Here is a 288,358-nt window from a genome sequence, read left to right as displayed (position 1 = left end):
ACAAGGCGATGAAGAGAAAAAGGCACCTTGACCTTTTTTTTTGCTCTTCGTTGCAGTCTTAGGAGGAAGAAGTGCAATATCAGTGAGGAAGGAAACGCCTGGTATGATAGATAATGCTCATTAGGTGTCTTTGCGGCAACAACAGTAGATCAGTCAGATAATAAACACACAATCTGTGTGACTGAGAGGAAAATGTCAAGTTTAATTTGTGGACTCTCTTCTCTGTGTGTCAGGTTTTCAGCCTGCTGTCCAAAAAAGTGAAATAGTCTGATTTGCAGTTTGAATGTCTTTCCTCCCGTTGCTTTAATTTCCTGCTTGTACTGAACATGTCATTTGCATTTGCTGTATTCAAGAAAATGTGGTCTGGTTGTTCTTGTAGCTGCATGGTCCCCCCCTGTAGACTTGTTAACATATACATATGTATGTATTTGCATGTTCTGCACATGCTATGAACAATCACAATCACACACTGAGAGCACAGAGGCCTGATCATACACTGTTTGGCCACTTTGAGTCTGAAAAATGTACATTGCATCGTGTTACATGGCATTAACTATCCTTGTTGATATGTTCCACAGAGGGCTAGTAAATCTCCCTGCACGAGGAGTAAACTGTCGGCTTAATGGGAGAACACAGCAGCGACACGTCCCTCTCAGAAATGTCAAATCCCATTTTGGAGCCTTTGAGTGTGGTAATTTGGCTCGCACCATGTTGAGATTTTGCAACCGGAAATTCACAGACATTACCGTCTATTTTTAGTCTAAATGGGAACATCATTTACAAAACTGACAACGTGTTACACCGGAGAAGACCAGGGACGTTGAGTCCATTAACTCCCTGTTATGAATCAAGGAGGAAGTAGGTTCATTTTTCCATAGACTTCCTTTCAAATGGAAAATTAGGGATTTGGAAACTTGTGTTGGTTGGGATAGGAAGACAATCACAAGGATCTGAATGAGAAGATAATGACAGAGAGAGAACAAAGAGAGCAGATTGAAACAAATCTGACAGCTATGGTGTGATTGGCCGATTGAAATCGTCAGGAGATCGTATTGTATTCCCGGCGCAGTAAGCTAATCAGAAAAGTGGAAAGGGGAGGCAGAAAAGTTTGTGAATGAATGAGTAAAATGATTCATTTATCAAAATGATGCACGCACGCCCTCCCTTAACTCATTCCAACACACACAGGTACACAGGAGAGAGGATTCCATTCTTCCATTCTCTCCAGGCTGTTTCTTCATTAGCTTCACAAAAACTCCCACACACTAATATCACAAATCTATTCAAAAAGAATAAAAGCAATGCTGAATACGTCCCTCTATGCACGGAGGGGTAGAAAGAAAATGTGGGAAAGGACGTGTTAAGGATTTGAGCATCTTTAGGATTATGTTTGTTGTTTGTTGGTGAGATGGAATCGAATGGAACCAGGTGTTGGGGGCGAGGCTGATGGTGGATGTGGGATTTCACTGGTCCCATCACATCTCATGACTTTATAGCCATTATTAGAGTCAGCAGTTTGGAGTTTTATGTACTCACTCATCACACCACCCACCCAGCATAGCGCCCACACATGGGCCAATGGAGCCTGTCCTCCAATGAAACGTAACTACGGGTCGTATGCAGGAATTACGACCCACAGGTAAATTTTTTTAAAATAGATGCCCCCTAGCGGTCGCGTAAATAACAGCAATCTTGGGTGTGTGGTCATCAAGTAGCTTCGATGAGGTTTCCACTGGCAGTTTGCTTCGTGGCCCACCTCAATAACACTTGTCCTTAGTTGAGTTGAAAAATACCATCCATCCATCTTCTACCGCTTTATCCTCCACACGAGGGTCGCAGGGGGGAGCTGTGCCAATCTCAGCTTATGTAGGGCGATAGGCGGTGTCACACCCTGGATAGATCGCCAGTCCATCACAGGGACACATGGAGACAACTCTCACTCACACCTACGGTCAATTTAGCATGTTTTTGGACTGTGGGAAGAAGCTGGAGAAGCTGGAGAAAACCCATGCACACATAAGGAGAACATGCAAACTCCATGCAGAAAGGCATTTGTTCAGACCAGGTCAAGAACACAGGTCTTCTTGCTGCAAAGGCAGGAGCGCTAACCACTACACCAACCGCGTGGCCCTTGAAAATACCGGTGCGTTAAAATTCAGGGGTTGAATAAACGACCAAACCATAGTAACGTTTCAGTTGGAGGACAGGTTGGGCCAATCACGCCAACACACTGGGCAAAGAGAAATTGTCAGCCCTAGTATAATCAGTAAAAAGTTATGTGCCAAATTGTGAAGCGTTTTAAAAGACTGATGGGTGAGTCATTATCATGTGGATGAGCCAGAGCAAAATTAGAGCTGTGTATGCTTTTTAAAGTCTGCAATGATTAGAATTTCCCCTGATTTCTTTGTTCAGGGCTTTTAAAGTTCCATTTAGGAGCTTTTATTGACAGAATCTGACTATACTATACCTATATGTATGCAGAGGTGGAAAAAGTACTAAAATATTGTACTCAAGTATAAGTACCAATACTTTGATGAAATATTACTCAAGTAGAAGTAAAAGTAGTCATCCAAAACTATTTTGGAGCTCATGCGCCCGGCGCGACACAGGATATGACATCACTTTTGGCGCGCGTCTTCTATATTCATGCACCAGTGCTGGTGCTAATCACATCATCATTCGTCTGGTTCTGGTGTATATTTTCCCCCTGTAGGTCTTCATTGTGCTGAATTTTTATTTTTACTCAGTAACGGATAGGATTTATAAAGTAACTAATTACAATACTTGAGTCAATACGTACTCAAGTAAAATACAAAAACCTGATTCTAAATTGTACTTAAAAAGTACAAAATACACCAAAAAAAAGTATTCAATACAGTAACTTGAGTAAATGTATTCCGTTACTTTCCACCTCTGTATGTATGTTTGTGGAAATGTAGAATCACTTTTAAAAAAACATTAGTTTCTCCTTGCCTTGCTTTACAGAGGCCTTCATGTCGCACCACTATGTTTCTGCAGCAGCCAGCAGAGACAAACGAGCCAGAGCGTGTGTTTTACGCTTACAAGTGGACGCTTACTCCTCTCTTTGGTTGGCAGCGTCCGGTGAGCTCTCGCTGGTCCTTGAAAATCCAGGGGAGAGGTTGTAAATCTTGCACCAGATCATATCCGTATCCACAGCAGGTTTTCAAGGTGAACAGCCTCTGGTGTGTCAGGCCACTGTAGTTCCCATGGGAGAGGGAGAGGTGAATCTGCAGTCTCACCATGAAGTACACAAGTAAACTATTAGGAGTTTGTTGTGGAGACGTTTCAGGACTGAAAATGTTAACTTGTGGTATAATAATAAATGTAGTCGGAATACATGTAACCAGATTAGAACAAGCTGCTAACTTGACAGTAAGAAACTAAAATCTGGTTTGCGATCAACAGATTATTTCGCTGTTCTCCCATGAAAACCAATTTAAGTGTTTTTCCTTCAATTCATTCTGGTTTAAATGGATATTGGTCTTAACATAAGCTGTAATTAGATTTTGGAGCACTTTCCACACAGAGTCTGCATTTCTTTAAAAACAGCAAATGTGTGTATATATATATATATATATATATATATATATATATATATATATATATATATATATATCAGAGTGTTCTGGGCCCACAGTGTAAGCTGGAGTTAAAACAGACTGGATCTGCGAAAAATGAAAACAAAAACAACCAGAACCCCCCCCCCCCCGACAAACTCTTCCAGTTCCAGTTGGTCTGCTAGCTCAAAGCCTATAACAGACATATCATTACATATCAAAACACTCAGTCTGTTTCCATCCTATCACATTCTTGTCCCACTCTGAACCAGGACTCTCTGAACCGTTTCAACTCAGACTTACTTCCCCTGGAGATGTGCAGTGGAGTGAAGTGACTGTCATGAAATCTGTCTTTTGTTTTGTGTTTCTGTGCATGCATGTGTGTGTGTGTGTGTGTCTGTTTCCCTCTGTGTGTGTGTGTGTGTTTCCTGCAGCAGGTATAGAGCTAAGTCTGGCACTGAAGGTGCAGCAGTGAATCTGTGCTGTATTTTCCATCCATCCATTTTATACCGCTTTATCCTCCACATGAGGGTCGTGGGAGGAGCTGTGCCAATCTCAGCTGACTTAGGACAGTAGGCGAGGTACACCCTAGACAGATCGCAAGTCCATCAAACATAGAGACAAACAACCATCCACTCTCACTCCTACGGTCAATTTAGAGTGTCCAATTTACCTCATCCCAACATGCAAACTCCGGGTTTGGGTCTTCTTGCTGCAAAGGCAGGAGTGCTAAGAGTGGCCCTGTGCCGTATTGTACCTTAAGTAAAGCATGTCCTGCTGTACAATCTCTGTTCCAGCCTCATGAGCAATTAGTGATGCCAACTCGGCATGTACAAACCCGAGGTCTGTTCCTAGCAAGTTCCCTGAGCAAGACGATGGCAGTAAGAAATCATTTTTAATGATGACATTTCGTTACCTTTCAATCTGAATGAAAACTCTGTGTTTTTCATTTACTGCAGCTGCATGTTCCTCCAGATGCCCTCATATATCTTACACTTAAGCCTTGTTTCCACTTCAGTTTGGTATTTTTATGTGTGTGTTTTTCTGTTAGGAATAGTACCCAAAAAAAACAGCCTAGAACGCTCAATTTTTACCACCCTTCCCAGTCTGTAAAACAAGAAACATGGCATTACATACTGATTACTGATCCTGTTGAGTTGAGTCATACTTGCCTTGTTCCACAGTTCTGTACATATTTAACAAGGATCTGCGTCAGTCTAACATTCAATTCTAGTAGCTACAATTTCAAACCAGGAAATTGCCCTCATTTGATTGCCTCAATAATCTTTGAGTGCCGATATGTACATGTATGGTTACTGGAGGACTTCCTCAAATAATAACGGGAGTTTTTATGGCTACCGTCATCAACCGTGCGTCACCAACTGGCACAAACAGTCAGTGCAGAATCAAACTGGAGGGGTGCCAGATGTGGCCCGCCACGTCATTTTATGTGGCCCGCCAGTGATTAATTGGTCTTTAAAATCTGTGTTAAAATAGGTCTATGCTGTTTTAAGGCGTTTGTTGACCACAGAACTACATTTCCCACAATGCACGGCGATTGCGTTACCCGCAAAGTGACGGCACTGCCACTAGAGCGGAGTGTATCATCGTATGTGCATCATGCGATGAGTGAAATTGAGTAAGTAATAAATACAGAAAGTTATTTAGCAACATGTTACGGAGTAGTTACCTTTATTTTACATTATCTTTGGTTACATTTAGTTACATTTATTCTCTATGACAGCTACATCTGGCCCTTTGAGGGTAACCATTATGCTGATGTGGCCCTCAGTGAAAATGAGTTAGACACCCCTGACTTGGGATGTGGAAATGACCAGATAACGATATTTGCATCATGCAGATCCTAGTGGACAGACGTGGAAACCTGTGACATATACTGTAATATGAGCTTGAAAATATCATGAGCTCCATGAAGGGTGAATGGTGCATGTTTCTTTTCCCCCCTAAATCCACAGCCACTCAGTCAAATCCTCCAGGCCTGATACTTTGCCCAGTGGTCAGTGATAAATGTGTCCTCTGCCACAATACCCACACTGCATCCACGGTCACGCTCTCCACAGCCTCTGTGCATCATGTGGGCCTGTCCTACCCTGCAGCTCCAGTGTCTGCACTCTGCTAGGAATGTTTATTCAACCTGACCTCATTTCAATCACATTTGAATCCCTGGTGGTTATTTTAGTTTGTGGGTGAAGGACTTAAATTCCACTCACGGCAACGTGAAGTTGACACATTGACGTAATGCTTCACCCCCTGCCTCACGAGGTAAACTTTGTGTCACTTCATCTATATCTGACTCAGTCAATGGCCTGTCTTCCTTCTTTTTCTGCTGCATCTTCAATCATGTGGAGCTGCTGCATGAGGGGTTCTCTCTCCCCCTCTGTACTCGTGTCCTTGTGGAGGATGAAGAAGAAGGTTTGAGTCATTGCGTTTCCTTGTCAGTTTCTTGACTGCTGCTTTTATTTCTCTCTCTTTCTGTGAACAGTTTTGCTGCCAGATATGCTCTGCTGCCTGTGCGTTAGACTCCCTGTATAGGCTGATAGTAATGCTGGTGCTGGATGTGATGGAGTCTATTTTAAACACTGGGAAGATGCATTAGATTTCTCTGTCCCTGTCTGTGTTTTCATTTCCTTGGTGAACTGTACAAGTTCAATCTACTTCACATTGACTGTGTTTTACCCCTCTCTCTCTCTGTCTCATGCTTATCTAGATTGACTTGCTCTTTTTATTTCTTGCCCTTCAATTTATTATTTTTCCCTTCTCTTCTAATTTAATTTTATAGTCTGTGATCTCATACCTGGAGGCCTTGTGTTGCTTTAACTTTCTGGGGATAAAGCATGATGGGGATGTCTTCCCCATCCTCAGGCCACAGACTTCTCAGTGCAACAACCAATCAATATGCAGCAATATACTAATTCACAGTTGAGTTTTACTCACCAGAAAGACAAAGTGTCTCTGGCAGTCTTCACTTTGTTTCCTACTCTGGGAACTCAATCTTATCCTTGGACATCCAGTCCTCTCACTCTCCACCCTGATTAATGGAGAACATTCAGTACATTTATATGCACAGTTGTGTAGTCGAGCCACAACTTTAGCTGTGTAACTGTAGTTCGACTCCCAAACACCTTGTCTAGGTGTGTTATTCTGACTTTAAGAAATTCAATTTAGCACCATCTCGGTCATACTACCGTGTTTACAAAAAGTCTCTTAGTGGAATGTGAGCACACGGAGCTGCTTGTACGTGGGTACATTGTGATGTGGAAACCTTGATGTGGACAACTGTAACTCATCATCTATAATCAGACAGCCTGTAGCTACATCGTGATGCATGGATTTTACCGACCTTGCTGATACAGTATGTATACCAGGAAAGCCTTGCATACCAAAGTAATGCGGTAAACAGTCTGCCTAATGAGTTCCCTGCAGATGTATGGACCATAGCCAAGGCTGAGCCTGGTAAACTTTGGCACATATATCACACTGTGCATTGTATTTCCATATACAACAACAAACACAACACTCAGGCCAAGTGACATTCATGCCCAACTATAGTGCGTTTTCATTACCCATTCGCAGCAGGTGATTTCTGAGCTGACCCTTACGACACGTACAGTAAATATTGTGTTGTTGATGTTGTGTTTGTGAGCAGTGCGTGATTGTGTTGTGACACCACGGTCAACTTACTGTGCATGCATGTCTGTGTGTGTGTGTGTGCATGGCCATGCAGTGGACAGGGAGCGAGCGACGGTGACATTTAAAAGACTCACTTTGTCGCGTGTTCTGCACTGTCGTAACATCAGATGTGAGATGCCCTCGTCCCCGTTTCTGTCTCATTCATTTTCACAGACAGCAGCCTCTCTCTTTCCTCATGAGCTCCCCCTTGGTTAAGCTTTTTCACAGCAGTAGCGGAAGCGGCTTTTTCCCCTTGCAATATTAATCTGAACACTTTGTGCTGCTGGTTAAGTGTAAAAATCATCCAGCTGTGTAGCACACAGTTTAGCTCAACATAGGTACAGTGTCTAGCCCAGGGGAAATCGATTTGTATATGGTGTTTCCCTCATTATTATATTTATTTCCACAGAGGAGGTTATGTTACCGTTGTTGTCTGATGTTTCTGTTTCCTCTCTGTTAGCCGCATTGCACAAATAGCACTAAAACCTGGAATGAGGGCAGGATTCGCATTGGTTACAGGAATTCTTGTCACTTCTATAAACCTTGCAATCATTTTGGGACTTTTTGGGGGGGGGGGAATATCACAAGAATAATGCATATGATTAATATGTGTAGAGTGGTAATGAAGAGGTTAAATTTGGTGCAGATCTGGATAATGATGCATTGGTGGAGGTACTATACTGTATATGCTCTCTGGACACTTCTCTTTGTTATGTTGGGTAACGCCTCAGTGTTTCCCTTTGTCATTGAGACCACTCATCCACGGACTAGTTTGTTTTACCTCAACATGCTTTAATCGTGTTCTTTATAACCTTCACGGCTTCTGCTCGCTGCTGCATTTTTGCAGCAAACTGCATCCAAAAATAATGAAAGCGCATGCAGTCAAATATAAATAACATGGGACCTCTCTGGTTCACAGTTCATTTACATTTAAAGAAAAATAGAGCTTATCAGTTTTACACACTGCAGTGTTCACTACAGATATGCACTCATATTTTCTTCAGTCTATTTACTGTTTATATCAGTTGACATTAATATGTGGCAATGACTAAGAAAGCTTCACGTATCACATAATAATGACACAGAGGTTAGGGGTATTTTTCTATGTTGACTATGAAGCATTTGATTTGATAAAATTGTATTTATTTGCTCAATGGCTCATCTTCCAAGACATTGAAGAGATTGGCTCACATAATATACCTACAAACTAATCCACTTCGTTGACACCTTACCATAATATGACATACTAAAACTACATTACTTATGTTTTATGACACAATGTTAGGACTAAAAAAAATACAAAACATTACCATACTGTGAATGAAGGCTAAAGCAAAAATACAATAGCATTATTTGCATTATTAAATAAAGTATTAAGTAGTTTAAACTGGAAATCACATTAATTCCAACAAAAAAAAGAAGGCGAAACAGCGCCCCCTGGCTTGAGTGTGGCGAACATGCGCCAGGTGAAGTGAATTTGCTTTGATTACGGTGTCCGCCATTTTGGATCTCTGAGGAGAAGAAACGGGTCATACATAAATACTTCAAAGATAGCAGTCTAATGAGATAGTTAGCTTCTATGTATTGACTTTAGTGCTGTTGTTATTGCTGTTGCTGGTGGTGGAAGAACGACGTTGGACAGTTTATCATGTCTGTCTGTGAGGAAAAGAAAGTAGAGAGGAGGACATCAACTTAACAGTAAGTCAAACTGTGTCTCTGCTGGCTGGTGTAGCTTCACTGCTAAGTTGTATTTCGTTGGTGTTGCTCAAGGTTATATTGGTGAAAAGTGCTATTGAGGGTAGTGATGCAGGTTTTTATGCAGCACTTTGTAACTGTGGTTCAAAAAGTGGCACATAAATATCTTTAGTCACTACTTTTCCACAGCAGACGTTTTAGCAGGAGACGCACATGTGTCACAGTTTGACAGTTTAGGGAGATAAATGTAACATTTATTAATAATTATTTACACCCAATAGTTTTTCTTCCTGTGAACTGTCAAAGTGTCTGCCATGAACAAGACCTGTAGTTACTTTTTGTATCGGTTAACCTGCTGTGACTGTGTCTTCGTTGTAGCTTTTATCTTACTTATAATTAACTTTTTAATCATTCATTTTTATGCAGAAGCTCCATATCTATGTCATCCTGTGCTTTTTTAATGTCTAAACATCATCCTTTTATTTTCCATTTCACTTGTTTGCATTCACCTTTTATTGACCCCCCCCCCCCAAAAAAAATAAATATAAAAAAATAAATACATAAATAAAAATAAATAAAAATAAAATATTGTCCACCTACCTTCAGGTGTTGAGCACAAATCAAAAAAGAGCATTAAAACGAAAGTTACGTATGTAACTACGGTTCTATGAATCCTGGATGACCGCCAGAGGCGGTGCTTTAGCACTGGATGTCTCCATCTTGCGCATGCGCAGGTCGAGTGTTTATACCAACAAAGTCACCCATGACCCCTGATGACGCCGGCTAGCCTATATCTTCCGGTGACATCAGAGGATCTGTTCCTGCAGAATCTTCTCGCGAAACCACGAGGATTCCGAGTGACAGAACGCTCTGGCGGTCATCCAGGATTCATAGAACCGTAGTTACATACGTAACTTTCGTTCTATTTCATCCTTACTGACCGCCAGAGGCGGTGCTTTAGCACTGGATGACCATAACAACAAAGTCACGAGGAATGCCAGTACGTACCTCAGTGAGAGTAAAGGTAGAGGCGGCACATTCACCCTATAGAATCTGGAGAGGGTAGCTGGTGATGCCCACCAGGGGCACGCCGTGCAGAGCCGCCCATGATGTAGTGACAGCCCTAGTAGAGTGGCACCTCCCCCGGATGGCAGGGGATAACCACCGTGTTTGTACACCTGAGTGATGATGTCCATAATTCTGTGTGAGAGTCACTGTTCGGAGGGAGCACGGCCTTATTAGTACGCCGTAGTAGAGAAACAGCTGTTCTGACCGTCTCAAGCTCGCGGTCGAAGTTATATAGACTCTTAAGGTCTGGACAGGGCACGGCCGTCATGACCTTTCCTCCCCTGCTGGGAGGATAAACTGTGCCAGGATTAAGGTTTGACGATGACAGAACCTGAGGAGGAAAAGCCCGTATTTGGCCACAGAGTGACCCCTGAGCCATCTGAGTCTGAGTTCGACCTCAGACATGAGTCCCTCACAGAGAGAGCATGTAGCTCCTCAGCACTCCTTACTAAGTGATGGTGAGGAGAAAGGCAGTCTTCAACTCAAGGGGGGGGGGGGGCAGCACCGGGGCAGACCCCAAGCCAGAATTCTCTGTACCCTTGGTAGTTGTAGCCTTGAGGCTTTCCTTTAAGGAAAAGGACACGAGTCTGTGGCACTCCACGGTGTTGTCATCAACTTGAGTGTGTCGAGAGGAAAAGCCCGCCACATAAGCCCTCCCGTCCGCCATTCGGGAGTGGCTGTAGGAACTACAGAATTGTTGTAGTTGTATAGTAGACGGGGCCCTCGCCCCCGTCGGAACACCAGGCAGACAGTTTACACCTGTTCACATACTGCATTTGGGTAGAAAGCTCCATAGTTTTCAGTGTGGTACATTGGGCTGTGTCTGAACACTCTGCCCGGAGGTCGTGCCCTGCAGTGGCCGAACCAGAGCTGGAGGCAATGAGGGTCAGGATGCCAGACCTGGCCCCCTAACTGAGACGGGAGATCCAACCTGTCTGGGAGACGCCGCGATGAGCTGCAGCAGAGCCTGTGCAGCAGAGGAAAACATGTCATCCCTGGCCAGAAAAGGGGGCCACCAGTAGCAGGTTGTGGCCCTGCTGGAGGACCCTCTGCAGTGTTTGAGGAATCAGCGGCTCTGTGGGAAGGCATAGATAAGAGCTTCTGGGCGATCGTGTGCGAGAGCATCCTCGCGGCTGAGAAGGGCTGGCCTTCTCTGTCAAGGAGAACCAGAGGGGGGCAGTGGGTCGTTGACTCCTCTGTGGCAAAGAGATCCCCCTCTGCCCTGCCGAAAAAACATCCCAGATATTAAATACCACCTCTACATCAGAGTGTGTGCAATTATGTCAGAGAGAGACGGTTGAGACATTGTCTGACCGTACTAGCACATGCCTCTACTGAAGGAACTGAAGAAAAAGCTGCAGTGCCATGTGCACTGCCCGTAGCTGTGAGGGATACATCTGTGTGACAGTCTCCCGAAGGGATGTAATGGTGCCCATGGGCGTGCCCTGAAGAAGAAACCATCTCACCCTCCGTGGGGCCAGAGCAGGCCGAGGAGGCAGGAGGCCAAGGAGGCAGCGTTGTGATGCCTAAGCTTCCTGTGCTGGTGCCACTTGGCATACAAGTGGAAAACTGTTCGGCCACCTCTGAAGGGGGCGTAGTGGCAGCGGGCCTAAGGGAGCCACAGTGGCAGCAGCTGTTAGCTTGCCTAAGAGGCGCATATACTGGGTGTAGCGCAAGCAGCGGCCCTTCTGAAGAGGAGAAGGAGGAGGAGGATGTCGTCCACACGCCGAAGTGATGGACAGGCCCTCATGGCAACAGCATCCGGAGTCACCCCCCTAGAAAAGTGTACTCTGAGAGGGAACCAGGCAGCTCATTGTGAAAATCACTCTGAGGATGTTCATGCCCCGCGACTGCAGGGGGGAGAGGGCTGCTGCCACACACCTGGCCAGCACCAGTGGTGAAGGGAGAGGCCGAACGGGAGCAGTGAGCACCCTGGACTGATAATGGCGGCCCTGAGAGCAGGCTGCAGAAAATGCCTGGTGCTATGGGGACGTGAAAGTACGCGTCCTTCAAGAATAAGAGGTAAACCATTCCCCTGTAAAAGCCAGTACGCAGAACCACTGCATTACTGAGCATGTGGAACTTCGTGAACTTCAGGAACCTGTTGTCCCCTCAAGTTGAGTGATAGGGCGGAGTCCATCGTCTTTCTTTTCCATGAGAAAGTAAGTTGAGTAGAACCCCATGGTGACAGGGTTTTTTTCTGCCGGGTCTTGTATAATGGTCATTTGACCAGGCTGTAGGTTGGGGGTGTCGGAACTGAAATTTGTACCTGTGGGGTTAAGGTGGAATCACCTAAGGGCCTGTGGTGAAAACAGTCCAGTAGCTGAGCTGCTGCTGGAAAAAAGAAGCCGATAATCAGCCACTGAATCTCCCCTGAGCTAGCCACTGGCGGCGAGTCAAAACAGTGGGGGAGCTGGGCTGGTTCACGCCTGAAGAGGCACTGGCGGGAGCCGGCTGAGCCTGTGGGGCCATGCGAATGGTGGCACCCATGAAGTTATACCCGCCACTGCTGGCTGGGGAGCGGGAGCTCACCCCAAGGGTGTGTGAGGCAGCACCTTGGGGAACCACATTGGCCCCATTGTTGGTGAACTCGGTGGCTGAAGCCGCCACGGAGAGTACATCTTCCTCCGGTTCGACCGTGGCAGCGGGGAAGCGGAAAAACCTGCGTCCACTGCACCGATCCCAGAACTGGACGGCTATGAAGAGGGTCTTCATCTAGTTTAACTCCTCAGTCAGCTGGTCCCCCCTGGAGGCCAGTTTAGACTCCTCGACCCTCTTCCCAGAGGGGGCGCCCACAGCCTCTGCAGCCGAGGTCGATTAGGCTGTGCTGGTGGCAGTCGCTGGGCTGGGGTCAGCTGGTCCGGTTCCGGAACATGACCCAGCAGGTGTTCCTCAGCCAGTCTGGCAACCCGCACTGCCCTGGGCATGAAGCTGCAGTTCATGCACGGATCCTCCGACAGCCCCTCCCTCAGGTGTTCGAGGCCAAGGCACGGAGGGCACCTATCATGACCGTCCTCCGGCTGCAGGGAGGCCAACAGGTCGCACAGGAGTGGTCACCAAGCATGGTGCCAGTCGGCGGCTGTAGAGTGGGAGAAGCAACAGATGCTGGGAGAGGGAGCGAGAACACTGCCTTCACCAACAGGTGTCGCACGGCCGTAGTTAGGGTAAGTGGTTCTTCACACTAACTATGAGGCCAACGGCGTCCGCCTATGCTGGGAGCGGGAGCGAGAACACTGCCATCACCAGCAAAGGTCAGCTTGCTGCGCCAGTACAGACTGTCACCACCGAGCAGACACAGCTCGATGTGGCTGTTACTGACGGTAAGTAGTATACACCTGTGATGGGAGAGGGAGCGAGCACACTGCCTTCACCAACAGGTGTCGCACAGCCGAATACAGTTAGGATTAGTGGTTCTTCACACTAACTATGAGGGCACCAGCATCCGCCTATGCTGGGAGCGGGTGCGAGAACACTGCCTTCACCGGCAAAGGCCAGCTTGCTGCGCCAATACAGACTGTCGCCACCGAGCAGACGCAGCTCGAGATGTGGCTGTTACTGACGTTTAGTAGCATACACCTGTGATGGGAGAGGGAGCGAGCGCACTGCCTTCACCAACAGGTGTCGCACAGACAAGTACAGTTAGCCTTAGTGGGCTCTTCACACTTCTGCTAACTGGAGGGCAACAGCACCTGCCTATGCTGGGAGTGGGAGCGAGAGCACTGCCTTCACCAGCAAAAGGTCGGCTTGCTGCGCCAAATACAACCATCCCGCCTAGCAACACAGCTCAAGATATGGCTGTTACTAGAGGTAGTAGTATACACCTGCGATGGGAAAGGGAGCGAACACACTGCCTTCACAAACAGGTATCCAATGCAGTTAGCCTTAGTGGAACACGTCTGCTTACTACAGGGGACTAGAATGAAGAGTACAGCCAACGGTGTATCATCATCATCAACACAGTAAAAACCCAAAGCAAAAGCAGTACTCACTGTACAGTTACTCCCAGATAACTGTAGTACAGATGTCAGGAGAGGGAGCGAATACACTGGTTTCACTGACATATGTATAATGTACCGATTACACATACGCAAGGTCAAGCAAGCAGTGCTGACACTAGCGCCTGTAACTAAAATCACAAATGTCGGGAGAGAGAGCGCACACGCTGTCTTCACCGACACAGGAGAGTAAAAAAGAGAGACAGTACACACCGTACAGTTACTCATAGATACAGCAGAAGTACAAAGTTGGAAGAGGGAGCGAGTACGCTGGCTTCACAAACATACAACCACCACGAAAGGTGGGCCGGGTACAACCAGCTGTGTACCGATTACACAGCCTCTAGGTCAAGCTTCTACGGATATAGCAGAAATACAGATGTCAGGAGGGAGTGAGTACGCTGGCTTCACCGACATATGAAGCTACAACTGGAGGTGGGTACGAGCAGCGGTGTAGCGATTATGCAGACGCTAGGTCAAGCGAGCAATGTTGACCGCCAGCGCAACAACCCAATGTCGGGAGAGAGAGCGGACACGCTGTCTTTACCAACACATGAAATGAAAAAACAAAGCGAGAAACGGTACACACTGTACAGTTACTCACGGATAACAGTAGTACAGATGTCAGGAGAGGGAGCGAGTACACTGGCTTCACTGACATGTATAATGTACAGATTATGCAGACACTAGATTAAGTAGCAGTGCTGACACTAGTGCCTGTAATTAAATCACAAATGTCGAAGAGAGAGCACACACGCTGTCTGCACCGACACATGACAGTAAAAAAGGAGAGAGGCAGTACACGTTGTACTGTTACTCATAGATACAGCATAAGTACGGGTGTCGGGGCTTCACCGACATACAACTACAACGAAAGGCGGGTACGACCAATTGTGTAGCGATTACACAGACTCTGTGTCTTAAAGCAATGCTGTCTTCATAACATGGAAAAGTACAGATAAAAAACGGTACAAGTTGTACAATTACTCACAGATATAGTAGTACAGATGCACTTTCTTCACCAACATATGACCGCAACAAAGCGGGTACTATCAGCTGTGTACCGATTATACAGACGCTAGGTCGAGCAGGCAATGCTAACCGCTAGCGCCCGTAATTAACACACGGAAATGTCGGGAGAGAGCGCACAACGCCTTCACCGACTAATTTTACAGAGAATACATATTCTCAAAGGAGGCGAAAGACGCCTGGTATACTCAGCCAGTTGTAGCGTTGGCTGATCCAACTTCTATTACGGGGTGTTCACGGCGAACCGCGACGAACCTCCCGTCTCCGCTCGTCGCAGCCCTTGGAGGGCGAGCAGCTCGCAGCTCCGACAGATTGTCACAAGGCTACCAGCGACGGAGCGGCAATGAACGCTTTAATTCAGCTAGAGTTCGCTGACATGCGTCTACCTGCAAAGCGAGAAGATGAAAAGGAACAGATCCTCTGATGTCACCGGAAGATATAGGCTAGCCGGCGTCATCAGGGGTCATGGGTGACTTTGTTGGTATAAACACTCGACCTGCGCATGCGCAAGATGGAGACATCCAGTGCTAAAGCACCGCCTCTGGCGGTCAGTAAGGATGAAATAGAACAGGTTAATGGAACCCCATTTTTCCTCCAGTTACATTATTTAATTTAAGTAAAATACTACAAATGTAGATGGTGATTGTGAAAATGAAAAGGGCGCCTACTTTATAGGCCTCTTTTATTTTATTGGATGTCTTGTCGAGTGTGGCTTTCAACATCTTATCTGCACAAACCGTTGATATGATGTATAATATAAACCATAACATTTAATTTCAGAGTTAATTTAAGTGGCACGTCTTAAACAACTGCTGAAACTTGAAGTTTAAATGAGCCCGAATGTCTACTCGTGAATCGTGATTGGTCCAGTAAAGCTTTCCCAGACGCATTGTCTTTCTTTCTTTGAAAGAAAACAGCAGTTGTCTCTACATTAGTTGTGTTTACATTGTCTACATTAGTTTTAATGACATTAATGGCCTGTAGTTTTACACTCCTTTTGGATATGTGTTGTATGAACTAGTTTAATACATCGAATACACACTGATATTATGATTTGCTTACCAATCACACATCTTTATTAACCCATTTGGTTTGTCAACATTACTGTTGTTGATCTCACATTGTAGTAGTTCATGTTTCCTTGACTAAATGTTTGGAGTTAACGAGTCATGAAGATTTGCAGCGTGCAGTCGTCCTCTCAGGTGTTATTTCTGTTGTGAACATCTTATCACGTCGAAATTCCCTTATCAGTTTGCAGCACCTGGCTTTGAGACATTAACTGACATTTGTAATGTTCCATTAAATTAATGAGGTTGACCTTTGTGACACCATACATTAATTTATGAATGGAAATATAATTTACTATGCCATTAAGGCTTAAGCCATCCAAAATGGCCTTTTTAATCACCTGATTCAGGTGTTGAAGTGTCTTGTTATATTTTATGTGGTGTAAAGAAACCTTTTCCCATATTCTCTCCATGTGTCGCGACTGTGTCAGCCTCCTGTATAAATGAGGAGGACCATGCTCGGATAAAGTGGGTGCTGGATGTAGTTCTGTCTATGTTGGATGAGCAGAGTTGATTTCTTTGAGTCAGCCACAGGTTCCTGCTAGACAAATTCAAAACCATGTCATAACATACATTGTCTGTGGCTGTTTAATTCCTTTTTTGAAGCATCTTCCTCGAATTGTCTACTTCCAGTGTAATTTAAGATAATCCGTACACGCTTATCAAGTCCCCACATTGAAGTGCTGTGTCTTTGGCTTGGAAAGCTGCCACATTAATTCAGTCTCATCTTATTCACCGAATGGGAAGACATTAAAAGTCTCCCAAGTCCCTCGTTCTTTTGCACCACTTTCCAATGGCATTACCTATAATGCGGATAGAAATGTAATTTGCCATGAATCACATTTAAAACGAGGCTGCTTAAAATACAATGAATACTAATTATGATCACAAAAGTTTAATTTACACTTTATTATAATTAAAAGGTCATAACTCTCTCTTGCATATTGATTTCGCCTTTACAGATTGATGTTTTTTTTCCATCAAAATATGAAAAGTTTCATCTGGATAATAATGATACATTTTTATTTTAATCTGTGTACAATCACGTCAATGTATGAATTGTTGTTTTTCATTATCAGGAGACAGGTCAGCTCTGTGAAGGCCCCCATTATGCACCACCATGTTTTAACACAAGTAAGGGAAATTCAGCTGCAACATACTTCACCAGCTGACGGCTCATTTTTAAATCTTCTCTCGTGTCATGTTTAGTAGTAGGCATTTTAAGACTCCAAATAGTGAAGATTTAAAGCGTATCTAGAACGGAATTTCCAATTAACGCTGTTTTTTTGGTGTGTATCTGCACCATTATCTCGTTTATGAAGCCCTGAAGGTTAGAAACAAACAGTTCAGCCACTGCTGAGAATGCTTTGTTGTATTGTAATCTCGGGGGAGATCTCTGGCCCAGTTACGTAAACAGCTTTTCTCCTGAACAGTGGATCGTCCTGGACCGGGCACTAGTCCGGGCAAATCTGGTTGCATTGCATACATTAAATGCATTGGCTGGCCAATCACAACACAGTCCGTCTTCTAGGGGTGAGATTTCAGTCTGAAACGGCGCGGCTGACGAGAACTTCAGTGAGGAGAGATTTCGGCTAGTTTCCAGCAATTAGGAGGTTTTTGACCATAAAAACAAGTTAATGTATGTAAGTAGACCTCCATATCTCACATATGTGCGATAGGACCACTCTATGGGAGATTTAATTCACAAATGAGATTTAATTTCTAAATTTGTTTCTAGTGGACCTCTCCTTGTTATACAAGGACAGAGCGAGGTAAAGAGTCGCTCTGTCATCTCAACAGAAGCAGTTTGGTTACAGAGCAGTGATCATCCCATGGCACCGTCCCTGTCTGGTCAGGTGTACTCAAGGCTGAGCACTAAAGAGGAGGCAGGCTGTAATTTTTGGTGAGGCTAATGGGCTATTTCTCACCTCTGCAGAGCATAACTCTGCCATCTGCTGCAGGGAGTCTCTCTTGACGCCTCGTCCCTCTCTCTGGAACGGGGAAATGGACAAATGGCACCACGAGAGCCGCACTCAGCAGCTGAGTACTACATCGAGATCACATGGACATTTTGCTGTTCTCCCTCCCCTCCTCCCCTCCTCCTCTTCACTCCTCATCCTTGCACGAATTCTTTTTAGTCGAGTCCTTAAACACACACATACTTGCATGCTTGAATTAGTAAAAAAAACAAACAAAAAACAGCAGCATTAATTAAGGGCCATGAAACTAATCACGGTATATTCATAATTGTTTTGCTTTTTTTGTACCAATGTATTGTTCATTTGACTGTGCAGTAAGTAGGCGTTATTGAGCCTGTATCACTGAGTCATGTTCCAGCACTCGAAAAACATACTGTAACACACATCATCATCATGTTCGCCAGAAATTTTGTCAACTGCCCACCATCCCAGCACTAAAATAAACAAAGGCAGCGCCACAGCCCACTCTGTTAACTCTTCAGCAGTAAGGAGCAAACCTGTGGGAGATGATTCAGTGCCCTTGTGCTAAAGAAAGCTGAGACGAAAAAGCTTCTGTCACAGTTTGAGTGTGTTCGTTGTACTTGGGTGCTGATTCTGTTTTTATTGCGATTCTACAAAGGTTCCAGTTCGGTAGTATTGATAATTGTGAATTTATTTTCCTCCTTGCTCCCAAATTGAACGATGCATTTCTTGAGACATTTCTTGCAGTTAGCCTGATATTTGTCTAAATTAAATGCACCAGTATTACATATCATACAAGAGATTTTTCTTAATTGAACTGCTACATTTAGCTGCCCCTGCTATTAATAAAACAAGTAGAAATTGATGTGTTTTTAAGCTTTACTTCTCTGTGTTAACTGAGCTAGTGGGAAAAAATGCATGGCCAAAATTAATGGAGCCCCTAAGAATGGGACACCACACAAAATGTGAGCCTTTTAAATGAACTTGCTTCAAAAGAAAGTGAAAATGCCTTCTCTTAACCCCTGATTGCAGATTAAACACAATTTCCAATGCTTTTGAGGTAAGCTGGCAGCTGCTAATTATATCGGTTTCAGTTCTTCAACCTAGTGGCAATGACACGATTGTTGCAGAGAAACCAATGTTTATAATATCTAAACAAAATACATATCCTCCCACTCCTAATGCATTTTGAACAGTTTGAGGTGATTCCTTATAACTCATTGTCTGACCGTCATTCTCTGGAGGGCAATAAGTATAAGGCTTTGAATAAATGATGTGGGAGCATCAGCTTGAAATAATCCCCAATTGCGTCGCAGTTTGCCTTACTGGGTGTTCCTGCACTCTGTATGATTAAAGATCGTGTGTAGAATCAGAGGTTTTAGACAACCTTCACCATTCTCGCCTCTATTAGATGTATTAAGGTGCAGTTTTTAATGCCTCTCTGACCTAAGGACAGTAGTATGAGGAGAAACAGAAGGTTGCACATCTGCAGGTCAGTCCAGGAGAAGAAATTACAACAATTTAGCAGAGTGACAACCAGAGCCTGGAGGCATGGAGCCATATCACTCATGTTCCCTCATGTACGACAGCGGGGGCTCACTGGCCTCTCTCCTGCCTCAGGAATACAATAATGACTGAGCATTATGAGTGTGTGTATCTGCATTAGCCCATGTGTCTTTGCCCATATGTGGCTGCAATACTATGTGCACAGACTGTGTTTGTATGCATACATTTGTATAAAGCCACAGTGCTGTTTTAGCAAGTCTTCATTCTGCAGAACAAGAGGAACATGTTTCCTCTGATGAGAAACACGGTGAGACGATTAGGCTTTGTTGTTCTTATATGGTGGCATTCTGCCTCCAGCCAGTGAGCTGAGGCTGAACATGGGCATCTGTATTCACATCCCCCTGAGTAGTCTGAACATGTCCTTGGTATTCCTTATAGGAGTGAGTTGGCTAACTGAGCTTTCGTCGCAGTCTGGCAGATCTGAAGTCCGCTGCTCTGTGGTGGCGCATTAGAATAGCAGGACAAACAGCAGCAGCTATGCATAGGCTCTGAGTCAACTGTTTGTTCATGACAGGAGGAGAATAATTGGTGCAATATATCCAGTTTGGATTTATGGCAAGCTGTCGCACATTTGGTACAGGCTGTTACTTTTTTCCTCTTTTGATTTGTCATTGGAGTGTCATAGTTGAAGTAAATGGGAGTGCATAAACATGTATGATGTTTTGAAAGTTGGTAATGCTGGTGGTTGGAAAAGTTGGCATTTAAAAAAAAAAAATATATATATATATATATATATATATATATATATATCTTCCCAAATCCTCCCCAGTAAAAGTCTCTCGCTACTGATACGGCAATCTGAAATGTTATCAGTGTTATGGTGCATGCACTCATACTTGTGTTTTTGAAAGCGAAGATTGAATCTGAAGTCTGTCCTGTCCTGTCCTGTTTTAGTTATGTTAGTCTGTGTGATCAGTGGAATGGTGCCTCAATCAAAAGCAGGAGTGAAACTCAAATCCATGTACTCACCGCTCACATTTATCCTGCAAAGCTGCTTTCAGCACACTGAACTGTTCAGTTCTAGGCTGTTGATTCTGAAGTTCATTAATTCATTGTCTACTGCATTGTATTCCACATTAGGGTGATGGGGGATCTGGAGCCAATCCCAACTGACATAGGATGAAAGGCGGGCTACACCGTGGACAGGATGCCAGTCCATCGAAAGGTAAGCACATAGAGACAAACAACCGTTCACTCTTACACACACAACCTACAGTCAAGAGTGTCCAAGGCACCTAATCCCCCAATACTCCACAGGCATAGATAAGTGCTGCCCACTGCTCCTGTGCCCGGCTTGTGTTTACCACTGTTTTGTAGTAAGGATGGTTTAAACACAGAGGTTGAATTCACTACCACTAATTGGTGTGTGTGTGCAAAAACATCTAATTTAAGCCCACCCTGATGTGATGGCAGTGACCAGACACTACCTGCAGCTCAAGTTTTCCATGATTTTCTAGTGATGAAACCATGTTAAATTCAACAGAATTGTTCAAGATCCCACATCAGACAAATGAAGCCTTGTGCTAGTTCATGCAGGACGCAGTAGTCCTTACACCCCAGCCCAATCTATAAGTCGTGCTCCAATCAGAGCCACTCTCATACCAGGGCTGCCTCACACTGCCACCCCAACCTCTATCCTCTGTAGATCAGAGTCTAACAGGCTCAATAGTTATTCACTTTCTAATAATGGCTTGACCCTGTTATGGGTGCTTCCCGCTCTGTGCTCCTTCGCCAGTCCAGGAGTGGTCCTGCAAACTTTACTTCACGCTAGAACTAATAATTATCACTTTTTACGCAGGAGGCTTAAGCTCTTCTGCAGTGTTCTAGATAAAGACAAATGTCACATGATCTATGTGCAAAATGCAGTACCTGTGTAATATAGATTTTAATTAATGTCCTTTTAATTTCTTATATATTTCCACACTGCCTGCAATGTGTCCTGCTAGTGATGTGGAAATGTGGAACTTTTACTCCGTCTTCTGCAGCTTGTACAGGGATGAATTGTAGATTCATACTGAGATTCTCACCTTCGCCCACATCACTGGCACCCACTGCTGTTTCTTTTACAGAAGCTCCTTGCATCCATTGCTCTGATATCCCTCTGCACCCAGCACTTGGATGAAGCTTAGTGTTTTTTTTCTATGGAAGATTAATAAGGGGTGCAGTGGAGAGTTGCTGGAAACATCAGATGAAAAGAAACACAGCTCAGAGAGGTCATATGTAGACCTTGCACACCTTTAAAAGATCACGTGATCACTTTCTCACATGGGCAAAAGGCTAACTTGGTGTGGGTAGCTGCATTTAATATATTTTTTCTGTCTCCAGAGACGAACAAACACACTTGACATGGATTTTTTTTTTCTGTCAAATCCTTTTTGGGCTCAGCAGAAAGCATGTTCTCTCATTCCCCAGGTAACTCTAAGAAGACAGGATTAATCCTGGACGCACCACTCCACGAGTTCTTTCCTTCGCCCTACACACCTATTCCTCACGTTTGCAGCTGACCTTTACTTCGCTGACTGTATGGTGGTTATTTCTGTAATAACTAGCATCATTCAAGGATACACTGTCCGCAAAAACCACTGCCAACTCTTCTCAAAATTGTTGGTGTGGATTTGGCATTATTTTGTCTTTAAGCATGCATTTTTTTTTTGCTGAAGTTCAAGAATGTGAAGATTAAAGGCTGTGAGTCTGTTACATGGAAGAAGCAGATGGATAAGGACTGTCTGAGTGGCTTCAGGAAATTAAAACCGTCTTCATTGCCTCTCATTCTCAACACCATCCACACACACACTCTTGTATTCACACAGTATTTCACTTTCACCACGATAATATATCCAAGTGCGGCTGCTCCTAAAGCTCAATAAGAGAGAGGAAATGTCAGGATTATGTGCAAGCGTGAGGCATAACGAGATGATAATGGCGTCTCCCATGCTGACGAGTTGACAGAAGGATGAACAGGCCTTTGGGATGTTGCTGTCAATAACCCGCTGAAGCAGATAAAATTACATTACAGTCAATTAGCTCTCGAGCTTGCATGCATGCATCCTGTGGCATGATCTGGTGCCAGATCATGATGACACTTTGCTATTTTGCTGTCATAAATGCAATCAAACATGTTTTATGTGGCGTAAATGAACCATACCGAACATGGTATATTATGTAACCACATTCTTTTTTTGATTTATGCTGAAATTAGTTTAAAAAAATTGTAGATACTGGCACAGAGTGCTGCTGCCAGTGTTATAACTGCCCCTGAGAACATGTATAGAACATGTTTTTTTAAATGTGATTTAAAGGCATTATGAGCAACAGGTTGAAAATAACCGAGTACATTGACCCGACCCTGTGGGCGACAGATTAGATTATAACACCTCAGTGAATGCACAAATCTTCCCTATTTTCTTTTCTTTCATGAACATTTCCAGTTCCTTCTGCTTCACTATAAATGGCCTTCAAATATCACAGTTCTTCCCTTTTTTAAGAGATTTTCTTTTTATAAAGACACTTTTTTTGACCGCAAGTGTAGTCTGTTTCGTCTTCGTAAGCTCACCTCCACTCCTTTCCACTCCCCTTCCCTTTCAGTGCGCTTCTCACTCCCTCCGTACACTCAAATCACCATCTGGGAAAGCCTGATAAGCTTAGAGGCAGACACCAGCATTTGGGCATTGAGTTGAAGAGCTGCCTTGAGACAGCTGGTAGGTTAACCTGACCAATGCACAACCTTTTGAAGCATGGACTTTTGGAAGGGGCACATACTCGGTTTTCTTTTTTGTTCTGTCTTGTTTGTGTCTCTTTGTCGACAGGTTTTGTTTCTGTCCATCAGTTCTTCTCAATTTCCAAGTAGAATGTTTGACTACTTCATTCAAAGGGAGGTGAACATATTGATGTTTATTAAAGGGACTTTTGATAATGTGTCGTCCTGTAGGTGTGAGAGATTATCCAACTGACGGCTTATGTCTTCCAACTAAAAGGCCCAAATTAAACAAGTTTTTTTTTTCTTCTTCTTCTTTTGATCCTTAAACCCAGACATGAGTATCACTAGAGCTCCGTTGTCGCATGCTGGTTTTCATGTGTCCAAACTATTAGTCACAACCTTCTTCATTGACATCCGGCATGGAATGGATTTCAGTGTAGAAAAGCTTAGAAAAGCTCTGTCTGCCATGCTTAAATACACTTGAAAATAATACTTGAAAGGCCCTAGACTGCTGTCACCAGCACTTTGATGTATTTTAATTTGGTACCTATTTTCCTAGATTACAGACCCTTTTTTTTCCCCTCATATTTGGAAGTAAGTAAGATTATACTTCCTGTTTATGAGTGGCACTTCCGGCATTCGATCCTCTATGTATCTGTGAATGGAACAAGTCTGCTTTCTTGACAGTGTCTTGGAAACACTTGAAACTATCCAGTTCCACATGTAGCGGGAAGACAAAGAATTGACCTCAAATAAACATGAGGATATTTTTAATAATTCATCCATCCAGACCGAGTGACAAATGAATGAAATTCAATAATTAATAATGAGTAAAAGTTGACAATGTCAGCCCAAAATAACAACTGCTATTTGGGACACCAACTCAGAACACGAACAGCACTTAATCATAATGTTTAACATGTTTCTGTTAAAAAAAAAATCCAAGGTCTATACAGTTTCTTTTGAATTTGTTGAATTTCTCTCTGTGGAGCTGTCCATGGTCCTGATTGGCAAATACTTTGAAGAAAAACCCATTACACCAATAGTCATTTTCTCGATCTCTAATGCTTTTGTCCTCTGGTTGTGTCTCGCTAAGACTCATGCATGTATGTATGCACACACAAATAACTCATTCCAACTTATTAATGAAACTATGCTTTTTCTCTTCCCCCAGCCTCTTCTGCTACACACACACTAAGAGGATTTGTGTGTGTTTTTCATTTAAAGCATTAAATGTTCATTTAAGATAATAAAATAATGGATTAATCACTATTGAAACATAGTAGGCACATTTGAGGCAGGAATGCATTTTGAATTGAAGGTTATAGATTATATTCAGAGCCAGTTGTAACACCATCTCGTACCCAAACAAATGCTTTTGAAAAAAGTTAGACCTCCAGTCACAACTCAAAGCATATAGTATAGAGACATATAGTCAGATTTACTACTAAGTAAAATAAATCTACAGGAGAACCAACAATGGTCACACCTTTTGCCGTTTGCAGTAGCTAGCTAGCATGGTCAGTATCGTCAGCATAGTCATGCTGTGGTCTGTATAGCCTATACATTATACAGCACAACATATGGACAATGTGAAGATTTGCTTTAACATTATTGTGCTGGGCAGATATGTTGTGTGTGACTATACAATTGCCTGTGAAAACATGAAGTTACTTTATGAACTGCAAAAAGGTTTTGCAGCTTTACTTTTCTTGTGTTAATACTGCCTTGTATTGACTATTTTAGATAGACATTGTACTATACATCACTGCATTACTGAGTTATTCAGTATCCCCATTATGACATTATTTGTTAGTTTTTCTCTCTGAACCCACTGCATCCACATTGCTGTCTTGCCTCCACTAACGACAACCAGCACAGTCAACACATTAGAGATCATTTTGTTAGAACATATAAAATATACTTAAATCCACAAACTGATTTGTAAATCTCCTTTTCATGTCTTTCATTGTCTAGGATTGTGACTTATCTCTTGAACTGTAGACAAGGTAGTGCCGGCAGGTATACTGGTCCATACCTAAAGCCCGCATTAATTTATTTTTATGATAAGAATTCTTCATATACCACAAGACCGATATATTAAAACCCAAAGAAATAACTGTTGTAGTAATTGCAGGAATAATCAAAGTACTCCACCACCTTAGTAAAAAACATGTCGGAGAGTAACAAGAATGAATGTAGTTGCATTAACGGACACGCACTCAACACCACCTATCTGCACCTCTCTCACTCACTCAAAAAAAAACATGCATTACAAAATATTGTTGTTTACTTTGAAACTGTTTATTTGAAACTGTATTTTTTTTTTTTTGTCATATCGCCCAGCACTAACTAACTAAACTAATCAAATATGTATCTGCATGAATCTTTTCATACGTACCTACTGCAATGTGAATCCTGCCTTTGCTAGTGCCTCTGTATGGACAGTGTTCCTCAAGGCAAGACTGGGCATCCCAGAGGAAATCTGAAAAGATCTAGGCAACCCTTCCTGGGCACTCACTTATTCATGTGGGGGACGTGGGAGGAAGAAAGGAAGGCCACATGCCAGCTCAGTAAGCTGAAGGCTATATGGTCTAATGCAATGCAGGATGAGTGTGCCGAAAGGTTTGCTGGACAGATATCAGATAAGGTCACGGGAAAAGCATTTGCTATCCATTCGTGTGGATTTGATAAGTAGACCACTGCCAACATGTTCCTTGTCACAGTGACACCTCGGGCTTTAGTGTGAGGATATCACGGGTCTGATGGGCAGAGAAAATTAGTTGAGTTGACTCTGCAGTGGGTGATAATGTTTGCATTGATGATTTAAAAGTTATGGAAGACCAATGATTTACTTATTTATTCATTCAAGTTGAATTCCACAGTTATATAAAGTAATTAACAGCCATTCTGGCAGCTTCTTCTGAAGTCCTATAACCTCTGATGATAATTGTAACCCCCCCATGCCATTTATTCAAATTAGTCATGTCATTATCTCCAAGATCACTCCACTAAATATTACTTACTGATGTCTAGTTGGTGACAAAATGTCCTACTCTGCAGCGTGTCATTGCAAACCCAGAGGAGATTTGATGTGAATGTTAACCGTGCAGACAGGAGCGAGCGATGCCTAAAAATACTGTTAACATACAAGTGGCCACGTTGAAAAAGGAAATGAAGAGCACTTGAACTGATGTCATTTAAATGTGCTCACTAGTTCCACAACATTGCAAATGGGCTTGGTTGAGAAATCCTGTATCGCATTAAGGCCACATTATACTTCTCCGACTGCGTATGCGTTATCTGACTGCGTCACCACGGAGACCACTCGAGCCTTCATACTTCTGCGTCGTGGTGACGGATATGCGCTGCAATTTCCAGCCCGATCAGTAGGGGTCACTGCGCAAGGTTGTTGTGCTTCAGGCTACAGTGAGCAATGGCGTCCGAGAGAGAAAGACTGTTGTTGTTGAAACAGTGGCCGTTTCTCACTTTTCACGTGTCACAGAACGCAGTTTTAAGATAATTTGAGGCGAGAATTTGGCCATTTAGAGTCTAAACATGTGCCGTGTGTGTTAAGATATGACGTATTTATAGTTTGGCAGCGACGTTGTCGGCAGTGATCAGCTTCGCCTCTGTGGACGCTCGGTGCGCACTGTGAGCCGGCACAGAGCAGCTTCGCTCGGCCTGTCCTGAGGACCAATCGCAGCTCTTGCCATCTCCGTTGTCCCTTGACGGAGTGACGGACACTTGCACGGAGACGATGCAAAGGCTCTACGACAGGCTCTGCATCGACGCAGAGTCTCTGCGTAACCTACGCAGAGCACTTTACGCAGGAGTATAAATTGGGCTTTAGAGTGACGCACAGCACCGTGAGAGGCACTGCACTGTCCTTGTAAGTCTGACTGCCATGGAGTGCATGACTAGATAACTGGGGCTATAGTGTGAATATAGAATAATGAACACAGACAAAAGGAAGATGGATCACATTAATCTGAACAGCAGAGGCCCCTCCCTAGCTGTTCCTTTTTTTTCTCCTTACTGTGAATACTGCAGTTGTGTAGCTGACATCGCAGCCTTCCCATTTGATGAGCAATTAGCATACCCTCGCCTGAGTTTGTATCATGATGATCCCTTCATTTCCGTGGTGTAATTATGTGTATAAGGCTGCTCATTTGGAAAACATTGAACTCATCAATCTTTTTGCACCCGTTTTCTAATTTGGCCCATTGAGAGAACCCTAGGGGACACCAAAACCACACTTAATTGTCCTCATTCCTGACAGCCTCTAATTACACTCAGTGCTATATATCTGGTTAGAAAAAAATTTGAAAATCCTCCACCCGTTTTTTCTTGCAGAACAGCTCTGCAAGTATAGTGAGATAGTAAGCGGGACAGATAGAATTTCCCTCATCACCTTGCCCTCTGGCAGCTGCACCTTGAATAAACAAACATGCGTCACTGCACATCAGTTGGTCGGATTGGCTGGGGCTTGATTAAAAAGCTCCCTCCACTGTTTCTCTGCGGTTTTCCTCCTGCGAGTGCCCACATAAATAAATAAATGAATTAATGAATAGCTCTTGTTAAACTAATGGAGGTATGGGGTGTTTGTCTCAACAACTGCGGTACTGTATTGTGTCGGGTGTGTGTGTGCTTGACTGGCAACTGGAGCAACATTGAGCCACAGGATGGTCCCGATTAGCACTTATCAGTTGATTACAACCAAGTAGTCATTTTATTTTTTACTTTCCTTTCTCAATTATTCTCATCTCCAAGTTAAGCTTGAGTGCAAATGTTGCACCAGATCCACAAGTTACCACCCATATTCCTTGTTTCATAATACAGATGTTAGGAAGTGGCACAGATGGAGGTTACTTTATTTCACATTAAACACAACTCTGAAGCTGCAGTGAAAGATTTTGTTGGAGGACATGGGAAAATCAAGATGACCTCAGTGAAGCTATTAAGCTCCTAGGAAAGAAGACTTATTTCTCTATGAGAGTGTCCAGCCTGAATGATAACTATCCAAGTGTCCACAGTCACAAAAAGGATAACTTTTTTATTAATCATGGCGCCTTGCACACTTTTCAATCACCAGCTGTGTTGGGGAAAATTCCAAGGGAGAGCCTGATTGCATGCCACATGTCTTTGTTGTTGTTAGTAACTTCATAAATACTGTTAGTTTTGTTAAATGACTTCTGTTGTCTGGGTTTTTTCATCTTAGTGAGAGTGTCATCTGTCACCTCCTGTGTTGAACACGATGTGTTGCATTTTAATTTGCTTTCAGTGTTTATATGGTTTATCAACCCTCTGAATACAATCTTTGTATCATTTTCCACTATTGTCTTCGGAGTTGTAGCATTTTTCCACTACATAGTCCTGGTACAGCTCTACTTCCATTACTATTCTACCTCCTCATGGGCAGAGTCATTATAGCACGGCTGCATGAAACCTCTGTGACTTTGTTTTACATGCGACACACACAAACGAGTGACGTGTAAAGCAGTTGATTTTTTAGTCTTTAGCTGATATACAGTTTTCTACCGCTTTCTTGGGTTCCAGTGACAGCACTTTCTGTGGACGGCAGTTTAATCCAAGTACTAAGTTAATGGGAGAAGTGGTCAACAAATTTGGTAATCTTATTTTAATATTGGAAAAAAAAAATGAAAAAAAGTTTAATGCTTTTTAAGCATTTATTAAATTGATTTATTGGACTGGGGAAATAAACATATACGCAATTTCTCATCTTAAACCTGGCAGCAACAGACTCAAAGATGTGCAGCCATCTGTCTTAGCCAGTTGGATGAAAAGAAAAATGGGAGACAGAAGAGAGGTGGGGGACAGAAAGGGGAGAGAAGAGGAAAAAGGGAAGGTGGGGCAAGGTAGAGACAGACAAGAGAGATCAGGAGCAGATAGTTAGTATTACAATGTCATAACACAAGTAGGAGCATGAATTGTCAGTCAAATATATACTGATTAACATTTTAAAAACAGCACAATACTTCCACTCTTACTACTAGTAGTCTCACAACTGGATCTGGATCCTGCAGCCCAGGAGTCACAGGAACCTGCAGCGTGAGGACGGAGAGGAAAAGCACAATCTTGTTTGGTTTGGGTATGGACATGTCCCCACCAATGTGGAGAAAGCCAGATTGCCCCTACCAATGAGGGATAAGGAAATGTGTATATATTATGTGAGTGTGAATGCTGAGATGAGGGCGAGCGTGAGTGAGTGGATTTTACGAGCATTAGTGAATGCGTCATAGCGTGGCTATACCTTAATTTTTTACTTCTACTTCCACTTTTCATACGATCTATGGTGTGATCAGCAGGATATAAGCACATTAGCTCTCATACGTGCACACATACATTTTTGCTCGTTCTGGTTGAAAACCACACAAAAGACGCATGAACATACGCACTGACGCCCGCCTCTCTGCCACCTGGTAAACGTCAAGGTCAAACCTGATCAGTGTGTTCGGGAGCCAGAACACACAGCTGCACAACTGTGAAGCGAGTGACCTTGTGTACCTCCTCTTTCTCCCCGGACGGTCTCGTACACACACTCTTATTAGCACACTTGCTAAAACGCACACCTAATGCATTATTCACAAAATGCGTACATGTAAACATCTCCCCAGCATTTTAATTGAATTGCATTTTGACCAGTTTACTTTGCAGTCAGAAGCTGGCATCATGTAAACAAAGGTTTGTCTTTGAAAAATGGAAGAGCTTCGGATTGGGGAGGGAGGGGGGTGGGTCACCTTGTGCCTTGTAATTTATACAAAGGACAATCAATCAGTCAGACTTTATTTATATGGCACTTTTCATGCAAGGTGATGCAACTCAAACTGCATCAAACGTTTTAGTTATTGAACAAGGAGGAGGAACAAAGTGAGAGAACATTAATAATGTCAGAACAGTGAATAAATAAAGCTGTGTGCACACAAACTCTTAAGCAGTGGACTTTGAAGTTGCGTGAAGTGATATGATAAAAGTGTGAAATATGGTGCGACAGCCTAAAGCCCCAGCTGACCTGAATGTGAACTGTGGACTCTGTATCACGTGACGCCTGTATTTTTATCCTCTATAAGTGGTTTTACTTTTAACAGGCTGTTGTTTGTCGCACTGAAGATGTTGTAGAGACACTGGAGAAAACTTCTAGATGTGTGCTGAGCCATCAATAGCTACACATATGCAGCGGTAACTGAAATAAGGTATGGAAGTAGTAGGGTTCATAAAATTACCAGCTGTGGAGCGTCCTATGCTGGGATTTATGTTCAAAAAGGAAAAGTCTCCATGGAGCAGAGTAAGCAGTAAGGGGGGCCCGAGGGACACGCCGCTTCATCATTGCATTGATCTCCACGAGTGCCTAATTGACTAGATGGTAACATGGAGTTTCATGATTGATTATTGATATCAGAGAGTGTCATCAACCTGAAGCTTAATGAATCCCCTTCTTTTGGCAGTGACTCTCCATGTAATTCCGTGTTCAACTGGAAATGAGGAGAGAGGAAGGTGTGTGTGTGTGTGTCAGGAGCAGAGGGAGTAGCACCTGAATCCAAACCACATTAGGTGTTTCAAACGAACACACGCAAGCTGATTCTCAGAATATTTAACAATAAAACCGCTGTCTGTAAGTAAAAGCCTTTTCTGCAGAGGGAGCAAAAACAAGAGTGCAGTATGTTCTCTTCACCGCTGTGGTCTGAAGACAACAAATGTGAAGGATGAACTTTCTCGGTGTCACCGTAACTTGTACAAAATAGTTGATGCAGTCCCTCCAAAAGTATTGGAACATTAAGAACAATTTATTTTTGCTTTACAGTGAAACCATTTGGTTTGGACATCAAAGGGTGAATTTAAGATCTCACCTTTAGTTTGAAGCCACAAATTTTTCAATTAAGCAAAATTATTGGAACATCAGTACAACATGTTTTTGTTGGTGTGTCGAAATTCATTGATAAGTCAAGAGCGTTGTATACTTTTAAAGCACTCTACATTGTAGGGCAGTAAATTAAATGTGCCCTTTCCCATCTTCATTGAATGCAGGAGCTGCTGAGCCTGTAGTTTCACTACGGCGAGCAGGAGTAGTGCAAGTGTTTTTTGACGAGCATGATGTAGGTTTATTATTTTTCTTTTTGAAGAAAAAGAGTAATAAACAGAAATGAAAGTCATAGGCACGAGAGAGGAGGGAAATAAAATCAATGATGCACAGCAGGATGAGGAGAGGTGAAATATCTGAGGGCAAGCATCGACAATGGTGTTTGTTTACAATACAGGTGGAAGTGAAGCTTCATCTTTTATTACTGTTCCTGATTTAGAATGATTTTAGTTGGATAGAGGAAGGTTTTCTCATACATACAGTATATTTTCGTATATGTGCATTTAGACTTATTCTTATTTAGTCTTATTATACTGCATGTCAGCATAGCCAGGAGACAGATTTTCACTATGTTTTTTTTAAATATTACTTGGATGGATATCTCCAGATGATTAACTTCTAGAGTGGATTACTCAAAGATCCAGTTCAACAGAAATATGGTCTAAAAAACACTTTTAAAAAATCACATTAGAGGGATGATCTAAAGCATATATTGATCAGAATATTACTCCTATAACTCATTTCTGTTATAATTAGCATAGCTTATATTGTTTCAACATGCCAAGGAATATCAATGTCATGCAATCAATGTGCTCAAGGACAACACAGCGGCACATAAACCCATAAGTAGAATATGCGCAGGCAGGCTACAGTCATGACTTCTGTCTCTGACATGTTAATATGCCATTGTCAGAAAGATTGGATTTGTGTTTTTTTTTTTTTTCCCCCATTTGCTTCAAAATCTCCACAGTTAATGTAATCACGATTAAATAAAGAACTCTGTATCTCTTTGCTGACAGTTTTCCTATTAATAAAATGTCACAATCAGCTTATCTGAAAGTCAGGTGGCTGCATCCCGGCTCAAACCAAATCTCAGGTGGTAATTTGTGCCCTGTTTTACATATAAAAGAGACAGATTCTAGTTCATCTATCCTGCTGGAAAACCAGGAATGTCTTGCATTCTGGTCTGCTATAGTATACTAGACAAGTTCATATGAACTTGTCTAGTTTAGTTTGTGATTTGTCTCGGTATCTATAAATATCAACATTTCAGCCTTATGCTACATTCTCACTACTTCTTTTTTCTCCAGATGCACCCGTCCTCCACATACCCTGGTGTTTTAGAGCCGGAAACATTGTTGTCAGAAACTTCAGGGCTGCATTTTACCTTTAGAAACATGTTGTGCCATTGATGTTTGCCTACTGGCAGTGACATTTTGTATGTCTTCTGATTGGCCAACAAGGCTTCACAGTCGACTTGGCATGCATTTGACAGCACTTAACAGTCGATGATAGATGAAAGATATTTTAGAGACAAGACCTTAACCTCATCAGCTTAAGCATGCACTTTCCTGTCTTTGCAGTTGTGCACATTATGATAAGGCTGCGCTTGAAGCAGGCAACGTTCACAGCGCACGAGACCTCAACCTGCCTGCTTTTTCCACACACATGCATAAATACATGCCATGACATAAAATCTAATCCAATTCATTTAAAAACAACATCGTACAGTAATACACAGCACGACTCACACTAAGTTGAATGCTAGAGAGGTGGACAGACTTAAGGATTGAGTCTGCCTCATGGGTTAATAAGTGGCAAACTATTCCATAATTTTGGGAGCTGCTTCAGCCTTGTTTTAGGGGGCAACCAAGAGCAGTTGATCAGCTGATTTAAGGTACAGTGAAGTAAGTCAGTGAGGTAAGGCAGAGCAAGGCCATTCAGACACAAGTAAACAAACAATAAATTAATCTGGAAGCCAGCAGAGGGAAGTCAGGATGGGACATAAAGTTTTTAGTTGTGTAAATGAGAAAAAGAGAGTGGAATATGGTTTTGTCTATATTATAGACTCCTGGGTTTTGCTTCATCACCTAGAGGTGGTTATGGGCAAAATTACAATAGCAGAAATGATTACATTATTTCAGTGTTGGATAGACGAAGCATTAAATGAATTCTAGTGGACTGAAATGTTGGCAAAATAAGGGAACGGAGGAAGGCTTTGCCTGTCTCATTTCTATTCAATCTCCATTAGGGACCAATTTTGAATGTGAATTATGACAAAAAACTCATGCGAGCTTACAGTTCTGTAAAGTCTGATTGACCTCCAGAATACTTGAGACCAGAATGAATATGTTTGTTACCACTTGTAGTTGATTACATTCATATTAGTGGTTGGATATTATCGTTATAAAAGCTGTCTAGATGCACTAGCAGACTTGAGCTCACAGCCTCATCTGTTCATGTCCACCTCATGACCGTGATGCATCTTATCCCATCTGTCTTTTGTAGCATTGCTCTGCTTAACGGTGTGCAAAGAAGCCAAAATTAGTGGTGGGGAAAACATAGATTTTAAAAGGGTGCAGTGTGTGTCATGTTGTGCAGCGAGTGGGGAGACATGCACTGTAGTCTGTTTTCTGCAGTGTGGAGGAGGCCAGCAAAATGGAAATGTGTATTTTACCATAAATGTGATAAAAAGGTATTATTGTATTATTGCTGTGAATAATAGTCCCATATTTTTTTAATGGTGCATACACGTGTTGATGAATTCTACCCTTATTATGCATATTGGCAAATCAGGAAGACCCCTTTTGCCCTTCAACAAAAGCAATATACTGTCATATTTTTTTTATGTGCAGTCCTGTAAAGTGTTCCAACAGTTAATTTTTTTTTTTTCATGAGCAGCATTTCTTCCAAAAGATAAGAAAGAAAGACTCTTAATGTAATGTCAATGCTTTTGTGCTTGACCATAGTTCAGCGTAGAACTCGCACCCTTTGTTATTGTCAGTAAAAGAACATTGGTTCTGGATACGGTGCGTGAAGATCCCATGAGTAAAATGCTCCAGTGCCCACTGTCATGTTGAGCTGTAATGTATGAGGTGTTTTTATGTTTTTGATACATTGTCGCACAACAGTGTAGTCTAGAAAACTTCAGATTGTCTTTGGAAATGCTGGACATTCTCACTTAAGTATCTGTAGCTTTAACTGCTTTTAAGATGGATGATGGGCCTGTGTGTGTATACAGTCTGAAGTAGTATTATTTAAAAAATATATAGTTTTAAGGTGAGCAGATTTATGGAAATATCAAAATGCCAGTGTGAGAACTACAGCCCAGGTTAACTATTCAGTGTTTCTTAAACAGATGTGAGTTGCTAAGATAAAAGTTTATCCTCATGGTCCTGAGCAGATTAAGGTTTATGAGCTGTATTATGAGTTATGTTTTAGAGTGAGGTGGAGTTAATATGACGAGTGAATCTTGGTGATCTTGCAAATGGGAAATATAGTAACGACCATGGTAGGTTTGCCAAAGAACCGGACAAACAACCTTTTAGACTGATGGTCAGAAAATGATTTGTGTGGTGAAGAGATACCATTTCCTTGTGAAGACTTGATGATTATTGATGTCAGAAGATGAAACGTAATGTTTGGAAGCACACCAACGTGGCATAAGAAACTGAGAGAGTTGTGAATCAAAAGTTGTATGAACTGATGGAACAAAAATCAACCACTATCAAAATGATGGAAAGGAAATGTTGATGATCAGGTGACACTGCCTCATCTGACCAACATGTTGGTCATTTTTTAATGGTCTTGACTGGGATGGCTGCCAGTGGTTTTGTTTTTCACAGGAATTAAAGCAATTATCAGATAGCTTCCTTTTGTTAATGACCGTCGTATTCCATCCATCCATCCATCTTCTACCGCTTTATCCTCCACATGAGGGTCACAGGAGGTGCTGTGCCAATCTCAGTTGACATAATATGGACAGATTGCCAGTGCATCACAGGGCCACATATAAAGACAAACAACCATTCACTCCCACGGTCAATTTAGTGTCCAAATGTCCTTGATTTTGGACTTTTCAATTCAGATGAAGATATTTCACTGCAATTGGAGGTTAGAAGAATGGTTCTGGTAACAAATGAGACCATAGAAACTGCAAACACACACACAAAAAACAATCCAAAATTATACAAATGTTAAGAGTGTTTCTGGGTTGACTCAGAAATCAATCATAAATACTCTTACTCGCAAAATTGAGTGCAAGATAACTTATGCAGTGTCAGTTTGGACAATTTCGGCTTGGACAAACACAATGCACTGTATTTTAAGACATGATCATGTCGATATAGTCATCTCAAATGTGTTACATTCCCATTTAAATTTTTTTTTTAATTCAAATATTGTCGAAACTCGAGACTCCAATGCTTGTTTTGGGATCTCCGCCACACTTAAAGATAGTTGGGAATGAAGTGACTCTTATGTTCCTTTGAGTGCTAAAGTGGGCGATATAATCAGCGCAGTCATTGAGTAGGCAATTTGCTGTGACCATGGGTTTGTGAACAAAGCGAGGAGCCATGTTTCCATAAACTGTCACAATCTGTATGATTGTGGGCATTTTCGGGGGCAATCATGGCCAAAAACCACCAGACGGTTCTTTGAATGAAAACTCTGTCCATAAGAGGAATAAGGAAGTGAGTGGCCCGACTTAGACCAGTCCGTGGAACAAGCTATTGATATTCATGTGAGGGTCCAGCAAACTAATGCCTCTCATTTGTACCTAAGGCACATCATAAGTGGAAGTCTTTACCCTGACGATCTGGCTCTTTGACTTCAAAGAGTAGCGTGAAGAAGGATCCTATTATTCTGCTGCAGCAGAGAAATCATTAGACACCGAATCTCTGATGTGGCTGTTGAAGAAAGTGAGTGCGAAATTAATACTTATCCCAGTGTATTACGAATACATATTGCTCAGTATACACAGTGTCTTGCTCTTTCCTTGAATTTGTATAATACAGAGCATGAAGAGAGGGTAGAGAAAGGTCTAGGTGAGTGGTCCACAAGACTGAACAAGAAAGCCAATGCTTGTTTCATTCTATTTCAAAACCATCCTTGTGTAAATAATACTTTTTGGTACTCCAATTCAAAGGTCCAATGTGCTCTTGAAATATCTTTTCAAATTTATTTTTTAAATGATTCACTGCCATAACTACAAAGTCCCAACAGGTTTTGTAGGTTACATTTTTGATTTACGTAAAGGTAAGCCTAATAAAATAACAAGGCTGTTTTAAAAAAAAAAAAAAAAAAAAAAAGCCACTGCTGTGTTGTCCTGATGTTAAGTTGGACTCCAGAAAAACTCTCTGTGATAAAAGAGATGTTCCTGTGACACTGATGTTAACCTGACTAGCCTGGGGGAACGTGGTACATTCGGTTTCCGCCAGTCAATATCCAGGATAATGCTGTACCATCACGGCTGTAGCTGCACTCTCCTTGGCTCAGGTTGCAGTACTCTGGCAAATGTTCAGCTCTTGGGTTGCTTCATCTACCTTTTACTTCTTGCCATTTTGTCTTCTTCTCCTGTCAATTTTGTATGTGATTAGTTGATCACTGCTGGTATATAATTCATCACGTTGTTGGTTAATTAATAAATTCATAATCAGTTCATGTAAATTAATCAACTAATGGTTTATAATTAACATCCCTAATTCTAACGACCAGAAGATGAATGTGCATCTTATCTTTGTGCCAGAAACAATGCTGGAATTTGCATTGCTGCCAAAAATATGAAGAAGACATGGAGGAAATTGGCACGTTTATTTCTGTTCCCAATAATGCCAGTCGAGGGGTGATGAGAGCGGGGGTGATAATCCCTGCGTTCATCACAGAATTATTTGACCTGGGAGCAAATGCAGATGAAACACATTCCTACTTTTTTTTTGTGCCAGTTGGAATATGGTACAAGAGGTGTGTGTATCTAAATCGGTACACTTTTCCCTTTGTTTGTTATATATGAATAACGTTTTGTATGATGATACCTAGTTTTCCTGCAAAATATGAACACAGATTTCTTAAGAGAATTACTTCCCGAGTTCCCAAATCAGTAGAATAGAATAGAATACGTCTTTATTGTCCATGGTGGTGGAAAATTGTCTCAATAACAGATGAGAAAACAGCACTATAACACCAAGACCTACAACCTAAAATCACAATGAACAGGGACAACAAATAGGGATATTGCAGCAACAGACATTTTACTAAAGTGTCCTTCATTTAGATGCTCAGTCAAAACCAAGTGCAAGGATATTGTTGTCTCGCTGAGAGTAACCTCTGACCAAGCTGTGGACATGGAGATGCATCACCAAAATAAACAAACCAATGGCCTTTATCCTAAATTTTCCTCACGCTGTCCTTCAGGGTTTTGCTGGTTTCTGGTGCATTCTTAAGTTGTGCTGTTGTTTTCATTGTGTGAGAATGTAGTGAGAAAGTCCAAGGTTTTCATGGCGTTTGCTGCGTGGCAGAATATGAATTCAACTATTGGACAGTGGTCATTTTTGGTATGTTGAGCAAGGCATATCTCAACAACGCTGTGTTTAGTTTAGTTAAGTGGCTGGCTTTTGTTTGCAGTTATATCATACAATAGTTTTGCTGTCATTTGAGAAGCGTCAGAGACTGTCGATGGTCAGCAAATGCCATGGTCTTTTTCATAAAAGCTGAGCAACTCTGTTCTCCAAGCCAACATCTCTCTTTCACACTTAAAGATTAAAATACTGAATATTTTCTGACTGATTTTAACCAACTTCTGTATAGAATTAAATATATAATTGTTGCTAATGATATTAGTACATAATATATTTGAGATTTGCTTGTCTTCATTGTTGTGATTGTGTTTTTGCATATTAGTCGTTTTTATATCCGATGTCCACACCTTTTGAGCAATGTAACATTATTTCAGTCATTTAAAGAATTTCATTAATTATGGTCAAGCGATCAAGTGCTTAGGGAAGTGAAGTAATTAGATGGAAAGATGGAGTTGCTTATTGCAATGTGAGCTGACCTTAAACCCGTACTTTATCCATTACGGATGCTTAAAATGACAAGCTGTAAACATCAATACCATTTCTCATAAACTATGCTGTTCTGATACTGTTATGAGTGTCACAAAGTTCACCTGATGCAGAGAGGAAAGCAACATTATATTCAGCTCATATACTCATATAATCTGTTTGTTTGTGAGCTTTTCGGTATGTAGGACTAATTGTGTTGAATAATGGTTGAGAATCAGCCACCTGCTGATGAAAATGGGCATTTGGACACAAACACAAATGCTCAGGTCAAGCTTTCTTTTTTTTTTTTTTAATCCAAACTAAGTAATTTGCCAGACACCAGAAACCTAATAAAGACACATGGAGAGGAAGTGGAATTATTCAGTTCTACTAAGCCGTGTAGAGCAGAATGTCACACGCTGAGTGGATGTGCTTGTCACCAAGGTTGGCAAGAAGCTGCATGTTCGCATTTCATCCATCTCACTCCTGAATATGCAGTCAGAAGTCACATGTAAAGCAGAGTAACCAACATGATGGCAGTAATAAGTGAATAAGAATTGCACACACACTTCAGTACAAGTACACGATGAAATACAGTCTGGCATCTTAAATAGACTGTGATAACACCATGTAAACTTCAGTTGATTCAGAATGCAGTGCAACTTCCTGCCTGAACTAGCTTGCAGGCTTTGTCATTAATATTCAGTAGCCATCAACACTCGAATGCCAACTTCCATTTTGGAAGATAAGGTATTACATAAAAAAAAAAGAAAAAAAAAGAACTGCTACTCACACTTATCACACTGTACGCAACAATTCTACTTTATTACTGACTTCAGTTCCAAGAAGAAGCATTCTCCTCTTATTGTTCCCCCTTCACCTGCACAGCTGCTGTAGATATTCTTTCCAGGCAACAGCAAACCACAAAGTACCTCCAAAGCCTTTGAAAAATGCATGACTGAAACGTCATTTACTTCGATCCTTAATTCCTAGCCTACACTGTGTACCTCCTTTCTGGTAAGTGCACACATACATCATAAGACTGCATAAAACGGCCAAAGACCTATAAATCATGCAGTAATGCACAATTCTCAGTGCTGCAGTCTATACGCTTTTGTCCTTCATATCCACTGAATCTCTCAAGCATTTTTTCATGTGCAGCACTCTAATGTAATGCACGTATGGACAAATATCAGCCATATAATATAGTAATATACTGTTTCTAAATCGGTGGTTCTTGTGTATTTATTAAGCCCGGGAATAGCTATACATACTGTACATCCATATTTGTGATCAGTGGTTTTCAGTACAATAGAATGAGTTTGATTGATGTTTGATTTAAACTTTTTGTTTCCAATGTTCAAAAAATGAATCTGAATTTCAATTATGGAGTCAGTCAGGTGTTCTGTCACAGCAACCTGACTGTAAATGATTGTGCAAGCTTCATTAGAGGAATGAAGATGACGCATTGCTGCAGTCTTTTCAAAAGCAAATTCATATTTGCTGTGGTTGTCTGTGAGATTGTTGGTAAATTGTTTTTGCAGATAAAAAAAGGCAGGTGACATCGGGCAAAAGAGCATTTCGCCAGCCGACATCTCCCTCTCAAAGCACCTTGATATTGGCCTTTTATCTGATAGAAGCTTCCTCCTTCCACTTCACTGACTGTCCCCACAAGAGAAGAGCTCTCAGCTCCAACTCCAATGACTTTCACATTATGCAAATGATTTCCCTGCAGAAAAGCTCCACGCCTAGTGCCCATCAATTCAGTGATTCCTCCAGTTTGAATACATGCGTTCACACCCCCACCACCCCCCATCTTCCACTTCTTCAATTCCTCCCACCATACTCCTGAAAAGGTCTATTTCTGATGCATGGCAGCGGTGTTCACGTTGCTGAGGTGAGGGAATAGAAAAGAGCTCTTACCCAATCAATTTATACAACCCCCCTTTGAAGAGTATGCCTTTTTTCTATGGTGAGTAAAATTATACAAATGTGTATGTGAGAGGATATGAGCTGTAAAAATTAAGAACCCCTATGGCCCCACGGGTTGTTAAGAGTGACACATTCCTGTTCTAAATGCATACATCACACCAGCATACATATACAAATAAACTTCTCCAACACATTTTATTAACTTCTTGGCTGTCCTGGAGGTATGTGGCCTTAAATCTTTACCATTACTTAATCCTCTCTTCTGCAGAAAATTCCTGGAGTGAGACCATCAGAAATATCTTTATACAGAGTCCATCTGCAAACTGTGAAGCAGCACAAGACGAGTATTTTTACATCTTATGTCACATGTGCATTTTTTGTTTTACCTAACAGATGGTTGAAAGACACCACATTGACAGTTTGTCATAGACGTGCAATTATTATTATTATCATCAAACCTCATCAATGCAACGATCAATAAGCCACACTTTTTTTTTTTTTTTTTTTTTAGAGGTGAATCTGTTTTTTTAATCAAACTTGTTGCACACATGCCAGACTGGTCTGCCTACTGGCAAGACAAGATAGAACAGATGCTAACACTTGCTCCATCTGCAGGTAATGAATGCAGTTTTTTATGTCAGGCTTTAAGTCTGAACACTCGTACCACACATCCAGCTGTTATCAATGCCGCTAATCCTCCGAGGGTAGCGGAGAGCTGGAGCCACTCCCAGCTGAATCTGGGTGAGAGGCTTTATTCAGCCTGATCAGAGGGTCATCCTGTAGATATAAGCAACCATCCACCCACATTTGATCCTCCGGTCAGTATCTAATTAACCTAAACCCATTCTGTATGTGGGAGGATGATGGAGCGCCCGGGGAAAAAACAGACACCAGGTTTTGAACCAAGAAAAGTTACTTGAGCTTTAACAAATAGAAAATTAACAATAGATCATGAATCCTAGTTATTTAACTCAATTCACTACAATAAATCTACTGAAAATAAACAAAACAAAAGGAGTCCAGGCACACAGAATATACAGATGGTTCTGAAGGATTAATCTTCAAGTATTAACTGATGGCAGTAATAAAATATTAATAATAGCAGATATAGCAGCAATAAAGGCACTTTCTGTAGCTATACTGACTGACAGCTGCACAGAAAGCAGTTCAGATGCAAGCCTCCTTTCTTTTTTTGGCAATGCCACAGACGTCATGTGCTGTGTCAGGGTGGGTGAATGGATGTCATTAAGTGCATAAATGAAAAGGTGTGTATTGGCAGAAATGGATGAATACAAAGCCCTCGGCAGGAAATAATGATCGTCACAATGTGCAGGGTTGACTGAAAGTGCGGGTTTCAGTCGGATGATATTGGCTTGGCCTAATTTCAGATCCTTTGCATCAGCAATGCTGTGTGACATGAAAGGATCTTCGCAGCCACACAGGTGTTTTCAGTTATTCTGGGTGATCAGACCCTGTCTAGATTGAAATTTGGGCTACAGCCTATGCAGGAATTTACAATGTGTCACTAATATTCACTTATTAACAAAAGTTTTCCCAATCCAACATATTCAAAAATCATTAAAAACTTTATTTTATTTTTTATATATAAACAATGTTCCATTTTGTAAATCTATAAAAAAACATTTTAATGGACTTATGTAGGTCACCATCTTGCCATGGCCTGCCTGAATGAACGTGCATTGAGTATTTTGAAGAGGAAGCTTACTAGCTAAGCTTCTCACCATTAGATGTGACTAATACTTGGTGTCATATTCAAAGGTTACTCACAATGTATCGGTCAAAGTCCCTCAAAAAGTTTTTAACAGTTATTTCTAAAGGTTGTTGAGAGGAGTTGATCAGATTGCATCAACTGTACAAGCCAGTCACTCCGCCGAATGTCTGCAAAACAAACAATGTTATTTTGCAAGTGTCATCTCTCGTGGGGATTGATTTACATCATCCCTCAAGATGTTGTACTGTAAAAATATCACAATGCCAATCAAACTGTCCAACCCTAATAGCTTTTAAAGATGTTATTCAAGATTCACTTCATCCATGGATAGGAGATGTCTGCGAGTTGTCATTTTATACTGAAGCAAACTTTCATTTCGCTGCCCTTCCTGTGAACTTGTCACATCAGCTGGCATTGAATCAGTTCAACTTGACAAGCTTTTTTTTTCTTCCATGCTCCATCTTGTGGTGTGTAGTCTCTCAGCCATCAAAAAGTGGACACTGACTGCACTAAGTCGACCTGTCCACATGATAATTCATCAGATCAATAATCCCCAGCAGATACTCTGTCTTGCACAGAACTGCTGATCCTTACACTAACATGACTTTTTCCATATGTACAATCCAGTGGCGGTTGCTGGTCTTGGGAAGTTCATTTCAGGGCCAGTTACTTATTCATAAATTCTTACATAAATTATGTAAACGACCACCTAGAACAACAATTTTGCAGAACTCAAATGCTATAATAGTGTTTCTATATACAGTGTATATATGTACAAACGAAAATGGTTTATATCACGAGCTAATAACACACAGCGACCAGCTATTTGTCTACAGACTTCACTAGCTAAAATCCACACTCCGCTCCTCGTGTAGGTTTCTGCAATGCTGTGGATCAAAAATGGGTTCCGCCTTTCAGACAGTTCCTCCAATCGTCATGCAGAAGCGCAGCGTCCGTGCCCGTGCGCTGCTCCATTGCCTTTGAGAGAAGCTGAGTGGAAGTGATGTTTTAGCCACATCAAGCTCACTGCGCTGCGTTTTAATGTGGAGGCAGCTACGTGAATACGAAAATCACGTAAGACGATCCGTCACCTGTGATAAACTGCTGATTCTGAACAAAGTGACGCGTTGTAATTGCGTTCCAGTTCATCTTTAGCATTCAAATGAAAATACAACACGGTACATATTTTACAACATTTTAGAGGAAGCTGCGCTTCACCGCTGGTACAATCTCACAAAACCTGTCACTGGCATTGGTCATATGAGAATGTCATCAATATTATCTTAAATTCCATCCCCATCAATGAGATGCTTTTTCTGGGTTTATAAAACAAAACATGTGGCTGAAGACTAGGAGGCATGCCTCTTAATGAGTGAGTGGCCCATGCAGTTTCCTCGTGATTCACCAGTAACTAGTGTGATTACAGTGTGACAGCTGTGTAATTACATGGGAAGTCCCCAACAGGAGAGTAGGTAACATTTTTGAACAGCTGCAAACTGTGACATTGTCCCTCTGTCACTTGTCTGTGCGCCATCATCATCCTCTAATTGTGTCTGCATTTATTTTTTTTTTTTTTCCCTGACCAATGTTTAATGGACAGATGTTTGAGAAAGCATCTTTCTTCATAGATGGTACCAGAGTAGACATTTAGCCTGGGAAGATGGGACAGGACACAGTCAGTCAGTTGCTATTAGACACCCAGTATGTGATTTCTGACACTAGGGGCCTCTCTCTCTCTCTCTCTCTCTCTCTCTCTCTCTCTCTCTCTCTCTCTCTCTCTCTCTCTCTCTCTCTCTCTCTCTCTCTCTATACAATAACAATAATTAATGTTGTGGAGCAGTATGTGATCATGAGCTTTGGCTCACTTCCTGATTAAGAGACTGATCCTCTCTGTCTTCATCCTGAAGTTGTATTCCAGATTTTTATTTAAAGTTGCATACACCACACATTGATAAGCTTGAGCCAAAAAAATGTGACACTGACCGACCCACTCTACTCCCTCCCTCACTCGCCGCTCACTGTCTCAGCTGTGCTGAACAGCAGGTCAATGGGTTTTATCCGCCCAGCTGCTCCCGTGACCCTCATGTGGAGGATAAAGTGGCAGACTATGTAAATTAATGTTTGAAGCTTCACACGGAGGAGCGTTTAGAGAATTTAGTAACATTAGTGTTATATGTTAGAGATATTTAATGCAGAAATGTTGCATATTATATCTTTAACTGACCGTATGCCTGATCGCCTCCATCTTGCATCTATAAAAGTGCCATATTGAACATTCTTAGATGGAACTAGGCTGTTGACTTGAAGCGTTATGAATTATCCAGACTAATTTGTCTCTCCACACTTTCATAATGAGCCAAAAAACATTGTTTACTACTAGTCTGAATGTTTTGCTACATAGCTTCATTGTTAAGCTGCCGCTGCTATTTGCAGATGCTGTTAACCTTGTGCTCACTTTATCTTCAACAACACAGACCAAACCTCATGGTTTTCACCTGCAATTGGCATTTCCTCTTCCACTCTCTAGTCTGAGAACCTGTCACTCTGACTCTGTTGTGCACAAGTGTGAACTGTGTTGTGAACCCACGCCACCGCCAAACATTGAATCATATCTGTGGGAAACGCTGGATTTTCCATCAGTCTACTGCACTCCTGTACTTATGAATATGATTATTTCTGTTTTTGCTTATTTTGTGATGATGTTCACATGGAACAAGGTGTCTAAATAAAATGAAATGAAATGAAAGCAATCTTGCCTGCAATATGATACATTAATGATTCAGTGAATTTGTGATCGAGGATTGCTCGGGCTAAATTTCCCCAGTTTCTACCCATCGCTTGCCTTCTGCATGTCAAGTAGAAGATGCTGCGTCGTCTCTGGGTTTAAGCGCTGACGTTTTTATTTAACGCCGTCACGCTATTAAGGCATCCTTTTTCAAAGTTTAAAAAAGTGGCTGCAGTGAACAAGCAAATAATAATAACAAAAGTTGTATGTTTTCAGATGTGAAAGTGATGTGGGTAAACTTTTAATGGCAAAGTCAGTGAACTGATTTTCAAGTTTGGTGCCTCTTTTGTAGAAATGAAAGCATTCTGTATTTGTTGTTTGTTGTTTAATGTAGACTAAAAATATGACGCATATCCTACTGTCAATGCAGCAAGACTTAAACACTATGATGATAACTAGATGAATGAGAGCTTTTTTGATGATATGGTTTGATGGTATTAACTTATGCTGCTCTGTAAATCTGAGGATTATCTTTCTCAAATATTAGGGACATGGGTTCATCTTTAGAACCAGGACATAATCATCAGCTACTTACCAATGTTTTAGTTATTAGCTTAAGTTTTTATCAGGCACAGCTTTGCACTGCATAATTGACATTTTTCTGGAGCAGTGAGATTTCTCAGTGGCTGTTTGGCATCATGGGGACTCACCATGTGCTGAAGGATATGAATGTAGGTACCATACTGTATATGGTAGCATGTGATGCCTGCCTGTCTGGTCCAGGTCGACCCAAATACAAAGCAAATCAAAGACACAGAAATGCAAATTAATTCTCATGACAGCAATTAATTTGTCATGTTTTAGATAAAAGGAGACGACACACATTATTATCAGGCTGGTCCCTTGCAGCTATAGGTTACAGTTACATGGACATATAGCTGATACTTCTTTTGATACTTGGGATAAAGAAGTAGGTCGAAATGGTCTTTGTCCACTATGAAGTACATCAGCCACATGAAACCCTTGTTTTGGAACACAGCAAAGGAAAACGTGCTGATAAAACATTGTCTCTGTTTAGGTTATTTTCTTTGATTTAATAATGCACGTTAATTCAGTGAGGCTGCAGCAATTGCGGTCCTCTCAGCAGCTCCCAGGTTTAGGTTGCTTCGTAATGACGGCTGCAGGTATTGCATGTGATCCCCAAAATTGTTATACCGTCATGTTTTTGCGATGACTGAACTAATAGCTAAAACGCTGAAAGTTCATTTTGAGGGATTCATTTTGCATAATTGTGTATTGTATGCAATATTAAGGAAACAAAACATAACATTGTTAAATCATTACACGTGCGTCCAGACACTGTGCCTGACAACATACAACACAACATAATTGAGCTGCAAAACAAGACGCTCTAATTATTTTGCTGTATAAATCGCAACAATAAAATTGAAAACATACCTACTCTGAGCCCTCCAACATAGCACACCGTCTTTTTATGTACGTTTAGCTTGTCACTTTCATTTTTGCTACATATAAATCAACCAGTGAACACATGTAAATGGACAGTAAAATACAATTTTATAGAAATTATAGCAATGATGTCAGGAGGGCATAGTGAAGAGTTATGTCTCTTCTTATCAGCGTCTTTCAACCACCTGCATTTTCTCATTGATCAGCTCACTTCACAGCCATCTTTAATTTCAGCCACACACACGCACACACACAGTTAGACATTTGCTGCATATGTCAGATTCAATGTGATTTACTTGGTTAAATGAACCACACAACAAAAACATAAACATGCACACGCAGAGACGTTCAGGACACAACCAAACATTTTGGTTTATTATACACCATTTCTCATTTTGTTAAAATCCTCTCCACGTCCTAATTGCAATCGAGTTGCCTGTAGTCCACCAATAATTTAGTTTGGAGTGAATCGATTTCTCGTTGGCATATCTGTCACTCATCGGCCTGTGGTTCATTATGAGAATGTTTTCTCTAACAGGTGCATCAGACTTTTATGGATGAATGATTTAGGGTGGTGTTTCTAACTTGGTATTGGTTTGTAATTTGATTTGAGATGTAACTGCTTAAGCCAAGCTTCAGTTCGATATGATCATCATGACATAAAACCAATGACCCGAGCTTAAACTCAACAAAAATGGCAGACCCACCTGTGCTAAATGAGAAGAAAATAAGAGTGTGTGATTTGGAGAATCACACACGCAATCAATATAACCCTAATATAATCAACTGTTACTTGGGACCACTAACAACACTTAATCATAATTATTAGCTGTGGTTTTTATTTCGACAAAGGGATGCTTAGGTGGCTTCTTCAAATGTAAGGCGTTACTTTTGAAGGAGGAAAAAGTTCTTATGGCGCTTCGAAGCCACGTTCCTGTCTTGTTTGCAGCCGATGATCAAAACATTCCTGTTACGATATCTGTGTTTCTAGAAGCCATGTTATCTTTCAAAGTTGTCCTCCTGTCTGCTGCGTAAAAGCTGCCTAACTAACTGGAAATGCCAAATAGGGAAAAAATGGATGTCTTCTTTCTGCCTGAATAAGGTCTAAACATGTTTTTTTTTTCCACCAGACATTTTTATTGAATGATATGTGGACATGAAGAGGATTTCAACTAATAACATGAAGGTATTTCAGAAACAAATTACAGACTTTAATTTAAAGCTCTGTGTATTGGGCTACAGTAAAAATCCTACGTTGTGATAAATCTGCAAGCATTATTATTACAGACTTATTGTACAGTCAGTGTGCAAATATTAAGCTTTACAGCCCGAGGAGACAGATCTCCAGTTACTACATCTCTTTACATCTTCATACCTACAATAAATAATAAAACAAAACACCCTGTTACCAGGGCAACAGCTAGACTTCTTCTTTTCCCAGGCGATCAATAGTTGGAGAAAAAAATTAAATTAAAGTCATAACAATAAATTGTGTTAGCTGGTTTGACCACAAATAGGAATATTATTTGTTCCTATAGTAAACAGTATTATTGCAGTAAATTGTTGCACGATCCAAAGTCCCACAGGCTCTTCTTTTCTTCATTTATACAAGGACATCATGCATTTATATGTCGGTAATATAAAAAAGCTGGTCTGAATTTTAGTTAAAAATATTTAAAAACACAATTGTTGCTACAGTTTGTCCGTATAATTAACATTTTTGTTTGAGCCATCTGTCTTTATCTTGTGAATTGTGACTGTCTCAGTCTGGATGTAGCATTTTCCAGACTGAGCTCTTGCTCAGAATGTCTCAGACTGTCATTAATGACGAGCATGGTGGCTATTAGCTACTGTCTGTCTTGTGGTTTTTTTTGTTTGTTCTGCGTATACACGATTACTCATTCTTATTAAACAGTTTCCCTGTTGGTGAAGCAAGTGAATGTCTGTCAACATGACACAACAAAAACGGATCCTTCTTCACTATTGTTGTTGGTTTTTGCTTGAAAGTAGATGATTGTGCAGACAGAGAAGTGCATCGACCACCGTGCTGTAAATACCCAGGTTGTATTGTATTGTACAGGTGGTTGATGTATGACGTTTCTGGTGAGGAAATGGACGGAATCAGAGCTGAGAGAGATTGATGAGGAAACTTACCACATGTATTGCCCTCCAACATGAGGCCATATTTTCTGTGATATGTGTAAATCCTCAAGGGCCTTAGACCATTAACTTCATATTGATTTTTTTTTTTTTTTTTTAATAGAAAATTGCAGAATTGATCAAACTCAGTCTTTAGCATGAAATAGAATGTGTTTGTTTTTCAGCACATAGTTGTGGTTCTCCAGGAATCATAGTGTATTCACTTCCATGAAGGTGTGTGTGCAGTTTCCCTATTGTGCTGTGTGTGTGTGTGTGTGTGTGTGTGTGTGTGTGTGTGTGTGTGTGTGTGTGTGTGTGTGTGTGTGTGTGTGTGTGTGTGTGTGTGTGTGTGCGTGTGCGTGTGCGTGCGTGCGTGTGTGTGTGTGTGTGCGCATAAGAACAGCTGGTCTACTTGTGTGGAACTCTTCCTGTGTGTGTGTGGACTTGCTCTCGATACTGCAGAGAGCACAGTAGGTTCCAGTGGGCTGAAGGAGAAGCTGCTCCAGTAGTAATGAGCTGCCTGGTGCCTCAGCATTTCTGATGAAGTCTTCCCTGTGATCACCTCTCGATCTAATCCCTGTCAGCCAGCTTCCTAGCAGCATCCCTCCCATTTGTTAAAGCCTCGAGCTAATGCTCGCTATGAAACTCTCACAATTGGCGCCCTCCTGACCAGATTAATAAGCTCGTGTGCCACATCAGGGCTTTGCATGCATTTCCATGTTAACAAATCTTGTAAAACATAATGCACATTTTGCACTGCCTAACAAGGCGGAGATACAATAGAGTGCAAAGAAAAGCACAAAGATGCAGTATTTTTCTCTTACATAGGTACACAAGGTCGGATCTTGCATAAATGTGGATTAACTTGTGCTCTTTCCTGCTGTGTTATGTCCATCCGCTGTATCCACGGAACCTCTGTGTCCTGCATGCTGGCTGAATTATTCATGTGTCATAGCGACTGCTCGTATCTGTTGTGGCAGCAGCTTCCTTGTGTTATGAGTCTGCAGAACTGTGATTTCGTTTCTTTTTTTTTTTTTTATAGGGACCAAAGCTCCTTTTACCTGAGCAGCCAATCCCATGTTCTTTACTCTGGCATTCACTTCTCTTACCTCTCGCTTCCATTTTTCAATCTGTTCTTCATTTCTCTCTCCATCTCCACTTCCTGTGTCCTTCATAAGGACAGACTCTTAACACCTTCAGCTTACAGGTTTTCTTTTCTCTCTCACACTCTCTGAAATTGCACTCCCCTTTTTTCACCTTCTAATCTCTATCTGTCGAACAAAAACCTTCTCCCTCGTACCTTTCCAAACTTATTTCCCCTTAATCTGTCTAACACATGCTTGTGTATGTCTGTGTATAGTCTCTTCATAAGAGTTGATAATGTGGACGTGCAGGCTACAGTCCCCTCTAAAAGTTTTGGAATGACAAAAACCAACTCCTTTGCCTTTGCAGTACAATAAGTACGTTAAGGATTAGGATCAATATAAGATATTTGTGGCTTTGGAACCTTTTACTTGAAGACACTAATTTTTTAAGTGAGTAAATGTTGTAATGTGCGAAAGACTGAATACTGCATTTTCGATTAAAAAAGAAAAGAAAAAAACTTTTTATTGCTTTTTTTTTATTATTATTGGTTTAAGCCTTGAGATTTATCTGTGAACATTGCCTTTATTGTAAAGGAGAAAAAGAAACAAAACAATAAATCCTCATGTAGAACAGAGCCAGAAACAAAAGTAAGTCATTTTAAGATGAGGAAAAAGAGGAGAAAAATAAACCGGAATCATACAGAGCAAGAGCCATTGAACACGTTGATGAAGGACAAGGACGGCTGTTGATGTCGGGGCACATTGTGAGATGCAACAGTCGGTGGCGTCATCGCCAACATCTACAGAGCAGAAATACAGAGGCCACACCACGGATTGCAAACCACTCATTAGCAGTAAGAGTTAAATCAGATCGGAAAGTACAGAGAGGAAGTGTTTCATGGCCTGATGAAACACCTAATGAACCAGCCACAAAGATGTGGAGGCCAAAGTGTGAAGTTAAAATGCCACTGTCCAAAGTCCAGAACATGTTTGATTCACAACAGAGGTGATGTCATGGCTGCTGCTTGAACTGGCTCATTAATTGGTATCATTGTAACTTTGGAGGATGTCAGGCTTAAATTGTGGAACAGAATCAAAAACAAAGAATGTTTGGTGATGTCAGTTCATCCGAGGCTAAATGCAGTTATGGAAAGCAAATATTATAGAATATTAAATGCTATTTATGTTAAGTTTCCTTAACTTGTTCTCACCTACTCTGGGGCAGCTATTCTTTCCACATATTGATGTACAGTAAAAGTTTGGATTCTGAAGTCTTGCCTCATCTTAGTTTGTGCATGTTGATGTTTTCAGTGTACATCCCAGTGGTTCTGCAGGGGAGTGTATGTACAGTAATGTTTCCTGATGCATATTCAGCCAGTGGATCTGAGGGCATTTATTATGATTTCCATTGAACATACAGATGGGATTTCTTGTGGGATTTCTAGGCAACTGTATTATTCAGACATGTGGCCCAACAATGTGGCCTTTTAGGATTTGCTTTGTAGACTCAAATGTAAATTGAGTTTTGGAAAACATTGAGAGCTCAAGAGATCCTTTGAGTGGAGCAGCACTGTTCAGCATCCGACTGTCAGTTCTTAGATGTTGGAATTCAAGTTGCACGAAGCAAAACCTCCACTTTCTCCTTTACCTCTTTTTCCATGCACGTTACGCATATTATTATTATGCATTCATAGAGTGGAAAATAATAATTGTTTTCATGATCTATTAATTGATATTATTACTAAAATGCCAAAAATACATGTTTATCACAATATTTTAATGTAATTTAGGTTTCCTTAGATACACACAATATATATATTTTTTTAACTTAAGTATGTAATCAATCATCATGTTTTTATTCTCTTAATTTCCTCAAAAAACAGAAGGGCTGTCCACATGAAAACAAGTCTAAAAACCGGTATGCTACTTTTGGAAAACGATGATGTCCCACCACTCTCTTGTGCTTGCATTCGCTGTTGTTGTTTGCTTTCGTCTTCTTCCTCTTCTGGTGTTTGGACATTGTTTGGTCTGTTCATTTTATGTAAATGTTTATTTTCTTTCCTGAGTCCCCCTGGCTTTCTTCATTCAGTCTCTGTTTCTGTGAGTGCATACATCTTAATGTATACTTTTACCTCAAGTGGAGATTTGTGCAGTTGACCCACACATGCTTGAAACATCTTTTCTCATGTGTAGTAGCACTCTGCAAGACTGTGAGGAGATTTTTTATATGTAAAAGCAGTGATGATGGTCATGATGGTGACCGATCAATATCATTCCTTCTAATTTTTCCACTGATAAAAATCAAATACAATATTACTACTTAATATATTGCAGAACTTAGTACCATTTACTTCTTTTTGTTGTTGCTATATATACAACTGTACAAACTTCATTGTTTTTGCAAAGATTCACTTACGCAATATTAATTATTGCAACTCATATGGTCATTTTATATTTTCTCTAACAAGAACAGTAAACATGCACTATCATCCATATCATTCAACCCTTTATTAACAGCTGTTTTTATATGTGTATGTAGGGACTGTATATGTATGAGTATGCGTGTAGTGTGTATGTATGTACACTACCCGTCAAAAGTTTGTACACACTTCCTCATTCAAGTAAATGGAAAGGTGTGTCTAAACTTTGACTGGTACTGTATTTCCTCCTCGGTGTAATGTTTGTATTTTTGTGAGCTCTCATGTTCTTATGTTTTTGTTTTCCTGGATGTATTTTCATTTTTATCCCTTATAACATCGACCTGCCAAGGGACCACAGGCGGAAAATTAGCCTCGAGCTACAACCTGGCATGTTTACATGTTAATCTTTATTAATACGCATTGTCCCTTTCCTTAAATAAATATATTATATATATATATTAAAAGTTTTTACCCCAGAATTCTTTAGCTAATAAAAGAGAGAATCTGGGATGATGTGTTGTGTTTTGCCTCTGGCCTTCCTGTGTTAGCTCTGTCTATTTGTAGCTGGTCTTTTAATGCAAAGATGTCATTGCTTTTGATTCCTGCGTAATAGCTCTGTGGACATTCAAATGTCATTGAAATGTCTCCTCTCCATTTCCCAAATTGTCACACACAGAGCGAGGGGGGGTCCTTCAGGAATAATTAGTTTGTCACATGCTGTCAGGACCAGTAATGCAAATCAAGGTCCAACATCTTGTTGTGTGATAATTTATCGATCCAGTCAGAGAAGATAACATCTAATTTGTTAATGGAGGCTGATTGAACAGTACACCTCAGAGGAGAGGGACAGAGATAAAGTGACAGAGCAGGAGACACAGAAGAGACTCAGCCAGCTGGACGAGTGTTTTTCCCTCCGTTATCTGAACAGCTTTTTAATAGAAATTCTCTTTCCCCTCACATATTGGAAAGATATTCATCATACTGCTTTCAGTAAAATGATACATTAATTCATTTTGGACAGACCAATTTCCCTGGAAGCTTAGCAAGAATAATGCGTTCTTTTGGCATTTTTTTTTCTTGCTCGTATTTGATCAGTGTTGGAGTTTCCACTATCTGCACTAACGCCTTGTCTTTTCGAGGTCACATTTTAAAGTGAGGGCAATGCTAATATTGTTCTGTAGCGATGCTACAAATGTGCAAGAGTCTGTTAGTTGTGTAGAAATACCTGCCAAGAGCCAGTGCATCGCTTTAATACCAACCGAAATCCCAGTTTCACTTCAAGATAATACATCTGCCAAAAGTGTGAGACATATTGTTGGACTGACTCATTTTCCATCTGCTGTTTTCTTAACTGGGAGACGTCTTAAGAAGCATTTTATTGCTTTGTGCCTATCTGGGATCTGTGTGTTCACCAGTGGCTCCCCCCCCCCCCCTTTGAGAGCGTCTAAGACCCATCTTCCTTAATGAAGACTGTAATGTTCTGTGTTTGTCAGGCAGCGACTTCATCATACAGTGAATCAAGTTATTAACCAGATGGTCAGCTCTGATAACCGACAGGAGGAGGCAGTTTGCAGATGTAAATTATTGTGCATCGAAACTGCATTTCAACACATGATAAGGCCGATAACAAGCAGGACAAGCCTGCAGCCATCACACTGGATGGAATGTTTGTGTTTGTGGGTGAGATGGTGGTGCAGCTGAAGGCAGCATGCTACTGGTGCAGTTAATTGGGTTCATAAAGGCTATGCTAATTGGTAACTGACTCCCATGTGGGTAAGCTAAGGGTGTTAGTTCCTGCCTACTTGATAGGAATAGTGTGAGGCAGGATGGAGTTGCCCATTAGCTTCTGATCTGATAGGATAATAAGAGTGAGTTGAGAGTATATCAGTGTAGAGTATGCCTGTAGCTAAGAGGGAGACGATGAAGTGGATTTTGAATATTCAATTCCATTGTTGTGGGGAATGTTGCCCAGCGTCGTTCAAAAAAATGAAGCAAAAGTAAAAGTAGGAATATTATTATGAAAGAAAAACAAAGCAGGTAGAGGTAATTTATTCCAAATTCCACTGTTGCATCATAAAGTAAATGTCCTAAAATATTAAAGTCCTCATTTTGTTGAACGCCACTTTTCATACCGCCTCATGAATATAACATGAATGCATTTTTAATGTTGGTTGAAACCGAAACTGTTGCAAACCCTCAGTGTTTCTGAGTTTCTGGTGTAACAATTCATTATATTTAATGAGCTGCTCTTCTTGGCATAAGTAAGTGTCCTTAACCTATCAAAGGTTGAAATACTCAAGTAGATGCATCTACTGCAGTACTTTTGACCACTGATAGTATAAAAAAAAGTTTTATGGGTTTTTTCCCCCACCAGTGCAGAAATGGACCTTCATGCTGACTTAAAGGGGTCATATTATACCCTATTTCTATATCTCCTGTACTTAGACTGAGGAGTACCACAAATTAAAGGGGTTTAATCTTGAGTATGACAAAGTGGACAAAGTGGTACAGGAGCTGGTCGTCATCTATAGTGATGTTTACATATGGAAATGGTCTTCATTCTGATAAGATTTGTTCCGATGATTGTGGTGTACACATGTATCAAGCGTTCACTGGCACTGGACTGTTTGACATGTGCATTGTTGTCTAATTCTTCGGACGTAGAAGCAGAACAAGAAGCATCACTTCCACTTCCATAGTAAACATGCGTCTGCTCGTCACCTCGCTGTCTGCTCTCCATCTCATCGACACAATTCTGTTCTTTTGGCTCTATACACCACTACAATGGATTTGAATTGAAACAAACGCGATGTGCTTTAACTGCACATTTTATTTAAGGTTGTTAACTTCCAAATCAAGTGAACTGTGTAGGAATTACAACACTTTTGTGCCTCCCACTTTTTAGGGCAACAAAAGTAATGGGACAAACTAAACAATCATTGTTTAATACTTGGTTGCAAATCCTTTGCAGTCAATTACAGCCTGAAGTCTGGAAGACATAGACATCACCAGACACTGGGTTTCATCCCTGGTGATGCTCTCCCAGGCCTCTACTGCAACGGTCTGCAGTTCCTGCTTGTTCTTGGGGGCATTTCCCTTCAGTTTGGTCTTCAGCAAGTGAAATGCTGTGTGTGTATATATATATATATATATATATATATATATATATGTGTGTGTGTGTGTATACTAAGATTTCTTTTTCATGTGCCCTGGAACTCTGGAGGCAGCTTCATCTGCACTTCCATCACATTTATTTATTTTTTCCTCTCTCCGTCATATCTGGAGTAGTGTGAGAGCTTTGTGTGGTGTCTCCTCTCTGTCCTGACATCATGACCCACTGCTTTACAGTGTGGCACACCTCTCCTTTTTTTGCAGTGTCTGCAAATGCCAGAGTCGTTTTTGCACCTTGGGGAGTATGCAGAGATCAAATGACCGTGATTCAGTGTTGTAAACCGCAGAAGAGGGAAAATGTCACTAGAGGTCTCTCTGCAGCAGCCTGTGTACCAGGATGAGGAGGTTAGCTGCTCACTGGCTGCTAGAGGCCTCGAGTATAACACAAATGTACTTTTTCTTCATTTAAATAGCCTGTCCCACTGACTGATAAGATAGTCCTATGTAAACTTGCCATCGTATTCACGTTTTTGGTGTTGGAAATCTGTGGAAGACTGTAAAATATCTCGTATTTAAATACAGTTAGGGCTGTCAAAGCATGTAAAAGTAAACTCTTTCAGAATTTGCTTTGTGTTTTATTGACCGTCTGCTCAGATTTTCTGAGGTATCATTCGCTCTCATTCTTTCTGATTTACAACTCTGTGATTTAACTGTGCTTAACTCTCTGTTTTTTCACTTTTAAGTGCACCTGAGTCTTGATGCATTTTTTAACTTTTTTCTCTGTCCGTGCACTGCCAGGCAGCTGTGATTGAACATCCTCATCACACAAGCAAACAGCCTATTTTGAGATGATAATCATTTGTTTTTTTTATTTTATATCAATGTGTATATTAACCATCTCTTATTCAGCACATGTCTGTGATCAGGGCAAATGAGCAGTCATCATGCTGTGTGTTACGGAAACTCAGTGCGTCTTATATTAATTGCATCGAGCTCCAGTTCCTGTGAGATACGGACACAGAGAACCGTCAGAGGCTCGGTTTCTTCTCTCTCAGGCCCGAGCTCCATTGTTGCTCTCAATTTAGATAAGGACCAGTATGATTCTCTGTGGCACACAGAGCTGTATCTCACTTGGAGTCACTCGCCACAGACGGTTGACAAAACACACCTGTGGTAATTGTGTTCATTTTTTTAACACGCATTACATTTTTGAAAATAATTGCAATGATTTACACTTCTAGATAATTTGAGAAAGTGTAGAGCTAGTCTCTTGAAATCTAAATCCAATATGCATGTAAATGGCTATCATACAGTTAAATTGTTCATTTAGCAAAAACAAAAAAAGCACTCAGTGAGTTGTTAGGAGTGTTATTGTCCTGGAGGAAAACAATTTAATCATGTAAAAACATGTCAAGTCTTTGCCAGTAAACACATAAGACACTGACTAACGCACTGAATGAACACATCCATATTATAGTGTGTTAATATCATACTTCCTTAAAAGTCTAGGCTCAAAAAAGACAACAAAATCAGACGCCACTATGAAAAACAGTGCAGTTCACCACAGAGCAGGTGTTGATATGTCGTTGTCTCAGAGTCCATTGATACGTGGGTGGCGTACAAACAAACCCTGGACAGGAGCTGATCGAATCTGCACTGTCAGCACAGATGGGACTTCCTGGACAAGCACAGCTGCCTACCTGATTGGCTGTCACTCAGCGTCAGTCACACGGAGCCCGACTGTCAGTCATGTAAACCGACACGTACAAAGAAATGAATCGGGGGGTTTTCGGAGAAGCCAAATTATTTGCAAGTAAATTGCAAAAACGTTCATTCAGAGAGAATTACCCCTGAGAATGGATTGTGAATGTTTGCTGGAACCCACAACTGTTCCGCAGCAGTTTACTTGTTGAAATGTGAGAGGCTCATTAGGCCCAAAGTTCCCTGATGAGACAGTTTAATTACATGCCAGTGGGACTTGTGCAAGTGGTAAAGCTGCCATTACAACTTTTATTAGAACTGTGAACCAGCAAAATGCAACATAAGTTCTTTATAATGTCATTGTTTCCATGGGCATGCAATTATCAGTAAATTGTCAGTGTGTATGGATTTTATTTTGTGACGCAAAAGGCTTTTATTTTTTTTTTAAATTGATACATTAGTGCTGTGGAGCATGTTTTCTGTACGGTACGGTGAACAGCTTGAATATTGCACGATTAGAGAGGTTAGAGAGTAGGTGTCGCGTCAGCTGAGGATTTGCCCTCATGTGTGAACTCTGCTTTGTGTGCACTTACATATGTGGCCTTCTAATGGAGTCGATGGGTATTGACAGAGAAGGCCTGACATCTATTTGGAAGCTGATCTCGGGCACGGACAAGGGGCCACCCCGAGTTTGCTGTGCTGCTGTCATTTTATTACAAAATTACCTCTTTCTTTGACCTCAAACATCCTTCAGTGAAGAAGACCTACCTAATGGGAACCATGTGTCATACTTCTCGCCAATAATCCAGCTGTTTCTCCCCACAGATCAGTTTGCCCAATGAAAATTGTTCCCATTTCCTTACCCCTGTGGATCCTTTCGTTTCCCTGTGGCCCACTGGTCTTCTTAGCATGCAGATGTGATTAGCTAATGTCACCACACAGCAGGGCTGATTCAGACCGTTCCTCCCTACTGGAGTCGCTTAGATGTTGCAATCCTGCAACAATCAAATTATAGAGCCATTAATTTGTCGAGGTAATCCTGCCTGTCAGCTGCTCTGGAGAAGTAATCTCCCAGGGTTTGCGTTCATCAAGTGTGTGATGCCAGCAGAAGTGAAGCTTTATCTAATTAACAGGAGAGGACTCAGTGAAATTGCATCTGGCCTGACTCACCTGCCTTTATGATGAAACTGTAGTGACGTGTAGACAATGTTGAAGTATAAAGTATATATATATATATGATTTCTGAAATATAATCTACATTTATTACCTATCAAATAAATGTCCTTATTGGGAAGTTTCAAAGTAATCACGTTCTGCTTCTTTAACTTGATGTTCCTGCTGAAGGACATCACATTTATTAACACCCACAAATTTTTCCCTAATGTGAAGCTGGTAAAGAAAAAAACATCCATTTAGCTTATTTGTTATGTTGAAGCCATCACACATATTTTGTTGCTCTATATTTCAGTGGACAAGGACACTTTTACGAGATTACATTTGACTAGGGATGTCCAGATCAACTTATTTGGCCCCCATCTAGATGTAAATGTTTTAAAATCTTATGAATATCTGCCCGTACTGAGCCGTAGTCTGATACATTTATTTGCCAAGATAACAGAGATGCACAGCACAACATAAAACGGTCACTTTATGTAAACCAAACAATATTGCTGACTGAATTTGACAGAAAGACAAAAGGCCCTGCTACACACTACAGCTGAGCCAAATGAAGAACCTGCTGTTCTTCAGTTTTTCACAGCCAGCACATGCAGAAGATTGGGCAGAGGTGATTTGGATGGTTCTCAGATCAGTGAAAATATGCCCAGATTGACGCCGATTCTATACTTGATATCGGGATCAGGACACTACTTTCACTACTTTTGGCTTTGTGTGAGTAAAGCTGTTCATATCTAGTCCGTTTGACAAATTACAATAAAAGCTTTAAAGTTGTACAAGACAGCAAAAAAATAAATTTAATGAAATCTGATTTATCTCTCTGTTCCTTCCAGAAATGGGGATGAAGTTGCCGTCACGCCCCGCCTCAACTCTAATTAAGTGCTTCTTATTTCAGTTCCAAATATGATACCATTGCATTTCAAGTCAAATCCTATTCAGTTGTATTGGTGGCAAGTCGCAACATAAATTAGTTCAGGACACTTTAAGGCAGAGAGATATTACAATATCATAGAAAGAAGAGAAGATAAACCTAACAGTTCACACACTGAGCAAGCACTTGGTGGTCAGACTCAAATGTGCCTCGGCCGGTTGTGGGAAAGATAAAAACGGGCGACAGAGGAGAGGTTGGGGGGAGTTAAAAAAAAGAAGCAGAACAGGAACCAGGAGCAGATGTACAACAGCTGTGTTTTCCGTAAGAGGCTGAGGAACTTTATGAAACTGAACTTTTGACAGCGATTAAATAATTTTAATGTGAGTGTCACCTGATCCACTTACTTAGGTAAGTGCTTGGTTGTAATCTCTGTTCGGCCTAATTTCAAAATAACACTAAAATCTCAGCGGGGTGGATTGCTCAGGTGTTTGATCCAGCACACCGAGGTTAATGGTTCCTCTTCTGCTCACTATGGTTCCCTGCTGCTGTCTATATATATATAAATATATACGTCACTGTTTCTTTGAACACCACTCTCTCAGCCAGAAGGTTAGTGTCATTACGGGATGATCATAAATTCGATTTAACTGCCCGAGCATTTAGCTTGATCTGCATTCGGCACACATGAATCACACGACCACGTCTTGGCTGGCTCAGTCCAGTAATGATGCCACAGGTCTGTCCTTCTGTCCTTTAACGGCGCAGATTCATCCATTATTAAGATCTCGTACTCTGCTGAGAATCACGTCCACATGACTTTATACCTCAAAGTCAAATGGCATTAATTGATCCACTAATGATGCTGCAAGTTTTCCACCATTTGTGGAGCAGAAGTGCAATACAATAAGACGCACTACTTTCTCTGGAGAAAGACGAATGCCTAAACATGATTATTGTTATCTCATTTGGAAAAGAAATGCAAACAGAGCTCCATGCTGTGGTCCACAGGAAGCGCGCAGTGAAGCGGTCCTGTGTAAAGTGGAGGGAAGGCAAGAGGGGATAATTAAGAGTACATTAGCCTGTCGTGTGTATCTATGCCTCTGTCATTAGCAGACATGAATGGAATTTAATACTGCTCAGAAAAGATGATTTTAAAATATTAATTTTCCACTTGGTCGGCTGTAAAACTGATGAGAAACTTGAAGCCTAATTAGGCGTCGATAATGTCAGCCTTTACAGTATGATTGCCGTGACAGAGACAGAAGGTGAAGGGGCAATGATGTCTTCCCTGGCCTTCTTATATTTTGCCATGGTTTTGAAAAAAAAGGCCAATGTTAGCAAATCACTGTCGGCTAAAGACATTTGTTCTCTCCCTGCTGTCACCCCCCTGCCCCCATGTCATAGCATTTTGCTAAATATCATCCTACTTGATGATAAGCCCCCCCTCCATCTTTACCATCCACATTCAGTGCTCAGTGGTACGACTCTGTAATTACATTAGCTGATCATTTATGACAGCACTCAGCATGCTGCGTGTTAACTCGCGTGGGGGGGAAAAGAAAGATCTTTTTCTTGTCACAGCCTTGTGCCAAGAGGAGTTTTGAGAGCAGACGCCATAAAAGGCTAAGCTATAGATATAATGCGCTTTTGTAACTGTGAATGTTTTCATGCTGTGGAATGTGTTTGCACGAGCGAGAGTTAACAACAAATGATCATCAATTTGAACCCTTTTGTGTTAAACGCGGCCTCGATCCAGTGAGAGCGCGCGTCACACCATTTGTTAATAGTGGAAGGAGAGCTGGAGGAGCAGACTGAATGTCTGTGTGTGTGTGTGTGTGGGGGGGGGGCACATAAACTCAAACCTTTGCAAATGTCATCCTCCCTGTGACTGAGTTTACTGCTGCTATTTGTGTCACAACAAACAACCCATGGGTTTGGATGACTGACAAGTTATGAGAGATATTTTGTCACATTCTGTCATTATTCCTTCATGTTGACTCTGGTTTTTCTAAAATGTGCAACAACACGTGAAGACACCTGACAGGGACACATGAGAGAGGACAACACGCTGTTATACACATGAAGAAGGTTAAACTTGAGTATTTTGCAAATTGAAATTTTTTGTTGTCGTTTTTTTTCTTCTTCTATTCTTTCCATTTTACGATACATTCATTACCACCAGCTAGGACGTTGTTTTGAAAAGCTGCCGTATGTGCTTTTTTTCCCCCTTACAGGACACATCAGTAGAAGACGGCGGCGTATAGTGTGTAAACCCGCTCAAAAAAAAATGCATAAACAGCAGACCACAAAAGTGCTTCACATCGACCACGCCGCCATCCCAGCAGTCAGCTATGTGCGGAGCTGTTTAGCAACTTGCACCATTGATTGCTTAAAGTGAGTACTGGCCGCAATCGGCATCCTATCACACAAGGGGGAAGTGGGGGAGTGCAAGAGGTGCAATTAGCTGCTCCCAGGAGCACAGGGGGAGTGACAGACAATCAGCATGGAGAGAGAGGGGTGACGAGGAGGAAGAGGAGGAGGGGGGACAGAAACGCTCAACGGGAGGAGATGAAGAGGTCCGCATATTAGTGCGTATATACATATTTGTCCGTCCATCAATACATATAAATGATCTAATATGAAAGAGGGAAGAGGGAAAGGAAAAAGACGGTTGTTACCCAAATGGATCGTTATGCCCCATCTATCCATCCCATGCTGACAGACCCCCTCGCCCACGCCCACGCCAGAGGAGTTTTAATTGGCCCAGTACACACTGTTTGCTCAAGCACTCGGCAAGTTTGGAGAAGGGCTCGATAGGGGAATGCGGTAAGCTCAGTCATGCTGGAAATATATAAGATGGAAAAGAGTGGGTTGAGGAACGAGGTTTCTGTGTGTGTGCGTGCGCGCGTGTACAGTATATATCTGTGTATACTCTAACACACAACACACCTAAAACTCTATCAACACGTAATTTTATATTCAGCCACGTGGATAATGAGCAGCTTGAGTTTTGGTGATATCCTGTGAGGGGCACATAAAGAGGAATCAGCAATCTTCAGGACTCATTATATTGCTGCTGTCACTGCATTAAAAGTAGTGGTCACTACGAAACTGCCTGCTAAGGTGAAGCCTCACTTCTTGAAGAGCTCCATATTATGACTGGAATTTCATTGTTTTTTTTTTAAGGGCTGATACCTTGAGAATTAATTTTTTTACCTGACTTTGGGGCGTCTGAAATGCAAACTTGTCCCTCATATGAGGTTTTTGTACTGATAACTTCACAGTTTGCTGTGCTCATCATGAATCCCAGCTCAAATCCATATGCTGTGCACTGCATGGGGCAATGTTAATTTAAATGATTTCGCAAGAACACAGTTGACTTAAAAGTTGAACAGACTCTGGCCCCCGGCAGATGGTAGAACTGAAGCTGCTGGTTTAGAGATACTCTGACGGAAAGACAGAGTGAAGTCTTGTCTTTTCCAGTTTGGTGAATATCCTCCATGGTATTATCTCTCCTGGCAAAGATTGATTGTGATGGCACTCGACTACAGGACAAATCTTTGCTTGTGGGTGTATCATTACACAGTCTTCATTTGCCTATGCATATAGAATGTTTTAGTGTTCAGCCAACTGTCTTTTAAAATGATAATAGAGCTTGTAAAGACAAATGATAGTTGCTGTAGTTGCGATGTTTTGTAATTACACCTTATTTGTGCTAATAAACATTGCTTGCCGCAGTGCTTTAAATGGGCCAGTACTGTCCTGTACGCAGTACTGTCCCTTAGTCTTACTGTTTAAGTACCAGCACTTCTCATGCGATGCTGGTACTCTGTTTAGCTTATTTGTGGCTTATTAGTAATCATTTCCCGGGCAGCGCTATGTGATGTTGAGCCGTAGTGTTTGTTTCTAGTGTCTAGAGCTGCAACTAACTCAAATTTTGATCAGTGTTTGTCCAACCTGGAATGGATGATGTTCTCGAATGTCTTGTTTTTTTCACAAACCAAAAGTATTATTCAGTTTTTTAATGATTTGTTTCTTATATAGAACAAAGAAACTAGAAAATATTCACATTTAAGAAGCTAAAACAATCAGAAATCATGTTTTAATCATGAAAGAAGCTTCAAATGGATTAAACATAGTTGATGATTCATTTAGTAATCGATTAATCGAGTAATAAGAATGTGTTCATAATTTACTCTAATGTTGAGCCATATTAACTGACTTCTTGCTACATTTGTGCCCTGGAGGACACTAAAATAGTCTAGTTTTTAGTCATTTATCATGGAATATAGGTTTAAAAAAATCTGTTATCTTTTCATTGAATGAAAATGTTCATAATTTTGTTTTAGTAATACCAATTGCATAACATTAACACCTCATACAGACTACAGGCCACACACTCCTTTTCCAGCTCCTTTTTTGTTGATGTTTTCACTGTGACATGCAGCAGTTAGCTTTGTGGCTTAGATTAGATTAGATTAACTTATTGTCCACATGGGAAATTAATTTTGCATTGCTCAGTGACACACAACAAAAAAAACAAAAAACAGAAAACAAGTAAATACATGCACATACAATTGGATATATTAAAACCAGATATTTGAAATGCGAAATTCAAGTTTGCACGAGCTGCCACCATATAAGAACTTTTTGATCTAAACCCCCAGATTTGGATTTAAAAGATACAACACTTGTAAAACAAGTCTTCAGACTGAAATGGAACCATGCTGGAAGATAAGTCTCAGTATCCTGACTTACTGATAAATAAGCTTTTGATCAGCTTTGACTTTGGATTCAGCGCTGTGTGTTGAGTCTCTGGTGTGTTACAGAGACTTAAAAGTGCTGCAAGACGAACTCAAACGTCTCCTCAACACAGTGGGATACGGAGCTGTAATACACTGCAGCAAACATATTTACATCTTAGTCAAAAGATGTGGAGGCAATTCATTGCTCACAAATCTTTCCTTGGGAAAGATTTATCGCCCCTCCCTTTCCTCAGCTTAAATGGAGAGATTTTCCTCCATAAGCTTTTGTTTTATGACTATTAGAGATCAGTGATTAGGGGCTGATGTTTTGATGATCTATAAATATGAAAGAACAACAAAGTTGAGACATTTTGAGTCCCTCACTGTGTGAATCAGTGTTTGACTTCTATGTGGAGTAAAAAGACAAAGCTTTGTCTGAAGAGTCTTCCAGAGCAGGTAGTATAGGTGCATCAATTTTTCAATAACACACACGCAGCCATATGAAGGTTTTCTGATTTGTCCAATCAAGTTACGTCAAACAACAACAACAAAAAAACACACGCCACACTCCATACGCGGGTCCATAATTAATGTGCTCAACTTATCCAGTTGGAGCAGAGGAATGGCTTGGTGAATTAATCATGGTTGGCTGTCTGTGAGCTCTTAAGGCTGAGAGGAAGAGAGTGAAAGCGTGGACATGCTCATGAGTGACGACGAAGGTTACGACAGACGGGACTGAAGCCATGAATGTGCATCGCGGGGCCCAGACGGAGCTCAGCGTCGTGTACAACCGGCTGGACGCCGTTCAGTTCACGACTTGTAGTAGCTGACCTCATAAATACAGCAATGACTCATGACTGGGAAACTGTACTTGACATGAATACAGTATTTATCGTGCAAGTCGCCCGTGAAAATGAGTGTCTGCTGCACGTTTCATATTAAAGTTATAATCTGGCCGTCGCTGAAATATAGCGATAATGATAAAATGATAATAAAAAAAAAAACGGTTTTAGTGGATCGCTAGAGATCACACGGTTGACAATTGTTTCAAAGGAAATTGAGGGCAATACGTCATGTATGTTGTGGACATACTGTATACTGTGAAGCTCTGCTGATGAGTTATCTTTCATCGTTTCTGTCAGGCAATATAACGGAGCAGTGGTTTGATTCACAGCTCACATCATCTCTGTGAGGAGTTTCCGTGTTCTCCCTTTGGCCGTGTGCTTTTTCCTCTTGGTATTCCAGCTTCATCCACGGATATGCAGATTGATGTTCTAATATTAGAGACCGTAAATTGACCGAAGGTGTAAATTCGAGCATTAACAGTCTGTATTTTGGCTCTGCAGTCGGCTGTCGACGCGTTGCCCATGACCCTCAAAGGATGAGGTGGAGTTAATGGATGGATCATCTGAGCCTTTGTTAATACTTCTGCAGGGAAGAAACTGCTCTAAATAGGCAGCACAAATTCACAATCATGCTTCTTCTGTCAACTGACACATCTAGGATATTGTGGTGGATTAGTTTTTCAGAGGCAGGGACAGGGAAGAACAACACATTCCACAGAAAAGAAACATTTCTGAAATCCTTGTTCAAAGTGAACAGGAACTCGGAATGAGTTGAAGGTTTACCTTCATACAGCACAGTGACCCTGAGCTTTCAACAAATACCTGTGAGTGGCTCGCCCAGTGCTATGAACCCAATTGCACATCTCTGAAGAGGCCTGAGAAATGGCTGTCCACTGATTAACCGAGCTTCAGCGGATCTGCAGAGAATAGTGGGCTAAAATCCCCCTCATCCAAGCGTGCTAACCTTGTAGAGTCTTATTCAAGAAAACACGAGGCTGTAATCACTGTGAAAGGTGCTTGAACTGGCCTAATTAAAGGGTCTGAAAAAGTGGTTATATAAGTGGATACATGGATCATTTTCCTGTAGCCTGCTAACGTCCCTCTGATTCCACCAGCTCGTCTTATTGAAAGAAGCATGTGTCCCTCACCACTTTGTTGCACCTGTGTCCTTTCTGCGAGGACGTGCATTGTCCCAGTGTCCTCGGTGTGTACAGCTGGGTTTGGTTTCTGAAAAACAGCGAAATCGTTGATGTTGTTTGCGCAACATTAGCGCAGTTAAATGACAGCCTTTAAAAAATTAAATGCACAAAATAATATGTTTTATATGGTTTGAAAGGTTCACCGTTAAGTGTGTCACAAGAAGAAAGCTAAAAAGATTGGCACGATTGGCTGCAACAGGCCTCATACGTGTTGGTAGATCTGGCTTATTGCAGCACTTGTGCACACAAAGGTTTGCAAGGTCCACATTTACAGTCTTTTGAAACTATGAATTCATTTTGACTGAAAACTAAATTATACTTTTATATTTGAAGCTATTCATCCTGAGGCTCCATGTTCAAGCTGATGCGACGACAGACATTAAAGTCCGTTATCCCGCGCGTGAAAACGTATCAAGCTGCCACCGTACAGTACATTGCCTCTGAACGCAATATTGTCGCGATACATTTTCATAACTGCAACTTAAATGCTCTGCCCAGGTTTTTCCAGTCGAAGCACAAATACCATTAGTTTCACTAATGTACCTTTACAAGGGCGAGACGACATTGTGCTAGAAGCAAATATGAAGTTAAATTACATGAATGGAAACTCACCTCCTGGACACTTTTAGCTTCAAGGTCTGTTGTGAAGTATTCTGATGAGGTGAGATGTGTGTGGGAGGATTTTTGTGGGAGAAGTAGTGATGTTACCAGTGGAGAAAAATCAAAGCTGAACAGATATGACTTTTACTAAGTGGCTCAAATATCATCTAATAACTCGGTTCAGATGTACTGCAGAGGAGCCATGTGCTAGGTCAAATGCTCATGTTTTATGGTCCAGCTATTTTCCTCTGCGTCCGTCCCACTGTACACCTCTTTTATCCCTCTCTCATCCTCTCTGTTTCTCTTCCTAAATCTGTTCTGCTCCAGTGGATGCCCTTCTTTAATCCTATCTGATTAGGACCCCAGTGCCCCGCGCGCACACACACACACACACACACACACACACACACACAACACAAACACACACTTCCGCGTAGAGCAATGTATGCTAATGTGACCCAACTGCAAAAATGGAAATTAGACTCGCATTCTTGTAGCATTCAGAGACAATGCAGCCGTGAAAGACGGAGCATTGTTCAACAACAAACCCCAAACAGGAAGATAAGAACTTGTCAGATTTGATCAGTAATGAATGATGCATCACTGGCCACTGAATGAAAGTGTTGTGCTTCTTTGATGAGTCCCCTTTTTATCTCTTCATCTGTTTCAGCAATCACACACACTGCTGTTTGGAAGTCTGTCTATATACATTTATAAATGTATGTGTTTTTATGCACTGTCTAATAACTCAACTACTTATCTATCTCCTCCTCCGTGTAGCCTTTTTTTCCCCCATAAGTGATAAAGAGATGACTGATTTTTCAATTTCTAATCTCCAGAATAAAAACATCACATTGTAAATTTAGCTTGTAAACCACTCTTTTAGATAAACCTTAGATAGAATGGCAGATGGAATGGATAGTTGCCTCCCCATGCAGGCAAGTAGTCTGACAAAAGAGCTGCTAACAGGATTATATCTCGCGTGTTCACCTTTACCCAGCAGAGGGTCAAGATCGATATGTGACTAATGTGATGAGGGAAGGTTATTACCCCTCGTCTTCTTCTTTCAATGAAACCCTATTAACCATGTGATTGTGGAGCTCAAGAACAGCCCTGCAGTTTTCCCATCACTACAGTGAGCTAACTCTTGGAGCACAATATGTTGCTGGAATTGGATATGTCTGATATCATCCCATGCATCACAATTTGAAAATTTGAATCCATACCCGGGTCGAGCAGACAGAAGAATCAGCCACATTGCTCACAGATCAAGGTTCTTGTCGGTAACGATTCAGCTTCTGATCCTGGTTCATTTTCATTTGCTTACAGCTCAGGACTGTAGGTGGCATGAGCCGAGCATATCTCATTAAAATAGACAAGAATGGCTTTGCTGTTTCTATTGTGCCCCTGTAATTCCTTGGTGATGTTTTCCTCCCCCCCCCCCCCCCCCGATCCTGCTAATGTAACACCATTTCAGATTCCTAACCCCCTCCTCTTCTCCATTTCCTCCTTGTCTGCGAAAGAGCCTGATTTCCCCCAAGTTAATGAAATTGTCACAGCACCTTATGAAATCGCCACCGTGTAAGCAATAACATCTGGCAGATAGATGACGCATGTAATGTTCGCAGAGCCTCACTACACACAACCCTGTTAATGAGTGGGGAGACGGGTTGACAGACAGGGAAGGGAGACAGACAGACAGACAGGAGCAGACTGACAAACAGAGTGTATGACAGACAGACACAGGGGAACGACTGTCAATATGTGAACAGAACGATGGGAAAACGGAGGGGGAGAACGATGAAATGGATGATTTTTGACATATGGTGTAATTAACTGGAATCAAGCAACAGATTACAGATTAATTAAAGAAAATATCATCCGTCATCAAAGTTGTAAAGAGATTAAAAAATAATAATAATGTGTTTGTCTGTGTGAGAAAAAATGATGAAAAGATGCCCACTACGTTCATCGAGCAGAGTCATCAGGTTGGAAATTTTATCCGTCCAAATACTTTGCTTTATGACCCAATACCAGTGCAAACTATTTCTAATTAGTCTAAGATTTAATTTGTGTTTAGTGTCTCTATGAGCAAATGTTAACACACTAAACTACAATGGTGAACATGGCATTTGCTAAAATACTATGTATTAACATTGTGAGCACGGTTCCTGTGTAGCCTCAAAGAGCCATATGCAGTGTCTCCACTGCATGTTCACGGCACGGCGGAGTCATCGCAGCGTGGCTGCATGAAACTGCTGTGACTTCGCTTTACACACAAAAGCAGTTTTCAGTGTACTGAATCATTAGAACCAGTTAATTAAAAAGATTAGTTCAGTGCTTCCTCCACGACCAGAGCACAGACTCTGTCTGACACTTTCACTGGGCTGAAATACAGCGGCAAGGTTTGTGATGGAGCTCGCCGTGCGCGATTACCGCTTTCAGCAGTGCTGCCACGAAATGCGCCAAACTCCTCTGTTAAATGATGATATTTAAGATATCCATCCATCCATCATCTACCACTTTATCCTCCACAGGAGGGTCGCTGGGGGGGTGCTGTGCCTATCTCAGCTGACATAAGGCGATAGGCGGGGTACACCCTGGACAGTTCGCCAGTCCATGGCAGGGCCACAGACAAACAACCATTCACTCACACTCTCGCACCTACAGTCAATTTAGAGTGACCAATTCACCTAATCCCCAAATCTGCATGTTTTCGGACTGTGGGAGGAAGCCGGAGAACCCGGAGAAAACCCCCCCACACACAGGGAGAACATGCAAACTCCTTGCAGAAATGCCCTTTGTTCCAACCGGGCTCTAACCCAGAGTGCTAACCACTACACCAACCGTGGGCCGACTTAAATGATGATATTTAAGATATTTCCTTGCTAAATGTTGGAGGTTAACCCACATTTTTAGTACTGTTAAGGCTTTTTATAACTGTTATACAGTTTGGCATTCTTCAGCTTGATTCCTTTGCTGTATGTCGCGCTCATGACTCTTCCTGTGACATAACGCACAGCTCGCTTGGAGCCTCGCCAAAGCAGGTACAACAAAAGCACAAGGTACTATCGCTAGTGGAAACGCAAAATTACCGTATCATGGCGAGGCGAGGCCTGCCGCGCAAGTGGAAAAGGGGCTATACACATACAGACAGGCTACTTATCTACATTTGTGTGGTGTTAATAAATATGTATCGGATGTCAATAAGATTTAAGGCACTATTAAGATTAGGTATAAAGTAAGTATATTTTTTTAATAAAGAAAAAAACATATCAAGTGTGCAAAGTGCAAAGCTTTACCAGTAATACTGTGTCTTTGACAGAGCTGGGTTCTATGAATCGGGATACTGCGACACAGCTAATATGATAACTTTCTCATTTCTCCATCTACTCAAAATTCTGCTGTGTCAACAAAGCTTGGGCTTATTCGATGGCACCAATTCAAAGCTTTCCCAAAGCTGAAATTGTAAAAAAATCTAATTTGCCGGCCCACAGTCCTGAGACATACTGGCATCCTGTCCCTAGTGTATCCCATCTCACACCCAGTGTCACCTGGGATTTGCTCCAATCCCTCCAGCAACCCTCAAAAACTAAGCAGTCATGGATGGGTGGAAGTTAATCTACTATAATCGTAGCAATTCTAGTTAAATAAATCGAGTTGGTCAGAATTTAATTCATCCATTTTTTGGTACCCTTTGGCTTAGGTGTGCAAGTAGTAAAGAGGCTTAAAGTGAAGGTTGTGGTACACAAAATTTAATCTAGCCACTGGTGATTCTACCACGCGGTGATACAAATATCGCAATACAAGTTGTTGAGTGTGTTTTCTCTGTTCTTGCATCACGCTGAGCATCAACCAACTCTACAGCAGGTCTGGCAGTGCCTCTGACCATGCTGGCTTCCCTTCTAACCTGCTCTTCCAATGGGATGCCAACTGGCCCGCTGCTGCCACAGCTCCACCACAGCCCTCGTCATCACCAGGGAAGGACGGTTGAGTGAAGACAGGCGTAGAAGTGCGTGGAGAGGAAGTGGGAGGTGCCAGTTTGCACCATCCTCACAAGCTCACTGAGAAGTTAAATCTGTTGTCAGCCTCTTTGTCTCTTGTCGCTCGCGCTCTGATTTGTATGCAGACAGTGAGTGTAATTCACTGCAGACTGCCTCCTTCACCCATTCTCTCATCTCAGGGCAGACGCACATCCCTGAGCATCTCCAGCACCAAGCTGTGTTGAGAATCATTTATTATAACAACAGAACAACTCGTGGGGCCTTGTAGGAGTAAAACGCATTCAGGTATTGATGTGGTCAGCCTCCTATAGTGAGAGTAATGCTCCTCTGCTCTTTAATGAAGCTCGGGCCAGAGCTGCCTTTAATCAGCCGGAGAGGATGCGAGGGAGAAGCTGATGTGATTATATATTTATTAAGCAGCACCCTTTTGTGTTCTCCCATGTTCTTTGGCATCGGCATGTCCCATTAGAAGTGTTTGGTCAGCAGTGCTGAGGGCAGCACATTGAACCCGTGCCACGCCATAATTAGGCCCCGTCTTTGAAACCACAGTTCTGCTCGGCTGTGCTCTCCTGAGATGTACTCGTCAAGTCGACGCGTATGTATCCTCGACGCCCAACCCCCTGACCCCTCTGACACAGATGGACCAGAGGAAACAAGCTTGCATCATGTCTGCATATGCATGAACACATACAGTGGAATGCGTGTATGAAGAAAGATCTGAACGTCTACATGACACGCATACATTATAATGCCTTGATGCACTTTATCTTGTTGGAGGTGGAGTCGAACGTACGTGTTGTATAATTAGCAATTCTCATGTAAAAATGGTTTTGTCCACAAACCAAAATGATTCAGTTTTTAATGATTTCTTTATGTGGAGCAAAGAAACAAAGACAATATTCACATTTAAGAAGCTGAAACAATCAGAAATCTTGTTTTAATAATGATCAAAATAATTGACAGAAGTACAGGCCGTGTATCTGCCAAAACCTCTGACCTTATTTCCTTTCCTTGTTTTTTTCCTCTTAATTTATGTTCCTGCGCTGCAGCCACTGGTGTCTGTTCTTATTTCACTTCCATTAGCAACGTATACGTCTACAGTGTTGGATGTCTGCCCAGCAATTAAATGACAGCTGGAAAATGTGATGAACAATGAAGAAGAAATTAGAGCGAATTTATAGAGGAAAATGTGGGGATGATTGAAATCTCTCCTCTCACATCCACCCACAATTTAATTTAATGGCACAAGATCCACGTCGCGTGGCACATTTGCAAACATGCTTACGACACGTGCGGCGCTACACGTTGGCGTCATTTTTTTCGATGCAATTTGCGCGAGCGTCTCACAAAAGATTACATCTAATTTCATAAAGAGCTCTGCGGGAAGGTTTTCTGACTGCGAGCTTAGAAAATGTACAGGAAAGTAAGAAGTCAAGCCACTGCTAATGCATACTGAACATCTATAGGGGCCTGAATTATCATGAGAACTACTGTATATCCCAGTTGCCTGGACACAGGCAATGAAAGCCACAGTATGCATGCAGATGATCCAAAGTGAATGAGCCGACTTTGTCTCTAAATAAGACATTATTTCCTTCTCTGACAGCTATTTACTAAGAGCAGATCACATCCCAGACACTGTTTTGGGGGAGATTTTCTGACTGAGTTGATGAGGTTTCAACAGCCTTTTTCAACTTGTTCTCTGTTACCGAGGAGCCAACAACATCATGAATATTTTAAATGTTGGCAGAGCGCGTCAAAGTCTGCTCATATCACTCCCCCAAAAGCACACTTAACTGAATGTTGAGTAGGGTAACGCTGAATATGTCTTAAAAGACCAACAAACTCACCCAGAGTCTCGGATAAAAAAGGCACGAGAGGAAGTTGATACGTATATATTTGGTGTATAGTTTCTATAATACTGTCACTCATATTTTTGAAGTTAGCCAAACTTGGATTGATGTAACGAGGCTTTGACCAGCAGCATCACTGAGCCTTGCATCATTTATGACGACAGCATGTGCAACGAGAAAGGTTTTTTCTCCAACCACTGACTTTAAAGTCAAAGTTCACACACGGCAAAGCTTTTCATGTAACAAAAAAATCTGGTCAAATTCATTTCCATCATCCACCATAAAGTAAGCAATATCATGACACTTTTGCAAAGGGATCATTCCCCCCTCCTTGTCCTCCAGGATTTCTTTTGGCTGCTGCTTTCTTAGCCTCCAGCAAAGTTTGACTGATGTGAAGTCCAGAATCGGCCTTGTTATATGTTATTGTAAATCTGTTACCAGTGATCTCCAAACTTGTTCTGGAGAGTAGAAAACATAGAACATCATTTGTTTTAGCTTCTCATGACGGAAATGTAAAGATTTCACATCATCGTAAAGCTGGGTTTATTATTGTTTTTATAATTGTTTTTTTTTATTATTATTATGGTATATTTGACTTAGATTAACCAGGTGGCTAGAATGAGTTGATGTTCGTTGGTAAATTTGTGTTATTAACGTATCGGGGGGGAGGGAAGGACCAGTTGGGAATAGCTTGATGACTCACCTTTGTTTGTTCACACTCAAATTAAATGAATTGATCGACGGGATAATCAGTAGCCCCAGGGTTCTGACTTGCTGTCGCCAGCTGGAGCCTTTCTGTGAGGAGTGTTCCTATTCTCCCTGGGTCTGAGTGTGTACACACACACATTCAAACTAAGTGAAGTGGAAACTCTGAAATGCCTTTCGGTGTGAATGTGGTTCTCTCTCTCTATCTCTCTCTCCCTGTGGTCTGTAAGTGTTTGCAGCGTGATTGACCGACCCTGCCTTCGGTCAAAACATAAAATAAAATGACATGGCAATAAAAGACATGAAAGATAAGAAAAGAAGATTAACTGGGTCTTGAGTAGATTTTTGAACATGGAAATGGAGCTCGTGTATCAGATGTAAGTGTTGTCGCTTAAAGCATTCCCTTCTTTTTTGTGAGCCACTTTAGGAACAATTACAGCACCCGCTTTGGACGACTATACGGCTCTTTCTGTTCCATGAATTTTGTTCTCGTTGGAAAAACTTTGTCCAGATATAGATTTTCATGTAGATTTTGGCTTCAACAGTGGTTTCGCTACTGCGTTTTTTTTTAAGAGCGATACCCGATGCGAGGGAAGTGTGAATTATCTCTAGGTTAGAGGCAGACGGCTCGTCATGCAGTTGAAAAATAATACATGATGCAAATCAAAATAGCAGGGACTTTAAGAGCAGAAGTGACAGAATGTTGGTTGGTATGGGGGGGGACAGTATGTCTTTTATCATCCACACCATACATCTCTTTCAGTATACTATTACCTCGTTTGACTTTTATGTTCTTTGTGCTTTCCCATGAGACGGCTTTGACAGTGTCATCCAAGGCCATCCTTTTTCATATATAAGCAACTTTGTCCAGTTTCCCAGCCAGTGCACTATTAAAGGCACTCACCTTCCCCTTTACAGGATTACAATTAAACCTATGTTTATAATAATAATTTGAGTCGAGTGAAATCTTGTCTTCTGTTGTCTTCTAATCATGGTTTCTGATTTGTGTCAATATTTTCTTAATTACTACATACTACAAAAATTCAAAAATATTGTATTTTATTGTTTGAAAATGCATCTTTGTGCTCCCTCACTTCTTCTTTTCTTTTGGGCTCCCTCACTTGTTCTTTGTGCTCCCTCAATTTTTTCTTTGCACTCCCTCACTTGTTCTTTTCTGTGCACTTCCTCACTTCTTCTTTGCGCTCCCTCACTTCTTCTTTTCTTTGCGCTCCCTCACTTGTTCTTTCCTTTTCTGCTCCCTCACTTGTTCTTTGCACTCTGTCACTTCTTCTATTCTTTGCGCTCCCTCACTTGTTCTTTGCGCTCCCTCACTTTTTTTTTTCTTTGCACTCCCTCACTTGTTCTTTTCTGTGCACTTTGGAACTCAATGGACCGAAAGTAGTCACTGGTTTGGAGTCGCTGTCCGTCTGGAACAAATTAATTGTACATTTCTAATGTTTATAATCTAACAAACATTAGATAATTCCAATTATTTTGTTGTATGTCAACGGGGAACACTTGGGGAACCAGTTCCAGACGGACAGCGACTCCACGCCTGTGACTACCATCGGTCCATTGAGCTGTTGCTGCAAAACTCCTGCTGCAGGAAGCTTCCTAAGGCCCACCCATGGTCAGAATTGCAAACAGAAAACCAGAGCGCAGATAAGTGCATTTTCAAACAATAATTACTATATTTTTGTATGATTAAATCGATATCTTATTTGCTTCTTAAAAAGTGTTGTTTGAAAATATTGACATCCAGCACTACATCAGTGATAGTGATTCCTCTGGAAATGATGATATCGACAATAATGGATAATAACCATGTCCATGCTGCTGCTGTGACCCTGAGGAGGGACACAGGATGAAAAGATGGACGTGAAATCAGCCTCTCAATAACTTTGCTCCATATTTTTTTTTTTTTTTTTGGTGGCACTAAGAGTAAATGGGCGGAAGAAGTGAACAGCATCGAGTTTCCTAATGCATGTTTTTGTTTTCAAGCCAATCGCGAAAGAATGGACAATTTAAAGGATGAGCAGGTGAGCAGATGGCAGTCAGTATTACCCTACATCTGAACCACGGTGCAAAATAGAAAAGCCAGCGGTTACACGGCCACAGTTTCAAGCTTTGTTTGACCACTCGATTGCTTTTTAAAGTGGGCACATCAGAAGGCAATGTCGGGTGGAAATAAAGGGCACAACATTGCTTATTGGCCACGGATGATGGAAACATAAACATGATTGAGCTCAAGGTAAAAACTCTCTCAGAGCCATGCAGAGGGCACATGTTTGTGTTGCACTTCAATAACTGGATGAAATGTATATATTTTATAACACATATATATTGTATTTTTTCAAATAATTATGTAGAGGACTTATTTATTTCTCATTCCGTGTCACAAAACTGCACGTCGGCTGTTTTTTTATTTTTCTTCTGCTGCTGCATGGGCCAGTGTTGAAAAAGTGATTAGAATGCAGCTTCCATGGCAGTGAATATCCACCCATGTAAATCAAATCTGTGAGCTTATGAAGGAGAGGCAACAACAATTTTGAGAGCAATATGCAATATTCATTGTTCATAAATAATTAATCTGTTTGCTCGCATCTCAGCTTAAAGTGATTGTGACCCTTTTTCATATGAATGTATATCTCTGACAAACTGTCATGCTGAATGGAGTGGCATTTGTATTTCATTCACGCACACCGTCATACCCATACTTCATTGCTTCCTGCTATTGCCTCTGGCCCTATTGTGATTTCAGAAAAAAAAAAACATATTTGATCCACACACTGAGGCTTTTGCGCAGAATCAGGCAGAGGATCTGCTGCAGATTAAAAAAAAAGTTACCCTGTAATGGCATCTTTTCCTTTTTATGAAACACCCAATTATCTGCATCTGTTTATGTTCTCACACGCGCACAAACAGTGATTACTAAGAGCTGTACAAGCAAGAGAGGTTGGTCTTGTGTGTGTAATTTAGTGCTGTTCTGTGGTTGCCAGGATACAAACCAAGAGCCAAAGTCACCTTTTTAAATGAGTCAGTTTTTTTTTTTTTACCTTTAATTTCAAGTGGAGTTTACTGTCTATCGAATTCAGCGTTTGGTGTAATGAATGTACACAGAATGAAACCCGTTCTGGAGATGTCTCTTCCTGTCCCAGTGCAGTCAAGGACACGAAGGCTAACATGGGCTGCGCTTTACCTTCTTTACAGAGAGATAATTACATTCTCAGACACTGAGCCAAGTAGTGCTGCATACTAAACCGTGAATCACATTTACTATGCATGTGAAGGGTTTTAAATTGGAACGCTGATTGGACTTGCTTAGATCATGCTATTATGTGATGAGCACTGTGCTGAAAATACATTATTTATTGCAAAAATATACCCACAGTTAAGGAGAATATTTGATTTTGTTTTTTTAACATTTCCATACAAATCCAATGGGCCATCAGTACATTAATGACAATAATAAAGAACGGCTAAAAAAAGCTTTGCTCTCCAGTTTCAATGTTTTTATTTTTCATTTAATCACAGACATAGACTCTCTGCCAATTTTAATAAATCTGATAATGTTAAATCTGCCAAAACTACAGGTGCGTGCTCATTGTCAGAATGTTTAGAAACTTATTTCTATGCAGGTAAAATAAAGTGCCCAATTTGACGATTGGAAAAACAAAAGTTGAGATCTTTTTGTTGAAATACACAAAACCTTCAACTATTTATATAACTATGTTTTATATAATCTTCATTTGCTGTAAAGTCTAACCTTGCAGAGTGAAGATTGATGATTAATATTTGCAAGAACATTAGCAGACTTTGAACAATGAATTGCCATTGTGGCAGCAAGTATCAAAACAATCATGTACTGCAAAGTGAAGCAAATGTCAGTTATGTGATTATGAAGTCAGTTGTTGGGTCATTTCATTGGTATAGTAGGTTCACAGAGCTTGTTTAGCACGTCATGTTAACTCTGTGCTGTCTCACCAAAACGGCCGTGACAGAATCAATCTTACGAGTTGGGACGAATCACTTGAGAGCACAGCAGATCAATAGGCCGATAGGAAGTTCTCCTGTGTTAGAATTGATAGCTGCAGTAAGGGAGACATAAAAGGTTTCCCTAATCACATTATAGACAGATGAATAAATTGATTTGTGGGGATTTTTAATCAGTACTGTTCAAAGGTGTCATAAAAAATTATATTGTCCTCTTGCGAGCAAAGCCAATGGAAATTGATTGTGATTTACAAACAAGTTTAGCTTCTGAGCGTTGCACTTTTCGCACAGTTTCGGCAAGTTCTGCAAATCTTTCAAAGTGAAACGAAACATTACCCCACTTCAATGAGTTTTGACAAGTCACCCTCTAAAATCAGCCCTGATATTTCTCCAGGGACTATGACAAAGTCTTGCAGTTTCTGGATTCTGACGGCACCTTTATACCAGCTGCCATGAACTGCTGCACCTCATTGTGAAATCTACCTCTTTTCACCCCAGTTATGCGAGTAAATACTGCCGACAGGCTTCCTGCTGCCATGAATACTGAGTGTCAGTGTGTTGCTACCCAGGGAAATTGGGGGTTGTCTGAGGGAACATTTGTCGAGTAGAAACACGCATCATGCCTGTCAGAACTGCCTTTTGTTTATATAGTCCTGCTTCTCAGCATGAGATCCCAGACAAGTCCATGTTTAAAAGGGCTGAGCTGAGGATGAGTTGTTTTCCTCAACAGGAAACTGAAAGCACCAAATCTAAATCAAGGCGGCTCTTTTCATGTGGAAGGCCATGCAGGAGCATTAAGACCAAGTGCGATCCACATCTACTTAACATGAGAGAATTTGGTTCCTTTGTAGAGGATCAAAAGAGCAAGTACACAAGACCTCATAAGTGCTGCCGTTTTTATTCAAATAAACATTGCACTTAGCTTTTGCATCTTCATGAACTGAAGTGTGAAAGAGAGTCATGAGCGTTCGTGTTGGATGCCTTTTTTTTTGTTTACCCTTGTTGCCTCTAGCTGGACTCAGATAAGCTACAGCAGTATATTCAAGGCATTGTCTCACTGTAATCAAATCATAACACGGAGAAACCAAATCTAATCATTTGCCCATTTTTAAATTTCAGCCCCCTCCAAAATCTTCCTGCTGGCTTGGACGTGACCTATTTTCTGAGTGAAACATTTGTCAACAGTGGCACACACACACACACACACATGCAGGATGCTGGGAGTGTGTCTTGTGAGTGTAATTCTTAAGTGAGTATGTATCACATGCAGGGACTGACAGGAAGACAGGCTAGTTGAAGTTTTGAATGATGGTGAAAAATGTATATCCCATATCCCCATGGGTGCTTCTGCCCTGGATGTTGCAGATTTCAACAGCGTGCTTATAACGCTTCAGGTTGCTCAGTGGCAGTTGCAGTTTTTTTTTTTTCAATCTAAGGCTGAATCCCATTTCACCACTTAAGCCATGTGGTATACTTCCACGCACATGCCACACGTGCTGCAGTTAGCGTCGCGTATCACAGACCCTGGTATGCTTGCGCGTCAGGGTCCTGTAGTATCCCGTTTCACCATCGGGTGGCGGTACAAGTCCTATGGAATAGGACGCATATCTACCAAGGAAGACGAGAACAATGCTACAGCCCATCTTTTTCGAGCGGCTCACAGCTGAAAGACCCGTCAGGCATGATAGTCGTGGGTGTCAGATGACTTTGGGTGGTGATTACATTTTCTGTCGTCAAAATGTTTTTTCTGCTTGGTGAGCGGGGCTTATACTCCACCTACTGGTGGGCGGAAGTTCAGTTCCCCCATTTGCAGTCCCAAAATCTGGGCATGTGCTGCATGGCGTGTCAATGCGTCGATGACGCAATTCGCGCCATGCACACGGTGCGTGTTGGGCCTATTTTGCATGTTCTCATGTAGATGTAGGTTGGCTCAATATACGTTAAGGTTGAGTGGTAGGGTGATGTGTAAGAGTTAATTATCCCATGCTTTTAGAAGTTTGCAGCCTCGTGTACATAACATAAACCCGCTGTGTTACAACTCCAGCAAAAAACCAGTTTGTTTTTACCACTACCAATTTTAACTATGTTTAATTCTCTGACAAAGGAGAATAGTAGTAAAAATTAGAAGTGGGATTGGGCCAAACTGTCTCGCAGTTTCCTCCGGGTTAGTCAGACAATGTTCTCTTGTACAACAAATGTTTAAAGTCATCATTCACTTCAAATGCCACATCTGCCAAGCGGTGCTGACATTTTTCAATGAAGCAATATTGACTGGACAAAAAGAAGTGGGCCCTGCTTGATGAGCTCCAAGCTATACAGAAGTACGACTGACTGTTTCCACAGGTGGCCACTGGCTGTCAGATGACTTTTAAGGCAGTGAGATGGAAAAAATACATGTTTTTCCATTTGAGATTTGCTCATGTGTGATGACAGCCAGAGCAGAATATTGTCAGAGTGCCAAAGCCATAACCCTCTCATGTTCTTCCTCGTGCACTCGCATTTAGACGCATCGTGATGCACACTCGTATTAAACTCTGACGTCATTCAGGTCTTCGCTGTCTGTAGAGATGAATGCAAAGCCCAGGCTGGATTGCCTAAATGGCAAATTGTCTAGTTTCATACAACACGTCGTAAATTTTATGGCTGAATACATTTTATGAAATGTCATACAGCTTCTGCTACAGTAGTAGTGAGGGCATATTATATTCATAAAACCCATCATGATGCTATGCATAAACTCTTTGCTCACAATGGGCTTCATAATTGCATTTCTCCTAATGTCAATGCACTGTTGGAGCATTAGACATTTTGAATATGAAGGGAAGTAGAAGGGGAGCGGAGGGTGGTGTTGGTGGGGGGGAGCAGACGTCTCCGCTATAGACAGATGGGGAGTTAAAATCTGTGCTTCCTCTCAAGTCGTCTCTCACTCTGGCCCATATTGGCTGGATGATGCAAAAGTAGAGCCAGTGTTGGTAGCGTCAAAGAACACACACACAATAGTGTTACTACTTACTGTACTGTAGAGTTGAGTTTTTAGGGTAAATATTTACTGTACGTTGGCATTAACCTGTCATATTTGTTATATCTTACTTTCATAAAGAGGAGGTCAATCGAGGTTCATGACATTGTTGTGTACATTTGATGTGGTTTTAGTTTCACAATGCAATATTAGGAGCAAGCAGAAGTATTTATTATCATTTGCCCTGTTGTCCTTTTGAGAAAATGGCCTGTTGATGATCATGATGGTACTACGATCAACATCACCAAATTAAGACACAGTTCTTGATGGAACATCACTCAAACGTTGCAGTAAATTATCGGTGGCCATATCGTTGGAGGAAGTGACCGTAGTTCCACGACTTGTTATTGCTTCTCTTCCAAATCCTTTTCTTGTATCTTGATTTAGAAATTCCTGAAATTGCTCAGAGAGTCCACTTTCTTTTCAAACTGCAAATTAACCAAACCATGGCTCAGTTTGAGCCCGACTGAAACCATCTGTTTTGGTTGGACTAGATTTTGATCAGTCGGTGCAGACCATAGTCTGAGCCATCTTTTCACATCTGCTAGTTTGGTGTAAAATACACTGAGAAGTCTAATGGTTGGGATACTTGCTCGTCAAAGAAGCCTCTTCAGTGATCTATTACTTAGCCATGTAGAAAGGTATAGTTTTCAACCATTTAATGATGCAGGTAAAAACTATGAAAACTAACAGATGACTCCTGTGACCTTTTAGGTTGAATGGTGATGCACTTTTCAATGTGGTAACTTCCCATACTTCAAGATGGAGAATAATAATTTTCATTAAAAATGGCATCACCATTTGAAGAAAATCCCATTATGGAACTGTGAGAAAGTGTATTTTAGGAGGACAGTGTTAAGTGACCAGCAAGGACCTTTAGCTTTGCCTTGATGATTTATTTTTTAATATAAGTTTCCCTCTTATTGTTGAGGACCAGCTCCTGAGCTTGCATGTACTCTAGTGTCTAGAATGAGCAGCAATGTCAGCGGCAACATCATCCTACAGCAAACACTGATTAACAAAGGCTTGCGAGCCTTCTTAAGTTTTCATATATGCTTTTTATTTTCTCACAAATCCGTCTGACATGACCGGGATTACGGCCAAGAGAATTAAGACTGGTGTTGTACGTCTAAGACCATATTTGGGAGTATTATCAGACTGTAGTTTTTTTTCTGTAACCTTTCTACATTTTGCAACTGTAACTTTAAGCCTGGAATATGTGTTTTCACATTAATAACATTCAATTTGTTGGGCTCTACTTGCTTTGTAGTTCAAGCCTCTGGGTTCCTTCTACTGTTGGCATAATATACATTCAATATTGTATGAATATCACATTTATTCACTGAGTTAATGTCTTATTGTTCAAGTAATAGTAAGTGTTTTCTTTGGTCTTTGGTTGGTGTGTTTTAGGAATGTTTTTAAATGCCTGGGTGTGGCTTTTCATTGTGTTTTTAATGCATCATCCATTCATCCATCCACATGGACTTTACAATTCATATGAGCTCTGTAACTGTGAAAACAGTGTTAAAAATAAACACAACAAAAGGAATCAAAAGAATGCTTTAATTATGTCCAAATATTGATTCATCTTTCTTGGAAATATCAAACATCACTATTGCATTGATGTAGGTAATTAAAATAAATTATACCATTTCACATCAGCAATAACCAGCTGTCACTGTTCTCAGACGAGGGACCCCAGAGCACTGCTCAGAGGCAGCTGTAAAAGTAAAGAGTCTTTATTTCGGGGCGAAAAATATATATAAAATCAAACAAAATCAAAGTACAAACTGTCAAACAACACTCTCCAAAACAGGAAAGCAAAAACTGAGCCACACAAACATCAATCTCGCCAAGAGCAAGTGCAAATAAAATGGTAAATATACGAGAGATGAAGACAAAGTGGGGAACAACTGAGCAGGTGAGTATGAGGAAGTGCAGGTCAGGTGGTCGAGGTCTGAAATGACAATAGTATGTAAAAGAGACGGTGAATAAACAAGTAGACAAACTCATAATTATGAAAGCAGAACATTCAAGTTAACACTTCAAATTAAATGACTTGCTTAATGGAGATTTGTTTTTATTTACCTGGAAATTAAATGAGCATTTTTCCTGCACCTGCACAAACAGATGTTCCTCTACTCTCACAGGCAGAGAGTGAAAACGACAGCAAGTGAGAAAAAAACACCCTGAATTTAGGAGAATATAAAATTGTAGAGCTACAAAACAAGAGTAGTATTTTTTATTTTTTTGCATAAAATACGCTCCGGATCATTTTAAATTATTAGAGGTTCTACAGTGGCTCTCCCTTTTTCAAGGACTAATGACGGTCTCAAATGGGTGGATGAATCATTTAGACTTTAAAATTAAATTAAGATGAGTCTATATCAAATATGAACTCGGCTAAACTCATTTTACTCCTCTGCTCCACAAAGTCCTTACCTGCGGATAGATATCAGATATTATGATATTTTCAGACAATGGTTGTGATTTAATCGGGTAAATAAGAACAATTCTTGATGTCATCAGTGAGCATGTGCAATCACAATGATAGAACATTGCGAGTGAATGACTGCATGATTATGGATTGATTTAATGTAGTCCTGTAGAGGGCGCCAAACCACCCACTGGTGCTCAAGCAGTCCCTTCTCCTTGCAGAGGAGAAAGCCATTTAAGGTCAGTCCTTGTGCTGCAAATGGTCGTGAGGCAACAAGTGAAAGAGAGTTTGACTTTGAATTTATGGTTAATATCAACTCTGACCTGTTAAAACCATGTCACTGATGCTGAACTCTAAGGTATTTTAATGGAGTGAGAAAGAAATGCTGCTTATTAACCATTTTTAATAAAACAGATTTTGTTTGTTTTAGGGTTGGGGGTGGGAGGGTGAACTGGATGGGTGGAGGAATTTGTCACTATTAATTGCCACAATCACAGTTGTATCTAATTGCATGTTGAGTCACCGGCGCATGCCTTTTGCTGTTTGTTTGATGGCGGATCAAGCTGTGGCTCTTGACACTGATCTCCATTTGTCCCAAAAGTATAGGTTTCACAGTGGAACGTGTTGCTAGGAAACCACTACAGTCCAATTTGTTTTTTGTTTTTTTAGAGCCTGTCCGCTAGTGATATTATCACCAAACACTTCAACAGGAAACAGAATGAGGACGGCAACTGAACAATATAATTGCGGGTTGGCAAAAGTGTGGCTACATATCCCGATACAGCGAAGATGGATTGATATATTGTCATGTATTGGGATACTATTATTGTCAAGCTTATTTCCTAAGAATTTCATTTCAAAGAATTTATACTCTTTCACACCATATATTTCAGTGTCTTTCACCATTTTCTTACATCCTGAGTATGATGCAAGTTATTTGTCTTGACTCCATATTTTGGAGTCAAGGCTGTCCTCCACTGAATGTTCTTCAACTGAGACAGCTCCGGTTACTAAATATGACAAAACTGATATGGTGAAATGTATGTTTTCCCCCCCTCCTTCTTGCAGGAGCCAGTGGATCTGCCAGTAGGACCCTCGAGGGCCTACTGTCCCTCTTAAGAAACTTTAAAAGTTATGGATTGCAAAAAAAAAAGTTTGCAAAAAACATGAAGGCCTGAGGCAGCAGCAGCAGTAGCAGCAGCAGCAGTGTTTGCTTGCACTAACATAGACTCTACCAAGCCAATGGAAAGGAAAATCGCAGCTGACAAACATCTCAACTTGCCTATAATGGTAAATACAAACATGACTCAGGAGTAAAGTGCTGATGGCAAAGGTCTGTCTCAGCTTGATTTCCTGAATTCCAGTGGTCCTCCTCCTCTCTCCTCTCTCCTCCTCCTCTCTCCTCCTCCTCCTCAGCATCCAACAGCTGCACCTCTCCTCCCTTCCCTGACGCTGAGCGAAGCCTCCCATACAGATGAGCGCTGGAAGCCACGCACCTCTTTTGACGTAGCCGCTGACCGTTTGCGGTGCCACTCGGTCTCCGTAGCACGTATTGCGCAACGTGACTGATGCTTTACTGGCTGCACGGCGGGCACATCCGGCTCCCACCGTCGGCGTGAATTCATTAGAAAAGTGGTGTCATACAGCGGACACCTTTTTTTTTTCTTTCTTTCTTTCTCCTGAGGAGGAAACGATCCATCGCTCCCACATCAGTCTGGACTGGACCCTCCCTCTTGTCTTTGGCAGCGGCGGAGATGAGCTGAGCAGCGTCGGGGCTGCAGTCGTGATGTGACTGTGAGAGCAGAGCGCACACTGTAGCATCGCCAGCAGCAGCAGCAGCAGCAGTCTTCATCACTTTATCCACCGAGAATCTAAACCGCACTGTTTTTTTGTGACAACAGAGGTGATGGCTTCGTTTTGACAGCATGCATCAACAGCAGCAGCAGCAGCGGAGCGAGCCGTGACCACAGCCGGAATTTAGGCAATGTCCGTGGGTACCGAGCCTCCGTCCGCCCGCAGTCAACAGCGTCTGTGCGCCTCCTCGGTTTGCAGCTTCGTAGCTCTTTGCCGAAGACACACGGTTTCTCTGTGAGGACGAAGCCAACCTGGAGGCGAGGAGAGGTCGCTGTTTGCTCTAAGGCCGGGCTTTCTGCAGCCCACTGCCTCTCCACATCCGCCGCGGGGCTCTCTGTAGCTGCGCTGCGAGCGCTGCGCCTTTTTCCTGACTTCTCTCCCTACCTGAATTTGTTTGCCTCCTGCATACATAAATACCTTTACAGTGTGTGTGTGTGTGTGTACCGAGACTGAATTGGTAGAGAGCAGAACCGCGCTGTGTCTATGCACCTCAGCTCGGTTTCATCTCCCGTGAGAGGACTTCTTGCCGTTGAGAGCTGGATATGCAGAGATTAACGTGAAAGGATGGATCTTATTGTGTGTGTTTTGGGGCTGCTGGCACTGGTCGTGGAGGGCATCCGCTGCCAAGGAGTGTATGGTGAGTATATGCTCCCCTGAAACTGATGTGATCATGACCTTGTAAGAACAGTGATGCTCATACATTTGCAATCCGATTCACTTAAAGATTCCCATAAAAATAAATAAATAAGAGCGTGCAGCATGAGCCCCTGCAAAGGTGAACAAGCAGGTCTGAATGTCATGTTTGACTGAGAGTTTTCAGTAACCCTGAGGTTATACAGCAAATCCTGTGTGCAGCCAATCATGCACGGCTCCTTTTATCATCCAATCCATCACTCAGGATGGTTAGTGAGGCGGCTAAATTTAGTAGGTTACATTCATACATGAACACACAGGAACCTGATAGATCTGCCCTGACGCCTGGAGCCTCTCGCACTGGTTAAACACATACATGTAATCTGCCAACCATATCACTGAAAAGGTTGAGATCACTCGCGTCACATTAAGCCAAATGTGTGCTTTAATAGAGGGGCCGCAGTCTGTTGAGCAGTCACATTTGGCACGCAGAGCCATGAAGGATTTTCATGTGGTTGATCGAGCCGTCTACCTCTTCGTTCCTGTGTTCGTGTGCTTGGATTTGTCTCCGTTTCTCCCTCCCACACACACTAGACACATTTCCGTCTCTTACCCTGTCTGCTTGTGCAACCAGTGGCACAGATGATGTCTCCCGTGAATTGTCATCCTCCCAGTAGCAACAGCGGAAGCAGCAGCAGCAGCAGCAGCACTGTGAGGAAGTAATGATTCATGTTCTCAAACATTGGGACCAGGGAGGGAACCTTGAGGCGTAGCTCTGACCTGTCACCAGTGGCAGTGACTCTGACCAAAGCAGAGATTGTTTGGTGAATGTGAGATCAAATGAAGATGTGGGGATGGTGTGATCCAGAAGTAGTTGCCAAGCGAGTGCTGAAAAGATCTTTGTCACCTTGGTGTGTTTCTCTGCGAGTGTGAAATCAAGTAGCAATGAAAGGTTACTGTGAGCATGACAGGAACAGTCATGGAGCTGCTCCTGACCCATCATGCACCACTTTTTTCCCCATTATTTAGCTCCAGAGAGAGAGAGAGAGGAATTGAATAAGATAATAAACCCCAGCACATGTCAGCAGAACAGCTGTAGCATCACTGCTTATTTGTTTATTCATAAAACAATATGGATTTTACTTCTCGGAATGGCTCAATGCCACTTTTTCATATCCAATACCGATGCCACAGCCTTGGTATATAAATCGATACTGATATCAGATATTGATAAAGTCTTCTCACCAGATATCTTACGTCCACATAGTTCACATGATCACTGATCACTGAACATTTATGCCTTATAGAAGCTGTAAAAACAGAGCACTTGTCTTTATTATTAAAAAAAAAGTAATCGATTAACCATCAATTCATCATTGATTGCAGTCCTAACAGTTTCGGCTCCTCCCTCTTTACCTCATCTTCAAACCCTTCAGCAGTCTAAGATGCAGCTTTTACACTTATCAGCCATTTCTGTTGGTGTTATGTGTACTTAATAACAGTTATGTGAGTTTTTATTGTGGGGAGAACTATTGCTCATTGGATGTTTTCTCTTTTTTGGACCTTTCTCTGTGAACCAGTAGATCGGCGCTTCTTGAAATACTCACACCAGTCAGTCCTTGCACCAACAACGATGCCACGTTTAAATCACCTAGATGTAATGATTTGCCGTCGTGTGATTTACTGATTAGATATTTGCATTAACAAGCAGTTATCCTACTGAAGTGGCTGATCGGTGTATGCATGTCCTTCAGGTAACGTTGTTAAGCGTTGGTGAAATCCTCCATGTTGTGCATTAACCAGAGGACCTGACATCTCATTAAACATATATGCATATATCAAGAAAATATTGCCTCCACTCAAATGCATATCTCCGGAATCAGTATCTGTAAGAGGAGCACAATACTCGGGGGACACAGGGACGTAACTAAGCATACAAACCGATCACATGAATGTCAGATCAAAGCTTTGGATTATTAGTGTGAGCACGTTTTCGGTGTGCAACACCCTGTGTGTGCAGATGAAGATGCAAGCTCATTAGAGGGACTCATATCCCATAATGCTCAATGTGGTGTTGCCATTTGTGGCACATGTGGACTGATAGGCTTAGAGCAGCAGTGGCACTGAATAATTGTTTGAGTATTTAAACTGTGTGATTGTGCTCAGGGCCACACAGTTGGTGTAGGGGTTAGAAGTCTTGACCTGGGGTCTTACTGTCCGAAAACCTTCAGATTTGAGGATTGGGCAAATTGGACGCTCTAAATTGACTGTAGATGTGAGTGTGAGAGTAGATGTTTGTCTCTATGTGGCCCTGTGATGGACTGGCAACCTTTCCAGGGTGTACTCTATGCCCTATGTCAGCAGTAGAAGATGAAGCTTGAGGATTCCCTTGCTCACAGTCACCCACTTTCTTTCCATCAATATTTTTGGCAGCTATGGTTCAGTCCTGTAAAGTCCTTGGTTGAGGGAGAGTTTGAATATGTCCTTTCTGTTCCTGCTGCTGCTGTATGTTTTGATCAGATAGGGAAAGAGGTGGAGGTAGATGGATAGATACAGTGTGGCCGTGTTTATGACTCAAAACCTATACTGTATATCACATTCTCGCCAATGCCAAGGATCCACAGGTGAAATCCTTTATACACCTCATGTTTAACGCATACGGCAAAGAGCATTACTCAAGAGAGGTGCTCTGAATGAAAATGGCACGGTTCAAAAGTCAACATTTATTATTAATAGTGACAGGAATCTGTATTCATGCTGTGTACCCCCCATTGTATTCATTGCCGGGTTTCGACATGGGGGGTTTGGGGTCAGTGAGAATGTTGTGCACCACAGGTGAAAGGCAGTGAATGTGTGATTGAATAAATGAAGTCTTTGAGAAGATAACATTTAATGGTGCCAGTTACTTAGAAATGGTGGAGTTTCACAACAGGTTTTATAGAGGGACAACCACTGAGTGCACTGCACACTTGATACCTTTGAAACTACAGAGCAGCGATGGGCATCGCCATTTTTTCCCCCCCCACAGTGAGACATGTCTCAGTAGAACCGCCAGATTCCAGCGTATCCTTTTTGGTACGTTCAAAGCACCATACATCATTTCGCCTCCCTGATCGCCAAATTAACCCGGCAGCAGATGAATGGGGACGGTTCGCGAAAATGAGACTTTCAGCAATTATTTGAAACCCCAGAGCATCAGTATACATCATTGCTGCAAACTAAATGGTGGAATCATGATGTAGTAATGAAGAAATTGCATACTAGTGTGTTAAGTGGTGCTGCCAGAGTCATTAAGCAGGATTGATGAAGGCCAGTCATCCCTCCATGACTCCAGGCCACAAGTAAAAGAAACAACTCTCAAGCACATCTGTTGCACTCCTTCACTCCCCTGTCCTTATGTTTTCTTCAATTTTTTGTCCTCCTTTTGTTTGATGCTCTTATTGGCCAGTATCCATTAGCCATAGCCAGTGGAAATATCACAGGATGTTTCCGGCGACATGACATTTTGCGTCATGCTGCTGACAATCAAACTGCACTAAATAATAATATCACACAGCTACAATTGAACATGATTATTATGATGCCATGGAAATGCTTCTTAGTTTGTTACTTTATCTGGCGATGAAATACCTTCAGTGTGTTCCCTGTGCATCAAAGTCAGACGGCGACAACCTCGATGGGATGTGCAGATGTTCCTGATCTTGTTTTATGTTATGCCACTGAAGAGGCAAAAGTTCCTACTGCTTGCTTTTTCTCCCACCTCTCTCCCTCGCTCTCCCTCTCGCTCCCTCATTCCCTCTCGTTTGCATTGAAGTCCAAGCAATTGCTGGGGTTTCTTTTCATGAGCCCCGGTTCAGACGCTTTGGCTTCTAAGCTATGCAAATGCATTCTGCCAGTGAAACTAAAGCCGTCTTTGTTGGTTCTCAGAGGCCTCCTCCACAGAGTCCTTCATCATTCCCTTGGATCGGGACCCTCACATTTCCCCACCGTAATGAGACCGTGGATAACTCTATCTCCTCTCCTCCCTTCCACTCCCCGTCTGTCTCGCTCCTCTGTCTGTCTCTTCCTCCGTATCCCCCGGGGACCGCCCCATGGATGTCTTCAGTATATGTGCTTCAACCAGAGACAAATTAGGATATACAGCTGGGGTAGAAGCAGTAACGCGCTGAAGTAAAACACAGCGCGGCGCACATCAGGGATTACTGCATACCCCTGGGTGTGGCTCCAGATAGCACCAATTTAATCATAGTGAATGTCAGTTCTCTTTGGACCCAGTCTCCTGAGACCGGGGTTGAACATACATAGCAGGGAGTGTGTTTGAACTTAGTCTGTGGCACTCTACTGTTCTTTGTATTCACGTGATATTGTTTGACTCTTGAATTTAAATACTCCTATGGAATGTGGTTAAGGTTAAACGGCTGCGTTTTTATTACATTAAAGTTTGCATAAAACTTCTGAAAACCTGCTGAGCAGAGATGTCCTCACTGCGAGTGGACAAGCTCAAAAAGAAAGCCCAGTGACATCACTATGATGTCATCAGGGCAGTTTTCGCTGACTTCATGAAGCCTGTCTGTTTATGGTGCCTCCTTTAGCTGTTTTGGAAGACACGGCTGTATAGTTTGGTGGCAAACGGAATGGAAAATGGAGATGTGAGCTTTAGAGTTGCTGGTGTTTTCACGAAAAAATACCTAATTCTGTTCTTTTTTGTTTTGCATTGTTCAAAGCAAATATGAAGTCATGCACAGTTGTGATGAAATAAATATGTTTCCAATATGCATGCAGAGGTTTTCCCCTTGATGTTTCTAGAAGTATTTTCAGTAGCAGTGTTGTTGTGTTTTTGTTGTTCATGAACAACAGCGTGGCCTGTATTTGTTTAAGTCAACATAGTTTTAAACTAGAAAAGACCTTCGCCAAGGCAGCTAAGCCCTCCACAAAATAGTGATACAAATAGTGATAGTGTCTACTAATCACGCCCAACATTGAATCACTTGTTCTTGGTCTCATAGCGGACATTTCCTGAAAATTTAATCCAAATCCGTCTGCGACTTTTAGAGTTATGTTGCTAACAGACGAACAGACAGACAGACATATACCTCCTAGTGGAGGTCAATAAAGTAGCTTAGCAGTCATTGTAGATTATTAGTTTTTTGTCTTTTGTACTCTGATTTGCAGCTTCTGGTGCTCACTTGTGCAAGTTATGAGTGATAAACATTAGCCGCACATTGATATTAATGATTGTGGGAACATTTTGGCAGCAAGCGCTCAATCATCAAGCAGCGGTGGAGCACCACTGAACGAAAATCATCAACACGCCAGCGTTTTTGCCAGAGTATAACACAGCTTTGGCTATTTTTCCACACACCATGAAGAGTTATAATACTTTTCTTCTTCCACTGTGAGGATTTGGATGAGTTCGGGAACACAGTTTACCTCTGGATCATTCCAGGCCAAATCCCTGCTGCGGACCAAAGAAGCTTATTGTAACCTGGCTGGCTGTTTCATCTGTTAAGCCCACATCCCCAAACCCAGAGCTACTTGTCCTGCTCTGTACAGTGTTGAGGACTGAAAGCTGCTGCTAATGAGTTTGTCGTCATTAATTTAGTGAGTCTCATTCAGGTACGTGTCAGGGCCAACCTTGCGCCTTGGTTGATTTAGAATCAAAAGCAGTTCTGTACTTTTAATGAAGTCTAGTTTGGCCTCAGATGTGTGGAGTGAGACTGTTGCTCTAAATTTCCTTGTACATCAGCAAGGTTTTTATTTGTAGTGATTTAATAATGTTAATTAACAGATTTTGACAGACAGATGGTCCAACTCTGAAGCTATCTTAGATCCCTTGGATAAAACATTGAAAGAAAAAGTGATATTTGTCTTTGTCTGTATAGGTAACAGATAACAAACTGTAATATCATGATGTTGTTGGTGGTTTTACGTCCTCATTCGTGAGCAAACTGTGGCCTCCTGTTTTTCCAAAGGGTGAGTGAGTGACTGCTGGGCTCTAATATGGACTAATGTTATACTTGCAGGATGAAATCTCATTTACAAGGGCAGCCTGTATTCATAAGGCCTCTTGGTGCCGACCATGACCATGTGACTGCGACCGCAGCGGTTCACCTCCTGTCTGCTCTGTGCTGCAAAACCACTGCCACAAAGCATGTTGAATGAAAGACTGCACTGAGTGAAGCACAGGACTGAGCTTTTAAACTACCTTTAAAGTACCTTGAAGTCAATACGCAAGTAAAGGACAAAGACAAGAAATTGTCTGTAACCTCTGATTCGTAACCGCACATGCTGTGTCCATTTAAATGATTCATTTCTGTTGTATATATTAAAACAGTCATACATTTTTCTATCATCATTATGCTTCCTGTGCTTTACCAGTGTCAAAAATCTAGCTATAAAAAAGGGTGAAACTAATTGATCTTGAGTAAATTATCTGTATATCAGGGCTGAACATTTGAAACAACACAATTAGTCAATAATTGAAGTCTAATAATATTCATACACGTCGGAAATGATTAATATCTCTAAGTTCTCGTCCTTGCAGTGTCATCATCGAGATAATTCTTATTTTTTCATGTTATAATGAACATTTTAAATCTATTACTCAGTGGATATTGAATTGACTTACTATATTACAACATCCAGCAGCAAAACGACAATTAGATTATATTCCAGAATAATTCCGCCCATCTTTTTATAGCATGGAAAACCTGTCTGATCAGTGTAAATATAGTTTAATAGACATGACTTAAAATTCTAAAAGGCGAGGGATCTGGTGCAATAATAGGAATTGTAACTGAGACAGTCGAGGGAAAAAAAAGCCATAGCTCACATGAGTCAGAGCCATGCTTCACAGTGTAGTTTTACATTTTCCTCACAATTTATAACCACGCATTCACAGATACATCATGCACTCATTAAAGTCCTTGCAATACACCATGTGTTTTAGTTTCTACAACACCCCCCTCCCTCCCTCCTCTAACTGCCCATTCTTCACAATACACATTCATCCTTTTATTATGGCTTCATGCCTCTTACATGCATTACATGATAAACAAGGCCAGCTGCAGAGAGCAAGGTGCTCAGCCGCTGCACATGCTGAATGCTGATAAGAACAGATGTGTTTATAATGTGTGCAATAGGAGAGGAAATGGTTTCATTTATGCTTTTGGAGAGGCCCGACCAATTGTCGTATGAAGCTCATGCCCTTATACCTACTTCACGGCTAATGTGATAACATGTTAATTAGTGTACATGTAAGACTTCACTGTGAGAACACTTCTTTTGTAAATGTGCGTGTTGAGCATCAGCTCGGGTTGTGCGCTAGCGTTGCATTATCAAGCATCAGTGCCTGTATGGGATATTTTAAATGCACTTGCTAATGTTCGTAGTGTGTTGCTGTATCTTAAATTCTCATTATCATGATTTGCAACGCTTCGAGTCACAGAGAATTATACGTACTTGCCGGCTTCAAAGTGACGCAAGTGATGAAAGGGCCTCATTCGCTATGAACGTCTCCTCCTGTTTTGCCTTACACATTTCAGTCAATTAATGCATCATAGATTAGCGAAACTGACAGGCCCTGCATTTACACACAAATTACAAATCCCCCAGCAACCCTAGTAGGTAGCTGACAAGAGTTACGGGCCGTCTTTTGGCAGAAGTGTGTAAGAAAAAAACCAAAAAGCAAGTCAGTAGAGGATTGGTATGTTGTGGCACCCACAAGAGGCTAATGCCAACCTTCAACTATGTCACTTCAGCCCACACAGGCATCCTAAGTGCAGCTCCTGTGAAGTGATGTCTGTTGTCATGGTGACAGTATGTGAGCCTGGCATTGCACATCCTCTGACTTCCCTGTTTGCCTCCATCGCTCAGTCCTCCCTCACTGCCTACCTACTTGCACATGCTTTTACATGCCAGCAAATCAGTCGTTGAAACAAATGTGAAGTGATTGCAGAAAGCAAAGCTCGTTCCAGCAGCAGCAGCAGCCTTACAACTGGGCACGAGAGCAGATGAGATTCCTGTGAAGATGTGAGGCATAGGATGCAGAAAGGTTTTCGGCAGGGAGAGAAGCTAAATGTGTTTCTCCAGAAAATCACCACCATTTTATTGCCGTGTGTGAGGTGACTGCAGGACCCTACTTAACGTTTTAGCAAATGATGCTCGAGCTTTCTCTGACAAGTACAAACAGTGGTGAAATGAATGTGATGACGGCGACATCTCTGATAGTCTCTATCTTCAAATGCCACACAGACAGACATCAGGGGGAGATTCACATAGAGACACTTCAGCATAAACTAGCATCATAGCAGTACATCCTCACCCCACCCATCCATGCAGAGAACACACATATCCACGCTGTGTTTTTTTCCTCCCCCCCCTTTCCTCTCATTCCCCTGCTGGCAGACTGACTGTGGAGTTTTGCAGTGCCTCTGCAGAGGCACTGTGAAATTTTGACACAGATGAGCATGCAGTTTGTGTTAGTGTGGGAGCATGTGCACCCATTTTCTGTGTGTGTGTGTGTGTGTGTTTTTTTCCCCCTCCATCTATCTAGGGCAACGGTTTGCTGGATAGGAAAGTGTAGCAATTTATCACACGTTTTCACACGTCAGCCCATCTGAGCAAGACTCATCATGGATGCTGAACATGCCTCAAAGTGCCTGCGTACATATGATGCACTTGTACACTTAGTTTTACACTTACTAAACCTCATAGGTTTCCTGAAAGGGACTCCTGTCGAGTCCTTTTTTTGCATTATTTTTCTGTCCCTTTATCCCTCAATAGTCTCTCAAAACCATATTCTTCCAACAGAAATTCACCATGTAATAGCTAATCTCTTTAGCGTCATGTTCTCTTCATCTCTCTGCCAGACACAGAATATCCTTAGAGGCTGTTACACCCATGGGGATAACTTCAAGCCGTGCACTGTCAGTTAATGGCTTCCCATGGCAAAGTAAGCAGAGTTATCTTGGAGTAGTCAAAGCACTTCTCCACAGCGCATTCACTCTGTGGGCGAAAGGAAATCTCAGAGCGAGATTTAGAGATTTAATGCAGATGTTCTCCCCGTCTTGTCTTTATTTCGGCTGCTGCGATTCATTTTACCTGGAGATAAACTGCGTTCTTACACTGTGGACGTCGGAACGACTGCAGCCGCTGCAGAGAACAAAAACAAGCAAGCAAAAACAACGAAAAAACTGTTGATATGTTGCTCGAGTCTCCTCACGGTCCGGTGCATGCGCTTTTAATTTATGATTTAGCCTTCATTTATTAGCTGTCCATGAGGTGTGCTCTGGAGAGCTTTTTACTTGCCACAAACAGCCCACGCTTTTTGCCTTGAGTGAAACTCTCACTAGATTTGGATCATTCTCCTCTGGCCTTAGCAGATGCTCACATCCACTATTTATGGACTGGGGTTTATTTATTTATCTTTAATCAGTCTCTTGTTTTCAAGTGTCCTTGCTTGAAAGGTAAATGGTGTCATTATAAAGACTTCATGTGGACACAAGTCACAAATTAAAATTTTTTAATTATATGCAGCATTGGGCCCTGGTTGGAAGTCTGGAATTCTTTTTTTCCTAAATTAATTTCCAGTTCATCATATCTTGTGATGTTTGGGGCTGTTACACGTGTTCAGACCACATCACGTCGTCCAACAAAACAGAAAAATTCAGTTAGGCGTGATTCCGTGATCCCTCACATGCCTCTAAATGTGACTACAGAGAGAGGCACACACTTGGTGGTCCTTTTCCCTTGTCTTTCATGTCAGTTAGATGTGTTTCATTTGAAGATGACTGAAGCCTGAGGGGGGCCTCGTCAAATGCCACATTCACAGCGTGAGCTGACCTCGTGCCCTTTTTCATCATTTCTGCTTCTCCACATTTTCCTTTCATTTGATGTCCTCTTCCCTTGCATGCAGTGTTATTACTCCTTTGTTTCTGGGTGTGTACCAAACGTCTCGGGGAGTGGCATCGTTTCTGAACAATTGAGACGTCTCAATAGTAATAAAAATGAGGAATGGCTTTGTTAAACCTCTCCATTGACCCTTCATCGATTACCTAGAAAAAATTGCTAAAACATAAGTTTAGAAGAGTAGAATTTATAAAAGTCGGCTCTTGGTCTTTAATCAAAGTCCTGTGTGCTAAGCCAAAAAAAAAAACTTTAACAAACAACAGCAACTTTTGTTTTCTTATGGCTGACTGGCAGATTGGCTATGGATTTTATTCTTTAACCTCAGTTTGGATGAAGGTTGACTGTAAAACTGCAGGTCAATACTCAATCTATAGTTGATTGTTTGGGAACAACTGTGCCAGTCCCTCAACAAGCACAATTAATTACTCACTGGATGCACACTCTGTGTTGCCTCTACACTTTATATTAAACACAGAGATTTACTATAGATTCTTAAAATAATGTGGAACCACACAACCTCTGACCTAGGGCTGGGGGATATGGCTTAGAAATAAAATCCCAGATTTATTTATAAAAAAATAGATTTTCAATCGATTTTTTTTTACTAAAGACAAAAAAATATTCACATGATGTACTATGTGTAAATGCATGACGTCCTCCATGACTCCTCCATGACTGTAGCACACACTCCATGTCTGTGGACTACAGCAACAGCGTGATGCCAGTCGCTACTGACTACTGTGTTAAATATTGAGATTCCATACCATTTATAATAGGTAATTGTCGGAGATTAACCCACTTTTTGGGACTGTTAAATATTTTTAAATGATCTACACTTCGACACTGTTCGGCTTGATCCTTGTGTTGGAGGTCATCAGAGCAAAGACTGATATACAGTCGCATACAGTGGTAGCTTGGCGCTCGCAATCAGCGATGCTGTCCCTACTTTTGCTACTGCCTTTTGTTGAAATGGGCTTTAAACAAACTTTGCAGCGTGCAGTCACCTTTTCCACGTCTGATGCCGCAAACCCAAACCAGTTCCAAATCACTAAAGATACTAGTCCTTTCTTGGGAACAAAATTCTCACATGTTTGCGGTAGCCGTGTTATGTGTGCATCCGTCCATCTCCGGAGGGGAAACAAGTGGGGGGGGGTTCTGCACGGAAGCTCCCGAGGGCAAAAGGTGCGCCGTAGTAAGAGGAGAAAATAATCAATGTTTTATTTTTTAAATCGTCCGGAACAAAAAACACGAATTAATCGATAAAATCGATATATAGCCCAGGCCTACTCTGACCATATTCTTTAAGATCAGAAACTTTAGCAAGGTTTGAGCATCACTAATGTTGTTGATTATGGTGCATATCCATCCGTCCATCCATCCATTTTCTACTGCTTTATCCTCTACATGAGGGTCGCAAGGGGGTGCTGTGCCAATCTCAGCTGACATAGGACGATAGGTGGGGTACAGTCAGCTAGTCTCACAGGGCCACACATGGAGGCAAACGACCATTCTACCCTCACTCTCACGCCTATGGTCAATTTAGAGTGTTCAATTTACCTAATCCCCTATTGCATGTTTTGGGACTGTGGGAGGAAACCGGGGGAAAACCATGCAAACGTGCAGAAAGACCCTTGTTCCGTCCAGGTCTCAAACCCAGGTCTTCTTGCTGCAAAGGCAAGTACTAACCACTTCACTAACTACAGTCATAAAAACATACAACTTGATATTACTGAAAGATATGATGACTCACTAGTCGTTCATCCAAGTAAAAGTGTCTGAGAAGAAGTCTCTTCGTCTTATTTTACCATTCAGTTTCACTTTTAATCATCAACACGACAAAGGCATTGTGCAGATTTTAACTTTCCATCTTTTCAATCAGTTTACATATGTAAATATAGCCAAAGAATGGCTTAGGTTCAACTCAGCCGATATGAAACGACAGTGTGATTCATTGGCATATGGCGAGTCCTGGTAACAAATAGTGACTTTTCAGGCTGGCTTTGGCTACTAAGAAAGTAGTTGGCTATAGGGGTTGGAAAAACCTTGATTCTTAGATCGCGATTCAGGCGTGGACTATGTTAAATGATGTAAAATAGACGCCACGAAAAGTGCACACTTTATCACGGATGACTTGAGGCTAATGGCACATGTGCTCCAAACAAGAGCAATGCATGAGAGCCACACAGATGCTAATGATGTTGAGCTGTTAAACATACTGCACGTAAAAGCACAATTCAGTTAACATTTTCTCTTAAATATGTGAATTGTGATTCAGGATGTTACTTCTTTACAATGCAGTTGTAACTTCCCAGTTTGCACATTTCATTTAGTTTAATGAATGATAATGGAAATGAGTTAAACTCTTGTTTCTCGTTACGAACGCTCTGTTGTTATAAATAGCGGTGGGTGAGTGATCGCACAGTGAGACAAAGATTTTCAAAAGACTGATTGAAAGTGCATCAAGATGCATCAATTCAGGATGCATCGGTAATAGTTTCCTAATTGAATCGTGAGATGCCAAGATTCCCACTCCTAGTTGGCACTACTGTGCATAGAACGCTAGGAATCCATGTCCATAATCAAACTATCCACTTTTAGGAACTCATTTGAAAATTGTCTTAATGTAATGGACATTTGTTCATATTTAAAACTTATGCACTACAGCTTTAAAGTTATTAACCTCTGTAGGTTTTGGTAAACTAAATCTGCTGTGTTTTAAATGAGTTTGCTCTGGCTGAACTCTTGCCTCTGCAGCAGGGAGACCAAATCATTGAAATCCCAGCTTTTGCCACAGAACAGAAGACTTTGAAACTGCCTTGAAATGCACCAATAAACCTCCACACATCAGTGGATCCACACACCCTCTGGGCTCATCAGAAGAGGCCATGCAAATCCAGTAATAGCTTCTCTGTATTCATTAATAATGCTTTTCAAAGAGGTGGAACCTGGGTGGTGTTTCCATATTTCTATCCATATTTATACCATAAGCTTCATATCAGTACATGCTGATAATATTCATGAATTCCACAGCGGCCGATACTGCAGAATCTGAATAGTGATATTTGGCTGCGCCCCCCTATGCAGTGAGAGCCTCCTGCAGTGGGTGTCTTATGCATTCGTGTGTGTGTGTGCGCACTCAAGTGAATGTGTATCTTTCTGTTTGTGTGTGCATTCCCTGTGGATTTCTCTGATGCTACCGAGGTAATTGGATGTGTGACGCCCACCAAAAATCTCCTTTAGCCCTGGGCAAGCGCTCTTTCAATCCCAGCGTGCCTCAGTGGAAAGCACAACCCAAAGGAAGGCTTATTCTTTCAACTGGCAAACATCAAATGGTTCCCTGTTCTCTCCATCACAGCCTCCGTCTCTCTGCTCTGCTGTAGCATCCGTGGAAAGCCATTAACATGTAATGACACAACCATACACATGCATGGCAGCCATCGGGACTCATACAGATGAGGGTAGGATACACGTTGTGATCACCACAATTCTTCTGCTTAAGACTTTTAGAGTTTGTAGGCACAGTTATTTTGGGTAGAGCTGATTATTGTCCCTTTTGAGCTTAAAAAACAGCTGTGGGGCAGGTGCTCAAAAGTAACTAGTGTCAAATAGGGATGGCACAATAACACTTTTCTTGTGTCCGATACTGAGACTGATATCACAGACTTCAGTATCTACAAGTACTGATACAGATATCAGTCCAATACAGTCATTTTGGACCTTTTAAACTATGAAGCTGTTAATAACCCATCTTTACTAAGTAATTTCAAAGTAGGGCATTAACAGAAAAGCCAATTTGTCGACCCTTGGACGTCAGTTGCACAGGCTGACAAGTCGTGTCAGGAGTCGACGAGTCGCATGTTGTTTTTTTCCTCTCTCTGTGTGCGCTTGTGTACACAAGTTCAATATGTAGAGTCACTGCACTGCACTGGGGTTAGAGGGGGTGAGTACTGTGGGGGTGTGTAACTGGGGTTGGATGTGGCCATCAAGTCCATTGGCCGTAGGAATGATTACAACTGGGACGATGCGCTTCGGTGTGGGGGTTTGCGATGAGTGGATTGGGGGGGCTAGAGAAGGGTGGTGAGGTCGTAATCACTTTATGTTGTGCACTTAAAATTACCTGAAAATTCACGGAATTAGCCTATGTTTAGTTTAAAGGGGTCATATTATACCCTATTTCTCCAAGTTAAACTAGTTCCCTGGTGTCCTAATGAACATGTCTGGGACATGCTTTGGTCAAAATACCAAAAGGATGAAGCACCACAGCAGTTCAATCACTCTGCCAAAACAGCCCTGTTCAGAACACTCTGTTAAGTAGTATCTCTTTAGGTCCACCTTAAAGGTCTACCTTAAAAAAAGTAAAACAAAACTTAAGGGACAGGAAATGACATCTGCCACAGAGGCTACTGGGAGCTAACAGTTAGCATTTGGAAAAGTGATCATTTGCAGGCTCTAGCAGGCACATTGCTGTCATATATAACATGTATCCACTGGACAGATAAATCCTCTGAGGCTGGAAGTTTGTGTAGAACTCTGTGCTGCACTGTGGAGCCAAGAATAGAACTTTTAGCGAACTTTGCTCTAGTGAGCACTCTCACATATTTTACGGACAAAGCCGAGCTCCGCGAGACAACAATTCCATGAATTTTGCGCATTGTGACGTCCCAATGAGTGCGGAAGTCAACATTGAGTGTTTTATCTCCTGTACTTAGACTGAGGAGGACCACAAAAACAGGAGTGAGTCATCTTTTTTCACACTTAGCCGACTGATAGGACCCCCAGAGTCCCAAATATAAGGATTTAAATGATTAAAAAGTTGATTTTGCATAATATGTCCCCTTTAAATGTCTTTGAGAAGGCATGTTGAATCTTTTTGCACTTTACTATACATATTGACAATGTGACAGAAAGCTTTAATGAAAGTCGCTCATTGTTGTATAGCTGTGTTCCTCCGCTGTGTCAATGTGAAGATGTCATCAAACGACAAGTTGACGCGACTTTGACCGAAAAGTCGATCTGAAAAAGCAAGAAGTCATTCATGCCCCATTTCAAAGACAATTCACCAACTGCGTGGGAAATAGCTGAGGAAGTTGCTCACTGCGTACAAATTCCATAAAGAAGAAACAAACGCGTGTCGTATAGAGTTATCCCAAGTGTCAAATGATTCCCAACAGGTGAAATTGAACATTAACACCAGTATAGTGTTGAGCTTTACTCTACTCAACTTTGATTGATGTTTTGGTTCAGTTGTTTGAGAGTGACAAACATTTGCTGTTGACTCTGCAAACGTTCATTACACCAACAAATGTCTGTAAGTCGACTCGTAAACATTAGCAAGCAATTAAGCAGGCGAATGATTTCTATCCTGTCACATTATTGATACACATTTAGAAATGAGCTGCTGCGTTGCCATGGTTGTGGTCCGCTAATGCATTTTTTTTTTATTCATTATAAATTCTAAAATGTCAGAGAATAGTGACAGTCTATTCCACACATTTCCAGAGCCATGTTTTCAAATGTCTTGTCAACAGTCCAAGACTTCAAGGTTTTCCATTTTGGTCAGCAGTTATTATTATTTATTATTTTTTTAATTACAGATTTACAGATTACAAATTACTTGGTCATTTCATTAATTACTCTTTTATTCTTCAACGTTTTGTCAACAAAAAGCGTGACGAATAAATGTTGTTTCCCCAGGCTATAAGATGGCATCCTTAAATTGCTTTTTTGTTATCAGTATTTTTGACACTTTTGATTTTTTTGGGAATTTCTTGCCCATCCTTTGCTGATTGTGATTATTATTTCAAAGACTGATAATTTGAATTTATTTATGAGAGCGATACACGTTCATCATCCTATGCCAGTGTGAGCAAGTAGAATAATAATGTAATATAACATGGATAAAAGCAGTTAATCCTCACACGAGTGAACGCCTGGTTGCTTCATGACTTCATTGAATGTAACATTATTGTTGATAAGTTTTAAGACGATCAAATAGATGTTGCACTGTGATGTGTTCTCATGCTAATTCGCTTTCTAACCTGCCGAACAAATACTTTGAGCACGGTATCTGCCTATTATTAGCATGTTCGCATGTCCCACGTTATCTCAAATCACTGCTGTGCCCAAGTACGTCGACATAGAGCCGCTACTGTAACTGCAGACTCTCAGTGTTTGATTAATTTCCTCGACTAATTGAGCATTAAACATTCATCTTCTGCTCCTGTAATTTGTTTCCTTATAAAGCAGCGGGGACTTCACGGTAATATTTGTGGGATTGCAGGTTGTTTTGAAGTCGCTCACACACACACACACACACACACACACACACACACACACACACACACACACACACACACACACACACACACACACACACACACACACACACACCTCTCCTCTGTGTGACAGTAATTATATGGTTAATCCCCTGTGCAATGAAGGAGCAATGTGTCCTTTTAGCTCACCGGGGTTATTTTTATTTTATATTTTTTAACCAGAAATCGTATTAATAATGCATGAAAACGAGGGATCAGAACGAGGTTTCTTACTCAAGAGGATGCCTTGTTTAGGAAGTGTAATCATAGCTGAGGTTGAGTATCAGCCTTGGCGGTGATGCACCTATCTGATCACACAAACACACACACACACACACACACACACGGCGTCCCAAAACTACTGTGATCTCTGCAGCTGTCGGTGTTCGACGTGTGTATGTGTCAATGTTGTGTTTGTGGGCGTCTGACTGTTAATGTGTGTCCACAGACATTTGTATGCATTAGATGCTGCCGGCCAGGCTCTTCCTCATTCCACCAGTCTGACCTCCCGCTGAATCACACAGTGCTGTGGGCACAGGCGGAAAGAAGAAGGTGGAGGAAAATTATCTTCCTCTCCTTCCCTTCCCCGCCTGTTTATCTGCTATGATTTCTCTGTGGATAATTCCTTGACCTTGTTTTTTTTTTTTTTTAAGTTGCATAATACGCTGCTTAAGGTTTTGGTGCAGGGCGATGGGTGTGTGGAGGCAGCAGGCGTGGGGGCAGGACACTGATCTAAACTGTGATGACAGATGAGGCTTTCTCACTTTCACCTCCTCCGTGCTCTTGAGGAGTGCTGAGGCGACTGAACAAAAAAAAAAAGAGAAAAACCTTAAAGACAGCAGGGGATTTCACCACAGCCACAAACAGGGGCTTGCTGAGAGGTATGTGAGTGAATAAAATGGCACTCTCTGAGCTGTGCATTCCATTCATATAGAGATAGCGGGGATCACACTTGCATTGGCTTTGCTTTGGATCCGTGTATGTTTACGTCTGCTGCTCTCTCTCCCTCTATCTTTCACACACACAAACACACACACACACACACACACACACACACACACACACACACACACACACAATCGTGCAAGCAAAACAAAAGGCAGAAGCCCTCCGACTTACTTGCGTTGCCGTTAAGTGGCTTTTTGTCCAAGTCGCCGTCGCTGCAGCAGAAGTAGGAGTGAACCGTGATGATAACATCATTAAATCAGCAAGAGGGAAATAGCTGAGGAAATTGCTCACTGCCCTGTCTAATGACATAATGCGCTCAAACTCATTAACATATGGCACAAAACCGCACGGTCACACATGCACAGAGATCTGTGCTCAACAACAGCTCAAGGTAAAACAGAGGTTTGATTTTTTTTTTTTTGTACAGGAAACGATGGAATTAAGAGTAGACGATACACAGTTTAAATAATGAATTCAGTTCATTGATTTAAAAAGAGCAATGAAGAAACTGTAAGTGAGGAAAATGATTCCACATGAATGTCTTTGTCTTAATTAAAATTGTGCTAAATCTAAACTTCACTCCGATCACAACATTTTATCCCACTCACTTGTTAGTAGCATGGCCCACAGTGGTTTCAGACGCTCAGGAAATGAATTGTTATTATTATTTATAGTAGTAGTATTTCAATGAGTTAAAAAGCAACAACAAAACATTCCCTTTTTAATTCTGATTTGCTAATTAATCAGAACACACGCTGAAGAAAACACTTAAAAAAACATGTACATGTGTATTAAAATGGCATCAGCTGTGTAAATCTCTCACTGTCACACCGATTTAGATAAGAAACGAAAGGATTGTTATTCTGAACCAGCTCAAGCTTTGATATGTGTTGTTCAGAGGATTATATCGACCTGCACTCAATGTTTAGTGTATTTTCTCACATATAGGACATGAATTTTAAAGAGGCTTCCTTCTTATGAAAACAGCCTCTCAGCATTCTCCACCACTGCCCAGAAAGCGAAGAAAGGAGGTGGTTTGTCAATAAAGATCCGTCACTGAACTCCTGTAGCAGTCTGCTCTGATTTTCGGAGCCTTCCCTGCGCTGTAGTGACACCTCTGGTTGATAAAAAGCATGAGATTCTCAATCCACCACACAGTCCATTAGGCAGTGCTCTCTCACAGAGGGTTAAGAGAAATTAGATTTTCTTTTCTGCAGTCTCCTGTGAAGGCCTCATTGAATATCGGCAGATTATTTCCCCCTGATTTTTACAACAGCAGTTTTGTGAGAGAGAGAGAGCGTTTAAGTCCTTCTGCACTATTTGCAAAGCCCGTTATTAGATTTCTTGGCTTGTGTTTGGCCTGTTTATTCAGGCTTTTTTGAAATGCAAATGCCTTTTTGCCAAATACTCTGAACATAAAATAGTCCCTGTTTTGTCCCTCTCATTCGTTTTAAGTGCTGCTTTCCTCAGATAGGCAGTGGCCTCCCTATTGGCAACCTTAATAAAAGCTGCAAGTTTAAATGGTGTTGAAAGCTCGGGAAGAAAATGAATGGACAACATTGTCAACTTGAAAACATGACTCGCTGTCGGTAATCACTGGTACTCAGAGATGCACCAAAGACGATGATGTTCTACAGATTAGTTGATTAAGTTGAACACAGTTCCTGTGTCAGTATGCTTAGTGTTCTTTACGACATTTAAATAGTTCTAGCCTGAATGTGCATTCATCTGCAGATCTGTACTTGATCTTATTTAACATTTGACACTGATAGAGCTGCAACTAACAATTATTTTAGTAATCTATTAATCTGTCGATTTACTTCTCTATTAATCGTTTGGTCCATAAAATTAGAGAACATGTTATTAATGCTCCCATAGAAAGGACTTTCCAATTAACACTGTTTTTTTTAGTGTGTATCTGCGCCATTACCTCGTTTATGAAGCCCTGAAGGTTCGAAAATAAAACAGTTCAGCCACTGCTGAGAACGCTGGGTTTTATTGTAATCTCGGGCTCAGCGAGATCTCTGAAAAAACCCGTTCTGGTTACGTAAACAGCATTTCTCCTGAACAGCGGATCCTCCTAATCCAGACACATCTGGTTGCGTACATTGAACCGCAGAACGTCAGTTCACGAGTGACAATGTCTACTGACTCTGGGTCAAAGTCATTAAAGGGACTGCGGCGGGGAGTCGTGATGAAGCCATTTTTAAACATTGTTAAAACAATGTTTTGATAATGAGTAGCAGTGCATCCACCGTTCCAGAGGGGGAGCTGTGCTTCTGAGAGCTGGTGTTCTAATTACGTCACCTTCAGGTATTGGCCAATCACAAGACAGTTGGGAAAGCCCTCTCTGGCTGGCCAATCACAACACAGTTCTGTCTTCTGGGGGTGAGATTTCAGTCTGAAACAGCGCGGCTGACGAGAGCTTCAGTGAGGAGAGATTTCTATCGGCTCATCGGAGCTTTAAAAAACGTTAATCAGTGTTTGTCAAACCTGGAAATGACGATGTTCTTGAATGTCTTGTTTTGTCCAAAAACCACAGTTTTACTAATTTTTTCAGAAATGTTTCACATTTAATAAGCTAAAACAATCAGAAATGTTTTTTTTAGTCATGAATAAAAGCTTCAAACCGATTCACCAATTATCAAAATAGTTGACGTTTAATATAGCAATCGATTAATAATCGCTTCATTGTTTCAGCTCTAGACACTGACTTTGCTGTTTTCTGTTATTACTCTTTAGATGGACTGTTAATAGCTTTATGAGTCTTCTTCATGCCACCGGCATCATAAACTGACGTTGCCTTATTTTTAACAGCGGTGCGTCATCATGTGTGCTAATATGTGGCTGCTAAGTGCGGTGAATGTTTTTATTGGTGTACGGGGAATGTGTTGGTGAGTCTATTTACATAATGGAAGTTCTTTTATGGCGGGACGTCTCCCCTTGGACAGAGGTTAGCTGGTTCCTCTGCTCCAACCACGTCAACTGTAATACCTAAGGTTAACAACTTTGATTTTACTTGCAATTATCGGATCGCGCTGCGTTAGGTGACGCACTGGGGTTGAGTTTTCCTCAGCTGGGTAGTTTTTTTGTGTGTCGCGCAGTCACTGGATAATGAGTGCCAGCTCTCGATTTGACAGCGCTCACTGTGGCGTCCCACAAACAAGTCCAGGATCCAACGATGCTCTCCTCGTTTGTTGGTTTCACGGCGGGGGTGCCGGCTCTTTCAAGAGAATGAAATCTTTCTGTGAGATAAAGGGCACACGGAGCTCATTTGAGAGCATCCTGCTCTTGTTCTTTTGCTTGTTTGCAGTGCAACAACGGGGGCAGAAGGAAGAAAAGAGCACTGCAAGATAGTCATTTTTAATAAGGGGGGGCTTTAGTGGCTGCGTATGGTTCTCAGTGATGCATAGATAACACAGAGAGGTAAAAAAAAGTCAATTTCCTCAACAGTTATTTCCTTGGTAGCATTATATGATCACTCAATTTACATCCATTAAGACAAGAAAAGGGATTCTTCATCAGCTCTGTTTATCTTCTGCAGCTGTGTTCTAAATCTGGGGCTTATTTCCTTCCTGCTTGTCTTTACTTCCACTATCATTTCCCATTTCTTCTTAAAGCCAAGGTGCGCAACGTAAGCGATGGCTCCTTTGACTGGGGTTCTGACGGAAAGCATTAGCGGGCGTAGAGAGGAGAGGGAGGCTCAGTGGGGAGAAGATTAAATTATCTCTTTTGAAGGTGTGCCGGCGCTTTCATGAGACGGAGGCCATTATTAATATGCAGTGACACATGCATACATCCAAAATGATCCCGGAAGCTTCGTCATGGATCATAAAATTCCCCAAGGTGCCCTTCGCTCATCGCCTACTGAGAGCGGCCGCTGCAGCTCTTACGAAACACAGAGTCAGGGTATGTGGAGGGAGGGCAGACGAGACGGAAACGAGGGGAGAACGTCTCCTGTGTTTCATTATCTTATTGCTTTGATGGAATTATATTAGTCTTGAGCAGTTTGACTTCATGATCACGACAGGTCACTGTGGGACTCGGGCCCGCGGGTGACTGTGAAGGTCATTGAACAGACTGTGGGCTGTGCTGGGTTTTGATAGGAGGTTCACGTCAACGGGTCACGTAATCTGCCGCGAGCGCGGGGCGTGATGAAGTTGGACTAGTCTCAAACATTGTCTGCTAAAAGTGTAGATATATATATATTGCTTTCGGCTTTTGGCAGTCTAGCGTGCTGTTTTGTAATTATTCCATTCACCTAATGACAGCCAGGTTCAGCTGCCTATATAGGATAATTTTGCTGTCACAGTGTGATAGCAAGATAATGCATTTCCACCTGCGATCTCATCGCTCAGCTTCTCAGTAATGACACCTGAATCTTCTTCACAATGCAGTGCTCACTTCGAATATTTTACTTGGATGAACAAGTTACGCCCACAGCTTTGTCATTACACAACTTGGACGGAGGCCCCAACAGCATCGGCCAGAGGTTACACATATCCATGCTGCAAATGGGCACCGAGTGTGTAATTGGAATTTCTACCCTTTTATTCTCTTTCTATGCCTTCCTCTGTTAGCTAGCCCAAATGAGCTGTCACCCATGATTGATTTTTACATTTTAGGGATGTCTACTTTGACTAAGCACCGACTATTAGAGAAGCTCTGTCCCGCCTGTGGCACCGAGTGGACCGTTAAGTAAAGAGCGGGAGACAGTTTGGCCTGAGCGCTCTCAAGCCGAACATGTAACGCACGTCAGGCTCACATTTGAGTTTGCCGTGGAAGGATGATAACGTTACGCGCAAGACAAGTCAATAAAAGCCTTTATGATCTGCAACACTGACTGTGGAATTCCCCCCCGCTGGCAGCGTTCAAGTGAAGTGGACAGCTTTGAAAGGTGCACAGTGGAAATGACGTTGAGTGTGAGGTATCTTTACAATGTGGCACTTGATGACGTCGTGTGTCACAACATGTTAAAGTATTGTGGATACAGCGGCGGTACAGAGAAGCAAAATGTGACAACACACAGTGACGCAAATACACCCGTTAACTGGATTCTTCAGCTGATAAATAAGTTCTTGAGTGAACATTTTGATAATATGAGTAAACCGTTTTGTCGGCTTGTCGTGCTGCTCTGTGAAGTATCTGGTCGTAGCGCAATGCTCAGCTTTGCCTAGAGAATTCTCCTTTGACCCTTTAGGCTTCATGACTGGACATTGATTTACTCCCTCTCTGTTTTCTGGTCAGATGATCGGGGGCACGGGCACTCATATCACTTACTGTGTTAAATGGATTGTGTCCAAAAATTTGATTCCGTGAGGCAGACGCACATAATGCATGTGCACATGCACACGTTTGTGCGAGTGCAGACACGGATTTAGAGCAGCAGCAGGATGACGTGGCGAGATCAGATCAGACATAGTTTGCTGCATATGAAAAGAACAAAACTAGACACGTACTGCTCTCTTACCGTGGGTGTTGTGCGAGTTAGTTTGCTCAAGGCTAATGTGAAGGCCCTCTCTGTGCTGCAAACACAAGGGATTCTGTCTGCCTTTATTAAGACCCCGCTATTATTCGTGGATAATACAACGTGATGGAGCTGAATGAAGTTCAGTGTGGACTGAAGTGTTTTAGACGAGCGCCAGTTGACGCCAGACCACCACGCTCCACATCCCCATTTCATAATAATAATAACGGTGACCTCATCAGTGACCATGTTGCCATGCACTGACTTTTGAGTACCTACTATTAAAAACAATGTATGATCTAATTGATTAAAAATCACACAGTTACTTAATAGCTCTGTTAAGTTACCAGCTGTTAAATTGAGCTTGAGGTTGTTTTAGGCATGAGCTACTTAACCAATGAAGTCTACAAGCACATCAGACTGTTTTAAGGAATCTAGCAAATGGCGCTGTGATTCCTAATCAGAAGATGACAACAGTGATGTTTTGCTATGACAATGGTGGACACAAACATGCTAAACTGTCTTCCTGCTGTGGAAGTATTTATAGCTACATTTTCACTGATTGGAATGGTACTGTACATATTTTTTTTGCGTTTCCATTAGGAATAGTATAAAAATACTAATTGGGTATTGACTAAAATGGTACATATGATCTGGGAGGAGCTAGACTGGCTCCACCCACAACAGTCAGCTGATTGGGCGACAGAAAAGCGTCACCCCTTTTGCGACCGGTGTTTCTTCAACACCTGTAGTCTATTATCATACAAACCTTGACGTCTTGTTGAGACAAACGGCCACAAGCTGAGCAGGAAAGAACGAGCTGCTGGGTGTCCTCCGTTGTTGTCACGTTTTATGTAGTTGTTGGTTGTCGTCACAGGTACAACGCCATGCTTCGTATCTTGCTGACGCAGCCATTGGGCATAGCACACACCCCGCCTACCAAGTGAATGTATTGTTCTCACTCCAAACGCAACTCTGACCGTACTGTACAAATACCATGATGGAAACACGGCTTATGGTTCACAGGTCTCTCAGTGTCCAAAGTGCACATGTGTGGCTGTGTACTGCCTGTAAGACCTTTAACCTGAGATCATGTCAAATATTCATTACTTTGCCTGCTCTAGGCAACCAGCTTCCTGATACTCTGTCATGCCCTGCAGGGCAAGGTCCTGCATTGTAAATGCATGAGTGGAGGTCACAGACAACAATCCAGAATAGGGTTTTGCCAGCAGGGACCCTGAGGGTCTGCTTTAATGATAAGCCTGTGATAGTTGGAGGCCACATGGAAAAGTCCAGAGGATTCGTTGGTTACAGATGAGTTGGTGAAGGCTAATCGGTAATTGATCTGGCCAATTCTGATTACATGTTTTATTTGTTATTTTATTAATGATTAGGATCCTCCCAAGCATTAGAATATTCCATTTGTGTAAGGGGAAAGCACATTTTGCCACTTTTGTTTAGAAGAGTAACAGAAAATAATGCTCTGGTCTTTAATCATGTGATGTAATTTGTTAACACAAGTAGTTTATTAAAGGCCACACAGTTGGTGTAGTCGTTAGCACTCTTGCCTTTGCAGCAAGAAGACACCGGTCAGAACAAGGGTCTTTCTGCATGGAGTTTGCATGTTCTCCCCGTGTGTGTGTGTGTGGGTTTTCTCTGGGTTTTTGGGCTCCCTCCCACAGTCTTAAAACATGCAATATGGGGATTAGGTAAATGCAACACTCTACATTGACCATAGTTGTGAGTATGAGAGTAGGTGGTCAAAGAAATGTGTCCCTGTGATGGACTGGCGAGCTGTCCAGGGTTTACCTTATGTCACCTGAGATTGGCACAGCACCCCCATGACCCTCTTATGGAGGATAAAGTGGTAGAAGATGGATGGAATGGAAGTAGTTCATTAAGGTGCATTAAAATTCACCTCTGGGGTCATTTACAAATGTTTGCTGTTTATTCATGACCAGTGAGGCCTGTAGAGTGAGTTTTTAATACCATATCTGCTTTATATTTTTGTTAGCTGTGGACACTCACTTGACATTTAACAGGACTTCATCGGCCGCAATCCATCTTGGTCTCAAATCACCAGCGAACACCTTAGACTTTTTTTCACAGCTGCCAGAAACCAAACGGCTCGATGAGTGATCACCAGGCCCCGGCTTCTTTCTCTTGCTTACAGTCCTGGACTTGTGCTGCCACAGCTCTGCTCAGTGTTTGTCGTCTTCTCATTTGAAGAAGTGGAGGTCCTGGCCTGTGAGGAGACATTACAGGTCGCTCCGTTTTGACAGGTATCTATAGATGCCTTTGACTTTAAATTAAAGTGGAGTGTGAGGTGATCAATCATAAGAGTGCACTCTGGACAGAGCTGCAGTGTGATGCATTGGCTTCCCCTCCTTGGACTTTCATGACAGTGCGCCGCGATCAGAGCTGAATTACCCTGGAGACACACTCCTCCTCCCCTGCTCTCTGTTCTCAGCACATTGTGAAACCCTCCGATTTTACACTCCATGGAGAAACAGGGTTTTTTTTTATGACCTTACTACACACAGCCACTTCACAGATGTTGTAGTTCTGCAGTACGTTTCAGGTGCACATGTGGAAGTTTATAACTGTGGTCTTCTCAAGTACAACCAACCCACAACGGCACGGCTCATGTTTAAATTCAAAACCCTCACAGTCTTTGTAATACAGGCCTTATTTACACAGTGGATTATTTTACTATGCATGTGCCTGAACACGTATCCCACATTCATACATACACTTTATCAATGTAGGGAGAGTATGACCAAAAATTAACATCACAGTATTTCAAAATTCAACAGTTTTATGCTGTACAACCGTATTTTATGCATGAGCATGAGTGAGTGCTCCAGCGAGACCGAAGCGCAGTTGAGTGTGTATGTTTGTGTGTGTGTGTGCTCTAACACATGTTTTCTGCTAAGGTGGTGGAATAAATTGCTCTTTGCTGCAGTTACTACCACCGTTGCTTCTCCAACCAAGCCCTTAGCCTGTGTGGTGCAGCATTGAAAAGGCAGACAACCCCCCCCCCATTAACCAGTCTTGCGGTACATAAAAAATTCATATCATAATAAAAATAAATACCGGTTTCTGGTATGAACTGTTATACGTTATAAGTGTGAGCGTCGTTGTTTGAAGTCTTTCATTAATTCACAAAGTTTCATTTGTGAAATGATCCTCCACACAACGCCCATTCTCCTTTTAGTGTTTGTCTTTTGGGTTTTGCTTACATAACGGCAGACTGCAGTTGTGAATGCAGCACTGGCTGCTTATTTCAACATTGAGGCATGCGACTCAGTGTAATTAGAATTGATTATTAATTGGTGATGTTGCTAAATGTGGACACGACGTTGGTCCTCGCTGGGTTGATCAGGCAGGAATATGTGGGCTTCAATTGTTCCCACTGGTGGAAAAGTAACAGTACGCGAGTGCAGTTCATTCTGATGCATTACATTCCAGGAGGAAAGATTATATCTTGTAGTTTTACTTGATATCTGCTGTGTGTCTATGAGTATTTCTCTGTGTGTGTGTGCAAACTCTGCAATTTAGTTTTGTTCCTAATACTTTTTTTTGAATGTATTAGGATCAGGCGTCGTTGAATATTGTTTGATCCAGCGGGCTAAACTCTCAATATTTTTGTCAGAGACAAATTTGTAATGATTATAAGTCAAGGTTGAACTCTTGACAGCTTTATCAACATCGTATAGGAACACAGTGTTCTTTGCATTCGTTCTCTTGTCACTATTTCCCCTCCTTTCTCTCCCTTGTCAATTTTGTATAATGCCAAGTAACACTGCTCAATTTCATGCTCTAATGGGTGTCACTGCATGAGCTTTAATACTGGCAAACTACATGTGAAGTTAGTTATGGGAAGTGCAAAAAATAAAGAACTAGTTTCTTGCCAACTATTAAAGCGACTCATTTAAAAACCGAAATGCTCTTTTAGCTGCAAACTGGGGCTGAGACTTTTGCAAGATTGTCATATATCTCAAAGCCACGAATCCCGTTATCAACGTGACACCAAATGCACTGTGTGACTGTCACTTGAAGATACTTAAACCGAAGAAAGGAAGTAAATTACTAAAGGACCATCACCCTGGCTTCAGCAAACAATTCAATTTGAAGAGGCTCCTCTCATGTCATTGTCACTTATGCACAGACATGAAAACTCTCATATACTCACACTTGAACAAAATGATGAAAGGACTCATAATCAGAACCAGTGAAGTGTAAAGGGGGGGGGGGGGGCTGTGCACTGTTGCATTGCACCAGTGCCATCTTCTTCATCTCTCAAAGAAATGATGAACTATATCCTCATTGCATGAACGGCTGCCAAGTGTTTCTTTGTTTGTTTGCCTGCTTCCTCTTGCTGCATTTTGAGAAGTGCAGTTCCCCAAATCCTGCGTCAAGGTTTGTTTGCTGGAAGAATTGCAACATCCTTTGTTCCCCTCCTTCTCCTCCTTCAGTTTGCAACAGACGTAATAAACAGAGAGCGAGAGGGCACGGCCACAACAACACACGACGCTGCCTGCCGTTCCCTTTGCTACGGCAGGGAGGCTTCTTATTTAGAATTCATTGGTGCTTTAACATGTCATGAGCGTATTTCTGCCAATCTCCGGGAAACTTCCTATTTGGGGTTTCAAACACAGCTCAAATGGATTTGTTCAGAAACAGAGTATTTCTCTCGTAGCTATAAAATTATATTGAAGGCAGCGGGAAGAGATCAGACACAGCAATCCTGATTAGCTTTTCTCCTGAGTGAAAACATATTTTTAAAGTGAAAGGAGAAAAAGCAATTCAGGTTTGCCTTGAATGGCTGTAGCTGTGTGTAGTCGTGACACACAGGCAGTGTTTGCATACTTTATTTTCCCTGTGTGTTAAAATGTTATTGCTTCAATCGCTTCACATTGTCCCCAGAAGAACTGACTGGACCAGAAAGACTCGACAAAACCTGAAGGTATCCCCCTTGTATCGCACACTATTTGACCTTTTTGCTGTTTTAGCATGTCCTTTTGAAGAGTGTGCTCTGCACCAAGACAGAGAGACATACATTGCCTGAGCTGGCGTTCATGCACTCTCCAAACCATTCATTCAACCAAAAGAAATTACATTTTCCGATTGTCTGCGGCAAGATGATGGAAGTATGCGGGGGAAAGTGGGTCTGAGGAGACAATCAGCTCAGAGAAGAGCCAGCAAACATGCCGTCCAAGTGAATTTCAATGAAATAACATTTTCAATCCCAGTCGGTGACTTTTGACCTTCTGCATGCTTTGCTTTTGGTGCTTTAGTTGCTTTTTGTGAGGATCTTGATCCTTGCTTTTTGTTTGTAATAAGCGTTGAGTTCCACGCTCAGGCTGAAAAAAGTCAAACAATATCTCAAACTCTGCAGGGACAATTTGTTTATGCTATAAAAAAAAGAAAAGAAGGTAGACTAAAAACTTTTTATAATTTTTATTTACTCTTTTATTTTGATTTCTTATTGCGTCGTCATAACACAGCTGTTCTTTGCACCACAGTTGTTAAATGATGAAACATTTGTTGACTTAAAAGTGTAATGGAACAACTTTACAAAAAAACGAGGGCTTAAAATCAACTGAAAGTCAGGCCTGGTCGTCAGACGATCAACATCAACGCAGCTGTATTGTCTACTCAGGACAAAGAGAGTAAAGTAAAAGTCTAACACCATCATAATCACCTGGAAATCCAAAGACCAGGTGTTGTTCTTGTTAAAGCCACAGTAAGAGATGCTCTTTAAAGCATCAGATAAATACACCCTGAAATACCTAATGGAGATTGGAACCTGTCATCCGCGCTGCTTCTCCTCCAAGTCACAGTCTAATTCCGTTCCTATAATTGCCACATTTCAAGCTTATAATTATATTTCTATAGGAGTAATTATGCAATCCCACCTTTAGCATGCATGTATGAATGCACTGGTACACGGCTCACACACGCAGCACATGGTCACGTGCTCTTTCCAACTTGCTTTTAGTGCTTTTTGCTCATAACACGCAGACAAACGCGGTTCGTGCAGCTGTCTATTTTCCAGGACTTGCATTAATTTGGACAGTTTAAACAAAGCATTATCCCTAACCTTAACCATAACCAGGTAATACACGACTTTAACCTACCCATAATTCAAGTCAATTAAACCCTAAACTTAACCATTTTCTCAAAAATGCAGCTCTGCCTCATTAGGACCAGTTTCTCTATGCCTTTAAAGATCCCAAAGGCACACACACACACATACACACACACACACACACACACACACACACACCCACACAGTGTTCCTGTTCTTTGATAAATGCCACATTATTGTTCTGTAGAGCGGACGGCCGTGTGTCATTTAAAGGTTGCCCATAGAATTGCATTTTGATTCTGTTTTAGCTCATAATGCACCAACATAACAACCTCGGCATAATTTTGCGGTAAACTGTTCTCATATCTATACGTCGTAAGTGTAATTTCACCTGCAAACGGCTGTGTACGTCTTCGCCTCATTGTTATGTCCCAGATGTCTTAATGCGGCGAAGAGTCTTAAATTGGTTTAGGCTGAACCACTCTCCACTAGAGTAGGATTACACGTCTTAGAAACAATATAGGCCGTGTGTACGCTGATGTAAATAAAGCTTTGTGCAGTAAATGTTTACCGCATTGTTGATATAGAGCCGTTTACGCTGTCCATGGTGCTGATTCTGTAATCACAGTGTTTGTGTTAATGTGTTAGTCTCTGCTTTTATTCTCTATGTCAGACTTTTGTTTCCCCATCTACTCTAGTTGGCTGTATGTGTCTGAACTTGCTTTAAGTTAAGTTGAAGATGTTTCACCTCTCATCCAAGGATCAACCTCTGTCCTCTCGATGTCAAGTAACTAATGATTCTAAAGGTTATAGTTTTTGTTTGTTGGGTCAAAAATAGACCAACGTGGGTTTGGGTATGTAGCTGTATATGTTGAGGTCTGCAACTCATGATTCATTTTATAATCGATTTAACCCTTACGTTTGAATACAGTAATGAAAAAAAGAAGCTGAAAGACTGTTAAAATTACCCTGACAATTATTTTCTCAATTAATCGAGTACTTGTATGGTCCGTAAAATGTCTGAAAAGTGTTTACCAAACCTTGAAATGATGTCTCTCAAATGTCTTGTTTTGTCCATAAGTCAAAATGATTCAGTTTTTACGATTTCTTTATAATATGGAGCAAAGAAATCAGTAAATATTCACATTTATGAAGCTGAGAAATCAGAAAACTTGTTTTAATGATTGAAATAACACTCAAGATGTTTGATGATTCATTTAGTAATCGATTAATCAAATACTTGTTGCAGCCATAGAGGATTTATATGGGTATACAGGTATATGACATTGTTGAGTTAAAGCGACCAATGAGTGTGTTTGAAAAATCCATGATTTCTTTGTTGTATGGAGCAAAGAAACCAGAACATATTTTCAAGAAGCTGGAAAATTCTAAATTCATTAAATTAATTTATTTAGCAATAATAATCAATTATAAACTGGCCATGACAATATCAATTGCGATAAATAAACAAATACTGAACACTGTGGTTTGCTGCTAGCATAGACCCAGACAGTCAGCATCTTATGCAGACACTGATAAATTAATCCATTTAACATTTTCTGCTACTCTAGATAAAAACATTCCTTATTGCTTGAACTGTTGAAATCAGTAACATTCCAAAAATAATCAGAATTTAAATAAATGTAAAGATAATTTTTACTTTTTCTCTCATTTTAGTTGTCTTAAAGAAGTTGAGTGTGCCAAACTAACACCATATTGGAAGGAAATGGTCAAATGAAAATATAAACGCAGTTGAACGCAGTTCAAGCGATATGTATTGACCTTTTGCGTTACGTATATTGTGCATGTTGATTGCGCAGCTCTACTAGGTTGGTATTTCTGACTCAACTGCTAAAACAACCGCTGGTGTAGTGTTTTCCTCCTCTAACAGCATTGGACGGAAAGAGCTAAATGATGGAATGCACTTTATGTCACTTCTTTCAATCATTAGATTGTTTTCTTTGCAGCAGTTACAGTAACATGACTGCGCCTTGATGCACATGATAGTTCAGAGGTGAAATGATGAGCGATCATCTGCTCCCTGTGAATAAACCTGCCAAGTATTGTGTGAATGTCTCCATCTCTCTCTCTGGTCAACTCAATTGGTTCAGTCACCACTTTGATTTGTATGTTTCACCGTTTCCTTTCACTGATTACAGCCCGAGTCACTCGTCCTTGCTCCCCAGTCTCATTGTTTCCACCTCAATTTGTCTCATCGTATATATCTCCCCCATCCTTTTTCCTTCCTTAACCATTTCTGTCTCTTTTATCCTCCACACACACACACACACAAACACACACACACACACACACACACACACACACACACACACACACACACACACACACACACACACACACACACACACACACACACACACACACACACTCTCTCTCTCTCTCCGTCTTCATCTTAACCCCTCCATTTCCTCCGTTGTCCTGTTCTCATCAGACACACATGGAGAGTGATGCACAAACATCATCCCTCAAACCTCCACTGAGTACCTTGTTATCATCTTGTCCCCACAGTGCCTTTCTGTCTGGCTCCGTCTCAGCTTGAATTCTGTCACTAATGGGAGCGCGTCATTTTCGACAGCTGCGATTCCTCAGCGCTGACAAACAGCAGCGATGTGGCGCAGCTCTGAGAACACAGCTCAGAGGAATTGAAGTGTAATGCCTCCGTCTGATTTACACATTTACACGGGACTTTAAATAAAACTCAACAAACAAACACATCGGTCGTCTTTGACACAGACGAGGCTGCTATCGTATACAGAAACGCCGCGCGGCCTGTAAAGATGTAGGTTTGTAGTACTCGCTCGTCTTCAGTCAGAATCTCTACATCGCTGTATCTCGCCGTCCTCTGAAATGTCCTTTAGTAATGCCAGTCACAGTCTCAGTTTCAGGGAACACGCTGCATAAAATTATGAGATTTGAGGAGGCAGGGAAAACAGATAGCTTGTCAGCAAGCTGTTCCAGGATCCAGACGTCTTAGAAGTTTGTATTTGGCTCCACAGATCTGCAAAGAGAAGCTTAGTCACACGTCATGAAAGCTCTAACAACAGCGCGCTCGTCTTCTTTCTTCTTTTTTTTTGCCACCGACGGCTAACCACTTCTGCTGGGTGTGACGGGGCGACAACAAAGACCTCCAGAACGTCTAGATGCTGATTTGTTATTTCTTTTGATTGTGTCCTTAACTACATTTATGTTTGTTTTTTTTTAGTGAGCGCTGCTTTCATCTTTTTTCAAACAGGAACACTTAACAGCTGACTCCCCCATGAACCAGGTCATTGTTTGAAAGCAGACAAACGCCACACAGCAGACGTCCCCGCTGTGTTTACAGAGACCTCTTTGTTAGTAGAATGACTTTTATGTCCAGGAACAAAACCAACATGATTTGTATGTTATTATTAGCTCTGAAAGGTCCATACCTTCCCCATGTGTGTTTGAAAACAGTCCATTAATTATCGGTCATAATTTATCTTTACCATTTTGGCCATAAAGAAGTTTTAATGTTTTATATAAACTATCTCACATAAGTCGATAGCTTTAGTTAGATGCAATCATAGTATTAGAGGATTAGCAGCATAGCAATATTTTACTTCATTACACCACTACAATGGAATAATAACAGAAATTGTGTTTTCAGGCTTTTATTAGAGTCATTACATGCCCCAGCCAAGCATGATAGAGATTAATTGAACAAATTAAGGGATTTATTAGTATCATTTGGACAATAAGAAATGCTATTAGTTTGAATGTAAGGTTGTTTTTTTTGTTAATGCGTACGTGCACATCACACTACATATTCATTGTTGTTGATTTTTGATAATTAATTTGGTTACTTTCTATGTTATTATATCTTATTTTCTATATGGTGTATAACCTTAAAGCTCTCATAGACCGGAAGTTCCAATTAACGCTGTTTTTTTTTGGTGTGTGTGTATGTATGTAAGTAGACCTCCATAACTCACACATAATGTGCTTTTGGACTAAACTATAGGAGCTTTAAATGTTTACACACCTGTAATATTGTATTCTAATAGTTCATTCCTTCTTTGTACACCTGTTTGTATCTTCTATTTCTTGTAAGGTGCCTGAAACTGTGCTGCAGTAACACAAACATATTTTCCAGTTGAGGGATTTATAAAGAGATTAGATTAACCAGCAGCTTTAGGGGCCGTCCACACGGAAATGGGTTTAGGTGAATATGCATACTTTATTTGTTGGAGAGGCGTTCCGTCTGTAAAGTTGCTAAAATATGCACACGGAACCGGCACGAATCGTAAATGTAAACAAACAGACATTATTTGCCTTTCTTTCCTCTGGCTCGGTTCATTCTGTCTTCGTTTCCGTTATTATATCTGTAATGTTTGCAATGTCCTCTCTGTTTTTGGTGTAGAGTTACAGCGCAACTACACTCTTAGAAATAAACGTGCAAAGTACAACCATATAAGGATCTCCAGGTTGTCCTCATATGAGAACCCTTTTTGGCTCCAGGTTTTTATAAAGGTTCCACCTGGAACCTGTTTGGAGGGTTCCAACAAGAACCCTTTTAAAACCCTTTAATCAGGAAAGGGGTTTTAAAGGGTTCTCTGGATCAAAATTGTTCTTACTGGAACCATTAGTGTTACCAAGAACCCTTGAAAAACCCTTTCTTCGGGAAAGGGGACGTGGCCTTGAACTGCTCACTGCGATTGAGCAAGAATATCCTCTATATGGTCGCTCTGGAGTCGACCTGGATTTGTGGCGTAATCGTTGACGTGGCGTGATTGACGGGCATATATTTGCAATACAATAACAGTGTCAGTCTTGACATTTGTGTCTGTTTGAATGTGATTGAGTGATGACTGAGCAGGATTGAGATTTATGATGCAAACTGTCAGTATCCAAAGTCTTCTAACTTGAGATTAACTTAATAATGCATTTTTCCCCCCGCTTTTCAGAAAGGTTAAAAGTAAACCTTGCACAGAGAAAACTTGCTAAAGGATGGACTGGTTTATATGATAGCAGCACTGAGAGAACCTTTTAGTTCCTGTTGGTGGGTGTGAGTCAGGTCACAGTGAACTGAAGGGAGCTGTGTGTTAAAGCTTATCATGTTTGAATAGAGGCAGGTACGCTGATCCGTGTTAATAACGCGGTGGTAAGAGCTCGTCAGCCAGCCGGCAGTTATGGTCTGCCAGTGTATCACCTGTGATATCACACCTCAGACTGCGTTTGGCTCCATTCAGCCTCCTCTCATTAGAGCACATCCTACAGGAGACTGTGCTGGCCGTATCCACTACGCCCTTTGAAGTGCGGTCAAAGAGCAATCCTTTACAGCCGGGATGAAACATACAGTTGATGAAACTAGGAAACACACTGCTGCAGGCTCCTATCTTTCCATTTTACGTGAAAGCACATTTTTATTATGTATTTTGAATTGAATTTAAAGGGGCCCGCGTATCACAGCAATCAAAGGAAATATGAAACATTCCATATGATGAGGTTTCACTTATGTCAGACTCATAGTCCTGTTTGTACTTCAGTTATGGATCTTTGGCTCATTGGTGATTTTATGTGAATCAGAATTTGGAGAAATGCTTTAATTTATCGTCCGTTTGAACAGACTCTCCAAGCTTCTTGGAGCGTGAACAGAGCCGCGGCGTTAAATATTTCAATAAACAAGTACATTTTGAATATTTCATGGGCAGAACGATTGATATGAACTGAAATTACTTCATGAAACATTAAAGGGCCTGTCCATCGGAACTATACTGATTCAATGGCTTTCTCTCTCAGCTCGGCTCTGCTCGTGCCGTGACCTCTTTAGCTGTTTTGAAGCCGGAACACTGGAGGAAGACATGCAGCGCTGTCATGAGTCTTAGTGCATTCATACATCATGAGGAGGAAGGAAAATTTGCTTAATATGAATCTGTTATCTCTCTCCTCGGTATTGTCCCCTTATCCCCCCCTCCCTCCCTCCCTCCTCCTGACACTACCCTGCTACTGTTCTCTCACCCAGCACTGCTCTCTCTCACTGGGGTGAATACAGAAGAATAACAATGCGTGGGATTTCAAAGGGTAGAGAAAGAAATCAGATCTCCAAGAGTGTGGGTTGTGGCCGAGTTAAGAAGAAGAAAAAAGAGGCTGATTTCTCTGCAGGGTTTGGGAGTAGTAAGAGAAGAGTTTATCCTTGTGTCTTCACCACATCTACAGAGACACAACCCTGCACATTTTGGCTCACTAAATATGCTCTACTGTACTTATTCACCCTGATAGAATAGTGCACTCTCCACTAGTGTTCAAATTCCACACTTTTTTTGCCCTGAAGTCATTTAACGTTTAATTAAATTAGAGTATTTTTGTCTTTCACCGTTAAAAGAGTATAAAACAAAAGATGATAATGGATATTTTTATTCTTCTGCCAGTAATTGTCAGATTTTGCTGATTTTGAATCATCATAGGCTGTGAATCAATAATGTCAAAGACAATGAACCCCCCTTTTTTTTTTTTTTGACATTTCAGCGTCTGTGATGTCGAGGGCTTTCAAGAAACAAACAAAACAAGTCAAAATTGATGTGGAGGAGTGAACATATTTTGCCTTGTAGTGTTTTAACATCGCTACATGTCCCATAATTTGACTTGAGTGTGTCTTTTGTTTGATCCGTCCCGGCGAATAAATGCCCGCGTCGATCAAACGCTGCCCCCAGTTTGAAACGCAGTCTTTCTGTCTTATAAATTATCCCCAAATTTATTCGGTTGACTTTGTTCTGTAAAATCTTTGTCACACCCATTCTAAAGAGCCATCAGACATGTTTGGCTGTAAATGAAGAGACAATGGATTCATCAGATACCAACTTTTAATTATTGTTCTGTCACGTTACAGTGACAGGTGTCAGAATGGAAATGTAATGATGTCATTCTCTATCCAGTGAAGCCCCAGCACCTGTAGAGTTTGTTGAGCCTGTAAATGTCGATGTTGGATAAACCCTCTCTCTGCCCGATGGTAGCAGACGGGTCGTAGGTTGGAGTTATAGTTTCCTTGCCTTGCGTCCCAAAGGCAGTTCTACAGACAAAAACAAAGAATGATTCAAAAATGTTCCTTTTTTTCAGGTTAAGACCTAAACCTCAAAATGTTTTTTGCTTAAGTTAACCATACAATTGCCATAAAATGTCCTGTGAGTAAGGAATTTTTAACCATTTTTTTCCCAGAATAACTTTCGATATCTGGCAGTTATTTTCAATTTACTTTATGCCAATATAGTGTATTATCAATTTTAAATGACAACAACAACAACAACAAAAACACTATAGTTGTACATGAACACCAGATTTTCGCATTTTAAATTTTAAATTTGAACAATATAAAACATGTTTAAAATGCCATTCTCAATGTCTAAAAACAGGCCAAATAATGGGAACTATGTACAGGCGTTTTCCCCTCTCTGGCGACAAAGACACTGATTCATTGGCTTGCTACAATAGTGTGAGTGAAATTACCATAATAACCACATGATGTGCCTCGACTTGCAACTTCTCATCTTTCAGAAGCCGCTAGAACTGTTGCAAAATTGCTGTAATACAAAGTGCGCTTGCGCGAACGTATCGTATGCGATAAGCTCTGTGTTAAAGGCTTTGATTTAAAGGTCTCATATTAAGCAAAATCAACTTTTAAATCATTTAAATCCTGATATTTGGGACTCTGGAGGTCCTATCAGTCAGCTAAGTGTGAAAAAAGATGACTCACTCATGTTTTTGTGGTCCTCCTCAGTCTAAGTACAGGAGATAAAACATGCGATGTTGACTTCCCCACTCATTGGGACGTCACGATGCACTAAATTCCCGGAATTGTTGTCTCGTAGAGCTCTGCTTTGTCTCTAAAACATGCTAGAGTTCTGGCGAGGGCAACGGTGTCCGAAAACCGGAAGTTCTATTCTTGGCTCCACAGTTCAGCACAGAGTTCTACACAAACTTCCACCCTCAGAGGATTTATCTGTCCAGTGGATACATGTTATATATGATGGCAATGTGCCTGCTAGAATCTTCAAATTATCACTTTTCCAAATGCTAACTGCTGTTAGTTCCCAGTAGCCTCTGTGGCTAATGTCATTTCCTGTCCCTTAAGTTTTGTTTTACCTTTTTTTTTTCTTTTTTAAGGTGGACCTAAAGTGAAACTACTAAACCGAGCGTTCTGAACTGCTGTGGGTCTTCATCCTTATGGTATTTTGACCAACACATGTCACAGACATGTTCATTAGGACACCAGGGAACTAGTTTAATATGCCCCCTTTAATGTTAAATACATTATCCCACCTTCCGTAGTGCATCACAGAGGAGTAGTCATACGGAGTGTTGAGATTGTCCGTGTCCATTTTACGGAAGTTGTAGACAAAATCTGTTCAAAACAAAACAAAAACAAATAAGTATATTCTGGTATAATAATGAATCTAAACTTTGAAGTCGTGTACTGAGATTATTACATTGATTTATGTTGTCCCAGTTGATCCTGATGTACTGGTCGCGGTCGCTGCGCGTGTGCTCGTGGTAGAATCCCAGCGTGTGCATCAGCTCGTGCTGGATGATGCCGTTGTTTATGCAGCCGTATCTCTGCAGTGACAGCCTCTGCTTGTCACCGGTGTAACCCAGTAAAGAGGCGCATCTAACGGCAGACAGAGGGGGGGGAAACAGACAGCGATCATTAATATGCAACGTGCAACTTGACATTTGATTAATAAAGTTATGTCATTCAAGTCGTCGGCGACACTGCGCACACATGCTTAAATAATGAGTTTTCCGATGGTGTTTAGCAGGACGCCGAGTTGTGTCTGTCAAATATAGATTTGTAATTCAAATGAGAGAGAACTGACAATCGATGGAGATGTTTTTAAGTGAGAGGAAGATCATTTCTGTGTTATTTGACCCTGTGTCTGCATCAGTCGTGTTACTGTGCCGTGTGCTCATCAGCCCACGCAAAATAACAAAGCATTTGGTAGTCATTTACCTTTTTATGGATTGAAATAGTACATTAATGGTTTGCTCGTTGGCCGGCAACTATTTGTTAAAACAAACTGATAAAAGCAATGGGTCTTATCACATAAAAATGAGAGATTCGGTTGTATTCAGAGTGGAATACTCTACTTAATTACTTGGACAGGAGAAAGAGAGCAGTTAAAGTGAAATTAAGCAATTGAATTCTCATAAAGTTAGTACTTAAATGTTTTGATTACATAAAAAAATAAATAAGACATGCATTAACCCTTAGAACACAGAGCAATTAGGCTGCATTTTTCCATACAAAGGCGATAAGAATGTGCAATATACTGTAGAGTGTCTTACATCCCCTTTTTCAGAACAACCTATAGTCAATCTGATGACATGTTCACCAACTATAATAAACACACCTGAGAAACAACTTCTAACATCTTTTAAATGGGACATATTATGCTAAATCAACTTTTTAATCATTCAAATCCTTATATTTGGGACTCTGAGGCCCTACCAGTTGCCAAAAAAAACACGAGAGTGCTGACGAGAAGTACACGAAAAGTTCTATTCTTGGCTCGACAGTGCAGCACAGAGTCCTACACAAACTTCCAGCCTCAGAGGATATTTCTGTCCAGTGGATACATGTTATCCACTGCTGTGGTGCTTCATCCTTACGGTATTTTGACCACCAGGGAACTAATTTAACTTGGAGAAATAGGGTAAATATGACAACCTTTAAAATGAGATTGAATTTGTGAAATTTGTAAATACATCACATTTCAAAGTTTGCTTGGCTCATTTTTATGAACAAAAGTGAAAGAAAACTGTCAATTTTGTCACTTCTGTTTAAAAGAAAGACAATAAAAAACACTATAAAATCAATCACAACTTTGACTCAAAAATGCATGACTTATTTTATAAAGCCTGAAGATATTACCTATGAATGTCCATATAATGACTTGTGTATCATTCCCACTACAATTTACCAAGAGTTTCCCATTACAGTACAAGCACCCAGTGTCTTTGCCTTCTTTTCTTTGTAAACTTACCCATATCTCGGTTCAACACTTAAGTACGCCCGCTGAGTCACACGTGGGATGAAGCGAATGCAGGTTCTTGAGTGAAAGCCTCTCATGGCTGCTACAATCTGCGTCTTCTCTGAATTGTCTGAAGTTGTGGACAAAAGCATGCGACATGTTAACAACGCTCGGTCCACTTTATCGACTCCTAATCACCTTGAACGGTTGAACTCACCGTATTTTTCACTCAGAATAAAAGGGATCTCCACGTATCCGTTTGCAGACTTTGGCCACAGGCAGGAGTACGGTTCACCCAAGCACTTCATGGCATTCCTGGTTTGTGGAATTATCACGTCTCCTTCCAGCAGAAAATCACTGGAGGCTTTTAAAAAAATGAAAGAAAATTAGCTTTCCCCCCCAGAACATTAGTTAAAAAAAATTTGTTTTTCTTTAAATGATTTCCTTTATTCAATATAGAACATCTGCACTAATAATGAAAGGCTCATGTTCCCTCACTGTCCTTGGAGCGTCTTGATTGAATTCTCACCATTGTTCATCCTCAGAATAGTTGCGGTGAAGTCTTCCTTTGCAGACTGCTCCATTGATAGGTCTAATAAATAGTGGAAAAGCACACGTTGCACAACTCGGTATTAATCGCTTGAAAACTCAGAAATAATGTGTGTGCTATTGTCTGGTTTCTTACCATGAACAGCACCATGATCCTGTGGGGAGAAAAAAATATAGGGAATTCAACTGGGTTTCCTCATTTCACAGCACTCTATATTTACATATTATGTACATTCATTTGTCTTACATTGTCGTCGTGAGCTTTAGAGGAGCCCAGAAGCAGCAGGAGGAGAACAGGAACACTTGTGTTGAAGTCCATCGTTGTCTTGATGAAGTCCAGTGAGGGGATGTCAGTTTATATACAGGCTCTTAAGGTGTGTCGGTGTGCAGAGATTAGTGAAATAGGGGTTCACTGACCTCCTTAGATACACAGCTGATGGGAGTGCCCGGTTCACCACAGCCCAGAGATAATCTCATTCTGGTGGGGGCTATTGTCATCTCACGTAGCATCGGATTGCACATGGACCAGCAGGTGGTCTGCATCTGAGATCTACTGTAGGTCCCAATTATTTCTTAATAAAAGGACCCATATATGAAGCCTTCTATGTGTGCTTTTCCTCTCTCAGGGAAGTTTTATTTTATTCTAACTTGGTTCATGCAAGTGTGAGCATCATTTAAATGTCCCATCTTATGCAAAATCAAATTTTTAATCATTTTAATCCTTATATTTGGGACTCTGGAGGCCCTATCAGTCGGCAAAGTGTGAAAATAGATGACTCACTCATGTTTTTGTGGTCCTCCTCAGTCTAAGTACAGGAGATGAAACACAATGTTGACTTCCGCACTCATTGGGGCATCATGATATGCTAAATTCCTGGGATTGTTGTCTCGTGGAGCTCCGCTTTGTCCGTAAAACATGCAAAGTCCGCGAAAAGTTCTATTCTTGGCTCCACAGTGCAGCACAGAGTGCTACACAAACTTCCAGCCTCAGAGGATTTATCTGTCCAGTGGATACATGTTATATATGACAGCAATGGCCTTCTAGAGCCTGCCAATGATCACTTTTCCAAATGCTAACTGCTGTTAGCTCCCAGTAGCCTCTGTGGCTGATGTCATTTCCTGTCCCTTAAGTTTCGTTTTTCTTTTTTACGCAATACTACCAAATGAACAGTTGAACTGCTGTGGTGCTTCATCCTTATGGTTTTTTGACCAAATGTTCATTATGACACCACGGAACTAGTTTAACTTGGAGAAATATGGTATAATATGGGACCTTTAAATCCCGATCATTAACAATCATATTATCAGTGCATCTCTTAACAAAAAAAAAACAAATTTCCCCATTAAACACGAGCAGCTAGATTCACAGGGAGTTGTATGGTTTTTGCTGGTTGTGACCTATTGCTGCGCTGTTCAGTTTGAGAACGAGATTTGCGTTTCATATAGTAATGGGTCAATTAGTGATCGGCTGTAAATTCTGGGATTCATTATTGAGGAGCTGCTGTTGCTGCAATGCTGGTCTCAGTAAACACTGAAAAACAACAAAAAAAACTGCTCTTTAAAAAAAAAGAGAAATGCTTTGTTTTGATAGATGAGCGTTATTTATTCTTTATCCCACAAATAAATCATCAGGTTCCAGTGGATTGTTTACAGGAGGGATGCTGTTCTTCATAGCATCATAAAAGCTATAGGGTGTGATTTTTTTATGTCAAGGAAAGCAAACGTCAAACAGAGATCCCGTTGTGCAACCTTTAAATGATGCAAGCCTGGACTTTGTGCCATTTATTATCATGCAAATGTCTCTGTTGGTGTGTGTTTGTCTTGTCTCTTGGCTGTCCATACCTGTCCAAATGAGGTCTTCTGAATGGATGCACAGGAAATCTAATTAGTGTTTTGGAGTCACAGAACTGCACGAGTAATGCTCAATGATGTATGACCCATCCATAATTTTAATTTTACTGCTTGTCTGAATGCAAGGGGGGAAGGATTTCTTATTCACTGCATTGTCCCCCCAGAAATAGAAATGTTGTTCTCTTCAAATATCTGCACTTTAGGATGAGAGGCTTCAGAGAACTGTCAGAAGTCAGAATGTAGTGTTCGCCTTCCCTAATATCACATACAGTATAATAGCTTTATATTTCATTATTTTTTTCCCAGTGTCTTCCGCTTTGATTTTCTTTGTTTCTTTCATTTTTATTAGATTTCAGCATCAAATGGGAACGGCATGTAGAGCAGTATGATTGTGCTGCATACATAATTTGCATATACCACTGTTCATGTATTTAACTGCAACAAACCCGAGTGAGTGGGCCGTGCAGTGATGCACATTGCCAGCACTGTTGCCTCACAGGGTTGCTGGTTCCCATCCCACATGTCCAAAAAACATACAGGAGGTTATGTTGGTCCTGCGATGGACTGGCAAAGGATGTAGAGATGCAACTAACAATTATCTTCATAAACAATGACTCTGTCGATTATTTTCTCGATTAATCGAGTAATCGTTTGGTCCATAACATGTCAGTAAACTAAAAAAAATCTAGAGCTGCAACCAACGATTATTTTCGTTAAAAAAAATGTCAAACCTGGAAATGATAATGTTCTTGAATGTCTTGTTTTGTCCACAAACCAAAATGATTCAATTATAATGATTTATTTGTTATGTGGAGCAAGGAAACTAAGAACATTTTCACATTTAACAAGCTAAAACAATCAGAAATCTTGAAAGTCTATGTCTTTTCAAAGTTAATATTTCTCATCCAAAAAAATGTTTTAGGAGAAAAAAAATGTTTTCTAACACATTCCTGTTAGGAACAATGGTGTTTTCACCGCAGATGTAGCAGAATACGTCAGGCTAATATTTGCAAGATCTTCTAGTCGAAGCCATTTCATTCACTTGTAATATAAAAAAAAAACAATTAGACATAAGCTGGCACATGCAAAATCTTCAGAATTTGTTTGTTGCAAGAAATATAAAATAATTTTGCATCATATGACGTGAAAATACCCGTACATGCAAACAAAGATGTTAAAAAACGGTAGCTTTGTAGCTTTCTTCAGAAAGTTGACCTGATTGAGCAAAACCAATGTGATTTTTGGATTCAGCACATGAAAATTATCCCAAGTCAGCTAAAACAAACTTAAACAATACATTTGGTGTTGACCAGTGTTATCAAAATAGACTAAAATGAATTTAGTGCACCCTGTCTTTCACCCGATGTCAGCAGGGATTGACCTCATGACCTCATGTAGGATGAAACGGTAGACAATGAATGAATGAATGAATGAATGAATGAATGAAAACCTAACGTTTTAAATACAGCAGTAGTCACAGGTACAACTTTCACATCTGTGTTTTCTTTAAAAGAGACAAACTCCTCCCATTAGGCTGACTGGGGAAAAAGTCTCAGGTGACTTCAGCAGTAAATGTCCAGCTGTAGAACTATATCAGGCTCCATTGTAACCATTTCAAATGTAAGTTTATGTATTCAGTGTCGCGCTCATTTCTCAAGCAAAATACCACGAATTCTGTCTTTTCAGCCTCTTATTGCAATCCATTTGTCTGTTTTATATCATTAACCGACCGTGTTGCAAAATCCTCACTCGCTGCCCGATACAAGACTGTGATTGTATCCTCATTTCAGTGTGTCTTGAGCAGTGTGGGTAGATCGTGTTGGTAGGAGGAAGTGAAGCAGATGGGAAGTTTTGGCCAATTTTTCACCAGCTCCGAACAGCGGCGATGGCATAGCCTATTAGCCCTCCACTGTGTTAGAGTACATCTCTGTCTTTTTCTCTCTGACACTGTGTGGGCAGCCAAGGACAACAGTCAATGAGCAATATCAATTTACATAATGGACTATTAAACAATGTGCTTAACATTTAGAGTCGCTACACTGGTGTTCAGTGGGAGTGTGTGCCAGGAAGTCCGCAGCCGTGATCCAACCACGCTGTAAATGGAACACATTAGCCTGCTCTGCTGCCTCTTCTCATGACCCGTCCTCTTGCTGCAGTCTGTTGACTGACCTGACACACATGGCCTACTTGGTCTCCCTTTACTTGGCTTTTTGCACACTTCATATGACTGCATACAATAACAATCAACTAGTATGTGCACAGCGTTCCCTGCGATCCAGCTCATTATTTGCACATTTTCAAATCGCCGCTGGTGGACTAATACGTAAAAAATGTAGCTCTCTGCCTCTTTGCTATCCTTTGCATTTTTTTCCTTCCTCTCTCTGCTTGTTCTTTGCACCAGAGTCAATTTGAGAGGGTGCACACGTCTTGTTCACGCTAACTCACAGCCAGACAAAACAGGAACAATATATTAAATACGAACACCGTTTTAATTGGATTGAATTATCAGACTTGTCAGAGCCAAGTGAATAGTAAATGAAATGGTTATGTATTGTGTTATGGCACGTTATTGTCGCAATGCAAATTTATTATGTCGTGATTCGGTCGCACAGTCTGTTCAAGGAATAATTGTGTTTGATGAATGAGGTGTCAAGTTTTTTATGAGGTGGTCTTTATGCCCTGAGGAAAAAGAGAAGATGCATGTTACAGCGTTTTTAAAAAAACAAACAAAAACAAAACAGAGGTCTGTTCAGCCATACATGCAGTAGATGTGCACATGCTTTTATTCATTACTTCAGTTTGAGGGTCCATTAGGCATATCCTGTGTCCTAAAGCGTGTACTTAAGGATACATCAAAACAGACTTAGGATAAGACTGTGACTCATCCTCTGTTTATATTTATATGTATCCTCAAAACCAGTCATGATGAGACGAGCTCATATCCTGTCCTCCAACTCTAAAATGAACATTAATAAGAATAAGCATGTATCATTCTTAGATGGTTCCTATTCGTTGTCAAATATGTTTGATTTGGGCCTATGTCGTTTATGATTTTATTCCTCTATTTCCAGCAAAATACAAAACATAATTGGTAACAGTTAAATAAATTGATGTTCTTTTAAAATCTACTTGGTTTCAGAGATTTTTATCTGCAAACATAGACTGATAAAACAAAGTTCATTTTGATCAATTCGTTTTTTTCAGCAAAAAAATCGACACAAAATCTTGTTTTTACTGTTTTTTATCTTTTAAACATGTGACTACTGGACTATACCAACTGATAAATAATTGATGTCATTGTTTTTGCACTGAGGACGATTTCTACATTCTAATACGTGTGATTACGACTGACAACCATGTTATCGAGACATTTTTTTACTTAAATCTTTGATTAATCACCCCTGAATGTGATTATTGATGATCAATTATGCATCAATTATTGTAAATGACATGATGATAGAATATGCAGATCATCTGTTTTCACTGTTTTCAGTTGCATAATATTAAATGCTAATACTCTTCCCGACAAGAGCTGTTTTTTCTTTGAAACAAAATAAGGGTTTTAGTAGTCTTAAATGACAAAAACTACACAGTCTACACAGTAGATGCATGACCAAAAGTGGACTGTCTCTCTCTCCCGACCTATATACACTACATAAAAAGAAAAAAGAAAACATCAGATGCCACAGGCATATTTTTTATGAGCCTTTCCACTCCAGACAGTATGATAGACACCACGTCATGCAGTCTTAGAAATAAAAGGGCTAAGTAGAACCATAAGGTTCTTCGGCTTGTCCTCACAGGAAAACCCTTTTTGGCTCCAGGTATAACTTTTTTATAAAGGTTCCACCAAGAACCCCTGTAAAACCCTTTATTCAGGAAAGGGGTTTTAAAGGGTTTTCTTGATCAAAATGGTTCTTACTGGAACCATTAGTGTTACCAAGAACCTTTGAAAAACCCTTTCTTCTGGAAAGGGTTTTTCAGAAGCAAATGGTTCAAGGTAGAACCTCGTCCCTTGTAGAAGGACAACTTTGGAACCCTTATTTCTAAGAGTGTGGGTGGTGGTAAATGTATTGTGTCTTACAGAAAATTCCCATATTAAGCCCATTCTTTTTGTTTGCAAGAATATAAAAATATGAAATCCCACACATATAAGCTGAAATCCTTTATGCAATAAAATCAGTTTTATTACAACTCCACTTCCAGTGTCTATGACCACACTCGGGCTAATGGGTGGTTCTCCTGCAGTTTCCGGTGACTGGTTGCTGTTGGCAAACACTTTATTGTGTCACGTTACATCGTGCTTGGGGTCTTACCGGGCTTACAGGGTAAATAAGGATATTTTTTTAACAGTACTGAGGTTTACTGACTCCTTTGTCATGTGACTAAAGTACTGCAGGAGAGCAAACAGACACATTATGTAGGGCATTCTTTCAACTGAAGATCATACATCCACGACTCACTTAGTTTTGTCACTGTACATCAGAAGCTATTGTTACACCTGAAATCATGTGAGGTCTGCTTGCTTATTCTCTTGTATCAAGTGAATAAGATATAACAGTATTTGTTATACGGGTATAACAGTATAACAAATAACTTGTTATTCTGTATGTTTGCTCTTGGTTCTCTGGTTTCCTCCCACACTCCAAAAACATGCAGATTTGAGGATTAGGCAAATTGGAGACTCAAAATTGACCAAAGGTGTGAGTGTGAGTATCGATGGTTGTTTTGTCCCTGTGATGGACTGGCGACCTGTCCCCTCCTTTCCCCACGGCAACCCCCACGACACTCATGTGGGGGATAAAGTGGTAGAAGATGAGTGAGTGAGTGTCTGCATAGGGAAAAAAATCCTCACCCAGTATAATATTTGCCTTTTGCATCCGTCTTCTTTTGCGCCTCCTCCTTTCTGCCCCCCATCAGCACCTTTGAGCAAACTCGGTTCCATTTTTCACCCAAACTGAGAAAACCACCTAATGAGGCTTTAGGCACTGCTATTTTTCATCTTCATAATTTTGCTGATCTGTATTTAATATTACATGGAATAAGCACCCTTCAGTTAACAAGACTCCATTGGGGTGAGGAAAAAAACACCAAAAAACCTCAAAGTCATTAAATCTCAAAAACTCTTATACCCCAAATTTAATTAGTACAAGACCCTTTGTGTTCTTGATATTACAGTTACGTGACGAGTTTGAGTTTTGGTGGAGTGTAGCTGAGTTGAACTGAAGAGGCTTTCCCTAGGACTGTGCTATTGATATTGGAAAACCTGTAACCCTCATTTTCCAAGAGCAGAGCACACTGAGAGATCTCTAAAACCCATTTCCTGCCTGGCTTAGAATAATGAGGTGTTAAAGCTTGCTGGCAGGGCTTAGCCGCTCACCTCCTCAATGGAAAAGTTATGGATGGTGTACAGGCACACACTCACATATACTGTACACACTGAAAGACATGGACATATGCCCCCTGGAGGTGTTATGGATAGCTGCATATTGCCGAGCCATCCAGCAGGCAGCACCGTCAGACAGCCTGTGCTGTGGGCATTGATAGGACAATCAGTTCTCTCTGGAGTTGCTGCAACCAATCATGAGACGGTTTCTTGGCAGCCAGCACGCAATCTTCTGAGGTTTGCCAGATACTCTTATCCCCTGTGAGCTGGCTGCTGGCTCACTGCTAGCCAACCATTAAGGAAGCTGCTGCCTTTCGTCAGCCAATCGTGTGAGTGTTGGCCAGTGTTAGGCCTATCAACAGAGAACTGCTGCACGGCGACAGCCAACCTGGGCTTTATCCTTCCCTACAGATGTCCAGTTAGTTGTTGTTTATGGAAATTAAACTTCCGCAACATCGCCTGCTCTGCCAATGTGGTTCTGTGAATGGAGAAACTGGTAGAATGGGATAGGGGAAGAACCCCCCACAAAAAGCTTTTTTTTCTCCTTTGGCTGTGGAAACGGTGATACTCTGTCATCTGACAGCGTATCAATATTGACCAACAAAGTCTCGCTCTGCACCTCCGTCTCAGTGACCTTTCTCGATATCACCATGAGCCCTGCAGGCCTCGTTTAGCTGTCGAGGTCTTTCTTTAATAAAATTGTAAATTTATCAGCATGTACTCATAAAGGCCAGTAAGTTTATTCCTCATAAAACTGTTCTGGCTTACACTAGCCAAGGGCATGTTCAATGAACTCTGGTTATGTCCCTGTTAACGGGCCTATCACCTATATGTCTGCGCCTTAAGTTGACAGGTGTTAGATCAGTTGATGATGCAGACGGTTTGGTAATCAAAGTCTCTGTTGACGCTAAAACGTGCCCTTTGTGTTCTGTGTGAGTGTGATTGTGCACATTTTATATGGTAGCACTTGGAACATGGAAATAGTATGACTGTAAAATGGATGTAATATTATATTAAGACCATATACCTTATTTCCAACATAATTACCAGCTTGGCAATAACAATAGCAATATCGTGTTAATAGGGAGATGATATTACAGTAATATCATGCTATTTCCAAACATAATATCCAGGTAATGGCTTGATAGAAGTATTGATATAGGTGATTGTAATACCTTCACATGAAAACGTAAAATCCATCCCTTATATGCCACACACATTTTACTTTAGTAAGTCATTATGTGGTGATTATGACAGAAATAAGAGTAGCTGCACACCTTAATTCCACAGTATTTAATTATATTTGATCTTTGCTGTGTACTTTTTGGATTAGCCCGAGGACATTTTCCAATTTCAAATGTACAATTACTCTGATGGAAGCCCAGTGGTTAAAGCTATTATGGCAAATGTTTAACCATCGATATTTTGTCATGTCATAAAAGGAAAAAACAAAACAAAACACAATCTGTGTAATTGATATAAATAACAGCTGTAATTTAGGCGGAGCTCTACTTCCACGGCCCTATTGTTTTGCTTGCGGTCTCACACTGACTTGGCTCACTGACAGGGACACACTTATGATGTTTGTAGAACTGGTGCTTTTTACTATTGCTTTATAAGTTGCGATATCTGCAGTGTATGTAGTGTATGTATGTATGCATATATATATAACCACATGACAAAACATGACAACAAGGTTAAACATGAATTCCATTGGCAAATGCGATATATTTTTTTTTGGATTGCATGATTAAGTGTTCAGTCATGGTGATATGTATATGTGTGCATGTGTAATGGATTTATGTGCGTTTAATTTGCTAAAAGAAAACACATGTTGTGTGTGTGGGCAGCAGGCTGAGCTGTGTCTCTGCTCCCTTTGGCATCGGTGAAGTGACAAAGGCTGCAGGCTTCAGCACACATGGACAGCCACAGCACTGCACCTCACAGCGCATCACTGTAAACCTCCAACACTTGATTTGGACTAAAAAAAAACACACAAAACAAATATCTGCTAATCGGATTTAGACCAACCCGGCTCATCTGTGTCCCTTTCTCAAGATGGCTTGCGTGACATCGAGCATGCGTGGACATAATGGATGCAGCTGTATGCAGCGGAGCTCCGTAAAGCCTGCTGTGCAGTCCTGAATTGCCGGAGCAAAGATGAATCTGTCCTCTAAGTCTCCCGCCTTCAACCTCCACCTTTGACAGTCATCTCGCTTTTCTCTGCTTCCATCTCAGCAGGGCTTTGGCAGGTTCACTGGTCCAATTTTATAGAAACACACACATCTATAGCCAGGCATGACTGTGTGTGTATTACCTCTTTATGCCTTTTTTTAAACACTAACCTTGTCAGGACCAGTAGTCCTCATCTGGTCTTAATGAGGCAGAAACTCTTTTCTGAGGAACTGTATAGTTTCGGGCTAAGATTGTTTGGTTAAGGTTATTGTTAACCCTTTATGGTTAAGGTCAGGGATGAGGCTTTGTTACGGTTGTCTAAATGGATGGAAGTCAATGCTGTGTCCTTAAAAGAATAGCTGCACAAGCCTGTATGTGTGTGTGTGTTGCTCAACTATAAATAGCCCCCCTGAGAGCTGCCACAGATGTGGATCTTTATGTTATGCTTTAGTGGCCCATGTCCACTGAATAATTGGACAAAGGAAAGGTCCCCCTATCCTGTAGGTTTGCCGGAAATCATGTGAGCTGGAGGAATGGAAGTGTTCCACTATGTGAGTAGATATGAATGTAATTCCACCTTAAATCTGAGGTGTTTCTCCATCTTGATGTGAAACTACTGCACTGTACACCAGCTCATTACTAACCCAACCGATGTAACTTTGCTTCTGTCCCTTTAAGAAAGGGGGCCGTCTTTCTCTAAGAATGTGAGAGTGCATATGTCGAAGATTGTTTTGGCTTCTGCTATTTTTGCAGGCCCTTTTATTAAATCAAGCTCAGTTGCTATGGTTACTGGTGATACTTATTAGGCATATCTTTCATTGCAGTGGACTTTAGTGTCCTCTGGTTGTGCAATGTGTTACCAAAGTTGCACGTTGAATAAAGCAGTGCTCGCTGATTCAGAAAAATCTAATTAAAAAGATGGAAATTCCAATTCAGCTTGCTCTGTTTTCCCACTAAAGGACCACCTGACACTTCCCACTTGATTTTAATAACGACTGTCTCCTCTTTCAGCCAAAGTGGACAGACATGTTGTGTTCCGTGTGATGCGGCAGTGTTTTTCACCTCTGCAGTGCACACTGGGTGATAGATGATCCGTGCTGAAGCTGGATCTATACAGAATCTCGTTTACAATAACAGTGCAGGCCCTGGAGTACATGCAAGTGCATTACAGTGTGTAATCAATACGCTCTGACAATGCCTGATGTAATAATATGCATGTGCTGCTGGCAAAACCATTTCAAGGCTTTACACACATGGATGACCTCATGGATGGGTTGCTTCTCAATTATACTGCAGGATGGACCGGGGTATAGTTTATGCTTCCATTTTCGAAAAAGTGTGAAGCATCAGAAATGAACAGAAAATAACAGATTTCAATATGCGTTGCCTCTGGTAATGGAGCGTGTTTACGTATTTTGAATGTTAAAATCCATTTTAATTTGCCCTGGAATGGCAGTGCACAGCAGCATGTGAGCCAGTGCTGTTTTTAACCATAATATCAATCATATGGATGTGCATTGTGCGACATGATTGTCTTGAAATATGTATATATTAAATATGTGTGTGTGTGTGTTCCCCTATGAAATACATTCAGTTTCATGAGGAAAAAAAACCACACATGATGAACGTGCAGAGAGGTTTCTGTATTTCTCTCTAGATGATTTCGGTTTACTCTCACGTTCACCTGGTTTTCAGTGGAACCGGGCAGCTGTTCACACCTGATAAGCTGTGGTAAGCACTGACTGGTGAATAAAGTAGAGCATTTGGGCAGGTAAAGTGCCAGCTATACCCCTCAGGAGTTTGCTGATCAAAACATGGGCTGATGAAAACATAAGGTTGCTTTGAGTCGGCTGGATGAGTCAGTGGGGAACCGTTTGCTGTCCGAACGTAGCCAAAACAAACGCACACAAAAAAAAACTGTTACTGCTGCTAATGCGTTATATTGAGACCATAAATAGTAACATGTGACCAGTCTGGTGAGACTGTTGGTAGTGTTGTGGTTTTAATTTGTTCCTTTATTAAAAAGGCAAAAGCAATACTCCATATAAGAATTGAAAAAATGTTAAAGGCAACACAACTTTTTAATCATTGAAATCCTTATATCCTCCTCAGTCTAAAAAAACATGCTATGTTGACTTCTGCAGGGTATCTGATATCAGACTGATAAATTCCTGGCATTGCTGTCTGGCAGCACAGAGTTCTACACAAACTGCCAGCCTCAGAGGATTTATGTGTCCAGTGGATACATTTTATATGTATATATAAATATATATGTTGTCTCGCGGAGCTCCGCTTTGTCCATAAAACACGCAAGAATGCTGGCGAAGACAACAGTATCCGAAAACCGAAATCTGCAAAGTCTGCGAAAAGTTCTATTCTTGGCTCCACAGTGCAGCACAGAGTCCTACACAAACTTACAGCCTCAGAGGATTTATCTGTCCAGTGAATACATGTTAAATATGATGGCAATGTGCCTGCTAGAGCCTGCTAATGATTACTTTTCCAAATGCTAACTCCTGTTACCTCCCAGTAGCCTCTGTGGCTGATGTCATTTCCTGTCCTTTAAGTTTCGTTTTATGAAAGGTGTACCTAAAGAGATACTACTAAACCGAGCGTTCTGAACACAGGACTCTTTTGGAAGGGTGATTGAACTGCTGTGGCGCTTCATTCTTATAGTATTTTGACCAGCATGTCACAGACATGTTCATTAGGACACCAGGGAACTAGTTTAACTTGGAGAAATAGGTTATAATATGACCCCTTTAAGCTGATTATGAAGCCGGTTCTATGGTGTGGTGCTTTTTTCTTATGTGAACAGTGCAGAGTTGGGATGGATGTCCGTTTTGATTGGGCAAAACATTACATTTCCCCTAAGATGAACTCTAAGTCTTGTGTTGTGAAATTTGCATGAATGTGTCTTCACAATACTTTACAAGTCCGAACAATCTTTTTCAGAAACCTATTATTCTGAAAGCATTATGGCAAACATCAAATACGACAGCGCTGACTTGTTGGACTAGCGTAATAATGCTGAACTTGTTTCCTTGTTATCACTAAGCTGTTTAAGGCTGGCATTGTGCCGTCATATCAAACCGCTGAAATTGGCTTTTTCAGCCTCAGTCCTTTTATAACCTCTAGGAAATGTGTTTCCAGAGGTTTGGGCATGGGAATCAATAAAGGGTTTGTTATTGTCATTCTGAAAACTATTTCTTTTTTTCATCTATGCAAATCACATACTGTATGTTTTTCTCTATCATTTTGGCCCATCCTAAGCAGGTGATTGTGCAGCCAGAAAACTAGCAGGATATGGTTAGTAGTCCTCAGGGGTTGGTCTGAGAACATTAAGCCCACAGCGACAACAAGCCACAGCTGTTATTTTTTTTTGTGTGTGTTTTTTTTTTTTTTTTACACATTCATTTGTTTGTCAAATTTAGAGCCTCTCCTCATTGCCAAGAACCCTCTCTGCCACTCAGGCACTCCAGAACTGTGGTGACAAGACTGCTTTTAGCCAAATCCAATTTCATATCCATTGGCGGTCAGAGATAAAGCCGTCTCCATGTCCCCGACTGAGTCGAAGGAAGGCTAGACTCTGCACTGGGAGCTGCTACTTCAGTACGAAGGATGCACTATGCAATACATAATATACGGCTACTGCTCCTCCACTTATGTAAAAAAAAATAAAAGAAAAAGAAACTTTTAGCAAGCAGGAAGCTGTGTGTGTGTGTGTGTGTGTGAGTGTAATGTATTTCCTTGCAGATGGTGGAATGGGTGCAGGAATACAGGGGAGCAACAGTATGTACATTTATGCAAATATAATGTCTTCAACCACAGGTTCATGCCAACATTTGTTCAAAATGTGCAAAGAACGCCGTGGAGCAAATAAGTAACGTTAGAATAACTCTGCATTAGTTCGACTGTATAAAGATGTATAAAGCGACAGATGTGCGTCTTAAGCCAACGCCACTCCTGCATCTAGCACACACCATGAGCGGAAGCATCCAATTAACATCCAAATGTGCCACCAGTTGAATAGTTTTATTTAGCTCATTGCTCCCAAATGAACCTCGAGCTCCACTGCTCAACCTACATGACCACTCACTTAACATTTCATTTTCTTTCCGATTTTACCTCCTAATGATAGAATGGAATAGACCGGGATTATTGATTATTTGACCTTAAACATGCAACCACTTAAGGCAACCAGTGGTTGAAATTACCTCAGTCGTTAGAAATAATATTGCAGTAATATAATTTATTGTGTGTTGACGCTATGAATGGGTAATTTAGTTCATATAATTAATTTTTGAGAAGGATGGCTACAGAGCAATGCTAAGACCAGTGTGTTCAAATGTTGTGGATACACACACTCAATCACAGACGGCTCACTTCACATCCTCTTGCTGTTTTAGGCTTATGTGGTAATTGCCTGTTGCTGGTGGTAATTCACTGAGACACTTAGTGAATGCATTGCACCACTAACCGCAGCAGCAGTAATAAAAAAATATTTTAGAAATCAAGCTTCTTAAAAGAGAAAGAAATGACTTCAAAGACACTGAGCATTTTGTTGCTGTAAATCTAAATTGTCATTTGCAAGAGCACACCACAGGGCACCTTTAAGCATTAAATACACGACGTTGGCATGGTTTCAGAGTATTTTTGTGCGCTCTGCTTTTTACTTAAATGTAAATACTTCTTGCATCTCTGAAGACTAGACATCCAGTATAAAGTATGTGAAGCCAAACAGTTGAATCATAAAATTCACAAAGCACAAATGAAGCCTCTGTAAAATGTTTTTTTTCCTCCATTAATTCAATTTTATACATCATTATTTCCATTTCCTACAGTATTTTCTTTTTTTCGTCATCTGAAAGCGGATGTGACCTTTTTTTCCCCCACATTTTTGTAACATTTTCAGAGTATGAGAATCCTAGTTTGTCTAATGATGTTGTATTGGGATGTATTTATGATTTTAACGGGAATAACCTACTGTGCATGTCCTGATGTGACATGCACAGCATTGTCTACCGCCTGCATCCCCTCTGCCCTGACATGTTTTATCTCAGACCCGTCAGCGCGTTGAAATCTCACTTTTTATATCCCCAAGTCCCACAACATTAATGCCTCATTATCCATTCTGAAATATCTTTTTTTCCTGTGACTTGCTGTCATCTGCACGGCATCAAGCGGCGTCCCGAAAAACTAAACAAACAGGAAATTATGTCGTAATGATGGAGGTTTTTAGTTCGCGCTTTGGGCCAAGTGATCCGGAAGATCTAAAGATATGTGTGACTGTGAGAACATTATTGTGCTCATTATGTATGCTAAAGAGAGGGCTGTTTGCCTTTGTCACTGCAAGCTAAGTGTTTTCTGTGTGTAAAGAGTATGCGCATGTTTATGTGTGTGCAGCAGCGGCTGCTATAGCAGTTGACGATCATTAATTACGAGTGTTTCTCCACATCCCTCCAGGACTAATGGTATGCTGCAGAGATACCGGCTCATTGGAGTAAATAGCATTAGTACGTTGTGTGGCGACTGCCCAGGGGTCTTGTTTCTAAACCTTTTTGTTTTAAGTGGCAGCCTTGTGTGAAGCTGCCTTATACTCTCAAACCCTTACCCCCCGCCCCTTATGGAATTTCCCAAATGGAGATGGAACAGTGTTCTTATAAGTAGCTGGTTAGCATAGTGATCGTCAGTCTGTTTAGCATTTGGACAGGCAGGACATTTATTTAAAATGCAAAATCAAATTTTTAATCATTTAAATCCTTATATCCTCCTCAGAGATGTTCTATTCTTGGCTCCACAGTGCAGCACAGAGTTCTACACAAACTTCCAGCCTCAGAGGATCTATCTGTCCAGTGGATACATGTTATATATGACAGCAATGTGCCTGTTAGAGCCTGCAAATTATTATTATTACCTTTTTTTTTTAAGAGATACTACTAAACAGAGCGTTCTGAACAGGGCTGTTTTGGCAGGGAGATTGAGCTGCTGTGGTGCTTCATCCTTATGTTATTTTGACCAAAGCGTGTCACAGACATGAGACGAATGCTACAGTCGGTAACACAGAGGGACACGCGGTTCTAGCATGCGGCTAACGACACACTGTGTGTCTGAGACTCTCGTCACAGTGTCAGAGGAGGATGCTGCTACGCTCATTAGCATCACAGCCTGGATAGAGGTAGAGCTGAGCCTGCTGAGAGAAGCCCACACAGGAAGCTGCTGCTCCAACATGAAAGCCTCACTACAGTCCTTGTGATTTCTGCCTGATTTTTTCTCTCTCTCTCTCCTCTCACCAATTTGTACTCCCCCTCCTAATCAAATCCCGTATCCGCTCTCTAAATCATCTCATCCCAAACCTCTTCACAAATCATGCAATTTGGAGAGGGAAGAAATGCTTAACAGATGCTCGTATTGTCAGGGGCCGGTTGCATGCAACTACGCTTTCACAGCTCAGTGGAAGTGAGGGGTTTTTGGGCAGATCACTCATTCCTCCTCTCTGTTTAACCCCCGCTACATGTGTCTTTTGCTTGATGCTGTGTCGATGTCCTTTCTGTCTCCTACTGTACGCTCTGAAGTGGTGGAGAAGGAGCACCACCAGCTGTGGCGTGTCCTAAACTTTTACTGCAGTGTGCTTGTGCTGCAAAATAGTGAATAAAATTAGCCCATATCGCCGTTTCTGGCATTTTTATGTTCCTAATTGCATTTCATTAGGAGATTATGCTAAAAACGAATGTGCTAAATGATGGTTGCAAAATGAAATATCTGCCTCTTAAATATGGACACCCACTCTCCATATGCTCTAATGACAACAGAGTACATTTTATGCTAATATTGAATTTTTGTGAAATTGTACCAACATCACCTCAAGGCATTTACTTATGAAATATTAATTTTTCTTTGAGTCGGAGTTTCTTTCAAAGTATACTTGCTTAATTTCTTTTTTTTAATTCCACTTATTTGTTTTTCGATTCTGTGATCAATCTACTCTGGCATGTAATTAAACAAAGTTCTGAACTCATTCTGGTATTTTCCACTCTCCCGTGAATATCGGGAGAGATACTGAGATAAATGTCAAATCTACTGATTTGTTATCAGTTGGTCATCTCTTTGACGCTGCATTTAAATTAGTGCTTCATACACTGGCTAATTAGGTTAAAATCCAAAATTGGCTGTCAAATCCTAAGTGGAGTGATATTAATTGGTTTCTGCTTCTGCCAAATATTTCATCTATTGCCCCCCAGTTTCCTTATGAAAAATAAAAAAGTCTGTTATCCAAATTATGAAAGGTCTGCATGGACTGTGGTCTGTCACTTCATTAAGTCCCATATTATGCAAAATCAGCTTTTTTAAAAATAATTTTAATACTTATATTTGGGACTCTGGAGGCCCTATCAGTCGGCAAAGTGTGAAAAGATGACTCACTCATGTTTTTGTGGTCCTCCTCAGTCTAAGTACAGGAGATAAAACACACAATGTTGACTTCTACGCTCATTGGGACGTCACAATGCGCTAAATTCCTGGAATCGTTGTCTCGCTATGCTCCACTTTGTCCGTTAAACACGCGAGAGTGCTGGCGAGGGCCACGGCATCCGAAAACCAGAAGTCTGCAAAAAACAACTATTCTTGGCTCCACAGTGCAGCACAGAGTTCTACACAAACTTCCAGCCTCAGAGGATTTATCTGTCCTGTGGATACATGTTATATATAACAGCAATATGCCTGCTAGAGCCTGCAAATGATCACTTTTCCAAATGCTAACTGCTTTTAGCTCCCAGTAGCCTCTGTGTCTGATGTCATTTCCTGTCCCTTAAGTTTTGTTTTACTTTTTTTAGGGTGGCCCTACAGAGATACTACTAAACGGAGCGTTCTGAACAGGGCTGTTTTGGCAAGGTTATTGAACTGCTGTGGTGCTTGATTCTTATGGTATTTTGACCAAAGCATGTCACAGACATGTTAATTAGGACACTAGGCAACTAGGTTAACTTTGAGAAATAGGGTATAATATGGGACATTTAATACTTGAGTTGAATATTGACTAAAAAATAACAGAAATGAATCAAAAAAGAAAGCATGGGATCTCTCTTGAGGAGAACATCTGCGATCTAGCATCAGTCAACATCAATTACATTAATGATGCTTTTATTGTGATATCTTTCAGAATCCTCGAATGCATTTAAATTGCATAGCAACACATCAGCACTTATTAATAAATGACCTAGTTGAACACACTCATTTTCAAACACATGTGGTTCGTCGTGCACTGTTGTGTGCAGTTCAAACGTGGCGGTGAATCTTTGAAGGAGGCTCGTTTTAAGTGAGGCAGCCTCTTATTCCGTATACCATCTGTTGTGCTACTTTATTCACTCCTACCGAAATGACCTGAGTGCTAACACGTTTTTGTGCCTTTTTTTTTTTTTTTTTCCCTCTCCGCAGCACCTCCGACTGTTCGCATTATACACTCAGGTCACGCGTGTAACGTTGAGGAGGAGAGGCACACGGAGCGAGTCTACACCATCAGAGAGGGAGAGACCCTGGAGCTCACCTGCCTGGTAACGGGCCATCCTCGACCGCAGGTAAGAGGCTCAGGTGGCCACGCGTCTGCCCTTAACTGACAACACGAGTCTCAATTCAGGGGGTCGATACCTTCAGAGGCTGCATCTGAAGGCAGATTGCGTCACATCGATGTGACTCGAAGGCTTTCCCCAACTGAGGCTGACAAATGTGACGGATCCAACGGGTGGATCCTTCTTTGCCTCGTCTATCCTTTCCCTCTCTGTTGGGACACAGCGATGAAAAGAAATAGCGACGAGTCCTGATCCGTATTTGTAGAGATAACAGAGCTTCACCATTCATTAAAAAACATACTCTGTCAGAACAGCCCTAATTTTAAGTCCCTCTCTATTTCTGTGTCTTCTTACTTTTAAATTCTGCGTTAGTGTAATTTAGTGGCGACGGCTTAAAAAGTTTAATCCCTCAATTATTAACGGTTTATGTAGCATTGTGCACCTACATTTGATATCGAAAGCTTCCAAGTCTAATGAGATTGCAGTCAGAAAACAACATCTGCCAAAACAGAATCTAATGAGCAGGGAAGCAGGCCACAGTAAAAAGACTCAGGGTCATGTGAATGCACATGGGTCCTTGGCACATGAAGCAAAGTTTTCTCTCAAAAACTATTTGATTTACTGTTGTGATCTGAACTAATTAAAATACAGTGCATGTTTTTTTTTTCCTGATGAAAACAGGCTTATAATTTATTTATTTACTTCGGTCTCATCCAAATCCTAGAGATATTATGTGTATAAAAAGCCTGTTCATTAAGCAGAACAAACAGGCCGGGCTAGATCCTATTTGCTAAGACAAAATGCCAATGTGTGTGATCCATGCAGGTATAAATGTCAGCCCTGCCCCAAATAACCTGACCATCACATTTTTGTTCTCGTATTAATCTGAGAAGCCAAGGTAACCTTTTTTTTTTTTTTTTTTTGACATTTATCGAATGTTGTTTCCAGTTTGCTTGATAACACAAACGACGTGGAATTCAACACCATCTCCAGACAGGGCTGAGCTCATTTACATTAATTAATATGATTCCCCCTTTGATCGATAAACAGAGCCATTAGTTTGCACACTTCCCCTCTGGATGCCACAGTGAGAAGAACATATTGATTTTTATATTTCTGCTGAAAAGGTGAGGCCTCTTAAATTAGCGAGAGGTTTAGAGATGCCGCTCATCTCCGTCTGTCGTCAAAGTGGGGTACAGCTTTGCACTCTTCACATCTTTTCTTCTAATTAGAATTTGAGAAAAACAGCAGAGTGTGGGGAGGGAGGGGGGGGGGTTGATGGTGGGGGTGGGTTGAATGGGAGATCAAAGCCCTGTACGGCTGTAGCGGAAGAGGCAGGATCTACTTTGAAACTTAGTCATTATGAAACTCTGGTGGATTCCCTCAGCATAGCTGCCTCTTAGCTGCGTCTCTTCAAACTTTGGGATGTGTCAGCTTTGTCCCCCTCTGGTAGTGGCACGGAACCGGGGGCAGCGCACACTTTACTCTAAGAGGTTTTCTGAAACTAAGGACTCTGAGGTTATCTGGGGTGACAGCAGACTGAAGGCTGGGTTCCGTGATGTTGCTCGAAAGGACAGGGGGTGTGTGACCTCATCAGAAACAGACCCGGGTTAATAAAGTGATAACAGTTTGTCTTTTCATTAAATATTAATCCACAGAATATCTTCAGAGTCTGTCTTTGCCCCCAAAACACCTCCTTTTTAATTAAGTTGAGTTTCTTCATCTTTTAAGAGCACATGTGGGGGTGGGGGGGGGGGATTCTGTCTCTACTCTTTGAAAAGGTTGCAGTGCACCTCGCTAATGGGAACCTTTCTTTCCAGACACCAAGGCAACCAATTTGATTTGTTGTTTGTGTATGCGTCTGTTCTCTGTATGCTTGTGTAAAGTCTACATGTACAGATACTTCCGGTTTAACAGTTGCCGCATGTATCTGCTCTATTTGAGAAATAAATACAAAGCTGCGTTTATTGATAATTTAATTTCACTTTCATTTCCTTTTTAGCCCTAAAGACCACTCTTTCTGTATCACAGCACCAGCGAGACTTCCTTATAATTTACCTTTCACTCACTGATTTAAATTAGATCTACACAGTAACTTAAACGCCTGTATTCTCTTCTGGTTCAACAACACCACAACTATCGCCCTCAAAAATCACCATGATGTTACATTTTTGCTTCTTCAACTCAACTGTTCTAAAGGCCTGTGTTGACTTCACCCTGCAGTAAAGATAGACACATCTTTAAGCATTCAGTGGCCAACACTTAGTTAAGTCAGTGCAAATTAGTGATTTGTTTCTCCTCTATTTGTTTTAAATGACCAACTAATTTAGTTTCTCTAAGCACACGACCGGAGTCGGTGTGAATCGAGAGTGAAGGTCAGGATGCGTACGCCACACGAAAGACTAATAAAGACACATTTAAACATCTATCTGCACTGCCACTCTTTTCAGAACAAAAGCAACACACACACCTGACTACTTACAGACGCTAAGACCTTATAATCAACAGTGTGCACTGTAAAATTGGCAAGTTCTACAAGTTCATTAAAGATTGAAATGATGGAGACTAGAGCTGAAACAATTAATAGATTATTAATCGATTACTAAATAAAGTCAACTATTTTGATTATCAAATAATCGGTGTGAAGCTTTTTTCATTATTAAAGGGGTCATATTATACCCTATTTCTCCAAGTTAAACTAGTTCCCTGGTGTCCTAATGAACATGTCTGTGACATGCTTTGGTCAAAATACCATAAGGATGAAGCACCACAGCAGTTCAATCACCCTGCCAAAACAGCCCTGTTCAGAACACTCTGTTTAGTAGAGGTCCACCTAAAAGGTCCACCTTAAAAAAAGTAAAACAAAACTTAAGGGACAGGAAATGACATCAGACACAGAGGCTACTGGGAACAGCAGTTAGCATTTGGAAAAGTGATCATTTGCAGGCTCAAGCAGGCACATTGCTGTCATATATAACATGTATCCACTGGACAGATAAATCCTCTGAGGCTGGAAGTTTGTGTAGAACTCTGTGCTGCACTGTGGAGCCAAAAATAGAACTCTTGCGTGTTTTACGGACAAAGCGGATCTCCGCGAGACAACGATTCCAGGAATTTAGTGCAATGTGACGTCCCAATGATTGGGGAAGTCAACATCGCGTGTTTTATCTCCTGTACTTAGACTGAGGAGGACCACAAAAACATGAGTGAGTCATCTTTCTTCACACTTTGCCCACTGATAGGACCTCCAGAGTCCCAAATATAAGTATTTAAATGATTAAAAAGTTTATTTTGCATAATATGTCCCCTTTAAAACAAGATTTTAGATTGTTTTAGCTTCTTAAATGTGAATATTTTCTTTGTTTCTTTGCTCCACACGACAAAGAAATCATAAAAACTGAATCATTTTGGTTTGGGCACAAAACAATACATTCGAGAACATCGTCATTTCCAGCTTTGTCAAACACTGATCAAAGTTTTTTTTTATGGACCAAAAGATTAATCGATTACAAAACTAATTGTTAGTTGCAGCTCTAATGCAGACATGTACTCATCATTCATAACTGACTGTAGTTTATTAAGGACTATAGTATATATGTAGTCATTTACTGTTTTTAACAACATCCACACCACCAGTAGCTTAAAACACACTCACCATCTGGACTGCAGTATCACAGGGGGCCGTCACGCTACTCAGTCACTGTAAATGGCTTAAATTAGTTCTGCATTAGCAAATCACAAGATTGCTTTTTTCATCATTACTGTCCAGATTCCAGTCTCTTTCCCTGACTTTGAGAGAGATTACGAGCCCTCACGATGACACCGCCAAGTGCAACATCAGAACCACAAAGGATCAACCACAGAATAAATGGGGCCACAGTTGGCAATTTGGCCGCCATTTAATTCTTCAAATGCCATCAGTATGCACACTCCTTAAATTACATCCATCAAGCCTTTCAACTGATGGAGTCTCTGGATGGTGTCCAAAGAGGCAGCAGCTTCCTCACTGTGGACCTCTGTTAGCCATGAGCACATCAGTCGACCCTCCACAGACATTAAACAGATGCTTTTTTAATAATAAACGTCTTTGTTTATCCAGCCAAGGGTTTGTTTGGTTGCCTAAAATGCTTTGAATTTTGATGCTGTCTTTTGTTTGATGCGCGTCAAGGTACGAAAGGTGCTTGACTTTTTAGATAAAGTGCTGAAATATTTGTTTTCAGCAAATAGCTCGCTGACTGAAAAGTTTGCTTAATAGATGGAGGAATAAAATAAGTCATCGAGTCAAAATGAAATTTGCTCCGCTTGGACCTCGCTTTCGTGTGTGTGACTATTCTAAAACACATTTTTTTTGGTTGTTAATGGCATAATTCAATCACTTTTAATGTGACGTGATTAGTATATGTGAGTAGTATATTAAGCACAGCTTTAAGGTACTGGAAAAGCTTAAAAGTACTTGAATTTGACATCGGAAAAGGTGCATGAACCCTGAAAACCCACCCCACACAAATAAAGTCCCACACACGCAGCTCGTGATGGCAGCAGCAGCAGCAGCACCTGTCTGCCTTCCCATTTAATTGTCAAATAAATATATGTTCCTGTCAGTCACCCACACAGTGTATAATATGTACTTTTTCCGCTTCTGCCTCCTGGCTTTGGTATTTCAAGGTGTTACTACGGTGTAGGCTGTGCAGGAAGACTGGCGCTGCTGGTGTTTGGCAGGCTTAACCTCACATTTTCATGTATTTATATTGTGCCGAGGTCGATTGAAGGGTGTATGGGACAAGGCTCTCTGTAGTGGATGATGAAATGAAGTCTTAGTTGTGCCCACTACTTTCTTCTGCCTCTCTAATGACCTAGCGATGACATTGGGGGATCACCAAAGTTACTGTGTGGAGAATATAAATGCCTCAACCAAAGTCAATGATAATCTGTTACTCAAAGTATGTAGGGCTGCAGGAACATGCGACAGATTATAGATTACAGGATGCATTGATGAGGTGTGATAGGAGTAAATCCCAGTTCTCCATAGCTAATAAAAGAGAAACATTGTCACTCTCTCTCATCTCCCTATAGTCGTTGTTAAAATGGCTATAGGGATAATGATTAGTCGACTAATTGATCAATCAATAATTGAGTCACTAAGGTATTGTGAGTGCATGAGGAGGGCAGATGCATTTATCTCTGTCCCCGCCTCCAAAGTCCTGGAGTGTCGAGCCATTCCCAGTGCATACCAAGAATCAAGCTTTCAATTATCAGAGCCTTTTTTTCCTCCATATAAGGAGGATTTTTCTACTTTGTTTTATGCACTTGTATCAAGTGAACACAGATGTGAAGTATCACGGCCGAGCGAGGCGAAGCTTTATTTACAAATTACATGTTACACAGCACACGCTCCACAGATCAGCCTCTCTCCACATAAATTACCCCTCACCTTTATGAACAAGTATAGGTGACAAACCCTGTGTGTGTATTACATCTTCATGAGCATGGATGTGTGTGTGTGTGTGTGTGTGTGTGTGTGTGTGTGTGTGTGTGTGTTGACAAACAGATGGAACCAGTCCCAATATTCCTGGCTCTTCCTGCAAAAACCTTCCTTTCCTAACTCTTCCTGGCAGCCCATTGTCACTTACTGATAAACACAGCAATTTAATATTTGGACAAGACTTTGGCATTAACACTTAAGTCAACATTCCAAATCCTCTCAGCCTCTCAGTCCTGCTATTGTGGCGCCTCATCTGACATCACTTCTGTCCTGCCTGCCACATTTCCTGACCTTTGACCTTTCCTTGAGTCATTTTTATACCACAGTGCATGGCTTTCAATTTATCTAATCATCTGAACAATCAAATTCAACGTCAACGCAGTTTGAAGATAAGGCAGATAAGGCATTAACTACAATGATGTAAAGGAATTTCCAAGCTTTATATCACTCTTACTTTTTTTGTCTGATCCAGCCCCAATACAAGGACACATCATACACACTCGTGTGGTATCTTGTCTTCCGCTGCAATAGTCGCAGTATTTCATTTTTGGAATTATTGTGACTGCCCTACGCAGTACAATCATCAGTCCATTCTCTGTTAGTTGTAATGGTTTAAAACCCATGTCTTGTGTCTTCATCACTATCTGTGAAAATAAATGTTTCTTTTACTTTCATGGTCACTGTTGTCCTGCTTCATCCATGGTCTTTGATGCTAAGAATGGACATCAAAGAGTCCCGGATGATGGAGCCATCTGCCCCCGTCTCCCCTGTCTCCCCTGTCTCCCCTGCCCTGGCCTCCATCCATTATGTCCACACTATTTTGTTTGAGTACCAGGCTGCAATTGCCAGCAACACCATATTGCAAACACCTTTTTTCTTTTGTTTCAATTATTGACCGGGCCAGATTCAACTCGCAGCACCACGGGTCAGCAGATACAAATAATCTGACCTGAGACCTGGGGACATTTCCCTGTATACAGAACAATTGAAGTATGTGATCTGTTTTGGATGCTCCCATGGCATTTGGCCTACAGTGCTGGTTTCTTGAGCAGATGGTATTTTCTTTATTTTATTAGAAAAAACAAAAGCACAATGTTACTATTTTCACTGTTTACCACACGAAGTGCTCCATCAGAAGTGGCACCAATCTCCTGAAGCAAGCTCACTCCTTTCAAATCTGTTGTCTTTGTTTTGAAACGCACACAGTTAGTTCTCAGACAAAATGAAAGGGGGCATATTATGCTAAATCAAATTTTAATCAATTTAATACTCATATTCGGGACTCTGGAGGTCCTATCAGTCTGCAAAGTATGAAAAAAGATGACTCACTCATGTTTTTATGGTCCGCCTCAGTCTAAGTACAGGAGATAAAACATGCAATGTTGACTTCCACAGGGTATCTGACGTCAGACTGATAAATTCCTGGAATTGCTGTCTCGCAGCACAGAGTTCTACACAAACTTGCAGCCTCGGAGGATTTACGTGTCCAGTGGATACATGTTATATATGACGTCAAAGTGCCGGCTAGAGTGGGCAAATGATGGCTTTTCCTTAATGCTAACTGCCGTTAGCTGCCGGAGCCTCAGTAACACTGAAATAGTTTCCTGTGTCTCATTTGCATTTAAAGAGACAGGCACTCAAAACTGAGGGTTCTGAACAGGGCTGTTTTGGCAGGGTGATTGAACTGCTGTGGTGCTCCATCCTTATGTTATTTTGACCAAAACATGTCACAGACATGTTCATTAGGACACCAGGGAACTAGGTTCACTTGGTGAAATGTTATAATATTAAAATAAAATGTGAATGTGTCTGTTTTAAAAGCAAATATTTCCCTTCTCTGTGTTTCATATGGCTGTCCAGTTCTTATGAAGGCCACTATGTTGTAACATAAACCTGTTGAGTCTGTGCACTCACAATTTGTGATTTAGACCCCCTGTTGCTTCTTTTGATCATTTGATTGTCATGCTCAGCCACACTTGGCTGCACCACCGAGCGGCACAGTCTGCCATCAGTGCTTAAAGGAAAAGATGGTACGCAATTAGAAACCAGTCTGTAGTTGGAGAGAGGGAAACGTCACAGCAGGCATTATGGGAGATTCAGTAAATACGCGTGCTTCAGCATATGATCCCCGCATAACAGCAGACACTGGGTGAATTTTAATTAGCTCTTGCCGTGACATCGCAGCATGCATGGTCTCAAACACGGCTCGGATATTTCAGTTGGATACTAATCTAGATGAGCTCTGCTTTCCTTGTGAACAAATGTTGATCTTTCCATTGGGATGTCTGATTTAAAAGGCAATGGTGTTATTATTGTGTTGACTTTGCCTTTCCCTCTGGAACTAAGTGATGTCATGTTTTTTGATGTTTTCTCAGAAATAGAATATGCAAAATGTGGATGTGTGCCGTGTGAGGTGAAACATGAACAACCACATCGCATTTACATTCCATGGTAATAATATATGCATGCGATTGCAAGGAAGCGACAGTAATATAACATTTCTGCCATAAAGCAGCAGCCGGGTTGTACATTTCTGGCAGTTCAACATATTCCCAGGGTGTTTACTTGCAGGGACCTCACGAGTTTCAGCAGATGATTGAGAAACGGAGCAGGAAAGCAGCAAATAGCCAAAAGAAACAAAGCCGAGGTGGCACTGGGCAATCAGAGAGCCCCTAAGATCAAGAGTATTTGCATTGCACTGAGGAGAGTGACGAGGGTCAACCTGTTCTCCCCAGGCATAGCTCTCCCCCTGTGGGTAGTGGTGCTCAGGTGTAAAACAATAAAAAGAAGAAGAAGGGAAATAGCTCTAGGGTACAGGGAAAGTTGAGTTAAATGCTCATTATTAAAGTGATATCCTGTCCTTGGGATGGACGACAAACTTTGCTTCATCTAATATATGATCATGTTTGTTTTTTAATCACTTTAGATATTGTTTTACTGGGTCACAATATCCCTGATTATCAGAACAAGGCCCTAGCCTTTCTTACACTGGAGCTTTAGCATTTATCAGCCATTATTTCCTCAACGTGTATGCACTTTAAGCTTTTTTTGTATGCTATATTCAGTGGCATTCATTTGATTAATATGTCTGCTTAAAGCTAGTATAATGGGATGGGACGGCTAAGCGCAGTCTGATAGCAGGCTGTCTTTTTTTAGAGACGGAGGTCAATGAAAGAGACACATGAAGTATGGGAGTTTTGGAGTGATTTATTTCTGCTTCTCTGAACAGTTGCAATTAAAGTGAGAGAGACTATGAAACCCCGGAGTTTAACTTTCACTGCACATGATTTCCTCTCCTTGTCACCCTCCGTCCCTAAAGCTCCGCAAAAAATCCTGTGGAATGGGGCACCATTAGCAGGTTTCGGCCACCTTCCCTTTCATTTCCATTGTGAGGCTCAGCAGGCAAAGCTGTCTATTTGGAACGCGACCAAACTTCAAGCTGTCATAACCTCGAGCTGGAGTCGTCATGGTTAAAACCCCACAGCTAGAGCAGCGATGAGCAGCAATCTCCCAAGATAGCACCCAATCTTCATCTCTGCGTGCGGCGATATCCCTGTTCCATCTGATGCTATCGCTGTCAAATGGGATGTTATCAGGATCCAAGATGACGGCATCACCATACAGTGTGCAGATATTGGATTCTAATTCATAGCCATTGCTGCCTGGACGGCGATTTGTGAGGCCGTGCAGGCAAAGCCAGTCCATCCGCAGCTTACTTAGGATGAGGGATAGAACGAAGCTTTACTGTATGCTCCGTGGTTGTGGCTCTGTGGCCCCTCGGGCCAGAATTGTCACGGTACCTGTTCACGCGGTATACTTTAATGAGAACTGGAGAGGGAGATGATAGAGAGTCAATTACAACCTCATGTTGGAGAGCAGCAATATTTCACCTTTCATGGCACCTCAATGCTATAGGCTAACTAGGTCTCATCCGTTAGTGGAGGGTACTCTTGCTGAGAAAGCCTGTACTGAGGTCAGTGTTGTGTGGAAGGGGGTGACTTGAAGATGTTTTTTGGGGGCTTTTATGTTTCACAAAGGTAAAACTGAAAAGTAGACCCGCTTTATTAAATCCTTGTATACACTGCGGCTCGCTAAAGTGTTCAATAACACATGCGACTGCACGACTTACTCCACACCCTGAACCCCCTTTCCCCTCGCTTCAAAGCCCCCCCTGCTTTCAGATGAAAGCTATGTTTGATGCCGCAGTCCATTACCTGAACACTGGAACATAGGGTGTACAAGGGAAATTACACTAGGAAGGAATTTATCGTTTGTGCCTTTTGTTTTCCCCAGATCCGATGGACCAAGACAGCCGGCAGCGTGTCGGATCGCTTCCAGGACTCCAGCGTGTTCAATGAAACATTGCACATCGCAAAGATCCTGAGGACCCAGGGAGGTCGCTATTACTGCAAGGCTGAGAACGGCCTTGGCTCGCCGGCCATCAAGTCCATCAGGGTGGACGTCTACTGTAAGTCATTTGCAAATCATTATAAGTTTAATGGCTGTCATTCAGGGATATAAGAGTCATTAAGATTGTGTAAGTAAGAAGTTAATTAAAATCATGAGCATCATTGAGCGCAGTAATTAATTCCATATGTTAAAGGAGCTATATGTAAGATGTGAAACTAAAGTTGAACTAAATACTCTGAGGAATCAATCCCACACAAATTCAAAGACATATCTGTTGTATTCTTTTTGTGTTGGCTTTGGTTTATTTCCTCTGTCTTTTTTAAGATAAAAATACTTCTCTGTGAGGAAGACTGGAAATGGTAATTTGCCACTGTCACTTTCTTTGTTACCCTGCTAAAGAAGAGGGTTTTTTTTCACCCACAGTTGTAATTGTGCAAAAAAAAAAAAGTCAGTCTTACTAGAGTAAATAGTAACATACCATACAAATATATTTTATTAAATGAAAGTTCTGCAATATTTTTCCATCAATGTCTTAAATTGTGTTAATGTGAATCATTTTGTTCACGACATTGAACCCTGACACCTGTAGCACGCATGATTATTGCTGATCAGCGTAAAAAAATAATAATATGATAACACTTACAGCTCAATATGGAAACGCTCCACATTCTGCCATAAATGAAAATGTAGTTATTTGGATAGAGTGCTTCTCAAGAGACCCTGACAATCTCCCGAGACTGTTATTTAAGCTAAAACGCTTTTATGATCCTGACAGCCATCTGCTCGAAGTGCGACGTCTCTGTTTTTTAAGTATCTGTACGACAGCCACAGAACATTCATGAGCATCCATCAGAGAAAATGGTGATTTAGTGTCATCACGTTTATTGATTGATTGAGTCGCTTTCCTTTCCTCACAACTGGACCTTCTATCGGGCGCTCGCCCACACCTCTTATCAGTTCAGAGTTTATTTGGAGATGTATCATCATCAGCTGCACTGGGAGCAGATGATTTATTTATCTGTAGTCTTTTATAGTTAGTTTCAACTTCAGAAATTCTCACGAGATACATTTAAAATCCTGTTTGTTTCAGTGTTCGCTGCCTTTAGAGCCTAATCCGCCTTCTTAACTTTCACTCAAGCTTTAGTCCTGACTCCGTCAATATCACCGTAAAACTTTTTTTATGCCACGCTGTAAACTAAAAAAAGCCTCTCCTCCGCCCTCTCCTCTTTTATATATGCCCCTCGGCGTGTGAGCCACATCCTTGTACCTGTTTATTTGTACTGACGTGTGCAGCAGAGGTTGTGGAATTGAAACTTGTTTCAAAAGCTTGTGGATGGCCTTAGTGAAGCAGCCGTGCAGGGGGCTGAATGCTTCTCGGCAGCTGACACTCACAGCCTCGTTTCCGTCTGTGCACCGTTTTTGCCTTGGCTGTTACTAAAGAGCTGAAGGAGTGTAATGTGAATGAAGTGTAGCCAGACAGCACGCTGGAGACGGAAGCCGAGGATAACCGCAGAGTGCGGTTTTCTCGAGCGGGCGTCGTCTCTGGCATTTTGAGGTCAAACGCCTTTCAAGATGAGATTCAAATTAAGTGTCAGTAAAACCACATCGGCATGAATCGCGCAATCCGCTGTAATTGCATTTCTGCCTGGCGTCAAAGAGACTTTCATAAACATTATTGTCATGAAGGCAAGGAAATAAAAGAAGGAAGTGACATAAAGCTGTGCATCAGATGCTATACATTACAACGCTTATTACACTATATACATGAAATGAAAGTATACGGTGCACACTGGTAATCTTCAAATAACATGATAATAACAGTATTCTAGTCATTACATCGAAAATACCAGTCCGATCTGTCAGCTTGATCAAACGAGGAATATTGAAAGCCGGGAATAAAGAAGAAAAGAAACTCCAATTGCTTGAAGTAAATCAAGATGTATGTAAAGCGGGCTTTTATTTTTGCACGGTCTCACATCAAATTGTTATCCTGATGACGTCCTTGTATCTGGCCTTGCTACACTGTCTGTGTGTACCTCATTAGCTGGCACTGTGTTATGTTGCACATCCAGCAAAAGCACATCATTCCTCCTGAGCAGCATTACAGCTGTCCCCTGTGGGTGAATTTAATTGATGGGCTGCAGCAGTACCTGCTATTTTTAGTGGTCTGCAGCTACATTTTTTTTTTTTAATTAGTAAAAACTGGTGTTTTGGAGCTGGACCTCACAACAACAACAACAACAACACCTTGAATAACGTTATCTGCTGTGTGTCTCTCTCTGATGTTCAGTATGTGTCGTGTACATCTGGACTGCACCATTATTGCAAAAAAAGGGAATTAGTATTGGTTTTATTTGCACACACACACAGATTAGCAGAGGGCAGCATCCTTGTTCAGGGGCAGCCCAGGCCTTGATTTGTTCCAGGATTTGAACAGGCCACCCTCCAATTACAAGCCTAATTCCCTTCCACTTGGCCTTACTTCCTGAAATGAACTGCCTTGTTTTCAATGTATATATATTTAAATGCATAGTTATATAAGTAGCTGTATGACATCAAAGTGGGTTTTCTGAAAGGGAACTATAGAGGTTTCCTCCGTTTGTTTGATTTGTCTTTGAATTAAATAAAATATAAACGAGTTGAAAAGAAGGTAGATATAAACTGTCAGACAGACGGACAGACAGTGGAAGTTTGCTGTTTTCTGAGTTGTCTCTGAGCAGCAGATGAACAGGGAGGATAATTAATGGTAATAACTGACCGCAGCAGTCCACAGGAGCTAATATTAGCAGCGTCTCCAGCTCAGAGGCAACGTATTTACAAAGCTCAGAAGTCCATCTAAGCACATTTTATACCTGCTGACACCTCAGTTGTGTTTGTCCACAGTTTGGTCCGTGGGGAATATCCTCTGCAAAAGTTATTAAAGAACCTGCTCTAGTCCCACACTGATCGATTTCACTCTTAAAATGCACACAACCTTTTTTTTTTTTTTTTTTCAGTGTTTTTATTTAATTTCAGCTGCATTAATTTTGCAGCATCTAATGTTTCACTAAGTGACTGATGGCCGAGGGCTTAAGTGCTCTGCAGATGCAGTTTATTGCAGGCTCGGAGAGTTCCTTGATCATTGCTGGCTCGGACTGCAGCTAAAGATTATCTTGGTAGTCTACAAATCTGTTTTTTTTTTTTCTGATTGGTCGATAATTAATCCTGTCAAACTCTCCATCTCTGCACACCGGTGTCCTCTCCCTGTTTAGTATCTGCCTTAAAATCACAAGTTCTATCAAGACATTTGTATTATCAGTGTTGTCGATCGAGAGGACGAAACATTGCAGCACAATTATCAGCAGAGCATGTCTGAGAGAGTGACTAATGAAACATTACTTTTTAGTATAAACATATGAGTAACGCTATTTACTATGGAAGCCCATTTCCGCCAGAAACAAAAAATTAAGGTAAAACTTTGACTTCTTCTTATCTCATAATTTTGGCGTTTTATCTCATAGTTTAGACTTTTTATATCGTAATTACGATTTTTTATCTCATAATTTCAACTATTTTACCTCATAATTATGACATTTTATCTCATAATTATAGCTTTTTATCTCATAGTTTCAATGTTTTATCTCATAATTTTGACTTTTCATCGCATAGTTTGGACTTTCTATCTCGTAATTTCAACTTTTTCATAATTTCGACTGATCTCAGAATCGTGACTGAAAATATATTTTAAAAAAAAATCTGAAAATAACTAGTAAAATCAGCACAATAACTGTTGAGGAATATTTAGATTATTTGGCTCTGTGCATGTACTCGCACAGAGCGAGACTGAATATAGGAGCTCAGCTTCACGGCTCAAATAGTCAAATAGACTGGAGATGCGACAGGAAGACTTTAGCCTAAAATGAAAAGCTCAAAATTCACATCTAATTAATCCAAAATAGTGGAAAAGAAGGAGGGGGTGTTCTCTGAAGACACGCTGTTACCTGTGAAACACGGGTGCTCTAAAACATCCCCATTAGCACTTGGTACTTTCCTTCTAATGAAATTCACCATAAAAATAATAATAATAAAAAAAAGTGAGTCGCCCAATCACAATTTTGGTCGAGCCAGAACGCGTCGACCAATTAGTCGACCAGTCGACTTTGACTTTACAGCCCTGCTGCCTAAAACAGGTTTACGTTTTAAACTAAATAGTGATGACCGTGCAGCTGTTCTGCCTTTTATATGCTTCAGATTGCCAGGACGAAACTAAAAATGTGAAAACACTTCCAAGGAAACCTGTGATGAACACATCTCTGAACTAATCTCTCAATTCGTTCAAATAATTCTATTTGACAAATAACAGCCACCTTAATCAACCCAGAAAGTAACAGTGCAATAATAGTTGCTCTCCACACATTTTTCCTGATAAACAATACCACTAACTTCAAGTCAATTACTGGTGCCCAGATATACAGGTTGGCAAATTAACTGATGTAGAGAGAAACAGAATGACTTCACCTGAGGGGAAAATGGGAAACAAATTGCTATGCCTTAAATCCACTCAGTCCATGTCAGCAGTGGCTGTACATACTGTGATAATGGACCACTTTGAAACTCACTTTAAAACAGTTTGAAAACATTTATACAGAGATACAGTGCACAGAAAGTAAATGCATGTTCTCCTGGTTTGACACAAAAGTCTTCAGTTTTTTTTCCCTTGCCGTTTCTCCATATGCTGGAGTTGGACAGATGACGGCGCCCACATTGTGAGAAACAACCGTAGAAAACCTTTCTGAAGCTTTTCTTACGTGTTGCCTCTAATGCATCATTTCTTTCAAAAGAACGATTACAATAAGACAATAGCCTGCTTCTTTCTGTGTTATCTGTGGGGGGCAGGACTTTCACAGCCCTCAATCCACACTGCCGGTGCACACGAGACAATTTTAATGAGGACGCTTGTGTGTTAGCATTTGTTTGTCAGCGCATGGACTATAGTCGGGAGTCGGAATCAATTTTTGGCAGCGCCAGTGTTCATCTCGATTTGAGGCATGTGAATGTGTGTCCACGTCTTTGTGTGCTCGAGCGTGTGAGCTGAGGCGAAAAATAGATGCTGCCTATTGGGTTCGAGCGCGGACACACTCTCTCCACCACTGAGGCCCTGACACACACACACACACACACATGTCAAATGCTTAACGTGTCTTGGCATTCACCTTCTCAGCTGAGTGATGCTGTGCAGCAGCGTGCGGCGCGAGGGCGACTTTGGAAAGAGTGTGTGTGTGTCTGTGCTTAATGTTTGCCTTCCATCAATGGAGTTCATGAAGGAGCTCAGAGACCAAACAGCAGCTGATGGTGTTTGTTTAGCAGCCTCGCAGGTTCCCGCAGTATCCAGTTGGTCAGTATAACCGGCGCTTCCTATCTCATCAGGTGTAAAAATCTGTGGCGCCGTGCTGTGATGGGCCTGAGTAAATGTGTGTGCAGAGGTAGAAGGGTTTGGACGAGACGCTGGCTCACAGACCAATGTGATAAAATCGGATTTTTGACCGAGGCGCACGCACTTCCCTTTTTAACTCCTTTCATTACTTGCGTTTGCACACTGCTTACATCGTTATACTCTGGAGGGGCTCTTTTAAGGTAACTCGGTGATAAATTTGGTTATATGGAGAGGGCAGTGTGTGGGATGTAATCCCAGGGGAGTCTATCGATAAGTGGGTTTCGTTAGATGAAGCAGATGCCAGAGGCAGGTCCAATAGGTTGAGTTATGACTCGGATTGGATAAAAGATGTCAAGTTAAATGGATGGTGCCGTCGTCTGGTCATTTACTGTAAGGCTTTTATATATCGTCCACTTGGATATAAGAACAGGCGATCCTTCAATGAATCCATTGCTTACCCTGTGTCTATGCAGCGAGTCTATATGAGTCGATACATCCTGGATAACACTCACATTAGTAGCAACTATGCTACCTTTCAAAAGTTTGGGGTCACCTATAGGATTTTTGTTGTGTTTTTCCATTAAAAGTCACACTTTTATTCATCAAAATTTGCTTTCATCAAAGAACCAACAAAACTGTTTTCACAAGGGTCTTCAAGGGTTTTCTAATCTTCCAATAGCCTTCTAAAGCAATTAGAAAACACAATGTACCATTAGAACACTGGAGAGATGGTTAGTGGAAATGGGCCTCTATACACCTATGTACATATTCCTTTAAAAAACTGTTGTTTACCACATTAACAATGAATAGAGTGGATTTATGATTCATTTCATGTTATATTCATTGAAAAACGCTTAACAGCTAATCCTGTAATTCAACGTGTTCGTCATCTCAGGCCGAAAACAATGTCGCCAGTGGAAGAATCATTGATAATTCTTGATTTCCCACTATTGCAAACACAATTTTAGTACTAAAAGTTGTTATTGTTGTTGTGTAGCATGTGTGATAGGGAAAATGTGAGACTATACTATCTTATATGCCTCTTTGTAATATGTTTTTTCTTGTTTCTGGTCAACATAACGTTTTCTGCAAACACTCCCGGGATTGCTGATGTTAGGATAACACCTCATAGTCTTAGCAAACTTTTTGTTTAATATTGCACAGCGGATATAAAACAGGGCCTTCTTTTACATATCTTGCATTCCCACAACCTAATGCAATTAGCTAATGATAAATGTGGCCTTTGAAGTATGGCTTAGGCACAATTTAATGTGGTGAGCAAGTTATTTGGGTGATGCTGGATGTTTGAGCTTATATTAGAGAAATAAAACCACCCTGCTTTTATTCCTCACACTTTTATTCCTGCACAGAAAATACAAATGCACCACCTCTCAAACTCATTTTGCAGTGCTTTTTTTTTTTTTTTACAAAGACACATAACTGAGAGAAAATAATAATGAAAAAGACACCAAGAGGGTCTGATATATATCACATGTCTTATCCCATCTATTTGAATCACATACTGTAGCACATACAGTATCATGATCTCCGTCTCCATTATCAGTTCCCAGACTGGAAATATTTATATGCCAGAAATGCCATCTTAACTGCATGACGTGATCTTGTATATGATACCAGGTGATGCATTATACGATCTTTCAAAAAAGATCCCATAATGTATGTAGACAAAGATATATGTGCAGTGGCTCTTAAGTGCTTTTGGATGTAAATGACCTGGTTGTGATGAATGGTGTGATAGAGCCAGTGTGAGTTATCTGAGCCTTGTTTGAATCAGGATAGAATGAATCAGCACATTATGTGTACATTATGTAAATGTTTGCCGGTGTGGTTAATGGAGGTAAAGCCAGTTCACGACTGCACATTATTCTTTCAAGGACTTGTTGTAAGGAGGGGCCCTTAATCAGAGCAGCAAAGTCAACCTCATCTCCTTCCTCTGTTTTTCTCCTCATCAGGAGCTTTAAACATGCTACAGTGTGTTTGTGCTGCGTATGCTAATGTGATTGTGGCTTGTGGAATTTAATTATTACCTCCTTTTTGTTTTGCAAGACTTTCTCTCAGGGTTAGCAAAGGCCACATACTGTGGAGCTGTTTATCTTTCTTTTTGCCAGGATTGTCATTTTTTCATTTACAGGTAGGGAACCTTTTTCTTGTCCAAGGCCAAAATGACTGAATGATGAAGACTCGCAGCCATTTTTACCATCAACAGGATTAGAACAATTCTGAACTTTGATAATCTATATTATGTTGCCTTTTTACTATTCTATTATGACCTTGAGTGCCTTGAAAGGGGCCTTCAAATATAATGCATTATTATTATTATTATTACTAGTTTACTGTTTAACTACTATTTTTATTGATTTAATTTGAAGAAGACCCGTGTTCTTGGGTTCGAGCCCCGGTTGTAACAAGGGCCTTTCTGCATGGAGTTTGCATGTTCTCCCTGTGTGTGTGTGTGTGTGTGTGTGTGTGTGTGTGTGTGGGGGTGGGTTTTCTCTGGATTCTCCGGCTTCCTCCCACAGTCCAAAAACATGCAGATTTGGGGATTAGGTGAATTGGTCACTCTAAATTAATCATAGGTGTAAGAGTGTGAGTGAATGGTTGTCTGTCTCTATATGTGGCCCTGTGATGGCGAACTGTCCAGGGTGTACCCTGCCTGTCGCCTTATGTCAGCTGAGATAGGCACAGCACCCCCCACGACCCTTCGGTGGAGGATAAAGCGGTAGATAATGGATGGATGGATGGATGGATGCCATGCCTTTAAATATGTGAAGCACTTTGGTCAACCTTGGTTGTTTTTCAATGTGACTCTTGGAATAAAATTAACTTGACTTGACTAGTATGGCATGCAACAACAGCAACTCGTCCTCCCTCATTGTGCAAGTTAGAGCGATGATGTGAGTAACCCCTGGCAACAACGAGCAATTCCCCTCCAGTCCATCAGGCGGCAGTAATGTAACAGACTGCCACAGAGTGTATCACATTTTTCATCACAAAATAGTCTTTGTCATTATTGATTTATTATATGAAGCAATTCCTTCTGTAGTAGTGAGTCTGTGAGCTGTAGGTGTCATTGTTCTCTAAACACACACACACACACATGCACAGTTAGTACAGACGTCACAGTGAAAGTGAGAGTTAATGTCGAATTCTGTCTACTATACAAGCTATATCGATGTTTTGAAGAGCCAAAGTGTGACTGTGAGACAGAGAGAGATAGAGTGGCATCACTACTGTAAACAGCTGTCGTAATCATAATCAAAACTATTATGTATAGAAACTGGCTGGACCACTATGAAACTGTGTTGGGACAAATTAAAGAGTAAAGAGGAGAGCTCTGGTAACAAAGAGAATTGAAAACAATTAGGTGAACTGTTGTTTAATGTGAAGAGAATCTAAATGCTGTCGTGGGGATTGGTCAGCTCAAGCAAAACATGGAAGCACAACCAGGTATGTTCAGTGGAGCAAATAGTTCATTAAGTGACGGGGGCTCAGTGGTAGAGCGAGTCGTCTTTCAACTGGAAGATTGTGGGTTTGATTCCTGACCAGCCTACATGCAGCTGTGTCCTTGGGCAAGTTACTTACCGGGTGTGCCGGCAGTGTGTTAATGAGCATGAAAGGTGTGTTGAATGGCAAAACAATAGTGTAGCTTTTAGTGGTCATCAAGACAAGAAAATCATGATATCAATGCAGACCATTTTCCCACTGACTTCAGGTTTTTAAAAATGGCAAGTAAAATAAAATGCCAGGATTGCTCTGTACCATCATACATGTCGAACTGCAAGCTTGGGACCAAACTAATAGACCAGTACTTCCATTTACTTCCAAGTTCCTGCAGTGGAAACAAACATAGTTCCTGGGAAAGCTCCTAGATTATCTTACCAGTTCCATAAAGTACTAGTTGGGTGGTATTTTATAGATCATCAGGTTCTTCACACATATCATCCTGAACGTGGTTTTAGCTCTTTATCTATTAGCTCACTCACCACAGAATTAGCCTGGGCACCTTTTGTATATTTCAGAATGGATTCTGGTTCAAGTCTCACGAGGATAGAAGTCTTTAAATGTGCTAAGGCAATAATCAGTGTTTGCAATATTGCCAAAACAATATTTTTCTTTTACAGCAGACATTACGTCAGTGCTATAAAAAAGTTTAACTGTTGTTTAGCTGCTGTTACTTTTTTACTCACTGCAGTCCATTGCAGTTTTTATTTAGTGCCATTGAGATAGAAATCTCTTTTTAATTATTATTAGATCTAATTATTTCTCAATCACTTTATTGGAACACATATGGATAATAGGTAGGTTTATTCACACATCGCATATGCAGTTTGCTAAAATAGACCAACTCTCTCAAGTCACATCTTTCCAATCTAAATGCCAATGATCACAGGAAAACAACAAAGCTGCTGGTGCCCTGAGCACAGAAACAATTTAAAACAGCTGCACTTTTCTATCCCAACTTCTAAACCCTTGGAACCTGGTGAGAGAACAGCCTGGTGGAGTAAAGCTGGAGGTCGTAAAAGGTCTGTGTCAGAAGACACAGGCGCATGTAAGAGGGGAGTTTACCCAAAATGGCCTTGTACACAAAAATATGCAGATGTATTCTTCTATGTAGAGCCTCAAGCTTCTAAGTTCGGCTAATGTTACTATCATTGTTTTCAATTCAGTCAATCAGTCAATTCTTTGTTTGTTTTTCAAAGAATATGTCATCAGTCCATCACAATTTTCCATCCTAGGATTCTATATGTCCCATTAGGCTGGAAAAACCCCATTATGTCACTGGTGCCTCAGCACTAAACTCAATGGTAGGTTTCTGTGTGGTGTTGTTGGTCTGTGGCCTGCTTGTTTTCTAGAGAGATGAATTAGAGAAGAGATGGACTGTGGCACACGCCGCCATGTCTAAGGGACAGGATGAAGAGGAGACTCATTACCCCCTTACACACACACACACACACACACACACACAAACAAACAGAGGCACTAGGCATCATTATTTCCTCATCTCAATCACCAGGAGGAAGTGAGAGGCTACCGGCTCCTCTATGAGGCTGCTGATGTCTACCCCTCCATTTATCACACACATTGTCCATCTGTGCTCACACATACACATCGCAAACACACTCATTGGTCTTCTACTCACACCCGCAGACGTGTGGTGTTCCACCGTAGAAGACAGCATAATTGGAAGAGCACTGTCACTGTGGAAGATGGAGGTGCAGCACTCCTGAGTGGGCTGCAGCTTCCCTGAACGCAGCTGTACCGGCTCTTAAAGAAACAGTTTAACGGCGCAGTCAGAGTGCAGGGTGATTTTCATCTGGCTGTAGGGGGGAATCTCATCCACTCGGTGAGGTTTAACGCCGTACATTTGCATCACATTGACTTCAAGGGAAGATATGCATTCAAATGTAGTTTATCGTACAAATAAAATGCCTTTCTTTTTTTTTCTTTTTTTTCTTCACACCCACACACCGCATAATTATCTCAACCGCTTTTTATACATTAGCAGCAGTAGCTCAAGGGGACAAATCCACATTAATGTACAGCAGAACATCCTCCTACAACAGTGACAAGGACATTGTCCTCATTGTCTATTTAGGCTATGCTGCAGCCAACAATGTAGCGTGCTATATCATTCACTTACACTCCATTGACTCCATTTTGCAATGCTAGTTTAATTGGCAGTAATTACACTTAACCAGGCCCGATGACTGTGGCCTCAGAGAGGGAGTTAGTTACCATTACCTTAATGGTCACTACATGTCCTGCTATGGCATGTGAGGGAGAAAGTGTGTGTGTGTGTGTGTGTGTGTGTGTGTGTGTGTGTGTGGAAAGAAGCTGGGGAAGTCAAGTCAAGGGGATTTAGGAGAGATAGAGAGGGAGGCAGCTTTGTTCCTTCTCCCCTAAGCAGAAATTTAAGTTCACGTTAAAACAGGAATGTGGAAATGCCTCATGAATAATTCAGCATGTGTTTCACAGTACCACAGAGGCATGCCAAGTAGCAGCTATGGCAGGAATGGTATGATGCCCTTTACAAACCTTAACCCCCCCCCCCCCCCACCCCCAAATCTCACTGTGTTCCTGGTAGCGACAGAAGTGTAGTCTTTATAAACCCTTGATCTCGAAAGGCGGGCCCCTTTACCGTGTATTTAAACTGTTGTTTTGACCCCTGGCAACCGCCCCACTGATTATATTTCAATTTCAAAACTTCAAATACAAATGCCTGCAAGGAGACCTGTGTAATGATGTGAACCCAAGACACATGCACACGCACACCAGCAAACACACTGACACGTTCTGTCCAGCGTTCTCTGTGAGCACACTTCTAGACATAATAGCTCCTTACCTAACCTGAAACATTACGACTACATCCCTGACTCTAACCTAAACATAATCCTAACTCTAACCCTAAAACCAAGTCTTAACTGTCTAAAAGCAGTTGTTTAAAGTTTAAACTTGACAACTACAGACATGCACAGATTATGTAACACTTGCCTGGTTCTTTGGATGCAACCTAACCCAACACATGTACAAAGATGGAGTGCAGAATATTTGAAACATATATAGTTAGCAGGATTACAAATGTTCTCTATACTTGGTGGAAGGGTGGGAACCTGTTGAAGCAGATTTGACTTCATTCCTTCCACGTTGCAAGACGGGGCTTTTTTCAGCCGATATTTCATGTATCAAATGTTTTTGAGTGAAATTCTATTAATCTTTTCATTAAACTTTATCTAATGCAGCAAATATTTCCCCCCAAAATGTCAGATTACTCCTGCATGAGTTAACTGTTAAGTCGGATAGTCGTGTTGAGAGGTGCAACGCTAATATTCCTGTTAACAAGCATTAGCTAGAAAATAATAGTTTAATAGTAAAATAATATCCATATGGTGTTTTAAATGCTTTCAATGAATACCCTAATCTTGTTACTTATGGTAATCTTCTTAGCGAACATACCACATTTATGGGTCACATGGGTTGACTTCAGAGGGCTGCTCTAACTTGCTCTCACTGTAATCTACAGTGTGGAGATACCTAATCAGCAGTGGCAGTTGCTGGTCTTTGAAACAGGGGGATCTCATTTGAGGCCCAGTTATTTATAACAACTAGAACAAGGAAACGTGATCAATATGTAAAACTGAAATGCTATAATAGTGTTTTTATATACAAGTTTATATGTACAAATGAAAATGGGCTTTATCCCTGAGCAAGTGACACACAATGACCAGCTGTCTGTCTACAGACTTACCTCGCAAGATCCACACAGGACTGACGCAGAAAATGCTTGGCTGTCGTCTATGTTTCTGCAACGCTGTCAATCACAAACTGGTTCCACATTACAGACACTTCCTCCAATCATCTTGCAGAAGCCCAGCATCTGCACCCGCCCACTGCTCCAATTGACTCTGAGAGAAGCTGAGCTTCCCTGGAAGTGACATTTTTGCCGCATTTGTCACCATCAAGCTCACCGCAGTGTAAAACCTATTCTCTGCCATCCCATAGAGAATATTTGAAGCTGAGCTTAAAGTGGTTTTAATGTGATCACATAAGATGATCCATCATCCGTGATTAACAGCTGACGCCGAACGAATTGGTGACGATTCTAATCGCGTTCTAGCGCACAATTAGAATTGAAATCTAAATACAACACAGTACACAGTTGACAACATTTTAGAGGAGGCTGAGCTTCCCTTGCTGTCTTAGAATAATCACCACTGCTAATCAGTCGTGATATCATTAGAGGCATAATCTATCCATCAATGCTGGGTCACCAACCATGTACACATTACCCTTTTAATTATGTAGTGAGATGATCTTGGAGAATTTGATGTGTCCAGCCACTGTTTAAGTATATATATATATATATATATATATGAAAAAAATGGCTCCTTTCACAGCCAGACGGTGACAGAATGTCCTTCTCTCGTCCCCACGACAACGTCGAAGAACGGCAGTGCAGCACACGAACCTGCTCACACTTCTGCCGCACGTCTCGGAGAGAAGTGATATTCAATTCACTGAGATATCTCTGTTACACAGACACCATTGTCAGCATGAACTTACTGCAGAAATAGATGCATTGCGCCCTCACCCGCATCCATCCACCGCCGCTATCAAGTCTAAGTAGAAGCAACAGCTGACAGCGAATAGATACAGCTCGCAGGAGCTAGTTATGGAGGAGCGCAGCCGTGAGATAGAGGTCACTGTTGCTAACGGGTGGAGAGATGGAGGGAAAGTTAATGATATGACAGCTAAATTACATGCTCTATTCACATATCCCATCAGAGGCCTTTACATCAGAGAGATGTAATACAGTATATTGCCAGTATAGCTTACTAACATTTTGACCCACATACGTGAGATGCATTTAAGTGCATCATTACACAAACTGAAATAACTCGCCATCTGTAAAATGTTTTCACTTCCGTCGTCTTGTTTGATGTTGCATAATTGTTTGCAAATGTTACTTCTTCCCACAGTACTTTAGCAAGAATCTAATATTCTGAATATGTTCTCACATTTATATCAATCTGATGTTGCAATGTTATTTCTTTTAAAAGGAATCACTCAGACAGTTTTGATGGGCATTTAATCTGGCTGGAGATATTCAAAAGCACATTAATGTCTAAATGAGTCAGAATACAGTGTACCCAAGATCACCTCTTATTTCTTGTTATTTATGTGGAGATGTCTCCGCTTTTTATGATTTGCTTTTAGACTCCGGCTTCTAAAAAAAGGGACTTGAAGGTGAGGTCCTTCACAGGGCAGACTGCCAAGTCATAACTTCTTTAATCGCTATTGCCTCATGACCATATTTCTGCGGCGGGGGAAAAAAAAAATCGCCACAAAGAGAAACGAGTCACCCATATTTGGAATGAGCATAGGAGACAGCTGCTTTACTGTGTCATCACCTCATTAACCCTGCATCTGGATAGCAGCAATTAAAAGTTTTTATGCTCTCAACCCTCCTCCTTTGTTTGTCCTATTGTCTGTCTCTCTGCCTCTGACCCCCCTCTGTCTTTCCCTCGTGCTGTCTCTTGACACAAAATAAAAGCAAATTACATATATATATATATATATATATTTATTTATTTTTGCCATCGCGGAGCTGATTGCTGATGAAAGGCGTTGCACAAATGTCATTCAGATCAGCTGCTCCCACTGGTATTCAAGCTGAGATAGTGATTAAGTGAAATGAATCGTAGGACTCTGTCACTCATGGCTGACGGTGTGGGAGCCCAATATGTCGTCTCCACCCAGGTGATGGAAAGAGTGAAAGACATCAAAGTCAAGGATAAAAAAAGAAAAACAAATTTCCACGGTGACACCCAAGAGACAGCCCCCTGAATATCTGTGTATGTGTATAAGATGCTACGGTCTTGTGCATGTTCATGCGGGTGGCTGGGTTTATGGAAGTCGAGTCAGGTAATGAGAGTTTTTATGCAGTATTGGAGGACATGAAAGGAGGAAGCTAAGGTTTGAAGTCAAAATGAAGCACCTTCCTTAGTCTCCATCTTCTCTTTCATCCAAATCACTACCTCTCTTGTGCCTATTTGTCCAACAAATGTTTTGATAGTCCTCTAAAGCACAAATCAGCATTCAGCCATTCAAACAGAGGCATCATCGTCTTTAAGGATAAAGCTGAATATTATCCTCCGTTTCCTCTGACTCACAAATGAAATGTGCCTAGTGTTTCCACATTCGTGTGTCATGTTGTCTTAATATACTTTGCCGTGAGTGAACAGGAGTGATACTAAGGTTAGCTCACTGGAGCGTTTAGCTGTACATGGGCAGATTTATCGGCCTGTGAACCCATAAACCTGCAATTACAAACCCTAACAACTCTGGCGCAGGCAGCCTGTACACCACAGTTTTCCTCTGGGCTCAGGGATTTAAGCTTCACAATCAGCGAAGCATGACTTTCGGAAGCTAATTGCACAAGGGTGACACACACACACACACACGCACACACAAACACACCAGAAAAAAAAATCTTTACAGGAGAAAGACTGATGGTGGAGGATGAATTTTGTTTGAAATTCATCAAATTTTAATCTAGTGCGTACATTTCCATATTTCCATATTTATCACTTTGCGCTCCTTGCATCCATGTCCTGTCTGCATATCATTTTGACCCTATTTATAGCTCCAACCACTCATACCCAAAGATACAGATACACTCACATTGTGTTCACAACCTCTCAAAGATGGGCATTTCCAATGTAGATAAGGCTGTCAATGATTCACTCCATTCCTGCCACACTTCGTAAACTAATACAGGAAACACGAGATGGAAGCTGGGACATGTCAGAGATAACATGCGGGATTTGTACTCTTCTCGTTTCCATAATGAATTAGTGTACTTAGAGCAAGCCGCTCCTCTGAAATGGCCCCGCAATCGCTCCGTCTTTTCCAAAGCGTTGTCACCCTCTCCGCCGTTTCCCCCCCCCCACATCTCCACCCCAAAGGTAATTGCTCTTACCTGAGACACTGTAATGGATCCTGGATGAAGTATTGACCGCTGCTAGATTTTGATTAAGGAGCTGTAGGGCAGAACATGTCTTTAATGAAACCTAGGAATCAGCATTCTCTCGCCGGTGCGTCAAGACTGGACGCGGTGCACTGCTCTGTGGCCCATAGGCACCTTGATTAGGATCCTGATCCTTAGCAAATCCAGCGGTGGGCAGCAACGGAATTAAAAGTGATGAATTTGTGCATTAATAATACCGCAGACGTGTAGTGTTTCTCTGGAGGCTTATAATCATTATGGATTTGGATATTCATTTACTGTAAGCTGTTTTTCACACATACTCCCACACACACACACACACACACACACACACCAGCTCTCTCAATCATTCAATCACCCACCTTGTTGCTCACTCACTGATAAACTACAGGGCTATGCACAAGAAAACAAGGTCAAGGAAATCTGCTTAAGTTTTGTATCGTATCAGAGTTGTATCCACACGAAACCAGCAATTTGGGAGCAGTGAAATGCTATTTTTGTAAAATCTCAAAACGCCACTACTTTGGGAAAACAATGATGAATTCGCCCCACCTCTCTCTTGCATTTGAATTTGCTGTCTCTATCTTTGTCCTCCTTGTGTTTTTTGTGTTTGTTTGGTCTATATGCTTTATTATAACTTTTATTTTCTTTCCTGGCTACTTCATCCTGCCTCTGTGACGGAATACATTGTAATGCAGGGTTTGTGGCCCCCACTCCCCCTCCATGTTTTAGATGTTTCCTTGTTCCAACACACCTGATTCAAATGGTCAGTTAATCAGCGAGCACTGCAGAAGCCTGCTAACGAGCCGTTTATTTGAATCAGGTGTGTTTAAACGAGGACCAGGATGGAAACCATGTTGTAATGTATTCTAAGGCTGGCTTTACACGACAACGCTCCCGGGTGAAACCGACAAAATATTTTATCAGATGTACCTTTCGTTTAAACGGCGATGGTGTTTTTGGGGCTTAAAAACACGCAAAAAATTAACCCACCCTCCAGAGTGGAAATCTTAAAAACGCTCCACCGTCACGTTCCCATCTAAAGGGTTGAAAACGCTTAAAGTGTGCTGCTAACGCTGGCTATCCTCCTGTACGTGTTGACGTCAGATCCATGTGCAGTACATACAAACATGTCGGATTATATCTATCAGTCGGACATTCAAGTTACCTTAGCTGCTCTGATACCTATCCAGGAGTCATTTCAGCAATTAAGCCAAGTTAATGTTTTGGTTTTTGACTGTGGGCTACTTCGTGCTACTAGAGAGAAGTGGAAGGAAGTTTCAACGCATGCGCGAGCTCCTGGTGTTGTTGTATGGCAGTGCTTCAGAGTGCCACCTAGCCACCTGGCATGCACACTACATCAAATTTCACACTCTTTAGCGTCACCGTGTGCATGCAGATTTCCACCCAAAGACGCTCGTCTAAACGCGAAATAAAAAGTGGGAACGCAACACCACTTATGCGGTTTGTGTTCAGATCGTTAGCTAGCCTTATTCAAAGGAAGTTAGAAAGAAAGTTGACATTTTTGGTGTGTTTCTGTAAAGCATTTAGAGTTGTTTTGTTTGTTTTAAAATTATGCTCTGTTTTAAGGTTCACAAAAAATAAATAAATAAAGTCTCTATGTGGCTAAGTTCTAATGTAACTCACTGTTTAATATGTTCAAAAACTGTCCTTTGAATGCTAAAGGTCAGCGTTTATCAGTGGGGATTTGAGCTTGAGAGATAAGACGTTCATTTCTCTCATCATCAACCTTAAATTGCCTTTTATTGCTCGTGTTATTTAATCTCGGTTGGAGATGAAAGGGAAACAGCTAGCTCCTTGCAGCCTTTGAGCGTGCAAATGGACATAATCTAAAAGACGAGTATAAGCATGCTAAAAGACACCACAGCTGTGATGAACACCATTTGCCAAGGCTTACTGTGATAACTGGGTAAAAATGATTAACTTTGAATCCATTTAATCAACCACCAGTGCTTTCTCAAATCACCAACTGTCTAGTGTTGGGGTAAAAACCTCCATCAGATCTGATGGGAAATGAGCAGAGTAGCAAATGCTTCATATCACAGAGCATCAGAATCAGAGCGCAGGCCAACCAAATGGTATTCTTTGAAGTGATGGACATCAAACATCATTTTTTGCACAGTATACATCCAAGTCACTTATGTCTGAGGCTCACAGTGGAGCGCGACTTGAAACATCCTGTAGGTTGTTCATTGACTGGGAAGTCGATGTGCCCTTGGCTCGTATCCTATTGAGTTAAGGAGTTCAAGTAGTCGGCCTCTCATCTCCTTTAACTCATTGACCCCTGTGTGTGCTGATGACAAGCTGTCATAATGCAATCAGAGCTGTGACCCTGTCAGATTTCTCAAGACGCACAGATCGAGGAAGATTATATGGTAAATTTGCGCTATTGTAGCCTCGATGACCACTCACAGAGCTTGACACGACAGTTTTGCCCTTCACTCATACAATCATGCAATGCATCTAGATGCAGCACTTTTTCTATCACCAGGGGTGTGATTTTTCCGTTTTTTTCATCCTGAAAATGAGCCTCACCTGAATCATCCAGATCCCCAGATTCAGGTGCGCGGTCAGGTGCGCAGCGATTTTAGTGCCTCTGCCACTAGTCTTTGTTTCACCTGCAGCATAGTCCGTTGGGCCGACACATGTTTTTGGGCCGGTCCGGGGCAGTCATAATTCTATTATAAATGATTAGATATCATATTTGTGAAACATTTAGGTAACCAATAGGGCTGCAACGATGAATTAATCGATTTTAGAGATGTTTTTTTTGTTTGTTTTTTCAACAATTAATACAAGCTTTGTGATTTTTTTAGCTTTTTAAATGTGAATATTGCCTGGTTTCTTTGCGTCATTTTACAAAAAAAATCATTAAAACTAGGTTCCAGGTTTGATAAACACTGATCAACATTTTAACTATATTTTATGGACAAAAAAAAAAATTCGATTAAACACTGAAAAGACATCTCTAGCAGTGTTTCTTTGACAACCACTTTCACTTCAAGATGGAAATTGTGGCACTGAGGCCATCTCTCCCAAGATGAAAGTCTCTGTGAGTAGTGAAAGAGCATTTTTATAAAAAAAAACATGGTTTAACTCTCTTCCATGTAGGCTACTGCACTTTATTTTCATTTTTGATACAATACAATGCCGTCGCGTCATGGTAGGTGCACCATATATTTTCCTCCTTTTTGTCCTTTGCCAATCACACCCCTGTACCACACATCTATCATTCGCGTTCACACGCTTCCAGCTCAGTCGCCAAGAGCAACATTGCCCAGGGACACGTGTGTATGTCAACTAGTGGAGTGTTGAACAACAGACGATGACCTACACTGGGCCACAGCTTTATTTGCTCAGCAAACAGCATATTTAGGCCTAAAATATCAACATGGTGTTCAACATTATTGAATAGTAATCTAGAAATGATCGACTCACAGAAATCTTCATTTGATTTTTTTTCCTCTACTCTGCTTCTGCTCCTCCCACAGACCTTGATGACCCAGTGGTGACAGTGCATCAGAGCATAGGCGAAGCAAAGGAGCAGTTCTACTACGAGAGGACTGTGTTCCTACGCTGCGTGGCCAACTCCAACCCGCCCGTGCGCTACAGCTGGCACCGTGGCAGAGAGGTCCTGACACAGGGCTCGGACAAAGGCGTGGAGATCTACGAGCCCTTTTTCACACAGGTAAGGCAGAGGTGCCATGGGATAACATGTGTAAACAAAAAAAAAAGTAAACATGTTGCATAGCATCCGTCTAACTGTTATTACCAGTCATGAAGAATGTGCGGCATTTTAAATGTGGATCATGTTTGATATGTACCATAGGGCTTTAAACTGACACTATGAATATGTAAATCATGACCTTTGTCATTCACTTTTGACAGTGAGTAATTCTCCCTGCAACTCACAACAGCAATAAGTCAGTCCCAGTAGCTGGTTAGTTAATCAAGACATCTTTTTTGCAAAGGTGACAATTTACCATGTGAAATATTGTTTTTAAAAACTGTGCCGCTGCTTCATTTGCCTCCATGTTTTTGGAAACGGAGGGTGCGACACTGCGAGTTGTAGCTCGAACTCTAACATCACCCTTTGCTATGTATAAGAGAACAGAATAGAAAAGTTGTCCTCATCTCTATGAATAGCAATAGCCTTTTTCACTGGCTCATTTTCACAATTTGCAGAAATATTGCGTTCCTCTTCCCTGAGAGTAAATTCAATTGAGCATTGTCTTCAGAATCTAAAAACAGGGAGGCTTTGTTTAAGAAAAAAAAAAAGAGACCCTGGCAGCCAAAAAAAATAAGCTGATGGAGATTGTTCTGTCACCATTAAGGCAATTGTGGTTTTTGAATTGATTGAATTGAATGTGATTGTGCAATTGGGCATCAGAGAGAGTGGGAAGCTAAAAGACAGAGAAAAAGACGTACGAGAGGAAAAAACGAGGTTTAGGAAACGGAGAGAAGGGAAGAGAAAGAGAGAAGGGAAGTGGAATTGATGTTTGGCCAAATGGAGAAAAATGGCTGGGAACTAATAAAGTGAGTGAAAGCGACTAAAGAAGCCAAAGAACTGGGAAGCATCAGATGCTCCTCCCATCTCCATTTTACTCTTTTCCTCACGCCTTCATCCTGACCTTGATTAGAGCTTTAATCTGGCCCAAACCCAGAGATTAGCATGAGTTAAACATCCTAACTGCATCTCTAATAATTTGCAATCATAAGTGGCTAATAACAGAAACATCCATAGATAATTAGCACATTCATAACTGACCTGGGTCATTTCTGTGGAGTCATGTCAGGAGCATTTGAGTTTGGCCAGTCCAAGATTCATGTATTAAAATCATCTTCATGACCTTTTTCAGCTTCACTGCAAATGTTTTTTTTATATATATTTATATATCCCCACTGATACTGTAGAAATGCAGAGGTGGCATTTTAAAATCTGGATCATAATTAAGCTTAGAGCTGTGCCTCTATTGTAGCAGCAACCCTGTCCTCTTTGCCGTCTTTCTCTTCCACCTCCTGCTCCTTCATTCTCCCCACAAAGTGCCTCAGAATAGCACAATTATCAAAGGTATAATGGAGCCATTTCTCAGCTCTCGCAAGATCCTCACCTCTTTACAGCAGTCGGTGTGATTTGATGGGGATTTTCTTGTTGTTTGGCGTTCTATTTTAGCCTGCTTTTTTCCATCACGAGGATGTAACCGTTTAAAGCCCACTTAGCAACGTAGCACTCCTCAGAAATGCTGAGATGCACCTCACATTTATGACATTTATGTTCATTTTCCTAAAAAAAACCTTTTACCTCCTAACATAAAAAGTGCCCTCTTTTAAATCTCTACTGCTTTTTCTGAAGTTATCTACCTTTTTTTTTTTTTACCCCACAGATGATAAAAACAATATTCACAGAGCTGTCGATTAAATATTTTCCCTTGACAGGAAGAGTACGTTCCCCCTGTAATTTTTTTTTGCCCTTTACTGACAGCCATACATCCTGCTCCTAAAGCTGTGATTTAGCGTTCAATATTTCCACCAATTTGTGCGTCAATTCCCTCTTTCCACTTCCCTTTAATGTGTTTGTCATTTCCATTCCTCCTCTGCACCTTGCAATTTTCCCAGATAGATTTTCCTTCCCATCTGCCCCATGCTGTAAGTAAAGCTTGGCTACCGCATACCTCATATCTGCTCTGAGGCAGAGGAGGTGGCCGAGGGAAGAAAAGGAACTGAAGTGTGGGCTGCAAGGCTAATCTAATACAATTATTTGTACACATGAGCCTCCTTGGATGTGGAAGGATCTGAAAGATGCAAGAGATTGCCGTGCTGTGTGGACAGCCTTAGCCTGTGGCCGGCTTGTGTTTTAATCTGCCATGCACTTGCCCCACAGTCGGTCCGATCAGAAAATCACATCCTTATCATAGCCTTGTGGACGGAGGTTATGGTTGACAGCAGGAATCAAACACTCGTTCTGTGGGTTAGTTGTTTTTTGCGATAAAATGCTGTAAATCAGTCGAGTGCAGAGTAATACACATGTCAGTGTTGAGCAAGCAACATATTCATTTTAGTTTGTGTAGTGATTTTACATAAATAATCTTGAAATTTGCTGCATTTCCTCTTTAAAAATGTTTTCTCTTTGACCGTGCTGCCATTTTCTTGCCAGTACCCACATTTTTTTGGTTTTTTTGCATGACTTGAATTGAATCATGTTGATGTTTTTGCACACATTTGCATACCAGTGTTGGTTTGGTCTGAGCTGCAGGGGGAAACAAAGATTTTGAAGCTGAAGAACCTGCGCCCGCAGGACTACGCTAACTACAGCTGCATAGCCTCCGTCAGGAACGTGTGTGGGATCCCTGACCGCAATGTTGTCTTCAGACTCACCAATAAGACGGGTAAGTGGAAGGCATAGCACACTCAAACCCTTACCCGAATATGCATTCAGGTTCCTTAATAAATGTCGGTAGATGAAGTGCACTCTCTGCAGGGTTATGCTGTGACTGGCAAAGTTGTCCTTCCTCTTGACACTTAATTGTCATCCTCCGCAGCCTCGCCGTCCATCAAGCTGCTGGTGGAGGATCCAATCGTGGTGAATCCTGGCCAGACGGTATCTCTGGTGTGCATCACCACAGGTGGGGAGCCTCCCCCCATACTCACCTGGGTGAGCAGCAATGACAGCCTGCCACAGAGGAGCGTGGTGAAGGGGGGGACACTCACGCTGCCAGCCATCACCTCCGATGAGGCAGGTGTTTACAGCTGTGTGGCCAGCAACAATGTGGGGAACCCGGCCAAGAAGTCCACAACCATTGTGGTGCGAGGTGAGAAGACGTGTCTGTGTGTTCAGATAGTGTTTAACGCAAATGATTATCTGAATAGATGAGAGTAACATATGCAAAAAGAAAGAAATACATAGTTAAGGAGTTTCAAACTTAATATTAACTTAATATTATATCTTTCCTCACGGCATTTATTTATTCATCCACAGCCTATTAAATAAACTCATTAACTGCAAGATACTTAATCTAGCTTTAAATTTACCACCGAGAAGCTTCTGCTAATATTGAACCTAAGAAAACAAAGCTATGCAAGCTAGTTATCTGGCTATTTATGAATAATTTCTCACCAGAAGGCAAAGGTTAGTTGATAAAGCTATACTACATGTGTATAGACACATTATTTACTTTAATTTGAAGCCATAAACTGTATTTTCAAAGGGCGTAAATGACTTTGGCCTTGTTTGTAATGTTCAGCAGTATTTAATTCAGCTGAAATTGGAAATGTGACTGGCTAAAGGGTGTGGAGAGAAAGAAATGAAGTGATGATGATATTGAAATCTAATTAATATGTTTTGTTTTTTTAAAAAAACAGACATTTGGAAACAAAATAATTACATTACAACCATTAAAAGCATTATACTATGTAAATGAGTAGACTTTTTCTCAGAACAATTCATTAAGCTGCAATAACATTGTTCACTTCATTGGTGGTGCACTGTTTATTAATATGATTAGCGAGTTTGTTTTGCGTTTGAGCCATAGAGGTAGGGCGAGCATCAGTGGTTGTATTTTGTCCTGGGGACGCAGCATAGGGGAAAAAAGTGATTGTGTCTTGAAATAATAGATAGATTGAACAATATATGTATAATATGTTTGGGCTATTTTTGGTATATTTAGTTGCCTGAAGATGGTGGTAAAGCCTTTTTTTGTTTGTTTTTGTGTTATGAATGTACATTTTATGTCTTAGGGATTAACATTGCAGCCGTGCTGCAGCACATGCTTTTATGGTCTCCGTTTAATTTAACGTTTAGAATTATTTTAAAGCCATAATTATGTTTTGGGTGTAATTCATTTACAGCCATTACCAAATATCACGCTCAGATGTGACTTAAGAGTGTTGATGTTGATGCTCAGGATACTTGGGGACAGTCAAGGACAGTACTGTGAAAACAGTGAATCAAAATCCACTAATTCAAATAGTGTTTACATCAGTTTAATGAGAGCAGCAGGGTCGTCCATTTTCATGAATGCATTTTTCCGAGCTCGTCTCATGAGTGGCACAGAAGACAGAGGAACATCTGCTGTTATTGTAACTCATTAATAACACAACTGTTATTAACTGCAAAGTAGACCTTGTACTATAGTCGTGACACGGTGGATTTACAGGAGGTGGGAAGGTGAACCTAACATCTGTTATCTATAGTGAACTGCTCAAAATACTATTTTGAAAGTGAACAGTCAAGACAGGTATTTTTAATAGGAGTGGGGCGACAAAAAAAATCCTTCTCCTTTTTATTGGACCTGCACAGATTTAAAATTGACTTTCTCACTGTTAAATCAAATGCTGTTGCTAAGCTTGAGGATTAAGAATGGTGTGCGACTAGGCTTTCATCTGTGACACAGCAGAGGATCTGAAGACCCTGGATATAAAACTTCAGGAACCTCTGGCAGGTGGATAAAAAAAGATGCATTAATTAGTGGAATCCTTCTCGGGAAAAAAAAACAGCATTCATCAGATGATCCAGAATCAAAAAGATTATCCTGTTTACATTTTTTTTTTTTACATTTCCAAAGGATGTCCTATATAGAACACATTTAAATGAGTGTTTAGTAGAGTTCATCTTAAAGATTATACCACAGCACTACCATCAGGTTGCCTCCGTACTCGAGTGCTTTAGAGACATTTATTTAAGCAGCCATATACTCCCTGGGATGAAAATCAAATCAACAAATCACTGCTGATGCACCCCCTGACAGATAAACCCTCGTCTCTGTATTGTGAAAGTGCCCATATAGTTAAGGACTTAAAAAGTTGGAGGCTTACATCAAAGAGGTGTCATGTGTCCCATGGGAATAAATGAGTCAGAGCACACTCACTGAAAGCAACTGAGGCAATAAATCTCATGCTCTCATTAAAGTGTCACATGTCTGGATCTCAGTGGTTTTCCTCATGGTGAAATATTATTAAAACATAATATTCACAACCCTTCTTAACTGCATTCAATGTTTGAATATAGTCATTAAAGGTGGATAACATGTATTTATTGAAATAAATATAATACCAATAAGTTGCAATCACTTTAAAATCTTTAGAATAAGCCTCTTACATGCACTTAAGGCAAGGCTTTTGCTTTTCATCTTGCACTGCCGTGTTTCTGAAAGTGAATGTTTCACGTTTTGTATAGAGTTTACAGCACAAACGAAGTAGGACGACATCCTTTCTAGCATTTGAAGGCCAGAACCGTAGTTCCCCCGACATGCTTAGAAAAGGGAGAAGCTCTTCATGTGTTACTTCAGTCTTGCCATTAGATCCATCAGATGTCACTAATTCCTACAGACTGGATGTTTAAATGTGAAAGTCCCTGAGAGCACTGCCAGTGGTAATTTCTAAAAGTTCATTAGGACACACTTTCATTGTTCTGCTTGACTAAATGCCATGCGGGGTTACACAAACATTGATTAAGCAGTCTCGGGCTTTACGGAAAAACAAGCATTCAATTTGTGCAAGTTGCGACCGATTGGCTCCATCAAACCAGTGCATTGGTTCCTTGACCCCTGCTCTCTTTATTTGCCACTCACTGTGTGTTCATAATTTAGTTTTACACAGAATGGGGATACATACATTTCACCATCTATTTTATTCAACTACAACAGCCAGTGTTACCCTGTGGAGACAGCTGGGCATTGATCAGAAGTCTTGTATATTCCCCTAAAGTTGTCACTCAGTACATGTCAGTGCAGTCAGGCTACAACTGTACCCACTACACTGTTTAGTTGGACTGCAGTTGTCCCAGTATACAAAACACAAGTAATGAATCTATTGACTCAAGTATGTTTGCCTCTACACTAGGGGGCAATATGCCCCCCTTTCAGCTTGTGAGAATTAGGAGGTTTCTGATTTAGGGTCATACCAAGTCTTCCTACCATCCATGAACTTTGAAAATATTCAGTTATTTAAATCGATTTTTTTCGTATTCTACCGATTATTCCTCGATGAATCGAGTAATGGGATAATATATATATATATATATATAAAAAAAAAAAAAAAAAAAACAATCATTTTGTGTTTTGCGTCCTCAATTAATCAAAAAATAATTGTTTGAATTGGCATCCCAGGGGTGGGGTACATCCTGGACAGGTCGCCAGTCCATCACAGGGCCACACATAAAGACAAAGCCTTTTCTAATATATATCTATCATAGCAATCATATAACATCAAACGCCCATGTTGCCCTTTATGCGCTCTATATTTAAAAAGTCAGGTTTAAGTTGGGCTAATGCAATAATTCATTATTACCTGATCTGTAAACGGACTGACTGATGGCTCTGCGAATTGGCAATACATTTTAGATGTTTTAACAAAAGGCAGACACGTAGGGGGGAAAGGATAAATAGACCAAACAGTCCTGAGTAAATGGAGTCGCAGTGTCGTCATGCATTCCAATGTGAAGACGCGGTGAAAACAAACACCTTGGCGGTCTTAAATGATGAGAGGAGATGCCTAACTGACATAACTAATCAATATCTGACAAAGCACATGTAGGTCCAACCAAAGAGAAAATAGATTTTGTGCGTCCTCATGAGACTGATGAAGTCAGTCAGAGCAGTTGTTAGATCAGCAGCTATAGACATGCACTTAATAACAGGTTGAAGGGTATTAAATGACATCTAATCAAGACTAAATCTGACCCAAAGTCTGTCAACCTGTCACCAAGCGCACGTTTGGATAACACACTTAAAACGACATCTCAATTTAGCTTTGACGTCAAGACGCGGATTACAAAGCAAAAGCGGACTTGAACAAGAAGTTACAGTCTCACTGATGTCGCTGAATATGTACCAAGCACTGGAGAAGGAGAAATGTTATTGTTTGCATTTCATGGATCTGTCTATGACGACTATGACAACTATGAAAAACAGTCTAACGGAAAGAAGGAGGGGTCTGACTGAACTCACTAATTGACAGGAAATTAGTTCAGCATGTTATCGCACATCTCGGCCGCGCTCTGCCGGGTCTGATGAGCTGTCACTGACGTAAATGCTTTTTTTGGATCAACATACACCAGATGACAAGGATGGATGCCTGAAAAGTACTATATCAGAAATACACGGATTTGTATACACCATTGTGTGTGCTGTAATATATCACACTGCAGAGTTTGTTTAGGTGATAAAAAAACTAAAATACAGAGCTGCTACATCAGCATAAATTCAGATCATTCTTCCCTGACTTCTGACTTTGCGACTGACATTTTAAAACCTGAACCATGTCTTTGATGCTCTCTTTGTTTGAAAAGTTACTCCCATTGTTTGCCCAGGCCTTCGCAGCATGTCGTCAGCACTTTATCATACTGAGCCCTTCTGTTACTGAGAATCCGGCTGCATGAAACTAAGCTCACAGCTTCTTTCCGTATTAAACGGACTGTGTAGTTTGGTATGGGAGTGCACTAAATTCCCACCCTTAGCAGGAAACTTCCATCACCACGGGTATTGCCCTGTGTTCTCTTAAATTTGTATGAAACCACAATGAGAACAGCACCTTACCTTCTCTTGCCATGTAAATAAATCATAAATTCTATTGGCATTATCCATGAAACACTTTGGAAATACTACCTGAAATTTATTGTGCTGCATTTCCTTCTTAAGGCTGTCCTATGGGGACTTAATGTCACACGTAGCATGCTTTCTATTTGGCAAGATGTTTACTTGTTTACTTGTGTGTTTAACTTTTAAAATGAAGGGATGAGACAGTAAAAGACGATAAGCCAGACTACATTGGCTTTATTTACTCATAGACATGCACAACATCGGGCCAGGCCATTGTAGGATAATGTGGAATAAGACGGATGGATGGATACCGGAAATTAATTTTGACAATTAATCAAAATGATATCAAAATCGCAATACAGTCTACTCCAATTTTAAAATTGCAGGGGGCACGGTATTTGTGAAAGTCGAAATGTGTGTCAAAAGATCATTTTGGATTCATTGTCTTGATCTATACACATCTTATTCCACAGACTGAAGAGAACATCTTTGTTTCTTACAGATCTGCACAAATATCACACAGTATTAAATATATTTTTCGAACGAAAATTAGTTATAATCGCCATTCTCTTTGATGTCACGGATCATATCGCAATTCCTGTCAAAATGATCGCAATTAGATATTTATTCAAATTTGTTCAGCCTTACCAGAAAGCAGAGAAATAGAGCTTTGCTTGTCATTACGGTAGAACCTCAGGAACGTCCAATCACAGACAAGATTCACCTGCGCGTCACACGTTTGTGCTTCTCATTACCGTAATACCTAAACGATTGAATGAATGCTAGATATCGAAAGTGAATGTTACCTTGGAAAAAGGGGCAGAAGCACTCACTCATTGAAACTTTTTTGAAAGAGGGTTACTGTGTGAGCATATTATCACAAAAATGCTGCTCATCAGTGTCTGTATGTGTGAGAGTGCCTTTGTTGCGTCCATGAAATATCAACAATAGTCAGTTCTGCCACAGTGAGCTTATTTTGTGCGTTTTTCAGGGTCACCCCGTGACCTCATCAGCGGCTGCTTCGGCTCAGTCACCCTCCACCCGAGTCCTTGAGAAGCCCTCTCAAACTGCTGTTGGCAAAGGGATCTGTATGTGTGAAAACACCCATCTCTTCCCGACAGATGGTAGTCACTCTCGCCATACTGTCCCACCAGCCAGACAGATTTCCAGGGCTTGGCCATCTCCACCACAAGCCCAGCAGGCAATTGACATGGCACCTCGCGTTCGACAAGATCCTTTCTGTGGCTTCGGGGTCCACAACACGTCTGCAAATGCAGGTCACTACCCTGTTTTCCACAGCCACTTGAGCCCATTCTGTCCTCAACGAGAGATCATCGAATTTGTGATTCCCTCTTTCAAATATACATAAGCAGCTTTCACATTGACAGCAACTTAACTGAGTTATTTGTAGATTTTTGGACTGGCATTTGTTTTCATGTTTGCCTTTTTATGCTTTCACACACACATTCAAGCATGTTTCCTGTCCTTTCATAAAGCATTTCTCCCTCCGTCTATGTGATGTTGAGAAGTGAGCATTCTTGTAGCTATCAAAGATTTTAGAAAAAATCAAACAACGCTGCACTGTCGTTGTATTTTTTTCAGCAATTCCTCCCGGAGTTTCTGAAAATTTGTATTCAAGTCTTTTATACCCAAGACATCCATCATTCCAATCTACGTGTGCCAATTAATCCCACGTGCACACATCAGAGCATAAACACTGCATCTACCATCCACGCTTACTGTAGTAACTCTGATTGGAGGCTCTGTGCCACGGTTGTGACACGCCTGGTAAACCTGGCTGTTTCGGCACGTGAGTCAACATGTGAATCACTCTTATCAAATTTGCTCTGGAATAAATTCTGGCCGAAAGCTGAATCCATTTCCATTCTTAAATGCCAGATTTAATGGCTGGATCGCAGAAATGGCACAGGATATTCTCCTGGACTGCTGCCCTACACACTGTCTGTGTGTTTGAGTGTGTATTACTGTGCCCGTACATGTGCCCATGTCTGTTTTGTTTGTGCATATATGCATATGAATCTCTTTTTGCATCAATTAAGGTCAGAGGTCAGCCTGAAGTTTAAGAGCAGCATTGTACGACTCTAATCCTCCCTGTGATAATGTAAAGACGTTTGAAGTATCACTCGGGGAAATGAAAGGTGTTTAGCGTGTGCGTGGCGGCACACGTAAGTGTCTTGCGTGTTGAGCTATACGCGGAAAAAGCCATGTGTCCTTTTTTTTTGCGTTTAACCTTGAGCGGTGTAGAACCAGATGAGGCAGAGCCTGAGTGGCAGTTAGAGAGACATCCATCTGCCTGTGAGAGATGAGTTCAGCTTCACATGCTGATATTCTCCACGAGAATGAATGGAGAGCACAGTGTGTGGCCTGCTGAGACACAGGCAGACAGGACTGACTGAGGAATGAGATGGACTGACGGGTAAAGAGGGGGATAATGATTCTGAGGGGAGAGTGGACCGAAGCATGTATTCTTTCTCTAGCAGACAAAGGCAGAGGGAATGCACTAGAGATGGTGACGCATTCATCCCTCGTTTTTTTTTGTTGTGTGTGCACATAAGTGACGCCGTTGTGTCCTTGTAATTTCACATGTACTTACACTATGTGCATGTCATAGTCTGAATAGCGGGGCGGTATGTACCTTTACCCTTCAAAGCAGCTCCCTTGAGGAGGTATTGTAATTCCAACATGTGACATGAAGCTCTCTGTAGAAGAAGGCCTCAAACAGAGCTTCCCTCTTTGTGTGATTATAATAGCTTTTCATGTACAAGCCACACATTATTACCACAGGCTATTAAAGCCATGGTGATTCATACTTACTGACTCCCTGTAGGCAGTTTGTGGTAAAAAGAGAAAACGGGAACTATGAAATATGTATGGTAATGATCCAAAACTAATGTTTTATATATGTAATATCCATTTGATGCATGTAATGTCACACAAAATAGGATACTGTTGAAATGTTGTGCAAATGTGAGCATGTTTCAATGTTTCTCGTCTCTCGGTTTTATTGAAAATACCTCACGCAAGTGTTTTTACTTCTTGGCAAGTTCTCTGCAGTTAAGGTTCAATAAGAAGAAGAAGCTCTGGTGATGATAAAAAGGAACCAGCTTCCAAAATCTATCAATAATGCATGCGGAATTTGTTTGTGCATATGTTGACTGTGTGTTTTGTGCCTCAAAGCTTGTGATACACTGGCAAAACGTAGGAAAAAAATTCCCTTCAGTGATGCCTGAGATGCATGTTTAAGTTTTGCTCATGGTGCCTTGCTTTGGTTGGCGTCTCACAAAGCAGATGCCACGCAGACGGCTAACAAGCTGTGGCATGTTGTGAAATCGATCCTGAATATTCAACGTACAAACAGAAAACACAGGCTATGCAGAAGCGTTTGAAGTTCAAATTTGTATTCATTCAGATGAATTCGACTTGGAGTTGGAATGTTGTGTTAAAGGTGCATTATGTAATAAATCTAAATCAACTGGCCATAAAATCCTCCTAATATGTCACACAGACTCAGGAATAATGTTCATATAACAAACTGAATTCACCAACAACAACAACAGTACAGCCAACATATTTGCATTAAAAAAACATGTAAATCATGTTTATGTTTTGAAATCATGTTTTGGCATGTGGCGCCACCTACCGCCGTCTACTCATCATTGCAGTCAGTAGCGTCTCAGCTGCCAAGCAACCACAGGTTGCCAGTTATGTCAGAAAACGAAACCTGAAATACCTCGGTATTTTGAATTTGAATGTAGTAACCGTTTTTCGCCACATTCTTACATATGTCACGTTTTAAATATCTATATATATATATAAAAAAAACTTGGTATCTATGATACAGACGATGTGTCAAATTCAAGACACACAAATTAATTTACCAAAAAATGTAGCGCTCATGATTTGAGCTCTGACGGGAGCCAGAATGAGCAGTTAACTGAGTACAGTGTTTGCATGAGGGCCACAGGTTTAAAAGTCAATGAGTCGTTTTATCACTCAAATCATCGCTCTATTTTTAGCTGCCTCATTGTACACAGAGCATAAATATTTGCGAACCGAGTGTTACAGCCAGGTTACAAACAGACACACAGGGAGGACCCACAAAAAAACCTGATTAAAAGTACATTGAATTCCAGCAGTGAACTACATATGGGCCGAGCCATCTGATGGAAAGTGCAATAACAAACCCCACTTAGTTGTCATGGAGACACATTTCCAGCTCCTTTTAAGTATCATTTTTTCCCTACTTTTCCTCACACAGTAAAATATTCATTAAAATATTATAATATTGGATTGCACATGTTCATAGGACAGCAATAGTTTTGTTAGATTTTGCAATAACTTGATTGTTTAACAATATTTTAAAGATTCAGTTTACCTCCAGAGCAAATGGGAACATTGTCTTTTTTTTTTTTGCAGAACATGTGTTAAAGATTCATAAACCGCATTTCAAAAATGTAGAAAGCAGTGTGACGTTGTGATAAAGTATCCCAGCCCCTGCACTTCTTACCTCACACACTCGCCACAGTCCCCTTTTAAAAAATAGTTCGAGATTCTCTCCCATGCATAAAGGAACAGGCACCATTTTAGTCACAGCAGCTGTCTGGCAAAAATGTACTACAACCAGGGAAGTAATGCCCACTTATCTCCCTTGTACACAAATGTAGTCAATTTACAGGAATGCCCACTTGCTATTCAATATTTATGGCCAGATAAAATGACAGGAAAGGCGGTTTGAATGTGGAGGAGGCAGGAAGGGAACCAATTCTGAAATATGCATGAGTGCACAGCCCTGGCTATTTTGACGTGCACTGCAGGTCTGCGCGGGGACAAAGGGGGGGCTGAGTGTAGATGAGGAAAACATATGGGGAAATATTGGGGACGGAAGATGACCGTTCAGATTTAATCACAGGTTTTTTTTACTCCACTAACACTTTAGTTTATGGTTGAATTGGAATCTAAGGGTGTGCGCAAGTGCTGAGCGCTGTGGAGTTTCACATTTGGATGTGCCGTTGCACCGCGCACGGTTGACTTTATTCCTTAACGCAATGATAAACAGTGACTGGTGCAGTAAGTCTGAGATTTCTTTACTCTAATTCTGTGCAATTGACTTTGAAACAGATTTTTTTTTTCACTACATTAAACAGAGTGAGAAAGAAGTGTGGTGCTTTTGTGTCATAACTTCATTGACAAATGTATGAAGACACTTCATACTTCACAATATTCAACAGTTGATTCATGGTTTCTTAATGAATTTTAAATTAAATGTAAGTTATCAGTTCTGGAGCCTGGTTTTGTAAGGATGGTTTAACTTAATGCTTCTGATGTTACTTTCAAAAAAACACTCTTTTAACACACTGAATATAGCACTAAAACCAAGTCAATAACCGGTTCAATTCACGGGTATGGATGAAAATAAAAGGGTGAAATAATGTAAACGACATCACAGCTATTAGTTCAGTTTCCTTCTTTTTTGGAAGGAGATAAACACTTATTGATTTCAGGTCAGATTTGTGATTAACGTGCACTGCTTCTCCTCAAACATCAAATCAAAAAAAGAAGTATACCTTGTAACATGGACTATTTTCACTCGCTAGTGATTAAAGGAGGGCAGTTTAAGTTTGAGTCATCACATCCTGTGCTCAGTTAAGTTCATTTACACAGACGCGACTATTTTCATTTGACCACAAGGTGTAGTTTTGGAGCGACATTATCCAGCCTCACGCCGCCAACCTTTTAATTCGAGACCACTGACAAAGCGCAGCTGTCTGTGACTGTTAAATGCCTATTTGTCTTGCAGTTGCTCAAGTTGAGAAGGCATACACGAGTTGGAGGAATGGAAAAATAGTCGAGCAGTTTGTCCAAATGTTTATCCACTGTCACCTGTGACAGCACAATCACTCACGTGTGTGTGTGTGTGGTGAGGATGTAGCTAAGGCACAGGAGCCTTATAACGTGTCACACTTAGGGCTGTCATAGTAAAGGAATTTCCACTGTGCTGAATTAAAGTGGCTTAATACTGCGGTATGCAATATTATGTTTTCTCCGCCTCACTTAATTACTGAATGACAGTTATTACCGAACAGGTATGCTCACTTAATGCCTGCTACATTGTCCAATTAACCGTCTATTGTGTGCGTTTATGTGGCTTCAGGTACATTGAATCTTGTATTATCTTGACTAGTGCAGTAGGAAGTATGTATTTCTATAGTGGAAGCTGAAGAAGATTTTTCATTTATGGTAAAGCATGATAAGGTTAGCCATGCCAGCTAGCTATGCTAATGCTAATTGAATATGAAAACATTTGCGTTTCCCTTATGAGGTTGCACAGTGTTTGTATTATGTTAGCCCTATGCTAATCGTAGCCTCGCTAGCTTACCTTTGGAAACAGGTTTGCTAAGTTAGCCACAAAGTAGTAGCATGCTTGTATTATGTTAGCCCTATGCTAATGCTAATCGTAGCCTCGCTAGCTTACCGTTGGAAACAGGTTTTCCAAGTTAGCCACAAAGTAGTATCATGCTAATGCAAAATAAATATGTGCTCGCGTATTGGTGAATGGACACCGACTTCGTCGTTTCAGTATAACACCATGTTCTGCGGTGAACCGTGTGAAAATGTCTCACCCACCGTGAGGACAGCATCTTCACTCCCACCTCCCTGCCCCAGACAGCGCAGCTTCTGCTGATGAGCCACTGCCTGCTTGATGTAGCGTGATAAATCAGCAAAAGTGCAACATGATAAATCAGCAAACATTTTAATTCCTCCAAAAAATTTGAAAATCAAGGATGCACACCATCGGGCCATGCTCAACCCATATCCAAAGTCTAAGGACGATCAGACTAACGGTCAGCAAGATCTGCCCGTCACAGACACACAGACACAACTTGCTTTATAGATAGATGTCCATAAAGGTCACACATATGCTTTGGGCAGAATAGATGATGCTAATCACCACAGCTTCCATGCCAGTACTACTGAGTTACATACAACAATGATTGATAGGCAGCGCCTCAGAGAATATATATATATATATATATATTTATATGGTACAAAAAAAGAATTAATGCAAATGCACATTGGTGTTTGTGAGATAGAGTGTCGACGTGATTGTCACATTCTTATCTGACGTGTCAGAAACAGGATTCTCTGGCTGTCAACACTGATTTCAAACACGGGGAGAAAGAGCACGTCAAGTAGGCATGTGTCGCTCGTCTCAGCCTTGAATGTGAAGCTCGGCAGGCATCGCAATGTTTTGCACATTCAATTTCCAGTGTTTAAATCTGACACGCAGGTTTTGTTTTCATTTTGTCTTTACCAAACTGAATATGATAATGTCACTCGGGAATTGCCAGATGAAAAGATTCCCATGGTGCTGTCGGCGTTTTTCTTTTTTTTTAAACAGAGGAGATGAATTGAACAGTAGGCACAGGGTTTGGAACCAGTACAGCAAGCATTATGATGAAATCATCTTCTTTTTGCTATTAACAGACGCTATGGTTTGAAAATGGAGTTTGCAAAACAAATTGGATTAGAAATGGTGGATATTTTGTTCTGTATCTCCCCAATTTCACTGTGTTTGTGTGCATTGTGTTTGTTGCTGCTCTGGTGCAGTCGGAATATTGTACTAATGTGAATGTTGGCTCGAAGCATGTGCTATGTTCTTTTTGTGACCCCACTGCTGCGTCAAACAGTTGTTATTTTAAAAGAGCAGTGACAGATTTCATATCAGCGACTGTTCTCACACTTCTGTACAATGTCATGAGGAAAAAAAAAAAATCTAATAATTTAGTTCGGATCGGTTATTTCAGGCTGCTGTGACACGATACAGTCTTTACATGTGTGTGTTGTCAACAAAGGCTGAGCACGAGTCACACAGGCAGACATTTACCAGCATAACTGCACAGCACAGAAAGTGTGAAAGCAAAATAGCCGAGAAAATGTATTTTTAATAAAACCCTGAATTTGGAATTACATCTCAGAAAATAGTTCAATAAAACAAGGTGAGATGAAACTTATGGTGGATATATCAGGGGCTTGTTTGTTTTAAGTACATATATAGTATATATATAGGTGTAATAAAAGTATTTATTTTTTTCTCTCAGCTTTGAAAAAGGGCAGATTCTGGATCACTCCTGACCCATACCACAATGACGACAACATCCAGATTGGACGTGAAGTCAAGATATCTTGTCAGGTACATTTATAGAAAAGCACTGCTTTAAGAACACGTGCTTAAATACATACATGTGAAAGTAAAGTCACTCCTCAGTGTAACACAATAACGCTCTGAATGTCACAGGTGGAGGCGACCCCACCAGAGGAGCTGACGTTCAGTTGGCTGAAGAACGGCCGTGCCCTGCGCAGCTCTGAGCGCATGGTCATCACCCAGACGGACCCGGACATCTCCCCCGGGACCACCAACCTGGACATCATAGACCTGAAGTTCACCGACTTCGGCACATACACGTGCGTTGCCGCGCTGAAGGGCGGAGGCATCCCCGAGATCAGCATCGACGTCAACATCTCGTCCACTACTGGTGAGCCCCACACCCCTTTGTGTCAATGACGCATCTGCTCACCTTCTCTTGCATATCTGACGCAAACCAAGACACTAAAAACTATTATAGTATTTTTTTTAAATGTGGGATTTAATATAATTATTTGGTAAGAAAAATTACTGTAGGTTCAGTGGTATTATTATTAAGAGTTAATAATGATGTAGTTGAACCACTACATTGCTGTCTAAAACCTTATCACTGACAGGTCTGAAAAATAGCTTTGATTATCACCTTAGGAATCTTCTCTAGTATAATTGGAGTTGGAAAATGCTGAAATTCTGCCTAATGGACAGTGTGGTTGCTCTCAGAGCAATTTCTTGTCAAAGATTATTCTTTCCCCCCAGATTTCAGCACTTTTCCTGGCGTTTGACGGACAGAATGGTAGCAGTAATGAAATACGATTTGTTATGTAAAGTGTCAGGTCATCCGCATTTTGACAGACAAGTATTTCTAGCGCAATCAGTGCAGATAGTCGAGGCTTTATATCGGCTGAGGTTTTCACATATATTTAAACACCTTTCCTGGATAGTCTCCACGGGTTAAGAATATTTATTTATCCTTATTAGACGACCGTTCACAGCTTGATTACATGCCAGCAACCGCTCCCATGTTGGAAAAAGATTTACGAACTACTGTCCTTTATTGACTTTTTAGTTAACCCACACACCACTGCACAACAGCACCAACACAACTGTATTTGCATCGAGTGTTTAATTGGATTCCTGTGAACCAAGGCTGACTCCATCAGTCCAACTAATCAGAGACTAAACATCCATCGTCCTTCCATCTAATTGGCTGCTTCCTTGTGTACATGTAGACAGCATGTGAAGAACACGACAAATCAGTCCACCTTGTCTGTAGAGCTCCGGTTAGCTGACGTCACACAACCGAGACGGTACATAAATCAGGCAATATGCCAGACAACATGTCTCTTTGTCGGCTATTTTTATCATAAAAGTGATAATGGGGGATAGCTTTTGTGCCCAAACAGTCATAGACTGGCTAACGGGTGAGGATTGTCCCAGAATTTAAGAAGACGGGTTTCGTAATTAGGTCTTGGTAAATCATGGACTCAGACTAGATTTACCAAGAGCTAGTCTGCACAGCAACGCAATTATTTACCATACATGGCCCATTGTTGCCCATATGTTATGCTTACTTGACACTTCCAATGACAGCAACCCTATCTTTAGCTGGTAGACTCCAGAGTTTAATGCTTGTCATGAAGCCAGATTGCATCTATTTGTTTCCCTCCCGGCTCTTGTAAACTTTCCGTGACACCCCGGAGTAAGACGAATGGAAGTTAAATCAGAAAGTTGAAGATGTGAGGATACTGCAGGTCTGGAATAATGTCGTCTCGTTCTGATTCCAAACTCGTAAAGAGCCGTTGGCATTATAAGGCATTATGAGGATCAGGTAAATTCAGTCTTCAAGTTTTCTGATATGTTGGTCGTTCTCCGTGGGTTTAAAGTGTGCAGTGAACTCTGACAGGTTGATTCCGACATGGCAGTTCATAGAAACCAGAGTCACGTGACGTCCGGAGCTCTATTGAGCTGTATAGTTGTAATTTCACTCATGGTTTGTTGAGTAATCACTTAGAAAAGCAGTGTTGCAGCAGCCTGTCACTGTGGTTTTTTTTTTTTTTTACTGAGCTTTTTTGTTGTAACTTGTTTCAAAAGATGGCAGCATGTAGGCGCTAACATAATAAAATCAAGATTCTGTCATGAAAAGAATAACCAAAGCATAAAAGCAGCTGTCTGCTATTTTATAGAACCTTTTCAGAGTTCATCAATCAATGGATCTATTTGGCACATTGTATACGAAAAAGGGTGGAATAGTTTCAAGAGTTTGAACATGGTGCGCACACATTTTTATACAGGCTTTATAATGATGATGAAACGCAGTGGTTAAAATCGACAGACGTAACAAACTGCGTGAGAGTAGAACATTTATAATAAGATAGTGTCACCACACACTGGTTCATCACTTGTACCAACTTGATGCCACAGTGATGCCATGATTGAGAGTTTCCTTCTTTTTCACTCATTCCTGTCCAAAATGTGGAAACACACCCTTTTTTTTTGCTTTGAATTTTCAGCATGAGTTCAGTACTGAGAAGTATGTTTGGCAAGGTTTAACTAGACTCACTCTGCTAGAACATGGAATGAAAATGCATCCAATAGAACAAAGAAAAGGTGATCATTGTTAGTATTGTGGCTAAAAAAAATAAATAAATCAACGTATGACATCAGCTGAGGAGGCGGTCTTTAGTCCATCATGACGCGGAGTGCGTTCATGCATGCTTGGGAATGTGGCCAAACGAGTCCATGAACCAGCTCCTATTGTGGTTTTTGTGATGGGATCTGATGATGCATTCAGGATGGATTGGGATTGTTTAGAGCCGTATTTAGTGCAATCTGCTCGCGATCATATCACTCAGGAAGGATGTTAATACCGGGTCTGAATGGGGTCACACATCAACTGATGCATTTACACGCTCTCATCTCCTCTCTGCATCTTTGTTTTTTCCCCATCATCCTCACACCTCACTGCCTCTCACGACGTGAACATTAAAGCCATGTGTTGACCTCAGGTGCATAATTATTGTTAGATAATCCTTTGCTAATCAGTGGACTATTAAACATTAGGATCAATCATCCCTGCCAAGATTTTCCTTATTATCTTTTAACTAGTGCAGTCTGTTATTTTGGAGTGCCTGGGCAATACTGACGCATTAACACAGGCCCTTTATAGTATAAAATAAATGCTTCTATCTTACAAAGGAAATAAGTGCGCAGAAGACTGTGATTGTAGGAAATGAAAGGCTTTTTTTCAAGTCTTAGATGTGACTTTCATCGTTCCCATCAGGTAAGTGGGTATTAAATATAATGAAAGTGTTGCATTGTCATAGAGCTGTTGCTGTCATAGGGAATAATGTATTGGCTTTAGCTTCTGCCGGTTGCAAGTCCCACTGCTTTACCTGGATGTGACTGGGCTGTTTTCCCTGTGTACGCCTGTTCGGCCTGACTTTCAGTCAAATTCACGCGTGAATCAGAGAAGTGCCTTCACGGAGCAGAATTGCGCTTGTGTACTAAAGCGCCTTGTGCCTCTGCCTTGCCATACGCCTGCAGCCTGTTTTGGGGTGAATAAGCTCCCTTTTTGTTCCTTTGCCTGTTCTCCTAAAGGGAGAAAGCCTGAGCTGCAATTAGACGTCTTAATAAACGCGTTTAGAGGAGATTACACTGCAGGTCTGCCAGGGTTTGGTGCTGGGGAAGTGTTTAGAAAGCGATTGCGGCTATATTGTCTCCAGTATGAACACTTCTGTGCTTTTTGGCTGTTCCAGATTTGGCTCCAGTTCCAGATTCCAAACCAGAGCATAGCTGCAGCCGCAGCATTTCTTCATAAAAGAGAATATTTATTGCACCCCATTCTTTTAACTTTTGATGAGCACACAGTTCAATAGCTTTCATGATTTCTCTCTTTTTTTGCAAAACAGCACTAATATTTACTATTGTGACATGCTCATTAAATAAGCTATTTTGTATTCAACAGTGGTTTGAGAGATTGTAAGGCCAATGCTTATTTATGAGCATGGAACCATAGCTCTCAGGAATGGCTGAAAAAAACATCCCATAAACATAAACTGGTTAATCTCCTGATTAGCTGGTGTGTTAAATGTATGTTTAGTGTGTGTGTCTACAGCTGTAGCGTTGCTTTATTTTTCAGTTTCTGGTTGGAGGTACCATTTGGACAATCTCAGAGATTCAATTTTAATATCATATGGAGTTATTGTGCATGTATTTCTGACATTTAAAGTTGGTTTTCAGCACTGATTCATAAAGCTGATACCCCCTCTTATTGCATTCGCTGTCTGTCACAAAAAGAAACACTGCATTCTGCAATCTTGGTTGAAGAAAAGTACATTACACTTGAACAGCTGTGATAAGAATGGTCCCTGCTGATGCATCTTAGCACCAGAACAAGACAGTTGCTCATTCCCAGTCTGATTGATGATCACAAAGTAAGTATTTTGAGTCAAAGTCACCTCTTTCTCCTCATTAGGAGGATAAATCCTTCTATGATGAGTCTCTCAATTAGTACCCAGTGTATCTGTCACTCTCGAAAATCTCTGTAGTTAATGAATTAAGCAAATCAATTAAGTGCTCAGTTGAATAAAAAATGAGCTGATTTAATAAACACAATTTACTGTTGTGTTTTTTCTGTAATGAATTTGAGTCATACAAAGCTCATAGCGGCCCTGCTTGTCACCATCTATCCTCCTATCAACAACTGTGTACTGTGACGTTTATTTACGTTATTTATGAGCTGCCATCTGAGTGACGGTGCCACATGTTTGTCTATCAGGACGTGCATGACTGCTGGCTGTGTTTGTTTCTGCAACAAATTCAGTGACCTTAACGAAAACCTGGCCAGCATCCCGACTCACATACACAGTACAAAACCTCAGATCTTTGAGCTGAAACAAGTTGTTTGCTGTTTTTTTCTTCTGTGCAGTTTTCACCGAATGTTATTTTTCCATCAAAGCTTCTTTGATGTTTATATGTTTCCTTTGCTTTTTTTGTTTTTCGATTTTTACAGGATGAAATCTATAATCGGTGGCTGTTTCAAGTAGAGCTGAATTTCAAGACTACGTATTCTTATTGTTGGAAAGATATAATATTGTTGCTCATGTATGCCAGGGTTGCACCAATGGGCAATTCCTCTTTATGGGAAGGGTTTTGGAAATGATCGTTGGCTGATTTATTAATTGATCTACAAAATTCCAATGGATTAAAATGGTCAGTTCCATGAAATGATAAAAGCAATGTCAGTAAAACCAAATACTGCATGTTTAACTATGTGTAAAATAACACTCAATGAAGTTTATATCCCAAAACTGAAAAGAAAAACAAGCCAATACATGTGCCAAAACAGTCCTGGTAAACTGCAGGAACTGGCAAGAACAAATCCAACAGCTGTCCCACAGCTGGGATGCTGTCCTGACAAAACCGCCATATGACAACGGTAGATTCCATAGTCATGCCACTTTTTGCATGCATATAACCACCTGGCAGCATATGTTGTGTGCACAACACACTTTGCGGAGGAAGGTTTTGGACATCTTAACTGTCAGGGGAAACAAAACAGCCCCACACAAACAAAAGGTGACAGACATTGCCAGATGTAGCTGCGCTGTGACCAGGATTCACTTAACGCTCCACAAAAGAGCATACAATGGGTTAATAAGCCTAATAAGTCCGTACATTACACACACTTGATGAGCATCTAGCCTCAACTGCAACACCTGAAGTCATGCTTTATGGAGGTGGCCATCTGGGAAATCACCTCCCAGTCCAGCTGGGAAAATCTGGAAGGCAAACATGAATTAGAAACACTCTTCCTCCCCTTATTAACTGCTATCAAATTCCCTTGAGCAATATACATAAACTCTGGTCTTGGACTCTCTTGGACTCCTGCTCACTGCTTAGCAGAACAGAAATTGGTGCTAATGGAGTTTTTGCAGTTGTGCATTGCTTAACTGAGGCAGTGGGCATCTCTATTACGCTGTCTGGTTGAATAAAAACATGGGCTTCATTACAGATATCGGTGACTATCAGTCTGTAGCAGGGAAGAATAGTGGTGGTGAAACTATCTGCTGTATGGACTTAATTATATAGAATCATAGTCCATGTCACTGATCGCATAAGACAACATATCAAATCTCCACACACACACTTTCACACAGAGTAGTATGTCAGTGTGATCAGCAGTGTGTCACTGTAGTATATCATTGCACAGAGCCAATTTGACCCCATCTGTGGACCTTTATTACACGTGAGCAACTTGTTGTGAGGATGCTTCTCCACCCTCGACACACACATACACAAAAATTCCCACGGTGGACATGCAGGACTCAAGAGGAGCAGAGAGTCCTGTCACATTGTGACCAACTCATTGGCCTCAAGCTGTCTAAACACACTCGCACACTTACAGACGCACACTCTGCAGGAGTTGCAGTAGTAGAGAGAGCTGTTACCATGGTGACGGAGGAGTGATGTCACAGCACTTTCCAGAAAAGGGGGCAGCTGGGATGTTGTGTATTCTCAAAGACGTCGGGCACACCACTGTGGCTGCTGTTGCTGTAAAAAGGAAAAATGCAAAGTGCAAGGTCTTTCCATGTTTTGCAGTCGGCTCACATTGCCACAGCAGACACAGTGACGTGTCTGATGGCCGATGGTTCCTGCTGACAGACTCCAGCAATCAGACTCCACACTTAGAGATTACTCCAGCTGAGGCCCTGGAGATGTGGAGTCCTACTGAGGCCAAATAAGGAAGTCCAGTATCAATTTTGGCTTACAAAGTACAACATAAAAGACACACACACACACACACTGATAATGTTTTCAGTCAACAACAACAATGAGACTCATCCCGTTGAGAAACAGAGGCAAGATCACAGCATGGTGTCGACCGTGGGCGAGAACAGAAACACTCGGCTATAAGCACATACACATACAGTAACAGAAAACCTTGAAGCACACTCGGCACAAGCATACGCACACAACGGGCATACCCTGCAGGCATCGCTGGCATTTGGATGGCTTTGGCACAATGAGGGCACAGAGAAGACCAGTAGCGGGCTCTTTGCCACACAAAGCATCTCAGTGGTCAGTCTCTCACACACAGAGGCAGGGTGTTCACTTGGAAAGAGGGAGCAGTAGGAAGAACGAGCCACAGAGTAGGCAAGAGAGAGCCGCTCTGTGTGCACATGTACTGTATGTCTGTTTACGTTTGCGCGTTGATGCGCGGAGCGACAAAGGCAGCTGATGGCCAGTGTTTGTCCTGTCAAACCCAATAGGCAGACAGCTGTAACTGCGCTGTCCAGTCTGTGCTGTGGAGGGCTCCAGGTGGTAATGATGGCAACTCGGTGAATACACCTCTCCTCCAACTCATTAATGGATACTTGCTGCTCCCCACGTAACCTGCTGCTGTCACTTCGCCATTTCACTGTTTGGACCCAAGGAACCATTTCAAAAAAAAGTGGAGAAAATATGCCGTGGAATGAAATATGTCAACTCTAGACACCTGGCTGGCTGGTCTGAATACTAATCAGCAAATGTATGAGGAAGAAGTGAGTGTCCACTGTCATTGTCTCAGTGGAGAGCCTTCCTGCTGCCAAATAGCATTGCCAAGCGTTATCTGTGAATGGCCACGCTCCATCATCCCATGCTGATGACACCAAGGTGCATTACCTGTAAAGGTCTTGACAAATCTTGAACCAGCTGACGTCCAGCCAAGCATGTGAGGGACAATAGCTGGAAAAGGCAAATTTGGAATGTGTTGTAATACAATGACTTAGCAATGCTTTATTTGACATAATATACAGTACAGTTGATTTAATCAAGTGTCTTTTTAGACTTGAGTTACTTTTTATTGAAAGTGGTTGGTAACACAGCCAAACTATCTACAAACCGAAAAGAAGGACGACGACAAAGATAGAGACAGCGAATGCCATGACAAGAGAGATGTGGGACTATGACATCATCACTGTCCCAAATTAGCAAATCCATTGTCTACATGAAAACTCAAGGGCATCATTCTGAGATTTTTCCACTGTGGGACTTGTTTTCAAAAAATACAGTTTATGTTGTCCCTAAATGACAACTACTAGCCTCTATTGTTCTTTTTAAATCTGTGGAACTTTTTCCACATCAATCAATCTCATTGAGGTTGCTCCACATACAAGATGCATTTGTTTATATGTAAATGCTGTGTAAACCCAGTATTGTCCAACATTAGCAGCAGGCAGACAAATCAAATAACCAGTTGATAAACATTATATATACATATGTATAATATGTTACGTCATTTGTATCAGGAGTTGGTGGAAAAAGAGAAAACAATTACAAGAATACAACTCCAAATGACGAATGTTAATATTGCTCTATAGGTCTGCTTGATGCATAAATTAGCAAGTGTTGGCAAACACATTTCCAACATCTATTTTAAACATGACACTATGCTGTTGTGTTTACATCTCGTTTATGCTGCCCCCAATATGACAGAAAATGGCAGTAAACATGTAATAATGTTTCCACTGAAGTGGCTATCCTCAACCTTTGTTCAATCTTACACATGTCTGCTCTTGGCTATGAGTTGTTAATTAGTTGCTATTTTTAACTTTAAAGTGAGCTTCTGATTCCACAAACATTACAGGTCTGTATGTTGCACCCCAGGTTTTCTGAGTGGGTTTATTCCACTCAACTCACTTATAGGAAGAAAGAATTAACCGAGCGTTATCTCAGCGTTGAGATGACGGTGGTTTTGTTGCTTCTCACCTCTACAGAAACAGGGTCAGAAGAAGTGAAACCGGACTCTGTTCGGTTTCTGGATATTGCCAGCGATTGCATCACTATGAAACTTCAATGTGACTTCACTCCATTCCAGTCGCAGCATTGTTTGGGCAGAATGACAGTGATTCGGAAATCATCAGGGAACCATGACATGGTTTCATCATTGCCGAGAAAAATGTTCGCTCTTCGATTTGCTGGCTGTAAACTATTTTTTTTTTGGAGCTGAGGTACAAAATAGCCTTGGACCTCACTGATGGTTTGGACTCACACAAAAATACATGAACACACAGATATACACACACAGCACTCCAGGAGCCAATGCAATTTGCCAGGTTTACTAATTAAACAAATTTACCCGGCCAGCATGTTGATGAGGAGGCAGACTGCCTGATTCTCCAAACTTATAACACACACTCACTCACCTTCATCCCTGCAATTTGTGTCTTTGTGCTTCTTCTATTCTTCATTGTTAACTTAAATCTAGCCTCTGAAATGTAAGTTAAACAAGGGCAAAGTGTTTATTGGGTCATATTTTTTTGTTACATGGGCAGCAATAATGCTATATCACCGGTGGGAGTGTTCTGTTGTAAATGCTTAGAATTACATTACGCTGCAGATGAGATTGAGTGGCTCCATGAGGCGGGAGAAGGAGGGCAGGCAGCTAAAAAGCTGCAGAGCGCTGGCAATGCTACAAGTGCTGTTGATGTGATAAGAATTACGAATGTTGAAGTGATGATAGTGCTGAAAATGTATCAACGGTCCTGATACTGTAACCGCGGATGGTTTTAATAGCAATGTTAGCAATGATGAGTATGATGGTATCTGAGAAGGAATTAGAATGGTATAATGTATTTATGTTGATATTGTTGAGTTAATCAAACTGTCCAGGGTGTACCCAGCCTATCACCCTGTGTCGGTTGAGATTGGCTCAGCACCCACCGTGACCCTCAAGTGGAGGATAAAGCGATAGTAAATGGATGGATGTTACGTTAATATTGTGGTAACACTTTAGAATAGGGAACATAATAGTCACCATTAACTAGGTACTTACTAACATATATAAGTAGCATACCAGCACTTTATTAGTATTCATTAAGCACATATTAACACCTTATTCAACATAACCTTATTCTACCTCTATTATGACATGAATAAAGAGTTTTCCTACAAAATGTGTTAATACATGCTTAATATTTACTAATAAAGGGCTAGTATGCTACTTATATGCATGTTAGTAATCACCTAGTTAATGGTGAATATGTGTTCCCTAATCTAAAGGGTTACCAATATTGTTTTTACCAGCATTTCAGTGAGTTATAATCTGTTATTAATGCAATAACTGTCATAAAATGGGCGCTGAGAAGCAATACTATCAGACTTGACTGAGGGAGTGTTTATGTGTATACAGCAGCAGCAGCTAGAGCAGGCAGGGGAGCAGCTGAAGGTTTTTTTGAGCTGGACAACATTCACTTTATCACTGTTAAAACATGAGATAGCAAGCAAGCGTTTGTGCAAGACATTTCCAACCATTTTCATGCTTGTAAATGGTTGCTGGCTTGATAACTACTGAGAGCATGTGGGATAGAGGATAAGGGAGAGGGCATCAAAGACTCAAAAAACATATTAATCAAAGATACAGATGTTACAGGGGGAGTTTCATATATTTGGAAACAGGCGTGTGTGCTGTTTTGCTTTTAGGTAGATCATAATTGATACCCGCCTCGTATCTTTTAATGGAAACGGTTCATTTATTCTAGCACAAAGCCTGGAAACGGCTAACCTGGGCCAACTCTACCCACTAGCACCTCTGTAGCTCACTAATTAACATTATTCAAAAATCTAAAGTCATGTCTTCAGTGTGAGCTCCCCAGGCAATCATTTTAAAATCTGCGGAGACCCTGGAAAGTGACTTTGCCCTCCTAAGAATTAGCCTGACACAAATCCCCAGCGAAAACCTTTTGTACAAATTAAACAAATGTAATTAAATGGGAATTGGAGAGCAATAGCGATGCTAGTGTGTGGAATTTACCCTTTCTCCCCTTTTCTCTCGTGTTGTACAGAGGTTTTGTAGTGTTGTCTAGAGGTAAGACAATGGTATTGATATTCTCACAGAACTCCAGAGCAGTAAGGCAACTGAAACCGTGCTTCTATTTAATCTATATGTTTGTTGTTGTGTTGTTGTTGGATCCCTAAAAAAGCAGAAATGCATACAACACAAATAATGGAATTGTGTTCTTTTATCTTCAAATAAAAGAAGCAGTCTTTTCAATGTGGTGACTTGAAATAGTTCCTGTGCTTCTACCTGGTTCTGTTTGGTTTAAAATGGTCTATCAATATTGCACTTGTTGTCAGCTCTTCATTGCATTTTAATTTTTTTTGCCATTGTCCCTCACTGCTGTCCTCCATGATCACTCTTCTTACAGTACATGCTCTTGATCATCTCGTCCCAGCTGTTTGCCATTGCTGCCTGTAAGATCTGCATGGTCCTTGCATACAAAGCTTTTTTTGTGCGCCTGCGGCTCGGCGCCATTGCCATTACAACTTGGATGCTCATTCGCTTCATCCCCCACACACTGTCCACACCACTCCCCTCTCGAATTTGACCATCACCTCTTATCTCGCCTGTTGGCTTTCTAGAGCCCCATATCAGTCCCTCCTCTGTTTTTCTCTTTCTTAGTTCCCCCAAACCTGACAGTCCCCCGGGGCAAGTCCCCCCTGGTGGCCCGAGAGGGTGACACAGTGGAGCTGGAGTGCCTTGTTTCAGGAAAGCCAAAGCCCATCATCCTGTGGTCGCGAGCAGATAAGGAGGCGCCAATGCCGGATGGCAACATGCAGATGGAGAGCTACGACGGCGTGCTGCGTATTGTTAATGTGTCCAGGGAGATGACGGGCTCGTACCGCTGCCAGACCAGCCAGTATAACGGCTTCAACGTGAAACCCAGGGAGGCCGTGGTGGAGCTGATCGTACAATGTGAGTAGACCGTGTCTGCACATAAGTATGTGTGTGTTTATATCCTGTGTAATTAATCCTAATGCATTCTTGTCTTGTGTGATCAACACTGAACACTCTTCCTACTGAAAGCTGTGAAATCAGTGAGACCCCTTGCAGCCTCAGTCAGAAAAGTGCTCTGACTCCATCTCTTCTAAGGGGAGGATATCATTAGCTTAATGTGAACTGAGGAGAACTAATATTAACAGAGATGCATAGCACTAGAGACGGATGTCCACACTTGTTAAGATCTGTCCATGTTTGTTTATTTGTGGGCGTGTGTGTGTTTGTGTCCCTGTACTTCTGTCTTTGTGAGGACCAGTGTTTCGCTGGTTAAGGAAAAGTAATATTTTTCTGATCCTCATGACTTCATAGGACTTTTTTAGGGTTCAAGACTTAGTTTTATGATTCGGTAACTTTTAGCCTTAGGTTACAATTTCAGAATCAGAGTAAGGTTAGGGTAAAGGGCCAAGTAAAGGGCCAAGAAATGGCAGTGAGAATCTTCCTCCAGCCTCGGACACCCTGCCACTGCAGTTTACTGAGAAACCCTCTCTTCTTGTTAAAGATGTGACAATCAAAGATGGTTTAACAGCTAATTGGTGAGCAGCTAATTTATTCACACAAGTCTTCTTTTGTGGAGATATGACTGGAATATTTGCAAATGAACAGCAGAGATTCCATGCACTGCCATTCATTCAAGGGCTGGGGATGATTCTTGCCACCGACATAAGAATGGAAGCTGGATAAAAAGGAAATTAAAGCGATCCATGTAGGGTGCTTACCATTCTCTTCCAAGTGATTGCAAGAAATAGAAAAACTGAAGTCTCATAGCCACGGCTCTATTGTTCCTCCTGTGGCCTACTTTGTTGATCCATGCATTCTTCCATCTCAATTTACCGTAATCACATTAGGAACTCTGAAATGAACGGCAATTAACATGCTGCACGCTGCTTTGATTGTCAAAAGCATTAAATTTACCATACATACGGTGGCAGACAAATACCAAACAACTTTTAAAGTGTGACAAACAGAATTATGACTGCAGGTTTGATTCAATACTCACTTGACACTCCCACGACCACATTAAATTGTACTCTTTGCAATGGCATCCACGTTTTAGCTTAGTTGGTGCCCACAATTAATGATGTTTGATGTGCTTTGAAGACAATTTGTGTGGACGTTTTGACTAAATTCATTATGATTATGCAGTGACGACGGCTCATATCAAAGGTTGGTGTGTGCACCAGTGCTGACACTAAACAAAGTAAACAGGATTTAGATTCTAAGTTGGCCTTCACTAAGTAGCAGCACGCTGCTGCCTCGTGCAACGATAGAGTGTTGTGGCATAAATACATATTGTTGCGTGCAAAAATGATCAGAAATAATGCTGCTATTGTACTGTATATTCACTCAACCTTCTCACGTTGAAGTTGGCCCCACATGTAAACAACAGCCGAATATGTTCTGCATGTGAAATATTAACGCACATTTACGCCACGCGACTGCCTCAGTCATTTAAGAATTTTTTTAAGAATGGATGATGCTGTTTTCCTCTTTGCTTCCCCTCAGGAGAAAGCACTTAACTGCCACGAGCAACAATAGGTCACAGTGATCCTGCTGCTGTTTGGAGAGCAGCAGGGCTACGTACTGTGTTACTCTGTGTCTCACTACAATAGAAAAACACAGTGCGGTAAAAGCAAACAGGCCACAGCTGAATATTTTTAGCAGCTGAAATTACACAGCGTTTATGAAATAACCCCTCATCTTTCACCTTCATGTCAATATAACATTTTTGACAATATCTAGCTAAAAATAAAAATTCTTGGAGCTTCACTGAAAACTACTGTTGTGTGTCCTTTTCGCACAGATAAAAAATTTGGGACTAAAAAGATAAAAACCAACCAATAAATAAAACCACTTTAAGTGCTTCATAAAGGTATAAAGGTTGCACTTATGAAGCTGGTCATTTATTTATTAATGTATTGTGTTGCTGGGTATGTCTCCCTAGTCTGATCACAGCATTGATGTCATACACCACACAGAGATTTAGCGTTAGCACCACATTAGCAGAGTGACAGTGCTTTGCTTGCATCTACACAGGATGCATTCTAGGTCAGCACACAGTCATTGTAATAACATGCATAAGAATAGGACTGCAGCATAAAAATATGTGTTTAAGACAGAGGCCCGTAAAGATGGATGAGTGTAACATGGCTGTAACACTCGTGGGACACGCTGTTTTCACATTTCTATGCTTTATTATCTTCATGAATTATGTCTGTTTTGTCAGGCCAGCGTCTCTGAAGAGCACAAGTCATGTTTGCATTGCATTACAGTGTTATTTACCGTATACACTGTATACGCCATGAGCTCCCTCTTAGTCTGAAAATAATGTCAAACATGACTAACCATAAAAATGACAAATAAGAATAATAGGACGTGGCAAAGAAAAACTGTTTCACTTCAGTCAGCAGCTGCCTTTTTGGTGACAGACGATCTCGGGGGAGGAGAGGTGGAACAAGACCCTGAGACTATAAATTCAGGTGTCCTTAAATAGCTATGATGAACACTAAAAATCAAAAGCCCAGGGTTTTACATTATTTCTATACTCTCATACTGCCCTAGTTAAATCCAGGATGATATACAGTTGTAGAACTATAATTTCAAAAATAACAACGGTAGAATCCTCATGTAAGGCTACAGCCTTTGTCTGACCTCGTTTTATCGCAGAGGTCAGCATTAACGTTACTTTCGGACAAAAATGGCTCCCCTCTGACATGCAACTTGAAAAGGTCACCTCATATCACTGTCTGCTGTCCCCTAACGCTCAGTGACAGTGGACAGGGGTGACTTACAGGGAGAGATGGTTGTTAGTGACACTCGGATAGACAAGACACGTCTCTTGAGGTGAGAGAGGAGAGAAGAATGAGACTCTTCTGTTCCCTTCCCTCGGATAGATTTGCTTTGGAATGTAGTTGCATCATCGGATGACACACAGAGAACAAGACACGGAGAGACACAGTCTGTCTCTTAATGTCAAAAGAATTCATTCTGAGAACGCAATTATTTCTAATTATGTAGAATGGTTTTAGTAAAGCACTATAGTTCTTGATGTCATACATCTCTTTCATCTGTTCATCTTTAAAGCAGACTACATAATGAAGAGGCTTATTAGGCCTTGGGTATTGATAAATCAATCATTCTGCCATGTTCTCGCTTCAGAGCCAATTATTCTCATCAAACTCTGTGACTTATTAATAGTTGGCATCAAAGCCTTTGTATAAAAAGCACAAACAATCCCCGTTTGAATTGAATTTAGATTGCTTTGACACAATCAGAGTGTGTTGGTGTAATGTATCTGTGATGTGTACACGTCTTATGGCTGTGTAAGGTTGGCCAAGCACACGGACCTTTTCTAGTCTGTCTCAGCTTGCGGAATTTACTCAATTAACACAATTCGGCCGGCCGTTTGTTGTTTGCTCCGTGTGCCTGTCGGTATGTCCCCTCTTTCATTTCTCTTGGCCTGTCTTGTGGCGTGTAAGCACTAGCCAATCCCTCAGAGATGCTTTTCTCGCCTCCATTTCCAGGTCCCAGCATGAGTAACCCGCCTTTGGTGGTGAGCCATGTGCAAAGCCGCGTTTACTTGATCAAGGGACTGACGTACAGTCCTCTGAAGCAAAGAGCATTAACGGCGTGAAGGAACGACTGTGGCAAAGTCAACAGCTTTGATATGTAAAAAACCTGCATCCGTTAGCTGGCAGAGGCTACGCCGGGAGGGGAGGTAGAAGGAATGGAAGACGTTTGCCTTTTAGAATTGTCACACTAATAGAATTGCGAACGCCAAATCCCAAGCTGTGACACCCTAATGTTCTTAGTCAAACCGACTTGGCATGGTCCAAGGGCTTGAGAGAGGAAGTGAAGGAACACAAAGGAAAAAGAGGGGAAGATGGAGGTATAGAGTGGTCTCCCAGTGTCCTAGATACCACAGACTGTCAGAGTGAGACTTATCAAGCTCTACTTCAGCACAGATGCACCAGAATCTTTTATCCCAGCGTCCTTCTGTTCCTCCTCACATCGTCCATGACACCTGCCTGATGCAACCATGCAGCCATGTCTCCCTGAGCAGACTCCCTTGCTATATCTGACTTGCATCAAAAAGACATACCCGGATAAAGCGCTCCTATGTGGAGGGGACAGTAATGAGCAGAATTACACGATTGTTGTTTTTTAATTAATTTTCCTTCCTGCATCAAGAAGGCCTGCAATGCCGGCCCCTGAGGCCCACTCTAATGTGAATCATATTAGAGTGATTCACATTAGCCTAACGCCAGCAAATTAATCTTTTGCATTACAGCAGAGCTCACACACACCACGTTTGGGGATGGGATTTTATTAACCTTTTTTTATGGAACAATATTGACTTGACCAGCTGCATTAAATCCACACCAGAGAAGGTCAGCGAATATGTAGGTTGTAAACACAAGCCTTCGCGCAGCACAGACAGAATAATTCATAAGTTGGTCAATGACTGAGCTATACCTATTAGCAGATCACCATGCTACCCCTCACACAGAAGACTCTACATTGATTATCATTAATTGTGTATTTATGCTCATAAATTACCCCTAAGTTTTAATAATAATATGGTAATGCAGATGGTGCTTAAGTTCGTTGTTTGATTGCAGCGGCTGCAGCGCGAGGGAAGGAGGGCGCACTGATGCGAAGCACTGTTTCCCTACATTATTCAACACAGGGACTCATTATAAATCAGTTGAATCAGGGTTATCATTTAATATTCTGTATATAACTGTTTGACTTCCTAATGAATGTATTTTCCTCTATCAAGACTCAATAATGAAGCACGCTACAAAGATTATTCTCCCACAAGGATGCATTTGCTTCCATCCAAAAACACGGCCCCTGTTTTTCTTTTACACTCCCACGAACATCTGCCCAAACACTGTTGTGGGAAAAAAAAACGTGACATATTTCTGAATGGAGCACAGTTATGTCACATGTTATTCCAACATATGCTAACAGACAGGAAGCAAGGAGGAAACAAGTAGTGTTGCATGAGGCATGCAGAACTGATGAAAAGTGTATGTTTATAATATTTATATTTATTATTTAGCATTGTTTTATATTTCTCCTCCACTACATTTTTATAAGGGAAACATTATTGTTGATTCTACTGCTTAAGGTTTTACATTAGAAATGTGATCTAAATTAAAATGTTATATGGATTATGACCGTTGTTTGGCTTGTGATGAGGCCTCATATTAATTGTTAGAAGTTATAGATTTACTTTCACCTTCAAACCTCAAATGTACCGAATAATGAAAATTATTTTGTGTAAAAAGGCAGATTTTTACACAACTTTACATCTTTTCCTGTATGAATCAGCTGATATGATATTGAATATTGGTATCAGTCGGATACTGGTCAAAATTCTGATACAGATATCCAACAAAGAGAAAAAAAGTAAAATCTGATGCAATCAAAAAAAACCTACATGTACATATTTTTAAGATACACTAGGAAAAAAATAAATAAAAGGAAATATCGGTACTGTTAGATCCTCATGGCTGTGACATTAGATTCAGTGGTATAGATCCATCAAGTTCTGCAACTAATGAATATTTCCACAATCAATTAAGTTGATTATTAAAGGGGAAATATTATGCAAAATCAACTTTTTAATCATTTAAATCCTTATATTTGGGACTCTCGAAGCTCTATCAGTCGGCAAAGTGTGAAAAAAAGATGACTCACCTCAGTCTAAGTACAGGAGATAAAACACGCAATGTTGACTTCCGCGCTCACTGGGACGCCACACTAAACGCTAAATTCCTGGAATTGTTGTCTCGCGGAGCTCCGCTTTGTCCGTAAAATACGCTAGAGTGCTGGTGAGGGCAACAGTATCCGAAAACCGGAAGTCCGTGAAGTCCGCGAAAAAGTTCTGTTCTTGGCTCCACAGTGCAGCACAGAGTTCTACACAAACTTCCAGCCTCAGAGGATTTATCTGTCCAGTGGATACATGTTATATATGACAGCAATGTGCCTGCTAGAGCCTGCATATGATCACTTTTCCAAATGCTAACTGCTGTTAGCTCCCAGTAGCCTCTGTGGCTGATGTCATTTCCTGTTCCTTAAGTTTAGTTTTTTAAGGTGGACCTTAAGAGATACTACTAAACCAAGCGTTCTGAACAGAGCTGTTTTGGCAGGGTGATTGAACTGCTGTGGTGCTTCATCCTTATGGTATTTTGACCAAAGCATGTCACAGACATGTTCATTAGGACACAAGGGAACTAGTTTAACTTGAAGAAATAGGGTATAATATGACCCCTTTAAGTGATTTATTTGTTATCTGGAGCAAAAAAAAACAGAAAATATTCACATTAAGAAGCTGAAAAAATATGTGAGCTTGTTTTATTTATTTAAAAATCACTCAAACTGATAAATCAGTTATCAAAATGGTTGACATTTAATTTAGAAGGTGATTTTTAAAAAAAAATGGATTTATTGTTCCAGAGCCTAGAACCATCCTTAATTTTCCAATATTTGCTCCAGTTGCAGAAAAAAGCAAGACTTTAATCTGTTGTGAGTTTATGGTTTCCTTTTACCCCAATTAATGCAAACTTAAAACCTCTTCCTTGTTTACTCTTTGCTTTCATAGAGACGATAATATGATGTTCTCTCACACATCTCTAATTACACTCTCACACCGCAGAACTTCCACATTAAAAGCCTTTTGCCGCCTCACTGTTATACGGAAGCTTTTAATGTGTTGACTTTTATTGATAGTCGCTTCACACTCACTGGAAGCACAGCAAGGAAGAGACAAGCGTTCTTTCTTTATTTCCTTTTATCCGGCCAATATTTGTGGCTGATATTGTAAGTGATGGCCACAGCACCTCCTGCAAATTCAGACTCAGCTGTTTTTCGCACACTGACTTTTATTCGCCGAATAATATATCGGGCCATTACTCTGCACCGGACTGAGTGTTTTTATTTTTCTGTACTTTAAGTATATTTTGCTTATAATATTGAGACAGTTTTACTCAAATGCACTTTTACTTGGTCGTGTTTTATGTCATCATATTTACACTGTTATTTAAGCAAAACATCAGCGTGCTTCTGCACAGAAACAATGCAGTCACACATTCACATGCCACACGGTACTGTATACTTTTTCTGATTCAGTTTTCTTTGCTCATCCTCTTGATGCGTTCACCTGAAGCATATGGATGAAAAATGAAACCCATTCTGACTGAAGTTGAGGTTTATTGTAAACCACTGATGCGGTATTTCAGAAAGTGCTGGCATGCACACAAATGCACACGGCCCCCGACGTTCTCCCACATCTTTGTTATTCCCTCCTCCCTGTAGATGGCAGTCCAAATGGACCATGGGGAAAAGGCCTCTGCGCTCTTAAATGTTGTTTTTCTCCACATTACTGTCAAGGTATCCACCGGTGACTGATGATGGATTACTTCTCAGCCAGAGCTCAGGGTTCTCCCTTAGCGTGTGACTTACAGCAACTCTGAGCCCTCACCACTCGGGCTGCTGCACTAACCATAGCGAGCTCTGCACAGGGAATATTTGCACAGGGAATGTTACAGAGGACCTTTTTGCTCCTTTTTTGCCTCATGTTTGTCAGACAGCTGTTTCACAGGACATGCGCGGGGGGGGAGACGAGGCACGTACCCTTGGTTACATAAGCCTTTTTTGATTTACTGTAGACCCCCCAACAATTTGTCTTTCTGTGTGAATGGAAATGCACTTGCTGTAATTGTGTCTAGTGGCTCTCAACGAGGTTATGGAGCTGGGCTTTGATTCACCAACACACCAAACCCTTCAATTGTAATGTGATAAGTAGAAATCCAGATCTTTTGGAGTCAAAGTTAAGTCACTGGGTTTGGGTGAAAGCTCAAGAAAGGCGGAATGAAGTAGGCCTTAATTGTTCTTTCATTTAAGACCAATTACGGCCACTTTAGCCTCCAGCTTGTGAATGGCATCAGGTGAAGTCGACAGACCAAACCTCTTAGAAGAGTTCTTCTGTTTCCCAGTGTGTCAGGAGTGATTACTTTTAAATGTAAGATGCTTAATAGTGGATCAGTTTATGTCATTAATGGTGGCCAGGCCAACCTGTTGAACAAAAAGACAACTGCCTGTGTATGTGTGTGTTTGTGTTACCACATCAAGCTCACAATTCTGCAGTATTTATTCTTCAATATCTACAGTAACAAGTTAATGTTCACATTGTAAATAAACTGTGCACACATGGGAAGACACAGATGTGCCATAAAGCAAACTAGTTGAAAGAAGCAAGAAACACAATCCACTACAGTAGCTCTCTGTAATACCTCCATGGTGGTTACTGTGTTGCATTTTTTTTTTTACTAGGAAGATGAATGCATGTCGTAGCATTGGGCCACAAATGGAGAAGAACTTAGCTTAGGTTATGGGTGACGCTGATCACACCTGAAGTAGATAAAAACATGAGTGTGTTGCAAAGTCATTAAACACATTCCCAGTGGTGAAATGTAATCCCGATCTCAAATGGGTTTTTTTGACCAGTGGGAATGAGGTATTTGTGACTGTCCCTGTGCACTTCTCTGTCCTGGTAAATCTCTCCACTGCCTGGGTTGAGATTATGTGCATCATATTTTCAGTACATTCAAAAATTTTAGAGAAGGGCTGATTATGGTCTTAGATAATGACATCAATAATGTGATCACGTTATCTGCTGTACATTTTAATTGTGTTTGTGTTTTTAAAATCTCTCTTTAATTGCATATTCTCTCAAGTTCAGAAGGCTCCGTAATTAGATTACATTATCTAGTGTGAATGATGTTGGAGATTATGTTGCAGATTACAGTTTCAATCAGGTAATCAGTGATCCATAACAGATTACAGTTTGGAAATTAAAATTCCAGCCCTGGTTTGAGTTACCCGCCCTCTCTTTTACTTTGACTGAAGTTATGCAAATGTGAAGGCAATTACAGGGCTCAGTGTCAGTCTGTCTCTTCTCCTAAGGATTGTTCTGGCTTCAAGCCCTGCCGTGACTCTTGTCAAGCATCTGTGCGACGAGCATGTCAAGAGCATGGATGCTCAAGATGGGGAAATTATGCAATGCCATTGTTGTGCTTGCACACACAAGCACTTCCATTTTGCCCTTGTGGAAGAAAACAAACTCGAGACAATATTTGAGGTCATATTCAGTCCTTGACCCCGCTCTGTAATGTCTGGCTAACACATTCACCACAAGGTTGTCTTAGTCGAAAGAGCTGAAGCCTGCCAAGTTCTGAAGTGTATGCCTAATATTCCATTTTGAAAGACTGAGGTGTGCTTAATCATCCTGTTTTGGGAATTTTTTATGAAGCATGACTAATTTTGTTCAGAACATTCTTCCAGCTTTTCTGCAAAATTGATGACTCTGCACCCTTTGTCCCACAGTTGTTCTCAAATGTCATTTTTCATTTATCACCGTTTTGACTGTATTGGGCTAATGGTTTAAAGTTTACATCCGATATCCTTCAATCTCCCTTCTCTTCTCGGCTCATGACTCCCACTCATGTTTAAATATTGGAGATTTTTATCTCCTTTTCAGTGTCTCTGCATGATCTTTTTATGTCTTAAAATTCTTTGTGCATTGCCTGCAGCCATTTTTCTCTAAAACATGTTCATGTTTAGATTTTTAAATGTATTCATTTATTCTTTTCACACCATATCCTTGTAGGTTTGGGACCTGCCTGTCTTTTCTGACTTTCTTTCTATTTTTTTGCAGTACTTCTGAAGGTCACAGACAATCTGGTCTGACTGTAAGAGGCATCGTTGCACCTTACTCCTTCTATTCTTTGCCCACTTTAAAGCTTTCATGATGTTCCTTCTCATTCCCATTGCATTGGCTTTCTTCATAAAAACGTCTCTGTCCCCATTGAAATGTTAGTTGAACTCGTCTAAGCCTTTCTCTCTCCTGTGCAGACCCTCCGACGGTGGAGCCGGTTTATACAGAAATGCGTCAAGGCCTGGGCAGACCTGTGGTGATGACCTGCAGGGTGCTGCGAGCACATCCTTCCCGTGTGCTGAGATTCGAGTGGCTCCTTTCAAACCGTTTGCTCCACGCTGGAGCCTTTGATGCCCAGAGGGACGAGACAGAGTACACGATTCGCAGCCTGAATCGGGACGGCTGGGGCGAGTACACCTGCAATGTCATCAATGAGGCCGGTGCAGGCAAATGCACCTTCCAGGTTACAGGTAAACTCTATTTCTTAAAAAAGTGTCCATCCAATTGACAGTTTGTCAAATCTACCTGCGTTACTGCTATTATACATGTCCAGCTTTCCATTTTGCACAGATTTCAATGGCACATTTACCTGTAGAAACTCTTTTTGAAAGATGAATGGATGAAGCTCGCTTCTGTTATCTGGCTCGATGTAAAGACATCTGCTGTTTAATCAACTCCAACCTAGCTTCAACCTAAACAACCATATCGCTTTAATGAGGATTAAGATTTGGTTAGTGCAGTCTTAGGCACAAAAGCAGCTTCATTATCACGAGTACACTGAAAAACAGACCAGTTGAAATGGCTCCAGTGTTGCCACATTTATCAGCTACAGCCAAATGGGTAAAATTAAGCTGTTCAAGGAAGTAGTTCACCAATTAGCATTTGAAGCTGTGCAGCGCATAACTTTTGATCTCATTATTCTGCCTCTGTTTTTCACCCGGGAACAGAAAACGATGTAACATTATTTGTATGATCAAACTTTCATCTGACATCAGGCTCTGACTGAGGGACTGTTTGTGTGCATACACCAGCAGGACAGGGTTGGGTGTGGTCAAGAAGTATTAAATATCCAATCAAACAATGGGTTTTTGAGCATTATAGTTCACTTCTGAAAGTCTTTGTGGTCAGGGACACACGGTTTGTGTAGTGGTTAGTGCTCTTGCCTTTGCAGCAAGAAGATTTCGAGGTTGGAGCCCAAGTTGGAACAAGGGCCTTTCTGCATGGAGTTTGCATGTTCTCCCTGTGTGTGCAAGGAGTTTTCTCTGGGTTCTCTGGCTTCTTCCCACAGTCCAAAAACATCATATATTGGGATTATTAGTCACTCTAAATTGACCATAGGTGTGATTGTGAGAGTGGGTGGTTGTTTGTCCCTATGTGTGTCCCTGTGATGCACTGGCGAACGGTGCAGGCTGTACCCTGCCTATCGCCCTATGTCGGCTGATAAAGGTACAGCACACCCTACGACCCTCCAGTGGAGGTTAAATCGTTAGATAATGGATGGATGGAAGTATTCACTTCTTTGTGTTTTTAGTCATACTCCAAACCTGTTTGTAGTCATTCTCTGGCTTTAGTAGCGCAATGTTGCTGTTGCCTCTGTCTGTCTTGACATACAACTTATCAGTTCAGTGCAGGAGCGTCGTTGAGATCTAAACAGTCAGAGACACAGAGAGCCGTGTGGATCGGATAGGCCTAATAAACACTGTGTGCACTCATGAGACAAAGGTTTGAATGTAACAGACATTTGTTTATATTTAAAAGTGACACACTGCAGTTTCAAAGTTAGACTTTTAGCCGTCATACACACAATTTGTACAGGTCTTTTGTATTTATTCTTTTGGTGCACATCCGTATGTCTACAGCCATCCAGTGTGATGTCTTCTTAGAACTTAAGTGTGTGTTGGACAGCTGACATTAGCTCAGTCCAGTCACACTGTGTTCCATTGGTGTGGATTCCTCTGTGTGTGCTTAGACAATTAATTCAATAACAATCAGACTGCAAAAACAAATGTCATATTGTCAGACTGAATGACAATCAACACATCGGCGGGACACGTCAATCACTCGTGTCTCTTTCTCTGCCTCGTGCTGTAAGGCTGTTCTTCAGAAAGACTACACATGAATCCCCCTTTTTTCTTATCTTTTTTTAGATTGTTTTTTTCGTCAAGAGGGGCCAAGTGTCCATCTCCTTTTTGGTTGTTATGACAGGACCAAATTAGTTTGGCCACACTGAGTGACCACAGGAACTCTGGCTAAGGTTTCAATCTCTCAGACCTCCCATTAGAGACAGGAGCTGCGGGGTCACAGGAGGAGAATTTGTCACTTTGATCCTCTGCCACTTAGGTAGCTCTCCTCTTTGATACTGTCCCTTCCTCTCTCTTCTATTGTTATCCTCTAATCATACGTTTTCCACTCGGTATTTCTATGTCCTTTCCTCCTCTCTTTGTCCATGTTGTCTTCCCCCTCATTCTTCACTTTTTTCATTTAAAATGCCCCCTCACCCCACCGTCTTGTGTGTGTCATAAATCAGCCCTCTCTGGTGAAATGGGTAGAGCACAGAGACAGAGGAGTAGATAGTGCCCTCCAGCCATTTGTTTTTCTCAACAGGCCTGGGGTTTTTGCCCACTATTGCTTATCCTCCACTCCCTTCGCTTTCATCCTCCATCCCTTCTCCACTTTCTCTCCTGCCATCACTTCATCCCCCCCATGCTCCAGATTCCCACCATCTGGACTCAGTGGTTGCCAAAGGTATGGAGACTCCTTTAGTAACTCCCCGAGTGCATGAGCATGGTGCAGAAAATCTACTTTGGTCCCTCCCATCACCTCTGAAATCTGCTGTGCTGCGTTCCCTTCACCCCAGCTCATTTTTTCTGAGATTTTTTGATTTCATCCTCAAACCCAATTGCAACACAATGAGATCTCCAGTATTCTGTGTGGCCAAAATAAATAATCCACTGGAGATAAAGCCGACTCCACTTCCTTTGTGTGATTTGTGAGCCCACTTCAAGATGAAGCTTATGAAATATTTGTTATGCTTCATATATTTATGTTGTATCGTGCCTTTAAGGTCAGGTAGTTGCCTTAGTGCAGTGGTTCTCAAACTTTTTACACCATGTACCACCTGAGAAAATATCGAGCTGTTGAAGTAACATTACGTTAAAATACTGGACCTTTCGGGGCCTTTAAAGGACCTTTCAGGACACTGGTATAGAGAAATCAGCATAAGATTTTCTCCAAGTACCACCAGAGGAAGCTCCCACAGTTTGAGAACCACGGCCAGAGTGGATCTTCCACTTTCACTTGGGAGTTTTGGCCTTAAGCTTCAGTGGCTCATTAAACTTATGGGTCCAGTCGACGCATCATGCGATACATATGTTACCATGTCAACAGACACGTGCGTAGCCACAGTCGGACAGCAGGGATTGTCCTGAGGACATTATATCCGGATGCCTTGAAGTTTACGTGCCAGCAGAGAACATAAGTGCATGTGCATGGATGCCCATGTGCAAAGCAACTGGGACATCTGTGGAAACAGTGGAGTTGGCTGTCGTGGCCAAGTTGGCCATTAAATTGTGCCAGGGGAGAGAGACACCTCAGAGGGATGTAATGTGTACCACTGAGCTTTGGCTCACACACTTTCTCGTGGGAACCCTCAGGTGTGTGTTTTTTTTTTTTTTTAGCAAATGCTGAAATCATGCTTCATCAGTGATTTATACACAGGCCTGCATTAGCCATACCTCCTTCAGGCTGCAATGTGTACTCGTATAAACCTGATATTTAAAGATGTATCAGGCCACTCTTATATTGCCCCCAAAAAAATTAAGGGATTACTTAATGATCACAGTTTATTTTCCCCCTTAATAACCTAGTATTCTCTAGTCGGATCACTAAATAAATAGGGGAAAATGTCAAAATTGGATGAGAGATGAAACTTTAAATGATAAATGTACAGTATATAAGATCTGTAACATGGCCCTATATCACAGCAATACTAACCTATCTCATAAAATGAATTCAGATGTAGACGGTGTATGGTTCTACTTTCTCTTTTTATTGGAGCCAATATTCATCATCACACTGTGGAAATGGAGCCCAGTGTTTACTGCATTCTGATATTGTGACTCACACACACACACACTGATCATTTCATCTTCTGTTCTTTCTCTGAATCCAGTCTATTCCGATATATTACTTAATCCATCTTCTGTTTCTCATTCAGTTTTTTGTCATCTTGATTTATACGTTTTATTTTTTTTGATTGTTTGCGTGATCTTTGATGTGTGTTTTAAATAACCCTCACAGACATTATTTAAAAGCAAATAAAGGACTATTTTGAGCCACAACTCAGACGGCAACTTTTGCTCCTGAACATTTTTTTTTTTATAAAGATAACTTATATGGTCGCAAAACCATAACTTTACCCCTAGGGAGTAATAAACCATATCATCCTTGGCTACATGCATTTATAGTCTAGACCCAGCAGTCCATATGGGTTTAACTTCACCACCACAGTGAACGGAGAGTGATGTTGAATTATTTTCTCAGCTCACAGAGACAAAATGACATTGATGTATCCTGTCGCTGTTAATGACTGACATTACATGGTCAGAGTAAAGAGTAAAAAGGCAGCATATGAATAATGTTATCTGTGATCAGACTCAAAGTCTGTCAAGCTTGAAGGACAGACGCAATCTATTCGACAATTTTTCTTTGCTTTATTTTAAAGTTATTTCACACCATCGCTGCGCTGTGCACGCTGTGATCCAGGAGGATAAAATCAGAATCCACAGAGGATCAAGACAAACACAATTCACCCCTGGTTAATGTGATGAATGATTAAAGCTGTTCTGTTTCTTTTTGTTAGCAGTGGGGTGAGTTTAAGGAGGGGAGGAAGTGCAGGAGGAACTCGCTGAATAATAAGGAAGGAAGTGACTCATCACATGTTCAATTTTTCCCCCTACCGTCGCTCAGCTGTTTGTGTGGTGGTGGTGAGTTTGTCTCGGGCCAGCTGTGCGTCCATATGTGGACGTCACTTCTGCCGCAAAAGCCTCAGATCACACACACCGGCCCAGCAGCATATAGTACAGCTACAGCAAAATGTTTTCTCAAAGAAGACATGTTCATAGACCCTTAACAAAATGAAAAGGAAGTCTGTAAACAAGGTCAGAGTTTTTTTTTTAAATTTAAACTGAGCTATTATCAATTATTTGCATTAGTTCTGCAGTTATTAACCGGATTTAAAAAAAATCAATTAAGTTTTCTTTACTTTGTGTTGGATGTATTTCCATTCAGGGTTATCCGTTTCAAGCAGTGCAAGCGATTTTGATTTGCATAGGAAACGATTCACCAGTGAATTTATAGTTGGATGAAATAGTTGTGCCTTTGAGCGCTGAACATGAAATCATGCGTTTTTCTGTATGGGAATGTTTAAAGGCAGTTTGTGAAAACATACAGTGACAGAAGTCACTTTAATTAACCCTCCATTCGTTTGTTTTAACTTAACAGCGTTCTCCTTATTTTCTGCATGAACTAAACTGACACCATCTGCAAGGCTGGCTTATGTAACATTTGCTGTACAGTTTGGTGTAAAGACATCTGGCTCTGTTCAGTGAAATATTACAGTCGAGTCAGCCTGAGCAGTATACAGTAATTATTGATGTTTTTATTTTTTTTTCAAACGGTTTTCTGCATGTGAGCGTCTTCATGTATAGCAGAGAGCTTTATTTGCAGTTGTGGTTAGTTGAAACCTTTACGGATGCATTTCATCAGTCCACATTAATGCAAAACATTTAAAATATAAATGTCATTGTTTAATTATTAACAGTGTTTGTCTCACGCTCGCTTGTTGTTTTCCCCCTCGTAAAGATTTTATCTGGCTGATGAACGAGTGTTCCTCTCTCTCCAAAATCAGGAATATTGTATTTTAAATAGCTTTATGCATGTAAGGGCTAAGTGATCTGTAGTTGGCAGCCCCAAACAAAGCATCATTAACTTGATTAATTGTACAAAATGCAAGGGGGAAGAACATGTCCTGAATGTTTATTGAGACTTATTCATGTCATGGATGTGAGAAATTATCAAACCAGTCAGGGGCTTGTTTTGTTTGTTTGTTTTCCTCCAATTGTAAAGGTAATTTGATTTGAAACTTGAGCCATTAAATCACTGAAACATATTTGTATATATGTATATATACACATATGTATATATGTGTATATATATACATATACATATGTATATATATATAAGTATATATATATATATATATATATATATATATATATATATATATATATATATATGTATATATATATATATATACTTGTGTCCCTTATCTTTTCAAACTTTAGATGTTTTTGTACATTATATTTTCCCCTGGTCTAATCCAAAATCGTGCTTGCCTCATTTTGATTTCATTATGTTTCATTTCATCTAAGTGTGTACATGGTGTTGAAGTATACACTGAGATGAAAATGTAACATAATGAAACTCAAAAAATCAGTACAGGCTGAGGCTCGTGTTATTTATTTCACTTAATGTCAAAACATCTCGTGAAAAGTGCAAGCTAACAATGTGGGAAACTGTTCCTTAACATTCTATAGAGTAGAATAGAACTTTATTGTCCATCCAGAGCAGAACAATGTGTCTTTTGGTCTCACCATGTATTTTAGTTCATGAAAGCATCAGTAAAGTGTGTGTGGCACTGGCTCAAACCAAAAACGTCATTATATATACACGTAGTAATGAAGGGCCATGTCAGTAAATGTGAAGCTTATTGAGTTGTTTAAATAACAACAGCGCTGCATGACACAGACGACGGGCAACAGTCGTGCATAGGATCAATTTGGAGTTGGATTTGATGACATTAAATATAATAATACCCCCATCCTTTTACACTCTTTCCGACCCAGTGCGGGATTTAGAGCCTCTAGCCTACTGTAGGCATTGAAACAGAAAATTAAAAACAGACTATAAATGTTTTAGTGGATGACCTTCACAAAGTCCAACATTCACTATTTTATTTCCCGTCCCCTTTTTAGTCTGGGATTGCCAGACCTTTCTCTGCTGCACAGCACTGTGAGCTCAGGATACAACAGTGTCCCTGTAGAATAGTGTTTTCTATCTGAGGGCTGTTCATTGGCAAGAATCTTGTAATACAATGCAGGGGTGATGATTCGATATATTGCGATATAAAGGGATACTAAAAGCGAGGCAGTGTATTGTGTTTTCCCCCCCATTTTAATTGGTACATTAAGAAAAGCTCTCATGGTAAAAAAAATTATGTGATACTGTATACGATGATGAGTTCTGGTAGTTGGAGGAGTGGAAGGAAAGGGAGGGAAATGGTGGAAAGCTGACTGCCAACTAGTGGTTGGAGGATTAAGCCTTCGTGCTCACGTGGCACGGATATGTGCCGCAGGTGCACCGGTGGGAATAATACACAACTCATTATATGGACATCCTGGGGGTGTGTGTTTATAGGTCAAATATTCAGGCTTTTATTTTTTATTTCACCTTATGCGTTATTGTATGGAGCCCCCGAAGTGACATGAAAAAATAATAATAATTGAAATCTCGAGTTTCAAAGTCAATATCTTGAGTTTCCAAAAAATTATGACATGTTTCTTTTTTCTTTTTTTTTGGAAACTCAAGATCTTGACTTTGAAACTCGAGATTTCAATTTCAATATTTCACTTCGGGGGCTCCGTATTATTGAGTTAAAGTTATGATTTATCGCATTTTTAGTAGTGATATAAAGTAACAATAATTGTGCAGAAGTCACAAAATAGACCATTTTTCTTTTTACTTTTTTTCCACAAAAACAAGCCAAGTGAACTTTGAACTGTGACGTTTTTTCCAAATTTCACAAATTCAGTCTGATTTTAAATATTTTGAGTACTTTTTGCTCAGATGTGTTTACATAGTTGGTGAAAATGTGTGCTGAAAAAAAAGGATATAGTACACTCTGTATTGCATTCTTGTAGCCTCTGTATATACTGTAATGGAAAAAAGCAGCTGAAATGCTCTGTGATCTAAGGGTTAAATTCAATCGTCAAAGAATCAATACAGCATTGTGTCACAAAATATTGCAATCTATCAGTATTTCTCTTTCACCCCTATATATGGAGAGGTGAAGATAATTTCCAAGGAGAAATTCCAATTCTCCATCAAAACTCTGCCATTGTCAACAGCAGGGCTGAGGTTGCTTTTATATTTTTCCCTGAGCACAAATGAGATTGAAAATGTGCAGTTATTGTACTGAGCCTAGTTAAAGGAGACCTACGGTTCAGGGATTTTTGTTCATGGCAAGGAGAGACCAGTAAAACGTTGACTATAATTCATCTGTGACATAAAAAAAATAAATAAAACCCTGACAGTTTTGTCTAATTACCTGACATACATCTACCTACTTGCTGCATCTATGTGTGGGTACATGAAATCCCACGGCTGCTTTTGTTTGAGCTAACAATAGCTGCTCTGCTGCCTTTTTTTCCACGGACATTAACAATCTTTCGCCTTGGGTGTTGTCATTCTTCAATAAGCAAGCGCAAATACTGGAGGGACAAATGTCATTGAGGTGAATGACTATTTTTTTTTTTGCATGGAAGGTTATCCTGTAAGCTTAGATATTTCTTAAAGTACATTGTTCTGCCGGCTCCTTTTTCAACTGCAGCAAAAAAAAGAGTTTGCTGTGACTGGAAACGATGTGTTCTGTTCAAACTACATTTTAATCAGCAAATAAATCCTCAAGGATTTCATTTAAGAAAACTGTGCTGAAAGATGATCTTTGTTTTAGTTGAGGTGAAGAGACATCTCACATGCAGAGATAGGATCTGCCATCGCACGGCATGGACACTAATGACATATTTACATGTACGAGACAGTACAATCTGGCACATGCTTTGATTCTGTGCCATGAGTTTATTCTAAGGCGCAGAATGTCACGTAACAGGATGAAACTTTAATGATCCTATAGGGAAAACTGGGTCATGAAAGCAACGGGAATCTCATGAAGCATGGGTAAAAATAGAAATGATACAATCTTAGCAAATGAATCATTTACATGTTTACATGCATTACATTATTGAATTAGCAATTGCATGACTGAGTGTCCCCGGAATTTTAAATAATCAAAACAAAAAGTTAGAGCTTGTCTGTAATTCATGCCGTTAGGTTTTTAACCATATAATAATACATTGCTTATTATTACGACCTTTCATAATAACAATAAGGTAAACTCATTTGCAATATCCCATTTCTTTACCCATTATATTTATGCATTAGTTATAATTCCTACTGTAAAATCATCCAACATACTTGGACGTATGCATTAATAAGATATACAGTTTTTTTCTTATCTTCTATTTAAAGAAATTCAGAATGTCATCATTGAGAAATGCTATGTGGTTGTTATTTAATTGTCAGCTATATCACACCATTGTTTCTACACATTAAGGTTAATCATCATTGTATATATTATTATCTACTGTATGTCTTTAAATGTACCTTTCAAGAGATAAAAAAAGGCTTTTGAGACTAAATACTTATATATATATATATTTGCCATTTCTACATTTACTATTTTGATTTGAAACAAGGTTACGGTCGAGGTGGTCAATCATTTAATAATAGTTCATATTGTGATATAGTTTTCTTCAGTATAATATAAATATAACAAAGGTTCAGTTAATGTCAACACTGTATTGTTTAGGGTTTGCGCAAACACACTCTGAGAAGAATCACAACATCGCTATGAATGTTTTATCTCAGATGTTTGAAACGCTTCTCTGTTTTTCTTGGCGTAAAGAATCTTAAAAGCACAATCAGCTTTTTTTTTTCTTTCATCTTTCACTCAGTAATAAAAATCTAACTCCATTTGTTTGTTTGAAAGTTTTTGGCCGCATCGACTGTAAAATTATTTTCACCTGGAAAAAAAACCTGAGATGGAATTTTTAAAGCTGTTTAAATTCCACAATGCTTTTTATAAATATTGTTATCATTGTGCGTTCTCTCTACAGGAAAGGCGTATCCACCTGAGTTCTACTATGATACCTACAGCCCTGTGTGGCAGAACAAACCCAGAGTCTACGGCTACAAGCTGCAGTGGACCCAGATGAACCCCAACGCTGTGGACCGCATCGTCGCCTACAGACTCGGCATCAGACAGGTAGAACGATAAAGAGTCGTCTGTCAGTGTATTCAACCCTTTTTGTTTTGTTCACCTTTTATCTCTTTTTAACATTTGGGTCCATCATTCACCCAAATGTTATTGTTATTGCACAGGACTCTCTTAGAAAGAAGCTTTTGTTACAACCTGAAGTTGTTACTTGAAATGTTGGCTCCCAGCACAACAATTGTTGAGTCATTGGTACTGGTCGACCTCTTACAGAGGAATTAGCATCAGCTTTGTGCCCTGGGTCAGTACAAATCCTTTCTTACTGCCAATTTAAGCATGTGATAGAAGTGCCTTCACAGCTTGAGCTTTTCTTTTTTTTCTTTTTTTGTATTTTGACGATGCCAAATCTTGCACTTTGATTAATTGTCTGTCTTATTCTTCCAGTTTTTTTGGGGGGGGATGTGAATGAGGCTTTAGTTGAGCCAAAAACAATCACTAAGAACCTGTCAGGGTCAGTCGGGCAACTTCTGTGTTTTCCCACAAACTGCTAATGTTTTTGCTCTCCATCAGATGATCTGTCAGAGGAGAGAAAGGGAACCCCGCAGAGAGGAAGAGCAAGCACAGCTCTGTTTTCCCTGCTTCTCCAGTAAACTCCTCACATGACAGGCTCACATCGCTGATGCATGACGTGGTTACACTTGCTTTCTTTGCCAATCAAATGGATACTTTCCCTTCTCTTTATCTTGTTCCATTTATGGTGAACTGGAATTTGGTATCAGTATTTTGTACAGGCTGAAATATGTGCCACCAGCAACTGAATTTGAATTTGTATTGTTTCATTTGAATCATTGCATTGGAAAAATGCTATATATTTTCAAATTCAGTTCTCAACATTCAATTTCAATGTTATAATACTGTGACAGGCATCTGGGTACTAATAAGGAAGAGCAATCGAGCGCAGATACACCCAAATCCATTTCAACCACATAATCATTGATTTAATTATTTAGCATTATTTCCCCTGGACATTTTGGCCAGCGACATATTTTTTTTGGCCAGGCAAATTCACACAACAACAGCCAAAAGCTGGCATTACGTGCTCAAAAACATAGGTGCTGATTGGCCGAAGAGGCGACGTGTGTATCTGTGCTCGATTGCTCTTCCTTTACTAGTACCTGGATGTCTTTTACAGTAAATCGAAATTTAATTTTGAGAACTAGAATTAGAATTTTGAGAGCAAAAAAAATGCAAAGTTTAGCTATTTAAATTCAAATATAAATGATTCAAATTCAGTTTCTGGTGGCACATATTTCAGCCCATAATTTTGTTTTAAATTACAGAAGCAAGTTTGGAACTACTTCTACGTAAACAGGGTTCCCACAGGCCAGTGAAATCATTGAATATTTGTGAATTGAAAAAAAAGAAAATTCAAGGCCCTTAAAAGTTTGTAAATAGCCCTAATATTTTAGATTTTGAGCGAGAAAGAAGTTAATTTGATATTTAGGTTAATGTCTCCCTGCTGCCCTTGTTTGTTTTACAACACTATGGCGTCAGATTTATGTCAAAGCAGTAAAACGTGAAAAAATATTACTGCACGAGTGCAGATATTTACATCACACCCACAACATAGGTCCCCCGCGCGCATATTAAACAATCACGAGCATTTCAGACAGTTGCGAGTGAGAAACAGCTAAGCTGTGAAGTCTACTCTCGAAGGTAAAATCTGCTCGCGCGTGTCCACCAGACTTTTGACAGTTCGGTGGTGGAGACCAAGGAGGGCATTAGTCATCTTATGATTGGTCACTTAAAATGGCTCTGACTCAAAATAAACAATTGGGTAGATGAGAAATCAGCATGCATTTGATGTTTTATTAAAGGACTCATATTATACCCTATTTCTCCAAGTTAAACTAGTTCCCTGGTGTCCTAATGAACATGTCTGTGACATGCTTTGGTCAAAATACCATAAGGATGAAGCACCACAGCAGTTCAATCACCCTGCCAAAACAGCCCTGTTCAGAACGCTCTGTTTAGTAGTATCTCTTTAAAAAAAAATAAAAATAAAAAAAAAAGTCAAATGAAACTTAAGGGACAGGAAATGACATCAGCCACAGAGGCTACTGGGAGCTAACAGCAGTTAGCATTTGGAAAAGTGATCATTTGCAGGCTCTAACAGACACATTGCTGTCATATATAACATCCACATCCATAATATCCACTGGACAGATAAATCCTGCGAGGCTGGAAGTTTGTGTAGAACTTTAGAACTTTTCGCGGACTGCCCTCGCCAGCACTCTCGCAGTTTTTAGGGTTCTTGAATTGACATTGTATTTTGTTACTGTAATGAGCAGAACAATGAGCGAGTAATGTTAAGCAAGAGAGAGCAAATTATGCGATGCCTGGGGAATTCCAAGATCTCTGAAGAACTCTGACCTCACTGAAGAAAAATGACAGAAAAATGATGATTGACTTGTCCCAAGACCTGAAGGACAATCAGTTGTCCAGATGCAGAGCGTACTGCAGGTCAATAAAAGGACGCTAAGTTGCATTCTCATCTTAAGCTCATCAGCACATTCGGCTCTTGAATTGGAGGGACTTGGTCCTGGAAGGTTTTTGAAAAATCCTTGAATTTGGAACCCTGGATAAAGTTTGCAAGTGTAAACTACTTTCTTTAAGGCGAACTAGTTTAAGGTCAAAAAAAGAAAGGGAGCACATGATGCAATACTGAATCCAACTCACTTCTGAGTCTCAGAATTAGCGAGTATAGCCTGACAGTTGTGTTTGCAATAAATAATATAATTTCGTGTTTGTTTCACGCAGCACCCTAAAGGAATTGAAGCTTGAAAACACAATCTAAACAAGTTATGTTGGTGTGTTGCAATGATTTTTCTGTCAACTATCTCAGTTTGGTCTTTTTGGTAATAAATGATGTTGTGCTCACACAGGGCCAGTGTTTGCACCGGCCAAGCGTTCGTCCGAATACTTGTCAGAGTTACACATTTTTGCTTTCCCCATTTCCAGCGAGTTCTGTGCAAAAACAGATTGACTGCATCTGTGCTCGAGCAGACCCGTGGTAATTCAGAAATCTCATTAAGATTTACATTTTTCCTGCATTTGTTGATTAAAAAGAGAACATCACTAACCCAGTCTGGTTTAGCAGTGAATCAGCGTTTGGGCAAATTAATTTCTTTCCCCCCTTCTTGCCTTAATATCTCAGGAGGGTACACTGTGTGACCATTATTTCCTACCTCCAAGGCATAACAACCAATCCTCTATTGTCTCAGATGAAAGAGATTTTTTTTGCTGTTTGGAAAATTCTGACTTTTTGGCAGCTTCAGCTGTACTGTATGACCGATTGACTCTCAGGTTTTGGTATTGATTCAGATACATAATACGATTTCTTTTTTTTTTCCGTTGTAATGTCTTGGAGCTGAGTTTAAACTGAAAAGAAAGCAAAAGAATGAAGGCAATGAACGAAGAGATTAAAGAGAAGAGAAAGAAGAGAGGCTTCTTTTGTAAATAAACAAAATAATAAATGCAGTGGTGAAACAGTGGTGCAGTAAAGACAACTCTGTGCACGGACTATACCATTTTGATCTATTTATAGATCCAGTGGCAACTCCCCTGCCATTCCCTGAGCATATTATCATTTTCTCTCGCTAGATTTGGATTCATATTTAGAGCTGCTAGATCTTCTGTCTCTGTAATAGATTGCTCTGTGTCATCGTCCAGTGACCTCATGACAGGGGAAAAGGAAAAAAAAAAGGGCTCTAGCTGGAAGGCACTCGCATGCAAGAATCACGAAACACAAGTCAGTGCACACCAGAGGAAAAGTGGTGATACCTGCTCTGGTTTTGATATTGCAGCCCACAACTTTGAAAGCTTCTGTTCTGTTGTCTAAAAGCTTGAATGTCTGCCTCCGGTGCCTGAACAATAACTTTTTCAACTCACATGTCTCCATACTCCTCCCTCTGGTTGGAGTGATGTGTCAAGAGTGTGTAAGCAGATCAGTAGGAGCCGTGCTAATTACATGCAGGCAAATTTACACTAGATCAGTCGTGGTATAACATTCCACTTTGATAATGCCAGTGTTTCTCTTGGATCCAGTTATCACTTTGATCAATCCTGCAGAAGTCTCCATAAAAAGCCTGTGAACTGCCACCGCACTCTAATGGAGTTAAATCAATGTGTCTCTGTGGGGAAAATGTGAAGAATGAGAGGTAATGGAATGTAAATAGAACCTCTCATTGAGCACTCGATTCATTAGCATTAACGGGAATAACAAACAAAGGCAAAAGAGCTGTACATCAGATCGTAAAATAACGTGTATGATTCCCAACATGTGAAAAGCCGAGCGTTACGCTCAATAAAACTGTGAACTTTGATTTGATTCACACATTTAGTGTAATTAAAAGCTCTCCATTTGATGCTGGGAAATTGGAACCATTTGCTTCCATTTGTTCATTTGGAGTTCAAGGTGGCGTTTGCCAAGACTAGCACTTACAGCCTCCATCTGCCTGGAGCTTTGAGGCACACAAGTACACACAAACAGTGACACACAATAACACAAGCCATTCCCCTTTTGAAGTGTTTTTCCAGTCTCCAATATATATATATATATATATATATATATACTCCTACAAATATATATTTAAAACACTGTTATCTAGCACTTGAACATAGCAAAGAAAGTGATGGACCGTGAACAGTAATGAGGTAAGATGAAACGCTCCAGGACGCCTCCTGCAGTAAATTGACAGGGTGCTCCCATAGCAATATAATATTATATCCATTCAAAATTAAATATTTTGTCTTTTTTTTTTTTTTTCCTGAGACCTACGGTGATTTTCTATTACACTTAATATAAGAAAAACATTCTATTAATCCCATAAAGTAATATCGTTCAAATTAAATTAGATGTGGAGACGGTCACAAAGTATCTGATCGAAACTGTAGCATTGGATTGGTTTGGAAATAATATAAGAGAAGGAAGGTTGAGTTGTTTTGCTCACGTGCAAATAGAGTGTAATGTTAGACAAAGGATGTGGGGTAAGAGATGGTTCATGGATGTTGTGAAGGAGAGGACATGAGCACAGTTGTGCTAACAGAAGCACTCCAGTGTACTTTGTTTTTATTGGGTGTTCCATCTCGATCAGTGTAAAGATGTGCTGTGTGTATTTTTAGGATGAGTATAAACACTGTCTCTTCGTCGTTACAGGTTATCAGAAAGCCAAACCCCTCTTCTTCTTTTTTTGGGCCGTTCAAACCCATACAGGTCAACATTTGTGTAATTTATGGCAATTAACTGCAACGCCTCTTTGAAGAAAAGCAGCAATTTTCAAAGAATAGACGGGGACAAGTGCAAATAGCAGCGGGCAGACACTCTATTTACCTGCAAACTACTGACGATGAAAAGTTCCACACCATAATTGTGGCTTATCCAGCCTCAAAGTAATTACATAATTGGTATTTGTTCTCTCACACAACCTGCTTCACAGCTATCACACCTTTATTTCACACTCCCACAGTCTCTATAGTAGTAGCAGACTTCATCTTCTCATTTGGCTGAAAAGGCATGTATGGTCACTAATTGTAATGCAGAAGCTGTAACTTGTCTTTGTGCAGATCTTAAGCTGATTCTCAAGGATAAAATATACCCTTCTCTTTCTTTTGCCCCCAAGCAAATGCAGCAGCAAGCCCTCATTTTGTTTCTTGGCATGTCGGAGGTGCTGTATTGTATCACAAGACATGAACATGAGCTAATCATTTTTTTTCTCTGTGTGTGTGTGTGTTACCAGAGCTTAAACTCACCTAGAGACAGGTTCTCTCATGTGCTCAAAATTGCTCAAAACAGAGAATCAGTTCAAGGTTCTTCTGCTGAACACAATGAGGAGGAACTTGAAAAGAAAAATAATAACTTCAAATTATACAGATACCTGTTGTCAAGATTAATTGGTAGAGGAGTGGGAACATCCTGTTTGTTTTCACCAGGAGCAAACTCTTATGGAGAATGTCCTTTGTAATGTACACGCTCTTGTGTTATATTAAATAAGCAATGGCAAATTCCAGCAACCGATTAACATGCTTGTATTGTTCATTGTCTCAGTTTAACAGTTATCAGCTAAAGACAATTAGATGTCCAAATCCACTTTTGTACTTTAAAGGTGGACAGTAAACAGGTAATGCGACCTCTTAACTAATCATGACTGTGTCATGAGCATAACATGCAATAAATTAATGTTCCACCACTCAGTCCCTTTAAAACCTTGTTTCCCAAACTCTCTCTATGGGGAATATGAATCACGATCTCAGCAATGTTGTGTGTAAAGCAGTATCTGATTTACAGCCACGTCTGTAACACCTAATGTCATTTGAAATTGGTAAAGGATTGAGTTCCAAGAGATAATTGGTAAAGTAATTAAAAAGTGATTTTATTATGCATGCTATTTAAAAAATACACACACAAATCTTAACTGAAAGCTTGGGAAAATTGGAATTTGCACCTTGGCAGAGAAAATGAAGTAGCATGGTCAGAGTACAGTGGCCCTGAGGTGCAAAACACAAATGCAAATCACAAAACACAATCACAAAACAAAAAACACAAACGCAAAACACAAACGAAAATCAAAAGACAGAAACGCAAATCACAAAACAGAAACACAACTCAAAAAACACAAATGCGTGGTTTTTTTTAAATTGTGTTTGTGTTTTGAGATTTGCGTTTGTGTTTTGGACCTCAGGGCCCCCGTATCAGAGAACAAAAGAGAAATAGTTTTGTTTCTTAATAGTATAACATTAAAATGATTTCCACTTCTCTGATACACCAATACACTGCCGTACATCTGACCCCATCTCAACATGACAAGTGCCGAATGGGAAAATTGCAGTTGTGTTTGAGTGAAACCAGCAAAGACACTGAGATTCTAGTGCTTCTCTACCTTTGGGAAGGTGTTCTTTGAGATTCTCTATAGACACATTGAACTTGCCAACATGACCCCTTGGTTTTAAGACCACCAGAATCCCGTTTAATATGGGCTGAGAGATCTAAGGTTATGTGAGGTGCATTTTGTAGACTTTCTAATTTCTAATTCACACCTGCAAAAAGGAAAAAAAAAAGAAAAGCAGATTGAGTATTCAAAGCTTCACGGATAAATAAATAAGTGTTCCTCCTTTATCAGTTAAATGAGCTCTTCTGGACGAGAGAACTACTCTCTAACAGGGTTTGGCAGGAAAAAGGGAATTGGTTGAGCTTTGCTTAGTTATGATTTAATCCTTATAAAATGATGAATACAAAATCCCTCTGACTGCTTCTGAAATAAAGGGTTCTGGTTGACTTTTATTGTTTTTGTACGTCAATATAAAATGTCTCTGTATTTGTGTATGCAAATTAGGTATGTAAATTACATAAGTTATAATGATCCAAACCTCATTTGATTCCCCTTTCCTTCCAGATGGGCTTGCAGCGCTGGTGGGAACAAGAAATCCCTGTGGATGGAGCAATTAACAAAGGAGAGCTCATGACGCACAACCTGACTGAGCTGATAAAGCCTGAGTCCTACGAGGTGCGCCTCACCCCCATCACTCGTTTCGGAGAGGGTGACTCCACCATCCGCATTGTGACCTACAGCGGTGAGTTTGCATTCTTAGATAATACAGAGAAAAACAGGGTTGGGGCAGACTCGGTAGAGTGCAGCGTTCGTGCCAGTGTGCTGACATATGTGGCTGCACAGGTGGAAGAATTACAGATCCAGCTGGTAATGTTATCCTTCAGCTAACTCCAAAACGTCCAGCTCAAGTTTAAGCTCCTTGCATTATGGCGCACGGATCTATCAACACTAATGGAAATGAGAAGTTCACTCTGGTATTAGCTGTCATCATGACGAACAGGATGCTGATGTTATGCGTTTGATATGAATGAGGAAGGACTGGTAAAAGTGAACTCATTACAGCAATTCAAATTGCACATCCAGTCATCTGAAGACAGCTTAAAACCACCGTGCTATGCTTCTCGGTCTGAGCTAAATCAGTGCTGATCAACAGACTAATCATCTCTCCCTTTAGACCTTTATTATCCGTGTCAGGTCTATCATGGACTCGGGCAAAGGCTGACGTGTGTCTGTGCTTGAGATTTATCCTGACGACTGAAATATCTATATTTGGGGTCAGAAGACTGAACAGACATAATGAAAGAAGAGTTATTCAGCGTCTCTCAAAACTGGGTCTCCTTAGATATTTGTCAAACAACCTATTTTTGTCAAAATAGTTGTTTTTTTTATTTGATATTTTTTGATAGGTCATTGTTGCTATCAAGGTCCATATGGCTGATGAAAAAAAAATGATATGTCAGTCTGCTTTGGCCCAGAACAAGAGGAGAAATACAACAATAGCCTATGACCAAATGGTCACCAAATACTCAGTCTTGTAACTGGAGGGTCGCTGGTTCAAATTCCGAAACAGGTCAAGGGCTGCGGTGCCCCTGAGCAAAGTACCCAACCTCCTCAGGTTCCTTTGTCTGGTTTGTGTTCACTTGTCCACCTTTGTCTGGTTTGAGGTCAAATCGCTAATTAGTGTGTGTGCAAATAAAAACTATTTCTAGCATGTTTTTCATGTAGGCTGTGTCAGGAAAAACATCCTAGAGATGATCAGGCACAGTGTGGTACACCAGAGTATGGGCATAACGCACGCATTTGTGCCGTTCCGTTCGGTACGAGATGTTCTGCTCACATTTTTATCCAATTTCAATCATCAGTACTGTACAGCCTGGATATATTTTCTTCCCCTGTTGAAACATCACATCCATACTAGCACAAATACATGTACTGTTACCCTCCCTACATGTAGACACAGTGTATATCTTTACAAAGAGAAATAGCTGCTGAAAAACTGAAGAAGCTTATAATAGTTTTGGGGGTCATATTGTGGCTACAGTACTAACCACAGTGGACGCAGCAGCGCCAGTGAACCGATGCACAGGTACTAGAGTCGAGAGGTGCAGTCTGAGAAACAAACCGACTGACTGTTTTCTGTCTATCACTGAGTACTGGAGCTTTTCCTGAGTGCTGCTGCTGCTGTGGTTGTGAATAATTCAGTTTCACTGCAGCTCATCATGACTGGTGGAAAGAGAATTGGGAACAAGGAGAAAGGGACACATAAAGTTCTCTCTGTCATTATTTTTCAGGCATTTGTTTACTTTTCCTGGGATGTTGATGTCTGAGCTAAGCAGGCGGAATTGAATCAAATTGAATCCAATCAAAGTGAAGTGAAGAGAATTTAGGTTAATTAGGACAGCGAGGCACGGGCACGGAAAAAACAGCCAAGTTGATACAGAGGACAAAACAGAGCGATTCACATGAGCAAAGCTAAAAAGAAGAGAGTCGGTGCTGAAGTGTGAAGCTCTTGCCCAACAAGAGACTGGACTAATTATCACTCTAGGGCTGCTCTGTTCTCTCACACGCAGCATAGTGACACTGCAGCAGGCTAATGTAGGTCTGAGCCAAATCCACTCTGTCCCGCAAGACGTCCTGACTGATGTATGAAACACAGGATCATCTCCATCATCGCTTCACTTCTACTGACACTGTGGAAAAGGGAGCTTCACCGCATTAAGTTGTAGCGTTAAGGCCACATTATACTTCTCCAACTGCGTAATGCGTTATCCACATGAGTAACCACGGAGACTCCTCGAGCCTTCATACTTCTGCGCCGTGGACGGATACGCGCTGCAATTTCCCGCCCGATCAGTAGGGGTCGCTGCGCAAGGTTGTCGTGCTTTTGGCTACAGTGAGCAATGGTGTCCGAGAGAGAAAGACTGTTGTTGTTGAAACAGTGGCCGTTTCTCACTTTTCTGTGTCCCGGAACACAGTTTTAAGATAATTTGAGGCGAGAAATTGGCCATTTAGAGTCTAAACATGTGCCGTGTGTGTTAAGATATGACGTATTAATAGTTTGGCAGGGATGTTGTCGGCGGTGATCAGCTCCGCCTCTGTGGACGCTCGGTGCGCACTGTGAGCCGGCACAGAGCAGCTTCGCTCGGCCTGTCCTGAGGACCAATCGCAGATCTTGCCGTCTCCGTTGTCCCTTGACGGAGTGACGGACACTTAAAAAATATTTTGTGCAGTCGTAGACGACGCAGAGGCTCTGCGACAGGCTCTGCGTCGGCGCAGACGGCTCTGCGTAACCTACGAAGAGCACTTTACGCAGGAGTATAAATTGGGCTTTATTGTTATTGGTGAATGGTGAGCTGAAATTATGTGTGTGTTTGGCTCTATTTCATATAAAGTTGCAGTGTGTAACTGTGGGTGATTTTCTTTCTGTATGCTGCTTCTTTTATCTGAAAACAAGCAGTGTTGGCAAGAAGCGTTTATCTCATTAAACTGCTGAACGTCCAGGTTTTTCTGAGCAGTAAAACTTACGTCTTTGTGTTTTCAGTCTTGCTTCAGCCTGTTTGCAGCCGTCTCACTTTACTATCACAGTGTTGCCGTTGCCTCCGTCTGACACGAGGTCCTTCACCGCAAAAGGATAAACTTTTTCATACAGTAATTGAGGAAATAATTACAGTATGTATTGCAAAATCATTTTTAGAGCTGGATGTTTTGGGGTGAGGGGAGGGAGAGTTGCTGCTGTTGAAAACGACTCAAAAGGCCAGTCATAATGAAAAGTAACACCTATTATCACATCTTAATTATACCATAACACAATGCAATGGGTTTGGTTGTGGAGTGAACTATAACACACATTGGTTTTAGCATGACTAGAATGAGGATGTTGTTAATACAAGCTTCCATGAAAAACGAATGCAACACAAAAAGAAAAGGAGGTGTTATGGTGTGGGTCCACCAGCGCGACACTACTAGCGTCATCACGGCACGGTTATTTTGCTTTTACATCAGCGATAGTACCTGGTACTTGTTCTAGTACCTGCTCAGGTGAGGTTCCAAGGGAGCTGAGCAGATATGCATGATGACGTCACAGGAAGAGGTACAAGAATCAAGCTGAACAATGCCGAATTGTAGATCAGTTAAAAAGATTCAATAATCCTAAAAAATGTGGGTCAATCTCCAACATTTACCACAGAAATATCTAAAATCTCATCATTTAACAGAGGAGTCTGGTGTATTAAGTGACAGCACTGCCGCTGTATTTCAGCTCAGTGACTGTGTCAGACTGAGTCTGTGCTCCGGTCATCCAGGAAGTACTGAACTAATCTTTAATGAACTGATTCTAATGATTCAGTACATGGAAAAACAACTGCTTTACAAGTCACAAGTCACTTTATAAGTCACCGAAGCCACAGCACTTTCATGCAGCCGTGCTGTGATGACTCCACCCACGTTGAGGGATGAAAAACCAACCAAACCGTGTAGAGTCAAGAGGAGGTGAGGCGGTACTAAATAGTGGAAAAACGCTGTTAGTCATCAATGTTATAAAGTGAACAAAAAGCTGTGGCTGTTGGAAAACAGCTTTGTGACCAGCTGTGCATTCTAACAGCGAACTTGGATGATTAATGTACACTATACTGTATATAATTAGTATGCGTGTGATGCAGGAGTAAGAACCTGTGCTGTAATCCTTAAGTCACTTCAGTTAAGGGCTTGTCAGAGCACCATTTTACCCCGCTGAAGTCTTTACATTTGCAAATTCCAACCATAATTTTTTTTTATACAACTCACCTATAATTTAATAATTACTATACACTTACATATTTCTTTTTTTTTTCCTGTCATTGTGTTTATTTGTTCTGTTGGATAACCTCAAGCTGTATAATTAAATGCGGCTCAAACTGACCTTTTAATGTTAAACCGAACACAAACAAAGTAGTTTCAGTAGTTTTGCACTATTACTGCTTCACAGCAAGAAATATGTGGGTGTAAAATCAACTTAGGCCTTTCTCTTAACAGTGTGCAGTTTTTCCTATAGTGTCCGGCAGGTCAGGAGTCTCAGTAATCCATATTACCCTCCGGTGTGGATGTGAGTTTATTTATCAGTCTGTGTTCGTCCATCTTTACTGTGTTGGTTTGTTTACTGTGCATTGGTGGACCTGATGCTTCCTGGCTTACACTGGAGCTCGGTGTCTCCAGTTCCCACGGCCGTGAAAACAAATGTGAATGATCCAACAACAAACCAAATGAATATGACTATCAAGGCATTGTTTAGTTGTTAGGTTAAACATTAGAGTCCTACTGTGTCTAAGCAGCAGCAAGTTTCCTCATCAAAAGACCAATAGATCAGGAGATTATTGTCGTGCACATAAAACTGCAGCTTTTCTATGAGTTGCCAAGTAAACACAACAGCAGTTACGATGCCCCCAGCTGTAGGATAAAGGATGTCGTGTCACCAAGCCCAAAAGACGCTTTAAAATGTTGCTGCAGTAACAAACTCGGCATCTGTCTGGTGTTCTTCATAACACATCTCTCTCCTCGGATTCATCCAGGAAAGGAGTATTTTATGTTTCGGCCTCCTGTCAATGCTCTCTTAGGCACAGTGTAACACCACTGCTATGTTTAATATCCCATTGTTATGCAACTTATCGTAACATGCATTGTCTAATCATCAAATAATCTTGCGTTAACTACACTTCCTATCTTTGTGTTTTTATTCCTTCTATAAATAAAGTATATGTGAGTTTATTTGGCTGTTGGTTGGTTGGTTCAGTATAATCACATGCAACTGCATGACAACACAGTGAAACTCAGACGTGTAGGATTAGCTCTCAGAAAATGTGTGAATGTTAAATAATAAAGAAATCACTGTCAATTGCAACAACATAAAAAAAAACATTCTTATTTTAGAATTCAGATTTTCAGACCTGGATTGACATTTTTGGAAATGTGCTATGTGTTTGAGTTGAATCCTTCTGAGAGAAGCACAGTATGTGTCTATTCAATATAGACCCAGCAGTTTGTTAGTTTGCTTAGCTCAGCACAAACGCATGGAAACAAGAGGAAATGGCTGACAGCTACACATTTGGCACACGGAGATCCGATTGCCGTGTTCTACAAGGTAGTGATTCATTTAGAATTATTTCACAATATAAAAAAGTTAATTTGTGAAAATGTGTGAAAAAATATACTCAGTGATGCAACACGGTGAGGTGAGGTGAGGCAAAGGCTGCAGGCAAGTTGGAGTGTTGTTTTTTTAATGGCTGCTCATAGATAGGTGGATAATGCATAATACTACGAATTTAAGGCTGTAATATCAGTATCTGCCTTTGCTAAAGGTGCCATAGATAATGTGTTGTTCATTTTTTTCCCTGCTGTCATTTTCTTGATGATGCATACGTTCATAATGCTTCACACTGCAGACTGGAGTTTATTTTATAGCAAGGTAACTTTAGCACCAACAAGGCTGTTTCCCTTTTTTTGGGATGAGTTGGCAACAACATAATACTGTCTTTAATGCTGCTGTACACAGTGCAATATCGTTAATATCATAATAAAAAATAACATACTATTATTCTCATCAGTAGTATAATGAGGCACACCCTTAACGGTCCCATTGTTATTTTTTAATGAGTCACACTTTGCATTACATTAGTACAGTGACTACATGGTAATTATCTTTAACAGGGCAGTGATATTATGGTAATAATAGTAATTTTTCTAAAGCAATTTACACCTTGATAAATTGTAATAAAGTTGATATTACATTATTATGCTATATTCAGGCTAATATCCAGGTAATGGCTTGGTAATGAGAATTGCTGTTGACCACAATCAGTGTGCTACCTTCATGTGAAATTGTGAATGAATCAATATTAAAGCTCCCATAGAGTGGTCCTATTACACATATATGTTAGTTATGGAGGTCTACTTACATACACTTACTTGTCTTAAAGGTCAAAAACCTCCTAGTTGCTGCAAACGAGCCGACCAAAATCTCTCCTCACTGAAGGTCTCGTCAGCCGCGGCGTTTCAGACCGAAATCTCACCCCCAGAAGACAGAACTGTGTTGTGATTGGCCAATACCTGGAAGTGACCTAATTAGCACATCAGCTCTCAGAAGTGCAGCTCCCCCTTATATATAATCCCCCTTTATATGTTTTTATATTATTTTTTAAAAATAATTTCCCACCAAAGAGCTTTTTTTTTTACCACATTTGTTTCATCATTTTTTGATACATTTTTAAACATCACTGATGCCAGAGCAGGATAACACACAGGTAATAATTGTACATGGATAGGATATTGTTTGTGTGTTACTGTAGGAACTGTGCAGAGGAGTCTCTGGTAAAAAAGACAGTGTGGTGATGATGATGCCTGTGCTATTGTCAGGAAGACGTCAGTGGAAGATTGCTGAATTACATTTTCCCCAAGATGTTATTATTCCACCTGATAGTTGGAGCTGTGAAGCCGTGATCGCGGTGCTTTCTCAGGCTTGTGACGACGTCCGCCCAAGCCCATAAACATGAGAGTCCGGATTATATAAGATCTGTTTATTTAAACACATGACCACTGTCATGTATGAGGACACTCTGCTGCCACCTCAAAGTTATCTGCTGCTTTGTAATACAGCTGCAGGCCATCGGGCAGGAAATCCTGCCAAGATGAAGTCAGTGTTTGCATCCAGAACGGCCTCCACGGACCGCTGTCCTTTGACGCTCAGTGATCTCACTTTGTGTTTCAATCAAAATTAGGCCATTTGGATGGAAGACATGCATGCATCAACTGGCAGTTTGTTTTGTCCTGTCAGCTGGGAGAGTAAAACAAAAGAAGAAGAAGAAGAAGCAGGAATTATGACCTGTCATGACAAGCATTTTCAAAGAGCTCACTTCAGTCCGTTCATCTTGAGGACTATCTAAATTACCTTTCATCCTTCCGCGCTCATTATTTGAGGATTTCGTTTTTGCTCTAGGGTTGAAACGGTGCACTGCAACATCAAGAAAAAAATAAGTGAGCAATTGAGGTCCTCAAATATCTTCAGGAGCTTCAACGTGAGGCTGTATATATTTGAAAAGAATGCTTTATTTACATCAATATTATTTCTTGTTTGTTTTTCCCATATGTAATCCTAAATTGAAATTAAATCATATAATAGTGTGTTTGTGTTTCAACGGATCTGCGTGAATGCACAGCAGCAGCTAAGTACCCCCTGGGCCTGTGCTATACTCGGCTTGATTTTTTTTTTTTTATGCAGTCAGTGTAGAGACACTGCTTGAAGAGACACATTCATCTGGACTACAGCACAGTGAGTCAGCCTGGGCAGGCTGCAGGTAAAAAAAAAAACTGACAGCCACAAACATATTTTCTTAACCACAGTGTTAAAAGATAAAAAGAAGAGGGGGTGGAGGTGGCGATTGATAGTCAGAAAGTGGAAGTGAAGAGTGGGGGAAAAGAATAGAGTTTAGTCACAAAACTCAGCATCCGTTTCACTGGCCTAAGGCTGTAAGTTGTCATCTAAACCATTTTCTCTGCAACAACCCACAAGATTCCCTCCCTCTTTCATTGCAGCAGTGAGCTGCTAGTGTACATGGACTGGGAAGTGTTGTGTGTATGCATGCAGATATTTTTACACTCATAGTAACATAAAAGATAATTAAAGCTTTTATACAATTAAGGCACACAGCCTGTTTTTTTCCACACTAGTGCCTTCCAATCACATGTGTGGTGGGGGGAGGGGATTCAGCTGCAGCGTTGCAGTTCACTGAATGTTGTACATGATTCAATTGAAAATGCAGTGGTTTGTTCTCCTCATTCATTTCCACGAGGCACAGAACAACATGAAGAAAACTCAGCTTACTGCTTTCAAAAAAAAAAGGACCCCATTCCTCGAGTGCAACAGTACTTCCCTGCTTTTTAGTGCATGTTTTCCTTTGGTGGAATGATTTGTTATTACTCAATTTAATTGGTTAGATTAAAATCAATTCCCCGCTTGAACAACAAGGTGTCATAAATCACAAAGCAACATAGTTTTGCGGTAAGGCTGATGTATCGCATCTATTCAGCTGGTCAGCAATCGATCATGAAAATGCCCATGAATCTTCTTGGCAGGTTAAATGGTATTTACTCTGCAAAAAGTGAAGTGCAGACTAACTGGCTTGTTGCAACTCTGTGTGATACCCTTGACCTTTGTGTGTTCGCTGCTGCAGTTGCCGCTTAAATTATCAAAAAGGGAAGCATTGAAGCGTGGTTATAGGTGGGAAGAATGCAAAAGATGCATGATTTCAGTAGACACCGTCTCATCAGTGTTTCCATTAAGAAAACACTGGAAGAATCAAGGATTTTACAGAAAAGTGATTAGCTGGCACGCTTGTGATATAACTCATTTTAATGATTTATTAAATGAAAGTCTAAAAGAAGCTCAGCGGTAGGTCAGTGGAAGTCACCTTGGACAAGAACAACAGCAACGTTGGTCAATATGATGGTATGATGCTCGTCTTCCGAATCCCTCTGTCTTTATATTTCATAACAGGCAGGGAAAGATTGATCTTTTCTACTTTGAATCCCAGACATTTCTCTCTCTCTCAGCTTAATCATCACGATAGAGCTCCAGACAACACGTGATGTTTGCTCACATCGCCATGTTGGTGGGAAAAGCTCTTGAAAAATGCCCGTTGCAGGCTGTAAAGGTTCACTGTGCGCTTTAAATCACGGGGAGATCACGCAATATATGACAGAACCTGACAGACGGAATATATCTGATCCTTACAAGACCCCACAGATGCTTTTTCACCAGTATGAAAACAGCCAGAGCAGACGTCAGCATTACTGTATGACACCTTCAACTTTCTGATCATTCTAATCGGAAGAATGCAGCTTCCCGGTAGGCTGTTGAGGGGAAACTTAAGGGAAAATTAACTTTGGACTTCTTGCTCCTATCTTCATCAAATAGAATTAAGTCATAGTGAGTCTCAAAATACAATAAAGCTTTACACATGCTCAAAAACACAGGTAAGGAGTGTAAAAATACAACATTCATACTGCATTCCTGGATGAAGTTCAGCATCATGATTCTGCGTGACATCAGTTACCAGAGCTCTACATTGTGTCCATCAGTCAAATTGCTTCCTGTTTTATTTATACTGTATATATTGACTATTTTGCACATTGTAAGAGCGTTATAGCTTGACGAGGACGGAGTGTGCACACTCAAATATGCGTGCAGCGTTTTAATATCACAGGACAATATTTCCAGTCTTCCCATGGGCCTCTTTAATTCTATTTTTAATGATGGTGCAGCACTGAGCAAACTTTTACACATGTGGACTTGTGTTAGCTCTACAGTAAACAGTAGGTGACAGCTCCTGTGTCGGTACTGGTGTTGTGTAGTAGAACGCACCAAACAGGGGAAATGTTTTCCTTTTCTTTTCTTTCTTTTTTTTAAATGTGACAATTTTAGTGCTTTACCTTTTTAACCACGCTGCAGTTAATATATTCTGTGCTAATGCCTGTTCCTTTCTTTTTCCACAGCTCCCATCAACCCTCATCTGAGTAAGTAGTAATGTGAACCTCACTTTGCATATCTTGTCAGAAAAAGATCCTTCTGTCGTAACACAGTCTGTGAGAACAGTGGGAAAACTCAATGCGACACAGTACGTCCCGTAGAGATCTGACTCTCAACATGTCACACTGCACTGGGAAATCTTCCTAAGTAGAGCTAAATAATGTATGATAAATAAGACTTCCTTTTAGGAAGTCAGAGTAAACCTGCCTTAAGCTATCTGACATGTTAAGAGCTTTAAATCTCTGCAGCACGTTGCACATTCTGGACACCGTATTTGCATAAGATCTTTTTTTTTTTTTTTTCTGTTTGAGTGTATTTGAGGACATTTGCATGAATTGTGCTAATGTTAACGTCCATTCATGATGCATTTCTTTCGCGAAGCTTAATAAATGCACATTATTCACACCCTGAGAATACTCACTTAATCACTGCTGTTGTGGTTTTTGCTCACAAACATCGCCAGCATTAAAACCAAGATCCTAATCACCAGCATCATGATCCAAATCCCTGACAGATACTATCTTACCTGCACACCTGCTCTTCCTGCCTCTGCCTATCCTCTAAATCCTTCCATTTCTCCCAGGCAGATAATGCAAAAACATTTAGTTAAGCTCACAGTAGATGGGGGAGTCGAAGTCTAGCACCAGGAGCTGGACCCCCATTTATATCTGCTTGGCTGTGAGAAGACGAGTCAAGAGTGTCTGCAACCTGACCCCTTCCCTCACTCCATCTTTGCAATATCGCTTCTTCTCTTGCTCTCACTTTCCATCTCTTTGTCTTCTTCTCCCTGCTTCACAGCACCACTGCCCTCTTCCATCCCTCAGTCCATCCACCCACACTCTACCTCTGTCTACACTGTCTCCATTACCTGAGTAAAAGCTACTCTTCTCAAGGTCACCACTCCAAACTGCTCCCAGCTATGTTTTAATAAATCAATGAATATTTATCAGAACACATGCCTGCATCCCGAATCTAAATCCTCGTTTTTTTGTTTTTTTTGTTTTTTTTTTGTTTACGATCTCTTTGAGGACACTGCTCAGCAGCAACATGTCCTCTGGTTAGGTGTTTTTCTTTGTTTGTTACATGAATTAAATAGAGGTTTTGACACAGCCGATCTTCCAGCTACCCCTTAATCAAAGTGAGTGGTCAAGTTCGCCAACTTCCGCTATTTCCAACTGTTCATTAGTATAGTCGCTGTCAGACATGGCCCTTACATGTAAACCATTATAAACTCACGCTGGAGTAACAATTACCCTTTTTTTACAAGGGGTGTGGAAGAAATCCACATTTTCATTCCCCCTCTCTGCACACTCCAGTGGTTTGAAAATTGCTGTCAAAGGGGGCGTGGAGAGCAGCGGAGGGGGAAGGCAGAGCAAAGTGGGGGCGCCTCGTGTCTCCACCTGTACACCCAATACAGAGAGGGTGGAGGAAAAGGAAGACTGGGTCAATTTTAAAAAATTGATTAACGAGTCACTACAGAACGAGAACTACAACACATCCAAGGACGAACACCTCAGTTGCTCTTTTGATCACAGAAAAAGACCTGGACTATTAGCAGTTTTAACTGATTCAGATCCATGCAGGTCACACTATGTCAAGAAGCAGCTAATGTCTTCGAAATCATCACGATTTAGTGTGTTTTTATTTAGTTTAATATTAACTGAGGCAGTGTGCACCATCCATCATGCTTCAGGAGTGGGCTGTCGGCTGTCTGACATTTGGTACACACATGCAATCACCCTCTGTGCAGACTTCTTTTCTAAAGTGAACCAAACTGCACGTCTTTGTCGGGGTCGCACCCTAATTTAGAAATGGTGTTCTGCAGATTATAGGCTGTAATTAGGCCTAAACGTGTTGTTTAACCCCGTGACTCACAGTCAAATATTGACTTAGATTCACTTCCTGGAGATTTACTCTCACCTTAACCACAACTACTACTGGCTTAACCCTAACCTCATCCTAACCACACAACATCACCTTAATAATTTACATTATGAGATCTTGCTTATGATGTGAGTTAAGTCCCCACAATATGAGCAATACCTGCTCATACACACACATAGATGCATAGACACTCCAGGAAATCTCATAAATTTACAGTGGGTGTCACACTACTCACACGCTGTACTGTAGCGTGGCAGCATATAACTATTTTTCTTTGTAATAAAGTGAATGTAAGAGCCCGGTTCTGCTCTGTCGCTCACCAGGAGAGTTCCACTGCAGCTTTGAAGAGGAGCCCATCTGCATGTTCACCCAGGACAAGAATGATGATTTTGATTGGATTCGGCACAGTGCAGCTACCCGTGACACCAAGTATACTCCCAACACGGGGCCTAGTGGTGATCGCAGTGGTTCCAAGCAGGGTAAGTATTCCTGAAAGTCTTATTGACCATTCATTAAACCTCTTCCCTGCTGATGATCAGTGACTTTTCAGTCGCTGTGGTCGTAATTATACATCGTTTCCAACAGCATCTCTCAACAGATTATAATGTGCCTTCTACTTTACACTATTTACTACTCAGACCCCGAGTTTCATGTGCTGTAATGTATGCAGCTGTCATTTTACACCCATTTACTGTGTTTTCATCGCCTGGCCAATACACAGACCTATATGTGTTTTTGCTCATTTCAATTCCATTTCTAAGCGGTCATAGCAGAGCAGACTGACAAGCAATCAGAGCAGGAAATGTGATGTAGGAAAGAGCAACAGAAATATGTTGAAATACTGCAGCGTTTATTGGTTTGTTGCTGTTTTTTTTTTTTTTTTTTTTAAATCATGCCATCTTTATAATGGATTTCACCAGACCTGTGCACGTCTGCTCTGTCAGTAAATGCATAAACCTGACCCCACTTTACATAGAAAGAGGTGATTGGCCTGAACACTTTCAGAACAGATGGAAATGTGTTTTAGTGAATAGGGGCCAGACCGATGGGTAAGCGTTAAAAAAAGACAGTAAACTTTCTGATTGGTGTGGTTTCAAGGTCACTTTTGTAGTTTTCAACCAGCTCACCTTTTTTTAACATAATAACATGGTCTCTAACTAGAAAATGTAACCCTATTTTGGTATTTTAACCAAACACTTGTGTGGAGCTCGAACAGAAACCTTGAAACGAGTAATATCAGGGGCTCAGTGAAGTTCAGCTGATTAATTCCTTGAATGAGTCCCTGGGTGATTGTTTGATTAACTGATTTGTTGTCATCTAAATCATTCCTTAACGCATCTCTGTCCTTGTGACGCCGTGCAGTTGAGCACATTGTTTTTACAACACTCTGCTCATAAGTCAAAGGAGCCTGAATTGATTTGGAAAATAATTTGCAATGTTATTCATCAATAGAAAACAAAAACATAGTTTGGCGTAAGTGGAATTGATTGAACGCTGCAAATGCTGCACCTGAATGGGAAAATTGGTTAAAAGCACTCATTTAAATGGATAGCATTCTGTTATTTCATACATCATGCATGCATAAACACTAAAACTCCCATAATGCACGAGCACAACAGTGTGATTATCATGTTATTGCTAAATGATGTGACAAGAGACAATTGAAGTAACACTGCAGGTTTATACATTTATTTATTCAACTTGTCACTAAAAGTGCCGCAAAGATGGAAACACTGAAAGTGTCTCCTTTGTCACAATCTATCAGAGAGGTATCCATGAACAATTATTTGCGAACAATTTTCAAGATAATGAATCAACGAGATAAATGTCTTTTCAGTATGCAATCACATGGAAATCCTCTGGAAGTTGTTGATGGAACATGTTGTGGAATAGAAGTGTCTGTTATGTTGCTGTGGCACCAGCAGCAGCAGCTGAGGCGGTAAATAATGTATTGGCTTTAATCACCTAATGGTTTCAAAATGTCCAGCATTTCATTACCAGCTCTATTCCTCTCTGCGGTTAATTATCTGATATGAGATTCAACTGAGGGAGATATTCCATTTGAGTTTGGCTGGAGGGGCGTGGAGCCACTCACCAGCTACCTTCAGTGCGCCTGTGGCAGCGTAGAGATTGGCTTCAGATTATGTGGCTCAGACACAATCAGAGGGACTATTTGAGTCACCGCCATCCCTGCTGCTGTTCACAACTGTCACACCGAGGGAGTGAAAATGTTACACCATTGTTATCGCCTTCCGTTCGCCCCTGGTTATTGCTATTAGTATAAAGAGACCTGTCCTTCATATAGAAATCCCTGCTACTTGTCTGTGATATGGACGGTTACATTTCCATCCTGCTATCACTGAGTATCTTTAAAGGCAGCTGAGCATGACGAACCATGCTTTAACCATGCTTTAACCATGCTTTAGCCCGATGTTTACAGTGCTGAGAAGATGTTGGTGTATCAGAAAGCACAGTGAGAGAGGACTGTACTCACGAGAGTGTGAAGACTGCGTGACAAAAGCATTCTCATTTTTCAATTGGTCAGTTTAAATTGTTCGCCCACATTTTTAATGTGCAAAAACTATGATACAAACTACAACATAAGGTCAGAATTACACTTAAAATAATGCTATTCCTGTGAAAAATATAGATTTTGTCCATGATAAAACTCGTAGCAGTAGCGTTTCAATGTCTGTCAATAAGTGTGTTACACACTGGACCTTTATGATTAAGGATGTCCCATTTCTTTTTAAAATCTAAATCATTGTTTTTATTTTGAGTTTTAAAAGTGCCATATGTAAGAATGTGGCCAAAAACTGTTACTACATTCAAATTCAAAATACAGAGGTCTTTTAGGTTTCGTTTTCTGACTGGCAACCCGTGGTTGCTCGGCAGCTGAGACTCTACTGACTGCAGTGATTGGTAGATGGCGGTAGGTGGCGCCACATGCCAAAACATAATTATGTTATATAATTAAAACATATACATGATTTGATTTGTTGTTGATGAGTTCAGTTAGTTATATGAACATTATTCCTGAGTCTCTGTGACATATTATTTTACGGTCAGCTTTAGATTTATTACATAATGCACCTTTAAATATAATGAACATGATTTTACCTTCTACTAAATCTTGCTTGCTGTTACTTCCTGTTTGTATAACTGCATCACTCACTGAGCTTCTGTGTTTCAAGGTTTCTACATGTACATCGAGACATCGAGGCCGCGAAAGGACGGGGACCAGGCGCGGCTCGTCAGCCCGTTTTTTAACGTAGCGCCCAAAAACCCTTACGGCATCACCAACCCGCCTGCCTACTGCTTCGGCTTCTTCTACCACATGTATGGAAAACACATAGGTAAGTTGCAGACTAAAAGCCTCTGCCTAATTGAACAAATAATTACGCTCATTCTTTCAAGAATCCGTCAATGTTTAGTTTCCTTTGCTGTGGAAAGTCTTTGCTGAATGAAGATGCTGCATTTTAATCTGTCTGGAACTAAATAGTCTGTGCAGAAACACCACAACAGATTTTCTTCAACAAAACAAGTCCATCAACAAGAACCAGTAGGACATCTCTGTGTCTTTGAAATATAATCTCATAAATGAGATTCTGGAAATTGCTGTTCACCACCTACAGTGTCTGATTTCACAGTGGGATTTTCTTGCATTCGTGCGTGCATGCACGTGCGCGTGCGAGTGCATGCGTCTGCTTGTAAGAAGACAGAAAACACAGCAGTGACACAGTGGAAAAGTAAAAGGAAAGCACTTACAACTTTCAGCAACATTTAGTCATTTCCAGACAGTTTATCTCTGTGGCAAATGCAGTGGGGAGGTTTTGTGCTTTCATGCAGAAACGCTGTTAACGTCAGCTGTCAGATGTTTCATATCTCATTTTTTGAAACAAACACCTACAAAGGTATGTAAACAAATTCTGGGCATTAGCGCTCACATTCCTCTCTGAATGTAGAACAAACTCGTTTGACCTATTTGAAGAAGGCAGAGCGACTGAGGGAGCGCTCTGCGGCTTACGTCTGACTCTTAAGTTTCCCTCACCAGAGACCTAATCAGTCGACCACAGGCTCTCCTGGTCTGAGTGTGTACTGTTTGTGCTGCCTGTGTGTTTGTGAATTTGGGATTTGCGAGCGAGATTGGATCTTGAGCACAACAGCAGCGTCAGGCAGGTGAGGGGAAACTCCGCTGGGTGTGGTTGCAGCAGGGCCGTCTGGGTACCAGAACACTTTGTTAGACAACAACACAAAACTACAGTAGACTTAACGCATGCAGTTTCTTGTCGGGGAAAACAATTCGTACTTCATTTAAAACTCCACATACCCTTTCATGTCGGTGTCCATGCTTCAAGTCACTGTGTCAAACCTGCTCCATGTTAGGTACGTTGTTGTGACTGGACTGATAAGCTTCAAGAAGGATGGGAATTGGTCTAAATAGGAGAGGGCGAGAATAAACATGAGATTGCTGAGGTTTGCCTTCCAGCCTAATCGAGCAATTCATCTGCAGATGTTAATGGACCCAGTTTCTTCCACTTGAACGCCTTAAACCACAGCACCTTCCACATTATGGCTACTCATCAACTGTCCAGCACCGTTGGGTCTTCAGCTCATATTTTGGACCGAGTATTACTTAACCCTTAGAACACAGAGCATTCTGGCTGCTTTGTGCCATTACTGTGTTTAAACATACAGTATACTGAATACAGATGATGTAAAACATGTGCAATATAGTGTCTTATATCCTCAAAATGTTGAAAATCGGATTGAATTTGTGAAATTTTGGCTTATTTTTATGGACAAAAAGAAAGGAAATACTGTCTATTTGTGACTTCTTCACAGTTATTGCTACTTTATATCACTGCTAAAAATGAGATATAAAAGGAATCATAACTTTGACTCAACAACACATACACTACCGTTCAAAAGTGTGGGGTCACCTATAGAATTTTTTTGTGTTTTCCATTAAAAGTCACACTTTTATTCATCAAAAGAGTTGCAAAATGAATAGAAAAGACATTAACAAGTTTAGAAATAATGATTTTTATTCAAAATAATAATTTTGCCCTTTGCTTTGGTCAAAGAACCAGCAAAACTGTTTTCAGCTGTGCTAACATCATTGCACAAGGGTTTTCAAGGGTTTTCTAATCATCCAATAGTCTTCTAACGTGATTAGCAAACACAATGTACCATTAGAACACTGGAAATGGGCCTCTATACACCTATGTACACATTCCATTAAAAACCAGACGTTTGCAGCTAGAATAGTCGTTTACCACATTAACAATGTATAGAGTGTATTTCTGATTAATTTAATGTTATAGTCGTGCTTTTCCTTCAAAAATTAGGACATTTCTAAGTGACCCCAAACTTTTGAACGGTAGTGTAAGAAGCTGAAAAAAAATCCCAAACATTTAAAGTCTGTATATAACACACCCACAGGATGTCCATATAAGGAGTTGTGTATTATTCCCACAGCAAATGACCATGGGTGCACCTGCATGAGCACTGTAAGGGTTAATATATGATTCAGTCCTCCAGATGTTTTAGTTCAAGCACTTTTCTGAAAGATTTCAGATGTGCTGTGTCATGGTTAGGGCCCAAACTAATGACGAGTCATCGATTATTGAAAGCATTCCTTGACAAATCAGGTGTCGTTAAAAACCTGTTCGATAGATATATTGCCAAGAAATGCAAAACCCGACTGTATGAAGTAATTACCGAGAATATTTGACTTGTTTTTCCTCTCTGTGTGTGTACACATGCACAGAGAACAAAGACGGAGGGATAATGAGTGAGCACGCAGAAGGGACAACTAGTTGTGCTTTTATGCTCATTAAACGTGAACATTAAACTGCGTGAGACTGAACTCACAGCAGTCTGGCAGCTCCACTCATCTCTCTTGACAAAATGTTTACAGTGAGCATTTGGCTGTATTTACCCGAGTATTCTAGCGAGACATGGATGGTATCAGCGGCGTCTCCACCCTGCACCTGCTTCATTCTGAACTTCTGCTGGACCTGCTGTTCTCGCTCCAGCCCTCTCAGCTTTCTCTCCTCTTTTTTTTCTCTATCTTGTTCATTTTTGTTCCATTTATTTGTATTTATTTTGTCATAGCAGTATTTCTATTCTCTTGCGTACTTGATACGTATTTGCATTCATGATATAAATAGGTTAACAGAATGTCCCATTGAGTTAGACTGTTTTTTCACAGCTTGAGATAAACTGCTCAATAAGCGTTTTTTTTTGGCGCATTATAAATTCTCAGTGTAAATGTATTTATTTATTTAATTTTAAAAAAACCTCCTGGTTATTGACTGTAATACAAAATGCAATCGCTAATACTAAACTATCCACAAATTAGAGCACTGTTTCCTTAAAAGTGATGATAATATATATATTTTTTTAAGCAAATATTTTAACAAAAAATCCCCTTGCTTTAAAAAAAAAAAAAGGCTAAAAATCTGTGTTTTTAATTGCTGACCTGACCTTTTAGACTTAGCATGAAGTTGACAACTGGACTCCATCTGGGGCTGAAATGAAGCCAGGCTACTTGGTCAGCCGTCCTCAGTGGAGAGTCCTGAGTGAACGTGTCCAGGTGGGAGGGAAGGACCCAAACATCTGGAGAGGAGTAGAAAATGTAAGGGTGGAGGTGTTGGAGAGCGACTCAGCAGGGATATGAGAGCTCCTTCGGCTCCCTGCCGAGGTTGAGTAGGCCATGACATTTCCAATTTGCTCAAATTGATCGCCAGCCAGACCCTCTCTTCCCTGCCCTCCCCATCTGTGGTGAAGCCCATGCCCAGACTGTGGCATGTTATGATGAATGGGCTAAATGTCAAGGACTTGAAACTCGGCTCAGATCCTCTATAGCTCTGCTCCATTTAGTATTCTGCCTCTCCAGCCATGAGAGAAATTTGCCCCCGAGCTTGGGAGTGTTGGTCTGTGATATTGACAAACGGTCCAAAAATAATCCACTATATGTACATAATTTACTGTTTCTCACAAAGAACTTTCTTTTAAGGTGGTTGAAGGTGTTTTCTTGTTTAGCACTGATGTGCCTTGAAATGCTTGGAGATGGATGCTTTATGGGTCTTTGCTGTTGAGGTTCGTCACAGTCAAGTCATGGCAACGGCAGCGCTAAAGGCCAGAATCAGTCGATAAGGATTGTCGCCTACGCTCTGATGAAAACAGTGGCACAGGCTTAAAGAAACTCCCCCATAGTCAGCCAGCAGGGGGATACCTGAGACAAGGTCACACTTAATTAGTGAAGCCCACATCAAAGTTTGCCTTTGGAGGCCGTGTCGCATTTGTTTATCGGATTAAGTCTGCAGCAAAGCACACCAACTAAGTCTGTTTTAAATCGGACCCGAGAAGCAACGGAGTCATCCTTTCATTAGCATGGAGGGCGGCGCTGCCTCAGTCCCATCCTTAACACATAATTGAACATTTCCAAGAGCTTCTTCTTACTTCTCACATCTTCAGATGCTTTTAAATTCCAACTGTCTGCCACAGGTATTTCTATAAAAAGGGAACTCCAGATGAAAATATACACTACACGCCTCTTGCTCAGGATGTGATGACACTGACACAACCACCTACATCGCGTCGAGTTCAAAGAAAACGAAAGACAGCCAGCTCAGCAAGAATCCTCCCACACCCTAAACACTTCACTGTTAGATGAAACCGCAGGTCATGTTCTGTACAAGAGCTCATCTCTCACAGGATATTGTGCTGTCATTGGTGAAAGTGAGTGCTGTGCTGATGAGAGAATATGAAAAGGGACATGCAGTGTAGCTTTTCCTCGTTTTTTTGAAGAGCGCTGTACACTAATGAGACTCCTCGCCGAGTAAAAGATGCATCAAAAGCAAGGTTGCGGTAAAAAAAAAAGACGCTGCTGTCTTTGCTCATCAGTCGTGTCAGCACAAAGGTGCTTGCTCCCCATTCTTGTGAAATTCACTTGACTTCAGAGCCGTGGCCCCAGAGAGAGAGCTTCACTGTGGTGTGAATGCCAACTTGGTGTGGGTCTTTGGAAGCTTCTCCTTTTTGGCTCGGTGCTAAAACTGCTGTCTCACAACAACTCCCACACACACACACACACACACACACACACACACACACAGTCTGGCTGCACGCTGAATAGAAAAAGTAGCACAATTGGTGAAATTGAAGAAGTGGATGAAATGGTTGCTCTCGGTGTCATCATCTGGCATCATCTGACAGGTTTTTTTTATCAAAGTCCAGGGCCAGACATGAGGAGAGTTTTGAAATGTGCGTCTCGTGTCTGTTTTGTCTCAGTAAGAGACGTAAGAGTATTTCTGTGTTATTAAAGAGGTGAAACAGGGATTCAGCTGAAATGGGTCTGTCATATTACATTTTCAAGTGAAGACTTGCAGGTTTCAACGGTGACACCCTTGTTCCTTTTGCAGCAGATGAGATGAAAAGCGAAGCCGGGATGTGCAGAAATTGTTTGATGCTCGTAATAACGTGACCCGAGTTTTCTTCACTTTCACCAAAAAGTCTCATCAGTTAATGCCCACTGGTGATAATTAATTTGCAGTATTTTAAAGCAGAAGTCGTCGATGTGTCAATTCATATGACCCAAGCTGAACCTTTGTGTCGGCTCTGCTGCCAAAAAAATAAAAGAATACATAAATGTAAGATGCTGGAGACAAAGGTAAATACTCTTACACATAAATTCACTCTGAAAATCCCCCCCTGCTGTTTGCGGGCGGCTCTGTGGTATATAAAAAAAAAATTATTCCAAAAGGAGTGGGCTTGAAAAGCAATGCATTAAAATTCAAAATATGAATAGAAGTGATGTGAGTCAGATTATTCAACAAAGAGCTGCTCATGCACTGATATAAACCTTAGTCAGAGGAAATAACGACTAAAACAGTTTGAAGAGTGAAATTGCATAATAATAAGGAACAGGAAGAGGACGAGGAAGAAGAAGAAGATGTAACCCACAATTCTGCGAGTAATACTAATGACCAAATCAAAGTAAATGCAATATTGTCAACACATTGCCTCACAAGTACCATTTGAGCACCGAGTTGGTTCTGTTCTCTTGGTTATTTGTAGGTAGAGATAGAATAAGCTCAAAGTAGACTCTTCAAAGGCGTTATCTGTCAACAGTCATACGATCAATGGGCTAGATATAGAAAAATGTAGTGTTTCTGGGCAAATTTCCACAGAAATATTGCGTTTTCATCATTTCCACACATACACGAGAATGGTGAACGCTGTTGACGAGAGACGCTACTTTGAGTGTTGTTGACCTACTTTAGTCAAATTGTGGTGTATTGTTGTTGGGAGCGCTGTGGGGAGGAAAGAGGGCACCACGTTAAGGTAATTACCACAAAAAATAGTCCAGTATATATTATTATAATCACTCTATTATAACAATGTTGTTCTTGCTTTTTTATTAGCACTATTATCATCATTGTAGTTATAATTATTCTAAGATGTTTCATGGCTCAGTACAGGTCTACAACTAGAGATAGACCGATATGGGTTTTTTTCAGGGCCGATACTGATTATTAGTAGTCAAGGAGGCCGATAACCGATATTTGGAGCTGATATTCATTTGCAGCACCAACACTTAAGTTTGTTTCAATTTCTTTAATCATATGTTTATTAAACAGTTGTTTCAGATTTGCAAAATGTTAAAGGTTTTTGTTTTATCTTAGACAATAGAAATCTTTGTTTTAAAATTCACACATTCAAACAAAAAGTGCAGCATGTCTTATAAAGTTAAAGGAAAACTTAACCAAATAAAACAGTGAATAAAGTTTTCCAAAATTTCAGTATAACTGAAATGTTATTTTATCTTCCACTTATCTTTGTTTTAAGTTCAAACAAGCATCTATTATAAGTTAAGTTATTAAGTTAACTGAAATTTTAAATAAATAAATAAATTGATCTCTTATCAGCCATTGGTTAAAAAAAAAAGAAGCAGATTTGCCTCAAAATGCAGAATATCGGCGCAATTATTGCTCTATCCCTATCTCCAACATTCTCTTGTGTGTGTGTGTATTGTGAATGCATGTGTGCACTTACCCATACGTGTCTTTCCTCTTCCAACAGGGACACTGAACGCCTTCCTAAAGCAAAAGGGCCAAACAGCCTCTGAGGGACTTGTGTGGTCGCTAAGTGGTAACCAAGGTGACCGCTGGAAGCAGGCCAAAGTAAGCATTCACCCGACGGCGTCCTTTCAGGTGAGCCCTAACGAAATGTCATTTATAACCTTACGCATGCTGCAGCATTCCTGCTTTTGCCCTTTATTTTACCTCTCTGTCTGTGTTTGTATAGTGAACTATTATAGTTTCTTCAGGGGCTGCATGATGATGATGATGATGATGATGATGATGATGATGATGATGTGCCTCTCACGTCTCAATATTAAGAAATAAGTGGGATCCATACACATTGTTTGCTAGTGAGAAAGCAATATCACTCACGCTTTGCCATCAGGAAGCCTAATCCCTGTGAGTAGCAAACATAGAACTGCAATATTCTCCATCATTTTTACGGCTGCAGTTGTGGAAAGTAATTATAGCTTCAGCTGCACTTTTGTTCCTTTTTTTTTTCCCACTCAATTGCATCTAACTGTTCACGTCCCGAAGTCTTTTATTTTTAAATTTTATCACATTAAAAACCAAAACAAACACTTGACACCTGCTGTTATGTTTTATATGGGGCAATTTAGCTTAATTGCACTCTGTGCTTACTTTTAGAGTGTGTCATAGAGTCGTGCTAATTTTCCTTCTTTTCAGAAAAAAAAACATGTGTTTCTCTCTCTCTCTCTTCCTCTCTCTTTCTTTCTCACTCTCTTTCTTCAGGTGGTACTGGAAGGGATCCGTGGACCAGGCATTGAAGGAGACATCGCCATGGATGACGTCACGATCGAGGAGGGAGAATGTCGAGACCCACCGCCCAGTGAGTAGAGCCGCATGTCCTCGCTGTCCTGTGTCGCTTTACTGTCCTTTTCATCGTTGACGTTGAGATTTTACGAGAGAGAATCTAATCCTTGGAGCTGCCAGCATCTCATGCCAGCGACCATGTGATCGTGGGGAGGTGGGGTTGTCATAGAAACAGTGTTGTAATCACATGAATGATAGCAGCGCAGGCCGTGTAATTGCACTACAGGAACAAACGAAAAGGTAAACAAGAGAAGAAAACAGGACAGGAGTACTGTTGCTGTTATTTATTTCATATTATTTATGATAGGCGGAACATCATTTCTAGAGTAATCTTTCTCCATTTTAGTCGTCATTAGTGGAAAAATATCTAGAGTCGGTGATCTTGATATGTAAGATGTAATTTTTTTTTTCTTTTATTCCTGCAAGATTATCATTCACTTTACTTTTTTGAAAGATTCATCATGATTCCAGGCGACAGCATGTATTAATTCAGAGTTATGGTGTGGGCGCCAAAGCTGAGGACGGAGCCCTGTTATAATTTATACAATTAAATTTTAGATTATGAATCTTACATGACTCTATGTGATATAAGAGGAGGAATTTTAGAAATATCTCATTAGCTTTGATGTGACATGCAAGTCTGAGTGAATATGTTATTCAAGAGGAATGGTTCAGAGAGTCTGTCACAGGATCCAGTCATACAGGTTAGTCGAAATGAAGAATATTCATATAATAGATATATTTTATCTTAGAATCCTGTATCCCATGTGTTTATGTTCATTTTACTCTTGTTACATGTCGGACATACAGCATGTCACTGTTTATAACTCATATCCCATCCAGGTATTAGTGATGTTTAAAGGTCCCATATTATGCAAAATCAACTTTTTAATCATTTAAATCCTTATATTTGGGACTCTGGAGGCCCTATCAGTCGGTAAAGTGTGAAAAAAGATGACTCACTCGTGTTTTTGTGGTCCTCCTCAGTCTAAGTACAGGAGATAAAACACGCAATGTTGACTTCCGCACTCATTGGGACGTCACAATGCACTAAATTCCTGGAATTGTTGTCTCACAGAGCTCTGCTTTGTCCGTAATACACATGAGAGTGCATGGCGAGGGCAAAGGTATCCGAAAACCAGAAGTCTGCAGAGTCCACGGAAAGTTCTATTCTTGGCTCCACAGTGCAGCACAGAGTTCTACACAAACTTCCAGCCTCAGAGGATTTATCTGTCCAGTGGATACATGTTATATGACGGCAATGTGTCTATTAGAGCCTGCAAATGATCACTTTACCAAATGCTAACTACTGTTAGCTCCCAGTAGCCTCTGAGGCTGATGTCATTTCCTGTTCCTTAAGTTTCGTTTTACTTTTTTTTAAGGTGGACCTAAAGAGATACTACTTAACCTAGCGTTCTGAACAGGGCTGTTTTGGCAGAGTGACTGAACTGCTGTGGTGCTTCATCCTAATGGTATTTTGACCAAACCATGTCACAGACATGTTCATAAAGGCCACCAGGGAACTAGGTTCACTTGGAGAAATAAGTATAATATGGGACCTTTAATTTGTGTTCAGTGAACATGTTTTCATCAAATGTTTTACTCCCTCTTTCAACTTTTCTGTTACTCTTCCACACGTTCACCACTGTTGGCTGCAGCAAACATCATCATCATCGTCTGTGACAATTCTCTCCCTGGCTTCTTGTTTTCCAACATTATGTGACGATTCAAAATCAAGTGGAGCTCTGACATTCATTTAATGGGGGGTTTTAAAGGCATAATTTGGCATTTGGGGAAATGCTGATTATTCAACTTGTTGCTGAGAGTTTAATGGGAAGATCAATATCACTTTCATATCTATCTGAAATATGAAACTGGAGCCAGAAAACAGTTAGCTTAGCATAAATAGTGCACGCAGGGGGTGAGGGGGGAGAATGGCTCTGCCCACCTAAAGCGTACTAATTAACACTTATGTTTTGTTTAATTTATTCAGAACTGAAAGTCTGATTTTTTTTGTCTGGGACCACTTAACATCCACAGAGTTGACACACGACCAACAGAGAGCAGGAAGTTTTTGAGCCAAGCAAAGAAATAGTCTGGCACAAAATACACTGTAAACTCACAATTTGGTCATTTACACAGTGATTTTTTTGTTTCACAGTCGGCGCCAGGCGAGCTGTTTTCAGGATTTATTCTAAGCTAAGCTGGCTTTAGCTTCATGTGTACGATACTTTCAAGATAGCAGTGCCAATCTCATATCATATTATTACCAAGAATGTGAATTCAGGTGCTTCTGCCAAAATAGGGGATTATTCATTTGCACCTGATTTGTTGACGTCCACTTGCTCTGTTTTTTTGGGTCTGAATCGTGACAAACTCCTGTTTAAAACCTCCATATTTACAATTGGACAAGTACTATGTTGGTTTTTGAAACTGGACATTTGTTTCTGGGGGGTTTTCGGGGAACAAATTCCCTGTTGAAGAAGACTTGAGAATCTAAGCTTTTTTTCCCTTTTCCTCTTTGTAATATTAATTGCACCTCTTATTTTTCTCTGTTTCTCTTACCTGACTAGATCTCATCTCTGGAGCTCCATCAGCCTCCACCCATATATGGCTGCTATGCATCACCTTGGTGATGACCCTCCTAGAAGGTCAGAGGTGACCCCTCCTTCGTCATCTCAGAGGCCAATATTCAGACCCACCGTCTGTGAGCTATCCTCGGCATCCAGTCACCAAAGATTCATGCATCCTGAGAGCAGCAGGGGTTCTCTGATGGACCGCGGAGGGACCGAAATCAATAAGAGAAAAAAAAAAATTGTGATTTAAGAAAAAAAAAAAAAAGAAGTGACATGAAGAGTAATAAAGAAGATGCGCTAATTTTTTAAAGAGACCTCTTTTACAGAAAACACTCCTCGGTGCAGGACTCGAGACATCTTCACGAGCACAAAGACAGGTGTGGGCAGCGGGACAAACCTGGACTTTGGTGAAAAAGCGTCACAAAGCGTCGACGGAGGACAGTTTGTAAAGCACAAGAACAATTTTCTGAAGTTATGAAAATATTTCGGGAAGGTGGCCGTATATAGACACAGCTGACTTTTTCAAAAAGGAAATAACATTTCCCTGCTTACAAATACGCGGAGACAAACCTTTTCTCTGTGTTTCTTTATCTTCATTTTCTTGCACCAGATGCCAATCTCCGACATTGGTTTTTTCACTGCAGCCCTAACCGTCACACCCTGGCATTTATAAAATCTGCTCGGTGCTTTATTGTAGAAAAACATGGACTCTGGCAACTTTTAGTTCTGTCTGCTTACTCCCCTGTAGCTGCCTATGTATCTCTTAACACTGTGCTCACGAGTCCAAGTGGCCAACCGCCAGTATGGTGGCAGAATAAAAGAAGAAGAAGAAGAAGAAGTGTGGGAGAAGACACCCGGACTGGAGGGCAGAGAGAAGTTCAAGCTGCATGAGCTGAACTCAGGAAAAGTGGTGGAACGAGGGCAGAGAGGAAGAGGAGGAGCAGGCAGAGAGTAAGAGGAAGTTCAGACGAGTGAGGCCTGACTCTAATATTCAGTCAGCGGTCCACCTGTGGAACCGAAGCCACTTTACTTTCTGCCATGAAACAAAGTGCCTTCAGATTACAAACCGAATCGTGAGCCTGGGCGTTAACCGACACTGAACACATCTCTGTTCATGTTTCCTCTGATGGGCTATTTTCTACATGTTTCTTTTGCCCCACAAGTGCTGAGTGCTGGGAGGACATGAGCGTTCAAGAGGGAGAATGACGGCTGTGCAACACCTGGATTTTACTCCTGTTGGGACAGTTGCCCGTGTATGTGTGTGTATGTGTGTATGTGTGAGTGTGTGTTTGTGTGTGTGCATGCGCCTAAGCCTATGCCTACGTGTATTTCAAAGTGAGGGCAGCCGAAACAGGCACGACTGGCAAGACCCAAGCACAGGTTTAGGAAAAAAAAAAAAGGAAAAGTTTGACGATAACGGCAGCAACAGTGAAAGTCTGGCTCTGGATCTTTTTTTGCATACGGACAGTTTAAGTTCATACGAGAGGATTAAGACGCTTTGATGACTTAATTCCCCACTTTCTTCCCACAATTCTCCCTCTCTGCAGGTGAGCAAATTTTTTTTTAACAAAGAAGAACAACTGCTGAATCAAACTGTGTACAGGGAGGAGAGTAGGAACCCTTGGACTGCAGGCTCTCGCCTCGTCCCTGTGTGCCACCATTTCTATGGAACAATATCAGAATAAAAGATAATAATGACCATAATAATAGTCATGATATTTTATTACTCTAGTGAGAATGTTTCTCTGCTTTTACACAAACTGTGAAGATTGACTGTGGAAGATCTACCTGAGACCATAACCTTAACCAGCGGGGTTTTTAAAAATGTATTGTAAAAAAGAGAAAATAAGAAAATGAAAAATTCCGTTCATTGTTGGTTATGACAAAAATGTTTTGAGGACTTGTGTCTTGTTTCTTAAGTTTTTCTGTTGAAGATGACTTAACTTCCTTTCTCTTCTTGTTGTCTCCCTTTGCATTGCTGAAGTATCAAAGCTGACGAAAAGCATAAGACGTAAACCAATTTGGTAACTGTATAACTTGTAAATGTTAAAGAAGCTCTATTCAAAGGTTTATGATAAATGTTTTATGTTGGAGTACAGGAAGCACAACATACAGTTCAAGGTCTGAACATATAAAACCCATTTTTTTTTATATTTCTTTGCATATATGACCCACTTGCACAAACTCAGGCTCTGAAACAAGTCCAAATTTAACCGCTGATTATATAGGAGAGTGGACCACTTCATGAATGCTGTGTCGTGGTTGTTGCAGATATGTAGCCTCTTCAGTGGAAGCCTGAGTCGGTCCTGAGTGGGTCGTGTACATGTGCGAGCGTAAGCTGTGTACAATAGATGTGATGAGAAACTGATACATGGAAAAGAAGATAAATATGCCAAGCAAAACAGAGCAGAATGATGAACATTTCAGGGCGTCCTTTACGTTCACTACTGTGTCATCACGGCCTCTGTGACGTCATAGAGAGAGACGTGATCACAGGCGTCAACATGCTGTCCATTTCTCTCTTTTGTTTATGTTTTAGATCTTTTCATTTCCACAAGGCCCAGATCAATGTGAATGTAAAAAAAAAAGAGTTCTGGGGAGAGTAGATTCTTGTCTAAATAGATGTAATGTTTTTTTCCCAAAGCATCTGTTTTTGTGTGTGTGTGCGTTTGTGTGTGGTTGATGATGAGAACTTGCAGACATTCACAGGCTGTTTTTGGACGTTTGACATCATTTCCAAGAGATCAAGCTCAGATACAAAAAAACAATATCCACCTATTTGTGGTATAGGTATGTGAACATGTGATCTTCACTGTTTCTAAGTATGGATACGAGTTCAATAAGAAGATTTTGGTAACTGTTTCTTTTACAAACCCCTGATCAAGAAATCAGCATTATGATACCGTTACAGATTACAGCTGGATGTACATGAAATAACACGTTTAAAATTGTTTTATTCCTGTTGTCAACTGTTAAATTGAATAATAACACGTTTTTTTGGGAAATTCACAAACTTGGCCAAGGCAAACTCCTTACTTATTTACGCACACGTCTACATCTAATCGACGCTGAACGAGGGAAACAACTTGGCTCCGTCTGAACAATTTTCTTTTAAATAATTAAGATAACTACTTAACACAAACGTGAGTCACACGCCAAGAAATGGTCTGGCGTGTAAGCATGAACATAATGAATCATCATTTCTTGGACAGTCGAGGTGCTGACAGGCTGACATTTAATATACAGTATACGGTATATAAGGAATATTCTTGAGTAATTGTATTTCTCTAAATGACGAGCTTTTCCTTTTAACCAGGAGACCTTGGCTCTTTTCAAAGTGCTGATGCTTAAATATAATCGGCGCCGCTAAATCCACTGTATTAGTAGATCACAAAATGTCAAACTATTCCTTTAAAAGGCACAGGGTGTGAAATTTGGCAGCTGAATATCCCTCATCTCTCCCTGACCTTCCAAGTGTGTTCAGTAAGCATCAAAACTCTAAAAATATATTTGTCCATTGTGTCCAAAACTATTTTTAAAAAACTGATATAGAGATAGAACTGACCCAAATCCTGATATAAATATCAAATATGAAAAGCACGTTCTAGGGTGAAGAAAAAACAATGAAATTATGCCCAAATTAACATAATTTCACCTTTAAAATGGCTGCAGTATTCTGTTTTCTTTGTATGCCCTCTCAAATGTGACACACCTCATTTTCATTCAGTTCCGCAGTGAGGCTATAAAAAAAACAACTGGGTACATTCATGCAATATGTTGATTTGTGTGAAGGGAAATTTCGGAGAAATGCAAGTAAAATGAGTGCGCCACAGGAATTGCTTGTTTTTATAGTAATTTGAGCTCCCGTCGTATCCTTGATTTGTAATTCTGTTTACTTTGCATGTCTCACGTCAGCCTCCGGCCCCCTTCAGTGAGCGTACGAGGGGATGTGATGTGAGGCCGGTGAGTGGTTTACGCCCCCAGCTCCGCTCACTGTGGATCGATACGTGTTATTTGAGAGTGTGCCGGAGTTTACTGACTGTATTATAATAATAATGAGAGGCTTCTGTTGTGGTGGAAGTAGCTCTGGGTTAGTTACAGATGCAGCAGGAGCTTCAGCAGGAGAGTCAGACTTGAGGTGATAAGTGTTCAAATAAAAAAAAGGAATCCCATGTTTCCTTAATGGCACCTACCAGGATAACATGACATTAGATTTTCCCTTCGAGTATTAAACGCTGCATTGCTCAAACAGAGCACTGAAGTCATCACCTGCACACCTCACAATCATTGGCTTAATCAACTGACTAATGACAACTAATCACACAGGTGTCGAACGCCGCCTGTGTAACCTGATACTTTCCCCTATTATTGATTCACTTAATCGGTCTGAGACTCAAACATTTTGCCCTCGTGTCTGGCAGGTGTCGCTGCATCTCTGTAGTCGTTTCTGAAGCTGCACGCGGCGATCATCGTGTTGTATTTTGAGTTTGTTCCCCTGCGCGTGAGGAGGAAAACATGTTAAAACACATCTTTAATAGGATGTAAACAGATGAAAGCACTCTAAAGAAAGAGCTTTCAGCGGTAATGTTTACACTCCCCGCAAAACACACGGCCCCGAAAATAGGGTGTGTGAGCCAGCGGTTGTATTTCTTTGTTATACATTGTAATGGTCACAGTATAACTTAGAAAATTGTCTTTTCTCCCTTTGTAACATTGTGAAAACAAACAACACAAGTCTATTTTTACTGCACGGAGAAGGCAATAACCGTTTGATAGCTGAAAGCAGAAAAGCAGGATGTGTGCAGGGCGCGGAGAGGGCGAGAGAAAGAAAATAGAAGTGTTTTTCTTGTTTCCTGAAGAAGTGGCATGTGTGACCTGCAGTCTTTGTGTTATTCTTAATTAAAGTGAGAAGGAAATAACCTATTGGTGGACAGGGTGAAAGTGCTGGAATACTAGGAAAACAAACAATGACTTGTTTTCAGTGATATTTTATTTTGCATTTCTCTTTATCCTTCTGAATATTTCCTTTGTGCGTTTATGAATACGTTGATTATACAGTTGTGCATGAATGTACCCAGTGCTTACATTAATAGCATTAAAACTGAGGTGCGGGAGGATTAAGGGATGGGGTTTGTCAGAGTTTTTGTGCAGGCTGGAGACTCGATTTAATTGCTGTAACATGCAGGTTTGCCGAAAACAATTTCCAAGGTTCTTTGTTAAATTTGATTAAAGCTATCCATGTGAGTAGAGCCACGGCCACTTGGTATTTGAGAAAATGTAATTTAAAACAAACTATTGCCTTAATTCCAAAAAGTGCAAACCTTGTCATTTTATCCAAGTTGAAATGATTTGAGTAAGAAAATCTAATTCCGTTGCGGTTGTGCTGCAAAACTCGAACTGTGATGTAGTGAACGGCAGTTTTAATTTCAGACGTTCAGCTGTCATTTCCATTTTTACCTCTTTAGTTTTCCCTAACTGCCCATTACCCAGTCATTCAGGGGTCTGTAAAAGGAACATTCCCAACATTTCTCATGCTCTGTTCCACCTAGAAGGGCTTTGTCACAGTGCACCATTCATCACGCCCACAAAATAATCTATTCAGCGCCTCGCGTGTGATGTGATTGCGTTATTATCATAAACGCGCAGGAAAGACCAAAGTGCCGAAAAAGTGGGGAAAGCATTCACACGACCTGACAGTCGCAGGGAATTTGGCACGTCGACTTTAAATATCAAGGAATCAAACAGGAACCTGGATTTTTTAATATGATTTTTAGATTTATTTTCTCCACAAAATTTCCATGTTTTTTTTTTCCTATTCACTTCCACACAATGGCGAGGCAGTATAGTGAGTGACTTGTTGACAGGAGGCTGACTGCAGTCTCACTAAATAACTGGAAAAGCTCGACACTTTTCAGAGATCTCATTTTAGTCTGTCAGGGAAGAAGCAGTGTGTCACCATTTGATTCCTCGGCTGCTCACTCTGACAAGTTTACCAGAGGGAAAACTGCCACCTCTTGCTACCTTCTCTTTTGGAGTCGGAGTGAATTCGACTTCTTCTCGTCTCCCCCCTGTCTGTCCTCCTTTTCTGTTTTTTACCTGCGTTGATTTTGTAATCACAGGAGCAACATGTGACTCTCCTCCCCTTCCATTCTCCCTAATTTACCAGTAGTGAATGTGTGCGGGACGACAACACAAAAACATTCACCGCTCTTTTAAATGGCCCCCGTGGAAATTATGAGATTTTTCTGTAATATCAAGGTTGTGGAGAAAGCAGTGTTTCAGTGATGTTATCTATCTTGTTCTGTGCTGCCACCCCTGTAATGATGACCTGTCACTCTTCTCTGTTTTGTGCTCTATATTTATAAACCGTATGATCAGGCTTCTTTTTTTCACTGTATTTCTTTGAATTTGTCACCCATTTTTGTGCCATACCTGCAACTAATGAAAAAAATAAAGCAAAGGAATATTTTATATGCCGAGTCAAGTGCATTTTCCGCTGCGCGCGATCAGACGTGGACTTGGTGAGAAACAGAACAGGACCAAAATTGAATATCAAAACCCATTTCATAGTGCTGGAAACACAAACCCTCTTCTTGTTCCTGTGGCTTGCTTGCACTTGACACCTCGCTCCCCATAGTTTTGCAAAAAAGAAATCCAACATATTCCCGCAGTGACCGCCAATTTCCCTCTCAAAGGGTTGGAAACAAAAGCTTTTGTGTTGTGCAAACTGTTCTTTTGACAGCGCTCCCCAGTCTGTGGTTTCCTCTCAGGTTTAAGAGCATCAAAATTATTGTTGCTCGCAAAATACAACTGAGGGAAATACAGAGCAATGACAATGGTGTGCACCGGGGACTTGAAAGTCATTGAAAGGTTATCCAGTATGGGCCTCTCAATTGTGACAGTTTTTCTCGAGTAGGAGCTTGTGCTCTTCAGGAACTCTTGTACTCTGCAGGAACAGCCTGCTCTTTCTTCTCTTAGATGTGATGCACATACAAGGAAAATTACCAAACTGATTTAACAACACGTAGTGGTTAGCGCTCTCGCCTTTGCAGCAAGAAGACCTGGGTTCGAGCCCCGGTTGGAACAAGGGCCTTTCTGCAAGGAGTTTGCATGGATAGATGGATAAAACACTTTGCAATTTAAAATACAGCAATTCAATTGCAGCCTCAGTGATTTGCCCGAGTTTGTTTGTCTGTTAGTGACCAACATAACTCAAAAAGTCACAGACAGAATTTCAGGAAATGTCCGCAATGGGACCAGGAACAAGTGATTAAATTTTGGGCGTGATCCGTAGACGATATCACTATTTTTATCGCTATTTTGTAGGGACTGAGCTTCCTTGGCGGAGGTCTGCACTCTCCGAGTGCTTTTTCTAGTTTAAAATATATTGTTTATATATTTACCTGCATCTTTGAAGTTCACCGGTCATGTAATTCTGTTTGTTATATGTTTGTTTAGAGCAGTGGTTCTCAAACGTCTTATACCAAGCACCAAATGAGACAATATTGAGCTGTGGAAGGGGCAGTTTTATTCCCAATAAGATAATTTGGAGTGAGAGATATAGTGTCTCTAATTATTATTATTATTATATTATTTTGTTATTTGTTCAGTTCCACTCCGATCACATATAAAGTAGAACAGTATTTTCTGATTTTCCTCCAAGCTTACGTACCACTGGTGCTACACGTACCCCAGTTTGAGAACCATGGGCTTAGTGCATAAATAGTCTTGCACAAACAGTTTTTCTATCCTCAGTTACAGGACATTGATGTGTTCTGCTCTTGTTCACCTGTTTACTATGTTAGCGCTCATCACGTGTGTATTATTCATACACCGACATGAGCGCGATATTGTTCATGTAACTCACAGCAAGACAGCAAAAGAGCCTCGTCCGTCCTTCAGCTGGAAGACATTGTGCTGATTTCCTAAGGTTATTGAAACATCTTTTTTTTTTAAAGCACACTGACAAATGCAGGGATGGTTTGTTTACAGTGTTTGGCCTCTCCCACACAACAGGAGCTGCTATATGGTCTTATAGGTGCTCCTCACCATATAGCCTTCATCTGCAGCCATTCTCCTGAAAGGCAGAATTTGCTGTGTGTGTTTTTTCTTTTTCCAAGAAGTTGAGGAATCTTTTTCCAGAGTTGTGCCCTAAAGGAACTACAGGAAAGTGTGTTTTTGTATTTGTATTGTTTTATGAGATGCAGATTTTGTGTTCAGTCTCCCTTCAGCCCCAAGGCTTTCCTAAGGCTGCCCACTGATTTGCAGAGTGCTGTGATAGTGTAGACGTAGGTGCACAAGTGTGTGCGAGTGTGCTGCATCTTCACAAGACAAAACCCTGAGTTGTCTCGGCACTCGTCGGTGCATGTCGATTTCCCCTCGGTGCTACTGTGGGAAGTTTGCAGAAACTCATCATGGCGTATCCTGTTGCTCTCAAACTTTTTATTCTGTAGGTTTGTTTACTTCCGTGTGCAAAAGCACAAGAACAACTTGAGCTCCAACTGTTCTTACTTGTTATTCTGCGCAGATCGTCAACTCTTGGCATAGGTGGCCGCTGGCTGCAGTGCAAGAATGTCACTAAATTAATTTTATGATGTTTGGTAATTGTAAAAGCATTATGAACAAAAACAGCCTTTTAATTACAATTATTGCACAGCAACACTGCAATTGGACGATAATGGAAACCATTCGATGCACAATTGTGCATTACCCAGACCTACACTGGGATGGAACAGTGAATAGTAATATCTAATGCTCTAAGAACAGCTGATCAATGAGTCCACATTGACAATGATCAGCTGCACAGGACGATGATATCGTCGGAAACTCCTCAATAACTTCCCATGCTGCTGAAGGCATCAGGATATCCTCATGGTTTAAGGAGGAGACCAAGGTGGCTGCTGTATTATGCTGTATAAATAAATGATGTCAACAGGCAGCAGGGAAATGGTTGGTTATCAATTTAATGCTCATAACACTGGACTTCGGGAATGAGGTCAAGTGTAATGTGGAAGCGACACTTTTATATTAGTTCTTATTATTTAAAAGTGAAACATTTAGACTTCTAGAACTGTAAGAGCAGAGAATAATTCATTCATTGTTTCTCTGGTATTGGTTTCATTGGTAATTAGTGATGATTTGTTTATAAACATCATGTCTGGTCAAGTGTTTCACCCAGAAGAGGAAACTGTTTTTTTGACCACTGATGCCATAAGACACTTACAGTTACAGTGTAAATAGTAAATAGACTTAGGGCCTGATTTACTAAAGTTTTACGCATGCAACTGGATTGCACACGCAAATTTGCATTGATGCTGATCTACTGACAGGGTGCAACGAGGATTGCGTCTCTCAGACGAGCAAAATAGCACTCCCATTTAGCGGTCTTGCCTTAATGAATATTCGATGTGGGGCGTTTACACTCAATGTTGCGTATGCTGGGAGGAGAAAATGTAAATATGTAATTTTAGCATGGGTAAAGTGATTTTTGAAAGCTGAAACTGATTGCGGTGTTTATTTTTGAGTCTATAATTAGCACGTTTGAAATGGCTGCAGTTACGCACATACTTCTGCACCTTGCTGAAGCATAATGCACTGAGAAATCCATCAACAAAAATAATTTTTTAAATCAGGAAATGACGCTTTTCCAGAGCATGTTCAACTACTACGTCCATTCACAATCCAGCAATGTGCATCATAAATAAAAGTCCCGGGCGTGTGAGTGAATGAGGAACAAGCAAGTATTTTGGCTAAATGGTGGAGCAGCTCATTTAAAAACAGCGACAGTGTCGCCTTATCTCTCACTTTGTTGTGCTCAGCTTGTCTGAGGAAAAGGAGGCTGAGGGAGCACCTGCACTCTCACAGGTCCAAGTGGAGGAGAAAACCATCAGTTAGTGCAGAAAGTAATGATACGTGAACTACTATGATAAACCAGCAGCTGAAAAGTGTGTTGGGTTGCCTCACCTTTTCCACTGGGCTGTTGCACCAAAGCAGAATTAACAAAGATAAAGAGATAAAGTCTCATCATCTCATTCTGGCTTAATCTGTTGCACTTACACCAAGTCAGGCCGAGGAGGAGTTAATATGTCAGGCCAGGTGTAATTATTTCTAATATGTACGCATTAAAACATCCTGACGAAGCCTGCGATGTCAATCACTGATTAACTGATGAAGAAGTGGCTGCGTGCAGCTTTTCTCCAGCTTAACAGCAAATAATTATAGACCATTAGACGTGTAGCATATTACAGGCGTATGAGGAAATGCGGCAGTTCTAATTAAACAAAGGGAGGAGATCTGGCAGATAACAGCAGACCGAGTGAAAGTGTAAGGAGTGCAACGTTTAAATAAACAATTAGATTATTCACCACTGCTCCATTGAAAACAGTTTAGCGTATTTTACTAAATGCTGTGTGTATGTTCATCAGGGAAGTTATCATAAAGACATGAGGAAGCAATAATAACAATAATAATTTAAAAAAAGAACTTGAGCTCCTTAAATGTATTTTTAATTTTCACTCTTTATCTTCCTAAAGACCAAACATTATGGCAAAAAAAAACACTTAATAACAAGTATAAGGTCAGGTTGGTAAATTCCATGACTGGTGATAATAATGAGGTGAAGCAATCCCATAATATATAATATGTTACATTATAAAAATATGTTACATATTTTGTTATTTTTATATATATTTTATAATCTGCACTGATGTAATCCAATCTAATCTGATGTAATCTCATATTAATAGTAATTGACCTGACTGACTGGTCTAATAATAAAACCACACAGGCTATGATGATGTGAAAGTGATTAAAATAACAACAGTAGGCATTAATTACTATAACAAATATTGTGATTAAAATAATCAAAGCCAAGTCGTGACTAAATTCAGCCAGAATAACTGAGATATCCAAGCTTAATCCCTTATCTTGGCGATGTGCTACAGCCTTCTGGTAAACATCTGAGGATTCTCATTCTTGTTTACCTTCTGGCGTTTGTCTGTCTGATCCTTCCTCTGTATTTTTTGGGGGGATTCTGTTGCTTTGCTTGACCGCTCACCTGTGGACTGAATTTTGCTTTGAGCTGTGCCGAGTCCTGCATTTGGGTCTTCTTGGTCTGACATGATATCGTTAGACGATTTCTAAAAGCCCAGTGTGCACAAGAGAACATTTAGTCTTTGCAGACGGGAATGACATACATGTTAGTATATAAAGCAGGGGAAGTGAGATCGAGTCTGAAGAGGCGTTCTAATCACAAATGTGAGCTGAAACTGAAGTGGACAGAGGTGAAGTGGGGCCACAGAACACGGACTATACTGTGTGTGCATGAATGTTCACAACGATCACAACAAATTCAAACACCTCTCTCTCTCAAACCCCAGACTCAGACACTGAATGCAGCGTTCGCCTGTGGCAGTCAGACTGAAGTATGAGTAATGTGTAATGTTATACACATGTCATTATGTACTTAATGTATAGGAAAGAGACGGTGGAGCACATTTATTAGAGACTGGGTGCACAATCCGAACATTGTTCCACGTTCCTGCAAGTAATCTGCTGAAAGTAAATTTGCCGAGCTTTAAAGCGCTCGAAAGTTTGCTTGGCCTTTGTGATCTTACTTTATCCCACATGCCCTCTGTGAAGCGTGACAAGCCTCCTTTTTGTCTGGATAATAAGTTACTCCCATAAAAAATTCAGATTGTTTCTGCAGCTGATAACCCCTGGTAGCATTTTGGCCTTTAAAAATCCTAAGCGCTTTCAATTACCCTGCTGCATGTCCCATTCGTCCACTGCCTTATCTTCTTCCTCCTCTGCTTCACCCAGCCAGAGGTTGCCCCGTAGATCCACATTAGAATGCACACCTGGTCCCTCAGCCGCCTGAACAATGCCATTTTACATTAAATTCTATTCCCTTTTCTCCTTGCCATGCACCGCGACAGCATTTTGTTTACAGGGCTGTACTGACTGCTTTCTCAACAGGATGCTAAAATGTCATGGAATGCTAATAATCTGCTAATGCACCTGCAACTCATGCACCCCCCCCACCCTCATGTCAGTCAAACATGCAACGCCTGCTCTGTCAAAGTCATTCACGCAAACATGATATCATCACATCGGTGGCCTCTGCTGTCTTGAAGCATCATCAATAAAATAACACTCAATGTGTGAGCTGATTTGTGTTCAGATGAGATTATTGAAATAGATTGCTTGTCAGGATGAAAAAGCTTTTTGAGAAGAAAAAAAGTTTCAATAATGAAACTAAGAGAGCAACGCCACTGGGATTTGATTAAATTTATTAGCCGGAACACTTTTTCGTTGCCTCAGTGCATCCATTTTCCAGCAGGACAAGTTATTGTTTTTAAATAAGATTAATAAAGTTTTCACTCAAGACTAAACTCAAATGAGAACAATAATTCCAATCAACAATATGAAAAGAAACCGAGCAAACAGTCCACAAGGCATTTCTGTTGTTTCCTTCATTAGCTGCATCTTTTGAATACAAAGATGTCATCCTCAACAGTAACTTGGCAATTAGCAATTCTTCCCTTATGAGCGGTGATTTGCCTTTTCCACATACATATGAGCACCTCTCAATCAACTCATGGCTGTGAGACATCGACGTGTCCTCTGCTGGATGGCGCATAAATTAATCCCTCTCATGTGCTGCCATCTGAGCCATGTTGATGCAAAAAACTTCAGGCTGAATAATTTATCTGTCTGCCCTTCGGATGCAGCGCTCGCACCGGGTGCCACCGCGCATAACGACGAGTTCTCATCATAGACCAGAGCCTGCCGGCGTCCACTCACACATCTGTGTCGTGTGATAAGAGCACACAACGGAAGACATCAGATCTGCGATGACTCGTGGCCACTGCTGTAGACAGACAAAGACTAGAGGGGGGGGGGGGGGGGGGAGACACTGCCTGTAAGCAGTGGTCAGCTTTTAAAAATGTGTGTGCACCTTCTTCCTCTGAGGGATTTGCTTGTGCAGTGCTGCAGCACTGAGTCGTGCACAGTTAATGCGCGACAGATCCAGAGCATTACCACAGCCTCATTGTTTCACTTTAAACCTTCCAGGTGATTAAACAAGAGAGTTTGTGGTGATAATTGGCTGATTCTCTGACTAACTCAGTTGCGGTGACAATCGAGCGTCAGCCTTTATCACAACTCCTATATGTCTTTATTGTAATACTGTCTCATATAGAAGATGGATTACCTCCTTGGGTGGTTTCACATGTAGTTCCCTCATGAGTACAGCCTGACCTGTTTCTGCAGGAAATAAACTTTCTCAAAGTTAGTTTAAGTTTCTTCAGAGAAAGGACAAATATGTTACCTCATCCATTTGGACGTCACTTATTTCAGTGAATCACTTTGAATGTTATGTCTAATTCTGCTCGTCCAGGTAGATATTAAGTGTTCCTTTTGTCGTTTTTTGGCTGTATCGGCTTCTTGACGAGTGGTTTAGCAATGACTCAGAAGAAAAGAGACTAAAGAATAAAGTCTACCCACTCTGACATCACATTCACAATTTATTTCTGGGTTATTTCTCAAAGAGTTAGTTTATGGATCTTTGTAGGTGGATGGATGTATGGATACTTAGTTCATCCCAAAGGGGAAATTAAGGCAAAATATATTTTCACAGTATACATGAGCATAGGAATCTATGTCAGTAAAGTGTGTGTACAGGGCTACCAGTGCAGATATTTTTTTTTTTTTAAATCCTTAAAGGCGTAGAAACCTTAAAAATGAGCGTTAAAAGGACAAAAACAGGCAGAAAGGAAGAAAGGTACAGTCCAGTCAATCAGTATTAACCCTTAATGCTGATGTGTGCCACAGGTGCACCTCTGGTAAATTGCTGTGAGAATAATACACAACTCCATATGAATCCTTTTCTTTTTTCTTTTTTTTTAACGTAGAGTATCCTCCCTATAGATATCCTATCCCCATTGAGCAAAAGTCACAAAAGAGACCATTTTTCTTTTCTTTTTGTTCATAAAAACAAGCCAAAAAAACAAACTTCCAAATTTCACATTTTCAATCCAATTTAAAAGAAATGTAGTACTTTTTGCTCGGCCGGAAAAAATCCTTTTCATCAGATTGCCTATAGGGTGTGCTGAGAAAAAAACAAAAACAATATAAGACTCTATATTGCACATTATTATAGCCTCTGTATCTATGTTTTAACACAGTGATGGGAAAAAGCAGCAGAAATGCTCTGTGAGTGAGAGAGAGTTTTTGCACAAAAGGCTAATAAAGAGAGTAAATAAGAGGAGAGACTGGGCTGAAATGATGTGGTGGGGGCTAGTATGTCAATATAGTATATAGTTATATGGTTCTGTACACATGACATAATAGAAAAATATAAACCTTATACATTCCCTTGACTCTGATCTCTGCTATGTCAGGCTGTGTGAATCGTGAGTCATTTTGTCAGCACCATTGTTCATCATGTGAGCCAGCGAGCGCCGTCCAGGCCCCGCACGCCCACTAGATGAGCTGTTAACTCTCTTGTTCTCCGACGGCGTGGAGAGCATGTAGGCCAGTCATCAGCTCTGCTTTGCATCACCCCCCACGGGACAGAAGGGGCGTGATGACTTGGGTGACCTTTGGATCATCTATCAGCGGTGACGTCTTTCCTCGTAGAATAAAAAATGTTGCATTAGCACAAATGACCTTTACTTATCTCCACATCCTGATTACACAATGCCAAAAGGATCCGCCCCCCCGACCACTCTCTTATACGCGGTCGCGCCACTAAAAATGAGACCACCAATTATAACAGACGTGTCCTCAAGTTTGATTTGACTACAAGAGACGGGGATTCTTTCTCATTTCTTTTTCCCTTTCATTTTACTGTGTGTGTGTGTGTGTGTGTGTGTGTGTGTGTGTGTGTGTGTGTGTGTGTGTGTGTGTGTGTGTGTGGGCATCAAAGGATGAATTATTTCACAGTATGATGAAGTCGCATGCCCTTTCCACAGAACTAGGTCATAAAGCGTGACTCAGAGGACACAGATTAGTTTCACTTTGCGCTGCTTGAGTCAGCATGAAAACACGTAATGCTATGATGCTAACAGTGATGCTAATCTGTTATTATCTGTGCTTCGACATCAGATTAACCTTCCAGGTGAAACAGCTAATGAAATTCTACATAGAGGTGTTTTTTTTTTTTCTTCCATGGTTAAGAGGGAAAGACACAGGTGCAGCTCATGACATTAACAATGGTTCTGTGCATGGAAGTCAGTGCAGTTTGACAATAAGCCGGCATGCACATGAAGTCAGACATCATTCATTTGATTATTCACACATGTTCTATGAACTGGCAAAATATCTGCCATAAAAAAGTTGGTGTTAAGACCTTAACTGAACCACACGTTTCTCTTTTCTATCTAAAAAGAATCAAGAAATTGCCAAAAATAATTGCTTCAATTCATCTTCATTTGCATTGGGAACGTCTAATATAATGACTTCAAACAATAGTAGCACTATTAGTGAAGTTGTTCTGCTACTTTATTAATCCTGCATTTCACCCGGGTGCCTGGGGAGCAATGGCGGACGGGTGGGGACTCTAACCCGGCAACCCTCCAGTAACAAGCCAAGTCTCCTTTCCACTTGGCCATGGCTGCCAAAGCACTGGAACATGTAACCTCCCACGTCAAATCAAATCAAATCAAATCAAATTTTATTTATATAGCCCACTATTACAAAACACAGTTTGTCTCACAGGGTTGGTAACATCCTCTGTCCTTAGACCCTCGAACATGGTAAGGAGAAACTACCAGGGAAAAAACCCTTATAACAGGGAAAGAGGTAGAAACCTTAGGGAGAACCACAGGTGAGGGATCCACTCCCTGGATGGACAGATGTGAAGTAGACGTGACCCAAAACATACAATACACAATTACAAAGAATAAAAAGTAAAAAGTCTTTAAATGCCAGGATCCATCTGGATCACTGGGTTTGTCGCAGCCTGTAGTGAAGACTGTTGTATGTGATCAAGTCTGGCACGTTTTGCCTCTGTTGCACAGCTCATGCACATTAATGCTAAACCTGGGAAACGATCACATGACGTCTCGCTTCATCTCCACCATCTTTTGCTCATCTCTGCTCTTGTGTCCCCGTCTTGTTGTGCGATTTCTTTCTTTTTTGTTAATGTTTTTTTGAGGGGGCATTACCATTTCAGGAAAAAACATGACTATCTGTAATCAGCAGACGACTCGTCTGACCCGCGTCGGGCGTGTTCATGCTCGTGTGTACGGTTTGACATTTGCAATGGCTAATGCAAGTTTGGAGCTGCACTTGATTAATGTTGTAATTATAAAACTGTCATGCATGTCTTTTTTTTCCTCTTTTGTTTACACTTTATGGTTCCTGCTTCCGCTGGAGCTGTGTTTGTCGAATGTTGACTGAGAATTAGTTGCGCTGCTTCCGCCCTCTCTGTCAAACCCTCTGCCTCTTCTCCTTGAATTCCTTCAGTGATTATGTCTGATGTTAAATTGCTTGCTGAGATATGGTATAGTTTTTGCACAAGGGGTAGGTTTCCGGTGAAATGACTCGCCTTTCTGACAAATGGCTTTGCATCCCATTTAAATATATATATTTTTTGATGCTTTCTAATGGATTAAATTGTCTATTTTTGTAAAAATAATTGTGATAAAATGATTAAATTAAACCATGTCAAATCAATCAAATCTATCAAAAAAGGCCACAAATATATACTTATGAACATATACGACTTTATGTGCAACCTCCCAGGAAGACTAACCGATTTAACTTATTTATTATTACGCGTAAGTATTTATCACTATATTTTAGCCTAGACAGTTTTTATTCCCCTGTATTTTTATTTATTTTTAGGCCAGTTCAGTGCTACTTGTTGCACCTTGCATTGTGTTTATAATATAGGGCTTTGAACGTTCTTTCCCACATGCCACATAACGTCTCCTCATGCACTCTGGATGCATGTCTCGGTGAATGGTTGTGTGTGGAGCGGTGAAACTGTGGGAACTGAATTGCCCTAAGGGGATAAATAAATGTATCTGTAGCTGTAATAGGAAAAAAATGGTGATGCTGCCCGATAACTAAACATGCATTATCTGTGACATCCGGTGTGTGCTTTGTGGTTGTTTCGGCGCTAATGTCATGGATATGAAAAATCTGCAGCGACACAGCAGGAACAACACAACCCCACGCTGCAACACTGGCGTCGTGATGGACAGCCACTGTTTAATGGAAACATGACAGCACAGGAGCTGCAGCGTGTGTCGGATGATCTATTGCTCTGGTGACTTGTGTCAAACATCGGCAGGTTCAGAGTCCTGTCCGTTCTGTTGACATAATCAAAGAACCTGCTGTGTGGAATAAGGATTTCATAGCAACGATAAGCTCATTTGCTCCACCCACACACACACACGCCCCAGAGGCTGTGGTGAGAATAATGCCAGTGATTTGTTAGGAAAGTTGTGCATTTCATAGATTCGCATCTTGGCAGCACCTAAGTTTTAGCCAATTATTTTGTGACCTTTACACCTTTGTAAAAATACCAACACTTCTGTGACCTTGATGCTGGGTATAGCAGTGATGGGCGAAAGGTTACATTTAAAAATAAAAAAAACAACTTAGCATGTGTCGTGTGATGTTGTCTGATCCGTGTTTACTCTCTCAGTCTCTCCCGAAGCATGAGAGCTGAGCCCTGGACGACTTTGCCACAGCTTTTTTTTTTTTAGCTTAAAACAGCTGCCTGCAGCATCTGCACACAATCACAACGAGAATAGTAAGAGTGAACCAAAGCAACAAGCTCGGAAATGTCAGCAGCGTTGAATTGTTGACTCTTATTCTAATTCTTTATCAAATAACTTCTCTTCCAGCCAGACGGTAATATTAACTTTCAATATTAATGATAATAATAAAAACTTAAGAGGATTCTTTTTTTAAAGTACAGTTTTACCCTCAGAAAAAGGGTGAACTGATTCCAACAGCGACACAAAATTTACATTTTTACTACTTCATTTATTAAATTAGTGCCACTCCTGTCAAGCAAGGCTGTTTATTTTATTTGGTTTTTAATCTGTTTAAATAATAAAACGGGCTGCAGCAAGTTTTTGGATCTCAAGTTCATTTCCATTTCCTCTTTTCATCTCCGCTCGCCACTCGTGGGTTTGATGACACACAAATGTCCTTTGAAGAACTGGCACAGAACCTCTCAGCATGAAGATGACAAGTTAGACCGAGCAATTATCCCCTTCTGTTTTAACATCTGCCAAAAACAGAGTGTGACAGACAGGCAGACAGTCAGACAGACATGTTGTTTTTTGTGAAAACCCTCCATCAATCACAGAGAGGATGCCTCTACACTGTGCACATATTTCACTGAGTGGCTGAGCCCTCATCTGTATGTGAGCTGGCTGTAAATCATTTGAAAAACGTAGCATTGCCAAGACTCTGACAAGTTCTGCTGATCCCTAGTTCCGCTTAACAGGTCGTGCTTCTTAGATTCCCTGACAGAATCCACCCTACAGCATCGTAAACTAGTTTTTACTCCCAACAAAAGGCTGACAACTCTGTGAATCCAAATGATTGTATTTTGTTGTTTTTGCCATGATTGTTGAGTTGTGCTGGGAATCTGTGTCTTGTGTTTAATATGGAATACATTTTTTATCACACTGGTCAAATTGATTTAAAAATCTGCCTTAATAAAAACAGGGATTTGTGTCATGCCAGATGACGTGGCATTTGTTTTTGGCATTTGGTGTCACTTTGTTCAGTGCAGCTGCAGCGGTTTCATTTTGTCACGTCTTGTGGGGAACAAAGCATCTGCCTTTGCCAGCTTCTCTCTGAGGACTAAACCTTCTGAGGGGGTTAAAGAAAAAAAGCACAACATTCTCTCTGTTATTACTCTTCGCTACCTGTACATGACTAAATCTCTTTGATGAATAAAAAAGCATGTTGATCCAAAGTTGTCTTCCTCCATAGCACCGTGGCTCAAAGGTGTTAGACTGTCTGCCTGTTAGTCAGACAGTCTAACAGTTGCCATGGTATGAAGGTGAAATTCGGTACAGTGATTGTGCTGATGACCAGGATGATACCCTGACCTCCCACAGTGCAATGGCCATGCGGGTCAGTTTAATTGGCAACTCTAGGTGTGAATGTGAATTTAAATACATGCTTGTCTCTGTGCGACACTATCTATCGAGAGTGTTCTCCATCTCCTGTCCAAAGTCCTTTAGGTTTGGGTCCATGCAAAATGTTCATTTTTGGGGGTACAAAAAAATGAAGCCAATGCCGAAGTGCCTTAAACCAGTATTGTATTGAATCGTGAGGGGAAAACACCCATAAAGAAGTCTGTTTGTATAGAAGACAACATGACTGATGATGGTTTATCAGCTGAATCACTAGTAGTAGCTATTCTCCAATACAGAAAAAAAATTATGTTGTAAATGTTGGATGTACAGTACAATTAAGTCTAAGATAACCCCTTTAGATAATTGTAATCCCCACAGTACATTTTCCTTTGGCCAAAAGGTACAAGAAATGGTACATATACCATTTCTTCAAATAAGATACAATATCAGTAGAAAATGTGTGCACACTGTGTTGTCGACTGCTATAGAGGGGCAAGTTGGTACATGCAACCTGTCACATGTTTGTGTTTGTGCTTTTCACTCTGGTACACAGACAGAGACACAGACAGAAATGGATGGTTTATTTTGTTAATGGCCAACAGTCACTGGGTCAAAAGAGAGAGCTGCAGTTTCTAAAGCCTGAGGTGGAAGTGGTGTCTCTGAGCACTGAGTCCATAGTCCTGTGTCTGTCCTTCTGCACTCAGCGGCAATTTAACACAAAAAGATGTTATTATAATTGTATAATAAATGATTATAATAGACTGCAACTCCAAACACACAACAACATTTTTTTCTCTCCTACCATCACTTTGTGAGGTTAAGGTTGTCGGTTCAGATCTCAACTATAAGCTCTAAATTGGCCATAGATGTGAATGGCTGTTTGACAGTGTATGCTGGCCCTGCAATGGATTTGAGACGTGTCCAGTGTGTACACCCCCCTTCGCCTTTTATTTAATTCACTTCATTGTATGTATTTATATGAAAAATGCTCCAAAATGGGTACACTATCCCTATGTCAGCTGAGATAGGCACAGCACCCCCCGCGACCCTCTGGTGGAGGATAAAGCGGTAGATAATGGATGGATGGATGCTCCAAAATGAAAAATTCTCACTAGGGGTGAAGAATGGTCTCTATAGGTACAAATCACATCTTAGAGCAGTAGAGCAGTGCACACTGTATGCTCACCACAAAAGGAACAGGATTTCTGTATAACTACTGATCTTTTACAGAACTTGCAATTATTATTTGCAAATAAAATGTGAGGACGTCGGTCAGTTTCACTGGAGAACTTAGGTAGTAGGTAGGTAATTGTGGTCTGGCAACCCATGCCATGTTTGTAGCTGTATTGTTTATTTTGTGATGGCGGCAGAGTGGGCTGGACTTGACATGCTCAACCCTTAGCACTTTACTAGCACTGCATGCTGTGCATCATGGTTATAAGCAGGTGCATTAAACTGAGACAGGCAACACTTTTGAGTGCTGTCAAGAGCCGCGGCCCAAATCTACAGCTAGTTTAGAGGTGAATGGGTCGACAGTACACCACTGCCTTAGAGTGTACAATCCACGAGCACAACCACAAGCCGTTGAACCCCTAAAGGTACAACTCCGGGACCAAAGTGAAGTGAAGTTGGATTTTGCAAATGAATACCCTTCACTGTGACCTTCCCTTCCCAGTGTGTCGAAGAACCTAAGGTGGTCCTATTTAGAGCCAATGCTTGGTTTGTCCAATCTAGGCTACCGTAGAAACATAGTGGTCCATACCAATTCTTAATTATCGGTGAATATACAGTCAAATAATAATGTGAGCATTACACACATCAGTTACTTTTACAAGTTATTAGTCCTCTTTAACTTTATGTTTACTGCAAACTTTGGTGTTATTTATGCTCCTAATATTGACAGTCTGTGGAATGCACTCATGTGTGAAATTTTAATTGTGTGCCGAGATCCATCTTTAGGTCCCAGGGGTAGAAGGTGGAGATGTAGATCTGGTTCAGTGAGGGTTTCACTGCCTGAAGCGCCTATTGATCAGGGGAGAACTGTAAATAGTGGGGTGTGCGGACTGACGGGCCAACCCCTCTGCTCTTTCAGCATTCACTGCCTCATCTCTTTAAAGATGGTCTTTTCTCTTTTGCTCCTTTTCCCTGACAGTGCTCAGATAGAGTTAGGTTACTAAAAACTCATGGTTCACCAAGGGGTAGATTATTTAAAACCAAGACTAGAGGAAGGATGTCAAGAGGTGAAAGTGATGGAGAGGAAGGCAATGAACCACAGTTGCCTTTTTCACTTAAGAACAAACTGTTCTCACTCTGAAGGAATTCATTCCTGTATTGCACTGAAACATCCTGTTGGATGAGCAGAGCTAACTGAATCCAAGGCACCAAGTCTGTCATGAATGATTTGTGTGGACATTAGTGCGGATGCAAGAAATTCTGAAGACATCCAAAGCACTTGAAATTCCATTTTGCTTTCAGGAACTTAGGGTGGATTTGTATTTCAGTGCTGCTGAGGGACTGGGCAATCAGGCAAGAGCTTGAGTCTAACAAAGGGCAACAGTGATACTCAGGCTGAGCAGCTCTTCCTCCTCCAAGCTGTGGTGTAAACATGAAAAGCTATTTTTGGTGCTCCTTGGGTGCAGGTGTCCAATTATATTTCACACTCCTGTGATGGTGTTCTAAGAGGCGGCTGGGGGTGGAGTGGTCTTAGATTACTTTTCTGCCCCTCAGTGAAGCCTGGTGTACTTAAAACTAAGAAATTGTCCTACAGAAAAGAATAATGTCATATTTCTTCACAATAAACCGTGACAATTTGTCACGGTTTAATTTGTTCTCAAAAATTAATTCACATTCTTTTATTTATGTCCTTGCACAAACATAACAGGGCCCACAGTTGATCTAAACTCAACATCTCTGATATTAAACACTAAGCCCCTCTCTTTTGGTCTTAACCTTTAACCCCTGAAGCCAACCTGAATACACTTTGTACCTTTGTACATCTGAGTTTTTCTTACAGATCAAAAGACCATAGCTGGCACACTTTGCTGTCTCCTGGACAACACGTTTTGGCGCTGCAGGTGAGGAGTCCAGGAAACGGGTGAAGGCCAGGTCAGCTCTGCTGTGTGAGGTGAATTTTTGAGCGTTCGATGAGTTCATTGGGGACACAGAGGTCTGTCCTTTGGCTGTTGGTACACACTTTTCAGTCCACGTGGTTTGAGATCCTTTGGGCTTCATTTCGCTGGAGTTCAGTTGTGAATTGATTTATTTTTCGTGCAGCCAAGGAAGATGTATGTTGTTGGAGAGCAGATTTCAGAGGCTTTGTTTCTGAAAGTTGCTTAAATGTGCTTCACATTCTGCACGACGTTTTCTTCAAATCAATACGCACATCTGATGGAGTGTGTGACTACTCGTATCCAAGTTTGTTTTTCCTTTGTACTGCAGACACATTACCAAAGAGAGGGAAAATAAAAGGCTTAGTTTTGTTTAGTTTTTTTTGTCGTCGCAGTTGAACTGTGGGATATCCTGAGGAGCCCAGTATAATCTGAAGGGTCCAGTCCTTGAAATGAATTGGCAGACGAGGAGCAAATGCTGTGTGAATATCACTAAAATAGATGCTCCTGCAACACCAGCACAGCGACAGGTCCAATCCCAACAATGCTCTGAGGCTTCAGCAAAGGTGACAGCACCGGCAATCAAGTAGACCCCATCACGTACACCGAATTCAAACAAGGCTGCCCTTTCCTCGACAGCCAGGGTGATCCTTTTGGAAAAATACACAAGTTACACAAGAAAGAGGGATTTTTTTTTTGTATTATTTAAAGAAAACTTGGAGATGCTCAAACCTGTCACAGAGCTTAATAATACATGACAAACAAGGGTTGACCGTCTGTACACTAGAAAATGTATTTACCATGAGTTATCTCACCTACCTAACATTTTAGTTATAGGAAGAAAATAAATCCAGCTCACTGATGATAGTAATGGGAGGAAATGGTTGTTAAAACAGTGCAGACTGCCTGCATTTAAAAAAAAGAAAGACAAAAAAACAGGAACAAGGCACAGCAGGACTGTGCAGCTGTGAATCCACAGCTGTCCATGTGGAATTCTTCACATGTGAATGGAGCTGGAGAGATCATGAATCAAGTATTAGTATTTCATTATTATTATTACTATTATTATTATTATTTTATCAAGGGCCATTCTATAATTTCAATCTGTTGTGATCCACACTAAATTCATGAATATATAAAAAGCCTATCTATTGCTCAGGAGGTGTCTGATGTCAGATGGTAGTGCTGGTTTTAGCCAAGCAAGAACAATATTGTTCAGCTTAGTCAGCTGAGGCATCTATTAGGCATCCGTTAATTAAATGTTACTCGCTCAGATTGTATAGGCAACTAGGAGCTGCATGGTACAGGAACAGCAGCAAAAGCAAAACACTGTTATGGAGGCACAGAAAGAGTCATGTGGAACTGATAAGCTTGATTAGCATTGTGTGAACTAATTAGACAATGATTTTGAAAATAACAGACATTTGTTTACATCTAAAAGTTACAAACTGCAGCTTTAATTTGTTGACTCTCAGGGGAGGCTCATAAATCATCTATTCCAGTCCCTGTTTCAGCAACACTTCAAGGTTTTTGCTGAGACAGTTGTCTTTCTACCTTTTAAGGAGATTTTCAGTTAACTCTTATGTTTGCCAGACTTTAAAATAGGACATTTAAATTCTTTCACCCATTGACAGTGGATGTGGTTCCCATTTCTACACTGCCAATCAGTGTCTCAATGCTCTGCTCTGAAGCTGTCAGAGCAATTGATTCAGCTCTCCTCTAAACTTATTTGCCTTAGGGCCACCTTTTCCTGTCCTTTCACTCTATTTTTCTCTTTCATTAACCTAATCGCTCACAGTCGGATTCCTCTCTACCTTTCCCCTTCACTTTTCAGTCCTCTGGCCCATCCCCGAGCGGAGCATTGTGAAGGTGAGTCAGCCGATTAACGTCCAGCTGATGTATCGTCCTGACCAGATACAACCTCCATTGTGTTTGACCACATGCTTTGGAATGAGGTGGATGACCAGTTCAACCTCACTCTGACGGGGGAAACAGATACGACCTGTCCTTCAAAAAACATCCTGCGAAGGAGAAATTGTGGAAAATCTGAGGATAGGAGAGATTTTTTTAAGGCTCGTGTGTAACTTTTGCTTATTTGTGTTGTTGAAGATATTATTATTCTGCCTCTGTTTAATCGTCATGAAAAAAAATAATGTAACGTTATTTATATGCTATCACTTTCATTTGAAAATGGACATTGTCAAGCAATACTATCAGACCTGACTGAGGGAACACTGCTTTACTAGCACAATGTTGGTGTTGCCTCCTTTCTGCTCCTGTCTTGACATAGTAGATCACTTCCTGTGTGTAGTGTGAGAATGTTGCCGGGCAACATAAGATCCTACTATTATTTAGAAATACAGAGTGGCATTTCAACATGGTTTTAATGTAATAAACATTTGTTTGTATTTGAAAGCTAAACACGACTCATCCTAGTACACAATAATAATGCACAGTACCAACATGGATAAAATAAATCATATTTTTTTACACTTTACACAATATAGAAACAGAAACTGAAGCAACTTCTCCAGATATTAAATGTATTATTTATTACACATATAAAGTCACAAAATGTTGTTTGTGAAAATGACTTTTTTTAAATTTATAAATCAATGACTCCACAAAGCTAACTCTGCCAAAAGGAGGTTGTGTTTTTGTTTGTTTGTGAAAACCACAACTCAAAAGTAATGGACAGATAGATTGGAATGACATTTCCTCAGGATATATGGCCCAAGGAAGACGTTATTAGATTTTGGTGGTAATCGGGGTATGGATCCGATTTGTAAGAAACAATTCTTGTGAGACAGGGGAGTGTGTGTTGCCACTGGGAAAATGAGTGACCTTGGCAGAAGTTTGAGCCACTTCTTATGTCACTTTGCCTCTCTCAGTTCTGGACAAACCCAGCCCTTGAATCCAGATTGTCCATGCCACCAGTTAGAGCTGACTATGAGCTCCCTGAGGAATTCCTGGTGCCAAACATAGCTGTTTTCCAGGTCTGGTTGGCATCACTACACAGCATTCTCATCTACATCTTTATCTGCACACACTCGCAGCAGTTTCATGTACAGAGATAGCATGCTTTTATCTTCAACTTGGTATTTGCTTGCAGCGGTCACCTCATCCCCAAGGCTGGAAGCGTAGTTACTCACTAAAACAGAGATAACTGTACACTGTTAATACCCACAATGCAGAGCAGAGCCATGAGCTCAGTAACTAGTTTAGCAGGCAGCAGGCGCCACTACAATCCATCACAGCAAAAATCAAACCAGCTCAGGCCTGAATTCAATTGGATGTAAATGCTAGCAACTCGTCTTATTTGTACAATGATTGTACAACATTATATCTATTGACTGCATTTAAATTTCTTTATGGACTTTTTGAATGTGTGATTGGAGTAAGTTTAAAAGTTCAAGATGGTTCTCAGCTGTATTATTTTAAATTATGCATAACAGTCTTCATCAGGGAATTGCTTTCTCTCCATTACATTATTGGTTTATGCAAAGCAGGGAACGAACTGACTGCTGAGATTTGTGCATGTGTGCTCACGCATGTGTGTGTGTGTGTGTGTGTGTGAGGCAGAGTGTGAGTTAGTGAAATAGAAGATGCTCTTCTTGAGTGTATTTGGTGGAGTGTATATAATTTGGTGTTGTGATTCATGTCCCAGGATTTATTGTGATTCAGGGTTTTGTTCCTCTCCGCAGCTTGTTTGCTCACTTAGTTAAGATTTCCATGATTACAACACTGTGTTAAAATTAAGCCCTCTTGAACACATTTTTGTCACTATGAACTGTATAATAAAGCGATTTGTGTCCCGATGATAATCTTTCAATGGGCACATCACCTTATGATGCATGGTGCTGTCAAGATTAAGGAAATGCTTGAGAGAAACTGGTTTGATTAATTGGAGCCGCTAAACTGACTGAATTCTTCTCTGGATAAACCTGTCGCACAGAATCAACTTCCTGTTTACACTGGCTTGAGCATGTCCAGTGTAGCCAAACGGTCACATGATATAAATCATCAGCTGGGATTTGGCTCCAGCCGTGCCGCAACCCTCATGTGGAGGATGAAGAGATATACAATGGATGAATCAATGAGTGTGGATTTGTTTCTGGAAAGAAGCTAAAACTGTTGTCAGTAAGCAAATCATATAGTAGTGTGGTTATATGTAGCCTTATTCCTGTGAAAGTCTTACTCAACATCAGCTGGATCTGGCTCTAGCTCTACCCACAACACTCAATAAAAATAAGCTGTATGGATCATCGTGGACGGGTGGAAAAAGCAGTTTCAATCGTAATAGCCAGCTTTGCTAGATTGGGTGTCAGTGAGTGGCTGTGTTGTAAGCAGATGTTTGTTTTAAGTGGCCAAGAACATGTCAGTAATTTGTGACCAATTATAGTCCAGCACCTATCAACTGCTGCTGATTGCTCAGTTGATCAATGCACCTTCATCTGTGTGCAGTAAATGAGCCGATCCTATCAATACTGCCTGCTCAGCTTATATATATATGTATATTATTATTATTTTTTTTTTTATTTTTTTTTTTATGTTGCACATGTTAGTGATTAGTTGTGATAATGATGCTTGGGCATTACCCGAGAGCTGTAGTGTTTGTGAAACCTTTCTTTCAGTCCTTTCAGACCTTTTCAGTCTACCTGGCTCCAGGTGGAACCTTTTTATAAAGGTTCTACCTGGAACAGTTTTAAAACCCTTTATTTAGGAAAGGGCTTTTAAAGGGTTCTCTGGATCAAACCATTAGTGTTACCAAGAACCCTTGAAAAACCCTTTCTTCAGTAAAGGGTTTTTCAGAAGCAAATAGTTCCAGGTAGAACCTCAGCCCTTGTAGACCCTTTTGGAAACCTTATTTCTAAGAGTGTACCAAAAAAGACCTTTTCAATACTATGCCTATTTTTGTTATTTTCTTCCCCTTTGCATACCAGTGTTGATCTAGAATGACACTTAGTAGACTATATACCTCTGCCAAGGCCAACCACACATGCATCTCTCTAGCTTTTATATCAAGAGACCAAATTACCAAATCATACAAACTCGCAGATCGAGTTTCACAATCTAGTTTTGTGAGAAATTGGAGAAAATGCTTTTTCTGGCCAATGCTCCATGCTTCCACTAATCCTTTCCGAAAAATAAACAAACGCTCAGCCTTGGTGGTTGTATTTTCATTTATTCAGTATTTGTTTTTGCAGAAATATGAATTAAACGTGGGCATACATGTGTTTACAGTCATGTTTACTGAAGATAAAGTTGTTTTTTGCAACTTGTTTGTTTTGCTTTGGACTAGAGAGTGTGAGGTTTGGAACCACAGTTCCCATCATGCTTCAGGGGATGCAATCAGGAAGTACACTGTTGCCATGCAGGGATTTGTTGCCTCTGTACTAAGCATCACTTTTTGCTAAATATTCACTGTTATTTTGGACAATTTGCAGCATGATGCGTTTCTTCATTAGGCAGCAGCTCCTGTAACAACGTATACTGATGATTGTCATTGTACGGTGTGTGTCAAAACAAGATGGGCTTTTTCTAAAGCTCTGTTTATGAGGAGCATTCTGGGTTTCTGGATGATTAACCACAGTGGCTGAAGATACTTCCATCCCCAGGAAACATTCAGGAGATTGTAGAAACGGACATAAAATAATTGAAAACAACAAAAACTGGCAACATGCAAAAAAGTAATGTGACAAAGGTGAGTGCAGACCTGCGTGTGTATGAATGGGATTATAACACTTTTACACAATTCTAATCATAAATCCTGATCAAACCTCAAATTTAATCATACATAATCATATTTTCTCACTTAATTTGAAATCAGACTCAGACTTAATCATATTTTTAAGCTTCAAGGTACAGATATTTAGTTCTATTCTCGTACTTCCACACTTAATATTCAACACTTTACTGTTGATTGTTGCTTCAACCTTCAGGTAATAGTTTTGACAAGGAAATGGAGTTCACACACAGCAAATAATGTGTTGAATTTTCCAATTTGCACTTAGTATATAAAGTGTAAACACACACACACACGCATGTACGTGTCTCTATAGACTGTCAGTTGACAAAAAGAGACGCGTCAACTCTGGCACTAGTCTACACATGAAATAAATCCTTGTGTATAACAAATAGGCTCATCTCAGAACAGTATCAGGGGGATTTGGTGAACATGAGATGGTGGTGGGGGTGTGGGGGGGGGGGCAGCCCATATTCTTATCCCCACAGAGTGAACCTCCCTATTCATCCTTTCATGCTATCGCTATGATGATCAGGAGAGAAAGAGGAGGAAGTGAGGAGGCAAGAGGGAGCGGAAGGGGAAGATATGAGGGTGGGGGTGGGGAGTTGAAGGCTCTCAGAAGTCAGATAAGACAACCCAGACAATCCCTCTGCTCTTCATACTCATTTTTTAATATTGGGAGGGAATATATCATAAGCTGTGTTGTCTTGACTAAAGCAGAGATGGTCTTTGAGATAGCAGAGTCGACGACGTGGCACCCGTGTGTTAATTTGGGTGGGAGGAGGTGACGGAGAAGAGGGAGAGAGAGAGGAGAGTAATCAAAAATGATCACTAGTTTAATCTGATGCCATTTTTATACCATTGATTATTCTGTGTGTTCTATGGACACGCAAGATCCATATACAGTAGAGTACACACGCTGGTATGTTGCATCAGTTGGGTGGGTGGCGTGAAACAAAACCAAGAGAATGCGCTTTGATATTCATGCCTCTGTGGGTCTGATGGTGATATAACTCATGATCTAAATTTTTCATACGAGATGAAACGCAGTATGTAGGCTACATACCACAGTAGTGGAACAGAGCTACTTTGAAAACAGCTTGTTTTCATGGAAAAAAACTCAAAAAACTACACTTTTTTTTCCTTTGTAACACCTCAGAGTTAGATAATGCATTTCTTTTTCTGTAGGGTTCCTCAGATTGAGAGACATTTGAAAGCATTAATTAAAGTTGTAAGTGGCACTTTACATGTTGGCAGGTAATCATGACTTTATAGGAAGAGGTGAAACCAGCTGAACAGGGAAGAACGCAAAGTCGATTCATCTATGATCTGTGCGTTGGTGCATGTAGTTACATACTGTAAATTGAACTGTAGTTCCACTCAATAACTGTACATGCTGCAATGCTGATACATCTTTACTTTATGAACGGATAAATATAAGTTTACAGTTAACCGTAGACATTTTTTAAATTCAGGAATATCAAATAGAGAAAATATAAATAAAAAGGCATCAATCTACAGTTTTGTCATAGATGTACATGTTTTGTGTTTTGCACAAGTCTGTGTAAAATCTACCAGGTTAAGCGACAGTTTACTTCCATCCATCAGTAATTTGGGGGAAGCAGATTTTCCCTTCTGATCATGACTCTGTCACAATGTGAGGATGGTAATATCAACATCTCATCTATGGCACCGAGTCAATTTGTCTCAAATCATTTTAAAACGTGACTGTTTAGTCTCATTTTGACATTTAGCAGTGTCAGGCCAGGCCTCATCACCCAACGTCAGTGCTTGATGCTTACATCATTAACTGAGACTAAATTCCTGGAGTCAGCTTCAAATGTTTCATAGAAAGTCTTCCCACACGTGTGGCATATGAACAGATACTTTTTCATTACTCTTTGGCAATAACAATTTTAGCCAAGATGCTTTGTGTTCCCGTGTGTGTTTGGGTTTTCTCCAGGTTCTCCAGTTTCCTCCCACTGTCTAACATGCAGATTTTGAGGATTAGGCAAATTGGACACTCTATAACAGGGGTCTGCAACTTGTGGCTCCGGAGCCACATGTAGCTTTAGAGATCAAGGCGACAAATAAAAGCATTTTAAAATCTTGTGCATCACATCCAACGTCGACATAAAATGCAATATTCAGTACAGGTTTGGATGTGTCCTGTCCATCTTTGGATCCACATACTGTTTTCTCGAGCATGAACGACGTACAATCCAAATATTTGCTTCATTTATTTCAAAGTGGGTTCATTTTTAATTTCTTTAATTTGACACAAACAATGAAACAATGGAAGAACCAGGTCTACGTCAATATGTGTTTTGTTAGAGGTTGGATATAAACTGAACATTTTGTAGTTCTTAAATGTCATAAATGAAAGAGACTATTGCTATTGTATATAATTTGTCTGTATAAAAACCTTTATACGTGTTATTATCTTCATTTTGTGGGGTTTTTCTGTGGCTCCAAATTAGTTTTATTTGGGTGGAGAGGTGACAAAAATGGCTCTTATCATCCTAAAGGTTGCAGACCTCTGCTCTAGAATGACTATAGGTGTGAGAGTGAGATTGAATGGTTGTTAGTCTCTATGTGGCCTTGTGGTTGACTGGCGACCTGTCCAGGTTGTACTCTGCCTCGTCAGCTGAGATTGGCACCAGCACCCCCCGCGACCCTCATGTGGAGGAGAGAGCGATAAAAGGATGGACTTTGAATGTCCAATAGTGTTTACAAGTTTCCAGTGTGCAGCTTACAAAACAGCATATTTAGCACATCTAATTTCTTCTCTGTAATACATTATCTTCTTGGTTGTAAAGTTGTATTTAGTTGTATATTTAATTTACCCTCCTCGCAAATGTGGAGCAGCACAGGTTCACAACGTGAGGGCAGCTATTGTGGGTTTGTCTTCGCTGTGAGTAGATATTGTTTTTCAGACTGCGGAAAAAGGGCTTTGGAGTTTGAAATGTTGAGTGACTTCATTTGCACATTTTGTTGTTTGTGGTCTTTCGCTTGTGGCAATGTTTTTTTTTTTCTCTCAGTTTATACCCATTCCTGGTTTCTCCCGATTTCACCGTCCTGCTGTTCTGTTGTTGTTATAGTGTTGTCTGTCTTCATGCTTACAATTATTTATTGCCTAATCACTTTTCTATTGTTTCTCCTGATTTAATTTTATTGTGTCACCATGTTTTTCTACCACTTATTTTGATGTGTATGCTGTTGTTTATAACCTTCTATTATTGCACACTGCACAGTGTTTTTGTTTGCACAATTTGTATTGTTTTATTTCTACCTCTTCCCACTCAGGAGGAAAATTCATCCCTTCAAGGTTATGCTTGTGAATAAGACTTTGTAATTCGCTGACCCACATACATAAATAAAACAGTTTTGTGACTCTTTCTGCTGCTGAATGTTTCTGCAATTTGTCCTTGGGATTCAAAGCTGGAACAGACAAGAGCTCTATCATTCTGAGAAGAAATAGCTACTATGCAAAACTGAAAATTGCACAAAAATGTCTCATTTCTTATATTCAGTGAGTAATTCCACCCAGAACTCAAATGGCACTGTGAAACATTCGGGCCAATGGCTCTTTTGTGTGACTTATCAGACAGAGCCCAAGGGATGTGTTCCAATAGAAACAAGCCATATGTTGCTTTCTGATGGCGGTTTGTTTTGCTCTCAATCTGCAGATGAAGATATATATCCCCAGAGAATGAGAGTGTGTTGGCTTGTGTGTAAACGTGGGGAGTCCGAAAGTGTACGAGAGACTGAGTGGGGAGAAAAAAAAGTGGCAGAGGTTCACCACAGCTGTGGTGTTTGCTTATAGCCGGCACTGGGGATTCGCCCACAGTGGAATGAAGAGTGCACCAACATACCACAGCTGAGGCCAAGCTACAGGACAAACTGTGTGCTCCTCAGGCCCATGTGGGATTAACTGTGTCTGTGTCAACCACGCATGGCTGCACCGGATGTCTTGGATTAAGTACACAAGAATATTCCTTGGGTGCACACATCTAGAGTGGTAATGATGACGGTGTGATGGTGATAGTTGAGGTGATGATGATGGTGATGATGAGTGATTTCCCTGTTCACACCTGGTAGTAACATCCCATCTTGAGAGATCTGATCTCAATGAAACAGTGTGAAATGCAACAATTAGCATTAACCTGCATTCATCTTATGTCACATGTCATCAGAAGTCACTTCCCCAAATTGATATACTCACACAATCATGTCATGTGTGTTGACAAGGACAAAGCTAAGTGTTTATGCATCTGTGTCTGTGTGAGAGAGAAGACAAGAGTTGGGAGGAGCTGAGTAAATCAAAGCACTGATCCTGCTCCTGTTAAATAAAGTTAGATTTTAACCATGAGCGGGGAAAGAACAGCAATCACGTAGCAGTGGCTGCAAATAAATTACAATATAAGTATAAGAAATACTTGTTTTCATTCAGACTTTCAAAAGAAAGTAGCTTTATGTCACATTTTTAACCTGTGTATATGGTCCACATGTCAGATTACTCAGCACAGATGCTAATAATGGAGTCATAAAGCACCTGTTTAACTGTTTGTAAATGCAAATATGTCATCAGCCAATCACACAGCAGCATCTCAATGGGCTGAGAGATGTAGACAATGGTCAGGATGACCTGCTGAAGTTCAAACTGAGCATCAGAATGGCAGGGAAATGTGATTTAAATGACAGAACATGGCATGGTTGTTGGCCCCAGAAGGCCTTAGTGTTTCAGAAGCTGATCTACTAGGATATATATATATATTTTTTTTTTACACATAACTATCTTTATTTTATTTTTTTTCAGAGAATGGCCAAACATTTAAAGAAAATTTAAAGCAGCAGTTCTCTGGTGAAAATGCCTTGTTGATGCCTGAAGTCAGAGGAGAAATGCCAGACTGGTTTGAGATGATAGAAAACCATGTGAACACTCCATGTAAGCATCAGATTATGTCTAAATGCACATGTCAAACCTTGAAGCAAATGGGCCACAGCAGCAGAAGACCACACTGTGTGCTGCTCTGTGTGGTTGGAGGACGGGTGTTTACGGCAAAGAAGAAAAACAATACTGGATCAGACAATGGAATAACAAAAAGAAGACTTTTCCTTTAAATTGCAGATGTTTCAATCAGTGGTGATGTTGCTTGGTTTGCTGACATAAATTCAGCAGACAGACTGAACAGAACAAAATCAAGATGAGGACTTTGATCTCCATTCAACTCTTATCCAAGTGGATCTCCACTTGACTCCAGGTTTAGAGCAAAGTAGAGTCGAGTTTCAACCGGGCCTCGGTTTCAAGTACAAATGAGGCCTCAATTTGCATGTGTTGCACCCTACTTGACAGCCACTTTTACCTCCTGTGCATGCATTAGTCCCCTCTGTCTCACCATGATAACGACTTGTAATAAGTGTGAAGTCTGACATTACCTTGCTGTAATTTAAAGTGAGAAATGGTACAGGGGGACTCCAGTGTGAGACAAAAAGGAAATTGGGCCATCACTTCCCATGCAAGCAAGGAGGAGAGCGCTGGAAAGAAAGAGGGCACGAAAATAAAAAGAAACAGACAGAGGGAGCAAACACAATTTGCGCTGACATTTTTTTGAGTTTACACAAGTGTGTCAGAACAGTTTTGCCCAGTAGTAACTTTATAGGAGATGACCTCCAACTGTGATTCATGTGCTTAATCAAACACAAGTACAGTGTGCAGAGTCAGGGACAGCTGCATATACGCTTCTTCTACAGTATGTTTGAGTTTGTCTGACACACAAAAGAGGCAAGGCTGTGTATATGGCACATTTCACAATGAGAGATGATCAACAACAAAAATGTCCTCACTGCAACCTCCATGTATTTTCTTTTTCGTGTATTTGACGTGTTTCTTTCAGCTTGTCATCCTGGCGTCTCTTTATTCTGTCTGCCGGCTGTCGTGCAGACACATCTTTCTCATGTCCCTTGGCCTAAGTAGCTCTCTAAAGTCATTATCTGCATGATCAGGAGCTAGATTGAGCAAAGGCCACATGGGTTTTTACTCATGAGAGTTTAAAATGGGAGCTGGGCCAACTGTGGTGGGAACAATAGGGGAATAACAGGGTTATGTTGAAGCAGTGGTGGAAGGAATTAACCTCCATGCATTTCTTTAGTAGAAAATGCACTAATGCACTAATGACTAATTTTCCACGAAGAGTTTAACCATTTTTTTTCTTTTCCAAAGAACCAAAGTATATTTGATTTTTTTTTAAAAAGCAACAAAAAAAGAGCTTTCTATTACAGTGAACATTATAGGCTCTTTTATTTTTCAGTGCTCAAGCGTCTGCTCTGAAGATATCTTTAAACGTTTGAAGCAGAGAAGGGTTATTTGGTGTGGGAGAAAAAAAAATAAATCAAACACAGAGAAGCAAACAGACACTGTACAAAGAGTGAGTTTGATTTGATCGTTATAGGTGACCCTTAATCCAGGCAGATTTAATTTGTTTCATCTAAATCATCGTTAATCACGATCTACTTTAAACAAACAATAGTATTTAAAAACAATTTTCTGTCTCTCTTAGTGAGAAGAAGTGTCCTTTGGATAGTAAACAGCAGCAATGTAAAATATGCACAGTAGGGCAAGATGTAGGCAGATGATTCGCTGTCTTAATGTGAAAAATGACTGGAATAATCCTTTATAAAGACAGCTTTCAAGTCAAGGTTTAAGTTTATATGTATGTATACAGAAAACAAAAAAATGTATACAATTACTTGACAAAATATGAATATTTTACAATATAAGTTGTGTATATTAAGTGGAGCTCACTCATACTGGTACACTCACACACACACACACATATATATTTACCCACACTCTAATCACACATACTGTGCATGCCATCTCCTACATTTCTCATGCCCCTCCATTGTTCTATACCACAATTACCCACACTTTGTTCGCACTAAACACATTTTTTCCTGACATTTTCAATTAGGAAAAATTGCATCGCAAAAATAACTAATTAGGGGACGAAGATGAAGTGCACCTACCTCTATCACAGCAACCTAATTGGTGTAATTTAGTCTGATTTGTATCACGTAGCGTCGGCTAATACAGGTAACAAAAAGATTAATTGTATGATTACTACATCTGTTTCCATTCACCTGAGCCGGAACCATTGTTTTATTATGTTTCCTAGCTCAGGATTGGATGTATATTGTGACTTAAGGCTGCTTTTTTATTATCCCACTTTAAGACAGTGTTTTTTTCATACAAAAAAAATAAAATGTATAATTTATTACAAGGCCTCCCTGAGTAATGTCTCTCAGCCATCTGTTTACGCTCATATTACAGTCACTCCACTCGGTTCGTAGATGGATGACATAAATATTCACATGAGACATATGTAACATTTGAATATTCACAACTCGTCCGATTATACAGTCCTCCTCCTCCTCCTCATCCTGTGAGCAGCAACATTTACGCTGCAGACCTAATGAGTGGCTGCGTATTGTTGGGGGCTTCACCTCCTCCCACTTGTTACCACAGGCCGTCCTCTGGAGCGCAGAGTTCACAACTGGCCAATTTAGATCCAAGCGGCAGAGGCGTCTTCTGACCATGATTTCACCCAGCTCAGATGCACTCCGTGCCAGAGGAGGAGTGTACGTGGGAGGGAGCGTGTATATATGTGCTCTCTGGGTATTTCACAGACATGTGGAGGAAGACAGGAATGAATCACATGAACCGCTGGAATTAAGGAGACAAACAGAACGCCAGCAGGAGAAATTGCCAGAGACAAGACTTATAAAACATGTCTCGGAGAAAAGCGGTGTGTTTATGTTATTGTGTATATGCACATTAGCAGATATAGAAGGAAAAAAAAGAAATCCAGATTCGTGCTGTATGAGATTGTGGGATTACTATTGGATTTTCCTCACCAGCCACTAATGAGGAGGCAGGTAGAGAGAGGGCAAGCAGCAGGTCACCTGTGTAGGTCAGAGGGAGGGATGATTGCTATGCAGGTTGCAAGTTAGAGGGCCAGGATCACCACACAGGATTTGATGGTGTGGAGCCAGTCTAATGAGCTATGCTCTGTACATAACTTCTCTTAAATCCATGACGGTAATGTACTTCCACTAATGGTCATTTAGCGGAGAAAGAGCAAAAGGGGAAAGTAGGACTGAAGTTGGATAATGGCAATATCCGTGGATATTTTGTTATGTAGTCCAACATCAAATCGGTTGAAATATGTCTTTAATTGTAGCTGCCGTGCTAATCTTCTCGTGATTGTTGCTCTTATTCTGCCTCTATTTAGTCTTCATGTAGAGAAATTATGTTACATTATTTGCAACGGCAGGTCAGTGCGACTTGTCTTTCAACACAAAAATTGTGGGTTTGAGTCCCGGCTCCACTAGTCTACATGTCAATGTGTCCTTGGACAAGACACTTAACCCCACGTTGCTCATGATGGCTGTGCCGGCAGCATGTGAATGGGCATAAAAGATGAGTGATGAGTGGAAATTAGCAAAAGTGAGACAGAAGCAAACAGGTTGGAGTCTGACTGAAAACTCAAAGACGTGCAGACAAAATGTTTAATTGAAATCTATTGCCAAAAAAAGATTATT

General features: G+C 40.9%; 2 protein-coding genes across 2 annotated transcripts; one reads left to right on the top strand and one right to left on the bottom strand.

The window, feature by feature from the left end:
- Positions 1-84,392: 84,392 nt before the first annotated feature.
- LOC310935101 (MAM domain-containing glycosylphosphatidylinositol anchor protein 2) lies at positions 84,393-251,872 on the top strand (the record flags this gene model as incomplete). Its single annotated transcript, XM_083898940.1, has 18 exons — positions 84,393-84,497; positions 141,624-141,763; positions 151,530-151,704; positions 171,100-171,296; positions 173,862-173,994; positions 174,148-174,417; positions 187,263-187,354; positions 187,460-187,697; positions 198,723-199,043; positions 209,049-209,321; positions 218,865-219,013; positions 226,414-226,591; positions 236,368-236,388; positions 238,609-238,764; positions 241,480-241,641; positions 248,375-248,505; positions 249,130-249,226; positions 251,784-251,872. Exons 1-18 carry the CDS (start codon positions 84,425-84,427, stop codon positions 251,870-251,872), a joined length of 2,895 nt encoding a protein of 964 aa, XP_083755066.1. The 5' UTR covers positions 84,393-84,424.
- On the bottom strand, positions 120,132-124,097 carry LOC310934989 (low choriolytic enzyme-like; the record flags this gene model as incomplete). The annotated part of the gene is made up of 8 exons (XM_083898811.1): positions 120,132-120,273; positions 121,521-121,602; positions 121,688-121,866; positions 123,242-123,359; positions 123,447-123,593; positions 123,759-123,821; positions 123,915-123,933; positions 124,026-124,097. The coding sequence occupies 8 exons, from the start codon at positions 124,095-124,097 to the stop codon at positions 120,132-120,134; spliced, it is 822 nt and encodes a 273-aa protein (XP_083754937.1).
- Positions 251,873-288,358: the final 36,486 nt, after the last annotated feature.

Source organism: Microchirus variegatus (assembly GCF_963457635.1).
Source record: "Microchirus variegatus genome assembly, chromosome: 12".
NCBI lineage: Eukaryota > Metazoa > Chordata > Actinopteri > Pleuronectiformes > Soleidae > Microchirus > Microchirus variegatus.
This window is presented reverse-complemented; position numbering and strand designations above follow the sequence as displayed.